We start from the raw sequence: 284087 nt of genomic DNA on the forward strand, positions 1-284087 counted from the left end.
GGACTCATCTGTCCCAGAGGCTGAAGGGTTCACACAGAAACGCCTCACGATTTGAGCTGATTTTGCCACAGAATCGTAGAATCACCAGGTTGGAAAAGACCCACCGGATCCATTCCCACCAATCACTAACCCATGTCCCTCAGCACCTCGTCCACCCGTCCCTTAAACCCCTCCAGGGAAGGGGACTCAACCCCCTCCCTGGGCAGCCTCTGCCAGTGCCCAATGACCCTTTTCCGTGATAATTTTTCCCTAATGTCCAGCCTGACCCTCCCCTGGTGGAGCTTGAGGCCATTCCCTCTCGTCCTGTCCCCTGTCCCTTGGGAGAAGAGCCCAGCTCCCTCCTCTCCACAACCTCCTCTCAGGGAGTTGCAGAGAGCAATGAGGTCTCCCCTCAGCCTCCTCTTCTCCAGGCTAAACACCCCCAGCTCTCTCAGACGCTCCTCGCAATCCTTGTTCTCCAGCCCCCTCCCCAGCTTCGTTGCTCTTCTCTGGACTCGCTCCAGAGCCTCAACATCCTTCTTGTGGTGAGGGGCCCAGGACAAACCACATTGGGTGGTCAGGGATTAGAGTTCGTGGTTATTGCTAACACTGAATACAACTGGGGTTGGGTTTGTTTCCCAGCTGAGAACTGGCCTTATCCCCCTTCCCTGCTCTCAATTATCCAGAGCAGGAGAAGCCCCCCTCGCTGCTTTATGTTTTAGAAATGCAACCACTGCCCTAAAGAGTTTATTTCGTAGTGGGACAGAACAGATACAAGAGGACGGGATGCCAGCGTTGTGTGCTTCTTTCTCCATGACAGCTTGAGGAACTTAAGAACACAGAGGACACACACTGGACATGGAATCTCTTCAGTCCTAAAATCACTAGGATCTCTAGAGGCCCCTGGGACCGCTTTACGGCCTTCTAGGACCCTGAGGAACCCTCTAGAGGCCCCTTGGATCCCTTTAGGGCCTTCTAGGACCCTTCCCGGACCCCCAGGAACCCTCTAGAGCCCTTTCAGACCCCTTTAGGACCTTCTAGGACACTTCTAGTACCCCCAGGAACCCTCTAGAGGCCCCTGGGATCCCTTTAGGGCCTTCTAGGACCCTTCTTGGACCCCCAGGAACCTTCTAGAGCCCCTGGGACCCCTTTAATTTGGTCCTACTTGTACAAACTGAAACACCATTAAAAACAAGACTGGAAATAGAAAGACAGGGTCAGAATTGGATCCTTACTGTACCTGGAAGATATCCATACTGCTTAACTGAAGAATAAAGATCACATCTTTAGGAGACACATTTTATTTAACATACAAACCAGCTACTTTACTGTTTAAGTTTTGCCTTATATAGTGCATTAAATTGACAAGTTAGGCCTAAAAAGCTCTGGGTTTGAGAAACCAGAAACATGACTCGCCATGCTATGGTTTGCTGGCAAAGAACATGGCAAACACATTTGCAAAAGCTCTTTTGGATATTCTGAGCCTACCTCGGGGGGAATTCTGTCATCGACATACTTGTAAGACCAAGCACTGTGCACTTCGTAACAAGATAAAGAACCTGGCAATTTCAAACCAATTTCCACATCCCAAATGGGTCATTTACATGATTGTAGGTTATTACTCTCCATGAAAGCTGAAGAAATATTTTGCTAAAATATTTATTTTTAAATTTCCAACAAGTAAAATGAAGTTTAAGGCTCCTACAGGCTGATCTGCATGCTACGTGAAAGATGCTCCACCAACTTAACTGATCCTGTTTCTCCCTCTGGACTCAGCACTGGTGAGACCGAACCTCGAATCCTGGGGTCAGTTCTGGCCCCTCACCACAAGAAGGATGTTGAGGCTCTGGAGCGAGTCCAGAGAAGAGCAACGAAGCTGGGGAGGCGGCTGGAGAACAAGGATTGCAAGGAGCGTCTGAGAGAGCTGGGGGTGTTTAGCCTGGAGAAGAGGAGGCTGAGGGGAGACCTCATTGCTCTCTGCAACTCCCTGAGAGGAGGTTGTGGAGAGGAGGGAGCTGGGCTCTTCTCCCAAGGGCCAGGGGACAGGACGAGAGGGAATGGCCTCAAGCTCCACCAGGGGAGGGTCAGGCTGGACATCAGGAAAAAATTTTTCATGGAAAGGGTCATTGGTCCCTGGCAGAGGCTGCCCAGGGAGGCGGTTGAGTCCCCTTCCCTGGAGGGGTTTAAGGGCCGGGTGGACGAGGTGCTGAGGGACATGGGTTAGTGTTTGATAGGAATGGTTGGACTTGATGATCCAGTGAGTCTCTTCCAACCTGGTTATTCTATGATTCTATAATTACACCAGCAAGGAGTGAAAGAGGGGAACAGACCGGAGCCTGTCAAGTCCGTGCACACAGGGAATACAACCACAACCATAAGCCAAATAACGACTACACACTCAGCTCAACTGTGGCAGACAAAGGAGCAGCAACACTTCTGTTAGCAAAGCCACTTGCTAAAGCCAAACGCCAAGAAGAAACCGACTCCTCCACGCCCAAGTAAACAGAGGTATTTGCAAAGCCCGGTTTATATTCTTCCATTGCAGAAGAATAAATATTTCTCTTCCTATATTGCCTAATGCTGGAACGCGTTCTGCTCTGCCACGTCCTCCCTTGCTGAGCCGGCGCAGGCAGGTTACGCACACGCTGCACTCGCTGGCACCGCGGAAGGAAGAAACAGGATACGGCACATGTAAACATGTTCATTTTCTGTGTGATCCTACAAATGCAACTGGTGCCCTTTAGCACCGCACATTCCTCTTGATGTTGGGAGTATTACATCGAGAAATCATCCTTTGCAAGTTTAAACAGACCACTAATAGTGACTGAACAATTTTACTTCTAAATACTCTAATTAGTCTCTCCACTTCCTAGAGCTGATAAGGATCATCTCCTCCTAACATTTATTTATCTAGTGGGAGGTGTCCCTGCCCAAGGCAGGGGGGTTGGAACTGGATGATCTTTAAGGTCCCTTTCAACTCAAACTATTCTATGATTGTATTTTATAAGATATGTCTTTTTATAACAAATAACTCCCATTTCTGGTTTCTGTTGCTCTTGGTTGCACAGCGGTAGCGAGCAAGTAGGTAACTTTTCCACTAATGATAGCAATATTACTTCCCCTAAAATAAACAGATGAAGCTAGAGGTTATTTTTCACATAAAAAACCTGTTATGAATCAAAAGCTTTTTAATAAAGCTCGATAAAATTACAATTCTTGAATTTCCCAGTGAGAGAGCAAGGGCACACGGCCCTGCAAGCCCCGTAAGGAGGTTTGGGGGAATAAACATTTAATATTTCTATTGCACCAAAAAATAGTCAGGCAACTTTTCTTCTGCCTACTCTTTTTTTTTTTTGTCTTGAATTTTTTTTTTATGAGAGAAAACAGAGACAGCTCCCCATGTTTAAAGCGCACCGTTTCTTTCTTAAGACATAGTACAAAGTAGAGCGAAAACATTCTTTTTTTTGAATACAGGGCATTTAATAAATTAGTGGACAAACTGCTTCAACTGATGACACATTTTCACAGTGCAACTATTTTTCTGAAAAGAAAGGCAAATCTGGTTGTTCCTCAGCACAAAGAGAGTTTACAGACACCAGGAGATAAAAATTTATTTGGCCACAGATGACGCGAGCTCAAGTAGAATTTGCTTCTTTCTCCACGTCATCATCATCATCAACGACCTGAAATCAAATCCAGAAGTAGCTTAGGTAAACAGTTTAAAGTCTCAGCCCTGTAGGACTGCCTAGAGAATTTACTACATGAACTCCTTGCTGGTCCGAGGGCGAACAGCAGTTCCTCTGCAGCACAACAGGCACGTGAAAAAGATACAGAAAACTGTCAATCAAAAATGCCAGGTGGAAATGTGGCTGAAATACGAGGAGCTGGTTGAGTTATTACAAAGGCCACTAGAACAACCACTAAGGCGTATCAGATTTTTAAAGAGATAGCAAAACCATCAGCAGTTTAGGGGACAAAAGCATGTCCCTTATGATCACACAAAGTCACCAAAGCACAACTGGCAGGCACAGAGCATCCAGTTCTGGGCTCCTCAGTGCAAGAGGCACGCGAGTGGATGGGAGAGTGCAGCAAGCGCTCACTGCATGCAGCCTGCTGGCAACACACCCCTTAACGCCGCCCGGGGCATCATCAGCCGCCTTTGCCAGCACATTGCTGGCTCCACTTCCACTTGGCATCCACCAGGGCTTTTCTGCAAAGCTGCTTGCCAGCCAGGAGGCCCCCAGTGCATGTTGGTGCCCAGGGTTGTGCAGGACTTTGTGGAATTCAGTATCTTTTGCTACACTACAGCTTCTAACTTGGAAAAACTGCACCTCTGTATCCTGAACTTTTGCTTCAACTGCCAACCCGTCCATGCTGGAAAGGGACAAAGACCTTCTTTCCCATTTCAAATAGGTATTATCTCTCACCAACTCACCTGTTCCACGCCTTCTACTTCAGGGATGTAGAACTGGAGCATGTTCTGTATCCCATTCTTCAGGGTGATGACGGAACTGGGACAGCTGGTACACGATCCCTGCAACTTCAGCTGCACAATCCCATCCTCAAAGCCTTTATAAATAACATCACCACCATCTTCTTGCACTGTCGGCCTGATGGAACACGATATTCAATTTAAAGCAAGTACAGCTGATTTCCTTCCAAAAATCTTTAGCTAAGCTCAATTTAATACACATGAAGAGCTGTCACAATACAGTTTCTCTACAACTACCTGGTTCAAATTTCCACACTTTGCTGGACTCACTTACATTTATGGTTACTATTTTTCCATAAGGCAACATGCAAAACATACGTGCAGTGAATGCAGCAGCGCAGGAAGGAATTGTTGGAATTCTAGGGGCAAGGGTAAGCACCTTAGAGCAGAGCTTGCAAAGAAACGCTGGTTTGCCTTGAGACACTAACGAGGATTGCCTCAGTGATGCACCACACAGAACAGGCATGTGTGTTTGTTACCTGACCAGGGACAGTGATAAGAAGCCCTTAAGTGTTGACATAAATACACGGTTCCTCATAGTTTACAGAGGACAGAACAAACATCTCGCTATGTGAAAGCTCGGTCCTGCAAAAGGGTGAAGAACCCAGCCTCTGATAAGATTGCATCCCTGTACCATTAATGTTTCTGCAGCCTGGTCGCCTCTGCAAGCAGCAAATGCCCATTATTGTCACTGTGTCCCCATAGCAACATTCTCCAGACCAAGCTAAACCCATCGAGTTACTCTAACAGAAGCTCTTTATACTGATTTCCAAAATAACCCTTTTGAGAACTACACTCCTAAGAGAATAATCTATGATTCCAACACATTTATTAACAACTCACTGTAGCAAATTCCTTCCTTCCATTCCAGGAAGCCAAAGAACATGATGAAAAATTCTACTTTTCTTATTGGAAATTAACTTTACTTAACATGATACAGGAGCTTTCAGATCTACATTCCCTCAATCCTGCACCTTCTCACAACTTCTTTGCACATATTTTTGATCGACTAAACAACAAATGCTTTGTGCGTACCACCCTTGGTTTGTATATAGCTCCTGTAAACTACCCTGCTATAAAATGGAGCAAGATATATCACTGCCAGTATCCTCGATAAAAGCTTCTCCGTTCACCCAAGGGTACAGGAGGAAGGGAATGAAAGAAAGAAAGAAAAAGGTGGGGGAAACTAGACATTTGGGCAGAAATTCTGTGCCCGTTCGAAGTGTCAGTGTCTGATCAACAGGCCTAAAACTGTGAATGATCCATATCGCGTTGCTACATGCACTGTTTAATCTGTAACTCCTCATGCTGCTGTTCTCGGTGGAATTGTGCTGTGCTATTTTTACTACAGAGTGTGAGAAGATGCATCATAGCTGCATCATCAGTAGAACTGGGCTGTGCCACCTTAATTGTAGCTTCTCCAGCAGGGGGAAAAGAAAGCAACAATCCCTGAGCCAGAAACGCCCTGGCTGACCAATCAGCACAAGCCTGAACCCCGTGAAAGGAGAAGTACTATGCTGGAATGCTGCACGTCAACAGGCCCCTTAGGTCAAAGATAAGAGATATCAGGCTGTTTCCTTTATCTCCTTTCTTGAGCTCTGGCCAAAGCTCCAAGGGTGGGAGGGGGTGGCAATGGGGCAGCTGAGACCAGAGATTTGGGGCAGCTGAGACCAGAGATTTCACGTGTTTTAGAATGATGTAAATTGTTTATTTAGCAATATAAGACCTGGACCCTCTTGCAGTGACCCTGGAGCCGTCACCTACGAGGGGATGCACTGTGTGGGACCCCCAATTGTCACAGGAAGGCTCTCCCAAATCCTTGCTGCAACAGGGGCTCCCCAGGATCTGGAGGATGAGGATGATAAGGCAACTGATGATGTATCTTTCTTAACTATTACATTTATTCTCTTGTAGTAATCATAGAATCAACAGGTTGGAAAAGACCCATCAGATCATCTGATCAGACACATTGCCTTTAAAGCTGTTACTGTTGACTTGCTAATTGCTACTAATCATTTCTTGTTTTAATAAGTGAAATTTGATCTCACGTAGTGTTTGAGAGTTTGGGCTCTTCACGCTGATGGTTTGGTAGTACAGAACTGGGGAAGCAAGGACTGACATGCCAGAGGGAGCCTCAATGAGCAAAAGCAGGGCCTCCAGGACTCAGAACGTTACTTTCTACCGTGGCTGTATTCAACACTACACTGAGTTACACACTTCCCATTCAGTAAATAACTTTGGGAAAAACTTTCCAGCTCATTTCTGCTTTTCTCCTTATTTCCTTTCAGGAAAATTAACCAGCACCATGTGTCACCTGGGAGACAACCAGACTAGTATTTTAAAGTATCATTTTTAAATGGAACATCTAAAAACAAAATTAAAAAGCCCAAAGTTACCATAAGTTCTGGAAAAAATTATATGAATTCTATGATTTTGACCCACACACAAGTTTCTGGTTCCTGTCACTGGGGAGCCATCAGATATCACAGCTTCAGAAACACATCAGACATTTTCCTCTGCATCTAAAATGTCAAGTTGCTTATTAATTTCTGTTCATCTTGGAAGGCAATTAATGAGCACAAAAATATACTTCAGGTAAACAGCATAATCCATAAGCACTCCCGAGACTTCATTAGTCACTACCAGTTTCTAAATTCAAGCTGTGTTAAAATATCAATAAAACTGCAACAGAATATGAGGAAAAATCCACTGGAGTTAAGACAGCGAGGGAAATGCACCAGTAAATTTTCCGTTAGAGTATGATAAGAGTATAAACTACTTTGAAATATTTGGAAGGGAAGGACGAGCACAGTTAAGACAGAGATTAATACAAGAGAGGGGGAAAAAGTTACTGTAAAAGCAAAGGTGGCGTTGTTTTCCCTGTTTAGAAACCACAGAACAGCTTGGGTTGGAAAGGACCTTAAGATCATCCAGTTCCACCCCCTGCGATGGGCAGGGACACTCCCATTACATCAACCCACCCAAGTTAAACCCAACAGACCTGTTTAAATGCACTGTGGAGGGCAAGACCCTAATAAATCCCTCCGCAATAAGGACCCTGTTCAGCACACACTTTGCTTAAACAGGAAAAGTAGATAGCGAGTTTGCCATTAGAGAAAACAGCAGGCTCAACTCTGGCCAGCTGTGCCCCTCGCAGGGTACTGTTGCCTACAGAGACTCAGACCCCAACTCGCTCCATCGAGCAGTAGTGCTCCCATTTACCTTATTCTTGTATCCAGCAGTTCTTTAATCATCAGTACAACTTCATCATCCTCTTCTGACGCAGCTTGGGAAAGAAAAACGGGTAAATCAGAACATGGGGAGAATTCTGATTGGGTTACTCCCATTGTGTATCCATGGTGGCAGAATGAATCATAGATTCATAGAATCACCAGGTTGGAAAAGACCCACCGGATCATCAAGTCCAATCATTCCTATCAATCACTAAACCATGTCCCTCAGCACCTCGTCCACCCGTCCCTTAAACCCCTCCAGGGAAGGTGACACAACCCCCTCCCTGGGCAGCCTCTGACAGTGCCCAATCATCTTTGCCGTGAAATACTTTTTCCTAATGTCCAGCTTGAACCTCCCCCGGCGGAGTTTGAGGCCATTCCCTCTCGTCCTGTCCCCCGTCACTTGGGAGAAGAGCCCAGCTCCCTCCTCTCCACAACCTCCTTTCAGGGAGTTATAGAGAGCAATGAGGTCTCCCCTCAGCCTCCTCTTCTCTAGGCTAAACAGCCCCAGGTCCCTCAGCTGCTCCTCGTAATCCTTGTTCTCCAGCCCCTTCACCAGCTCTGTCGCTCTTCTCTGAATGCAGCCCAGGACCTCAGCATCTTTCTTAGAGTTAGGGTCCCAAAACCAAACCCAGGATTCAAGGTGTGGCCTCACCAGTGCAGAGCACAGGGGAAGAACCACTCCCCTGGACCTGCTGGCCACACCATTTCTGATACAAGCCAAGTTGTTGTTGGCCTTCTTGGCCACTTGGGCCACTGCTGACTGCAGAGGGTCCTCTCGATGTCCCATAAAACTAAACGCAAGGCAGATGCTGTCCTCCTCCTGAAGAGTTTGATTTACCTGTATCTGTCCGAGGTGCCTCATCAGTAACTACAGGTAAGCCAGAGGCAAAGAAATCCATTATAGTTGCATAAATATCTGGTTTCAGTAAGTTCCAGTCCAGGTCTTCGCTCTCCTATGAGAACCAGAAGGGGAAAACACACGAATAAATCCAGAGTATTTTATACTGATTATATTAAGGATAATAACGTCACCCGGAAATTCTTCTTATGTTAAAAATATAGTAGGCTCTCATGTTTGATGGAGAGGTTTGATTCCATACTTTTGACAAGTTCAGCTTTGCCAAAAATGTTCCATCAGACTCAATTTATAACAGTCAACAGAAAGGTTTCCTTGTTTGCAAGCCAAGTGCTATTAAAACATTAGCTAAAAAGAGGTGGAAAAGAAAGTCTCCCAAGTACGCCATTTGGCACATGGTTTTACCAAACTATTGCACACTCCAGAGTGTTTGATTCCATTTCATTTTGAGCCAAATTATCATTCACTGAACTGGCCTGTGCTCTTGGAAAAGACCTCTTAGATCATCGTGTCCAACCATTCCTATCTGCCACTAAACCACAGAATCATAGAATCACCAGGTTGGAAAAGACCCATCGGATCATCGAGTCCAACCATTCCTATCAATGTCCTTGAGTATCTTGTCTACCTGTCTTCTAAATACCTCCAGGGATGGGGACTCAACCACCTCCCTGGGCAGCCGTTCCAGTGCTAGATGACCCTTTACACCGCTTGCAAAAATTGCCCCAGTACCTGATCTCCTCTATGGCCATTTATGAGATACTTGAACCTCAGCTCACCTCTAGGTCCATTTGAACTGTCGTTCCACTTACCTTGGTGATTGTGATGAAGTCTGGTCCAAAGAAAACACTTTTAACTCCTTCAATTTTGAATAACTGTCTGTTAAGAAAACAAAAATGAACACATTTCATGCAAACTCCTAAAGATTTATTTAGGCTGTCACAGCAAAATATGTCTAGAATACATTTCTGAAGAAAAATAAGCACTAAAACCAGAACCATTAAGAGGAACTCGCCGTTCCCACAACTTGGGAAGAGCCAGGAGATCCTGCTGCAAAGCAGCACATGTAGTAAAATTGAGCAGGACTTTTCCACAAGATGTGTGAAAGAGATTCTCTCTCTCTCTCCAGTTGTTCTTTGGAGGAAAAATTGTATTCTGTATATAAAAAGGCTCAGCATCCAAACCAGGAGGTTCCTGTTGTTTCAGGTAGGGCTAGTGCAAACAAAAGGCACGTTCCTTAGATTAAAGTCAATAAAAACTGCCTTCAGCCTGCTGCCATGAAATAAAAGGATTAGGGCCAAGCAGTCCTCAAAGCTTTAACACATCACCTCCCGTTGTGAGCAATCGTCAGCACTTACAGCCGCTGTGCGGCACATGAAAAATCTGAGCATTTAGTGAAAACTTAAGACCAACACTAAACTGCTTGAGATGGTTCCAACAACCAGGTGGGAGATTAGCACACACCCAAAACAATAGAGGAACTCGTATGATAGGGAACTGCTCATTTCTGAAAATATGTTAAGTATGATAAAGAGAATATAAAGAGCAATTTCCACAAACACTAACTAAACCCCAACAAATTCACCAACAGAATAAATTAATGATAACAAATAACAACAATAATAATAATAATAATGTCATTAAAAGCAGGGAGCCATGGAAGCAAATACAGCACAATACTATCAAAGTGATTTGTAATTAAGGAAAATAAGGGCTGGAGCTCCTCCCATGTGAGGACAGGCTGAGAGAGTTGGGGTTGTTCAGCCTGGAGAAGAGAAGGTTGCGAGGAGACCTTAGAGAAAGCTGGGGAGAGACTGTTTACAAAGGCTTGTAGTGACACGACAAGGGACAATGGGTATAAACTGGAAAGGGGCAGATTTAGATTGGACATAACAAGAATTTCTTCACCATGAGGGTGGGGAGGCCCTGGCCCAGGTTGCCCAGAGCAGTGGTGGCTGCCCCATCCCTGGAGGGGTTCAAGGCCAGCTTGGATGGGGCTTGGAGCCCCTGATCCAGTGGGAGGTGTCCCTGCCCATGGCCGGGGTGGGACTGGATGGGCTTTGAGGTCCCCTCCAACTCAAACTATTCTATGATTCTAAGAATATAAAAAAATAAAATTAAAAAAAAGGTATCCTCCTGAAAGACTGGAAAACATCAGAAATGCACTGAATGGAGGGACTGGAAATGTTACCACCAACGCATGTACGATGGAAAATGACAGATTTCACAACACCCATATTCCCCAGTTATGCGTGTGCTGGGCATCACAAAACCAACTGGATTTTGAAGTTACTTAAATAATGAAATTATACAAGTGCACCAAACTATATGAGATCACATAAATAGTTCAAGTTCTTCCCCCCTCCATCCCCTTCCAAAAGGCTCTATTGCTTCTTTGGAAAATGAATATTCCCTTTTAAAATAAATGACTATTCCAGTTAGAAACCCATAAGCTCGGGTTTAACGATATATAGCAGACAATATTTTCCACCAGCCTGCTCACACACATAAACCAAGCTGTTTCGCCACGGTACACGTCCTATCACACGTCTGCTCTCGGGAAATGTCTGTTTGCAGGTAAAAAGTCACTTTGACAGTTGACTGCATTCTACAGCCTGATGTGCTTTGGCATAATCCTACAGCTGCAGCACTCGCCAACACGTTCTGATGTCCTCAAAAGCCTTTGGCTTTGTATTTATTACTTCAAGTCACGGAAGTTTCCTTGTAAAGATCCTGTTTGCTCTCAAACAGCTCTGCAGGAGATCTCTGGCAACGTCAGAGCTGTGTGTTTGAGAACCCCTCCTGTGGAGACTGTCACGTGGAACAGCTCCTACGTCTGCACATTATACAACGATGACGTAAAGTGGTACCTCTGGGGGAAACCTACGGCAGCATTTCTGGGTCTCCCCCTCAAAGTGAGGCTCTTCCACCCACCCAGCACGTGCAGTTTCTCTCCAGAGGTAATGAGAGCAGTGACAAACATGCAAAAATGAACACTTCCAAATACTCCCAGGGACTTGTGACAGTGCTCCAAAACCCTGCTGTACCAAAACGATGCAAACTGATTATCTGCTCAGTGATTCTTATGCACTTTGGTACTGAAAGCTGCAACTCCCAAGTTGTGTTATAGATCCTGCGTGAAAGAACTGACCAAAACGGGTTTCCCTATGGCTGAAACAAATAAACCTTTTGCGAAGGGAAAATCTGTTGGCTTTGAAGTTTTGGTGAGCACCGATATCTGCCAACGCAAGCAAGCTACTCCATTTAATTCATCGTATTTGGGGACTATTTACTTCCTTATGCTATCTCTTTCCCAATTCTGAAAAGCTGCATCATTTCCAAGTGAATTAAGAGTGTTCTGATGGAAATGATTTTGCAAAATCAGGGCCAGACGTCTCGCTGGTGATGCAGCAACTGTTCAAGAATATCGATTTATAATACCAATCAATCCAGTTGTATAAATTAGACCGTGATGCATTCTGCTATGATACAGCCATGGGGAGTACAGACACACAGAAGGACTATATTAATAACAACAATCTACCCAGCTTTACTTCCACACGCAGGTAAAGCAGCATTAAAATCTTCAATCCAGCCAAGCCACTCCTGAGTATAAGGAGAAGCGGCTACCAGCAGCTCTGCTTAAAAAACCCAGTTGTAATCACACAGCCCATACTGGTCCCCTCCCAGCAAACCATGATGTGTTTAACAATACCTTGCTAAAGGTGAGCAAAATGCTGCAGCTGGGGTGGAAAACTCCATAGTCCTCGATTCCAGCACCTCCTTCCCCGGAATAAACTTCAAACTGTTTGGATTCGGTGTGTCCTGGGTTTGAATAAACATGCCTCTTACTGGAAATTATAAAAAAAAAAGAAAAAAGAAAAATAATGTAATCAAACCAAGTTTAAGCAAACGCAAAGGATCTGGATTGCTGAGCAAGCCAAGACCAGGGCGATCTCAACAGCAGCCCGTGGGCAATGACACCTCAAACCCACAGTGGAACAGGTCCCATGAAAGCATCCAGCCTGACCTGAAGACTGATAACCACCATGTTATCTCACAGATGATAAAAGGAACCTTGTCTTTGCTTCTGTTGCTCATTGTTATTTACTAAAAAGCATCCATCTGCAACAGGATCGAATTCCCTGAGGCCAGGAACATCCTTGCTTTCCACTGCAGGCCAAGAGAGGCCCCCTCCATTTCTCTGCTGGGGTTTAGGGTTTTTATTTTATGATCCTCAAACGCTATGAACTCCCTCTTCCATCATCGCTTCCTGCCCAAGGCAGAAGCTGTTTCACCAACCTTCTCTTAAAGATACGCTCAAGTTATGGGGTTTGGGGTTTATTTAATTTTTTAGCACTATAAAAAAAGAAAACCAAGCATAGCAGCAGTTACAGCGAACCACATCCTGCTTATCACCTTTCCCACAGAGTGGAAAACTACTGTAAACTATCACTCATCCTCAGAAACTGAACCAATCAAACAATCCAAAATAAAATTATTTACAATTCCCTAGTAAATATGTTTAAAAGGTACATTTTTATTAAAGTTCCTTGGGCAGCGTGGGTCTGTCTTTCACTGGAAGAGTGTAAAAAAGCCTGATCTTGACTAAAATTGAATACTCTACATTTAACGGTGCGCATTCAATAGTGGATTTTCCTGTAGACATGTCTACATCTGCCTGACATTCCTCTGGAGCTGAAGACAGTCTCATGTCTTCTAATTCTCTTCTTCTTAACTCTCCCTGTGCACCGAATAACACAACGGCAGACAAACATTGAGCCCTTCAGGTAAAACTGCCCAGGAAATGTCATCACACTCAGATTTCAGAAAGAACAACAGGCTTTCACGATTCCAACAAGACATGAAACCTCACAATGCACTCCGCTGTCCGTTTCTCACCAGTATTTACCTGTGTTACACCACACTGCAGGTGGAAAAAGTGGTTTCTTTGGCACAAGGTGGTGGAAAGGCTGTTGAGTTGTCACATTATGATCTTTTAACATCATACGACAGAACCTGGAGAAAAAAGGTTTGCTAACAATTACTAACAAGTTCCGCAATACAAGTTTCCATGCCCCCCACAGGCCACAGAAGGAGTAACAGGGTATTCCTCATGCTTCTAGCAACCTCACAACTCAGCCAGATGCTCACCTGCCCTAAACCTCAGGGAAAACAGCAAGCTCAGAGACGAGATCTCAAAACATCCTCTAGTTTTTCCTGCTTTTCAGTTCTCCCTCTCATTTCGTAGCAAAACGCACACAACTCTTCAAGGTTAAACTCCTAAAAAACTAATGCAGACTCCTTCACATTACTGAGAACAGACAAATCACCTCACTGACCTGAAAGAGGAGAGCAGAAATCACCCTACAGGAGCCTTTGGCCTTCCCTTCAGTAGGGAACCCCTGGAAACCAGGTTTGGAATGAACAGAAGATCACAGATAGCTGAGATGGATCAAACCCCAAAGACCTGAGGCTAAACCAAGTAAAGAAGTGACTCCATTGCTCTGGGGGTGTATACAATTATAGAATCGTTAGGTGGGAAAAGACCTTTGAGATCATCAAGCCCAACCATACCTGTCCACTGAACCATTCCTGAGCACTGCATCTACCTATCTTTTAAACATCTCCAGTGATGGGGACTCCACCACTTCCCTGGACAGCTTCTGCCAGTGCCCGAGAACCATTTCAGTGAAGAAATTTTTCCTCATGTCCAGCCTGAACCTCCCCTGGTGCAGCTTGAGTCCATTTCCTCTCATCCTACCATGGTTCACTTGGGGAAGAGACCAACACCCACACTGTAACAAATTCCTTTCAGGCAGTTATAGACATCGATAAGGTCTCCCCTCAGCCTCCCTTTCTAGATTAAACAACTCCAGTTTCCTCAACCGCTCTACATAAGACTCTTCCCCAGCTCCGTTCCCTTCTCTGGATGTGCTCCAGCCCCTCAATGTCCTTCTTATAGAGAGAGGCTCAAAAATGAACCCAGGATTCAAGGTGTGACCTCACTACTGCCAAATACAGGGGTAGAATCACTTCCCTGCTCCTACTGGCCACGCTGTTTCTGATCCAAGCCAGGTGCTGCTGGCCTTCTTGGCCACCTGGGCCACTGCTGGCTCATCTTCAGCTGCTGTCAACCAACACCCCCAGGTCCTTCTCAACCAGGCAGCTTTGCAGCCGCTCTTCCCCAAGCCTGGAGCTGCACGGGGCTGTTGTGTAGCTGCTCAAGCACAAGGCTCTCCTAGAAGATCCAGGACAGGCTAAAAGGTGACACAAGGTCTACTCTTACATAAAACATTCTTACGAGAAAAAAATACCAGGACAGCACTTGGATAAAAGATAAAAACTCCCTCAGCTGCACATGCCGAGCTGTATCTCCACCCTGCCCACCTCAGTGTATCGCTCCAGAATGAAACCAGGCGAGTTTAAAGAGGCCCTGTCACCCTGGCCATGGAACAAGGGTGAAGCCCCCTGCTCAGACGGAATTAAGAGTTGGGAGATCTAGAGGGGGGTTAAAAAAAAAACATTAAGAGAAAAATCAAGGCAGAGTGCTGGAGCCAATCCTCGCTGCCCACTTGATGCTGGGTGCAGAGCAAAGGGGAAGCCCGAAAGGGAACAAACCCACCTCCTGTCACAGACAAACACTGCGTACAGAGGATCCGGGGGCATGCAAGAAAGCTGGACGGGGACTTTTTACAAGGGCACAGAGTGATAGGAAGTGGAGAAATGGCTTTAAAATGGAAGGGGGAAGATTTAGATTGGCCATTAGGAAGAAATTCTTCATGATGAGGGTGGGGAGGCCCTAGAGAACAGGTTGCCCAGGGAAACAGTGGCTGCCACATCCCTGGAGGGGTTCAAGGCCAGGTTGGATGGGGCTTGGAGCCCCTGATCCAGTGGGAGGTGTCCCTGCCCATGGCAGGAGGTGGAACTGCATGGGCTTTGAGGTCCCTTCCAACCCAAACCATTCTATGGTTCATTGTCTGGCTTCTCTCGTCCCTGTCATGGAGAAGCAAGTGAACTCCATAAATTACACCCACAGGGGCTGTTCTTCTCTAGGGGTGTCAGCAATTGGAATGGAGTGGAACATTAGCTCTCAGGCCAGGTTCCTCAAACACAGTAACAGGAGAAAAGCTCCGAGGAACCAACACACAAAAGGACAGCGTGAGGGAGGGCGTTCTGCCCTTCTGTTCTGCTCTCCTGAGACCCCACACGGACCCTGTGTCCAGATGTGGAATTCCCAACATAAGAAGGAGATGGGGCTGTTGGAACGAATCCAGCAGAGGCTACAAGGATGATCCGAGGGCTGGAGCCCCTCCCATAGGAGGACAGGCTGAGAGAGTTGGGGTTGTTGAGCCTGGAGAAGGCCCTGAGACCTTAGAGAGACCTTCCAGTGTGTGAAAGGAGCTGCAGGAAAGCTGGGGAGGGACTGTTCACGAAGTCTTGAAGTGATGAGACGAGGGGCAATGGGTGTAAACTGGAGAGGGGCGAATTTAGACTGGAAATGAGGAGGAATTTCTTCACGATGATAGCAGGCAAGCACTGGAACAGATTGCCCAAGGAAGCTGTGGCTGCCCCATCCCTGGAGGGGTTCAAGGCCAGGTTGGATGGGGCTTGGAGCCCCTGATCCAGTGGGAGGTGTCCCTGCCCATGGCAGGGGTGGAGCTGGCTGGGCTTTGAGGTCCCTTCCACCCCACTCCAGGGTTCTCAGATACCCCGTGGCTCGGCTCCGCTCGCAGAGGGGCAGGAGGCGAGGTTCCCCCCGTCCTCCATACGATGCGATCCATGGAACTACAAACCCGGCCCTTCCGCTGCGCTCCCTCACACACCCCCTTGTCGCCCCTCTACCGGTTACCGGCACCACAAAAGAGCGGAAATAACATCGCTAGGTCCTGAGCCCTGTGGGGAGGGAATTGCCCCTCTCCGGGCGGTGCCGAGCCCCCCGCGGTCACACCTACCGCCCGCCCGGCCCCGCCGCCGCCCGCAGCCACCGCGCCGCCGCCATCTTGGCGCCCGCGGCCCCGCCCCTGCCCCGCCGCCATCTTGGCGCTCGCGGGGGCCCGCGCAGGCCCCGCCCCCTCCTCCCGCCCCGCCGCCATCTTGGCGCCCCCAGGGCACAGGGAGGGGTTGAGTGGGGCGGGGCCTCACGGCCACCCCGGCCACGGGGAGGGACACCTCCCACTGGATCAGGGGCTCCAAGCCCCATCCAACCTGGCCTTGAACCCCTCCAGGGATGGGGCAGCCACCACTGCTCTGGGCAACCTGGGCCAGGGCCTCCCCACCCTCACAGCAAAACATTTCTTCCCAAGATCCCATCTCAGTCTCCCCTCTTCCAGCTTAAAGCCGTTTCCCTCATCCTGTCCTTGCACTCCCTGATCAAGAGACCCTCCCCAGCTTTCCTGGATCAGAGAATCGTTTGGTTGGAAAAGACCTTTGAGACCTTATAGCGCCCTTCCAGTACCTGAAGGGGCTACAAAAAGCTGGGGAGAGACTGTTTACAAAGGCTTGTGGTGATGGGATGAGGGACAATGGGTATGAACTGGAGAGGGGCAGATTTAGGCTGGACATGAGGAAGAATTTCTTCACATTAAGGGTGGGGAGGCCCTGGAACAGGTTGCCCAGAGCAGTGGTGGCTGCCCCATCCCTGGAGGTGTTCAAGGCCAGGTTGGATGGGGCTTGGAGCCCCTGATCCAGTGGGAGGTGTCCCTGCCCATGGCAGGAGGTTGGAACTGGATGGGCTTTGAGGCTCCTTCCAACCCAACCCATTCTGTGATGAAGCCTATGAAGCCCAACTGTACCTGTCCACTACTAAGCCATCCCTGAGCACCTCATCTAACCATCTTTTAAACCCCTCCAGGGACTGGGACTCCACCACCTCCCTGGGGAGCTGTTCTGATGCCTGAGAACTCTCAGTGACATTTTTTTTCCCAATATCCACCCTAAACCTCCCTTGGTGCAACTTGAGGCCATTCCCTCTCATCCCATCCCTTGTTAGTTGGGAGCAGAGCCCAGCACCCACCTCACCACAACCTCCTTTCAGAAGCTGCAGAGAGCAATGAGGTCTCCCCTCAGCCTCTTCCAGGCTAAACACCCCTAGGTCCCTCAGCCTCTCCCAGAACCCCTGTTCTCCAGCCCCTTCCCCAGCTCCATTCCCTTCTCTAGATGTGCTCCAGCCCCTCAATGTCCTTCTTATAGAGAGGGGCCCAAACCTGAACTCAGAATTCGAGGTGTGGCCTCACCAGCACCGAGCACAGGGGGATGATCCCTGCCCTGCTCCTGCTGGCCACACCATGGCTGATCCAAGCCAGGTGCTATTTGTCTTCTTGGCCACCTGGGTCACTGCTGGCTCATATTCAGCCACTGTCAACCCACGCTCCCAGGTCCTTTTCTGCTGGGCAGCCTCCAGTGGCTCTTCCCCAAGCCTGGAGCACTGCATGGGGTTGTGTCCCAAGTGCGGGACTCTGCATTTGGCCTTGTTAAACCTCATGCCATTGGCCTCAGGCCATCGGTCCAGCCTCTTCGTATCCCTCTCTGTAGCCCTTTTCCGTATGGGAAGGCTGCTCTAAGGTCTCCCCAGAATATATAAAATACAGCAATTCTTCCCCTGCCTCTTTGAAGCCAAAGGAGCACCCCCCAAGGGTAGCACTGGATTTTAAATACGTACTTTCTCCATTCTGGTGCAGGCTACGCTGTCCCTGTTTCTGCTGCCAGCATGGATTTATCTCCCTCTGGAAGGAGCAGCATGGGGGTCACCACACCCCAACCAGCCTCTCCAGACCAGGGGTCACCATAGAGCCCAGCGAAACATAAAAAGCCTCCTCCTCCCCACCCCAGGTCTCACAAGCCATCAAGAAATTTAGCCCATAACCCAGAGATGGGGCTGCAGAACAAGTTAGAGGCGATTGGTTTTGTTTAGTCACAAGATAGCTTGAGAATGATCTGAGGGCTGGCGCAGATCCTGTATGGGGACAGGCTGCGAGATTTGGGGTTGTTCAACCTAGAGAAGGCTCTGAGGAGACCTTCGAGCAGGTTCCAGTAAGGAAAGGGGCTCCAGGAAAGCTGTGGAGGGGCTCTTGATCAGGGAGGGCAGGGATAGGAGGAGGGGAACAGCTTGAAGCTGCAAGAGGGGAGATTGAGATGAGATCTTACGAAGAAATGTTTTGCTGTGAGGGTGGGGAGGCCCTGGCCCAGGTTGCCCAGAGCAGTGGTGGCTGCCCCATCCTTGGGGGTGTTCCAGGCCAAGTTGGATGGGGCTTGGATCACCCTAATCCAGTGGGAGGTGTCCCTGCCCATGGCAGGGGGTGGAACTGGCTGGGCTTTGAGGTCCCTTCCAACACAAACCATTCCATGATTCTATGATATGTCAGGGAATATGCCTTGATTTTGCAGATGGTGGCCACTGCCATTCGGGGCTGTAGCACAAGGAACGAGGAAGAAGGAGTCACGTTTGCAGTTTCAGCAAAATGAAGAGCCTCCTGTTCATATCTGGGCAGTGGCTGCCTTTCCCCCTTAGTCTGATTATATTCCTGTAAAGTTTGGACCAGAAAGTCACATTACGCTAGTCATAGTTAATTCTGAGTAAGAAGCAGCTAATACAACTTAAAAAGCCAAGAAAGTTCTTTAAACAAACTTCCCACTGTTCATTCTGGCCATTCGTAGAATCATAGAATCACTAGGTTGGAAAGGACCCACTGGATCATCGAGTCCAACCATTCCCATCAATCACTAAACCACGTTCCTTAGCACCTCATCCACCCGTCCCTTAAACCCCTCCAGGGAAGGGGACTCAACCCCCTCCCTGGGCAGCCTCTGCCAGGGCCCAATGACCCTTTCCCTGAAATATTTTTTCCTGATGTCCAGCCTGACCCTCCCCTGGTGGAGCCTGAGGCCATTCCCTCTCGTCCTGTCCCCTGTCACTGGGGAGAAGAGGCCATTCCTCACTGGATCCATTGTACCTCACACCCATCTGCGCAGAGAAAGCACGTTTGCCCTGGGCCGTTCTGTATTTGTTGATATCGCAGTGCTCCCCCAGCAGCACGCAGGCACAGCCCATCGCGCTCACATATGATGGATCCTCTTGGGATATGGGTTCATTCTGCACGTCCTGCCTTGCAGCAGCAGCTCCTGGGGTTGCAGGGAGGGCTCAACACCTCTGTGCTGCCTTTGGCTGTAGCATCGCCCTAGGAATGAAGGTTTCTCTTCATTAAACTGGAATATCTCCCACTTACCGTCACTGCTCATGGCAGGAAGGTTCTGCTTGACTTACAACTGCCAGAAAAAATAGCAGGGACACACCGAGCTCGGTAGGAAGAACTCATGAAACCCCAGATTCTGTGCAGCCAGTCGCCCACGGGGAGGGGTAGAGGAACCACAGCAGAGAAGGTGTGTTGTAATCAGATACAGTTTTAATGAATTGTACGCAAGTTTACAGCTCAGACATTTCCTCGTAATGACGACTGCAAACACGGCTGATCACACCCGGAGTGCAAAACCGGACTCCATGCAATCCACAAGCCAGAGGTACTTCCAAGATCACCAAGAATTACCCCGATAACAGTGTGGTGCAAACCAAACACTGCTTTTAGGACGCAAGTCACAGATTATTTGTCACAGTTAGCGGAGACCACGGACATTCCAGCTCTGGCTTCCCACTCCACACAGAAACAAGGACTCGGCATGTAGTGTTGCATTACCAGCTGCATCCCACAAGGGAGCTCCCTGCCCTCCCCACCCCTGCGACAAATCTCTCTCCGTTTGGAGGGGAGCGATCGGAGAACGCTGGATCGCTATTATCCCTCGAACTTCGAGGTGGAGTATTTCCAGACCTGTGTGACAGTATCCACCCCACTTACAACGGAAACTACAGGCCGTGGCTTATTTTTAGAAACACTAACATAGCTGACCAGGTTTCAGGAATGTGTTTCAGAACATGATTTCACTCTCAAGACACTACGGAAAAAGCGCTTTGCAGTCTTTTGGTGCACTGAAAGGCATTGATTTAACACCATGAGAAAAAAAACCCAAAACACCCACAAACATTCAACTCCCTAACACAAGAGTCTTTGGTGGAAGCTGAGTTAAAGTAACCGTTTACCACTTTGGAGTGATTGAGAGTTCAGCAGCTGAGCAGATCTCGTTCAGCCTTGCTGAATTCCACTGAAGATGCGCTGGGATTGCTTACACGGGTTTGCTGTTAGCGCTTCCTATCACCTGGGTGCCTCATGCATAGTGTGAATTAGAGATTGAGTGTGTGCTGTCTTCAAGACACAAAGATTGTAAACTTATTGCCACGTACAACTGGGGCTGCGCTGGCTGGGAGGGAGGGGAGGTAGGGGAGAGTCCCAAAAACACTGCAGCAGGCAGCGCAAAGCACAAGTTAACACCAGGGCAGCTGGTCCTGGTACGTGCGCTGCACAAACAGCATGGTAGTGAGGCACAGAGAGCCAAGCCACGCCAACTGCTTTTCTTTTTTGCATGCAGAAACTCTGGTTAATCACTTTGAAGAGAGACCTTAAATGCGTTCAAGCTGAAGTTGGCAATGCATAAGAACCAGTCCCTCTCCCAGCATGAATCTAAGATTGTCACAGGGCTGTGCACGAGGACCCCAGGCAAGTAACAGAATTTACTACAGTTTTAAATAGAGATGAAACCCATGGTTCTGTTCAGAAAACTGACTTCAAAATGCTGCATTTTGAGGCCATAGAGCTCTTATTTGATAAAGATCACTCGTTGCGTGGCAAAGAAAACAATTACCATTACTCTTCCCCATTCATTGAAAAAGGTGAGCTTCAGAGACCATGGAAATGAAACTTCCACTTAACAATTCCTCATACTGGCAGTGCAGGATTAGGAGGAACACAGGCTGGAAATGAGAAGGATGTCGGACTAACTGGCATCGAAATTTAGTTTTCTGACTGTAACCAAGAGTCCCATTACTGCACAGGGCACGTGCAGAGATTCAAACAAGCTGCCCCCACTCCCCAAAAGACTGAAACCCATCTAAGTGCTGGCTGTACGCTGGCAGGACCATTAGGTGCCAGGGCACGGTTACCTTGCTCTTTGCATAAAGTGCTTGAAGAAAATAAAAGCTGCCAAAATGCCAGCTGGGAACGCAGCCTGACCTGGACCAGGGCTGTAAAGATGCCCACATGCCTCGCAGCGCCTTGGTGCGTTCTCCCTTTCTCCCTTGGCCGGCAGTGCGGGATGGCAAGGTCTGAACCGCACACAGCTCAGCTCTGCCTCACCGACACGGACACACTGGAGAGGCAAGGAGCTCTGCTCCAGGCATGGAGGGGAACAGGTTAACGCTAACCCAGCAGCACTGAAAGAAGTTTCACAGAATTATCCAAAAGCAAATTTGCAAGTAAAATGTAGGAAACCTGAACCCAGCGAGCAGAGGTGCTGCCTTGGACCCACATGTGATTTATATGCGGTAACTGCTTGTTGCAGTGAAGCACCTTCCCTGTTCCAGACACATCCCTCCACTGCCAAGACCTGCCCTCCCTTCCAGCAGCTTCCATGGTGAATTTAATGGCTCGAGGTCAAGTTCAGCCTCCTGGCTGCAGCCACAGCCACGAACGAGCTGCGTGGACACCAGTCTGGGCCCTCACGCTCAGTCTCCTGGGTGTCCCTGGAATTCACAGTTTGCCATCGCGGTCATTCTCAGCATCTCTCACTGGTCCAGTCCAGCAACAACCGACTTGAGGGAGAGGGGCACATATTCAAAGCAAAACCAAGCACCTTCATGTATATATCTAAACAGAAAACTCAATGCTGAAGAAACACAAGGGAAACCCAGCAATCTCTTTACAGTGCTGCTGTTTTCAAGATGGGGATGGAGGACGGAAAAACCCTAAACCGCCAGCGTGCACCAACATTGCTGACCCTGAGCGCAGCAGGGCAGGCAGCTCCCAGCCCCACACAACACAACCCGGCCTCGGCAAGTCCCTGTTTGCAAGCCAACGCAGCCCCATCGCTTTCAAATATTCTCTCTCCCCACCCCAGGGCTTCAAGACCTCAGCCTGAGCTTCACCCATCCCCTTCCAGGCAATCCCGACGCTGAGCACGTCCAGAACAATTGGCTTTTCTCTTGCAACTGGAGATATATTAGAGGGGAAAGGAAACCCAGAGCAGTTGGTAACTCCTATTCACAGGTGCTTTGCTACTCAGCTCCCACTCCTCAAGGTCTTTCTATCCATCCTTCCCTTACACTGCTGGGCTTAACAGCCAGCAGCGAGTCAGCCCTGGGCTGTGCAACCCTCTGCTCTGTTTAAGCACCCTTCACGTGCCTCTTTAATATCCATTTAATGCTTATTATTTGGACATCGGACAAAGCTATGTACTGGAGGTGGAGGCAGGCTTTTTCCCTGCAAAATTAGGCTGAAATCTTTTTTTGGCTGCAGCAGCTCTCCCGGGTGTGACTCCAGCAAGCTTTGAGGAGCTACGGCTGACCCTGCCCTCTCTCGGTGTGGCAGTATTCACAGAGCTCTCTCTCCAACTACAAACACATCACAAAGTGAGCTGGGGAGGAACCTGCTCTACATCGACTGGTCCTGATCAACCTACCCGCTGCTCCAGCAGCTCCCCTGCAAACACACAAAGACCTCAGAGTCACTCACGGGAGACCCTCAAATGCAAAATGTGTCCTTTACCCTCAGCACAGGGCTCCAGCTCCCATGACAGTGGCCGAATGCCCCGGGGAAACAGTCACTGTGAGGCTTTTAGGAGACTTAGCCAGATGCCACTGGAGTCAATGGAGATGTTTCTTCCATCCGTGTCAAGTCCTTAAAAATAAAACTACCACAATTTTTTTCCTGGGAGCACAAGCAACTGCTAGAAGGAAGGATCACAGCACTGCAAAGATTCATCACCAGCCAGGAGCTGAAAACTAGATATTGCCCCTACAGCTGAGTATTTTGAAAGCCCGTCCACACTGTTGAGTTGCCTTTGTGGGGAAGAAATAGCAGATCCAAGACAACTTACACAACCAGGCAGTTTGCAAAATAAAGATGGGAGGTTTCACTTTGTCTTATATCACTGAAAAGAGAAGGAAGCAAAGTCTGCTTAGATTCTACCCAGTGATTTTTCACCTAAACACCACGCTGGGATTCACTGCACCAGCAGCTGAACAATGAGTAAGAGGTTGTCTTTCTCTTTGGGAACACGGTAGAAAGCAGAATATTTTGGAAGTAGAGCAAACGTTACCAAAAGAGGGTGAACAGATTTTGTTTAGACTCATCCTTAATCAACTAGAAAGCAAAAGGCAGAGTCAAGCTCTCCGCTAGCACACACCAGTCTGACCAGCTGGCAGCCAGCGCCGATCACACCGAACAAGGTACGGGGAGCAGGACATCTACTGACTTGTTTGCTTAATAAGTTTTTCCATACGGTGTTATTTTTAATACTGTGAAAATACACGTCTCTCTCCTTCATAACACTGTAAGCAAATTTCTGGGTCCTACGCTTTGGCATAAACCAGACAGGGACGCGCGTGCTGACCTGAAAGCCGCAGAGCCACAGCAGGAGCAGCCTGGCAGATTTGCTTTGCTGAAGTTTGTGCATCTCAGAGTTTGCACAACAAGCGACTGGTGGCACCGTGAGTCCTTTCTCCGGTTCCTCCAGGCTCCAGCACAGGCACAAACGCTTCCACAGCAAGCAAAGAAACGCTGCCCACCCGATACCTGGGGGCTGCTCACCTCAGTGCCGCACAAACATGTTGGGACCCACTGGCGCGACTCTCACTTCGTGTGCACATGACTCACGACCACACACGACAGACTCGCGTGGAGCCACGGCTGCCAGGGCTGCATCGCTGCCACGCAGCAGGAACAACCACCTTGCTCCCTTCAGCAAGTCCCCATGAAAAGAAGCCACAATAACCCTTTAACCTGCAAAATCACTTCCTTCCCAGAGCACTAGCAAGTCCCGCTTGACTTACTCTGTAATTAATATACGTTTTCACTTGTCTTATAATGCATTTCCCCAGCCAGGACCAGAAAACACAGAATATTTCTCATTTGAAAAAGCATCTAAAAAATAAATGGGAGGGGAAGACAGTGAGAGGAGGGTAAGAAACAACTGAAAAGTATATGAAGATCCTGAGAGCCAGCCGTTTAGACGAACTAACATAACTTAAAATGGTTCCCCTATGGATCACTGCAAATAGAGTTCTGACCAAAAAATAATAATTATTGCATATATATATATTGCTACGTCATTCATTTCAACTACGAGGTTCAAGGTCCTGGGAGAGGTGGTCCTGCGGGAAGCACACCTCCCAGCTCACAGCAGATTAAGGCTTTTGCTTTCCTGCTTTGGAAGGAAAGGGTGCAGAAGCAAATGGATCCCCGCCGGCCATCTCCGTAGTCCTGGAAGACAGAGGGGCAACAGAGACAGATCCTGCTATCGCCTGTCTGTTGGTCTGAGAAACCACTTTGTAAGCAGCTATGGGCTTGGCTTCCAGGCCCTGCCCATCTTCTGGGCTGTAGTGACGGGAATACTTCGACAAGGATTGTGGACGGAAAGGCTTGTTAACCACGGAGCCCAGCACGGCCTCCTGGGGCTGCGCGTGTCCTCCTTGGTTCCTCTCACTGGGTGCACCACCCTGCTCTGGCAGCGCACCCTTAGAGGGGATGTTTTCCTGGGTCTCCCCGGCTCTTACGGAAGAGGGATGAAGGTTGCTTGGCGGAGTAAACCTGGCAGAGGGATATGGAGATCTCACTGAGGCCAAATCCAGGCTTGGGAACATCGGGTTAGCTCTGTGTTGGACATCGCTTCCTTGACTTTGGAAAATGGATGGTCTGAACGGTTCCTTAGACGTACTATGGGAAGTCAACTCTTCCATGCTTTTCTTTTTAGTGAAAGGGGCTCTCAGAAATACATCCGCTTCTTCCGGATGCCTAAGAGCCACGTGGCCCTTGGAGATAAAAGGAGCTTTGGTAAAGACATCCACCTCATCAGGCACTTTTCTCGAGCTTCGGAAAGGAGCTGTGGCAAAAACATCCGGTTCGTTAAAAACCTCCCCAGTGTGCAACAGGAAGGCAGGGAACAGCGTCTCTCCTGCTCTGGCCTGGGAAGACTGGGAGTGGGGATCTTCTTTGGAGGCCTCATGTCTTTCCCTGGGCACAGACTGCAGGAACCCTGTGCACAACTTGCTGGCTTCCTCCTCGTCTTCTGAATCCATCAGCAAAGGCCTGGAGCCACTGCAATCCAAAATATCCCCTTCGTGGTCTGTCCCCTCTCCTTCGCTGCTGTAGAAGGAGCTGTTGCTTGAAGGACCATCTCTCATTAAGTAGTCCGACTCGGAGTTGCGCTGTGTTTTCACCTCCGGTATCTCAGACTGACCTTTGTACAAAGCGAGGCCATCACTGCCAGAAGGTCCTTTACAGAGCTCAAGGGCTACAGCTGGGAACAGGGCTGGATCCCTCTGCAGACCTAAAAACACAAGAGAAGAGTGTTACTCGACAAGTTCCATCTCCTCCGTTCCAAATAAGAATGAAAGGTACTTATTACACAAGGAGTGTCATGCCGGTCAGATCTGAACCACCATCACACATGGAAATGGGAAGGAGAGGGAGGGCAAATCAAAGAAAATAAAAATGCCAGGGAAGATATTCACGACACACAAACTCACACACAGCTCGGCGCTGCCGCACAGCTCAGGGACACCATGAGTACCACTTCTCAGAGAGCAATGGAAGATGTTTGACACACGAATGAGCACGCTCTCAGCACCATTCCACAAGGTTTTCTCTGCCACTCATGATGACGACCACTGTCAGAGAGGTCCTCACTTTGCACCCCTGCTGCCTGGAGTGAAGCTCCCAGCACAGACAAGTTCTGCTGCTGCATTCTGCACTGCTGCTTATCGACTGCGCTACGAGCTGATATACAGGCAAAGCCTGTATTTATGAGCCATCCCACGGATACGTAGGAGAACTCGGGCACAGGGATGCCCTACAACCTGCTAAAATAACATTCACATTTCAAAGAATGAAGGTTGACCTACAGCTTTGAATGAATCCTGGAAAATACAGCAGCGTTACTTTAAACCACTGCAAGACAAATGATTGTAAACGCTCCCTACGGTGACTTCAAATTGAGGATCTGACGTAACTAGCAAACTGGCTCGGTTCTGCAACAAGACAGTGCGGAAAGGGCTTGCTGTTCTGCTCTTCTCTAATCACAAGAGCCAAAGGTGGGGTTGGTTTTGCCTTACAACTCACACAGACAGAATAGAAGATCTCTTACCTTCAGAGAACTATTGGCAGGGTAGGAGTGTGGCATTGGGCTCATGTTAGCAAGAGGACAGGAAAAAAGGCACATGAAAACTAAGCAGTATGAATTGCAGGAAGAACAAGAAGGGAAAGGAGGTTGGTTGTATCCACTGTGGGTGAAGGACAAGGGAGGCGCGACCCAACCCACCCTGCTGGGACAAAGCAGCATCGTCGCAGCCAAACTCTCCCCAGGCGAATTGTTCGCCTGTGGATCTGTGGATCAAGGCCACAGATCTACGCAAGTGAACCTGTGCACTCACTTCTCACAATTAAAAACACAGCAGTCATTCATTAGGCATAAAATTGGTATTTATTGGGAAACTATTCACTTCTATACATTACACTGCGAACAAAGACAGTGCAGATATGTGAACATTTGTTACGTTACTCTACAAAATCCTATCCGTCCTTCCTGAAGCTGTGGGGTCAGCAATGGTTTAACCTTAGATGCTGCTCTGAGGTTCCAGGAGCGGTAAGTCCGCAGGGAGGTCTCTTCAAGGAGGCTGCTTATGTATTTATCACCGTGAGATTTTGAGAACACAGGCTGCAGCAGCGCAAGACTGGTTGCCACATCATGCAAACACCTCTGAATTACCCACTCCCCACTGAAATCTAGCGTACAGGAAAGCAAAGGGAAGAAAAAGGCATTTACCATGGTGAACATCATGTCAATGCAACCCCACGGTCCACTCAGCGAATCATAGAATCACTAGGTTGGAAAAGACCTTTGAGATCACCAACTCCAACTGTACCTGTCCACTACTAAACTAGATCCCTAAGCACTTAATCTACCTGCCTTTTAAACCCCTCCAGGGATGGTAAGACTTCTCACAAGAATAGTGCAAACAAATCATTTGATCAGTTTTCTGTTTTAAGGGTTCCTTGTGTCAATGGTGGCGTTAAGGGCAGAGCAAGCGCCGGGCCAGCGGGATACAAGCCCGTGTGTTTAGGACAGCAGCGTGTGTCTCTGAACCTGGCGGCCCTGTGTGACAGGCAGAATGCTCTATTTTGGGAAAAAATGATTACTAGTTTGGCTTTTAGAAAGGGTCAAAAGGCTTCTTAATTCCTTTGTTCTTGGAGCAGTGGAGTTTTTCCTTGTACTGAGATTCCTAGAAGCACTATCACTGAACAACAGCGCAGACCGACCCCACACAGCGGTATTGGAGGGGAGACACCAAGGCAGAACAGCAAAGGTCAGCATCATAGAATCATGGAATCATAGAATCACCAGGTTGGAAAAGACCCATCAGATCATTGAGTCCAACCATTCCCATCAATCACTAAACCATGTCCCTCAGCACCTCGTCCACCTGTCCCTTAAACCCCTCCAGGGAAGGGGACTCAACCCCCTCCCTAGGTAGCCTGTTCCAGTGCCCAATGACCCTTTCTGTGAAATACTTCTTCCTAATGTTCAGCCTGAACCTCCCCTGGTGGAGCTTGAGGCCATTCCCTCTCGTCCTGTCCCCTGTCCCTTGGGAGAAGAGCCCAGCTCCCTCCTCTTCACAACCTCCTTTCAAGGAGTTGCAGAGAGCAATGAGGTCTCCCCTCAGCCTCCTCTTCTCCAGCCTAAACACCCACAGCTCTCTCAGACACTCCTCGCAATCCTTGTTCTCCAGCCCCCTCACCAGCTTCATTGCTCTTCTCTGGACTCGCTCCAGAGCCTCAACATCCTTCTTGTGCTGAGGGGCCAGAACTGACCCCAGGATTCGAGGAGCGGTCTCCCCAGGGCCGAGTCCAGAGGGAGAAGAACCTCCCTGGCCCTGCTGGCCACGCCGGGTCTGATCCAAGCCAAGATGCCCTTGGCCTTCTTGGCCACCTGGGCCCCTGCTGGCTCCTGTTCAACCAACACCCCCAGGTCCTTCTCCTCCAGGCAGTTTCCAGCCAGGCTTCTCCCAGTCTGTAGCACTGCACAAGGTTGTTGTGCCCCAAGTGCAGGACCCGGCATTTGGCCTTGTTAAACCTCCTGCCGTTGGTCTCAGCTCACCATGGCTGGACAACAACTCAGGCAGCAGAATTCAATATTCGTGCCCAAAGCTGTCGCACAGCAGTGGATCTGGGAGCAGACCTGGGTTCTTCAGTTCTAGAAGACAAGGAATTGAATGCCCTGGTTTTGACACCGGTCATTTGCACCATGCAAAGCAAGACAAGGGAGGTTATCAAACACGCTAACCCCCCCCGCAACCCCGCCATCCTGTCCTTAGAACAACCCCAGCCAAGCCACCCACCCTTCCTCGCAAGGAACAACGAGATCCGATGCTGTGCGTGAAGCCTGCGCTTCTGTGCGTAGGCCTGCCTGTCCCCACAGCTTCTTTCAGTTACAGAAATAGACCACACAGAAGAGAAAATAAACACAAAGCAAACCTCCTCGCCACCCCACTCCATCGAGGATTCCTGACAGAACAATGCAGCACCCACACACCTTGGCAAAGAGAAGGCACGGGAACTCCTCTCAACCACTGCTGTAAGTGTGCGACCCACGAACCTCTGTCCTCACAGCGCTACCCCACGCGACATTTGCGCTTCTCCTAGAGCTGAGTCAGCTGCTCCCCAACTCCGAGCGATTCCTAGGAGAGCGCTTGAACTAGAAAAGTAGCGGCTAAAAAGGAAATCAGAGAATCGTGGAATAGTTTGGGGTGGAAGGGACTTCAAAGCCCACCCAGTCCCACCCCTGCCATGGGCAGGGACACCTCCCACTGGATCAGGGGCTCCAAGCCCCATCCAACCTGGCCTTGAACCCCTCCAGGGATGGGGCAGCCACCACTGCTCTGGGAAACCTGGGCCAGGGCCTCCCCACCCTCATTGTGAGGAATTTCTTCCTAATGGCCAATCTAAACCTTCCCCCTTCCAATTTAAAGCTATTCCCTCTCATCCTATCACTCCAGGCCCATGCAAAAAGCCCCTCCCCAGCTTTCCTGGAGCCCCTTTCCATACTGGAAGCTGCTCTAGGATCGCCCCAGAGCCTTCTCTTCACCAGGCTTAACAACCCCAACTCTCTCAGCCTGTCCTCAGAGCAAAGGTTCTCCAGCCCTGAGATCATCTTCATGATGATCATTATTTACTCCAATCAGACACGCTCCAGTGGCACCGCAGCGCGTCGGGTGCTCAAGGGCACTTTCTGTATTCAGAGGCTCATGTGCTCCACATTTTATGTTTTGGATACCCCAAAATGTGCTGAACTCTGCCTTTGGTTTACTCGTATCTGAGCTTTCATTGTAACAACAACATTTGGTTTTAATCGATTTCTAGATAAGGTGGCTTTCAAAAGTCACTGGAGGCAACATCCTGCAAGCTTTCAAGGTGAAGGATGCAGTCATCATTCATTTCCAAGAAGCTTCCCCTGAAAACGATCCTGTCTACACTGAGATTCTCTCAAGCCACCGTTTGCTTGTGGTAAATGGTTTGTTAGCAGCTGCAGAAGGTCTGCCACAAAGACACCAGCACCGAGAGCCTCCCACCCATCTCTCAGGCTGCTCCAGCAGGTCGCACGCTGCCTGCAGACCTGGCCAAGTCCTCCACACTTGGCCGAGTCCCCAGGAACCGGTCAAGACTCAGACAGCCAGGATTCAGAAAGCTGCACCTTCTGGTTTTGGGAGAGATGCTCCCAACCCAGTGGATACTGTCAGAAACAACACGGATTTGCTGATCTCCGACTGGTGGGTTTAACACTCACGCTCGTCCTGTTAAAAGACAAGCTGGGGAGATTTCCAAAGACACAGTTCAAAACAGAAGCCTTCTCCTCAGAGCAAGCAAGAACCAATATCAAGGTTCCAGCTGTTCCTTTGAACACCTCGCCACCCCGAAACCAGAGTTTAACCTTGCATCCAGAGCACAACCTCGACCCAAGAGGAAATCACTCCGTGTTCTGTGGGTGCACTTGTAGCATCCTCGCAGGAGGATCCATCGATAGAGCAAACGCCAAGAACTCCCCGTCCCCCCGAGGTGAGTGGACAGCACATCCCAGGTTTGTTCCTTACTGACCCCGTGCCCCTTGAAAGGGCCACAAACATCTCCCACGGCTTCAAACGCGGCTCCAGCCACAGCTACGTCTGGATAACAGACACCTAAAACCATCTGCTTCATTGTCTCCTTTGCCCACCCCGATCCACGAACGGCTACTTGAAACAGCAATAAAATAAACATTCACATCTGCTTATTTAATAGATTATTCACAACCCAGTGCATTTATAATTTTTTCCAGAACCCTTGAACAAGCGCCATTAGATTTAAAATCTTAAACATTCTTTAAAAGTACTTTAATTCACAGAAATCTTTGTTGCTAATATACAGTAGATGGTTACTTTTTAAAATCCATTCTCTTTTCATATAATCTCAGTATCTGACTATACAATAACTTTCTATCTATAGCGTCTTCGTGTTTTCCAGTCCGGCTCGCCTGTGCTTTAGGAATATAAAACAAAAAAAATAATAAAGTTCTATCCACAATTTTAACTAAGGTCATTTCCATAGTTCTCATGTAAAGCTTCTCTTGGAAAGTGCAGTATACACAGGTCATGATACAACACGCTTAAGCAATACTTTTATTATTAAGTGTAGGTTTGAAAAGAAGAATAATGTAGAGCAGACACGATCGACGGCAGTTCTATTTACAGAATTTGTTAAACTAAGTGTTGGGGGTGAACAGCGGAGAGACCGGATGGGGAAGGAGTAGTCACGAACTTTGATCTCGTTCCTTCTCAGCGAGGGGTCAGCACAGACATTTTCAGTCGTTCGTACTTTCGCACATGGGAACTGCACTGTTACTAATACGGCTACGTACACGTACACGAGGTTAGCAGGAAGCTACTGCTTATTCCACTACAGAGGGAGAGTCCTGCTGGTCAGAAAGAGCTTTCAAATACAAGAGAGAAATTCCGGACTTCGGGACCAAAAGCCAATGAGAACAAGGTTAGCGGATCCAGCTAGTTGACAAACTAAGCGTGTGAAAGGGAAAAGAAAAGGTCAAGCCCACCGAGTTGTAGCAGCACTTATTTCAAACCATCTGACCCAAGTGCAGGCCTGTTCCACAAGGATCGAGGGTGGAACGAAGCCCATGGCAATCTCTGTCTACTGAGAGCGATGGTGCCGTCCTGAACGGGTTTGCGCTGTCTGCAGGTACAAGAGAAAACGGGGAACCCAGAACAGATACCAGATGCTTGACTAAAACCAGGATTTAAAAATAGACAAACAACCGCAGGACGATTTGTTTCATACACAATTTACAGTAGGTTGGGAGCTTTTTCTTTTTGTCCAGTCAAACACGGAAGTCACAGAAAATACATCTGCTGCTGCCACAATGCCCTCTTCATCCCAAAAAGGTGAACAAAACGCTAGTCCCGGCCATACTCACATGCGTGTGGTTCAAAACCTTGTCAAATTTCTCTTAGGGTCATTTTCTGCAGCTTTAACCACCCGGTTTGGTTTTTCTTTTGTTCTTTTTCTTTCCCCCGCCCCGTTCCCTAAGGAAGGGGGATTGTTAAAGAGCAACCGATAGCTGGGGGCAGTCCGGAAAACTCTTCATGTGCCCCATCAGCCCCTGTGAAGCCGGCACTGGCCATCGCGAGCCACCAGCGCTCCTAGCCCTGTGCTGCAGGAGGGGCACAGCCCGAGGGATTTTACTGGTCCCCTTTCCTGCTCACCGGAAAAATGGGAAAAAAACCCAAAAAAAAACCAACCCCAAAACACAAAGATTGAAAACACAGTTGTTCACGCACTACTCTGGGGAGAAAGGAATCTGCGGTACGCAGGGGTCACACAGCAGCTATGATTAACTAACTCGTTAGGGTGAGGCTTCCCGGGGCTCCCGGCAGCAGGAGAGGCGCAGCGGGAGCCACAGCGGGTTGGACCAGTTCCGAAAGCCTGGAGAACCGGCCAGGATCCTTCCCAGGGCAGGGGAAGACAGGGAGAAAGGTGAGCGACTGTCTCTTGTTGGCAGATTTGTTTTGCTTTTAATTAAGGGGAGCGTGTGTTGGGGGGAGCCCAAAAGAACCACAACGGAAGGAAACTCTTCTGGAAATGAAAACGGAGGCTTAGGTACGTTACAGAAACTGCGTCTGCTACTGTGTCACTGCTACAGGTCTATGAGCTGATCCACCAGCAGCAAAGACCTGGCTATGTTGGGAAGACTGGACTCAGAGCTTCCACTGTTGTTTCTAGAATGCCCACCTGAAAGTGCGAGAGATAGGAATTCAGTATTGAACAGGACACACACACACGACAGTTTCAGATGTTCAAGCAAGCAAGAAAGAAAAAAAAGTCAAAGCAAAACAGAAAATTGGCTCAAGCTCTTCTCGTTACTTACATCACAACAACATTCCCCTGCTTGCTCTGCTGCCCTCTCCCCACCCCCTGCCCTGCCTTGCTAGACTTGCATGGAAACACATCGCAGCATCTAACAGATCTTTACAAACCAGCCCTTCTGTCCATACTGAAGGATCTACGGAGCGATCACAAGAACTCCCACCACCTCTAGTTCCAAATTTGAAATCCTGAAATCGGTTGCTGCTTTAAGAGCATCTTTCAGTGGCGAAGGGTGGCTGAGCTATCATGTGGCTTTAAAATCGGTGCTTTGATACTGAAGGAAAGATGCTTCTCTTTACAAGCAGCCCATCTTCACACAGGTTTGGTAAAAATCATCTGGCTTTGAGCAGGAGCAGTGTCTAATACCTGCACCCTCCTTCTCATGAGCACTGGTCTTTGAAAACTGGCCTTAGGTGCAGAGAGGGGCACAGAGCGCTCATGCTCTAAACAAAAATGTGCACTGGGGAGGTCAAAAAAGTTCTATAAAGCTAAAAAAAAAAATAACGCACCACAAAAAAGGAAGCCCTGGAATTTGCTTTTGAACCTGCACTAGGCCAGTGAAAGCTGTCATCAAAGCCTTTCAACAACCAAAGAGCAGAGCTGTTTGACTGCCCAGGCTAAACCGCCGCTGCTTTAAAGGAAACAGCCCTACACCAGACCGGAGAGGTTTGCGAAGATCTACTGCGACCTAAGTGACAGGAATCTGTGAAGGGAGGAACGTTCCAGTCTCTGTCCTAAGGACTCTGCTCAGAGCTCTTCAAAGGAGGTGGGTGCCATCTCCCCAGCTTCTTGCACTCGGTTCCCGCAAACACCTTTGAAAGGTGTCAGTGGGAAGTGAAAAAACTCACTTCCAGCAGGAGTTTCGGAGTTATAAAGGATTATCATCATCTCCTTCACTAGCGCCTTCACTTAAGTCAAGAGGACTCCTTCCACTGGCTCCAACGGTCCAGAGGAGCGTGAGGAAGGCGGCTCTCGCTGCCTCCAGCCCGGGGGATGTGCCTGCCTGACTCTGCTACAAACGATTTCATGGAACCTAAAGATGCTGGCACGGCTTTTCCCTTTCTGGACATGCAACCTTCTCGCAGAGAGAATCCAGAGATATCTCCAGGCCAATGTAAATCAGAGACTAAGCTCACTAAACACTATAACGAGTGTCTCGCAGTTTACAATTTGAATCACTTCACATGTGCTGCAGCACCACTGCCCCAGAACTTTTCCTGTTTCCCCGAATCCTGGCTTACCTTGTGAATTTTTGGATATCAACACTGGAATTGGGTCAAACTCATCTTCTGTCACTTTTTCAGAGCCCTCAGGAGCATCAAAGCCTGATATCAGGTTAGTATCTTCTGCAGCATAAAGGAGAGACAGAGGTAAAGAAGCACAGACAGCAGAGAGGCTGGTTAGAATGGCTAAGAAGTGTTAGAACCTCTTCACGTATTCAGAGACAGCGTTTAGAAGCAGAAGTTTCAATTAAAAGGTGAAATAAAGTTGGTAAGTCTTTGGTAAAGGAAGTTAGAGACCCAATTAAATACCAAAGCGGAGGGAAAACCAAACCAAACCAAACCAAAAAGCGAGCCAAGTCATGAGAACCAAAATAAAATCTGGCCAATGTGAAAGCTTCACAAGTGGCAGAGTTCAGAGCTGGGGCAAAAGCCAGAGACTGAAGTGTTCTCTGTCATCATCCAGTCAGATATTAGTACAGTTTGAGAGCACAATCTGGCTCTCCCGTTCCCAGCTCTCAAGCACAGGGAGGAGAAAAGGGCTGGGAAAACAAAAAACCACAGAAGAAATTCCAGTCATCCATGTGAGACAAGACCCCTGAGCTTTCACCTGCATCGATAAAACATGAAGTGCAACATGAAGGTAGATTGCTGAGGAGTTTAAATGCCTGAAGGCGTAACAAGATACAAAATGAGAGGTTTCTAAAGGCCCCTAGAGCAGTTCTGGCACATCATTCTATAGATTTCAAAGCACGGCAGCTGTAGTCAGACACTCGGTGGGAGGCACTTTCCATGATCTCCACAGCAGAGGAGACATTTATCGGCCTTATCAGGCAATTACGTACCTTTAGAGACTTTCGTACTCTCACTGTGTATCACTACATGTTCCTATTAGACACCAAAAATACCTTCCCCAATCTGGTCCTCAGTTACTACATGACATATTTCTGAAAGCCTAGCAAGGATGTGTACAAGTCAGTGGTTTCCAAGGAACAGGAGCATTCCTGTTTGACTCGGATCAAGAATAAAAGCTCTTTACTGAAAGCTGACAAATACACTGATGAGTTTTGGGCAAAGGGAAGCAAGAAACCACTTGTGGAAATTCACTGTCTTCTGGAGGATCGGACCCAGAAAGAACCCACAAGTTTATAGATGTCTGACCTGTAAAGTGTCAAACTCGAAGAGTTTTCACCTTAACAGACAGTCCCATCGCTCTGTCTCTGGAGTTAATTATTTATGGCTCTTCTCAGCGCCCCCAAGAGCCTTTGCAATCATCTTATTCCATTTTACGTCATTTATACGCGCAACTGCTCACAGCTCCAGCGTTTGCTGCGCAAGAAGCTCCTGAAGGAGCTCGGCTCAGCCCGGGATTGTCTTCTCCAAGAAGAGGGACAGCCCGGGCAGTGTCCCTGTTGGGGCAAAACTCCTTCCAACACGTCTAAGCTCACCTCAGGGACTTTGAATCACCATAAGAAGACAAAAGTCTCCCCTTGCATCCACGCAGTGTGGCGCTGTATTCGACAAATGGAAATTAAAGAATCCTGAAGGCAAAGGAAAAATATTCAGAGGCCAGAAAAGAGCCCTGTAAAGCACAAGGGTGAGGATGCCACGATGTGGTGGGAGCATCAATCCACACCCAGACCACGGCTGCTTTTCCAAGCCCTCCTGGTCCCACTGATATCTTGCAGCTTCACAAGCCGGTTCCCCCCACGGGCAGCAGCATCTGCCCCACAAGCGCTTTGCAGCTTGCAGACTGGACCAATAAAGCAAACAAGGAGACTAAGGCAACCGGAGAGGGAATGTCCAGAGCTGCCACAGCACGAGCTGAAGCCACATATGAGTTTTTGAAGATTTTGCTGTCTTGCAGCCTCCACTCCCCCAAAGTTTCCCTTTCCAGCCCTCTTCATCCCAGAGAACGGCAGAGCAGTCAGGTGAAGTCACGCAGGAGTCTCCTAGTTTGCTTTCTCGTTAAGTGACACCAACAAGGTTTTACTTTGCTATGTTCCAGTCATGGAGTAAGATCTGCTCGGCACGCGCTTCCAGCCATTTACTCCAAATAAAGCGGAGTGGAACTGTATCGTAGCAATGAGCAATTAGAACAACTGCTTGTTGAAACCCAAAAGCTCTATGAAAAACACGCGTTTTGAAGTGTTATCAAGCATAAAAATTGATTGCAGGCTGCTTTTACAGTGATTCCTCTGAGAATCTTCCATTTTGGGGGATGATGTGACTGAGCAGCCCTGAGGAGAAGGACTTGGGGTGCTGGTTGATGAGAAGCTTGACATGAGCTGGCAATGTGCACTCACAGCCCAGAAACCAACCGTGTCCTGGGCTGCATCAGAAGCAGCGTGGCCAGCAGGGCGAGGGAGGGGATTCTGCCCCTCTGCTCCTCTCTTGTGGAACCTTATCTGGAATATTGTGTCCAGTTCTGGAATCCTCAACATAAGAAGGAGATGGAGCTCTTGGAACGGGTCCAGAGGAGGCCACAAGGATGATTCGAGGGCTGGAGAACCTCCCATAGGAGGAGAGGCTGAGAGTTGGGGTTGTTCAGCCTGGAGAAGAGAAGGCTCTGAGGAGACCTTAAAGTGACCTTTCAGTACCTGAAAGGAGCTACAAGAAAGCTGGAGAGGGACTATTCATAAAGGCTTGTGGTGACAGGACAAGGGGGAACAGATATAAACTGGAGAGGGGCAGATTTAGACTGGACACGAAGAGGAATTTTTTCACTATGAGGGTGGGGAGGCCCTGGCCCAGGTTGCCCGGGGAAGTGGTGGCTGCCCCATCCCTGGAGGGGTTCAAGGCCAGGTTGGATGGGGCTTGGAGCCCCTGATCCAGTGGGAGGTGTCCCTGCCCATGGCAGGGGTGGGACTGGATGATCTTTAAGATCCCTTCCAACTCAGACCATTCTATAATTCTTTGCTAGAGGGGTTCTTTTCAAAGGAGCTGAGCAAAACTCACTGTCCAGGGGCACCCAGTAGTTGGCATTTGTGCTCCGGGCCTCTCTTTCTAAGGCAAGAGAAAGACAGGAGTCCTGGCCTTCTCTCGCACCTGGCAGGCTGTGCACCACCCACCAGTGGCCACACACCTGGCGTATGTGGGAGCCACCCGCTAGCAGCCAGCACTGTCCCCGAGGAAGACGCGCACTGCTCAGACCTCTGCGGCCCGGAACAGGGCCGGGCCAGAACAGAGCAGAAGTTCTTGGTGCAAGTGGCACTCCAGCTGTCAGATCTTCAAATGATTCCAGTGCCACTGCTCCAGCCACACCGCATGGAGAGGGCCTGGGTTTCAGCTGGACAGTCCACAGCCTGGGAAACAAAGCCCTCTGAGCCAGAACCCAGCTTCCTAGGGTCACAGATTCACAGAATGGTTTGGGTTGGAATAGATCTTAAAGTCCCATCTAGTCCCAACCCCCTGCCATGGGCAGAGACACCTCCCACTGGATCAGGGGCTCCAAGCCCCATCCAACCTGGCCTTGAACCCCTCCAGGGATGGGGCAGCCACCACTGCTCTGGGCAACCTGTTCCAGGACCTCCCCACCCTCAGCATGAAGAATTTCTTCCTAATGTCTGATCTAAATCTTCCCCCTTCCAATTTAAAGCCATTCCCCTTGTCCTATCACTCCAGGCCCTTGTAAAAAGTCCCTCCCCAGCTTTCCTGGAGCCCCTTTCCATACTGGAAGCTGCTCTAAGGTCTCCCTGGAGCCTTCTCTTCTCCAGGCTGAACAAGCCCAACTCTCTCAGCCTGTCAGGGTCCTCTGCTCTTGCTTGAGAGCAGGAGGAGAACGGAACTGGGATCACTGCATGGTATTTACCCTCAGGCTCAAATGCTGATGTACTCAAGGGCTGACCTGCAGCTCTCGGCAGCTCTGCTGGTCTGGGTTACTATGAAACTCTCTCATTTTTCAGTTGGATGTTGCACTTGGACTTTTTTGTTGCGACACTGCAGTTGGGACTCACCACCTCTGAAAATTAAAACATTCTCCAGACCTGGAAACATTCAGACAGGTGCTATAGACGCTCGCTCCGACAACCCAAAAACATTCCTTTGGTTTCAAAACCCTGTGACACCAGGAGGGGTGATTATCAGGCCCCCCTCCAGAATTCACAATGCAGCATAAAAGCAGGTCTCAAATGCCACGAGTGAAAAGCAAAACCAGCGTGCGCTCGCTCACAACCCGAGGAAGGGCTGCACACAAAAGCCGATCTTCCAGCCTACTGTGTTCCTTCTGCGCTATCCCCGTTCCATGGGAGATGCCACCTGTCTTGCCAAACTTTGTCTTTACAGCCAAACTGAATATTTTAATCTACATTTTCCCCTTAGCACTTCAGCGGTCATTCCAATTTCCACCAGCTTGAGAAGAACACAAATAATAGCTTTGCGGAGAGGGACTCCACGAACACAGGTCAGAGCATCTGCTTGTGTAAACTGGTGTCAGCTTCACTTCACGATGCCTAACGACCCCGTCCCAGAACCGGTTCCGCGTTAGAAACAAAGGAAGAGTTTACCTTTGTGAGGTTGAGCTGCAAAAGCTACAGGAGCAAACTCATCCAAGAGGTCAGCAGCAGGGTTAGAAAGCAGAGAACAGTCAAGCAGAGAGTCTTCCCCAGTGAGAGAGTCTGGATCCAGGTTAACGTCCAGAGGCCGCACGGTAGCAGTAAACAGGACACAAACACTGTTAAGCTCACATTCTCACATTCCCGTTCCCGTCCGCTTAGTGCGCAAACAGAGCTGTGATGCAAAGCAAGCACGACATCTACCATTACTTGTGATGGAGAAGATTTCTTACTGGTGAAGAAGAGGGATTCCAACACCCTGAACGCCATCAAACGCGTTCTCTGGGGCAAATGGCCCCCTAAAGCCGACTGCGCAACAATAAAATCCCACACGGGTGACAGGGGGAGCGTGGGGAGGCACCCGGGGACGCTGGCAAACCTCAGCGCGCTGGCTGTTTCACAAGAGACCTCTGAAAAGACATCGAGTTCATCTGCTGCAAAAGCAGCCAGGTCAAAGCCATAACAGCCGGAGAGGGACGGGAACTGCCCACTGGCACACCCCAAGGGAACAGACCAAAAGCAGTGGCTACTCCAGATTTAAAAGGCATTTCCTCAGAGCACCCTCCGGCACCGACAGCTCTGGGGCGGTGGGCTGCAGGAATACAAAAACTCCGACCCTCACGGAACCAGGCAGCCCTCACTCGCACACGAGCCCAGTTGGCGCTGGTGGGAAAAGCAGCAGAGATGCTGATGTTCACGAGCTCAGTGCTTTTTGAGTTACCCGGCCCCTGCCCTCCCAGCGCCCTCCTGCCTCACCAACCTGTCCTGTTGGAGGCAACCGACTCGCTCTGTGACACAAGGCGTTGGGGCAGCGGAGCCTCGAGGCCCGGTATGAGACTCTCAACGGCTACGTCAGGTTTTCCTTTCCAAATGCGCAAAATAGCAGAGCAGAGAAGAAGCCAGAGGTTAGTTTGCGAGACACAGCACAAGCAGGAACTAAGGTGGCAGTTGTCTGAATCCTTTAGCGACTCTCTGCAACTTCAGCTACGCCAGGCGCAGCGAGAGGCTGAAGTTGGATCCCGAGGGAAGGCCGGAACCCACCAGTGCTCGTTGGGTTTGAGTTCTTCTGGGGGGCTTTCATTTATTTATTTTGATTTGTGCAAACCCCATTTGAAAATCCCAGAGGGTGGAATGGGAGGTTAACACCACCTGCCCTGCAGCGAAGCAGAACCGGCGCTGGGGAATAACTGTGAGGTTTTGCAAGACCCTTCTCCAGCAGAGATAACACGGGCCTTGAAGAAGCTCCCTTGCATTAGCAGTAACAGATCATTGAAATATCCACCGTAGAGCCCTTGGCACATTCCACTTCAGCCTGTAAAAAGCCAAGATATGGGATCTATCTTTTCATTTTGAGCACTCAGCGGAGCAAAAAGTGATAAAGTCTTATTGAAAACACCCGTCCCCAGCATCGTCTGATGTTGGTGTCCACTACGTGTCTACAAACGATGTTCACCAAGGCTGGAACGAGAGATCTGGTTTTATAGAAACCAAGAAGGGGAAGGGGAGAGGCATGGAAAGCGAACCGTCGCAGTCCTATCAGCCAGGTAGAGGGCTTGGCTGGGTCTGGTCCTTGAGGACCAACATAAAGGTAATGACCAAGGTGTTTAATTAAGGATCAGAATGGTCTCGTTGGTCGGCCTCAGAGAGTTTAATGAACATTTCTGTTTGCACAGCATCGCGGGTCTGGATTTGCAGGATCATCGTCTAAGAGAATTCAGACAACTGCCAGAAATTGCAAAAGGGAGAACAAATCTTGTTATTCAAGTGACTCATTTTATACCTTTCTATTCAAAGCTACAGGGTTGCAACCAGCTAAGGAAGGGACCAAACCCACAAGTGCAGCTGATTGCAATTAAAGGCAGCCTGTAATTATTAGTCATTAGTACAAAATAGGATTCTGCAACACCCCAAAATCGTGGTAGTGCCCGAAGCTTGGGCTCTTGGCTCAGCCCAGCCCAGCACCTTCAGTCTCAGCGTGTGCCCCAGGGCAAAGGCAGCATTGTCCTCGTCCTGCCCAGGGTCGATGAGCGACACTCCAAGCCTTCAGCACAAACGGAGGGATCTTTTGCATCTCCTTTGGTCAAAAACGAACCAGCAGAACACAGAAAGCCCAACCGCGCCGTGTTATTGTGCCAAACCTGGATTTTAAATGCAAACGCCAAGCCTTTGCTGCTCAGGTGCCGTGGGGAAAGGCGGATCTGTCTCGGCAGCATCCGTAACTTCCCATCGCATCGTGTTTCACCAACGCCAGCGGCCGTTGGCGAGCCCGGCAGGGTAAACACGCGGAGTTATCATGCGGGACAAGACATGCCGTGTCAGACAGAGGGGAGGAGGCGCCCTGAGGTTATTTTTACCATTCACAGCGTCTGACGTGCTACCGAAGGGGTCGGCGAGAGGCAGGATATCAGGGAGCAGAAGCGCAGTCTCAGGAGATTTGAGTCCCTCAATCAGTTTTTCTGGGTTAAGCGGGGAAGGAGGAAGGCAGGCAACAGAGAAAAAAAGCAAAACAAAAAAAAAAAGACAACATTAATCAGGTGCTCGGTTGAGCTGCTTGCGGTCAGCGTGTCAGCCCCGAGAGCGTTTGCACGGCTGAGTGTGCAAACACCTCTGTCGCTTCGAGGAGCGAGAGGGCAGCCACTAGCCAGGAAGGGAATCTCACCCGCTGTGTGCGGCTCTCCTGGAGGAGCCACAGAGCCCACAGCTCTTCCACCCCTACCCAAGACCCAAGAGCTTTATGTGGCCACTGAAAACCAAAGGGGTAAAAAGAAAAAGAAAAAAGAAATCCTGCATTTTTTCTCCTCTCCCCTTCCTGCGCCGAGGAGGCCTTGGCTTTGTTAGTCTTTGCATACTGAGAAGAAACAGGAGAGGTGATCAGAAGCCCAAGACACTAGAGCTAAGTATACAACACCTCTGGGTTTGCTCAAGAACACCACACTTAGAGCTCTTAAGAGCTTAAGCAAATCCAGAGAATAGCGAGATACGGACAGACATCAGAGCCTGCCCCGGGTTAACCAGCTGTCTAGTTACCAATTCATTATTTCCAATATCAGGTTTCAAATTAGACGTGTCCTTCTCAGCAGCACAGCTCCCAGGGTTCCCGTTATGCTTCAAACAAAGACGTTTAAAAGTTGATCTCAATTATTGATCTGGTGGATGAGTGATTTCACAACCACACTAACCAGGTTCTCAATAAGGAGCTTAATTATTCAGCCTTCACAAGGGTTTCTTCACAGAACAAGAAGATAAAGAACACTTCCAGGAAATCCTGAAAACAATCACCTTCAGCAGAAGAGCACTGATAAAATTTGCTCCGCACAGAAAAATGCGGGCATTTCGGAGGAGAGAAGCCAGCGTTGGCACGGGCTGCAGCCCTGAGAGAGCTGAGGCCTTCTGGGGCACCTCTGCTCAGAGCATGGGCTGAGAGCTGGGCTTGTTCAGCCTGGAGAAGAGAACGTTCTGAGGAGACCTTAGAACAGCTTCCAGTACGGAAAGGGGCTGCAGGAAACCTGGGGAGGGATTTTTTACAAGGGCCTGGAGTGAGAGGATGAGAGGGAATGGCTTTAAATTTAAATTTAAATTTCACTGGTGAGACCGCACCTCGAATCCTGGGGTCAGTTCTGGGCCCCTCACCACAAGAAGGATGTTGAGGCTCTGGAGCGAGTCCAGAGAAGAGCAATGAAGCTGGGGAAGGGGCTGGAGAACAAGGATTGCGAGGAGCGTCTGAGAGAGCTGGGGGTGTTTAGCCTGGAGAAGAGGAGGCTGAGGGGAGACCTCATTGCTCTCTGCAACTCCCTGGAGGAGGTTGTGAAGAGGAGGGAGCTGGGCTCTTCTCCCAAGGGACAGGGGACAGGACGAGAGGGAATGGCCTCAAGCTCCACCAGCAGAGGTTCAGGTTGGACATCAGCAAAACATATTTCACAGAAAGGGTCATTGGTCCCTGGCAGAGGCTGCCCAGGGAGGGGGTTGAGTCACCTTCCCTGGAGGGGTTTAAGGGATGGGTGGACGAGGCGCTGAGGGACATATTTTAGTGATTGATGGGAATGGTTGGACTCAGTGATCTGGTGGGTCCTTCCCAACCTGGTGATTCTATGATTCTATGAAATTGGAAGGGGGAAGATTTAAGTCAGACATGAGGAGTAAATTCTTCACAGTGAGGGTGGGGAGGCACTGGAACAGGTTTCCCAGAGCAGGGGTGGCTGCCCCATCCCTGGAGGGGTTCAAGGCCAGGTTGGATGGGGCTTGGAGCCCCATGTCCAGTGGGAGGTGTCCCTGCCCACGGCAGGGGTTGGACTGGATGGGCTTTGAGGTCCCTTCCAAACCAGACCACTCCAAGACTTCATGAATTGTAGATCTATATTTTTTGAGTTCAAAGGCTGGTGTTACTGTTCATCATCCAAACAAAACGTGCTCACAACTGCCCAAAAGCGCAGGCTCTGCAGGACTGCTCTACAAAAACCGACCACACTGAGGGAGCCAAAGCAAAGCTTAACTTGCACTCTTAAATACATGGTAATGACATCGATCTTTTTTACCGTACTATATAAATAATGAAATAGCCCAGCAGCTTCAGAACTATTTATCCAAAGCAGGATAGCTTCTAATCCCCATGAAAACTTTTCAAGCGAACCCATGAAAGCACCCAGGAGGGGAAGAAAACCTCAAAAGCGACCCGAGGCAGCTGCTACACCATCTAAAGCCTGAAGCAACTAACTGAAAGGAAAAACCTGATGGGAACAGCAGTCTCGAACATACTTGAAACCTTCCCACCTCTGTGAGGAATCCTCAGTTTTAAGGGTCAGGTTTCCCCAAAAAAAATGCACCCCGTTCGCAGAGGGCTCAGCCCTCTCTGCTGCTCAGAGGGTTTTTTTCCTTGGATGAACCGAGACGCTGTGAGTGGGGGCTTGGCAACAAAAAGAGGTGTTGGTGCTGTGCAAAGTGGGCAAGGAGGATGGAACTGATTACAGCACGTCAGGAAAACAGAATGCAACAGAGGAGAGGGACTTGGGGACATGGTGGCAGGGAACACGCTCCATTCCTTATCCCAGAAGGGAAGCGGTAACATCACAGCCAGCTGAACACTAATGCTAACTTAAACGACAGCTCGTTTGCTTTGCACCAGCTGGCTCAGCAAGCCAGATTCATCAGCCAGCCTGAAGAAGATGTCAAAGCTTAAAGGCATGCAAGGTAGGATTAAAAAGCGCCCTATCAACCCTCTCCAGAGCAAAAGCCCAGCCACATCCTGCAGCCTTCAGACAAAGGTTTCTCTTTCATCCCAAGTTCCCCATTCCTCACTAGAAGAAATTACTGACTGTTTCCTAGCACAGTCAGAGGAAGCAAAACCCACAGTGGAAAAAGCAAAGCAAGAGCCTAGAGCCAACAGGTCCCAGGTTTTCCCCGAACGGCAGACGCTGGTAGTTTCAGAGACTGGAAAACCAAATGATTTCTTCTGGGAATGAAAGCAAGGAATGAACCTAAGAAGGAAGCAATGCCATTTAGCATCTGCAGAATTCAACTACGGATTTGTATCATGGTACAAGAAAACAAGTTCAAACCCCACGTGCAGGGTGGGGAGCAGCTCTGGACAATTCAGGGAGAAAACTCTGACCTTTTGTTCAGATCCCTTCTCTTCTAACACATGCAGAAACCTGATGTTTGAGACTAGACATAAGGAAGAATTTCTTCACTATAAGAGTGAGGAGGCACTGGAACAGGTTGCTGAGAGAAGCTGTGGCTGCCCCATCCCTGGAGGTGTTCAAGGCCAGGTGGGATGGGGCTTGGGCAGCCTGAGGTGTCCCTGTCCATGGCAGGGGTGGAACTGGATGATCTTTGAGGTCCCTTCCAACCCAAACTATTCTATGATTCTATGTCCAAGTAGTCAGTTTGTACAAACTCTGCATCTGCAGCACCCACGCTGCCAAAGAGGACAAGTTGGCATGCTGCATTTAGACTTGGCCATACACCTGATAAGCAACCAACCACACACAGAAAGCATTTAAAGTAGGACTAGAGTTATGAAAAAAATATAAATCAAGAGAGAAGGAGGCAAAGGGGCTTTTGGTTAGAGCAGGCTATTAGAAAGAACAAAGATTCACAAGAAAATTGCAAGTTAAAAAGGGAACGGAGGGTAAGAATCTGTGAATAGGTTGGGAAGAGAGTGAACAATCAAGATGCGACATCTCAAAGCCAAAGAAGTCCACCAGCCAGGCACCGCACACAGGCAGAACGTTACTCACTCGTCTGCTGCGGAGGAATAGCAAAAAGAAAGACAGTTCAATAGAGCACACAGCAGAGTTCTTTTCTTCGGATGCCAACTGAGAAAGAAAGACAAGGTTGTAGAAATCTTGCCAAGTCAACCGTGCTGCGAGTAGGAGGGCAAATTAACCAGGGATAGATTAGTCACTCAGGGAGGTTTCTGATTATTAATTGATCAGGTATTAAAGGAAGCCCTGAACGTTATTCAGCAACCAAGGACTGATGAATCAAGGGAAGGTACCGGACTTTTGTTTTCCTAATGGAGTTTCTGCCAAGTGGAATTCTTACGTGGCACAAATAGGAAGACTTAAAACCACAGCACTTGGTGCGCTTTAAATACACACGGACGTGACTTTAAACACCACAGAGAACAGCAGCACAACGCTTAACAGTGGCTCCTGAAGAGATCAAAAGCAAACAGTTGCAGTATGACTTTCCAGATCTCAAGTATCTCTCAAATAACACCCTCTGTGAACCGAATCAGACCCAGACAGGAACACCACCCCATATTATTCACGCTCATTTAGCTGGGATTACAGTGATCCGTTGGCTTTCTTCTGACAGTATCTCCAAGGACATCTCTCTGCACCCACCCTTCACTCACTCAAAAACTTGTTTATCTGAGCAGGTATCTCTAGATCTCACCTTTCCTGCCACCAAGACAGCTCCTCCTGACTGAAGAGGGCAGGTCGCTACATCCAGATAGCGCTTAAGCCTTTCCATTTCAGCAGTTAAGTAGGAAAATGGGCTAAAAATTGGAAGTGGGAAGATTTAGACTAGGCACAGGGAAGAAATTCTTCACAATGAGAGTGGGGAGGCCCTGGCCCAGGTTGCCCAGGGAAATGGTGGCTGCCTCATCCCTGGAGGGGTTCAAGACCAGGCTGGATGGGGCTTGGAGCCCCTGATCCAGTGGGAGGTGTCCCTGCTCGTAGCAGTGGGGTTGGAACTAGATGATCTTTAAGGTCCCTTCCAACTCAAACCATCCTATGATTCTAAAGCAGAAGTATTCAAGTGCTCTGGGTCAAAACTCTTGTTAAACACCTCTGCAAAGCAGGCTGTCGGGACTGAGGCTGAAGTCCATTCACGCTAAAAGAAATGAAGTCAAAGGAAACAAAATTCACTGTACTTAATGGCATGAAACTTCAAGATTTGGGACTTTATGGAGTGAAGGCTCCATGACAAAGGGAAGGATCTGTCTTGAAGCTTCATAACTCAGTTTAACTTCAGGTCTCAAAAAATCCTGTGAAAAATCTAGCCTCCCATGCAAGTAGGAGCCAAATTTGTCTTGGTAGACTTTAAGTAGCCACATGTAGCAGAAAAATTACCATTCTGATCTAATACTCCATTATAATTAATCAGCAGCAAAGCCTGAAATAAGCTTATTAAGAAGAACTTGGCTCGCTTTCCTACACATGCACAAGGAAATATGTTTTCAGCATGAATATTTAATTCTCCCTTATTTTAACAGATGTTTTGCCATATTTTCACATCCCTCTTGCCAGCTCCTCTTAACCAGTAACAATTCCACTAAGAACTACAGCCACTGCGCACTGGAGAAGGAGGGATGCACTGAAAAGCATTCTGCAGCCACTCAATTATTTCCCACAGCTGGTAGTTCTGCCTTCTGCAGGGTGCTATGTTGCTTCTTCTCTAGAAGCTTGTTATCCACAACAAATGGAAAATGACTTCCTCTAAAACATCCCCCCTCTCCAGCACCGTGATCCATGAGAGCAGGACAGTCTGCTCGAACGTGCCATCCCAGGTTTTCCTGCACACATGGAACCGAAGGGCTGCAGTCCCAGCCCAGCCCTGTTCAGTGTCTTTATCAATGACCTGGATGAGGGCATCGAGTGCACCCTGAGCAAGTTTGCGGATGACGCTGAGCTGGGTGGAAGCTGGATCTGCTGGAGGGTCGGGAGGCTCCAAAGGGATCTGAACAGGCTGGATCCATGGGCTGAGTCCTACGGCAGGAGGTTTAACAAGGCCAAATGCTGGGTCTTGCACTTGGGGCACAACAACCCTTAGCAGCTCCAGACTAGGAGAAGTCTGGCTGGAAACTGCCTGGAGGAGAAGCTCCTGGGGGTGTTGGTTGAACAGGAGCCAGCAGGGGCCCAGGGGGCCAAGAAGGCCAAGGGCATCTTGGCTTGGATCAGACACGGCGTGGCCAGCAGGGCCAGGGAGGTTCTTCTCCCTCTGGACTCGGCCCTGGGGAGACCGCTCCTCGAATCCTGGGGTCAGTTCTGGCCCCTCACCACAAGAAGGATGTTGAGGCTCTGGAGTGAGTCCAGAGAAGAGCAACGAAGCTGGGGAGGGGGCTGGAGAACAAGGATTGCGAGGAGCGTCTGAGAGAGCTGGGGGTGTTTAGCCTGGAGAAGAGGACGCTGAGGGGAGACCTCATTGCTCTCTGCAACTCCCTGAAAGGAGGTTGTGGAGAGGAGGGAGCTGGGCTCTTCTCCCAAGGGACAGGGGACAGGACGAGAGGGAATGGCCTCAAGCTCCACCAGGGGAGGGTCAGGTTGGACATCAGGAAAAAATATTTCAGGGAAAGGGTCATTGGTCCCTGTCAGAGGCTGCCCAGGGAGGGGGTTGAGTCCCCTTCCCTGGAGGGGTTTAAGGGACGGGTGGATGAGGTGCTGTGGGGCATGATTTAGTGTTTGATGGGAATGGTTGGACTCGATGATCCAGTGGGTCTTTTCCAACCTAGTGATTCTATGATTCTGGGTGATCTCGCTTAAACCACAACCAAGCCATCATACCGAAAGGCACATCTTTCCTTTTGTCCTTTGAGGGACCTCAAAGATGATATCTTTCCAACCCCAATTTACAATCATGTAATTCTTTCCCAGGAACCTGGGACAGAAAGGCTGATCTGTCCTTCCGAGCATCCAGGGGAAAGGTGGGAAAGGCCAAGGAGGTCTCTGGCCAACTTTCCAGCGATGCCACCTGCAACCTCCGGTGCCAGCAATGGGAGCAAGGTTGTGGTGTTGGCAAAAAAAAGCAGCTGAGCTCTCAACCAGAGCCTCAGCCGCTGCGGATTTAAAGCACAGGGAGCTGACAAAACTGGCTCTGTACAACAAACGGGAAATACCAGATCAAAGCCTCACTTATGCCGGTGCGGAAAGCCTTCCTGAACAAGACTGCTCTTGTAACCTAGGGTAAGGGCTGATGCTTTTACTTCTGAAAGGGCTGTGCGCGCTCTGAGTCTACAAAAAGGCAGATGTAACAGGTTTTCAAAGCAATGAGATTCACTATCCAGGTTTTCTCAGAAAGAAAAAGACTCCAAACAGAAAGCAAACATTTAGCAAGCAAAGAAGCTCAGCAGCTTCTGTGCAACAGTAAGGCAGCTTGGATACGTGCAACTGGAGCTGCCGATACACTGAGAGACCAAAGCCAGAGCCAGCTCTCCTGACCCCAGGGCACATCAAAAAGAATCCCTGTCTCGTGGAAACTCATACCCCTCTCATCCAAGTCCTCACTGCTCGCTGTGGGGATGTTTCTGCAGGTAACGCAGACGCAGAACAACAAAGATGACTCTTTTGCACCAAATTGAAAACCTGAGACCGTGTGCAGGATTTTTCTCTTTTCTCTTGAATTTACAAGCACAGACAAGCCCCCTCAGTTCTCAAAGCTAAGGATACAGCTGTAGCTCTGGTCCTTGAAAACATGCACAAGCTCCCGGCCTCAAATTTTAGTGTGATGAAACCATTAGTGATGTTTTTGCAGGAACATGCAGGAAGCCGTAGCCAGATCTCCTGCGTGTCCTCACCACCCGCTGTGCCCATGGAAGGAGATGCCCTGAACTCAACAGGACAGTGGTGTGGAGTCAGTTAAGTTAGAGTCAGTTTTGTGACTCTAACTCAGTCGCTCTAAGTCACTTCCTTCTCTTAGAGCTCACTGCATGTTTTCGAGACGGTGTTCTTCACTGAAAGCGATAACACAGGGCACTGAGATGCAAAAAGGCCAATGCTTATACCTAACCAAGGCCATCCTCGAGCTGGCAGAAAAGGTTCCCACCTGCGAGGAGGGGTGAATAGAGCAGGTCACCCCAAAGTGACCAGCAGAGGATTCCATCCCATACACATCACGCTTAGGATAAAATGAAGAGACCACGAGGGTCTCGGCCTCTTCTACAATGGCCAATGTCCAGTGAGGACCTCATCTGTCTGATGCTCCTGATCCTGGATCCATGCATTCCAGAATCCTGTCCCTGAGCCCAGTTAGGGACCCATTCCCTCGTGTCTGCTCTACAGCATCTCTGGTGACACGCAGTCATTGAGGGGCTGGGGCACGAGCTCAGATATTTGTATATATTTCATTATTATCTAATTATTTTCATGATGATGACAATGATAGTTTTAGTTTCCAACCTGCACGCCTCTTTCCTCCCATATTCCTCTCCCTTTTCCCTGTGGGTGAGGGAAACATTATTTGGGAGCCCAACTGCATGTTTTTAGTTGCTGAAATGAGCCAGGCTGGGGATAAACTGTGACAGGCAGACGCACGCAGGCAGAGGGATTAGCAAAAGAAGGTTTAGCGCCTGCCTGCAGAGATCCACAACTGGTCAGGGACAGATCTGTGGGATGAGCAACCTGGCACCACAAACCTTTGAGCAACCACTGCTCCGCGAGGTTGTGCTGTATCAAAATGCAATAGAGAATAAGGAAAAGAACCGTCTCGGTGTGTAACTGCATGCGCTGAGCACACTGGCAGAGAACGCGACAGCGGCCTGGGCTGGGAGGCTTCAAGTCAGGGAAACTAGCAAGTTTGCGGATGAAAATAAGCTGGGTGGAAGTGTGGATCTGCTGGAGGGTCGGGCTGAGTCCTACAGCAGGAGGTTTAACAAGGCCAAATACCAGGTCCTGCATTTGGGGCACAACAACCCTGAGCAGCTCCAGACTAGGAGAAGTCTGGCTGGAAACTGCCTGGAGGAGAAGGACCTGGGGGTGTTGGTTGAACAGGAGCCAGCAGGGGCCCAGGGGGCCAAGAAGGCCAAGGGCATCTTGGCTTGGATCAGACCCGGCGTGGCCAGCAGGGCCAGGGAGGTTCTTCTCCCTCTGGACTCGGCCCTGGGGAGACCGCTCCTCGAATCCTGGGGTCAGTTCTGGGTCCTCACCACAAGAAGGATGTTGAGGCTCTGGAGCGAGTCCAGAGAAGAGCAACGAAGCTGGTGAGGGGGCTGGAGAACAAGGATTATGAGGAGCGTCTGAGAGAGCTGGGGGTGTTTAGCCTGGAGAAGAGGAGGCTGAGGAGAGACCTCATTGCTCTCTGCAACTCCCTGAAAGGAGGTTGTGGAGAGGAGGGAGCTGGGCTCTTCTCCCAAGGGACAGGGGACAGGACAAGAGGGAATGGCCTCAAGCTCCACCAGGGGAGGTTCAGGCTGGACATCAGGAAAGAATATTTCAGGGAAGGGGTGATTGGGCCCTGGCAGAGGCTGCCCAGGGAGGGGGTTGAGTCACCTTCCCTGGAAGGGTTTGAGGGACATGTGGACAAGGTGCTGAGGGACATGGGTTAGTGATTGATGGGAATGGTTGGACTTGATAATCCAGTGGATCTCTTCCAACCTGCTGATTTTATGTTCTATGATTCTATGATAAGCTGGTTGAGGTTTTACAGCTCCAAATGTTTTAGGGTCTTGAGGTCAATGCTTTGAGGGGCAGGGGAGAACGATTTCTCTTCTGCCCCCTCTGTGGTACAAGAAGCCTGGTGTGTCTTTTCAGCGGTAAGATCCAGGTCTGGTTTTGTGGTAGACTGCAGTGACAGGGAGGCCTGTGAACACACTAGGTGTTAGACTGGATGTGTCTGGATGAGACTCGCCTGCTTAACTGAGTTGTTTATAGCAGCACCGATCTGTGCTAAAGCATGTCTGAAATGTATCAGAAATGGCGTGACCAGCAGATCCAGGGAGGTTCTTCTTCCTCTGGCCTCGGCCCTGGGGAGACCGCTCCTCAAATCCTGGGGTCAGTTCTGGCCCCTCCCCACAAGAAGGATGTTGAGGCTCTGGAGCGAGTCCAGAGAAGAGCAACGAAGCTGGGGAAGGGGCTGGAGAACAAGGATTGCGAGGAGCGTCTGAGAGAGCTGGGGGTGTTTAGCCTGGAGAAGAGGAGGCTGAGGGGAGACCTCATTGCTCTCTGCAACTCCCTGAGAGGAGGTTGTGGAGAGGAGGGAGCTGGGCTCTTCTCCCAAGGGACAGGGGACAGGACGAGAGGGAATGGCCTCAAGCTCCACCAGCAGAGGTTCAGGCTGAACACCAGGAAAAAATATTTCACGGAAAGGGTCATTGGTCCCTGGCAGAGGCTGCCCAGGGAGGTGGTTGAGTCACCTTCCCTGGAGGGGTTCAAGGGACTGGTGGATGAGGTGCTGAGGGACATGGGTTAGTGATTGATGGGAATGGTTGGACTCGATGATCCAGTGGGTCTTTTCCAACCTGGTGATTCTATGGGCGGCTGAAGTCACTCAGTCTGCTAAGCCTGGAGGAGACTGAGGGGGGACCTTACAGCAGTTCAGTGCTTCCTCACAAGGGGAGGAGGAGGAGGAGCAGGCACTGAGCTCTTCTCTCTTGTGACTAATGACAGGACCCGAGGGAACGGCAGGAAGTTGGGCCGGCAGAAGGGTTAGGCTGGACATTAGGAAAAGGTTCTCCCCCCAGAGGGTGGTGGAGACCTGGAACCCTCCTGGGGAAGCAGTCACGGCACCGAGCTGGACAATGTTCCGGAAGCGTTTGGCCAATGCTCTCAGCCCCAGGGTGTGAATGTTGGGGTTGTCCTTGCAGGGACAGGAGTTGGACTCCATGATCCTTGTGGGATCCTTCCAATTCAGGACATTCTGTGATTCTTTTGACATTTTTTGTGCTCTTTGACCATCAACCAGAAGGAAGCAAGTCCAAACAGCTATGGAAAGAAATAGGGTTTTTTTCTCTCCATGGAGAGATGCGGCCTCTACAAGCACAGTATTTCAAAGAGTGAGTTCTCTGCTGTCAAACCAATGACCCTTGGCCTGAGCAGAGGACAGGCTGAGAGCTGTGACCAGTGCTTGTTCTCTGGGGCCAGCTGACAAGACGGGACCTGGCAGACACATTCACCAGAGGGCTCAGAGAAACCCCAAGATCAAAACATCCCCATGTTCCAAATCCCACTGGTTTGCAAATAAGCTCCAAAGCACTTACATAATCTTGTGCTAAAAAGTGTTGGCTGCTGCAGTAAGAAATGTGCACGCAGGGAAGACTTTTAAGCAGCACTGTGGAAATAGCTACCAACTGCACCAGAAAATTCTGCCAAATCAGAAAAGGTTACATGTTAACTGGCGAAGACATGAAGCAGCGTTTGTGACAGACCTCAGAAGCCAAAAAAACACTGACTCTTAGAGGAAAGACAGATTAACGATGTCCCAGTAGGAAAGCAATTTGGTTTAGACCAGAACTGGTGATCACCTGTGATTATTTTTGGTTTTGGATGCTGAACCTTTAAAGACACCAATGTTGTTGGCATCAGAAGCAATCCGATGATCTTAGAGTCTGCCACGAAAACCAAGGGCCCCTGCGCTCAGCCCCCAGCACCTCTGACTGAGGCCCAGGGCACCAGGCGTGCCTAGAGAAGGAACTGGAAGGTTATGAGCACAAAACAAATGACAAACACCTCCTCCCCCCTGCTGTAAATTCAGTTCCCGTTACCTGGTGTGTCGGATAATGGGAGAGGAATGAAAGGATCAGGCACAGTCAGAAGAGGAGGGCTAGTGTCCAAACTCAAAATGTCTTTCGTTTTTTCAGCTGGTAATCAAGAAGAGAAAAGGCAGAGTGAAACAGGGAAGAGGAAAGCAGAAAGCTTCAAGCAAAATGCCAGCACAGACACAGCTCAAAACTATAGAGTCCAAGCAAATCCAAGCTAAGGCCTGACAGGAATAACGCACTTAGACTCAGAGCAGGTTTACATTGCTAGTGAAAAGGAATAAACCCCAAACAAGTATTGTTAGGCCACTCTCCAACATAATTTTAACCCATATTAAATCTCAAAACATTCCTTGAAAGGGAAGCACTATCCTCTTGCTCTACAGCGGCCCAGAAGGTGAAATGCCCCAACAAGGCTATGCAACAGGCCAGCCCCATCCTGCATCTTGCATCAAACAGGCTTTGAGAGGCTCAAACCCATACAGAAAGAAAAATAAAAAGGGTAGAAATGCCCAGCCCAGTGTCAGCACCAAGAGACTTTCCAATCCACCTTCCTACACCAAACCCCTAAAAGAGCTGAACATGCTCCAGGGCTGAGAAGGCCACAATACGCAGACGCTTCGCAGGCTTTGGGGGAGGCACAGTGCAGCTGAACCTGGAGCTACTGCTACTCAGCATCTCCCCGAAGGCTGATGGAACATCATAACCTGCTCGCAGGGCACTGCAGAGCTGGACAAACTCAGAAGCAATCCCTCAGAGCACCTCAACTCCTTAGTCCTCGAGTACACGCCAACAATACTGAGCTCAGTTCTAAGCTCCTCTAAGTGTCTTCTTATAAATAGAAATAAGCATAAATGGGTTTGTCACTTCTTGCCCTGCAAAGGATTCTTCTATCTCCTCCCAGGACTCCTCTCCCAGAGGCTGGTGTGCTCCCACGAGGAAGCATTTGTCACCAGTAACAACAGTTGTGTAAGACCCAGGAGAGGACTGCTTGCAGTTAGAGCTCCTGGACGCAGTTTTCCAATACTAAGCCTGGCACCTCTCGCTGTGTTGAGTGAGAACGGATGCTGAAGAGCTAGGAACAAGCAGCAGCACTCACTGAGTTTTGTCAGCATGGAAGGAGCTGCTCATGGCCAAACCTTGGTACCCAAGTACCAACGGAGACACCAGACAGGGTCACACTCTGCAAAAACGCTCCTTACATCACCCAATGACTCCTGGACTCTGGCCACAAACAGCACAGCCAGTGGGAAACGTTTTGCTTTCATGTGTCGATGACGAGACTCAGTGTGCTCTCCTCGGAGGAGCCTCCCTGCTCATTCCTGACTCTCCTCATTCCACGGCCAAGGCATCAGCCCTGCTCCTCTCCCTCTTCACTCAGCCTTAAGACCTCAGGCAAGGAATATCCCCCAGCATGTCTGACCAGTGTTGCCAAATCCAACCCCCTTACTGCACGCCACGCATTTTACTTCTAATGATGAGCTGCAGGGACCTTCAGTGAGTTAAGAAGCTTTCTTGTGAAATTAAAGGGTTCTTCCCTCACCAAAAGCCTCACCTCTACCTACAGATGGTGCCTCCTGTCTCTACAGCCCAACCGTGACAAGTCCATGAGCCATTCCTGCCTTCCTTTCTTTACTGAAGTGCCAGCCCTATCCTACAGTTCTCGGAGCCAAGGCCTAGCTCAATTTCTATCTGATTTATCTTCCTTTTGAAGAGGCTGACAAAGACCTGCCGTGTCTCTGCAGAGCTGTCAGGGGCATCACCCCAGGGGACATATCCACAAACTCACCTGATCCAGCAGGGAAGGAAGAGCCACCAAATGCATCTGCCTGCGTTGCAGACGGAGCCGGCTGGAAACCTGGAATCAAGTTCTCCGTGGAACTGCCCATCTTTTCCGGAGCTTTCCCTGAAATGCCAGACACAGATTTAGGAGAAAAACTCCCATTATGAAGGCTGTTTAATTCCCTTGATTTTTAGGACAGTATTTCAGTATGTGACAAGTTCCTTGCTGCAAATCATAACTTGCAGATGAAACAGAGTTTAAACTGTAGCTTCTACAACCAACCGATGAAGACCACTCTAAAAGCAGTCAGTATCTCCAAGGATCAAGCTTATTTAATTGCAATCACTCAGGAAACGGGATGGGGAACAAGAAGAGAAATTGGAAGAATTTAGCTTTTGCAGGCACCAAGGACCGTGATAATATGGGAGCACCCCAGCAGCATCCGATCAAAAGCATCATCATTCCATGACATCTTCCGTTTTGAGAGCAGGCTGCTCCCAAGCCATCGCCATGAACCTTACCATCACCGAGCTTCGCAAAGTCCTTGTTCAGCAGCTCCTCAGCGGTGAGTTTGGAGAAGTTATCGTCATCAAACGGATTCCACGTGGAGACATCGGGCGGGTTATAGACATTCTGCTGGGAGGTCCTTGGGGAACCCGAGGGCGTGGTGGAAGCAGATCTGGATGCGATCATCCCAACCAAACAACAGTCATTAATAACCCATCTGGAATCCTCCAGCCAGCGCGATGAGCTGGTCCAAGCATTATAATGACTTCCTACTTAAAACATGCAGCACAAGTTATCGTAGTTGCATGCCCAGAGGCTGGGATGAGTTAGCCTCCTCCACTCATGACCTGGTTCAACATCTTGATGTCAGGGATTAAAAAAAAGCATCACAAGCATCCCACTTTGAACCCATTTTCTGCGATGCCCACGTGGAGGGAGTCTGCCTGCAGACACTATGAGAAGGGAGCTAAACGCCAAGTGCTGATGCTAAGCAGCAAGTTTGAAGCGCGCACCAGGATTCCTGGTGGAACAGCTGGAACACCACCACCTTTTGTAACCCCGAGGAAGGCTCTGTTTGCACAGCTTGTGGGGAGCACAGACACACTCAGGACCTGTCCCTCTTGGGGAAGTTTTTCAGCAACTTTCTGCCAAGCCCTTAGAGCCCAGAGTTTGCTGCCTACCTTTGTCTCAGAACTTCACCTAGTAAATCTCTGAAGAGCCTCATCCACCCCCTCCCTCCACGCCCTCTGACACCAAGGCGAGCAGCCACCTACTTGGATTTGTTGAGACTGGCTTCGGCGGCAGCCGCCTGCAGGAGCTGAGTGGACTTGCTGGCTGGAACCCCAAAAACTGCACTGTGGGTCACGTCGCTCAGAATCCTCCTGTGTCCTGCACGCTGCGTCTTGGGGGAGGACGGAGGGGTAAGAGAGCCCAGCTTCTGCCCTTGCACTGCTGTGGGGGGTGTGGTCTGAGGTTTTTGCTGTTGCCTCATCTGTGCCTGCATCTACGAGAGAAATGGGATGTCCTTGTCTGTGAACAACAGCCATGATGGAATAACAGGTATAGGCTGGAGGATCTGACCTCGGAGTCATGGATCAGGGACAGTCTGGAGGGGAAAATACAAACTAATGGGGAAATCCGCTGATCTAAAGGAACAGGAAATTCTTCACAATGAGGGCAGTGAGGCACTGGAATAGGTTGCTGAGGGAAGTGGTGGCTGCCCCATCCCTGGAGGTGTCCAAGGCCAGGTTGGGTGGAGCCTTGAGCAGCCTGGTCCAGTGGGAGATGTCCCTGCCCATGGCAGAGGGGTGGGATTAGACAATCTTTAAAGTCCCTTCCCACTCTATTCTATGATTCGATAATGTTTCAGGATTAGTACAAACACACAAGCAGAGACTTTCTCCCCACCCTGTGGTGCAGCTCTGGAGCCAAAGCCTCTCTTAGCACTTATTATTAAAAGCTAGCTGGTCTCCAAAACTTGCTTATGGATAGAGAGGCTGAGATCCAGGGCAGAAGTAAAGAGAGCAATTGGATCACAGCAGGCAGGAATCTTGTCATATGGACACAGAGAGTGGGGCTAAGGCGAAGAGCAGCGCTTCTTTCAGCAGACAATGTGTGATTGGGGTCAAATCCCTAAAGGAGTCCAGGTCTTCTGCAGAAATCTTGTCCAAAAAGGTTTCTTAACTTTCTCTTCGGCAAAAGAACACCCCAGTGACCAGAGGAATAGCATTGGCCATTAAAATCTGGAGGAGGAAATAAGGCACATTTGGTTTAGATGTAAGCCAAGACAGTCCAAACCCTTTGGAAACTTCAAGGGGTTTCCTCAAACTTGTTTTTCCATTACTTCAGTGTTGTGTTAACACTCACGAGCCCACAAACATTTGAAACTCTGTTTTGTAGTGATGAACAACAGCATCACTTCCCACTAGGTGATTTTTTTTTCAAAACCTGTCTCAATGTTGGATTTAAAGCAGGAAAACCAGGATGCAAAGAGCAGAAGACTGTGCATGTCACCTCCACTGCCTGGACACTAGCTCCTTGTTTCCCACTTTGTATCATCCCAGGCCATTTGCAACCAAGGAAGACAGGTGAAAGAATTGGGAAGACCTAGAAGGGCAATAAGAAGAGTTACATCCCCAGTGTGGTGCTTAACTCCATCAGGGCAATGAGAACAAGCGGTTCATCGTCTTATTTTTCATCTGGAATCTTCAAGCAGACTAATTCAACATGGCTGAGAAGCAAGATGACCTGACTGCCTCCAATGCACCCACCTTACATCTCGTTATATAGGTCACTGCAGAACGGCACATTTGGGGCTGAGAAATAAAAGGGCAGTGCCAAAATCTCCAAAGAAATGAATGCAGAGCTTATTAAGCTGAAATCTTGCAATGTGAAAAGGTTTTGACGGGTCCTGGCTTGGTATCCCCTGCTCACAGACTCTGCTCTGCACAGACTGTGCCTCCCTATCATTTTTTAAGTGAGTCAACCACTGCTTTTCCCCTCCTGACTGCTCCAGGAGTGGAAAAGTGTCCAGACACGTCCATTCTGATCAGCCTTCTGGGGAATAAGGTTAATTTTCAATCCAGCTGATTTAATAAAATTAAGACTGTCTTTGTGCTAGCGAATCAGAGCAAAGCTCTTCAGAGTTGCGCTTCAATGCTATGGTTCAGGCATTTCTCCTCTAAAAGGAATAGGGTAATAACGGGCATCATGCAAGACCTGCACATACTGAAAATCTCCCACCAATTTCAACAACCTGACTTGCCCCAGGTCATTCAGCAAATGAGTAACAAGCCAGGAACACAACAGCTCCAGGTGCGCCACCCACCCAACCAACCAGCTTAGTGCTGAAAATTAATATAAAAGCAAAGGGGGTGAAATAACGAAGCCTTCAGACACACAAAGTAAAGCGAATGCTGCTTCCCCAGCGCTGCTCAGGTCACTGGCGTATGGAGTTTATTAGTCAAATTAATTCCCAATGTCACTCCAAAGAAAGCTTGCTGAAGAGAGGAATTAGGTCCTGAATGACTGGCAACTTATTAACAAGCATAAATTGACCCTTAGTTTGGACTCAAATATCGTGTACCTGAAGGGGCCTGTTAGCAGATACTGTTCCCTCTGCACTGGTCTCTTACTCGGAGCCTGCGCAAGCAGCTCAAGTTCAGAACATCCCTCTGTGCTCCCCAAACTAAGCACGAGCGGATGGGATTGCGCAGGAATGAAAGCAAAAGGCACAGCCTCCTCCCACGTGGACTGCAGAGACACTTTGGCAACGGGGATCCTGCCCTCTGGCACAGCTCCCCTGCCTCTAACGCTGCGGCGAGCTGGCTGTGTCCCCGCTGCAGACAGCCGGATCTTCCATTAAGTAAAAAGCATTTATTTTGGATGCACGTTCAGATCATCTATAAAGCGGGTGATCGATTTCTTTATTTTTAGGTACAGTGCTTTGAAAAGTCTCCTTTCCACAGCATTCATTAAAGAAAAAAGGCCAACGCTAGAAATGACAAGGAAAGCTGCTTGCACCTTCCTCTGCATCAGAGCCCAGAACACAAGGTCCGAGCTTCCCAAACAAGCAGCAACATAGAATCACGAACGGTTTGGGTTTGAAGGGACCTCAAAGCCCATCCAGTTCCACCTCCTGCCATAAGCAAGGACACCTTCCACTCAGGTTGCTCCAAGCCCCATCCAACTTGGCCTTGAACACCTCCAGGGCCAGGGCAGCCACCACGGCTCTGGGCAACCTGGGCCAGGGCCTCTTTATTAAGAATTTCCTCCTTATGTCCAGCCTGAATCTGCCCCTCTCCAATTTAAAGCCATTCCCCCTAGTCCTAGCACTACAAGCCTTTGTAAAAAGTCTCTCCCCATCAGCATCGAGCAGTCCCGTCGCCTGGTGCCCATCCTCATGCGTTAAGTACAAATAATTTTTAGAAGACCTCATCACGCGTCTTCTAAGGCAACATGACAGAGGAGGGATAGAGAGAGGCTGCACTAAGATGGTATTTTAACCTTCCTATCTGCTTTCTGAGGACCCAGAGCCTAACTCCAGAGTCCAGCATCCCGTTGGAAAGAGCAAACAACCGCACATATCTCTGAGGCAACAAGGTTAGTGCCAACATCTACGACTCTGTAACAACACACTAGGGGCCAGCAGGCACTACAGCACCTGTTGTATGATCTCTGTGTGTCTGAAAAGCCAGCTGCCCTGCTGGGGCGTTCCTGGCGTAAAGGACCTGGCAGGAGAGCACTCGCAGTGCTGCAAATCCCGCTGCCCCACACCTTCCGCACGACTCTCACCCCTGGTTCCTGCGGCTGCACCGGCTGAGCCACGTTTTGCTGGGCCTGGGGCTGCTGTGGCGCTGGGGTTTGTTGCTTTTGCTGAACCGCTGCTGCTGTCTTCTGCTGCATCGCTGCCTGCTGGGCCATCATCTGCTGCTGCTGTTGCTGCTGCTGCTGCTGGTAATAGTTCTGCATCAGCTGCTGCTGCTGTGCCGGCGCTCCTTGCTGCATCACTGGGAACTGGGAAACAACCATTTGTTGAGGCACTTCTAGTGGGGCTGGGGTATCACCACCAGAACTCTGGGGTAGTCACAGGGACCGTTACGGCCACGGCAAGTGGCAAAGCAGCAAGAAGCTGCGATGAATTGGACACCACCTGCAAAGGAGCAGTAGAGAAGGGCCTCTGGCCTAACGTCAGATCCTTTCCACACTGCACCTGCCCATATGGAACTCCCACCGCACACTGCCCTGTGCTCCCAAACTTCTTTCTCATTTCTCCAAGATCTTCTGCCCCTGCTTTCCCACTGTTAAATATCACAGAACCATAGAATCACTAGGTTGGAAAAGACCCACTGGATCATCGAGTCCAACCATTCCCATCAATCACTAACCCATGTCCCTCAGCACCTCGTCCACCCGGCCCTTAAACCCCTCCAGGGAAGGGGACTCAACCCCCTCCCTGGGCAGCCTGACAGTGCCCAATGACCCTTTCTGTGAAGAATTTTTTCCTAATGTCCAGCCTGACCCTCCCCTGGTGGAGCTTGAGGCCATTCCCTCTCATCCTGTCCCCTGTCCCTTGGGAGAAGAGCCCAGCTCCCTCCTCTCCACAACCTCCTCTCAGGGAGTTGCAGAGAGCAATGAGGTCTCCCCTCAGCCTCCTCTTCTCCAAGCTAAACACCCCCAGCTCTCTCAGACACTCCTCGCAATCCTTGTTCTCCAGCCCCTTCCCCAGCTTCGTTGCTCTTCTCTGGACTCGCTCCAGAGCCTCAACATCCTTCTTGTGGTGAGGGGCCAGAACTGACCCCAGGATTTGAGGAGCGGTCTCCCCAGGGCCGAGGCCAGAGGAAGAAGAACCTCCCTGGATCTGCTGGTCACGCCATTTCTGACACATTTCAGACATGCTTTAGCACAGATCGGTGCTGCTATAAACAACTCAGTTAAGCAGGCGAGTCTCATCCAGACACATCCAGTCTAACACCTAGTGTGTTCACAGGCCTCTCTGTCACTGCAGTCTACCACAAAACCAGACCTGGATCTTACCGCTGAAAAGACACACCAGGCTTCTCGTACCACAGAGGGGGCAGAAGAGAAATCGTTCTCCCCTGCCCCTCAAAGCATTGACCTCAAGACCCTAAAACATTTGGAGCTGTAAAACCTCAACCAGCTTATCATAGAATCATAGAACATAAAATCAGCAGGTTGGAAGAGATCCACTGGATTATCAAGTCCAACCATTCCCATCAATCACTAACCCATGTCCCTCAGCACCTTGTCCACATGTCCCTCAAACCCTTCCAGGGAAGGTGACTCAACCCCCTCCCTGGGCAGCCTCTGACAGGGCCCAATCACCCCTTCCCTGAAATATTCTTTCCTGATGTCCAGCCTGAACCTCCCCTGGTGGAGCTTGAGGCCATTCCCTCTTGTCCTGTCCCCTGTCCCTTGGGAGAAGAGCCCAGCTCCCTCCTCTCCACAACCTCCTTTCAGGTAGTTGGAGAGCAATGAGGTCTCCCCTCAGCCTCCTCTTCTCCAGGCTAAACACCCCCAGCTCTCCCAGCCGCTCCTCATAAGGCCTGTTCCCCAGCCCCTTCCCCAGCTTCGTTGCTCTTCTCTGGACACACTCCAGAGAAGCGTTTCTGTTTGTATGTGACAAAACTATCTCAAGGCCTTTCACATCGGCAGTTAAAAACCCCAGCCTTGTGTAGTAAAAATCTCTTGCTAGAGAATAGGGAAGTGCCTAAGAACTGCACTTATATCCCCCCAAACCAGCAACTTGCTGTGAATGCAAAGATACGGCCTTGCAGGTCCAGAAGCACACAAGCACGGCCGCGCACACCTACCTGCTGAGCTTGCATCATCTGCTGCTGCTGGTAATACGCTGCCTGTTGCTGCTGCTGCTGCTGCTGCTGCAGAAGCTGCTGCTTCAAGAAAAGCTGCTGTTGATGCTGAGGTGTGGCTTGTGGCTGAGTGGAGGGGACCTGGGGCTGCGCAGGCGATGCCGGCTGCGGAGCCGGTGCCTGCTTGGCTTGGGGTTGTGCCGGAGCCTGCTGAGATGCTGCTTTTTGCTGGGGAATGCCTGCAGGGAGCAAAGGCTGAGCGCTGCCCAGGGCAGCAGGGCCTGCAACTGGGAAAAAAAACCCACATCAATCCATTAAAACAACGTGCACCACGGCCCTGAGGGACACAGGGCCCGGCAGCGGGGCTCCACACACAGACAACCGGCTCACCTTGTGGCTGAACGGCTGCCTGAGCTGTGGGCCTCTTCCTAGGCGTCAGGGCTGGCTGAATGGGTAGAATTCCAGGGTTGGGTTGTGTCTGTCCTGCTTTAGGTCTCTGGCGGGGCGCTATGGAAGTTTCTGTCGTAGGGATGGGATCTGTCAGCCTGCAAAGTAAGGGGAAGAATAAAAGGAAGCGCGGTGAGAGCAGAGTCTCTCTTAGCCTGACAGCTGGTGCATTCGACACACGGCATAGGTTTAAAACTCATCCACACTTCAACTGAGAAAGGTGAAACTCTCGTGGGCACCCAGACACGCACGACAACTCCTTCCACAAAACTGCAAGCACAGTAAAACATAACAGATGCATTCACAACGATTAATCCAACACTAGCACTTTGATTTCTTTGCCAATCGTGGCATCATCCGCCACTGGGCAGCTGGAACTTGTCAAAATCATTTAACTCGGTCAAATATTTGCTACAACATATTGTTAAAATCTACTTAGAGCTCTGGATGAGCAGATAAAAGACAGAAATTAGCTTAAGAGCAGCTGGTACCTTTGGGCAGAGTTGCCTAAATTGCCATCTTCTGAATTACGTTAACTTCAAGTACATCTACCCCAGAATCAGGGCACGCGACCTCTTCTGACCCCAGTTAATATTTACTGAGCTCCAACACCGCACAGCAACAGAGCCAAGAAGCCAGACACCACCACCCTGCCCTGGATACACTTGCTTGTTAGATACCAAGTTCTACCAACGTGAGAGTAACCCACTCAATTGCAAAACCAAACGAAGCAGACTCTGGGGACTGGTAGACAGGAAGAAGGATGCCCTCTTTCCAAGTTTGAGGAAAGTTACAGACTAGGAGAAGTCTGGCTGGAAAACTGCTTGGAGGAGAAGGACCTGGGGGTGTTGGTTGAACACGAGCCAGCAGGGGCCCAGGGGGCCAAGAAGGCCAAGGGCATCTTGGCTTGGATCAGACACGGCGTGGCCAGCAGGGCCAGGGAGGTTCTTCTCCCTCTGGACTCGGCCCTGGGGAGACCGCTCCTCGAATCCTGGGGTCAGTTCTGGCCCCTCCCCACAAGAAGGATGTTGAGGCTCTGGAGCGAGTCCAGAGAAGAGCAACGAAGCTGGGGAAGAGGCTGGAGTAACAGGATTACGAGGAGCGTCTGAGAGAGCTGGGGGTGTTTAGCCTGGAGAAGAGGAGGCTGAGGGGAGATCTCATTGCTCTCTGCAACTCCCTGAGAGGAGGTTGTGGAGAGGAGGGAGCTGGGCTCTTCTCCCAAGGGACAGGGGACAGGACGAGAGGGAATGGCCTCAAGCTCCACCAAGGGAGGTTCAGGCTGGACATTAGGAAAAAATATTTCACGGAAAGGGTCATTGGGCACTGTCAGAGGCTGCCCAGGGAGGGGGTTGAGAAACCTTCCTTGAACGGGTTTAAAGGACGGGTGGACGAGGTGCTGAGGGACATGAGTTAGTGATTGATGGGAATGGTTGGACTCAATGATCCAGTGGGTCCTTTCCAACCTAGTGATTCTATGATTCTATGAAAACTGCTGGGTTTGGAGTGCCGCTGCCGCAGTGCTCACTGTGCAGTACAAGGCACAAGTACGAGGTTCCACTGCAGCAGCAGCAACAGAGAAGGCAGAGTACAAGAGGGAAGATGCCCAAGCAGTACAGTGGTTTCCTCACTAACCGGACTGCAGAAATCAGAGCAATTTCATACAGAAATGACTGGGCCGAGGGTCACACTCCAACAGCAAGAGTCGTCGATGCATTTTCTCAGCAGACTCATGCTCTTTGGGCCAGTTCCAGGCTCACTGCAGTCACTCTCTTGACTTTGCTCTCAGGTACTCTGGGTACTTGGGAAGGATGACACAGGAGATTCATCCAAGAGCATGAACTTTGAGCGCTGCTGTCAAGCAACGTCTTCAGAAGCAAACGCCTGCTGTTGAGTCATGTTGAGTATTGCCCAAGTCCCCAGCTCCACCCCCACGCACTAAAATTTCCCCTAATAGCTGCATTTTCTGCCTTTCCGATCAATGGTTATTTATGTCGTTGAAGCAGAAGCCTCAGGACTGCAGTGTTTGTCTCCACGTGTAAATTTAAGTCCACAAGGAAGCAGCTAAATATACCAAACATCCTTCCAAACAAACAGAAGAAAGAGAACAGACAATAAAGAGAGAGAGGGCTGAGCATAATGCAGACGTGGTTACCTGGCCTTTGGTTGACTCTTCTTTGCAGCAGCTTCACTTGCTTTAACCGGGTCTGGGAGTTTAGCGGGGATCGGAGAGTTCTGCAGATCCCACAAACACCAGATGTTGTATTTGGAGGATAGAAAACAGAGTCAGCAATAATTTGCAAAAGCATCCCAACAAAACAAGGAGACTGGGGGATCCCCAAAGCAATTATTCCTCATGCTGGACACGGCACAAACCCCTCAATGTCCATGTCAGGAGGAGCCCAGTTTGGGAGAGTCGTTACAAGGGAAAAATAGGGATCATCTTTTTGACCATTTACTATGCGTGAAATCTGAACACAGAGCTTCCAAAGTACCCAGGTCGTTGTATGAAAGAGAATCTTATTAATACTGCTATAAAAAAATACAGGTACACAAGTACCAAAACTATGTCTTACTCAAAGACCAGAAATAACCACCTGAGCACAGGGCGGGGTACGGGGATCTTAAACAGGTCCTGGGGGTCCCTAAATGGGTCCTGCGGGGCCTTAGATGGGTCCTGGGGGTCCCTAAAGGGGTCCTGAGGGGTCTTAGACAGGTCCTGGGGGTCCTAGAGGGGTCTTGGGGGTCCCTAAAGGGGAAAAAATGAGGGGGGGAAATAGGTTTCTGCTTAGCTGGAAACAACAAAATAAAATGTCACGTGACAGATGTCCATGACATCGTAAGAAAACACCAGTCAACTCTATTTTTCAGTTGAAGCAGGGGCTGTGGAAGGGCTGATGCAGCTCAGATGCAAACTGGCTGGTCCCAGACAGGCAGCAGACAAAAAACTGCTACGTTCAAACCCACCAGCAGCCCAAATTACACACGCTAGGATGAACGTGCCTGGAAATCAAATCAGTTTCACAAGCATGGCCTAATTTTCCACGTTCACACGTACAAGATCTCTTGGTTGGCCTCACACTGGTAACTGGGTGAGGAGGTAAATCAGGGACAGAAATAAACAACGTATGAATCAAAACTCTGACTCCTGACGCAAGCCTCAAAAAAGCCACCCCCAAACAGCACCGCTAATTATGCAGAAAGGAACCCCCTAATGACAGCACTGAGGAACAGAGGACGGGATACAACGGGATAATGAATATTCAGCAATTGCTGCCCCAGCCTGCCCTCCATCACCCACCCTGCGGCTCCTCACCTGGACGTTCTGGATGGGACATTCCTTCTTGGCCAGTTTGAATGCAAAGTAGGAGACTTGATAAATATCAGGTCTCTTATCAGGGTCTGGCTCAAGCATATAACCTTGAAAAGACAGAGACACTCATATCAGAGCAACAGAACAGACAGATTCACACGAGCTGTAGGGGGCAGAGCTATGGTTGCTATAATGAAACGCTGAGTGGCCTCTTGCAAAGCATCAGGTGGTGCTTAGTGGGACTGAGCGGATCATCAGCAGATCCTGACCTGGATGAAGGCATCGAGGGCACCCTTAGCAAGTTTGCGGATGACACTGAGCTGGGTGCAAGTGTGGATCTGCTGGAAGGCAGGGAGGCTCCAAAGGGATCTGAACAGGCTGGATCCATGGGCTGAGACCAACGGCAGGAGGTTTAACAAGGCCAAATGGCGGGTCCTGCCCTTGGGGCACAACAACCCTGAGCAGCTCCAGACTAGGAGAAGTCTGGCTAGAAAACTGCCTGGAGGAGAAGGACCTGGGGGTGTTGGTTGAGCAGGAGCCAGCAGGGGCCCAGGGGGCCAAGAAGGCCAAGGGCATCTTGGCTTGGATCAGACACGGCGTGGCCAGCAGGGCCAGGGAGGTTCTTCTCCCTCTGGACTCGGCCCTGGGGAGACCGCTCCTCGAATCCTGGGGTCAGTTCTGGGTCCTCACCACAAGAAGGATGTTGAGGCTCTGGAGCGAGTCCAGAGAAGAGCAACGAAGCTGGGGAGGGGGCTGGAGAACAAGGATTATGAGGAGCGTCTGAGAGAGCTGGGGGTGTTTAGGCTGGAGAAGAGGAGGCTGAGGGGAGACCTCATTGCTCTCTGCAACTCCCTGAGAGGAGCTTGTGGAGAGGAGGGAGCTGGGCTCTTCTCCCAAATGACAGGGGACAGGACAAGTGGGTCTCTTCCAACCTGGTGATTCTACGATTCTATGATCAGGGTCAGAAACAGGGGCAAGACAAGCAGCCAGGATGGAGTGCAAGGTACGAACAACTCGTAGCTGCTATCGAAGGCTCCAGGGCAAGGAAACGCAGCCTGCCTGGTCAGGGAACAGCATCAGGTTGGACTTGGCATTTCCAAGTGGACCTGCAGGAGGAGAGCCTGATCCAGCCTCCGGTGGGTCAGTGGGGCATGAAGACAGCCCAGCCACATCCACCACCGCTTAGCATAAGCAAAGAAAATACCAGGCGGCTCTGCAAACACATCTAGCTCTGTGTTAGCCAAGATTGTGGCTAGAAGAAAAAGAAAATCAAATGCTGTGCTGAAAACAAGCGAGCCGCCCCAGCTTTGCCAAGAGTAGCACATTGTACCCTTAATGACACATTCACTCCAGTCAGTGGGTTATTTATAAACCATTGCAGCTCTGTTTCTCAATCCACAGAAGATGAATTCTTATCGCTAGTCTAAGTCACTGTGGTTCTTTTCAGTTCCTTATCCAAATAGATTTATTAGTAGAGAAATACGTTTCTGCATAAAGAGGCTTATTGTGCAAGTTTCTGTAGGGCTCTCAAGCCCAGTGGCCGCCCCCCCTCCCGCCTTTCCAGAGCTCATGACAGCCCAGCCGAACAGAAGCCCCTTCACCAACGCTCTCTGCCGACAAGCGATCCCCTGAGCTACTAAAAGATCATTTTAACCACGCTGCGTGCAAGCACGTCTCTTCAAAGCGAAGAAACAGCAACAGTTTTCGTGTAGGAGCAGGGAACGTCAGAACAAAACCCCTCTGCTGTTATTTTAGTTCTGTGGAAGCAGAGGATGCTGCTGCTGCTGCGAGAGACACTCACGGATGAGGCAGTGCATGTCTTGCGAGTGCCGAGAATTGTCTGGAATGGTGAAGTTGCCATCACAGATCGCCACCTGGCTCTCCCCAAACGGCAAGGTGAAGTAACACAGCTTGTACAGCAAACAGCCCAGGGCCTAAGGAGAAAGAAAAGAGAAAGGATTTAACAAAGCAAAGCAAAGCAGGGACCGGTACCGTTCAAACACCGCTGCAGATAACAGGGAAAGGGCTCTGCCTCGTTTGGCCAAGGGGTCCCGCATGCAGCCAGGCCCAGAGTTCAACATCCCTGTGAATGATGTGAAAACAAGAACAGCTGTATGGGAAGATAAATCCCTTGCTACGCTGAGATCCTGAAGTGTGGGGATCGTGTGAGCACCACCACGGACCCCACAGCTCCACGCCGTGTAACCCTTCACGTCGTTGAACAGGCAAAGCCTGTTCCTGCCACGTACTGCGAGGAAAAGACAAGTAATAGCAAAAAAGAAGTTTTTAACACATTTATTCAGACAAAGAAAAATCCAAATGGCTCCTAGTCTTCAGTTTAAACAACTTTTCAACTGTTATAAATACATACCTGGGCGAGAGATAGAGCTTAGTCTGCAGGCTGCTAGGTTATATCACCCTGCCATCTATTTCCGTGCTGCTCTTGACAGCCAGAACCACCACGTATTTCAAAACAAAATACAAGGCTTGCACAAAGGGCTAATTATGAAACACTCCCACTGCCTCAGAGGGGAGAGGGAGAAATGGTGCCTAATCCTAAGTTACTCATCATCAGCTTCTGTTTTCTGCCACGGGATTTCTCGATTAAACTGCACTCTGGTTTAAAACGCCCCAGGTGAGATGGGAGGAAAGGGAGGTTACAGCGGCACGAGAGCTGCAACAGGCCCCGACACCAAGGCCCCACGGCGCACTCCACCACACACTCCTCTGGAAACCTCCATGGGTCAGAAGAACAGAATTCCCTCCATGCTAGGGAATTCCAAGCCTTTCCACATGACCACAGGAAGAAACACAGACCCCCAGGGTCTCCTCGGCTGCCCCCGAGGCTCTATTACAGCCACGGCCTCCCCTCCGCGGGGCTCAGACTTTAGAGAAGTGATTCTGTCCCCATATTCAGTGCTGGTGAGGCCGCACCTCAAATCCTGGGTTCAGTTCTGGGCCCCTCATTATGAAACAGACAATGAGGTCCTGGAGTGTGTTCAGAGAGGGGAACAGAGCTGGGGAAGGGGCTGGATAACAAAGGATATGAGGAGCAGCTGAGGGACCTGAGGTTCTTTAGGCTGGAGAAAAGAAGGCTGCGGGGAGACCTCAGCACTGTTTACAACTGCCTGAAAAGAGGTCGTAGAGAGGTGCGTGTTGGTCTCTTCTCCCAAGTTACAGGTAAGTTGCACCAGAGCAGGTTCAGATTAAAAATCAGGAGACCTGAAAGGGCTCTCAGGCACTGGAATGGCTGCCCAGGCAGGTGTTGGAGTCCCCATCCCTGGAGGGGTTTGAAAGACAGGTAGATGAAGTGCTTAGGGATCTGGTTTAGTAGTGGACAGGTACAGCTGGGCTTGATGACCTCAAAGGTCTTTTCCAACCTAGTGATTCTATGATTCAAAAGTCACACAGACACACTCTGGATCAGCACTTTGAGCACGGCCCATTTGCTGCCACTAGAGACAGCACAGAATTCTTTTCACGTCGACCACAGCTAAAGGGACGTCTTCCACTCTTCACTTAGCCAGTAACACCACAGTTGCATTTTGCTCTTACAATGAAATGCATGACAAGATTGCAGGGATCACTACAAAGAGCAGTGCAAAAGCCTGGACTCTGGTCAAATTGGACAACCTGGCCCCGTGTTACACTGCCCAGGAGGATCAAGCTATTGCCCCAAGGAGAAGGTCTATTTTCTCAGTTTTTACTAAGTTCTGACCGGTAACTGTGATTTCACTTGCTTGAAACCCAACCCAGGCACACGAAGCCACAATACTCTTAAGAGTTAAACCCCAAAATTCAGATTTGAAATCAGGTTTGCACTGTTCAACGCCGGCATTTCATACATCTCTAAATTCAAACCACATGAGAGGGAGCACATGAAGAAGCACGCACGGTTTATCCACAAACCACTCTGCTCAACTCATCACAATATCACGCAGAGGGACTCTCTGCTCAGAAACTGCCCAGACTCTTAAGGAAACAAGGTTAGTCCCAGCCAGAAAGTTACCCTGTCACTACAGTAATGAAAGCAACTGGTTGTAGGACACAAAGCAGTTTTTATACGTACCCATATATCTGCTTTTGTAGTAATAAGTTTGCCGCTGTACAGGTTGACCATTTCTGGTGCTCTATAGGATAACGTAGTGTACCTGCAGCAGAAAGATCTTTTGGTGAGTTCAAAATGGGCACCAGACGCGTTTTCACTGTCACATTTCCTAATAATTCAAAATTCAATTTTTCCTTATTCATTTTAGGGGAAGGGATACCATAAATAATCTACTGGAAAATCTTTTAAGGTCAGCATCTGCTACATCCCTCTAACAATAAAATACGTACGACTGCCAACTGCCCTGTGAAACCAAAGCAGTGACCAAAATCCTTCCTAGAGCAAGCGATTTACTGATAAACTGTGCAGTCATTTTAAGAACTAGAACAGAACTATTCAAGGATTATCAAGGTCAGCAGTCAAATGTCCTCAGCAACGCCCTCACTGCTGGGGCCCTGACCAACCGTATTACAAGCACATGTGGCTCCTAATGAAGAGAATTCCACAGCGGACTCTTGCTCCGAGTCTTTGTGAACAAGTGAGAGGTTGGTATCTCAAACTACAGCTCGAATCTGCCTCATCTCAACACAGAGAAGCTGGAAGTGGTGCCACGCTTCAGGACACTCTTAGGATGAGATTTCCTACCAGCAGGTCTAGGATTTCTGCTGTGGCAGCCGGTGGTGCACGGAGCCAGAGAAAGAGCCAGAGCAGATGCTCCAAGGTCCTTATGTTTTATATGAGGAGTTAGGCCACACGTTCCCTTAGTCACTGCAAGGATTTATGACAAGTGGCTCATGCAGGACAGGGATTTTGTCATCGGCTTTGCTGCGCTTCCAAAATGCCAAGGCACCCGAAGGACAGCGACAGGCTGGCCCCGCACGTAACGGAGCATGTCACTACCTCCTCAAGGTATGCAGCTTCTCTGCATTAGTACACTCAGTCTTTCAGGTCCAAAGCAATTACATCAAGCTCAATTTATCGTCTCACCTTCCCCCAGGCACTTCTGTACCTGCAGCAGACACTTGTGTGCAGCTGCATCCAATCTGCTGCAACAGGCCCGAGTAAAGTCTGCTCCCGGTACATACCCTTCAAATACAACCTGTGCCCAAGCTGAAAAGGAAAAGCACACTTACTTTTTGATCTCCTCCTCCACTGCATTCACTCCTTCTGTTTGAGGGTTCTGGAATTTGTTAGTAGCACTTCCAAAGTCACACAGGACGTAGTGGCCACGATCGTGCAGCAGGATGTTTTCAACCTACAAGCATCACAGACAAACACAGGATCGCTCAGACAATGATTTCCTTTAGAGGAGCCACGGTTTATAGTGCCTGAAGACATATCAGACACATCTGACAAAGGCATAACATGACAGCAAAGAAAACATGCATCAAATCTCTGTCACATCGCCTAAACCACAAGTCAAATCACAGAAGCAGATTGATAACACTGCCTGCCATCCTGCTACCTCTCCTTTCTCCTGAAAGCACATCACCTTGCCTCTATAAGACTACTGGGAGCTTCAGGACAAGAACCGTGTCCTGGTGTCTTTAGAACTCAGCTTCCCTCAGCTCCTACAACCCACAGTCAAGCTGGCCCAGCTCCTACCAGCTGCCCTGGCTTTGCGAGGGGCCGGCAGTTCCCCCTCGCCGTCCAGCGGGGCAGAGATGGGGCAGGTGGATGTCAGCACACACCGTGAAGTGACAGGGCCCGATCCACAGACCTAAAACAGTACAAGTAACCCACGGAAGATGCGCATCGCGTTGCTGTGTGTGCTGTTTCATAGAATCATATAATCACCAGGTTGGAAGAGACCCACTGGATCATCGAGTCCAACCATTCCCATCAATCACTAAACCATGTCCCTCAGCACCTCATCCACCCGTCCCTTGAACCCCTCCAGGGAAGGGGACTCAACCGCCTCCCTGGGCAGCCTCTGCCAGGGACCAATCACCCTTTCCATGAAAAATTTTTTCCTGATGTCCAGCCTGAACCTCCCCTGGTGGAGCTTGAGGCCATTCCCTCTCGTCCTGTCCCCTGTCCCTTGGGAGAAGAGCCCAGCTCCCTCCTCTCCACAACCTCCTCTCAGGGAGTTGCAGAGAGCAATGAGGTCTCCCCTCAGCCTCCTCTTCTCCAGCCTAAACACCCCCAGCTCTCTCAGACGCTCCTCGCAATCCTTGTTCTCCAGCCCTTTCCCCAGCTTCGTTGCTCTTCTCTGGACTCGCTCCAGAGCCTCAACATCCTTCTTGTGGTGAGGACCCAGAACTGACCCCAGGATTCGAGGAGCGGTCTCCCCAGGGCCGAGTCCAGAGGGAGAAGAACCTCCCTGGCCCTGCTGGCCACGCCGTGTCTGATCCAAGCCAAGATGCCCTTGGCCTTCTTGGCCACCTGGGCCCCTGCTGGCTCCTGTTCAACCAACACCCCCAGGTCCTTCTCCTCCAGGCAGTTTCCAGCCAGACTTCTTCCAGTCTACAGCACTGCATAGGGTTGAATCTGTTTAATCTGTAACTTCTTGCGTCTCTACTATCGGTGGACTGTGCTAGAGAGCGTGAGAAAGAGAGGCAGTAAGCAGCTGGGGCCAGAGACTCTGTGATTTTGGGGTGAGGCAACTTGTTTATTCAATGATATAAAAGCTGGACCCCTTGCAGCAGTGGTTGGAGACCTCACCTACAAGCAGATGAACTGTGTTGGAGCCCCAGCTGCTGGGACAGCCTCTCCAAATCCTCACTGTGAAAAGGGGACTCCCCATTGACTGCGGATCTGGATGATGATGATAGGGCAATTGGTGATATATCTTTCTTAATTACTATACTTATTCTCTTGAAGCAATGATTAGATGCACTGCCTTGAAAGCTGTTAATTGTTAACTTGTTAATCACTACTAAGCATTTGTTACCTTTCTTGTTGCAATGAGTTAAGTAAAACTTGATTTCACAGAGTATTCGAGAGTTTGGGCTTTTATGCTGAGCATGCTTTGTGCTTAGTGCCCTGTGGTAAAACACACATGTCTACACTTCATGAAATTACGATACATCTCTAGTTCTCCACCTGCGTTTCACCTTCGGGTCTCATTCAAAACAAACACGAGCTTGTGCTCAGACCTGAGCTGCTCGCAGGGATAAGCCAGGAACCCCCTGTGCCCTAAATGATGGCAGAGGTTCTGCCAAGACGACACTTTTCTTTTAAATATTATTGGGTAGCTTGAATCAGACAACAAATGCAGAAACAAACACCTGGGATAGCTGGAAAAAACAACTATGAAATCAGTGAAGTCACCGTTTTTCCCTAAATCTTCACACTTAACCATGCAGTAACAGAAAGCCAGCTTGCGTCCACCTTAAGAAAGCCACGTAAATGTTACGACACTGACACAAGATGTGGAAAAACAAGGGCTCAGCTCTTTGCTTGGGCAGAGCATCCTGTATTTCAGTTCCATTAATGCGTGCTCTCTCAAAGGGATGCGTACGATTTTTAATGTATTTATCTTCAGTCAATGTCAAATGCTTGCACAGAACAATGAGATAAAACACACCGCTCATGTATTTCAAAAATATCACCACATCACGGTATGAAGTTCAACAAGGTCAAGTGTCGAGTCGTACACTGGAAGGCAACAACCCCGAGCAGCTCCAGGCTTGGGCAGGAGCAGCTGGAAAGCTGCTGGGTGGAAAAGGACCTGGGAGTGTTGGTCGACAGCGGCTGAACATGAGCCAGCAGTGGCCCAGGTGGCCAAGAAGGCCACCAGCACCTGGCTTGGATCAGCCATGGGGTGGCCAGCAGGAGCAGGAAAGGGATTGTCCCCGTGGTGTCGATGCTGGTGGTGCCGCACCTCGAATCCTGGGTTCAATTTTGGGCCTGTCACTCCAAGAAGGACACTGAGGGGCTGAAGCATGTCCAGAGAAGGGAACGGAGCTGGGGACGGGTTTAGAGCGCAAGTCTTCTGTAGAGTGACTGAGGGACCTGGGGTTATTTAGCCTGGAGAAAAGGAGGTTGAGGGGAGACCTCATCACTTGTCTACAACTGCCTAAAAGGACATCTTAGCGAGGTTGGAGTTGGTCTCTTCTCACAACTGACAGGTGATAGGATGAGAGGAAATGGCCTCAAGTTGTGCCAAAAGAGGTTCAGATTGGACATCAGGAAAAATTTCTTCACTGAAAGGGTTATCGGGCACCAGAATGGCTGCCCAGGGAGGTGGTGGAGTCCCCATCCCTGGAGAGATTTAAAAGACAGGCTGATGAGGTGCTCAGGTTTAGTGGTGGACAGGTACGGTTGGTATCAATGATCTGGTCTTTTCCAATCAAGCCATTCTATGATTCTCTAAGTGTTTGCTTACAAACCCTTTCAGAAGCAGACCTCCCCATCAGAGGTACTTTTTACAAGAAGGAAAGAAAAAGAAGGAGTCAGCATTTTAAACATCAGAAAATGCTGCCAAATTAGAGCAGCTGAGGCTGGCTCGAAACCAAGGGTTAAACAACGTCCCTTCCTCCCTCTGCTTTCAGTCTGCTTTGAATAAAGCATTGCAAACAGATGTTCTCCCTAGCAAATCACCCATTATGGCCCATTCCCTGCAAATACTCCTCAAACATTTCCAGAAGAGCCCTTCCACTTCATCTGGTTGAGAAGCCAAGGTATCTTCTGACTGCGATGCCCTGCAGGTTCATTAAACATCAGCAGGATCATTAAACATCAGCGTAGGACCACCCAGCAAATGGACTTCTTCAGTGACTTCCAGGAAAAGGCAAACATGCAGCTAAACAAAGTACCCAAAATACCACTATGGGCTGCCAGGACAAGGAAAATTGTGTTTTTTAAGGAGTATGGAGGTACCTCCTTCCAGTCCAACACTCAGAAAGCTGCCATCCCATCTCCAGCACCGCTGAGCACCCACAGCTCCAGCCACAGCCTTTGACATGCCCAGCGCTTTGAGTCCTGTCGAGCCCCCCCCAAAAATCTTTACGGGAAACTACAACTTGCATTAAGTTGTGGCCGTTACAGAGTGCAGCTCATTTCTCTCTCTGCTCTCCCACTACACCAGCAGTAAAGTTGTCGAAAACACTGCAAAGGCACAGAAACGGTTCTTGGGCACTACAACAGCTGCCAGGGAGGTGGTGGTGTCCCCATCCCTGGAGGTGTTTAAAATATGGGGAGATGAAGTGCTTTGGGATCTGGTTTAGTGGTGGACAGGTAAGCTTGGCCTTGATGACCTCAAAGGTCTTTTCCATCCAAGCAATTCTACAATTCTATGACACAGCCTGGCAAGCGGTAAGGATTAACGCTTCTTTAACGAGCAGAACAAACAGACATTATCCTCCCATGGGAGCAGTGGCTTCCAAGGGTGGTACGCCTATGTCCAGGTAGCAATCTGGGAGGGGTGCATGTCCTAGGTACTTTCTGACTTCTTTCCAGTGCCCTCAGGTCTCTTCTGAAACGTTTCAGCTTCCCTTCCTCCCACGGCACCACTCACTATTGCCTCTGAAAGCCTGTTCAGTATTTCACAGTAAAGAAATGAATGTAATGTGCCATCTAAGGGCACCAACCGCTTCCAGCACAGGCATGTTCTTAACGTGGTCGATACAAAGGTTCACCAGAAGAGGATGGAACAATCTTACAGGTCACACGCTGAACACAGATACACTCAAGCCAATTCCAAGTAAGGGCTTGATGGTGGCACCAGGACAAGACTTGGAATTACAAAGGTGGGTGATGGGAGAAAGCAGAGATCATAGAATCATAGAACGGTTTGACTTGGAAGTGACCTTAAAAGTCATGTAATGTCAATCCCCCTCTAGATCAGGCTGCCCAAAACCTCATCCAACCTGGCCTTGAACACCTCCAGAGATGGGGCAGCCACCACTGCTCTGGACAACCTGTTCCAGGGCTTGACCACTCTCATAGTGATGAATTTCCAATCTAAATCTTACCTCTTCCAATTTAAAGCCATTGCCCCTCATCCTATCACCACAGGCCCTTGTAAAAAGTCCCTTCCCAGCTTTCCTGCAGCCTCTTTCCATACTGGAAGCTGCTCTAAGGTCTCCCTGGAGCCTCCTACTCTCCAGGCTGAACAACCCCAACTCTCTCAGCCTGTCCTCACAGCAGAGCTGCTCCAGCCCTCGGACCATCCTTGTAGCTTCCTCTGGACCCATTCTAACAGCTCCGTATCCTCCTTATGTTGGGGATTCCAGAACTGGACACAGAGCTCCAGGTGGGGTCTCATGCGAGTGGAGTAGAGGGGCAGAATCCCCTCCCTCACCCTGCTGACCATGTTTCTCTTGGTGTAGCCCCGGACACGGCTGGACTTCTGGGCTGTGAGCACACATTGCCAGTTTGTGTCGAGCTTCTCACCAATCAGCACCCCGAGTCCTTCTCTGTAGGGCTTCTCTCAAACATGTCGTACCCCTCTATCCTTTTTTGGGCCTTTCTTCACAGGGAGATGCCCACTTTTCCCTACAGGCATGTTGCTCACAGGTGCTGCTGTTGGTCACTTGCCACCAGCTGGAGACTGTGCCAATGAGAGGTTGTTCCATTTCAGGCAAAGCCTGTTGGGTTAATTCATAACCACTGCCGCCAGCTGCTGAAACCAATCCAGCTGTGCTTGTCTGAAAGGACTTAAAGATTATTCACGCTATCCCTCTGCTGGCAGAGCACTCTGGGCAGGAACCTCCAGTGTTAGAGGAATGTCAAAGAGCAGAAAGCAAAGAAAGCCTCCGATCTCCATGCAGCTGTCCACAAAGTCCACATCTGCTCACTCTTGAACAGAATTATGTTCACCCCAATAGAACACTTACTCAACAGATGCCTCTCCTTACATTCAGAACCTGTACAGAACTTTTCTGGTCGTTAATCATTTCTGGAATTGCAGCTTCTCCTTGGTATTGTTAAATTTGAACTCAAAGTCAAAACATATTGAAATCATTCATTCATCCCCAATTGTGACTGGAGCTCCGAAGGTTACCACGACAGAAATAATGCAACATTCAACTGGGAAACCTGTCTCCAAGCAGAGAAGGACCAGCTCTCTGACCCTGAGCTCAGCCCCACACAGGGCCTAGCCTTCCAAAACCTGCCCTGACCTGAGCACGCAGCAGTGGGCTGGACCTCAGACAGTAATAGTCCACTTCAACTGCAACTCAGCGTAAGATGTAACATTCAAAGTCAACTCCCTAACCCACCACCCACACCCAAGGCTTTATCCACAGGCCACACAAGACATTTGTTCTTTACTAAAACCCTGCTGGGATGCACCCTAAAGGTGACGGCAGGAGCTGATATCGACTGTAAAGGGTCCTGTTCCCAAGCCCCATCCTCTCACACCAATCTCTCTTGCTCACAGACCTTCAGAGCTTTAAACCCAGGCCTCAAATTTATTTCACTGGAGAACAAACACATGTGACTTGTTTCACGCTCCCAAACTGACTGTGGGGTCAGCACTGGAACACACTGAAGCACACCAAGCTCTGAAGGTTTTTTTCGCTGCACTACCTGGCTCTTATTGGCACGGGTGGTGTCTTCTGCTCCTGTAAAACAATGGCCAGTGGCACAAAACCAGCATCTATTAAGGGCTCCGAAAGCAGAACCCAACCCACAAACCATATCTGAATTGGAAAGGTACACACGAGCCTCCACAGGAGCCTCGTCTTAGCTGGATATATTTATTACTCAGACATTTTATGAGCTAGTTGAGAGGAAAGTCTGTTTGTTTGATTACAGGCATGGGATTGTTCAAACGCTCTCCCCGCCGGCCTACCTCAGTTCCCAGCTGAGCACACAGAGTTTTACAGGGCACTTCCCCGGTCAACAGAGAGTTAGAGGGCAGTTTCAAAAGCTTCTAACGGCTCGTGCCCCAAGGCCAACATCTCAGGAGGGATCCTCTTAATGTGGGCCCAGGCAACACACCTAGAGCATGCTTTGTGTGAGCTATCGGAACCCCGATAGGGTTTCAGGTGGAAGAAAACCACCATGAATAATTCATCAAAGACATGCTGGCACATCTGTGCAAAACAGAATTATTCACAAACATTTGTGTTTAAGTAGATCTATAGACGGCAAACATATGGTAAGCAGCAAGGAGAGGTTTGTTTTCTTTTTCATCTTCCAGCAGAAAGAGGTATTTACGCCTATTTTTACCTCATTACTAACAACAGAAACACAGGACCAGGACTCAAAGCCCATCTGCTGTGGCGTGGGCAGACACGGTGAGGAGGATGCACACTCCTTGCTGTGTTACTCGAGTCCACAACTCACCTTCAGATCCCTGTGGATTATTGGCGTTTTGCACTGATGCAACCTGGCTACGGCTTCGCAGGTGTCACAAAAGATCTGCAGGACCTCGTTCTCAGTGAACCCCGTCTGCAGGCGCTGGTTCATGAGGTTCACCACTTGCCCCCCTGTGGAGAAACAAGCACCAAGGATCAGAGCAGGTACGCAAAGTGAGGTCTGGCCTGGTCAGAGCCCCAGTTTCCAGACACACCTCGTCCTACTCAGTTCCCCAGACTGTGGTGGCACAGTCAGTGCATGAGAAGTTCATGAGTTCAAATTCAACATTTGCACCAAGCCTTCCCATGAGGTTTTTTGTCATCTGCTTATCCACCTTGGTTCGTTCTCATTTCTTTGCCTCAATCCTGGGGTGGGGGCTTCCAAATCTGCTGGCAGGCATGACATCTCCTCTTGCCCTCCAACAATGCTTCAAGAGCAGCAAGTTTGCTTCCAAGGCCTGCGTTCGCTTGGCTGCATTAACACTCAAATGTAATTCTGACTAAGCCACATCATTCTCTTTCTTCCTCAAAATAAGGCTTTTTTTTTGTCAGACTAGAAGAATAAAGAGCTGAATTTGGGACACCCACAGTCCACAAAATACTTCGCCACATGTAAGCACAAGGAGGGAGAAAGACAGACACTCAAGTCCCTCCCATTACTGAATAACTTGGCTAAAATCATAGACTGGCAAAAAAACCCAAACCCAAATCCGTCTTTCTGGAGTTCCCCTGGTTACAAACCAAAGGGAGTTTTCATGAATGAGTCCTGAATTTGCCTCAACTTTGAGGTTTTGTTGCTGTCAAGGCCTTTTCAAAACAATCCACAAAGTTCTTTTCCCCTCAAAACACCCTATACACACAGAAAAATATTTCTGAACCTTTGGCAAAGCGAAATTGTAACATTTCCCGTCACAAGCGTCAGAAACCTCTGTTTTCATGGTGCAAAATAAAAGCTGAGCTTAATAGATAGTGCAGCTGTCAATATTTTGCACTTAGAGTGAGCACAATTCTGCACACAAAGACACCGATTTGGTTTGGAAGCTGTTTGACACTAAAGCCAAGTGTCAAACAAATATATATACAAATAGAGCAGCAAAGAGGGGACAGTACTGTCTATGCCTGGAGAAGAGGAGGCTGAGGGGAGACCTCATTGCTCTCTGCAACTACCTGAAAGGAGGTTGTGGAGAGGAGGGAGCTGGGCTCTTCTCCCAAGGGACAGGGGACAGGACGAGAGGGAATGGCCTCAAGCTCCACCAGGGGAGGGTCAGGCTGGACACCAGGAAGAAATTTTTCACAGAAAGGGTCATTGGGCACTGGCAGAGGCTGCCCAGGGAGGGGGTTGAGTCCCCTTCCCTGGAGGGGTTTAAGGGACGGGTGGACGAGGTGCTGAGGGACATGGGTTAGTGATTGATGGGAATGGTTGGACTCGATGATCCAGCGGGTCTTTTCTAACCTGGTGATTCTATGATTCTATGTTGAAGTTGTTTTAGCATCGAGTTGTTCTTGCTGCAGTGCACCTGGCTTCGATCAAATGCTGAACAGTCCCAAGAACAGCCCCTACCATCAGCTGCCACCATCTAAAAGAGCCACAGGCTTCTGAAGTCACCTGGCCAAAACCACTGGTCTTGTTTCATGCTATTCCTGCAAGAGGCATTTGAGCACAGCATATCTGTCATCTACCAAACACCACATCCCAACCACAAGAGATCAAAGCTCTGGGACAGCTGGAAAAGGCTGGAGGAGTCTGCTTGGCTCAAGACAGCCAAACAAAGTCAGAGGTAGAAGGAAGACTTTTTGGCTTTGCATTATCCATTTCGAGCTTCTTCCAGAACAACGTTAAGCCTGACTGAAGAGGAAAAAGTTTGCGATTTGACCAAGCAAAGAAGAACTTCATTCCACAGCCCAGCAGCTTTAGAAGAGCCACTTCCTGTATGGACCAGCCCACAGAAAGCAGTAACACATGTTTAAGGGTTCTTGGCCACAAAAGAAAGGACCTAGGAGCACCCTGGGCAGGAGCAAAGCTGGTCGCAGTCCCATTAACAGGGTCAACATAGCCGTATGTCCTATCCACTTCTCCACGTCTCGTTTGGCTTTGCTTTGTTGAGAACAGTTCCTTGGCAGCTGATGAAGGGCCAGGCCCAGGAACACCTCAGGCTTTTTTTAAAGGAAGATGTTGTGCAAGTTTGCAGTAAACGCTGAAAAGGGACAACGCGACCTGCTGAACAGTACTCACCTCGACAGAAGTCCATCAGTATCAGCACTTCCCACACGTCTCCGCTGCTCACTGAGTTAATACTGGAATCAATGTATCCGACAATGTTCTTGTGGCCAGACAGATCCCGCTGTAAGGTAAATAAATTCAAAGCATAAACCAGCCATATAGAGTGAGCAACGTTTTCATCTGGTTCCTCTACACTGCAGAGCTTTCCTGGCTCTTCTCCTGTCTAGGCACAAGCTTCTGTCACTTTGGATTCATCGCCACTCACAACTCGAACAAACCTGAGGTCTGCCTCTACCTGTTTTCCTTCCAGAAGGATCTGAGACAAACAGCATGGAAAGAGCCACTCGAATGAACCAGAGCGTTCAGAGATCAGTCCAGATTTTCAGAGGTTGCCCTTAGATGGCCCAGGCCAAGCGACCTGGAGCTGCTCCTTTGCGTAGAGGGGAGAACAAGGCCAATGTTTTGTGGTGGCCTCACACAGCACACGTTGTGCTTACTTTTCTCATCTCCTTCCACCCTTCTGCTGGCAAATGTATCTCCAATCTTCGCATGCTCAAAAAAACCCACTAAGGTAAATAAAATAAATTTTAACCCTGCTTTTAGAGGAAGCTTATTAGAAGCAACTCAATGAATTGAAGTACAAGTTCTCCTACCAACGGTTTCCCATGACACATGCTAAATCTGCAGGAAGCAGTGTCCCTGGAGGTGTTCTAGGCCAGGTTGGATGGGCCTTGGGCAGCCTGATCTAGTGGGACGTGTCCCTGCCTGTGGCAGGGGATTTGAACTAGATGATCTTTAAGGTCCCAAACTAGTCCATGACTTCCCTGGCAGTGCCAGCTTCACACACACTCCCAGGTGTGAAAGCCAGACCAGTTCAATGTTCAGCTTCACCGGTTAAAGAAATCAAGGTTCTGCTGGCCATGTTCTCATGCTTTATGGTGACAACACACAGTTAAGTTTAAAATATTTCTTTATGGCGCAAAAGCTAGGAAAGAAGAAAACATTTCCTTTTCATGATGTCCTGGTTCTTGAGGACAAAGATCAGTGCTTGTGGTACAAGAGCATGTGGCCCTGCTGAGTCAGAGGGATACTTCTCACCTTCACTTTCCAGGTCAGTCGCACGTTTCAAAGAGCCACCAAAGGCACGGAGACAATGGAAAGCACCAGCAAGTAAAATCCAAGTAAACAAGCTTTGTGAGCACAGCTAAAATCTTTGATGTAAGATCTAATCTTGACTTTTCCCACGTAGCGTTGGCTACGGTGATGACAAAGCAGGCCCAAAGCTTCATGACACTGTCACACATACTTTAGAAGTCAACTTTAAAAGTATTAACCTAATTAAAGCCACTTTGAAAAGCACACCCAGAACGGCTACAGGTAAGAGCTTCTGCTATGAAATCACCTGTCCCAAATTTACACCTTGTGTCATAAATCAGCACAATGAGGATTTTCTATTTCTTTCCCTACCCTACAGCTGCTCTAAATGGTCAGCAGTATAAGATCATGGAATGGGTTGGGTTGGAAGAGACCTCAAAGCCCATGCAGTTCGCCCCCCTGCTACGGGTAGGGACACCTCCCACTGGATCAGCTCCAAGCTCCAGCCTGCTTGGCCTGGAACACCTCCAGGGATGGGGCAAATATCTTGGAAGACAACTTCGGCAGCACTTTCTACGTCTACCAGGCTCCAAACAAGACTAAGCAAATCTACTGGGATCTTCTCATTTTTCCTTTGTTTAGAGACGCCAAGTTTAAAACAGATATTAAAACCAGCGACCCTACAACGGAACTACCTGTATCCAATAATCTAGAGAAAAATCCTAGTGCCTATCAGAAATACTGTTCTGTTTCAAAAGCCCAGGCAGTAACCACCCCACAAACACTGTTTTTAATGTATCAACCTCACCGACACAGAGACAGCCTTCATCCCAACCCGAAAGATTAGAAGGTGCTGTGATACCAATCCATCTCACGATTAAGGTCTCACATCCATGCACTGATGGGAGTTCAGTACCCAGAATCATCAGCCTTTTCTGAGGAAGCCGAAAAGGCTGCAGACTTTAGCCCTGAAGTGAAGATATTCCGATGCTGAAGCCTAACACTCCCAACCACGCTCACCTCTTCCCTTTCCCATTAAATCACAGGGCTGACACAGGAGTTTTTTCCTCCTCTCATTTTCCTGAGATCTCCTACACTTTTTCAGCTCCTGTGTTTTTCTTCTCCCCTGAAACTAGTTACATTTTCCATAATTCACTACAAGATCTTCACACAACCGCGTGACTCCAGGAGTTCAATCTTTCCAAAACACAGTTTTGCTCTGGGAACACACAGTTTGCAACATGCTGCTGCAGGGATCCCAGGCAGAAGCTGCTCAGGCACACACACCATTCCATCCCAGTCTGTGGTCCCAGTACAACGCGGTGACTTACCATGATTTGGATTTCTCTTTTGCAGACTTGCAAGTCGTACTCGTTATTGACGTACATCCGCTTCAGGGCACACTTCATCCCATTGTTAGTCCTCACAAGAAACACTATCGCAAATCCACCTGCGGAAAACAAAATCAGCCTATTTATTAACAAAAAAACCTCTCGGTCGTTGCTTCCAACATGGTTCCTGCCTCCAGAGCCCAGCCAGAACGGGGAGGACACTCGGTACCTGGGCATTAAAGGAATCCAAGGGGACAAATCTTCAGTTCAGGGAAGCAAAGTTAACATCTCCATAAAAACAAGCAGTTACAGAGGTTACTTGTCCTGCCAGGTAGTCTTTCCTTGCTCCATTAATTTCCATGATGAAATAAAAAGCTGAAGCATAAACAGCAACCTTGCTCTGGACAGAAACCAGAGCTACAGATCATCCACTAAATTACTAACAGCCTACACTTAAAAGACTTCCTGAATTTTAAAGCACCTAAATTAGATTACAAAGCAGATTTGTGCAAGAAGCAGAAGAAACCCATCTTCCCCACACAGTTTGATGGTAGCACTTTTAAAAAAAGGAGAGAAGAACAACAAGGAGGGGGTGGAACCCCACAATTCATTTGGTGGTCATTGCTTTTAGTAAAGGCAGGACTCCCAGGACACCCTTGGCTGGTTTCGGAAGAGAGCCCTTCATCTGCCAGCAATGCAACAAAACAATGGGCTTCACCTTTGTAATCCTGGACAGAGATCAGAAGCTGACTCAAGATGGGAGTCCAAGGGTATGAGAACACCACACCTGGCCCCCCCAAGATCAGAATGAACCAGAACAGAGACACATGATCCATGTTGCCAAGAAGGGCTGCTGAATCACAGAATCATAGAATAGTTTGGGTAGGAAGGGACTTTAAAGATCATCCAGCTCCAACTCCCTGCCATAAGCAGAGACACCTCCCACTAGATCAGGCTCCCCAAGGCTCATCCAGCCTGGCCTCGAACACCTCCAGGGATGGAGCAGCCACAACTTCCCTCAGCAACCTGTTTCAGTGTCTCACCACTCTCATGGTGAAGAAATTCTTCCTAATGTCTAATCTAAATCTGCCCCTCTCCAGTTTATATCCGTTCCCTCTTGTACTATCACCACAAGCCTTTATGAATAGTCCCTCTACAGTTTTCTTGTAGGCTCCTTTCAGGTACTGGAAGGTCACTATAAGTCTCCTCTGAGCCTTTTCTTCTCCAGGCTGAACAACCCCAACTCTCTCAGCCTGTCCTCCTACGGGAAGTGCTCCAGCCCTCGGATCATCCTTGTAGTCTCCTCTGGACCCATTCCAACAGCTCCATCTCCTTCTTATGTTGAGGATTCCAGAACTGGACACAGGACTCCAGATGAGGTCTCACTATTGAGGAACAGAGGGGCAGAATCCCCTCCCTCGCCCTGCTGGCCACGCTGCTTCTGATGCAGCCCAGCACACGGTTGGCCTTCTGGGATGCGAGCAACCATTGCTGGCTCACGTTGAGGTTCTCATCAACCAGCACGCGAAGTCCTTCTCCTCTGGGCTGCTCTCAATCACATCATCCCTCATCCTGTATTGAAGCTGGGGATTGCCCTGACTCAGCAGTAGAACCTTGCACCTGGCCTTGTTGAACCTCATGAGGTTCTCCCAGCCCCACTTCTCCAGCCTGGCCATGTCCCTCTGGTTGGCACCCTGTCCTTCCAGTGCAGCAACTGCACCATTCAGCTTGGGGTCAGCTGCAAACTTGCTGAGGGTGCCCTCAATCTCACTGCCTATATCAGCGATGAAAATACCAAACAGCACTGGCCCCAGTACAGACCCCTGAGGGACACCACTTGTCATGGATCTCCATTCGGATATTGAGCCGTTGACCACTCGCTGGATGCAACCACTCAACCAACCCCCAACTCCACTAAAATTAGGCAAAGTTGAAAGGATCAAAGACACATCGACACGCAATTATTACAAAGCACTGCCAGATGCCCATTACAGGACCATTTATTTCTATTTCCAGCGTATGTCAGGCAGGGCAGCCCTTCCAACGGCCGGCGATTGCCAACGCTAATGCACTGCCAGCTCCGACAGAACACGGAGATGCCAGGATTTGTGTAACTCCAAGCTGGCCAAGGTCAGCTCAGGCACCGGCGCCGCCTCAGGTGCCACACGTGGTGGGGGCGGTGGGTACACAAGTCAAAGAGGCACAGTAATCCTGGCACTAGGACCAACCCCGCGTCTTTGCTGGTAAAGGCTTTTTTTCCAGCACGGGTATGGAAAGCAAAAGGCGAGAGAGCAGTCCAGGCTTCAGATGCAACAGAGCAAATAAATCCAGAGACTTTGCAAGCACCAAAAGGCAGAGAAGCAAGAGCTAAGCCGGAGAGCCAGAGGACAGCGCTCCTTTGCACTCACAAAGACGTGCCTGGGATTTACAGTTCTGATGGAAATCCAGCTCTCCTACACACAAGCCAGCAGAAGCTGGAATATTGTTCTCATTTCAAGACATAGAAAGTTATTTATGTGTTCAACCCAAAGACATAAACATTCCTGAGCAGGTAGGGCTGTCACGGTTTAAGCCCCGGCCCAGATAAATTTCAGCAGCTAAAATTGTGCCGCTGGGCTCCCAAATCCCTTCCCCCCAACCCCAGAGATAGAGGGGAGGAAAATCATAGGATAGTTTGGGTTGGAAAGGACCTTAACAATCATCAAGTTCCAACCCCCCTGCAATGGGCAGGGACACAAGAGACCTGCAGGCTGGAAACCGAAACTACAGCTTTAATGAACTGATGAAAATGAGAAAGTAGTGAAATAAACACAAATATCTGAGCTTGGGCATCAGAGATGCTGTAGAGCAGACACGAGGGAATGGGCCTGTGGCTGGGAGGGAGCTGGGCTCAGGGCCCAGATTCTGGAATGCACGGATCCAGGATCAGGAGCAGCAGACAGACAAGGTCCTCACTGGATATCAGTCATCACAGAAGAGGCTGAGACCCTTGTGGTCTCTTCATTTTATCCTAAATGTGATATGTACAGGATGGAATCCTCTGCTGGCCAGTTCCCAGCATGGGCAGCTGTATTTTCAGCCCTTCTGTAATTTCAGCAGGATGCAGCCCTCTCCGCAGCCAGGCAAGCACCTCTAAACCTGGTAAAGCCAGCGCACAAAGCTGCATGTGATCCCCTTCTGAGCTCCTCGCAAGGTAAGAAGATAGCACTCTGCTGTGTTTCAGTGATTCACGTGTATGACAGGGCTGGAATCCTCTTGCAAGCAGCAAGCCCCAGGCAGCCTGGAGAAGAGGAGGCTGAGGGGAGACCTCATTGCTCTCTCCAACTCCCTGAGAGGAGGTTGTGGAGAGGAGGGAGCTGGGCTCTTCTCCCAAGGGACAGGGGACAGGACGAGAGGGAATGGCCTCAAGCTCCACCAGGGGCGGGTCAGGTTGGACATTAGGAAAAAAATTTTCACAGAAAGGGTCACTGGGCACTGGCAGAGGCTGCCGAGGGAGGGGGTTGAGTCCCCTTCCCTGGAGGGGTTTAAGGGACGGGTGGACGAGGCGCTGAGGGACATGGGTTAGTGATTGATGGGAATGGTTGGACTCGGTGATCTGGCAGGTCTTTTCCAACCTGCTGATTCTATGATTCTATGCTGCTCCCAAGCAAGGTGCACTGACATACTGGTGAGGAAGTGATCAAGAAATGGACTCCTCCTTCCATCACCTGCTTGTGATAAGCTCTGCCAGATCTGCATTTCACTGAATCGTAGAGTGCCAGGTCGGAAGGGACCTCAGGGATCATCTGGTCCAGCCCTTTGTGGATCACCTAGTTTAAATGAGTTGGCCCAGCACCCTGTGGAGTGGAGCCTTCAGAGTGTCCAGTGTAGAGGAATCAACAACTTCCCTGGGGAGAGGATTCCAATATTTAACTGACCTCATGGGGAAAAATTCTCTGACCCTTTCTCTGGGCCTTCTCCAGCCTGACCACATCTTTGTTGCATGGTGGGGGCCAAAACCGGACAGAGCACTCAAAGTGCCGAGTAGAGTAGGATAATGATTTCTTTATCTCTGCTGCTGCTACCCTTCCTGACGCACCCCAGCATCCTGCTGGCCTTCTGTGCTGCTGCAGAACACTGTTCACTCCCGTTGAGCTGGCCGTCCACCAAGACCCCCAGGTCCTTCTCCACAGAGTTGCTCGCTAGCCAGGTAGAATCATAGAATCACTAGGTTGGAAAAGACCTCCAGGATCACCGAGTCCAACCATTCTCATCAATCACTAAACCGTGTCCCTCAGCACCTCATCCACCCATCCCTTAAACACTTCCAGGGAGGTGACTCAACCCCCTCCCTGGGCAGCCTCTGCCAGGGACCAATGACTGTTTCCACGGAAAAAATTTTCCTGATGTCAAGCCTGAACATCCCCTGGTGGAGCTTGAGGTCATTCCCTCTTGTCCTGTCCCCTGTCCCTTGGGAGAAGAGCCCAGCTCCCTCCTCTCCACAACCTCCTCTCAGGGAGTTGCAGAGAGCAATGAGGTCTCCCCTCAGCCTCCTCTTCTCCAGCCTAAACACCCCCAGCTCTCTCAGACGCTCCTCGCAATCCTTGTTCTCCAGCCCCCTCACCAGCTTCGTTGCTCTTCTCTGGACTCGCTCCAGAGCCTCAACATCCTTCTTGTGGTGAGGGGCCAGAACTGACCCCAGGATTCGAGGTGCAACTTCACTCGATCCCCTCACAGCTGTTGGAGCTGCACCGATGTCCTGCTCCAGATCTCCATGCACATCCTACCAGAGAAGTATATAAACAGCAGAGGAGAAAACAAGGCATGACTGCGGGAGAGTTTTGTGCCTGCCAGACAACAGGGCCCCACAACAAGCCTGTTCTGTTCACACTGAGCCGAACTACAGCAAGTTTAGCTGCAGTCAGACAGCGTTTGAAGCACCAGCTCAGCAGAGCCCATCACCTGAGTTACTCAGCTCAGAAAAGGGCTGGCTGGCCCTGCCCTGCACACACCAAGTAAAGCAGGTTTGATTTCACAGCCTCTGCAGCCTTTTCACAAGCCATAAGAGCTCCCAGATAACCCCAAATCGTCTGTGTTAACTTGCTGTGCTGGAACAGCTTCATTCAAACACAACCAGGCCAAACATCTCCTCCTAAAATCCCCGCTGAAAGCACCCCCTGAGACACACAGAATCATTAGGTTGGAAGAGACCCCAGGGAACATCAACCGTAGCTGCACACTACTACATCATATCCCCAAGCACTTCATCTGTCTGTCTGAAATCCCCCCGAGGATGAGGACTCCACCACCTCCCTGGGCAGCCGTTCCAGTGCCTGAGAACCCTCTTTATGAAGAAATTTTTCCTAACATCCAATCTGAACTTTCCCTGACACACCTTAAGGCCAGTCCCTCTTGTCCTATCACCTGTCACTTGGGAGAAGAGACCAACACCCTCCTCTCTACAACCTCCTTTCAGGGAGCTGGAGAGAGTGATGAGGTCTCCCCTCAGCCTCCTCTTCTCCAGGCTGAACAGCCCCAGGTCCCTCAGCCGCTCATAATCCTTGTTCTCCAGCCCCTTCACCAGTTCCATCGCTCTGCTCTTCTCTTCACGATGCGCTGTGTGCACAGGAGGGAGCAAGACATGCAGCACGACGATCTCCCAGCTGCACATGAGCTCTGCCTGAAAACTCCTCCCCTGCATGGATGAGTCTTCCCTTTGCAAACATTTTTAAGTGTTTTCTTGAATCACATCCCTCGTTTTTCCCAAGGCTGGGCTGGATAACCCCAAAGCAGTGAGGCTGGAGGAGGAGGAATCACTCCTCTATTTAGTTAAGCTGGTCAAATTATTTGGCTTGAAATAGCCAACCATCAAGTTGGCAACTCCTGCCTTAAAAACATCTCTGCTTCATGTTGCATTTTTTTCCTTCTGCAAACAAATTAACAATATCTGGAGTTACCATGGTTCCTGACAAATGCTCTGGATGCCACTAAAAACTCTGTTCTTCAGAGGTGAAATATTTTCCTGAGCTGGACAAACAAAGCATGTGGTTTTCCACTTAGTCGTTTCCAGCTTTCTGTATTTTTGCTCAGTCTCATCCACCTCAAAACTCTGAGTGCAACCACCGTGCCCTAGCGCTGAAGCGCAGGAGACAGCCAAGTGCTTAGCCAATGTCCCCAAAACTACCCTAAAAATATTTGGCCTCCAGGGACAACCAGCAAGGCATTTTAAGCTCCGGTTGTGCTAGCAGGCACTTAATTTTAAGTGCTTTGCTGAACCAGGCACAAAGCCACTCCTCATTTGCACAATCCAAATACTTATTGATTCTTATCCATTAGGAATTATGTCATATTCTGCCTTATCTCACAAGCCAAAAGAACTTCCTTAGCATTACTTTCCTAAGTACAAGGGGCAGGCTCACTTGATTTTTCCCCTTAAGACAGGATGCCGTAACCCAGCTACAGAAAACCAGCACCGAGTCCTTTACTCAGGGTGTTTGCAGCCTCATTCCCAAACCTTTCCTAAAACACGGTTCCCAGCACTCATTTTTCCCATGGCCGCAACACTCAGGCACCTCAGCACTGGACACAATCACTTGGCAACATCACAGCCCTTTTTCCTTGGCTGCTGTACTGAGAAAGTCACCGTGCACCTCGACACCTCTCTCTGCCAGCACGACACACAGACAATTTGAAAAAATAAAGTTTTTCTTCCCTGATTTTGCATCCACAATAGTCATTCTGGATCAAAAAGCACCAAAATATTGGGGTGCCTCTTCCAGAGTCAGAGATGGCCTCAGCAAACCTCAGCTTTGGAACCACGCATCCTTCCCACAAAGGAAAAAGGCCAAGGAAAACACCAAGCAGAGTCAAGCAACACAGTCCTCTGTTAATTATTTCAGACAATGGCCAAGTTCAGCTGAAGTTCGCATCAAGCTCTGCAAGCTCACCAGGGAAAAGTCACTGTGATGGGCCAGCGCTTCTCTCCTGCTGCTCCAAGTGGGAGTTTTCAACAACAGAGCCATGGGATGGTTTGGGTTGGAAGGGACCTCAAAGCCCATCCAGTTCCACCCCTGCCATGGGTAGGGACACCTCCCACTGGATCAGGGGCTCCAAGCCCCATCCAGCCTGGCCTTGAACCCCTCCAGGGATGGGGCAGCCACCACTGCTCTGGGCAACCTGGGCCAGGGCCTCCCCACCCTCACAGCAAAACATTTATTCCTAACGTCCAATCTAAATATTCCCCCTTTCAATTTAAAGCCGCTCCCCCTTGCCCTATGACTCCAGGACCTTGTAAAATAGTCCCTCTCCAGCTTTCCTCCAGCCCTTTTCAGTACTGGAAGCTGCTCTGAGGTCACCCTGGAGCCTTCTCTTCTCCAGGCTGAACAACCCCAAATCTCCCAGCCTGTCCTTATAGCAGAGGTGCTCCAGCCCTTGATCATCTTCACAGCCTCCTCTGGACCCGTTCCAACAGTTCCATTCTCTTCTCCTCACCCACAATTCCAGGTTCTCTCTGCAGACTGCACTGGAGCTGCTGAGACCTTCAGACTAATGCTCTGTTGCTGCTGGGCAGCGTCACTGTCACCAGAGTGTGAGGCTTGCCCAGCAACTCCTGGAAAAGCACCGCACTTAGTCCCAAGAACACAACGATAACGGCAGGGAAGGCACAGAGTGACAGGCCCTTATTGATCCTGTGAGATCTCACAAAGAAATATTTGCCTTGTTTTAAAAGGGCTTCTTATTTTACCAGTCAACTATGATGGGCATTATCATAGAATCATCAGGTTGGAAAAGACCCACCGGATCATCGAGTCCAACCATTCCCATCAATCACTAACCCATGTCCCTCAGCACCTCATCCACTCGTCCCTTAAACCCCTCCAGGGAAGGGGACTCAACCCCCTCCCTGGGCAGCCTCTGCCACTGCCCAATGACCCTTTCCCTGAAAATTTTTTCCCTCATGTTCAGCCTAAACCTCCCCTGGCGGAGCTTGAGGCCATTCCCTCTCGTCCTGTCCCCTGTCCCCTGGGAGAAGAGCCCAGCTCCCTCCTCTCCACAACCTCCTTTCAGGGAGTTGCAGAGAGCAATGAGGTCTCCCCTCAGCCTCCTCCTTATAGAGCTATTTTTGTCGGATTAATCTGCACTGATATATTCTCTCTGCTCTCTTACTCCACTCACATTGTCCAGCAGGAGAATGACCACAGCACATCTGATAAAAAATGCACGATTTCAAATGCCATTTTTCCCCGTTTGCTGTGACTTCTCCATCACATCTGAGTTCTTTGTTTCCAGGGCAGGACATTTCACTCCAAAATAAGTTTTCTGCTCTACTGTTACCCTTTTTGATTACCAAGTGCACCCGCAAATTGTGATCAGGATTGTGAAGTGCTCTGCTTTGATTCATAACAAGGAATAGGAATGGTCAGGATCACTGCACTATCAACTCAAAAGTAAAATACAACGATTCCCTCAAGATTTTGTTTTTAAAAGGGTTCGAGGTTTAACTAAGCAGCCACACTAACGAGGCAAACTTTGTGCTAGGGCTGTGACATCCAAGATCGCAGCTATAGCAAGGGAAGTATAAAGATGACTGGATTCAACCTGGAACGTTATCTCTGCTCCCACTTCTTGAGATGGAGACTGTCAGAAACACAAGCAATTCAGAAGTAAGACTGTGATTTAAAGAACAGAGGATTTAAAGAAGATGCTTTTAGGGTAGGAAACCCTGCAGTTAACACTAGAGGTAAAAGATTAAGAACCTGGCCAGAGAACGCCTGGGTCAGCATGACAACGCTCCTCACAGAGCAGCACAAAGCAAAGGCTCTGCTCACCCAGCTCACGATCCTGAGCCTTGCAGCCTGTCTCCAGAAACCAAATATCTGCTGGAAGGACACCTTCAGGCCTCCAAACCTGGGGAAGTCCAGAAACAACCCCTTAAACCACCCTCCAAGTGTGCTGGAGCGGTTTATTCCTGGCGTGAGGAAGACTCACCAAACTCTCCACTGACTTGATTTCAGCTCCAGATTTGTTCCCTACCTGCCACAGACAGGAACACGCGGCTGCCAGGCTGTCCAGAGTGTCTTTTCCAGATCACCAGCACAAAAAGACTGAAAGGACTGGAAACTGTAGCAATTCTATTAACATTCTCCTTTGTATTTTGTTGTTTCATTACTCCCTGTTGGACTGTCGCTGATCATAACACGTAGGATTTGGGATTTAATTAATGCCTATGACTCGCTCTCCCACCCAACTCCATAATCCCCTTGGTTTCACTAGGGCATTTCCCCATGTTATTTGGATATACTTGTGGAGATTATTCACACACAAAGCACACAGGCTATCCTGGGCTTGCATCACGTCTCAGGAGTCCGTGGGCGTTAACTGGTGCTTGTTTCCCACGGCGCAGGCTACAAAATTAGGATTTCCTTCACCTAAGCCAGCCTGCAAGCCCAAGCACAAAGCGCGACAGGGTGTGCTCAGCCACCAGCTGGACCAGAACAGGCGCAGACACAGAATCCTAACACTCTAAGTGCAACGGGAGTGAGTTTCTGAAGGCAGCGATGAGAACAGAGAGGGGGAACGCAGGACACGCTGCACAGACCGCAGAGCAAGCAGCAGTTTCTGTAGAACCAGCAGGGTCCGAGTGTGGATCTCCTCATCTTATTCCACACAAGTTTCTCTCACTCCAAGCGGCGCACGCCTTTGTGTGTGTGCGTGTGTTATAAACCAAAGAATCCAGTTCTGAACAAGAACAAAACAAAACCCCTTATCCCCTGCCAACAGGCTCTCCAGCTGAGAAAAGCAGATAATAACGCTAAACCAAACAGGTTTACTCTCAGCTGAGGTTTTCTACCTCAAAGGAAATAACAAGCTTTACTCAGTTGTTTTTTTATTTTGCTTTGGTTTTTTTTTTTATGTCACTTGACTTAAGCTAAAGCCTAACAGTGCCAAATTTCAGGGACTGCATCTAAAAGGTCTGTGCCTGCTCCTCCTAGAGAAATGTCAGAAACAAGCTACTCCTCCACACATCAGGAATACAAACCCTGGTCCCTGCAGGGTAGACGGCAGGGTCTCTGCACAGTACTGGGGGTTCTCCTCCAGCTCAAGGGCTCTAAAACCCAAAGATATAAATCCTTACAGTCTGTGCAGATCTAACAGCTATGAAGCAAATGAAACAGCAGCAAACAAAGTATTACACTTCCTTTTGTTCATGGGAGCAGTCCCTGGGAAGCTCCCCATGCTCACAGAATCATAGAATCGCTTGGCTGGAAAACACCTTTGAGATCACCGAGTCCAGCCATACCCATCCACTACTAAATCATATCCCTAAGCATTTTATCTGCCTGTTTTTTAAATCCCTCCAGGCATGGGGACTCCACCACCTCGCTGGCAGCCGTTCCAGTGCCTGAGAACCCTTTTGGTGAAAAAATTCTTCCCAATGTCCAATCTGAACCTCCCCGGGCACAACTTAAGACCATTTCCTCTTCCTCTGTCACCTGGGAGAAGAGACCAGCACTCACTTTGCTACAACCTGCATTCAGGCAGTTGTGGACAGCGACGAGGTCTCCCCTCAGCCTCCTTTTCTCTAGGATAAACACCCCCAGGTCCCTCAGCCGCTCCTCGTAAGACTCGCTCTCCAACCCCTTCACCAGCTTTGTTGCTCGCTGCTGGATGCACTCCAGCCCCTCGAAGTCCTTCTTGGAGTGAGGGGCCCACAACTGAACCCAGGATTCGAGATGTGGCCTCACCAATGCCAAATACAGGGGCACAATCACCTCCCTGGTCCTGCTGGCCACAATGTTCCTCATGCAGGCCAAGATGCTCATTTCCAAGAAGAAAGACGCAGCTCTCGGTGCCTTCTCTCACACTCGCCTGTGCAGGGGGTTAAACACCATTAGGCTAAAACAAAACCCAGCAGCCTCTGGCTGGTTTACTGAGCTTTCAGCTGTGGGTCAGTCTGAACCTTTGAGGGATATCCTGCTGCCTCTGAACAGCGACTGAGAAGGCTTCACGCTGGAGTGGAGATAGAACTGCTCTGGGAAATGGATCAAATCAGATCTTGAGACACCGATTGCCAATTAAAGAGTCTGAACTGTTGTTATTTGAAGAGCAAAGAATAAAAAAGCAAACCACTAACTCCCAAGTGAAAGAGTGTCGTCTGTGCAAGGGGCAATGGTCACCATCACTCAAATTTCATCCGTTTTGACCATTTTAAAGAACTTCAGAACTGTGGGGAGAGTAGATAGCACCTTGCTAGAGCATGAAGGACACCTGGTGTTTCCAGACAGGAGACGTGCAAAAGGCACAAATATCGGGAAAATCAGCTGAAACCTGCAGCTCCCCAGATGAGATAATAAGCAGATGGAAAATTAGCTAAGCAGGTATATTTGCAACAATGTCGGGACTCTCTTCCTCTCCTGTGAGACCTCATCTGGAATATTGTGTCCAGTCCTGGAATCCTCAACATAAGAAGGAGATGGAACTGTTGGAATGAGTCCAGAGGAGGCTACAAGGATGATCTGAGGGCTGGAGCACCTCCTGTATGAGGACAGGCTGAGAGCGTTGGGGTTGTTCAGCCTGGAGAAGAGAAACCTCTGGGGAGACCTTAGAGTGACCTTCCAGTACCTGAAGGGGCTCCAAGAAAGCTGGGGAAGGACTGTTTACAAAGGCTTGTGGTGACAGGATGAGGGGAAATGGGTATAAACTGGAGAGGGGCAGGTTTAGACTGGACATATGAAGGAATTTCTTCACTATGAGAGTGGCGAGGCACTGGAACAGGTTGCCGAGAGAAGCTGTGGCTGCCCCATCCCTGGAGGTGTTCAAGACCAGGTTGGATGGGGCTTGGAGCCCCTGATCCAGTGGGAGGTGAGGGTGGGACTGAATGATCTTTAGGGTCCCTTCCAACCCAAATTATACTATGATTCTATGAATTTAATAGTGACCATACTCAAAAGAAGATCTTAAGAGTGACCCAAGCCAGTAACAAGCCAGAAGAGCTCCCAAATTAAACTGAACCTGCAGGACACGCAGCTTCTCATTTTCTAAATATTTATAAAAACAGAAAATACACATGGCACATGGACGCAGGCTGTGTGTCGAGCTGCCCCAGCACCCTCGTGGCACCGGACAAACTCTTAAGGAATATTCAAACACTTTTTGGGCAGCAGCCCCATAAAATCCCCACCACACCTTCCCTTCCTTCAGAGCGTGCAAGGGCTGGACACAACCCCTTCCGCCTAGCAAAGGATGGAGCTTCCTGGGTTTGCTCCTACTGCCAGAGAAAAGTGGTGCTGGGAATTCAAGGTCGATTCTGAGTTCACATCAATGCCAGGTCCGAGCGGAGCAGGTCAAATTCGCATCCCTCACTGTCTCACACAGCAGAGAACACCACACAGACAGCCCTACAGCTCCAGAGGTGCCAAGCTTTAGGCACAGGGCTCTGCACTCCTCCAGAAAGAACCATTTTAAGCAGCAAGAAATTCTCCTAGAAGCTCCCATTTGAGCTGGGAAGAATTTAAGTCTCCACAAAGTAAATTTGCACATATGAGCAATGCAGTGTGCACATTCTACTGGCTAAAAAGAAGAGGAGCCTCCATCGCTGGCCAGCAACAATCTGTTCGGCAGCTTCACGCTGAGCAAGTTTGCTGGGTGCAGAAAGCCTGGTATCTGCGTCAGCTTTGTGTTGAACACAAAATGCAATTGCTGCACAAGTGATTTGGTGGTGGGGGTAGAAAAAAAGGGAAAAAAACACAGCCACAAAAACTTCTCCAGTCACGCGCATCCATTAGCCAACACAGCTATCAAGGCAAAGATCTGCATCCCCTACTGCAGAAGAGCCAGCAGCGTGCAGGTCCTTGGAAATTCCTCTTATTATAACTCTGGAAAGCAGTGGCCCTAAGAGCTCCGTCTGTAGCACTGCTTAAGCTTTAAGTCTTTAAACACCACCCGACGAACAATAATAGAACACCTAGCACAGCTCGCAGGTAAAGGAAATGCTGGGAAGCTCGTGGGGACAATTCTCAGCAAGAGTAAAGTAGGGGCGCACTCAGCCCTGTGCAGATTTACCATAGCTGAGAGTCCTAATGTGATTATCCAATATTACCACCATAATGACGAGGCCCTCGCTTACTGTCATTGCTGCAATATCTAGGCCATGGTAAGACAGATTTAGATTTCCAGGCTCCACCTTCTTTTTAAGCAGGCAGGGTGTCACAGTGAATGTCGGTGTGGCAGTCACGGCCACCAGCGTCTGAATGGCACGAAAAAATACAGCCAAGAACATCCCTCAGCACAGAACATGGTCGTAACCTCTCCTAAAATCAGGAGAGCAAGAGGAGTTGGCGTGGGGGTTGTTGCGGGTTTTTGGGTGAACATATAGTTTATTACCTGGGATATACTGTGTTCAGTTCTGGGCCCCTCACCACAAGAAGGATGTTGAGGCTCCGGAGAGAGTCCAGAGAAGAGCAACGAAGCTGGGGAGGGGGCTGGAGAACAAGGATTGCGAGGAGCGTCTGAGAGAGCTGGGGGTGTTTAGCCTGGAGAAGAGGAGGCTGAGGGGAGACCTCATTGCTCTCTGCAACTCCCTGAGAGGAGGTTGTGGAGAGGAGGGAGCTGGGCTCTTCTCCCAAGGGACAGGGGACAGGATGAGAGGGAATGGCCTCAAGCTCCACCAGGGGAGGTTCAGGCTGGACATTAGGAAAAAATATTTCACAGAAAGGGTCATTGGTCCCTGGCAGAGGCTGCCCAGGGAGGGGGTTGAGTCACCTTCCCTGGAGGGGTTTAAGGCACGGGTGGATGAGGTGCTGAGGGACATGGGTTAGTGATTGATGGGAATGGTTGGACTCGATGATCCAGTGGATCTCTTCCAACCTGGTGATTCTATGATTCTATGATACTCACAACAGCAAAAAGTCCCAAAACACTTCACAGAGTTACAGGCATTGTCACAGCGTTGGTGACACAGGAAAACCTTAACTGCCTCTTCCCCACTTCCCTGGGTTTTATTTCTGATTCAAAGCTGTTTAACTTCATTCCTCAGGACCTCATCTCGTTGCAGATCTTTAAGAGCCCCTCCTCTCCCCCAGCCGATGCCCCTTCACTTCCCAGCCCCCTCCATAGAGAAAAGAAAAAAAGGAAGCTGTAAATCAGAAGGAAGCAGAGAAAGGAGGAAGAAAAAAGGAGGGCAGGGGGGAGAGTAAATTAATCACTGCCATGCAACAACATATTGGAAGCCTAAAATAATCAGTGGGCAAAATTCATCCTGTGCACCAGCTCTGCAGACCCTTTTCCAAAGCTCCAGTCCAAGGGCAGCAAGAACTCGTCACCACCCATCCTCCAAGAGTGCTGTCGGAATACAGTCTGGACACTTTAATTTAGGAGGATGAAGGTCATAGAATCATAGAATCACCACGTTGGAAGAGACTCACCGGATTATTGAGTCCAACCATTCCCATCAATCACTAACCCATGTCCCTCAGCACCTCATCCACCCGTCCCTTAAACCTCTCCAGGGAAGGGGACTCAACCCCCTCCCTGGGCAGCCTCTGCCAGGGACCAATCACCCTTTCTGTGAAAAATTTTTCCCTGATGTTCAGCCTAAACCTCCCCTGGTGGAGCTTGAGGCCATTCCCTCTCGTCCTGTCCCCTGTCCCTTGGGAGAAGAGGCCAGCACCCTCCTCTCCTCAACCACCCACAGCAATTTCACAACAAACAGGGGCTCACTGAAGGCAGTGGAACCGCACTGGCCTTCCCAGCAGGAAGCACGCTGCGACGTTCACGTGGGCAGCCTCGCCAGGCAGGTGCTCCACTTTGCAGGCTGGTGCATCCACTCGATTCCTCCCTGACAGGCAGACTTGGAAACCCCAAGCTGATGGAGCAGTGTCTTATTACTACACGACAAGACACGCTGCCTCCAAGCAGATGACTTTGGCAAAGCAGACTCAGCCCCTCTCTACCGTGGTTATTTTAGTCTGCGAACTTCCACTGTAAGACTAAAAAAAATAAAAATTAATGGGTCATGAATAAACCACAGCTTAAAAAGCAAACCACGTTTGTTTTGTTATCAGTCAGCCCCTCTAAAAAGCACATTTCAGCTGCAATTATCCCAAGCAGCTGCTAATAGCATCCGAGACATCACTCCCCTCCAACGCGCCGCGGAGCAGGGCCTGGCGGGGAGCGAACGCGTCTGGAGCTGCAGAGCCAGCCTGAAGATGCAGCCCCTGCACACTGCGAACAGCTTCACCACAAGGGTAAGGAAGCGGTGAACCGCATCGACAAAAAAGGAGAGAAAACACAAAACACGCTGAGCTAAGAACAGGTTGTGGTTGCAGGGGGGAGGAAGGAGAAAGCAAGGCTAAGCTGGCCTGGTCGTTGACTGGTTTTGAACTGGGCTCGCTTGCAAGGGGCAGCCGCAGCCCTTCAGTGCTATGGAAACAGCAGACTCCATCTGGGAAGCAATTATGCAAGGATCCAAGGAGAGCTCATGGCAACAGACAAGTTCCACATTCAGGAATTCATTACTAAGGTAGCACCCAGACTCCCCTTGTGAGCCAAGCAGCATGAAAACCCCCTCAGAAACCTCATCCATACATTCCTGGGAAAGCTCAACCTTACAGCTAACAGGACACAATAAGAGCTTCACAAGCGTACGGAGGCTTGTGTCAAATAGGTGTCTTCTGCTTAAACCCAGGAGTTCCATCCTTTCCAGATCTCCCACCTAACTACAGGTACATTCTTGAGCCGTAGAAGTGCCAGCTCACCGAGTAAGAGGAAAACACAGCTTCAGGGCTACACAATATTCCTCTAGAAGAGGGTGTGCTCATCGAACCCTAGAGTCAGCGATGAACTTTTCAACCCCTCATCACACACCAAGCATGGAGACAGGGACCTATTGTCCCAGCAGGCAGCTCGTGGAGAATTCAAACCACCAGGCACGATCAGGAGCGCACAGCATGCACCACCCAGCACAGGGAGAAATAAAAAAGCGGAAAAAGAGCTCTACATGAAGTAGGGCTGTGAGTTTTTCCACATGTGGGCAGTTGAATATACGAATATGCACGTGCCAGGCTGTTCATTTGTCAGACGTCCAGAAACAGGGAAGGGTTGCAGGGGTCCAGAACCCGCAGCTGTCACTGTTACTCACAAGCCCCTTAATTATTAGGGATTTAATTCATCAGCTCAAATGAACTTACATAACTGCTAAGAATCTCAACTTCTGTATAATATATTAATATATGCACTTCTAGCCTGCTCAGCAGCAGCCAAAGCTTCAAAGATACAACGGAAGTGCTCCTTGTGGTGTTAAGTTTAAAACAAAAGCAAAAGGTAGAAAATCACCATCTGTCCCACTCCAAAAATATCATCATTTTAATTTTAAAAAGCTCCAGTCCACGTTTAATCCTGTCACATGTTCAGCTGAACGCTGTGTGAGCAAGCTGGAGTTTGTGCGTGTCCTGTGGTCTCTGAATCACATCAGACCTTTAGAAGATAGCGTGTGTTATCACATCATGATCAGCCCTAAGATCACAGCTGCCTGCACCTGGCGATGTGTCTCTCTGATCACGTCTTCTTAGGCAGCAGCACAGAGAGTAGTTTGGTACCGAACGCTGAGTCCCAGCAGGCGCAGGCCAGGCCAGGCAGGCACCTCCCTGGAGCACGGACACGCTTTGTTCTCTGACGGCACGATGTGACATGGGGCCCCAGTCCATGAGAAAAGTTCCTCGATACTATGGTGACATGAATGTTAATGACACTGTGGTTAAAGCACCAGACGAGGAGCTGCATCTGCATTTAAGACAAGGCTTCGTCACTGCTTTCCTACAGCCCCTATCAAATCGCCGCATCTTCAGGGGCTCCTGTTTCTCATTTGTAACATGAGGTGAAAAGCCTCCCTTCCAGTGCCTGTTTGCCTGCTGGGCAGAGAGGGGAAAGAACACAACCACGCACAGAACCACATGGCACCACGTACACAGAGGTCTTCGTGTTCACTGAAGAGCTGAGACAGGACCACAGTTCATAGAATCATAGAATAACCAGGTTGGAAGAGACCCACTGGATCATCGAGTCCAACCATTCCCATCAAACACTAAACCATGTCCCTCAGCACCTCATCCACCTGTCCCTTAAACCCCTCAAGCTCCACCAGGGGAGGTTCAGGCTGGACATCAGGAAAAAATTTTTCACAGAAAGGGTCATCGGGCACTGGCAGAGGCTGCCCAGGAAGGGGGTTGAGTCACCTTCCCTGGAGGGGTTTAAGGGATGAGTGGACGAGGTGCTGAGGGACATGGGTTAGTGATTGATGGGAATGGTTGGACCTCAATGATCCAATGGGTCTCTTCCAACCTGGTGATTCTATGATTCTATCTCACATACACTGACTTGCAGCAGGGTCGCAATAGATACACAGCCACTGGCTCTGAAGTCAGAACACAAACGACTTTGCAAGCAGCGCGTGCAGAAATTCCCAGAGAATAATCCGTGCCCATCATCTGGTGCCCATATCGTCTGCTCCCCAACATGGCCACTGCCTGCACCTCAAGGTGGAACTAAGGCACAAGGACAGTGTATCAGCTCACCAGGTACCTCTAAAGTCACCTAACAGGACATTTGGAGGACTCTAGTCAACAGAACAGGGAGCCTACAGAAAGAAACACCTTTCCATCCCCACCACTGAGTCGTATTGGCTTATCTGAGATGTTTTGCATATTACAAGTACAGGCCAAGAGAGTTGGGGTTGTTGAGCCTGGAGAAGAGAAGGCTCTGAGGAGACCTTAGAGCAGCTTCATGTACCTGAAGGGGTTCCAAGAAAGCTGGGGAGGGACTGTTTACAAAGGCTTGTAGTGATAGGATGAGGTGCAATGGGTATAAATTGGAGAGGGGCAGATTTAGACTGGACATGAGGAGGAATTTCTTCACTATGAGAGTGCGGAGGCCCTGGCCGAGGTTCCCCAGGGAAGTTGTGGCTGTCTCATCCCTGGAGGGGTTCAAGGCCAAGTTGGATGGGCCTTGGACGAACCAGATCCAGTGGGAGGTGTCCCTGCCCACACAGGGGACTTGGAACCGGATGATCCTTAAGATCCCTTCCAAGACAAACTATTCCATGATTCTATGATTTTATGATCTCTATTTATCTCCTGCCCTCACCTCAACTCTCTCCCCAAAGGGACACGGCACTGACCCTTCCCTCCAGTCAAGGTCTCCTGCCTGCTTGCTATTGCCTGTTATTCATCTGCTCCCTGCACACCACACGTATTCCTGCCTAACGAGAGCTGCTGCATTAGCCAGCTGAGAGAGAAAGGCAGGGCACCACGATGTGAGCATGCACACACACACACACACGGGCTTTCACGGATCCTTCTCCTGACTTCAAGAAGTTCCCTGTCTCTTTCACACCACCAACCATTTGCACATCCTCTGGCATGAGACACCTCATGCTAAAGGTGATGAGGAGTTGCTAGACCAGAGCCCAGGGGTCAGCAGCAGCTAAAGATCTTCCTGCAAAAACACTGCGGTCGTAAGGCAGGGACTGCCTATCGATCCAGCTCACTCCTCCAAAGCAGCAGCTCAAAAGAAGAGAGAAGGTCTGGATTGCTGAAGCACTTCCCGTGTCAGAAGCAATTAATCCTTCAGAAGCTCATGACAGATAACTAAAGGGTCACTGACTTAGCAGGGAGGTAGCACAGAGAAGGTACATAAAGCACGAGGTCTGCGCTTCTGTGCTCCTCTCAAATCAGCACTGATTATATGTGTCCATTTTAAGCATTTTAAAGCACTCTGAAAGTCTGAGTTTTATATTGCGCTCGCTCCCGCAATATCTGATCAGGTTCCACACACAATCCAGGACAGCAGTAAAGCCACTAACACCCCATCAAACCAGGAGCTCCTCCTGCTTGCTACGGTGCTTTGAACAGAAACGGGTGTTCAGGGAAAGCCTGCGTGAACCAGGCCTCATCCTGTCTCTCACGGAGCTTTTTGCGCTGCTTTACGAGACAAGCTGTGAGTTTTACTGCTGTCATTACAGTCATGCAGCAAGAGCACACGGCAACCTTGCAAGCATCAATTAGCTTACAGAAGTAAAGGAGACACAAGCTCATATTTCATCTGAGTAACAGCTGATCATTTAGGTAGCTTCAGAAGACTGCGTATTTTACCATCACGGCCTCGAGAACAGCATGCCAGGTTGCTAGTTGAAGTCCCCACAGGAACATTTTGGGGTCCTCTCCCTGTGAACACCAAAGTGGAGGCAGAACTGACACGTTCCTTCCAGGGAATGAAGATCAGATGTACCTGTTGTTACCACAGTACCACCTCGCTTTCATGCACACAAAGTCTCTGCCAGGGGAGCTCAGCTGCCGATGTTTTTTTTTGTTTTTAATCCATGAGATCACCTGTCACCAGTACGGAATTTGTTTCTGCAGAATCATAATGCAAGCCAAAAAAAAGTCTTTAATCCAATCCTGTGCCAAATGACCCGGGGCCCCGATGTTGCCATGGGTTCTGCCACAACGCAAGCGCAAATTTATGCCTAAATCATGTGTATACCCAGAGCACGCCCTGTGTTTAAAACACAGAGAGGCAGAAAGAAAACACAGTTACAGCAGCCAGAGATCAGCTCCTGACTCGGCCATACACACTCTGCACTCACTGCCTCGCCTTCCTATCTCAGTAAGTTATTCCCCAGCAGCCCTGAAGGGAATAGAAGGATATTCCTGTGGACTGGGCCAGACGCTGGCAGCAGGGTGGCGAGAGCTCCTCACATCAGAGGAACTGCAGCAGCTCTCCTCTGCTTTTACTCTACTGCATCATACTTTAGGCAGCTAACAATAACCTTCATTTCAGTTACTGACAATTCCTGGACCTCCCACAGAGGAGGAGAAGGAAGTTTCCATAATGATAAAAAGCCACAAATGACAGAGAATTACCTTGTAACCGTGTTTCACTTGAAGTCTTTCCAAATCTTATCCTTGTGCTTGTAAATCACTGTCAGTATTGTTCCTAGGCTTGAAAAAGTACAGCAGCCAGGGTCTGATGTACAGAGGTGTTTTCAGCATGACACTGCCACAAGGACATCCCTGCCTCCTCCCACCCAAGGAAGAAGGTGTCCTTTCCTGGGAAACATTCATTCAGATACCTCTCCTTATCAAAAGCCAACTCCTCCATACACAGAGTTTGCATATGGCACATTTCTCCTCAGAGACTTCCTGTCTCCTTCCACATGCAAAACACGAGTCAACGCTCACTTAGTACAAATGAAGGCAAACTGGTTGTGACTTTCCAGGAGAGCAGCAGCACATCCCCCAGCTGGCAAGCTGCTGTTCCAAGGGGCACAGCCTCAGTCTGTACAAACAACAACTTTCACTGCAAGAAGTGGCCAAGAAGGCCAATGGCATCTTGGCTTGAATCAGAAACAGCATGGTCAGCAGGTCCAGGAAGGTTCTTCTCCCTCCATACTCGGCACCAGTGAGACCGCTCCCCGAATCCTGGGGTCAGTTCTGGCCCCTCACCACAAGAAGGATGTTGAGGCTCTGGAGCGAGTCCAGAGAAGAGCAACAAAGCTGGGGAAGGGGCTGGAGAACAAGGATTACGAGGAGCAGCTGAGAGAGCTGGGGGTGTTTAGCCTGGAGAAGAGGAGGCTGAGGGGAGATCTCATTGCTCTCTCCAACTACCTGAAAGGAGGTTGTGGAGAGGAGGGAGCTGGGCTCTTCTCCCAAGGGACAGGGGACAGGACGAGAGAGAAATGGCCGCAAGCTCCACCAGGGGAGGTTTAGGCTGAACATCAGGAAAAAATTTTTCACAGAAAGGGTCATCGGGCACTGGCAGAGGCTGCCCAGGGAGGGGGTTGAGTCACCTTCCCTGGAGGGGTTTAAGGGATGAGTGGACGAGGTGCTGAGGGACATGGGTTAGTGATTGATGGGAATGGTTGGACCTCAATGATCCAGTGGGTCTTTTCCAACCTGGTGATTCTATGATTCTATGTCACCTTCAAAGGAAGCTTCAAGTCTCAAGGGAAGCATGCAGCACCAAGTCAGTTCAGACCCCTTATTAGCCATGATTAATGCAGGAGGTTGAGCTTGGAAGGCAGCAAGTGCTAAACCCAAAGTACATTCCAGCTTGTCTTCATCACATTGAGAACTTCCCACCTGCTCTCTTCAACTGCTGATGGGCTCCTGGACAAAGGCAAGAAGGCTCATGACACAATAAAACATTACGGCAGTGCATATTCTCCTTAGATTCAAAACATCACTGCTGGTGTCACACCCAGAGGTAACCTGGTCACATATAACTGCTCGAACACTTCTGCAAGACCACAAGTCAGATAGTTAAACCCTACCTCTTCTCCAGCCAGAATCCCAAATCCAAGCTTTCTTATACTAAGTAACAGACAACTTCATAAAGCTGTTGCAGAACTGCTTGAATTGGAAACTCTTTTGTTTTAACATGGAGGGCTCTTTCAGGGAAGACTGTGGAAAATTCATCCTCCATGAATGCACTGGACAAACTCTGCCACTAAATACACTTTTAGCCGATACAGTTATTGCATTCCAAACTGGGCACCCTCGTGTACAAGCCCAGAGCCCCTCTCTGATACAGCACATAAAGCTTACAAGTGAGACCAGACAACAAAAGAAGCGTGGCCAGCAGCTCAGGGGAGGTGATATTCCACCTCTACACCACTCTCATGAGTCCTGTGTCCAATTCTGGCATCCCAAACATAAGAAGGACATGGAAGTGTTGGAACGGGTCCAGAGGAGGCCACAGAGATTATTTGAGGGTTGGAACGCCTCTGCTGCAAGGACAGGCTGAGAGAGTTGGGGTTGTCCAGCCTGGGGAATAGAAACCTCTGGGGAGACCTTGGAGCTGCCTTCCAGTACCTGAAGGGGCTACAGGAAAGCTGGGGAGGGACTTTTTACAAGGGCATGGAGCGATAGGATGAGGGGGAATGTCTTTAAATTGGAAGGGGAAGACTTAGACTGGACATGAGGAGGAATTTCTTCACTATGAGAGTAGTAAGGCCCTGGAACAGGTTACCCAGGGAAGTGGTGGCTGCCCCATCCCTGGAGGGGCTCAAGGCCAGGTTGGATGCAGCTTGGAGCCCCTGATCCAGTGGGAGGTGTCCCTGCCCATGGCAGGGGTGGGACTGGATGGGCTTTGAGGTCCCTTCCAACCCAAACCATTCTATGATTCTACACCGCTTTCTTACACAGTTAAATCCACACCTCCTTTCCCTCCCCAATTACATTTAGGGACATGGCGCACGCTCAGCCCCAGCAAAGTCTGTGCTGCTAAAACCACCAAAGCGCTTGGGATTCCTCAGCATTTACTCAACAGCTCACTCGGGATTCTGCACCAGTTTGTCTGGCTTGTACACTCAGAAAACCAGACTCCTCAGGCACTGCCCTACCGAGCAGCGCAGAGCATGGCGTACAGGCCCTGCCTCGCAGGGAAAGCAACAGGGAAAGAAAATTAACAATCACACATACCATTCTAAGAGGAGAAATGGTTTAATTCCTAATCCAAATGTCACTGGTCTGCTGATTGGCAGCTGGCACTGGGCAGAAGCTAGAAGGCAATAAGTGACAAAACACACTTCAAAGTGCTATCTTGAACCCAACCACACTGGAACCGGATTGAGGATCATGTAAATCTGCAAAATATACCTCGGATGGGGTTTGGTTTAAAGTGAATTTATTTCTGAAGCCTACGCGTAAGCGTAACAGCTGACAGTGACTTCAGGGTGCGGCGCTGCTCCAGGGAAGGGGAGCTGGGGGTAAGGGCAGGCAGGGGCCAGCGATGTCTTCTGCCATCAACCCAGCAGCTCCAGGGGCACCTTCCCCCTGGGCACGGGGTGAGCACTTACAGCCTCACCACACTCTTCAGACACACGTTGGCCTGCCTTTCTGCTGAAGAAAACCACCACGAAACCTTATCCGTGTCCATTTTTCCAAAATGGAGTAAAAATCATAGCTGGCAAATTTAAGCTGACTTTGCATTGGTTTATAATGTCTACCATTAAATGCTGCGCAATCCAGAACACAGCAGCTGGCAGCACACACAGCCACGCATCTGAAGAAATGTCACTGGAATATCTGACAATTATTAAACCTGAATCCCCTAACTTACACATTTTAAGGGGAAAAGACTACAAGTAGCACTTCAGAAAAATACTACTAATGTGTAGTGACTTTTCACGGAGCTGAAGGAACCCAGCTTGTAACTTTCTGCTTCAAGGAGACCAAGACAAACAAAATTTGGTTGGACTCAATGATCCGGTGGGTCTTTTCCAACCTGGTGATTCTATGAAAATCCTGCTGGAACGTATACTCCAATGCTTATGGACCTGGGATCAACTCAGCTCTCTCACGATCTTGCAGGTACAGAAGTAACATAAAACACAGCCCCTTGAGAACTGGACACGGGGGCAATCATGGAATCGTTTTGGTTGGAAGAGATCTTAAAGATCACCTAATTACCCCCCCTGCCATGGGCAGGAACACCACCTACCGAATTAAGTTGCCCAGGGCCCCATCCAACCTGGCTCTGAACGCTTCCAGGGAGGGGGCAGCCACAACTTCCCTCAGCAACCTGTTTCATGGCCTCACCAAATCCCCACTGTGTTTGTCTGAGCTTAGAAAAGTCCATGTGGGTTGTGGTACCTGGATCCCCCCGCAGCCCACAAACTCCTTCGCCAAGTTCTGATTTTTGGCAACACCCTTCTAAATGTTTGTGCTGCTCTGGTCCCCATCACAGACACTGTCCTCCCCACAGCTCCACTGTGGGGTGTTGGGGTGAGCTGTTGAGTTCTTCTCCCCTATCACAGAGGCAGAAACAAAAGCAGCAGCCAATTTGATCACAGTGTTTTGGTTTCCTTCACAAAAAAACACCAGTAACACCAGCTCTACTCACTCCCACGCTCCGAAGCCTTCTGGACGTTCCCTTGGCTCCCCAAAACACCAGGCACTTGAGGGCAGAGGGGGTTGTTCCCCACACTGCGCTGACTTCAACCCTGGCCTGCCATGACTACAAGGCCAGCACTGCTGACCTCCCAGTGCAGACAATCCTTACGTAAACTCTGAGGTGAATTCTCAAGAGATAATTCATGCTATTCTATAGCTTAGAGCACAATGAGTCCAGACTCTACAAAGAATCACCTATCGCAACATACTTTCTGTAAAGAACATGATTCACTGCTATTGTAACACCACAGACAAGCAGCCATACAGGTTCATTCTACATTATTCACAGAATCATAGAATCATCAGGTTGGAAGAGACTCACCGGATCATCGAGTCCAACCATTCCCATCAGTCACTAACCCATGTCCCTCAGCACCTCGTCCACCTGTCCCTTAAACCCCTCCAGGGAAGGGGACTCAACCCCCTCCCTGGGCAGCCTCTGCCAGTGCCCAATGACCCTTTCTGTGAAATATTTTTTCCTGATGTCCGTCCTGAGCCTTCTCTGGTGGAGCTTGAGGCCATTCCCTCTCGTCCTGTCCCCTGTCCCTTGGGAGAAGAGCCCAGCTCCCTCCTCTCCACAACCTCCTTTCAGGGAGTTGCAGAGAGCAATGAGGTCTCCCCTCAGCCTCCTCTTCTCCAGGCTAAACACCCCCAGCTCTCTCAGACGCTCCTCGCAATCCTTTTTCTCCAGCCCCTTCCCCAGCTTCGTTGCTCTTCTCTGGACTCGCTCCAGAGCCTCAACATCCTTCTTGTGGTGAGGGGCCAGAACTGACCCCAGGATTCGAGGAGCGGTCTCACTAGTGCCGAGTCCAGAGGGAGAAGAACCTCCCCGGACCTGCTGGTCACACCATTTCTGATCCAAGCCAGGATGCCATGGGGCTGTCTACTTCCTTCCAACAGAGGGAACGTTCCTCCCTGCCCAGGAAAGCGAGTATCCAGACACAACTATTTTTAAGGGGGTGTTCCTCACCGCAGTGGATATTGGGGGGATCTAAACAAGAGGCTGCCTGCGTGTGGAGAGCTCTGGCAGCATGCACACCGCCTGCGGTGAGGACTCCTCTCCTGGGCCAGGGAGCTGGCATCTCCAGCAGGGTTGCTCAGCAGAGCTGAGGATGACCAGGCACAGCTGTCACAGACAGAGGTAAAACCCAGCACTTCAATCCAAAAGTTCCGGTTCAACCAGTTCCTCAGGCTCACAATTCAGGTCACCCTCCCCCCAGTCCATCATCATTTCAGGACTCTTTCTCTCAAGCCACTTCTACATCTCGTTTATTCTCTAGGCTTCAAACGCTGCACCAAAACACAGGCCTCTTCTCGGGGATGAGAGATGTTTCTTTCCCAGACATGATACTCCTCCTTTTCCAAGGTGCTTCCCAGGGGACCTTTCCTTTTAGCAGAAACAGCCAGGACTTCACAAGTTGCCTTTTTGACACTGCTAACCACTAAAATTCACTGCAGATACAAAGAAGTTTTCCAGCTGAGGGTTCAGAAGTTGGTAGTGCAGGGATCAGGCTGCCGGAGAGCTCGCCGGTCTCCAGCTGACTCAGGGAAAAAATCCTGTTTACCAGCTCTGGGAGAGCACACGCAGCTAGACCCAACGGACAGAAGCACACAAAGCTGCAGCATTCCTGACCCACCTTGACTCCCCAGATGATCCACCTTTCCTACAATGGAATCATAGAATCACCAGGTTGGAAGAGACCCACCGGATCATCAAGTCCAACCATTCCCATCAATCACTAACCCATGTCCCTCAGCACCTCATCCACTCGTCCCTTAAACCCCTCCAGGGAAGGGGACTCAACCCCCTCCCTGGGCAGCCTCGGACAGGGACCAATCACCCTTTCCGTGAAAATTTTTTTCCTAATGTCCAGCCTGACCCTCCCCTGGCTGAGCTTGAGGCCATTCTCAAGAATGAGAGAGCAATGAGGTCTCCCCTCAGCCTCCTCTTCTCCAGGCTAAACACCCCCAGCTCTCTCAGCTGAAATGGTATTTTCACCCCTCTGTTCCCATCCAAAGGCAACAACCTGCAAACCTACCAGCTACCTCGCTCGGGCCCCTTGGAGACTTCACCTACCACGCAGGATTTCTGACTGCTCGCACCAGGAGGCCAACAACGAGGAAAATACCTGCCTAGCACACTTCACCAAAAGACCTTCCTTTGCCTTGCAGCGTGAGCAGGAAGAGACCATCGCACCTATTTTACAGGCCTGCTGCACCTCCCTTGGCCTCTGCACATTCATAGAATCATAGAATCACCAGGTTGGAAGAGACCCACCGGATCATCGAGCCCAACCATTCCTATCATCTAAGAGTTGTAGCCAACCCTAGGCCATGCTCCACCCCAGACGCCAGCCAGGACCCCAGAAATCATAGGGAAAAGCCCTCACAAGCAGCAGTTTCTCCAGGACAGCAAAGCACAGCGGGGAAGAGCTTCTCCTGGGCAACCTGCGCTGCCATCTCACGCTTTTGGTGGCTGGAGCTTAGGCCTGCAGAGCTCCAAGGGCCCAGTGACACACAGACTCGCTTCCTGGCGCTGGCAGCAGCGGGGCCAGAACCCGCCAACAGATTGTTCATCAGGAAAAAAAGCCTGTTTTCCCACATTACCAGGAGGAGGCCAGCCTGCATCGCAACAAAAAAAGGCTGTGACAGCTTCTTAGGTTTAGCTGATACCATTCCTAAGCTCCTAGGACCAAAAACGCCTCAGAAACATCAGCCAAGGCAAACCTATACTGCGAATTTCAATTCAGGAATCACTCTAGTCAGTAGTTAAAGGACTGTGTTCAGTGCTGCTCTCAGCTCAGCACGCAGCAAAACGTATCAGAAACCGTGTCAGGAAGATGGGCAGAGATCTATTTTCTTGTACACTGTGGTGACTCATTACAAACCTGGACGCACACAGCGTACACAGATTTTCTTTTCCATTTTAGGCTTCTTTCTGTAAAAGCCAACACAGGTCCTCCCACTCGGCTCTCCTACAGCAGCCACTCTCTCCTTTGCAATTGCAAGATCAAAACAAAACACTGTTTTGATCGAAATTGCCAAGGATGCTGCACTGGAGGTGACCAGGAGCAGGTCTAGGAGGCCAACATCTGCTGAAGGTCGAAGAGAAGGTTCAGCCAGAACCGTTCATAAGGCTCCTCGCAGCTCAAACGGATGAAATGTAAAATGTTAGTTAAAGCAGCAGCGCTGGCTACCACTGAAAACCCACCACCAGCAGCTCGCTGCACCGCCAGGACTGTGCACAGAGAGCGTTTTATAATCCCTGCTGTTCAGTTTTAGTTCTCTAATTGTTTATTTTGAGGAAAAAACCAAATGCAATCGGCATTGCTGCTTTCCCTGCAGAAACCTCACATGAAGAGAAATCCCTCATCCCAGGTCACAGCCTCCCTATGCAGATGGCAGATCCACAAGGAATGTATTCCAGTGGTTTATTCCTTTCTACTTAAGGCAGGAAAGGAGACAACCAACTGACAAAAGTTCAAGTGAAGCCCACTGCTTGCTTTATTTATGTTTGACAACTCTACTTTTGGTTTGTTTTAGGCTTGAGTTTTTTTGCCCAGTTTAGGGCAAAGCAATTAAGTTCTGAAATCCCCTGAATTCCTAAAGCATTTAAAAAACCCAAAACCCAACCCAAAGCCAGCAAACCGGGTGGGTGAGTGTCCATCTCTAGAGAAGTTTAAAGGACGGGTAGATGAAGTGCTTAGTGATCTGGTTTAGCAGTGGTTGAGCTTGATCTCAAAGGTCTTTTCCAACCAAACCATCCCACGATTCTAAACCAGCACGGGAAGAAGACTCGGTTCGCAGACACAGCTGGATTGTGGGGCTGCCAGGGACGACGTGATACTGGGGGGACTGGGAAGAGGGGGAGATGGAGCTGGGGAGGAGACGGATTCAGAGGAGGAGTGGAGATGGAGCCAAGGAGATGGGGATGGAGATGGAGCCAAGGAGATGGGGATGGAGATGGAGCCAAGGAGATGGGACGGAGATGGAGCCAAGGAGATGGGACGGAGATGGAGCCAAGGAGATGGGACGGAGATGGAGCCAAGGAGATGGGGATGTAGACGGAGCCAAGGAGATGGGGATGTAGACGGAGCCAAGGAGATGGGGATGTAGACGGAGCCAAGGAGACGGGGATGTAGACGGAGCCAAGGAGACGGGGATGTAGACGGAGCCAAGGAGACGGGGATGTAGACGGAGCCAAGGAGATGGGGATGTAGACGGAGCCAAGGAGATGGGGATGTAGACGGAGCCAGGGGGACTGGGGGGGGGAACATGGAGCCAGGAGGACTGGGGGGGGGAAGATGGAGCCAAGGAGATGGGGGTGGAGATGGAGCCAAGGAGATTGGGAGGGGAAGATGGAGCCAAGGAGATGGCGGGGGGGAGATGGAGCCAAGGAGACTCGGGGAGCCAAGGACGGGGGCCCGCCGAGGAGTCCTTACCTTCCGCCAGCACCTCCTCCACCGTCACCTGGAAGCGGCCGACACCGAACACCCTCCCGACGTAGCCGCTGCCCGCGCTGACGCCGCCGCCGCCGCCGCCGCTGGGGCCCGAGCCGGGCCCGGAGCCGCCCTGCTCCCGCCGCGAGTCGAAGAACTTCTTCATCGCTCAAGGGGGGCGGCAGCCGCCGGGCCGGGGCGGGCGATGCTGCGCCGAGAGGCCCGAGCCCCGGCTCCTCCCGCTGAGGGGGGGGACCCCGAGCCCCAGTAAAGGGGGGGACGAGCCCAAAGAAAGGGGGATATAGCCCCCCGAGTCCTGCCAAAGCGGGGGGTCCCCGAGCCCAGTAAAGGGGGAGGAGGGGAACCCCGAGCCCTACTAAAGGGAGACTGGGGGGGACCCCGAGCCCAGTTAAAGGGGAATGTGGGGGGATCCCGAGCCCAGTTAAAGGGAGACGGGGGGACCCCAAGCCCTACTAAAGGGAGACTGGGGGAGACCCCGAGCCCTACTAAAGGGAGACGGGGGGGACCCCAAGCGCTACTAAAGGGGAATGTGGGGGGACCCCGAGCCCTACTAAAGGGGGATGGGGGGCACCCCGAGCCCAGTTAAAGGAGGGGGACCGCACCCCGTTAAAGGGGGACGGGGAGAGGGAGGGGGCCCCGAGCCCCGCTGAGGAAGGGGGTCCCGGGCCTGGCGGGGCCGATCGAGGCGCTGCCCTGCGAGGGTTTCCGACCTGCGAAGCCGCCGGGCGGGAGGCGCTGGTCCCTGGGCCCGGGCCGCCGCAGCCCCTCAGGGCCGCCCTGCGTGGCGGGGCCCCCCGGCCGGCGCCTCCATCCACCGCGGGGCCGGGCTGCCGCAGCCCCTCCGGCGGGTCACGGCGGGGCCCGCATCGCCGCCCGGCGGAGCTCCCGTCAGGGCCCGGCCCCGCCGCCGCCCCGCGCCCGCCCCATCCGACCGGGAACCGGCCCTCACCGGAAGTGACGAACAACTACAGCTCCCGGCACGAAGCGCGGCGGGCCCAGCACCGCCGTGGCCCCTCCCGCCCCTCCGCAGGGCGTTTGGCCTGCCGAAATGCTGTAGGGAGCGAGCGGCGGGGGAGACGGTCCTGGAATACTCGGTCCTGGGGCCCCGTTGAGGCCCGGGACCGGCAGGGACCGTGCCGGGCCCGCCGCGCTGCATGCCGGGAGTTGTAGTTCCCGCGCCCCGCAGCGCAGAAGACGGCCGATGGCGGCGCCGGATATGGCGCGCAGCATGCTGGGAGTTGTAGTTCCTGCGCCTTGCAGCGCTACAGAGGGCCCGCGGCGGCGCCGGGCCCGCCGCTATGCATGCCGGGAGATGTAGTTCTGGTGGGCGCCACGCTGCACAGCGGGAGTTCTGGTTCCCGCGGAGCGAGTGAGCGCGGCGCAGGGGCGAGCTCTGTGCGGCGGGGAGGGAGGAAAGGAGGGGGCAATGGCGGCGCGGGGTCCGCCGCGATGCATGCTGGGAGTTGTAGTTCAGCCCGCGCCGCGCTGCATGCCGGGAGTTCTGGTTCACCCCGTGCTGAGCTGGACGGGGGGAGAGGGAAGCGCTGGGCAGAGTCGAGGGACGGAGTCATAGGAGCAGAGAATAGTTTGAACTGAACACTTCCAGGGATGGGGCAGCCACAACCTCCCTGGGCAACCTGTTCCAGGGCCTCCCCACCCTCACCATGAAGAATTTCCCCCTTATGGCCAGTCTACATAAGCCCCTCTCCAGTTTATCCCCATTTCCCCTCGTCCTGTCGCTCCAGGCCTTCATAAAAGGTCCCTCCCCAGCTTTCCTGAAGCCCCTTCAGGTACTGGAAGGTCGCTCTAAGATCTCCTCGGAGCCTTCTCTTCTCCAGACTGAACATCTACAATCCCCTGTAGCTGTTTTAGGCCAAGTTCAGCTGACGTTCCATCAAGCTCTGCAAGCGCATCAGGGAGGAGCCACTGTGATGGGCCAGCGCTTCTCTCCTGCTGCTCCCTGGGGGAGTTTTCAACAACAGAGGATCACAGAGCCATGGGATGGTTTGGGTTGGAAGGGACCTCAAAGCCCATCCAATCCCACCCCCAGCATGGGCAGGGACACCTCCCGCTGGATCAGGGGCTCCAAGCCCCATCCAACCTGGCCTTGAACCCCTCCAGGGATGGGGCAGCCACCACTGCTCTGGGTGTCCTGTTCCAGGGCCTCCCCACCCTCACAGCAAAACATTTCTTCCCAAGATCTCATCTCAATCTCCCCTCTTGCAGCTTCAAACCATTCCCTGTCATCCTGTTGCTGCACTCCCTGATCAAGAGTCCCTCTCCAGCTTTCCCGGAGCCCTTTTCCGTAGTGGAAGCTGCTCTAAGGTCTCCCAAGAGCCTTCTTTTCTCCAGGCTGAACAGCCCCAGCTCTCTCAGGTATAACACGAGCAGCCCTCTGCTGTGACATCTTGGGCTTGACCTGAAGTACAAGGCTTGTCTTCACACAGGCTCTGCTTGCGCCTACTTCAGGATCCTCAAATAAATCTGAAAATAAACAAGGAACAGCCCAGTCCTCAAAACTCATTGAGTGCTTTATCCCAGTTTGCTTTGTAAGGCTCATACCATAGATTCACTACTAAATTACATCTTTCTCACCTTCCCTGGAGGTGTTTAAGGGACGGGTGGACGAGGTGCTGAGGGACATGGGTTAGTGATTGATGGGAATGGTTGGACTCAATGATCCAGTGGGTCTCTTCCAACCTGATGATTCTATGATTCTATGATTCCCCTTTCCAGTACCCCTCTCACTGCAACATACTCAGAAAAAATGGGTATTAGGAAAAATGTCCTCAGTGCTAGAGTGGTGAAGCATTGGACCTGGCTGCCCAAGGCAGTAGTGGAGTCTCCTTTTCCTTGACATGTTCAAAACCATATGTAGATGTGATACTTTGGGACGTGGTTTAGTGGGCGTGTTGGTGTTGTGTTGATGGTTGGACTGGATGCCCCTGGAGGTCTTTTCCAACCTTAACAACTCCATGATTCTAAGATGTTCACAAGCAGTGATGCAGCTCATTGAAGAGCCCAAAGCCCTTGGGTCAGGCTTCAGTGAAGTTCAGGTTAGCTCAAATCTCACAAAATTTCCCTGAAATGCACTTTGGGTTCTTTTGAGCCTTTTTTTCCCCTCAGAAATTAGGAGATTTTTCCAGCTTACAGCATCTACAGCAGTCAACTTCTCTCCTTTTCACATGCATTAACAGGGAAAGCCAGAGATGTGGTTTGAAACAGCAGAGAGGAACATTAAAATGGCAAATTTTTTTTTCCCTGCCTGGCACTCAGGACATAAACCCCAGGGGAGAGGAAGACTGCTAGAGGAATGCCTCCAGGCCAGTGCTGCTCTCCTTCCTCCTCTCTGACTGAGGTAAAAGAGGAAACCAGAGCGTGCTCGTGTTTCCCCGATGACTGTTATTTCCTGTGGGGTGGTAATAACTACATTCATCCTGCTGACAAACTGGATGATCTGAGGGCTGGAGCACCTCCTGTATGAGGACAGGCTGAGAGATGAGGTTGTTCAGCCTGGAGAAGAGAAGGCTCCATGGAGACCTTCTGGTGACCTTCCAGAACCTGAAGGGGCTACGAGAAAGCTGGGAGGGACTGTTCACAAAGGCTTGGGGTGATAGAACGAGGGACAATGGGTATAAACTGGGGTGGGGAAGGTTTAAAGCAGACATAAGGAGGAATTTCTTCACTATGAGAGTGGTACGACACTGGAACAGGTTGTCCAGAGCAGTGGTGGCTGCCCCATCCCTGGAGGTGTTCAAGGCCATGTTGGATGGGGTGTTGGGCAGCCTGATCTGGTGGGACGTGTCCCTGCCCATCACAGGGGGATTGGGACTGGATGATCCCTTCCAACTCAAACTGTTCTATGATTCATAGAATCATAGAATCACCAGGTTGGAAGAGACCCACCATATCATCAAGTCCAACCATTTCCATCAGTCACTAACCCATGTCCCTCAGCACCTCATCCACCCGCCCCTTAAACCCCTCCAGGGAAGGGGACTCAACCCCCTCCCTGGGCAGCCTCTGCCAGGGACCAATCACCCTTTCTGTGAAAAATTTTTTCCTAATGTCCAGTCTAAATTCAATTATTCCAGCAATGACAACAAGACTGGATCAGCATATTGTAAACAAGCCTAATTCTTTTTCCCCTGCAATGTTTGAAGACTTTAAAGACCCAGGTGGCTCTCCGAATAAGCAAGTAAAATTGCTGATGATAATATTTAGCATATTGGATACACAGGTCTAAAAGTGCATCACTGTACAGTTGCTTTTCTGCTGAGCCACTGTGCCTCTTGATTGCAGTTAAAGCTACATCTCTTCCATCAGGCTTGTCCTCAGCAGTTCTTGTAGGTGAGGGCCTGCAAGCCCACCCTGCAGACCTCAAAGTCCTTCTTGGCTGCCACCATTCACCATTTGCAAGAGGGGCTTGCAGAGCAGCTCCTGTCTGCACCCTGCATCCACACAGCAACTACATTCAGCTAACACAAGCACTAAAGCAGTCCTCTTTCTTTTAACAGATTTTAGATGTCATTACTCAGCTGGGGTTTGGGGCCATCTGATGAGTTGTCAGTGGTCCATACAGAAGATTCACTTGCCCTTGAGGTTAAATACAAGCTCTGTAAAGTGTAAGTTGCTTCTATCCACATTTTTTTTCTCTTAATTACTCTAACCTGTGAAAGATCCCCAGGCATCTATTAAGGCTGAGGTAAAAAACCAGTGCAAAAAGAGAGTCTAATAATCAGTGATTTCTGGGAACTCTGCAGAACTGAACAATTTCCAAGGAAATTGGGCATCTCTGTACAGTACAGGGAAATGACTCATTTCCAACTGAAGAAGATAAAGCCTCTTGCCGTGCAGAGAGCTTGCAGATGCACTGCTCAACACCCTGACTAGGCACTGAGAAATCCTTTTTTCTCATGTCCCCGGGGGTGCTGAGGTCCAATGCAGTCAAACATCAAACACTCACACAACTCTAGGGCCTTGATGGACACACAAACTCTGTCGGTGGCCACTCTGGGGAGCAAAAGTGCAGCAGAAGCCGATCACTGGTTGCTGATGATGTTCTTTATTCCAGAAGGCACCAGGCTCAGCTGCACTGCTACAATCCCAGTGACCTTCCCAGGGATGAAAGAGAACTGAGCCTGAAAGCTTTAAGTGAAAAAGCAAATCAGTGATTGCCAGCAGAGCCGTGGGCTGGCTAGCCCTGTGTTAGCCTGGAGCAACTCCAGGGTGCTCATGGATTTGTCCCACTGCAGAGAGAAACCTCCATCTGACTAATACCATCAGCCCTAATCACCACATTTTAGCTGTTAAAATATTCAAGTCCTAATGACGTGGTCAGCAGAGCTGTTTGCTTGCATATTGTCTCCCCCATCCCTGGTTCCCTCTATACTGCTAAGAAAATACATTCCAATCCCTAGGAAGAAGCACATTAATACAGCTGTATCCCTCTTGATCAAACTTTCCAGTCAGCTCAGCATTTTCTAAATAAAAACACCCGTTTGGCAAGGTTTCCTGCGATGAACGGAAAAGCGAGGGCACACTGGCCTCTCCTGGATGTGTTGAGAAGTGGAAACAGCGTAGAAGAGAGCTGGCACAGCTTTCTGAGCTTGGTTGTCCATGACTTCCCAGGGCAACAAAGTAATGGTCATGTTTTCCTGCAATCGATGTGTAGTAATTAAGTCTTCTCATCCAGTTGGCTTTATCTTCATAAGGACTTTCCCTTAACCACATACATCTACTGCAAAAATTTCTGTCAAGGTTCTCCCCAGCTGAAAAGTAGTAGAGCCACGATTCTATCCATCAGGAAGAAATTCTTCACAACAAGGGTGGGGAGGCCCTGGCCCAGGTTGCCCAGAGCAGTGGTGGCTGCCCCATCCCTGGAGGGGTTCAAGGCCAGGTTGGATGGGGCTTGGAGCCCCTGATCCAGTGGGAGGTGTCCCTGCCCGTGGCAGCGGGTTGGAACTAGATGATCTTTAAGGTCCCTTCCAACCCAAACCGGTGTATGTATTTGATGATTTTATGTGTCCTACCTGCAGTGCTCTCAGCATCCTTTGCTCTGAGTTTGTTTTGCCTTTTGGAGCAGCCCTACTCGTGTTGCTTTGTAGCACTAGGTACATCATGTTATGATGCTTAACGTGTCGTCTCCACTCCAGACATTGTGTCACCAGTGAGTTTCTATCGCATTCCCACAAAGGAACGACTACCTGTGTCCCTTAGACTGAGCTGGGCAGTCGCAGCTCTCTTTCTACCCCTGAGCTGGGTTATGACCAAATTACAGAGCAGCTAAGCAAGAAAATGGAATGGTTGGACTCGATGATCCGGTGGGTCTCTTCCAACCTGGTTATTCTATGATTATTGTATGAAAAAGCTATATAGCAGCAGGTATTAATTAAGGAGAAAAAGAAAAAGAAAACTGCTCATTTCTTCCTCAGAACTATATGTATGCTAATTGAAGTAAACATTCATTAAGCCCATTAAATGAAATCTAGGTTTGATAGTGCACTTAAGGCTGCTGGAGGCAATAGTGTAGCCATGGTATCCGCATGGTGTTCCTAGTCTGCAGTGCGGGCAAGGAAGGCTTAGGTTGTCCCACAAACAATATGTAGTTTCCGCAGAGGCAGTCAGAGTTTCCCTAAGTGAATGTCTCTCCACAGAGCTGGCAAATGCCCTAATGATCTGAATTAGCCTTGATAGTGGGGGGTTGTTTGAGGCAAAATTATTGTATTTGTATGAGCTGTAATGTAAAAGCAATGATAGCATCTAGAATCATAGAATCACCAGGTTGGAAAAGACCCACCGGATCCATTCCCATCAATCACTAACCCATGTCCCTCAGCAGCTCGTCCACTCGCCCCTTAAACCCCTCCAGGGAAGGGGACTCAACCCCCTCCCTGGGCAGCCTCTGCCAGTGCCCTATGACCCTTTCCGTGAAAAATTTTTTCCTAATGTCCAGCCTGAACCTCCCCTGGTGGAGCTTGAGGCCATTCCCTCTCGTCCTGTCCCCTGTCCCTTGGGAGAAGAGCCCAGCTCCCTCCTCTCCACAACCTCCTTTCAGGGAGTTGCAGAGAGCAATGAGGTCTCCCCTCAGCCTCCTCTTCTCCAGGCTAAACAAGCCCTCCTCCCATCCTCGATGGAAGCAGGTCTATACCATGACAAGCAGTAGAATTCTGGTGGCACTGCACCCACACGAGGTGATGCTCTCCCAGCAAGTAAAGAGAAGAGCTTATCAAGGCCAGGCAAGCCTAGAGCACGTGAAGATTCCAGTGTGTCTCCTGCCACAGCCTGTGCCTTCACCTCTTTGGGGATGTCAGCCTTTTTCCCCGTTTTTGGTTTGAAGAGTGGAAGGTGAGACAGCAGATCCAGAGTCAAGAGCAAGTGGCACCTTACATGACTGCAAAGACCTCTTCTAAATCATAGAATCACATCTTGGATCATCAAGTCCAACCATTCCTATCTGCCATTAAACCATGTCCCTGAGCACCTCATCCACCCACCTTTTAAACACCTCCAGGGGTGGTGACTCCACCACCTCCCTGGGCAGCCATTCCAGTGCCTGATGACCCTTTCTCTGAATTTCTTTTTTCCTGATATCCAGTCTTGAACCTCTCCTGGCATATCTTGAGGTAAAAGTGCCCTACGGTCTTCACAACTCCTCTATACAATCATAGAATCATTAGAGATCATCAACTCCAACTGTACCTATCCACTACTAAATCACGTCCCCAAGCATTTAATCTACCTGCCTTTTAAACACCTCCAGGGATGGCGACTCCACCACATCCCTGGGCAGCTGTTCCAGTGCTTGAAAACCCTCTCTGTGAAGAAATTTTTCCTAATGTCCAATCTAAACTTCCCCTGACTCAGCTTAAGGCCATTCCCTCTTGTCCTTGTCACTTGGGAGGAGAGACCAACACCCACCTCTCTATGAACTCCTTCCAGGTCTCCCTTCAGAGGTGCTTGGTGACTCCAGCCCCCCTCTGGATGGCGTTTGTTAGCTGCCAGCCAACCAACGGCCCAGCACTGTTTGCAGTTTATACCTCCAGTTAATAAAAGAAAACACTAGCCCGGGCTCATGGCCAAGTGCAGCCTTAAGTTTCTCTGTAAGAGAAAGGCAGAAGGTGTGGGTGTTTCTGAGACAGTGTCAGCGCAGCATATGCTGGGGGCAGCAGCGTGGAAAGCATGGAGTGTGGCAGCACCCGAGAGGCAGTTGTAGTTGCCACCGTTACAAATTGTAATAGCGTCCAGGATCTCCTCTTGTGGGCCTGTTTATCTGAAAAATCTTGCAACTGAAACACGTTTTAAATGGGGAGTTTGAGTGCTGGTTCTTTTCTACAGCTGCTCATTGTTGTAGAATCAGAGAATCACTACATTGGAAAAGACCTTTGAGAACACCAAGCCCAACTGTACCTGTCCACTACTAAACCAGATCCCTAAGCACTCCATCTACCCATCATAAACCCCTCCAGGGATGGGGACTCCACCACCTCCCCGGGCAGCTGTTCCAGTGCTTGAGAACCCTTTCCATGAAGAAATTTTTTCCTAATGTCCAGTTTGAACCTGCCCTGGCACAACTTGAGGCCATTCCCTCTCGTCTATCACCTATTGCTTGGGCAAAAAGACCAACTCCCACCCCTCTGCAACCTTCTCTTCTCTTCTCTTCTCTTCTCTTCTCTTCTCTTCTCTTCTCTTCTCTTCTCTTCTCTTCTCTTCTCTTCTCTTCTCTTCTCTTCTCTTCTCTTCTCTTCTCTTCTCTTCTCTTCTCTTCTCTTCTCTTTCTCTTTCTCTTTCTCTTTCTCTTTCTCTTTCTCTTTCTCTTTCTCTTCTCTCTCCCCTATGGTTTATTTTCTAAGGTGTGTAGACCACCATGCCAAAGTGATCTCTTGTTCCAAACGCACTTCAGGTTAGAGGGATTTTCTCAAACCGGTTCTGCTCTCCTGTTCCTTCTTGGCCTCGTGTGACATCTGTGTTTATGTAACCAGCCCAGATCTCTCCAGAGAGCCCTTGACTGGCACAGCAGTGCTGGTACACTCTGCTCTCGGCTTTGGAAAATCCTGTGTAAATTACTAAGAGATGGCGTGCTGCGCATTCCCCTGATAGCACTGACTGCACAAGAAGAGTGTTTCTAGTGGTTGTGGTACTAATGAAGTGCTAACATTGCTTTCATTTCTTACATGAACTGGAATATTTCAGTCTTCCCACATGAAAAAAAACCTGCTTGCCTATTTCTGGGAGCGTGTTTGTCACATTTCTTCCTCTCTTTGTGTGAAAAGGGCTTTGCTGAAATAATAGAGCAAAGGCTTCAAGTTGGCTCTTCCTAGGGTCTTCCCCAAGGTGCCACTGTTCCTACTCCAAGGCGCCACTGTTCCTACTCCAAGGCTACCTCTGACTTGTGGAAAAGGACATTTCAACTTCAACAGTGCTAACCTGGAGGTGAGGAGACGTCTTTGCTCCAAGTGCCAAAGACATCCCTCCATCTCTGCAGCGAGTCCTAATATCTACTGCTAACTGTGTGATAAATCTCATATTCATTTGCACAAGGTGAGAATTCTTTACTCTCCTAGGAGTTTTTAAAGGATTTTCACTAGACTGTGGGTAACTCTAGGCTTGCTTTATTAGCAACCCAGTGTTGGGTCATCACTTCAGTGAGTGGCAAAACCCCCCACAAAATCATCAGATATTTATATACATTATCCATAGGTATTCTTTCTTTGAAAAGTTCTTGGCATTTTTCCATGGTGTTTTCCCATGAGCACTCAGTTCTCTGTTGTTCATTGTTCTTCCTTAAAGTCCACCTTGACAATTCATTTCTGCTGTCTCTTATTGGTTCTCCATCAGAATCAATAGCTTGGGTTGGAAGGGACCTTAAATATCATCCAGTCCCAATCCCCCTGTGATGGACAGGGACACCTCCCACTGGACCAGGCTGCCCAAGGCCCCATCCAACCTGGCCTTGAACACCTCCAGGAATGGGGCAGCCACCACTGCTCTGGGCAACCTGTTCCAGTGCCTCACCACCCTCATAGTGAAAAAATTCCTCCTCATGTACAGCCTAAATCTGTCCCTCTCCAGTTTATACCCATCGCCCCTCGTCCTATCACTCCAAGCCTTTGTGAACAGTCCTTCCTCAACTTTCTTGGAGCCCCTTCAGGTACTGGAAGGTCGCTCTAAGGTCTCCTCAGAGCCTTCTCTTCTCCAATTCTCTCAGCCCATCCTTGTATGGGAGGTGCTCCAGCCCTCGGATCATCCTTGTAGTCTCCTCTGGACCCATTCCAACAGCTCCATCTCCTTTGTATGTTGGGGATTTCAGAACTGGACACAATGTTCCAGATGAGGTCTCACAAGAGAGGAGCAGAGGGGCAGAATCCCCTCCCTCACCCTGCTGGCCACGCTGCTTCTGATGCAGCCCAGGACACAGTTGGTTTCTGGACTTGGAGCACACACTGACGGCTCATGTCGAGCTTCTCATCAACGAACAATGATGCTTCATGCTTCTCCACCAATCATAAAAATCGCTTCTCCTCTTTCTTGAGACACTTCTATTTATTCTTTAAAGCTTTTAAAGCAAACCTCAAGCAATGCCACTAATCTTATTCTATGCCAATACTCAAAGCAGTTTAACCCTTTAATCATTAGTTATCATTCAATAAAATAGCTGTTCTAGGGTTGACATTTATTGCATAACCTCTTGATTCGGATGGACTGGGCTTTAAACCAGCCATGGAAAGGGCTCTGCATCACTGAACAGCATTCAGGGCTCTGTGGAACTTAGCAGTATTCTTAGAACTGCCCTAAAGGTTACTTTCCTAACCATGGTTCTGATCATACTCTTGACACGATACTCTCTTTATCACAATCCCCTAGCAACAATGTCTAAGTTGGACATTGATACTTCCTTATTTCCTTTCATAGAATCATAGAATCACCAGGTTGGAAAAGACCCATTGGATCATTGAGTCCAACCATTCCTATCAAATACTTTAGCACGGGCACACAAAAATCAGTGCTTTAGAAAAGCAAGCGCTTTGGGGCTTTGGGCAGCCTGATCTAGTGGGTCGTGTCCCTGCCCATCGCACAGGGTTTGGAACTGGATGATATTTAAGGTCCCTTCCAACCCAAACTATTGATTCTATGATTCTATGTGTTGAGTCAGGATCTGGTTTCCAAATGGACTGCACTTACATGACTAATTCTGGGTAGCCAAAAATATCCACACAAACATTCTGCATCTTCAAGTATTCCTCTCTATTTGGAACCTCTCCCAGGGAGATAGAAAAGGTTAAATTATGCCAATCACAAATGGCAGGGTTAGTGCAACATTTAAAGGATAAATGACTTCCAGAGAAGATTAAAAAGTTCTGATCTAGGATAATTACTCTTGGATATACCTCTGCCCTCAGTGTTAGAGCCACCCTGTCCTTGGGGCTGAAGAGGCTCGAAAGCAAAGAGAAGCTTTTGATAATACACAGGCTAAAAAAATCAGAGGTGGTGTAAGGTGGAAAAACACAGCAGTTCTCCTACTGCTGGATTAAAATGAGCAGGTGTCGGCTCAGAGCAGGAAGCAGCTCACGTGAGGGGAAGGGATGAGAATGAGACACTAATAGTTGTAGGAAACAATCATAGAATCATAGAATCATAGAACCATAGAATCATAGAATCATAGAATAGTTTGGGTTGGAAGGGAGCTTAAAGATATTCAGTTCCACCCCTGCCATGGGCAGGGACATCTCCCACTGGATCAGGGTGTCCGAGCTCCATCCAAGCTGGCCTTGAACCCCTCCAGGGATGGGGCAGCCACCACTGCTCTGGGCAACCTGTTCCAGGGCCTCCCCACCCTCATTGTGAAGAAATTCTCTGCCCCTCTCCAGTTTACACCAATGGTTCCTCATCCTAGAGAAGAGTTTCTCCTTAGTGACTGTTGATGATAGTCCACACTGGGTCCTGGTTGGGGTGAAGCGCTGGATTTTGCAAGGAAAGAGACTCTGCAATGGACCTTTTTTACCCTAAAGGCCTCTCCTGGGTGGCTTTGGGAGCCTGAGCCACAGAAGCTGCACAGACGTGTTCACAGCAGCACAGCCTGCATTCATCTGAGCTGCTAAATTTAGGTCTGTCCCAACAAGAGAGCATGCGTAGAGACGCACAGGGATGAGAAATGGCAGTTGTATGAGCTGGAAAAAAGAACCCGAGAGGGTTGTTTTGCTCCTTGCTATAGGACCAAAGCTCCTGAGGATAAACACAGTGAAGACAAGATATATATTACTACAAGGCTGATTTCTCTCTCTCAGCTTCATGATCTTGGACAAGGCTGACCTTGGCAGTGTCACATCGGGGTAAAACTTAAGTGGCTTTGGCTGAAGGGTTTTGACTTGAGGGTGGTACCATTTTTAGGGGCAAAAATAATCATAGAATCATAGAATCACCAGGTTGGAAAGGACCCACTGGATCATCGAGTCCAATCATAATGATCGTTATGAATTTTCAGAGTCATTCTTACAGAAATCGTGGCCATTCGTGATGCATAGTTCTTCAACAAGGGGGAACAATGCTGGAGACCTGGAGAAGTGCTCTGGGAGCAAAGGAGACACGTGATGCAGGTAAGAAATCCCTACAAACAGCGTTGGGGGAGGAACAGGACTTCTTAGAATCATAGAATCACTAGGTTGGAAAGGACCCACCAGATCATCGAGTCCAACCATTCCCATCAATCACTAAATCATGCCCCTCAGCACCTCATCCACCCATCCCTTAAACCCCTCCAGGGAAGGGGACTCAACCCCCTCCCTGGGCAGCCTCTGCCAGTGCCCAACGACCCTTTCCGTGAAATATTTTTTCCTGATGTCAAGGCTGTTGCTGCCTGGGTGCTCCTGGCTGCCGTTCCCCTCGCTCCCCCCTTGGGGATGCCCTTCCGTGAGGCAGCAGAAAACAAGATCTAAGATGCTGGCTGTGTGTGCTCAGAGAGCCCCTCTGTTCCCAGAGATTATTTCCAGGCAATGCTGGGAAGCCGTCAGAGCTCGCCAGGTTACCTTTCCTTGCGACGGCCTCCGCGCCACCCTAAAAGTGCATTTCCTAGATGTGCCTGAGGCTCCCTGGGGAACCTCTCCCTGCTCTGGATCACAACCAAGTGTTTGCGGAAGGGCAGAGGAGGGGACCAGGGCTGGATTGCCATCCCGTCAGGCGTGTGCGTGCGGGGAAGAAGCTGCTCAGCGTTGGGGAGTCCCACCCTACTCCAGGGCGGGGACTTGGGCACCCAGGAGAAGGCAAGCAAAGCTCTCCTCACCCCTGCCAAGGTACCCGCTTGGGCCAGCAGGTGAGTGCCAAGCCAACCAGGGCATCCCTGCGCCGTGGGGATGGGGTCGCGTGGCTGGAGGCGCCTGGGAAGGTGCCAAGTGCTGTCGCCGCTTGCCAAACCGCAGCGGCTCATGGTGCGGGAGAGGATGCCCTATCGGCCACAAGGCTTTGGGGCACCAGGGCAGCCCTGAAGGGCGCGAGCCCGGTGTGAGGAAGGGCAGGGAGGAGGATTGTGGAAGGAGAAAGATGGCTGGCTCTTCCCTGGCACTGCGAGCGCAGGTTTTGCTTTGGATTTCTGCCATGGCCAAGCTGGCACGTCCTCCCCTCTGGATGTTGGGGTGTGGAGAGCACGGCAGGGGGCTTGTGGACCTGTGGAGTGGCTTTGGGTGGGTGCAAAAGCTGACGTGAGGAGTATGAGGCTCAGCCAGCTCAGTGTCTTATTTTTATTCCTTTTGAGGGCAGCGGCCAGGCAAAGGTCATTGTGTGGGAGGCACTTGGGTAGTTTGCCTGGCTTGGGGCTCACCAGCAAAAAGAAACTCTTGTTTTGAGGTGTAAACTGGGCTGGGATCGGGGTGGATCACACAGCTCTGAGTCCCAGATGTACCCTGGGTGCTTTTCCTCCCCAGAGCAGAGGCAGCTGCGGAGGAGCGGGCTGTGCCGGGCACGCTGGCGGTGGCAGAGCTGTGGAAAAGCTGATGTGGCGCAGGGTGTGGGTCTGTATCCCGGTAACTCTGCAGGGAATGAAAGAACTAGTCAAACTAGTCCAGTGTTTGCCTTGCGAGGGGATGGGTCGCAAAACAGTGGTTTTCCACTCCAGATGTCAGATGTAGGACTGGCAACATGTCTAGGAGCTCATACCTGGGGGGGAAAACCCTGTTTATATCCTGTTAAGCTGTTAGGAGGTTTGTTTGCTGGGAGCTACGCATGCTCTGTGCACAGTCAGGAAAAGGATTCAGAGAATGCTTAGATCTAAACCAGCCAGCACGCACAAGAGCTTCAGCTGCCTTCTGTTTTCTGAGAAATTAAATTTATTGTGGATTCAGCTTTTAGAGGACGTTGATGTTGATTTAGAGCTGATAAAGCATGACAGGAAAGGTAATGCATAGCAAAAATTTGAATAATGGGAGGGATGCCGCGTGCACCTGCTCTCTGGCATCTCATCACTGTGTTTTGAGGCTGTTCTAAACACATCCTGAAGCAGTTTTCCCCAGTTTGAGCTGCAGGCCCAGAACTGCATTAGGCTGCAGGGTGCTGGCAAATCTGAGCGAGCAATTGTTTTCTCTCTGCACCAGCCAAGGAGGTGCCTAGGAGAGTTTTTATTCATCTACTGCCCCAGCCTGAGCAGCTCACAGAGACACCTTCCCAGTGAAAGGGAGCAGGAGGGGTACAGGGACCAGGAAGGTTGGTTGAGTGACCTTCCCTGGAGGGGTTTAAGGGATGGGTGGACGAGGTGCTGAGGGACATGGGTTAGTGTTTGATAGGAATGGTTGGACTCGATGATCCAGTGGGTCTCTTCCAACCTGGTGATTCTATGATTCTATGATTCATTGCTGGAGAACCTGCCTGAACTGCTGGGTACTTCTTCCCATAACTTCAGTGCCTCATTTCTCGTGGTCCCACGTCCACAAATAGACAGGGAACAAAAAAGCAGTTGCAGATTGCAGAGTGGGGATAGCACCGCCGCCTGTTGCACTGCTCTGCTCTTTGTGTTCCCAGTGACGTTTAAGCTGGATGAAGAAATCGGAATCTTCCAGTCAATATTCAATGTGACATTTCTGTTGTAATTTGATATTGCAGGAGCAAGTGCCTTGAATCCAGAACACTCATCCTTTCCCCATGTTTTGGTTTCTTTCTTCCAGCTCTTCTGCACTCAGGATTTTTCTGCCTCCCACCTCTTTTTCCTTCTGTATCAGCCTTTCCTTTACCCTCTAACCAAATTGTTAGACCATCCTGCCTAATAGCAGGATACACAAACTAACTGAATGATAAAACCGCATCAGAAAAACATTGGTGAAATTCTCAGCCGCTATTTCAACATCTGGCTAAAGCAACTAAAAAAATCGCTTCATATTTCTGTAAAAGAGAAGAGCAAAGATGACTTTTCTAAACTCTAGGTCATAATTGGACCGTTGACATCTGTAATCATATGGAAGAAAGCAAACTCGACACCCATTGGAACGGGTCCAGAGGAGGCTACAAGGATGATCTGAGGGCTGGAGCACCTCCCATACGAGGCCAGACTGAGAGAGTTGGGGTTGTTCAGCCTGGAGAAGAGAAGGCTCCAAGGAGACCTTAGAGTGACCTTCTAATACCTGAAGGGGTTCCAAGAAAGCTGGGAGGGAGTGTTTACAAAGGCTTGTGGTGAAAGGATGAGGGACAATGGGTATAAACTGGAGAGGGGCAGATTTAGAATGGACATAAGGAAGAATTTCTTCACTCTGAGAGTGGTGAGACCCTGGCCCAGGTTGCCCAGAGCAGTGGTGGCTGCCCCATCCCTGGAGGGGTTCAAGGCCAGGTTGGATGGGGCTTGGAGCCCCTGATCCAATGGGAGGTGTCCCTGCCCATGGCAGGGGTGGAACTGGATGATCTTCAAGGTCCCTTCCAGCCCGAACTATTCTGTGATTCTTTGTTTCTAATAATTTTCCATATGTTGCCTGATTGCACAGGGTGTAATGAGGTCCGGATGGCGTGGAGAGTGCTCAGGAGTGCTTATGTGTAGCACATCTATGCCAAATGTCACACTGAGAGTTTAACTTGCCTGAACAACGCTCTCTGATGCCCTTCCAGATTGGTAAGGGTCATGTGAATCATGAGTGAAGACACTCCCGGTCTTGCACAACAGTCTGGGTGCATTGATAGAAACTATTAAGCACTATGAGCAGGATCAGGGAGTGCTGGCATCAGTTGCTGGCATCACTGCTTCTGCTGAAGGGCTTTAGTCATAGAATCACTAGGTTGGAAAAGACCTTTGAGATCATCAGGCCTAACCATACCTGTCCCTTACTAAGCCAGATCCCTACGCACTTCATCTACCTGTCTTTTAAACCCCTCCAGGGATGGGGACTCCACCACCTCCCTGGGCATCCGTTCCAGTACCTGAGAACCCTTTCAGTGGAGAATGTTTTCCTGACATTCAATCTGAACTTCCCCTGATGCAGCTTGAGGCCATTTCCTCTCATCCTATCACCTATCACTTAAGAGACCAACACCCACCTCTCTACAACCTCCTTTCAGGCAGTTGTAGACAGTGATGAGGTCTCTCTTTTGCCTCCTCCTCTCCAGGCTGAACACCCGCAGGTCCCTCAGCCGCTCCTCATAACCCCTGTTCTCCAGCCCCTTCACCAGCTCTGTTCCCTTCTCCAGTCATGCTCCAGACCCTCAAGGTCCTTCTTATAGTGAAGGGCCCAAAACTGAATATAGGATTCGAGGTGTGGTGTCACCAGTGCTGAGCACAGGAGTAGAATCCCTTCCCTGCTCCTGCTGGCCACTCTGTTTCTGATCCAAGCCAGGTGGTGTTGGTCTTCTTGGCCACCTGGGCCACTGCTGGCTCATCTTCAGCTGCTGTCAACCAACACACCCAGGTCCTTCTCCTCCAGGCAGCTTTCCAGCCACTCTTCCCCAAGCCTCGAGCTTCACGGTGTTGTTGTTACTCAAATGCGGGACAGCACTTGGCCTTGTTGAGCCTCACCCCGTTGGCCTCATCCCATGGGTCAAGCCTGTTCAGATCCCTTTGGAGCCTCCCTGCCCTCAAGCAGATCGACACTTTCTCCCAGTTTAGTGTCGTCCACAAACTTACTAAGGGAACATTCAACCCCTTCATCCTGGTCATTGATAAAGATATTGAACAGAACTTAACCCAGCACCATGGACTGGACATGTGAGACCCTCAGCTCATGCTGTGTTGAACTTGAGTAGCAGGGAGGTGAACCTTGTTCTAGTGCTTGACATCCTGCCCCCGACCAGGGAAATGGGAAAATACTTTGGATGTGTTCATGCATAGGCTCCGTGCATGAAAACAAAATTATAAGCAGGAAAAAAATAAATCCTGGGAAGATGGCAAGTTAGCTGTATATTAGTTGTTTTTGAGGGCCATTAAGAGTCAGTTAAAACTGCCATTCTACAAGAAATTACACACTGCACCAGCCTGAGAAGAAGTTGAACGTAGCAGAACACACAGAGGGGAAATAATTCTCTGGAGGAGGAGAGTCTGTGTGTGCTCATCTTTGCTTAGGGATACGGCTCCGCAGTGGACAGGTACAGCCGGACTTGGTGATCCCAAAGGTCCTTTCCAGCCTAGAGATTCTGCGATGCTATGATCTACACCTCGATGACGTCTTTGCCTTCCAGGCACTATCTGTGAGGGTTGCTAGCACTGTGCAGGCACCCTCACCCTAATTCACCCTCAGGCTTTCACTTGGCAAGGTCGAAGCCAAGTGTTTTGAAGGGCATGGGGATCAAGTCTGTTTTCTTTGCTCCCAAGGCAACATTGTCTGCTTCTCCTTGCAGCCTTGGCCAAGCTGTCATGCTAGAAAAGCAATTTCTTCAATTATTGCTGCTAATTGTCTGCTTGCAGACCTCATCCCTCCTTCAAACACCTTGTCCCTGTGCTGTTCCAACCAGCCTTTGCCTGTTCCTTACAAAGCAAGACTGGAAACACAGGAACGGGCACTTGGTGTTCACGTGTTGCTTTTAGGCAGCAGAGAAATAAGACGATACTTCATTAGCCCCATTAATTGACAAGGGGAGGTATATTCAGAAGAGGAGGCTGAGGGGAGACCTCATTGCTCTCTATAACTCCCTGAAAGGAGGTTGCAGAGAGGAGGGTGATGGCCTCATCTCCCAAGGGACAGGACGAGAGGGAATGGCCTCAAGCTCCGCCAGGGGAGATTTAGGCTGGACATCAGGAAAAAATATTTCACAGAAAGGGTCATTAGGCACTGGCAGAGGCTGCCCAGGGAGGGGGTTGAGTCACCTTCCCTGGAGGGGTTTAAGGGACAGGTGAACGAGGTGCTGAGGGGCATGGGTTAGTGATTGATGGGAATGGTTGGACTCGATGATCCCGTGGGTCTCTTCCAACCTGGTTATTCCATGATTCTATGATTCTATTAATTATTTGTCAGAAAACTAACACTACTTTCTTTTTTATTACAGCTGTTTAACTTCCTGGGGACTCAGACAATACCAGGTTGACCCAATAAAAGAGCGATGGTGAGTGTGTGTGTTTGCTGTACCACGCTGTGCCAAGCCAGATAAAAGCGGGGAGTGTCGCTCAGATAAGGACACAGCAGGATGAACACGGTCATTGTCTGTCCCTTTATAGGGGGAGAGTTTATTGCTTCTCTCTGCTTCCTCATACAAGAGGCATGTGACCCATACAAATGAGCTTTTCCCTTTTGGGAGTTAATAGGAAATCCAAGCAGGTAGAAGTTCAAAGAACATTAATTTCTCCAGATACATTTCCTGGGCATATTATTCTTTTGAGCCATCCACATGATGTTCATCCCTGTTTCAGAAAGCTGAACCTACACCCATGTTTTTCACAGGATGATTTTCAGAGGAACGGGGAGGGCTTTGCCAGAAACAGCCTAGTCCCACAGAAATGGCACTGGACAGGAGGTGGGAATAACCTGTTTGAATCACTGTTTTGAGCAAAACACCAAGCTTCCCCATGCCTTCCTTCTTCACAATGAGGGTGGTGAGGCACTGGCTCAGGTTGCCCAGGGAAGTGGTGTTCAAGGTCAAATTAGATGGGACTTCGAGCAACCTGAGCGAGTGGGAGGTGCCCCTGCCCATGGCAGGGGGGTTGGAATCTTCAAGGTCCCTTCCAACTCAAACCAATCTATGATTCTATGATTACTGTACAGAATTAGGATCCTTGGCTGCTTCTAGAGAAGCCAGGAATAGGGCTTTGGGAAGAGCTTCTTGTCTGGTTTACATGGAAAATTGCTGGGAAAACGCCCCAGCTGGACTGAACAAAGATGTTGGGCTGCTTGCCATTATTTAATCGGAAACCAGATCCTCCATGGGCAGTTGTATGAAGATATTGTCTTCTATCAGTTGTGTCCCTGAGGCTTATTTCTTATGTGGCTGGGAAGTCTCTCTGGAATGAGGAGTTTCTCTTTAGGGTAGGATGGAAGCCTGACATCAAGTCACTCATGTCTGGTGGGTGGGCTTCCTTTGCTGTCACTGTGTTTGCATCTTTTGAATTATATTTTAATTATGTACGTACACTTTGAATCTGCCTTTGATAACTCCTCTTCTGTGGATTTAGGCAACAATCAAGGGGGTCTCCAGTTTCAGTGCTGAGCAAGAAGCACAGGCACTACGGAAGGCTATGAAGGGATTTGGTAAGTTGGTCTCCTTCCACTGTTAAGCCCTCGTTCCCCTTCCCAAGTCCCCAGTGCTCTTGAGAACCAGGTTGTATGAGGGACAGAAGACAGCTAATGGACCATTCTGAACAAGACTAGAATATGCTTCTGGTTCTTGTGCAAGCAGCCTGACTGGTTTCCATTGGTTTCTTCCAGGCACAGATGAAGATGCCATCATCGACACCTTGACCAAACTAAACGTTTCTCAACGTCAGCAAGTTCTGATCACCTATAAAAGCACTATTGGCAGGGTAGGTGGTCTTCAGAGACTGGTGACTGTGGCTTTAACTGGGAGATGCAGACCATTTTGGGGTTGTATTGCTTAAATGAAATGTGAACAAGACTCACAGTAAGGTTTCATAGAATCATAGAATCACCAGGTTGGAAAAAACCCACGGGATCATCGAGTCCAACCGTTCCCATCAAAGGAACCATTCCTATCAAAGCTTGTTTGCACAAGCTTTCCCTGGCCAAGTTTCTGGGATTGGGGTTGGGGGGGGTTTGGATTTAGATGATCTTTAAGGTCCCTTTCAGCTCAAACCATTCTATGATTTTGGTCTTGTTCACTTCAGAGCAGCTGTTTTCCAAGAAGGAATGGCAGATGAAGGAAAGTGGTGAATGAGTTTGTTCTGTTCTCAAAGGCTCTATCTTCTCCCAACTCCTTTCTCCTCTTTCTGTCTTCTAGGATTTGATTGATGACTTGAAGTCTGAGCTGAGTGGGAATTTTGAAAGGGTGATCATTGGCATGATGACTCCTACCACCATGTATGACGTGCATGAACTGAGGAGGGCTCTGAAGGTTCGGAAATCTTCCTTTCATGTTGCTTAAGTCCTGGTCCATGTATGATATGGCTTAACTATACATTTATTATTAATTTATTATTAACTTATATATAATTAAAAAAAATCCTAGTTGCACATCAAAAGAGTTGTCATTATAATCTTGGATCTTGTCTTTGGAATTTTCTAGGGTGCAGGAACAGATGAAGGCTGCCTGATTGAAATTCTGGCTTCTCGCACAAATGAAGAGATTCGGCGCATTAATGAGAACTACAAACTGCGTATGTAGAGCAAACCGCAAGTCGTTATCGTCTAGACTGAAAAAGTCACTTGTGTGGATGGAACATGGAACATGGCAGGATGGAGAAGGATCTATTAGCCTCCAAATCTGACAAATCAGCCAGTCCAGCTGTTGCTGTTTGCCCAGAGAGAACCTCTGGCTTAAACAGGCATCTCCAGCAGGACTGCTAAGAGCCTCAAGGGCTGGAATTGTACCCAGCAACCGAATTAGTGTAAATAAAATGGGATGGGGTGTTTACATCTGTCAGTTGGATCTATTGCCAGTTTTACACTGGCCGTGCTGCTTAATTTTGCCCTGTGGCACTAAATATAATGTCTGGACTGCTATAATGGTAGGCACGAAGGCCAACAGCATCCTGGCTTGTATCAGCCATGGTGTGGCCAGTAGGAGCAAGAAGGGATCAGCCCTTTCTGCTTGGGATTGATGAGGCTCCATCTCGAATCCTGGGTTTGGTCTGGGCCCTTCACTCCAAGAAAGACCTTGAAGGGCTGAAGCGCATCTGGAGAAGGGAACGGAGCTGGGGAAGGGGCTGGAGAACAGGGGTTGTGGGAGCAGCTGAGGGACTTGGGGCTGTTCAGCCTGGAGAAGAGGAAGCTGAGGGGAGACCTCATCATTCTCACAGCACCCGGAAAGGAGGTTGTGGTGAGGTGGGTGTTGGTCTCTTCTCCCACATAACAAGCAACAAGACAAGAAAAAATGGCCTCAGGTTGCACCAAGGGAGGTTTAGATTGGACGTTATGAAATATTTCTTCATGAAAAGGGATGCCAAGAGTTGGAACACGCTGCCCAGGAAATGATGGAGGGATGGTTGGAGCCTGAGCAGAGTTATTACTTAAGTAGTTTAGGGCTGGCAGATGTTTTGCACGAACATTGTCCGGAGTGTGGCTCTGTTACTAAGATGTCATATGTGTTTGTGCTCTTGCTAGAATACGGCAGCACCCTGGAGGAGGACATCGTCTCTGACACCTCTTCCATGTTTCGAAGAGTCCTTGTGTCCCTCACAACGGTAAGTCTAGGCTAAGGGAAATGGGGGCAAATCTTCCCGTTGCTGATGGATGCTTCTCACTTCCCTGATGAGGTACCTGGCTGGTTTTTATTTCATTTCCCCTGGCTTGTATTTCAACCCTGGCTGCTGGGAGAGGAGGTTGACTCTGAGTACACCTCGTGCCACGTGCTGGTTTTAAACTGGCCCAGTTAGGGAGGATTGCTGCTCATTTCAAAAGGAAGTCCAGGCCACCCCTGAGACCTATTTTGCTGTATTTCATAGAATCATAGAATCATAAGGTTGGAAAAGACCCACTGGATCATCGAGTCCAACCATTTCCGTCAGTCACTAACCCATGTCCCTCAGCACCTCATCCACCCGTCCCTTAAACCCCTCCAGGGAAGGTGACTCAACCCCCTCCCTGGGCAGCCTCTGCCAGGGACCAATGACCCCTTCCCCGAAAATTTTTTTCCTAATGTTCAGCCTAAACCTCCCCTGGTGGAGCTTGAGGCCATTCCCTCTCATCCTGTCCCCTGTCCCTTGGGAGAAGAGCCCAGTTCCCTCCTCTCCACAACCTCCTCTCAGGGAGTTGCAGAGAGCAATGAGGTCTCCCCTCAGCCTCCTCTTCTCCAGGCTAAACACCCCCAGCTCTCTCAGACGCTCCTCGCAATCCTTGTTCTCCAGCCCCTTCCCCAGCTTCGTTGCTCTTCTCTGGACTCGCTCCAGAGCCTCAACATCCTTCTTGTGGTGAGGGGCCAGAACTGACCCCAGGATTCGAGGAGCGGTCTCCCCAGGGCCGAGTCCAGAGGGAGAAGAACCTCCCTGGCCCTGCTGGCCACGCCGGGTCTGATCCAAGCCAAGATGCCCTTGGCCTTCTTGGCCCCCTGGGCCCCTGCTGGCTCCTGTTCAACCAACACCCCCAGGTCTTTCTCCTCCAGGCAGCTATTTGTAAGCTACTATTTAATTTTGAGGATCCATTATGTGTACTTGTGACCTGTTTGGAATGGGAAATTTGCAGGACTCGCTTCCTTTTGTTGTTCTGATGAAATGAGTTTTTCATCCGTGTATCTCCACAGGGAAACAGAGATGAGGGAACATATGTGGATGATGCCCTTGCTCAACAAGATGCTCAGGTGTGTAGCATTTTGCTGCCTTGCAAGAATTTTCTGGTTTTGGACATGTGATCCGTGGGGAATCCCTGCTTTTGCAGGACATTTTTCCCAAGGCAGACCAATAAGCCTGATGCTTTGCCAGGCAGCAGCATCTTGAGTGGAGATCTTGCCTCTACTCTCTGGTTTGACCCTCAGAGAAGCTTCTTTGCTGTTGTGAAACGGGGATCGTGGTTCCAACTCCTTTGCAGCTCTGTGCTGGGAGGTCTCTAGGGTAGTTGGGAGGGGAGATGATGTTCCAGTTGGGAATTGCTGTGCTTGGTAGCTATTTCTTGGAAAATACCTGTGATCCAGACAAGGCGGAGGCCAGAGGTGCTTGAGCACCAAGGAAGGAAAAATCTTGTGGTGTGTGCACGTCTTCTCAGTCAGCCTTCCTTTCCCTGTTCATAATGTCTTCAAGTGCCTGTATGAATCTGGGGAGAAGAGGTGGGGAACGGATGAGGTACAGTTCATGGCCATCCTCTGCACAAGGAACAGATACCACCTCCTGAGAGGTAGGACCCTCCTGGATTTTTGTCCTTGTCTGAGAATAATACTCATTTAGGAGCTTTGTACTTGTTCATTAACTGATTGTGAACTCTTCCTGAGACAGCAGGTGTCCTACAGCCCAGTTGCATTCCACTTTTTAAGACTATTTTATCCCCTTCTGAGCCAAAAATGGACTTGAGAAAAACATCAGCACAACTCACTCCAGCCTGTAAACTGGAGTTCAGTATCTGACTCCCCCTGGGGCAGGGAGGGAAAGAAGTGAAGCATTTAAACTGCCCTCGTTAACTAGCAGTTCTTGAAGGTGCTGCCAGCAGAGGTGGGCCAATTAGCAAGATAGCTGATAATTAAAATTAATTATTTCTGTAGGGCAGCCCTAATTTAGCTTACACTGTCAGAATAACGGTACGATCTTCGTATAGATGATGAGGAGCTTGATCTTGCAAAGTGATCCTTGGAGGTTTACACACACTGTGCCCCGAAGCACTCACTTGCTCTTCTCATCTCTGACTCCTTCTCCTAGTTTTTGATGCCTACAGAGGGATTGCTAATAAGGACATAACAGACAGCATCAAATCTGAGATGTCGGGAGACCTCGAAGATGCTTTGTTGGCTGTGGGTGAGTTCCCTGCTTTTAAATTAAGGTCTTTATCATAGAATCATAGAATCATAGAATCATAGAATCACCAGGTTGGAAGAGACCCACCGGATCATTGAGTCCAACCATTCCCATCAATCACTAACCCATGTCCCTCAGCACCTCATCCACCTGTGCCTTAAACCCCTCCAGGGAAGGGGACTCAACCCCCTCCCTGGGCAGCCTCTGACAGTGCCCAATGACCCTTTCCGTGAAAATTTTTTTCCTAAAAATAGTCCCATGCACTGGAGCCTTCCATTTCTAGCAGGTCACGGGCTACGGGCGTCTGCGTTGGGCTTGCTGTTTGTGGGTCCTGAGTCACATCTTTGCAAAATAAACACCTTCCCTGAGAAAGCATCAGGAAGGTTTGGAAGCCCTCCTCCTTTCTGAATCATAGAATCGTTAGGTTGGAAAAGATCTTTGAGATCATCAAGTCCAACCGTACCTGTCCACTACTAAATCATGTCCCTGAGCTCCTCAGGACAAGGATGGGGACTCCACCACCTCCCTGGGCAGCCGTTCCAGTGCTTGAGAGCCCTTTCTGTGAAGAAATGTTTCCATATGTCCAATCTAAACTTCCCCTGATGTAGCTTAAGGCCATTCCCTCTTGTCCTATCGCCTGTCACTTGGGAGAAGAGACCAACACCCACCCCACCATAACCTCCTTTTAGAGAGCAATGAGGCCTCTCCTCAGCCTTCTCTTCTCTAGGCTAAACAACCCCAGGTCCCTCAGCCGCTCCTCGTATGTTTTTATTGACCTGGATTCTCTTGTTCTTGTCTCCCTCACAGTCAAGTGTGTGCGAAATAAACCTGCGTATTTTGCTGAAAGACTGTACAAATCCATGAAGGTAAAGAGCTTTTGGGGTGAGGTTCCTCTTCCCCTCCACCTTGCTTCTCCATGTTGAGTCAGTTGCATGATGGCAATTGTGAGATAAAGAGAAACTGTGGTTAACCGAGAACTAAAAATGTCTGAGCTTTTATATGGAAGCTCAGACCAACGTTGGCAGCGAGCTGCTAGCAGCCACTAATGCACAAAAGCTCTGATTGGGAACAGAACCCACAGAAAATTGAGTGATAAAACCTTCCTGTCTCTGGTTGATTTATGCAAAAGGCTTTGCGGTTGGACATGGGTGGTTTTATCTTTTTAGGGCTTGGGGACAGATGACAACACACTGATCCGAGTGATGGTGTCCCGCTCTGAAATCGATATGCTGGACATCAGACGGGAATTCCTGACCATGTATGGGAAATCACTCTACTCCTTCATTAAGGTGAGCTTGGCAGTGGTAGAAGCCAAGAATAGGATTTGCTGAGCACCGGAAAGGAGACTGATGCAAGAAGTAGTTACTATTACAAAAGAGGTGGAATATTTTGATTTAAGCTAAAGTAGTTTCATCTAAATAATAGTAATTTTTTGAAGGTTAGAAAGATGCCTCTCTGACAGCATGTTTTCTGTCAAACAGTGTTTTTCCATGCACTGTTCATTCTTCAGAGATGATAACGTCTTACGTTCTGTATGATCTGAGCTCAGCAGACGTGTCTTCTATGATCACCTCTGTTTGCAGCCTTCCTCTATCTCAAATGCAAAGTCAGGCGGAGCTGGCTCCAAAGCTCCAAATCAGCAATAATTTTGACTGGTGGGAAGTTCATAATAACATTAAAGTCCTTGGAAAGTAATCGAATCTGTGTAAGAGTTCTGGGAAAATTTAGACATATGCATGGTAGTGGGAAACCTATTGTGGAACAGCTTTTGTCTCGTTGCACACGATTGATGGAGATCCCTCCCTCCTGTTGCACAGACCTGATAAAGGATGCTCGCTTTCTAAAAATCCAAAATCATAAAATCCTAGAATAGAATCCTAGAATAGAATCCTAGAATAGCTTTGATATAGAAGAAAATATGAAATATAATATATGTATATACTCTCATATATATGGAAGAATAGAATATGAGACTAGAATATATTCATAGAATACAAAATGAGTTTTAGAGTTTATTTTCTGTCATTTTTGGTATCAAAACAAATATATATCAATCAATACCCAGTTGACACCTGTTGGGTAGTTTAGAGGAGCTGGTATTCAGGAGACTTTTATATACTGAAAAGATTCCTGACTGCTCTTAGCTCCCAAACAAAGCAGTTTCCTGCAACAAATTGTACGTGCTGGAAAGAATCCAGCCTTGTGTGGAGCTATAAACCTAATTGCGTTTCTCTTTTGCTTTCTAGGGAGACTGCTCTGGGGACTATCGGAAAGTTCTGCTCCGACTCTGTGGTGGGGAGGATTAGCCACCACCTGGGTGATGGGAGCAGCTGATCGTAGGGATTTCATTCTTTTCCATTTTCCCCAAATATCTTATTAATTGCTAGGAGCATTGTCTTAAGTTCGTTAATGCTCTGGTTGGGTAACGGCCATTCTGTTTGACTCTTTTGATATGCTTTTATGCTTGGAACACCCATTTGTCTACTAATTTGGCTAGCGAAGCCCATCTTAAATAGAATGCTGTAACCAAATATATAAAAAAGCTAAATTGTTTCCTGATGAGCTGTCCCTTTGCCATTGCATTCACCAGCAAAACTAATCAACCAAAGCAAACTGGGATGCAGAACAGGAGAGGCTGCACAGGGAAAATTCGCCTCATCAACATACGGAGAATGCAGAACACAGGCTTGCTTCAGTTAATAATAATTTAGAATCATAGAATTGCTTGATTGCAAAAGACTTTTGAGATCACCAAGCCCAACTGTCCCTGTCCACCCCTAAACCAGATCCCTAAGCACTTCATCTGCCTGTCTTTTAAACGCCTCCAGGGATGGGGACTCCATCACCTCCCTGGGCAGCTGTTCCAGTGCCTGAGAACTCTTTCCATGAAGAAATTTTTCCTAATGCCCAATTTGAACCTAGCCTGGTACAACTTGAGGCCATTTCCTCTCGTCCTCTCACTTGTGACTTGGGTGAAGAGAGACCAACACCCACTTTGCTGTGACCTCCTTTTTTAACCACAAAGCAGTCAATCATTTAAAATTCAAGTGCATCTGGATCTTAACTCGCCTTCTGTTAGCGTGGAGCATTAAGAGCCTGGCTGCCCTTCGATTGATGGTGGAGAAGACATCCCTGGTGCCATCAGAGAGAAATCCTGCTGGTCACTGGACAGCCCTCAGTCTGTCTGCTTTGCTTCAGGGCTACATGACAAACCCTTCCTTTGGATGAAGTGATGCCTTCGGAATGGTGCCTTTTAAGGAATGACCTGTTCCCAAATCCACATCTTCACAGCTCCCCAGGTCTCCCAGCACCAGTTTTGGGCCCATGCCTGCCTTGCACTGCCACACCGACCTCGGGGAGAGACTTTTCCCTCAACCCCTGCCCCACTGCTTGCTAAGCTGGGTGTTGTTTTCACTGTAAAAACATGGTTCTTGTTCTGCTCGGCTGTTTTTATTCTTGTAGCTGGTACACAGCCTGCTTTGAGGGCATCAGACCGAGGTGAGAAGGTACAAACACCGGTAGAGCCGACACCAATTGTGTCACTCATTTTCATCTCGATTAGGCTGCTCTTGGCTTGAACAGGAGATGTGTCTGTGGCCTCTAATTTTTCCTTCATTGCTGTCTGTGCTGTAGCTGGAGAAACTGTTCTTAGTTCTGGGGGGAGAGGAGCAGGGCTTCTTCCAGTTCTGCTGAAGCTTCTTGCCTTACAAAACTTGCCTTACCCAGTGCGACAGGCTGGGCTCCGTGTTCAAACGCCTCGCGTTGCGCTGCTGACTATTGAAAGTGAATAAATAATTCTGTACCTTTGGCCATGACTGTGTATTCTGGGAGAGGGGGTCACAGAAACAGAACGTGCTGAGTTGGAAGGGACCCACAAGGATCATAGACTGCTTCGAGTTGAAAGGAAACTCTACAGGCCATCCAGTCCACACCCCTGCAGGAGCAGGGACATCCACAACTAGATCAGGTTGCTCAGAGCCCCGTCCAACCTGACCTGGACTGTTTCCAGGAATGGGACATCTACTGCCTCCCTGAGGAACCTGTTCCAGTGCCTCAACACCCTGAACATAACAGATTTCTTCCTTATATCCAGTCTAAATCTCCCCTCCCTTAGTCTAAAACCATTACCCTTTGTCTTGTCACAACAGACCTTGCTAAAAAGAGTGTCCCCAGCTTTCCTGGGTCCCCTTCCCGTACTGGAAGCTGCTCTAAGGTCACCCCAGAGCCTTCTCTTGTCCAGGCTGAACAACCCCAACCCAGCCTGGCCTCGTACGGGAGGGGCTCCAGCCCTTGGATCATCTCCTCTGGATCATGGAGTCCAACTCCTGTCCCTGCAAGGACAACCCCAACATTCTAAGGTACAGGTGGACGAGGTGCTAAGGGACATACATGGGTTAGCGTTTGATAGGAATGGTTGGACTCGATGATCCGGTGGGTCTTTTCCAACCTGGTTATTCTATGATTCTATGATTCTATGATTCACACCGTGGCGCTGAGAGCGTTGGCCAAACACTTCTGGAATATCATCAGGCTTGGGGCTGTGACTGCTTCCCGGGGAGCTGTTCCCGTGCTTCACCACCCTCTGGGGCAAGAAATGGGAAACACCTCCACCTGTTTTTCCAGGTAGAGCACAGTTAATTTGTCCATGTCCATCCTGAAATATCAACTTTAAGATACTAGGCAAAGATTAGAGAATGTTCATAAAGCCTGTCAACAAAAAAGAAAAACAATAATAATTAAAAAAAAACCTACCAAGGAAAATATGTGTGGCAAGTCTTACCTAAGCTGGTATATATGGTTTTATTGAGCCTGAAAAAAGTTACATGTCCAATCTTTTAGAGAAATTCCCCTGGTAGATATGAGATCCTCTCTAGAGGCTGTAGAAATGCTCTGTCTTTTCAGAAAATAACCATAGTACTTACGCTGGAAAGTACTGGGCACTTATGTAGAAGAAGGGTTACTGCTAATTTTAATTAGCACGGGCACTTATTCTCCTCCTTATCAGCTGCATGGGGAGCAGCTTCAAGGTGATGCCTGCCAGCTCCTTGCTCCCAGAGCAGAGCCAGGGCTGCAGGATGCTCTCAACGCTGAGACTCTATTGTCCACACAATTCCAAGCAAGCAGCCCCTCTTTGTGCTTTGTCTCTTCTGCAGCTCTCCAGTCAGGGTGGGTTTTTGTTGCCGTCTCGCCAGAGGGCACTGATGTGTTTCCAAAGAGGAAAAATTGGGTCGCACTTTATTCTAGTGCACAGATAAACTGGGGTTGGCCATGGGCAGGGACACCTCCCACTGGATCAGGGGCTCCAAGCCCCATCCAAGCTGGCCTTGAACCCCTCCAGGGATGGGGCAGCCACCACTGCTCTGGGCAACCTGGGCCAGGGCCTCCCCACCCTCATAGTGAAGAAATTCCTCCTCATGTTCAGCTTCAACCTGCCCCTCTCCAATTTATCCCCATTGCCCCTCATCCTGTCACCACAAGCCTTTGTAAACAGTCCCTCACAGCTTTCTTGCAGTCCCTTCAGGTACTGGAAGGTCACTCTAAGGTCTCCTCAGAGCCTTCTCTTCTCCAGGCTGAACAACCCCAACTCTCTCAGCCTGTCCTCATATGGGAGGTTCCCCAGCCCTCAGATCATCCTTGTAGCCTCCTCTGATCCTGTTCCAACAGCTCCATCTCCTTCTTATGTTGAGGATTTCAGAACTGGACACAGGACTCCAGATGAGGTCTCACAAGAGAGGAACAGAGGTAGAGGATCCCCTCCCTCCCTGCTGGCCATGTTTCTTCTGATGCAGCCCAGGACACGGTTGGTTTCTGGGCTGTGAGTGCACGTTGCCAGCTCATGTCAAGCTTCTCATCAGCCAGCACCCTGAGCCCTTCTCCTCAAGGCTGCTCTCAGTCATATCACCCCCCATTCTGTATTGAAGCTGGGGATTGCCCCGACCCAGGACCTTGCCCTTGGCCTTGTTGAGCCTCATGAGGTTCTCCCAGCCCCACTTCTCCAGCCTGTCCAGGTCCCTCTGGATGACATCCTGTCCTTACAGTGTGCCAACTGCACCTCTCAGCTTGGGGTCAACTGCAAACCTGCTGAGGATGCCCTCGGTCTCACTGTCAATATCACTGATGAAGATATTAAGCAGCACTGGTCCCAATGACCCCTGAGGGACACCACTTGTCACAGATCTTCATCTGGACTTTGAGGACGGATTTAGTTTAGACATTAGGAAGAATTTCTTCACGATGAGGGTGGGGAGGCCCTGGCCCAGGTTGCCCAGAGCAGTGGTGGTTGCTGCATCCCTGGAGGGGTTCAAGGCCAGGTTGGATGGGGCTTGGAGCCCCTGATCCAGCAGGAGGTGTCCCTGCCCATCATAGGGAGATTGGGACTGGATGGGCTTTAAGGTCCCTTCCAGCCTGAACTGTTCTGTGATTCTATGATTCTAAATCTACCCCTCTCCAGTTTATACCCATTGCCCCTAGTCCTAGGCTACTCACTAGTTAGGCTTGGCTTTCCCCTGAGTTTACCCAAGAAACTGGTCCACGCATCAGCAACTCAGCTGAGAAGCAAGCAGGTCTCTTGCTTTCATGCCTGAGCGAAACCTGTTCAGCTCCTCAACTGTTTCCTAACGACATCCCCATGACAGAGTAAATGTGTGTGACCACAAGCTCTACTTACCTGTCGAACATGAACCTTACCTGAGACTGCAATGCCTTGAGCAGGGTGGAAAAATTTACACATGGTATGGATTGGGGGCAGCGAGGCAAGTCCTTGGACACCTTCCTCTCCGCATGTTCCCTAGGAACACAGATTCCACCTTTCTGGGAGGAGGAAAGTCTTGTTATGAAGGTGAAGGGAGGTTTAGCCTGGAGAAGAGGAGGCTGAAGGGAGACCTCATTGCTCTCTCCAACTACCTGAAAGGAGGTTGTGGAGAGGAGGGAGCTGGGCTCTTCTCCCAAGGGACAGGGGACAGGACGAGAGGGAATGGCCTCAAGCTCCACCAGGGGAGGGTCAGGCTGGACATTAGGAAAAAATTTTTCACAGAAAGGGTGATTGGTCCCTGTCAGAGGCTGCCCAGGGAGGGGGTTGAGTCACCTTCCCTGGAGGGGTTTAAGGGACGGGTGGACAAGGTGCTGAGGGACATGGGTTAGTGATTGATGGGAATGGTTGGACTTGATGATCCAGTGAGTCTTTTCCAACCTGGTGAGTCTATGATTCTATGATTCTATGATTCTATGATTTTCTGAAGGGCTGATGCTGGAGGCACAGGGTGAGTTGGCACCAGCCCCACGTTCCTGATGCTCTCCTGGAGAGGAAAGTGCTGATAAAACAAAAGCAGAGGGAAGCTGGGGTCCAAGGGCTCCGCACCAGAAACAGAAAGAGACGAGGCTCATGGATAGGAGGTTTATTGGGTTCTATCACTGATAAGTACAAAAATGCCAAAGCGGTTCTGTACTGGAGGTGGCGGATCTGAGACGCTCCACCGTTTTCAGATACAAAAAGTATAAACCGGGGGTGAATCTTGCAAAATGGGCAGATTTAGTCGAAACAAACTGGATGCTGGAGTGGCCTCTGCTCTGCTGGAGGAAACACTGACCAGAGTCCCCCAAGCCTTTCTGGGGCTGCTGCTCAGCAGAGCTGATGCCCTGGGTGAAGCAAATTAACCTGGATGATGAAAATCGTAAGCCTACCTGCACCAGGCTTCGGCTGCCACGCAGGAAACCGGTACAAAACGCTACAGAGCAGATGCCGTGTGTTCAAGGTGAAAGAGTTCTTAGTGTTAACCTCAGGCTACGTGGCTCTCACTTCAGCGATGATGGGAGCAGCACAGGGTTATTCATAGGGCTGTTTCCCCAGGAGCTGCGCTCGGACCAGAAGCAACTGCTATAAATAAGAAACTGCATTCAAGTATTTCTGTTGGACTGGGATATTTACAGAGAACTGGGATCTGTCCCACACATGGTTGAGAGCAGTTGCAATATTGAACTGGTGTCCTGGAACCCCCCTGTGGCTGTTCCTGCCTGGAGAAAGGGTTTGGGCTCTGTCAGGCTTGAAATGGAGCAAAAAACAAGAATCCATCTATCAAAAATGAGTAAAAGAAACAGATTTGAGTGTGTTACCTCTGACCAGTGTTTCTAAACTGCAGATGAGCTTAGCCCATGGGAGGAAAAAAGCCCTTTAAAAGCCTCGGTGCTATTGGAAAAAAAAGGTGATGAGAGCTGGGCAGAGCTGAACTGGGCTCGGTGCCTGCGCCAGCACCCAACCTGCTCCCTTCCCTTCCTTTCCCAGAGGACCCAAAGGCAGTGGTGGGTGGGAAAAGCCCCTTTCAGAGCCAAAACACTAACCGAGACCAAGCGGAGAGCCCAAAAGCTTGGGCAGAGGACGTGCTCACTTTCCCCTCCCTATTATGAGATTATGAATTACCAGGACTGAGGAGCTAAAGTGGGTGCAAAGCCCCTCATACGGGGGCTGGGCAGGCAGAGCCGGCTCCTCCAGCAAGAGAACATCTTGGGCACCTCTCACTCCAGTTTGGAGGCAGAGATAAGACCATTATCAGCCCCTTGGGGAGAGCTGCAGAGGAGGACGTGGGAGACGGTCAACCAAAGGACTTTGTTGCAGCAACCATTCCTGTTTCCCACTAGAAACCGTGCCCTGCTCCCTGCAGAAACCATTCCTGACTCCCTACAGAAACCAAAGCCCCATTCCCTGCTCTGCTTTCCCACCACAGCCTGGCTTCTGCTCCTCCTTCCCTTCCTAGGGCATCTCTCCAGGCCCTCAGCTCCTTCACCAGCCCTGCTGGGCTCCTCATCCCCTCCTACGTGTCCCAACGGGGCGAGCAGAGCCACGTGTCCCGCCCGCGTCCCCACCTGGGATGCTGCCCCACAAGCAGAGATTCCCCTCGTGTTAGGCTTGGACCAGCATCCTCTTGCCAAATCGAAGGCTGATGCATCATCCCCTTTCCAAAACGAGACTCCCTGAGCGTCGCCCTGCATTTTCGGGGACTGGGGAGCAGGGATGCGCTCTTCCCTCTTCCTTCTCAGCCGCACAATCCTCCTCCCTACCCTAAAAATCCCCCTTGAAAACACCACCCCAGCACGGTCCCCCGCCCCATCAGCATCCCAGCTGCTCCCACAGCCCCGGCCACCCTCAGCTTCTCCAGCCCAGCAGCGAGCGGAGGCCAAAAATCACCAATTCCACCCTTTCAGCCTCGCTTTGCTGCCAGCAGAGATGCTTCTGCGTGGCAGAAAGGGAGGAAATTCAACAACACGTTGAACTTGTGGTGCTAAAAGCTACCAGAGCAACAGAGCCCTGGGGCCACAGGTCTCCTCCGTCTCACACAGAAAAATAAGCCCAATTTGCTTTATATATATATATATATATGAATATATAAATATCTCTCTATATATAAATGGCAGAGGAAGCGCTGCGTGGGGCTATAGCGTGGTCTCACTGCCCATGTCCCGAGGTTGTTTTTCAGTATCGGTGTCCTCATAGTCCGACTCCATCTCGATCTTCACCTGGGGCACAGCACAGATGGGGTTTCGGGAGTAATTAAATGCAGGAGACGATGGGCATGAGATCTTCAGGTGAAGTGTAATACTGAGGAGGAGCAGAGAGCGAAGTGAGTACTCAGGCGCGGGCACCTGCATCCCAAAGCCACCCCAGCACTCCCAGCAAAGGGCTCTGATTGATGCTACCCCAGTTAGGATGCATAAAACCAGAATATTTTGCCTTTAAGATCGTTCCATGCATCCCTGCTCCCAATAACCCAGGCCAGTGAACAAACCCACCCGAGGTATAGAGGGATGCTGCGAAAATACGCTCGGAAAACTCAGAAATGCCTGAGGATGATGGGAAGAGGCAGGAGCGAGGAAAGCTCAGCCGGGAGCATCGCCCAGCGACCCCAGAGATGCTCCCCATAGTGGGTGCTGGTCCCCCAGGGCTGGGGGAGCCTCTTCGGTGCCGTTTACCTGCGATCCATGTCTGAACCATTCGGGGAGGAATCAGAACGCAAAGCTCCAGGTGGAGGACCTCTTTCCTGGGGGGACACGGAGGTGAGGAAGGAGCCCCCCAAAAAAACCACTCATCCCCCTGTTCCAACCTGCTACTGGGTCCAGCAGCCTCCGGACGGTGGGAGGAGGGGAAAAGCTCCTGAGAGATGCTGATTTGGGGGTGATTAGAGAAAGCGAAAGGCCCCACCACCCCTGGTGGCAGGAGCTGGAGGATGGAGTCAAAACTTGCTGGCATCACAAAACCACCTGGTGCCAGAGCTGGAACAAACTCATCCAGATTTATCCTGACTGGTTTTGGTCACGGATGGCTTTGCACCAGCTCACGCGTGAGGTTGCAGGCAGAAGGTTGAGCCAAATTGAACCCATCTGGGATGATGGCACCACAAGCTGAGCATCCCCTGCTTTTGGAGGCTCAAACCTTTTGAATTATGTATATATAAAATCCCCAGCAGCATTGGCTCAAGGGTGAGACCCAGGATAGTTTGGCTTCCCGGCCACCCAGAATACCAAATTTTTAGCAGTGCTGAGCCTGCTGCATCCTCTCAAACCTGCTTTAAATAAAGCAAACCCTCCTCCCCACTTCAGCAGGACGGATCCAGGCAGGGCTCCCCTCATCGGCGGCTGCACAGACCCTGTTGCAGGGGGTAGGAAGCAGCAGGGAATGCGAGAGAGTCTCCTGAGCTCTTTACTTACGACTGAGGCAACGGGACCCCCCGTTTTGGGGCTGAGATGGCAGGGTCTCCATAGGGATCTTAATGACTGAGAGAGGTGGGAACCAGGGAAGAAAGTGGAGAAATTTGGTGAAAGCAGCGCCTGGGTGGGCTCCAACACCACCTGGAGCACCCAAAGGGATCCAAAACCTCCAGAGATGAGTGACAATGATGAAGAGGAGGCCTTGCCTTCCTCTTCCCAAATCAACTCTCAGCCCTTCTGCTGTGGAAGGGGCTGCAGCAGGGGGTTGCATGAGTTCGTGATGCTTTACAATGACACAACAGGTGCCATACTCTAAGCCATGGGATTTTGGCTCTTCTCACAATGATTTCATTTTTGGCCATGATTTTCCAGCTTTCAGGACAGTTTGAGCACCCCTAGAGCCTCCAGCCAGCCCCGAAGCATCACTTAAAACCCCTCAGTCAGCTGCCTCTATGTATGCAGTGAAACACCCCGATGAATCAAAGACCTTCATCCCAAACCCACCAACCTGCAGGTTTTGGTGGTCCCTTTCCCTCCCTGGCTGGTCCAGGATGCCCTTGTGGTCCACAGGAGCCCCCCACCCACCCCGGACCCACCTCCTCATCGCTACTGCTGTCTCCTTTGTTGCCTTTCTTCTTCTTCTTCTTGTCATCCTCCTTCTTCTTCTCCTTCTCTGGGATGATGTTGTCGATCCAAGCCAGGTCATGTTGGGAGAAGACAAAGTCCAGCAACCGCCTCACCAGGATCAGGGCTAAAATCTAGGAGTGGAGAGATGCAAGTGTGGGATGTCTAAGAGCATATTTCATCCTAAGACCTGGGGATAACCACGGGATCAAACCATGCTCTGCCTTACCATGACGGGGAATATGATAGCAGCCACGGTGGACTTGAGGATCCAGAGGACGGCCAGGCAGATGATCTGCACCAGAGTGAAGAGGTGGATGCGTCGCAGTGGCACATGTCGGAGGAAGACGTAATCAGGTTGATGCTTGGCAGGCATGAGGAAGAGCTTGCAGCGGTCCCAAAACTGTGGTGGGATGAAGGCTGGTGTTAGCCCTCGGCCCCGTTCCGCTGGTGCCCAGGTTGCCCAGATAAACCCACTTTTAGTCCCCAAAATGAGGAATCATAGAATCATGGAATGGTTTGGGTTGGAAGGGACCACAAAGCCCATCCAGTTCCACCCCTGCCATGGGCAGGGACACCTCCCACTGGGTCAGGGGCTCCAAGCCCCATCCAACCTGGCCTTGAACCCCTCCAGGGATGGGGCAGCCACCCCTGCTCTGGGCAACCTGGGCCAGGGCCTCCCCACCCTCACAGCCAAGTATTTCTTCCTAAGATCTCATCTCAATCTCCCGTCTTGCAGCTGGAAACAATTCCCCCTCGTCCCATCCCTGCCCTCCCTGATCAAGACCCACTCTCCAGCTTTCCTGGAGCCTCTTTCCATAAGGGAAGCTGCTCTAGGGTCTCCCCTCAGCCTCCTCCAGGCTGAACAACCCCAACTCTCTCAGCCTGTCCTCGTATGGGAGGTGCTCCAGCCCTTGGATCGGCCTCCTCTGGGCTTGCTCCGACAGCTCCAACTCCTTCTTATGGCGAGGATTCCAGAACTGGACACAGGGCTCCAGGTGGGGTCTCAGGAGTGTGGACTAGAGGGGCTGAATCCCCTCCCTTGCCCTGCTGGTTCCACTTCTGATGCAGACCAGAACACAGCTGAATTTGGGCTTTTTGACATTTCTTGGAGGATTTGGATATCTCCTCTCCCATGCCTCTCGAAACGTTGGATGCATGCAAACTTGGGGGTCTAAACTCCCCTTCTACCCTGTCCAAGGACCCCGCTGTGGCCACTAAAGAGGGAGAGGAGGAGGAGGAGAAGCGCTTACCTGGATGCCATTCAGCGACGCGACACCCATGTACAGAAAGACACCGTACAGCACCGGCATGGGGATGTACTGGGGACATGGTAAAAAACACACCTTTTACCCCACGGAAGGCAGCAGCTCCTGGGGATGGGGACCAACACAGAGCGTGGTTGGGGGGGGACTCCAGCCCAATGGATGGGGATGTTTTACCTTCAGGATCGGGGCCAGGAAGACAGAAATCCCCGTCAACACAAAGACGATGATGCCGGTCACCCTCTGCTCCCTGGAAAAGCGAGAGAAGCAGAATGAGGCCGCGCTAGCTGGACCCTCTGCTGGATCCGGATTATCCTCCTCCCCCTGAGCCTTCCTCACCTGACGCCCAGGAATTGGGGCTGCTCCCCTGGGGCGCTGGTCTCTGTCTCCATCTTCAAGCTGTCGATGTGGGCGATGGAGATGACGGTGGCTGCCACGTACCAGGGCAGCCCCATGAAGGAGCAGACGGCCATGAGGATGCCCACCCAGAAGAGGTCCAGGTGGTAGCCCGCGGCTTTCTGCAACACAGCACCCAGGAGAGTCAAGGGGGGACTCATGGACCTGTTTCTACATTCACTCAGCTATAGAATCATAGAGTAGTTAGGGTTGGAAGGGATCTTAAAGATCATCTAGTTCCAACCCCCTGCCATGGGCAGAGATACCTCCCACTGGATCAGGCTGCCCAAGGTCCCATCCAACCTTGCCTTGAAGACTTGCAGGGATGGGGCAGCCACAAGTTCCCTGGGCAACCTGTTCCAATGTCTCACCACCCTCATGGTGAAGAAATTCTTCTTAATGTCCAGTCTAAATCTTCCCCTCTCCAGTTTTTACCCATTGCCCCTTGTCCTATCACCACAAGCCTTTATGAATAATCCCTCCACAGCTTTCTTCTAGCCTCCTTTCAGGTACTGGAATGTTGCTCTACAATGTCCTCGAAGCCTTCTCTTCTCCAGGCTGAACGAGTCCAATTCTCTCAGCCTGTCTGCAAGGTGGGGTTTCTCCTGGGATGCGCTCTGCAACTTCCCAATTATCGTAGAATCATAGAATCACCAGGTTGGAAAAGACCCATCAGATCATCGAGTTCAACGATTCCTATCAGTCACTAACCCATGTCCCTCAGCACCTCATCCACCTGTCCCTTAAATCGCTCCAGGGAAGGTGACTCAACCCCCTCCCTGGGCAGCCTCTGACAATGCCCAATGACCCTTTCCCTGAAATACTTTTTCCTCATGTCCAGCCTGAACCTCCCCTGGTGGAGCTTGAGGCCATTCCCTCTCGTCCTGTCCCCTGTCCCTTGGGAGAAGAGCCCAGCTCCCTCCTCTCCACAACCTCCTTTCAGGTAGTTGCAGAGAGCAATGAGGTCTCCCCTCAGCCTCCTCTTCTCCAGGCTAAACACCCCCAGCTCTCTCAGACGCTCCTCGCAATCCTTGTTCTCCAGCCCCCTCCCCAGCTTCGTTGCTCTTCTCTGGACTCGCTCCAGAGCCTCAACATCCTTCTTGTGGTGAGGGGCCAGAACTGACCCCAGGATTCGGGGAGCGGTCTCCCCAGTGCCGAGTGCAGAGGGAGAAGAACCTCCCTGGCCCTGCTGGCCACGCCGTGTCTGATCCAAGCCAAGATGCCCTTGGCCTTCTTGGCCCCCTGGGCCCCTGCTGGCTCCTGTTCAACCAACACCCCCAGGTCCTTCTCCTCCAGGCAGTTTCCAGCCAGACTTCTCCTAGTCTGGAGCTGCTCAGGGTTGTTGTGCCCCAAGGGCAGGACCCAGCATTTGGCCTTGTTAAACCTCCTGCTGTAGGACTCAGCCCATGGATGCAGCCCGTTCAGACCCCTTTGGAGCCTCCCGACCCTCCAGCAGATCCACGCTTCCACCCAGCTTAGTGTCATCCGCATCATTGCTGTGGGGCACCCCACATCACCCCAGTGCACCCCACGTCACCCTGCTACACCCGTCATTTCTGTAACGCGCCCCACATTTTGCTGATGCACCCCATGTGGCCACTGTGCAACCTGCATTGCCATGGCTCACCCTGCATCACTGTCACTCAACCCGCATCATCAAGTGTGCCCTGCATCACCCCACGTCACTCTGGAGCACCCCACATCGCCCTTATGTACCCTGCTTTGCCATGATCCACCCCCACAGAGCACCCGGCATCCCCCGTTGTTGCTGCAGTGCACCCCGTTGTGCTGATGCACCCCATATCCATAGAGAGCAGCCCTGCCTCGCCGTGGTGCACCCTGCATCCCCCTGCAGCAGTCTGTGTTGCTCTCACACACACTACCTCATCCTGACACTCCCCCAACACTGCTACAGCGTACCCCACGTCCCCCATAGGTCACCCTGTGTCCCCCTAATCATAGAAGCATTAAGTTGGAAAAGACCTTCGAGATCATCGACTCCAACCTTCCCTGTCCACTACTAAATTACGTCCCCAAGCACCTCATCTACTCGCTTTTTAAACCCCTCCAGGGACAGGGACTCCACCACCTCCCTGGGCAGCTGTTCAGGTGTTTGAGAGTCCTTTCAGTGAAGAAATGTTTCCTAATATCCAATCTAAACTTCCCCTGACACAGCTGAAGGCCATTCCCTCTTGTCCTACCATCTATCACCTGGGAGAAGAAACCAACAACCATCTCTCTGCAACCTCCTTTTAGGTGGTTGTAGAGAGCAATGAGGTCTCCCCTCAGCCTCCTCTTCTCCAGTGCTGCAGTGCCCTCTCGCATCACCCTGCTACCTGCAGCACTGGGTGAATTTAACACCCTGGAGGCTTTGTCACCTCAAAAATGCAGCTTGGAAAGGGTGAGGCCCTGGTGATGAGAAGTGGGGAACCTCCCATGCCTTGCACCCCAATCTGCACCCCTAGAAGCGGGTTCTCGCAAGGATACAGGCAGTACCCGACGCGATGCTGTGGCCCCGAGCATGGGACGAGTCCTGGCTCACCCGCAGCTTGTGCTCCTTCCTGTTGACGATGACGGCTGTGATCTGCTGGTCCATGAAGATGAGGATGGTGACGAGGAGGGCGGGCAGGGCGCTCGCTAGGTAAACCCACCATGGGTTCTTCCCGAAGGGAAAAACGAACCACCCTCGGTCCACGCGGGTGGGCTGGAGGGGAAGAAGAGGGGGTTTGGGCACCGTGGCCAGACCCGAGCATGAGTTAAAGAATAAAAAACCCAAGTGATGCCATTTCAGGAAGCCCCACATCACCCCCAGTCCCCATTTCCTCTGAGCATCATCCTATCCCATATCCATCCCTGGATCCCATTGGTACCCAAACCACCACCAGCATCCTCACGCCTCAACCCCCGAGATGCTCATTAGGACCAAGTCATTCCCCTGGATGGGGAGAATTTTTCAGCAGCACTTCCAGAAAGGGATTTTTATTGCTTTTTTATTACCTTAAAATCAGTAGGCACTTGGAGCTTTGGGGTGTTGAGTCCGAAAAGCACATCCAGCCCCACAAACATTAGTATGGACATAAAGATAGAGAAATCGCTAATAAGTTTACGCAGCTGCCGGCAGCGAGAGAAAGAGAAAAGGGGGAAAGAAACAACAAAAGACAAGGAAGGAAAAAGCACAGAATTAGATTATTCCCCCAGAAAGGACAAAGCAGCTTGTAAGAAGGCATCCAGACACCACAGGAGCTGTGATTTTCCCCGAAAACCAATGAGAAGCTGGAAAGAGAGCATGGAGGGAGAAACGAGGGGTCCCCCCACCCCGATGTGGCCGAACCTTGATGATACTGGGGATATGGAGCTTAGGGGTGTCCAGTCCGAAACAGGCATCCACTCCGCAGAAGAGGAGGATGGAGAAGACATTGGAAAAATCGGCAATGAAAGCCCTGACCTGGAGGCAAGATGGGGAAACGGGGGTGGAAAGAGTAATTAATGGGATGGAAAGGGTAATGAATGGGATGGAGAGGCTAGTTAATGGGATGGAGAGGTCTGTTCCCGCTTTGGCATCCTTCTCTAGGGCTTTCCAGCTCTGTTCACCTATGGATAACTCAGGTATAACCCATAAAATACGGATTTTTTTCTCCTTTGCATGACAAAGTGATGGGATATTTGGCATGCATAGCCAAATCGGCAGCTAAAATCTCAGAGAGGATTCTAACTACCAACACCTCCCAGAAATATGGATTTATTTTCCTAGAGCTCTTTGCATCCAGCTATGAATCCGACAGCTCCTGGGTTATCTCCCTTTTGGAAAGAAAAAGAGTAAAACCTGGTGTTTTCCTTACCTTGGTGGGGAAGTAGCGGCTGAATTTGAATTTTTTCAAGGTCAAGGTCATGGAGTAGGTCCCGAAGAAGAGGATGAAGGACATGAGGGCCAGGTCAGGCACGAATTTACAGGATTTCCCTACTAAGCTGCCGCCGTATTTGAGACATTCCTTCTTACTCAGCTGAGTCCAGTCCAGAGCTGTTAGGTTAATAGCATTGTACTGGGGAGAAACCCCCCACAAAAAGGGCAAAATTAGCATTTTAAGCAAGTGCAGTGTCCAAGTGCAGGGGGATTTCCCAGCCAAATAAAGCAAAATTCCTATTTTAAGGAATTACAGCAAGCAAGGATAGGGATATTTCCCAGCCAAAAGGCAAAATTGGTACTTTGAGCTATTGCAGTGGGCAAGGAAACAGGTGTTTCCCAGGACCACTGCCTCTGGGAGCCCCATAACCACAGGAAAACCCCGGAGCTACTATTAATTTAGGCAAAAAATTAGGAATATGGTGGCACCAAGCCCAACTGTGAACCCAAATCAATGCAAATCCCATTCTTGCCTTGCTCCAAGGCAGCACGCGTCGCTCCTCATACTCAAAAGTCCTTCAGATTTGCCCTCCCTTGCCCCAAATTTCCCCTTGGCATGAGCAAAATTCGCTTACCAGAGAAACGTTAGTGGTGTTTGGTGCTACTGGAGCTGAAGCATCGAACAAGGTCGCGTTGGCTGCGGGAAAGGAGGTTGTTATTGAGGTTTTTGGCTAATTTAAAGGGGTTTGAGGGTTTGGTATTAAAAGCACCCGGGCGTCACCCGGAGAGGCACAACTCAGCTTAAAAGCAACCGCGGGGTCAAGCGCATCCTCCAAGAGCCGCGTGGGGATTTGGCATCCCGAGGGGAGACCAGGATTTGGGGAGAAATCCCCCTGTTTCTAACCCCGCAGCGACTTCTCCCTGATTAATCCCATGCGCCAGCAGAGAACACGGCTTCTCCTTCGGTGGCTTCTCCTCCACGGCTGCCGAATGCCAGGGGGAAAGGTGGGTTTAGGAGCTCCCTAGGGAAGCTGCTGGCAGTGGGGTCGAGCATCGCGACACCCACACCTGTAAACCATGGGAGCCGAAGAGTGAAAAAGCCTGTTATTTTTGGTGGGTGGCATCCAATCATGCCTAAATTTCTTTTTTGTTTGGTTTCTTTTTGGGATGGTTTGGGGTTTTTTTTAATATATATATATTAGGGGTGTTTTGGTGTCTCACTGCAAAACCCACATATTTTCTAGCCCCCAGCACCTTCTCCTCCAAGGCAAAAAGAGGCTCCACTTGGCTCTTCGGGCGATGCAGCTCCGCAGCTTCAGGAGCACCCACATTCTTTAGGGGTGCCCCAAAGTGGGGTCCAGGACCGCTCTGCCCCCCCTCTTCCCTCCGGTCCATCCTCTTCCTGCACCAAGCGGGAATTTCGGCTGCCCCCGACCTGCCGCCTCCATCCCCAGCGCCGAGGATTAATGAAGGAGAAGCGATTGCTGGGTTAGAAGCAGAGACCCCAGGGCTGCCAAAACCGGGCACTGGCAAATGCAGCATTAAAAACATTAATATTATTATTAGTTTTGGGGTTGTTTTTTTCCTCCATAACCTTTTATTTTTCCAGAAACCAGCCCTGGTTTTGGTTTCTACAACTTAAAGGGCATCACACCATGGTGGTAATTTAAGAGGACCCCTAAGGGCTCTACACAAACCCTTTTATCAGAGCAGGGAGAAAAGTGAAATACATGGAAAAAAAATTAACAACAAAAGCCCCAGGGGGGAAGAGTATCAAATATTAAAATAGTTTTAATATTTAGAAGGCGATACTCACTTGAGATTGAAATCAGCCCAAATTGATGTGTGCAGCAGAGACAAATATGGTACAAATCAGTTATAATAATAAAAAATCAGAGCTAATTAAAAAAAATAGAAAAAAAAAGGTTGTAGGGGGCAATAAACATAATTTCCCAATAGCTAGAGGAATGGAAAATCCAACATGGACACTGCTGCCTTGGGTGCCCAGGGCAGCGAGGGCGAGGAATGGGGCTGGGCTGCAAAGAGGCTCGAGGTTTTTGGGGTGCAAATGCCTCCCAGCCACCCAGGGTCTGCTCAGGATGGGGGCTCGGAAAAGGGGGACATCTCCCTCGAGGGTAAAGGCTTCGCTTTCCGTCTGTGTGAAGCCGCGGTGGTGGGTGGATGGAGGTGGTTTAAGAGATTTCAGCCCCTGGGGATTGCGTCAGGCATCAGGCTTCGCTGTCCGGCGGGTCCCCTTTGGGAGGGTTTCGATTTAGAGAGGATTGCATCATCTGCGGGTGCTGCCCGCTGCACGCAGGGCTTCCAGAATCCAAGCGGATCCAGGCACTCAGAGCATGGTTGATAAAGAGAAATTGCAAAAACAACCCCAAAAATCAAACCGAATCAACGTTATTTCCATCGCAGCAGGTGACATCTCTGCCTGTGATGATGGGTGTTTGGAGCACATTGCATGGCAGGTCTCGGATGTTTTTATTTCAGGAGATGGCTTCACCATCACAGCTCTCTGACTCCTCTGGCTGCAGCTGATGCTTCTCAATATTGTCAGCATTTAGACTTTTTCAACAGTTTCAGCTCAGCTGAGAGCAGGTGGTCTCCGGCGTTAGCCCAAACTAAAGATCTTGTTGCTCTCTGCAGTTCCTGGGAAGGAGGTTGTGGTGAGGTGGATGCTGGGCTCTTCTCCCAAGTAACAAGCAATGGGATGAGAGGAAATAGCCTCAAGTTGCACCAGGGGAGGTTTAGAATGGCTATCAGGAAAAATTTCTTCACTGAGAGAGTGACAAAGCGTTGGAAGATACTGCCCAGGGCAGTGGTGGAGTCTCCATCCCTCAGGGATTCAAAGAACCTGCAGATGTGGCACTTCAGGACATGGTCTAGTAGGCACAAGTGGGTTTGGGCTGATGTCTGTACTGGATGATCTTAGAGGTCTTTCCAGCCTTAATGATTCTATGATTCTATAATCTCGACTCCCTTCCAGGTGGCTGCAGAAGCTTCTGAGCTGTACAATTCTGGAGATTATCAGATACGTCTACCCAAGAGCAAAACCAGAGGAGCCAAAAAAGATCAACCTCTCAGAGGCTGATGGCCTCTCCTTTTTGAAAAGGAACAAGGAAGAGGAGAAAAAAATAGTCCAAGGAGGTTTCCGCAGCCAACTGGGACACCTCTGGGTGTTCTGGACACTGGAGGGTATCTGTCCATTGGAGAATAAGTTTCATTGGTAGAAGGCTGAAATTACTGATCTAAATGATCTAAAATGTCTTTTTTTTTTCCATACTTCCTTTTTATCCATCCAGGTCTGGCTACCGAGGCTGAGGACCCTGCTCTCTGCCACCATTTGCCTCATCCCAGCAAGCATCAACACACTCATGGTTTAGTGTTTGATAGGAATGGTTGGACTCAATGATCCGGTGGGTCTCTTCCAACCTGGTAATTCTGTGATTCTACAATTCTATGATTCATCCAAGGGGCACAAGGCTGTGCTTCCTTCTTGCCCCAAAACACTCTCAGAGGAGTTCTCTCCACCCTACGCTGACCAGGTAGATGCCTCCTTCCATGTCAACAATCCAGGAGGCTTTATCCATGGTAGGACCCCCCCCTCATTCCCCTCATCTTCCCCATCCAGTGCTGAAAAAGATATGTACTCACCTGGGTCAGGAGCAATGCACTCGCACTTGTACATGGTCACGTAGTCCGGCTTGAAGTCCGAATTGATGGGATAGTACTTAAAGGCTCCGATCATCTTCTTGATGGCATCGTAGATGAAGATGAAGCTGATGAGGGTGGAGAAACCTTCCTCTGTGAAGCGGGTGATGTACTTTATAATGAAGCTGGCGTCAGTGGCCACCAGGATAAGGCACTGTAGGGCAGAGTGCAAGCCGATCCAGAGACGAAACTCCATGTAGTCGATGCCGTTGCCTCTGGAAGTGGAGACAAGGTGAGAGCAGCCCCATGAGAGCAAGCCATGGACTGGACGACAGCTCCCAGCCTGGTACGGATGGATCCCTATTTCCCTCCAGCATTGCCCAGCACCTACTTGCTGAAGTCAAAGAGCAACTTCTCGAAGATGAGGATGGGGCCTGTGCTGCTGAGGATGATGAGCGGCTGCCCAGCAAAGAGGCAAAACATGGAGCCTGCCATCGCCGTGCCAAGGAAGCTCTCCATGACGCCCTGGGGTTGGATGAAACCAAGAGTTATGGCGATGCTGTACCACGTTACATCCCCACATATACCCCAGATGGAGATGGGAATTAAGGACCTCTGCTTGGACCCATATGAGATGGTCGGAACCACGTCCTCTTGCTCCTGGTATTGCCACCAAGATGGGTTTTCAGGTATTTCAGGACTGCCAATCCCACTTGGCACTAAATGTTTATCCCCAGCATTAAAGTTGGCACGGCACAAGGGTAAAACCCATCCTGCCCTGTCTCACCCCTGCTTGATGTTCCCAAGCCAAAATGACTCCTTGAACTCAACCTGGTAGTTTTCTGTAGCGTCCCCAAGCAAGCCCCCGAACGTGATGGCATTGGTGATGCAGCCCAGGTAGATGAACAAGATGGCAGAGATGGACTGGATATGAAAGCCTTCATAGAAGTCGCTTGGAAACCAGGGCAGCTTCCTCTTTATATCCAGATACAGGCCACCACAAAACCTGGTGAGACACAACCAAGGACCTTCCACCATACATGACCTGTAACTGACACAGGGTAGCCAGAGGGACCAGGGAAATGATGGTGCCCCTGTACCCAGCATCGGAGAGGCCGCACCTCAAATCCTGGGTTCTGTTTGGAGTCCCTCACTACAAGAAAAATGTTGAGGGGCTGGAGCACATCCAGAGAGGGCAACAAAGCTGGGGAAGGGGCTGGAGATCAAGTCTTATGATTGGCGGCTGAGGGACCTGGGGTTGTTTAGTGTGGAGAAGAGGCTGAGGGGAGACCTCATCATTGTCTACGACTACCTGATGGGATTTTGTAGTGAGGTGGATGCTGGGCTCTTCTCCCAAGTAACAAGTGATTGGACAAGAGGAAACGGCCTCAAGTTGCGCCAGGGGAAGTTTAGATTGGATATTGGGAAATATTTCTTCTCTGGAAGGGTTCTTGGGCACTAGAACGGCTCCCAGGGAGGCGGTTGAATCCCCATCCCTGGAGGTGTTTAAAAGATGGGCAGACGAGGTGCTCAGGGATGGTTTAGTAGTGGACAGGTATGGCTGGACTCCATGATCTCAAAGGTCTTTTCCAACCAAACAATTCTATGATTCTAGAATAGATACGGTGCTGCACAAAAGCCTGTGCTCAAGAGGATTTCACCTCTCTGTGCCCTGGGAGACCACAAGGTGAACCAGCAGGAGATGCTGATGGGTGCTGGCACTATTAGAAGTTTTTTTAAGAGGTGGGGTGCTGCTCACCTGCCAGTCCACGTGAGCTCTTCCCCGATTTCATGGACTTCGGGCATCTCCCCATCATCGCTGCCTCCTCCACCGCCCCCGGCACCTGCCCCGCCAGCTGTGCCGTTCATCTGCCCCACTTCATTCAGTGAGAAAACTGATTTCCTGCAGGAGAGAGTCACCTACAGCTACAGCACCTGCCTCAACAAGCCAGTCCTGAGGCAGGGACCATGACCGAGGCCATAGTGTAGCTCCCTGCACAACATCTTGCGTTTTGGGGCAAATTTGGAAAGACCAAGCATTGGATTTGCTCAAACGAGGGGTGAGATGAAGATTTTGGAGAGCAGGAATGGCTCTAAGCTGACATGGGGCAAACCTGCTGAAAAAGCAGCATTTGTGGAGAATTTGCAGAGATTATTTCTAGGAATGGAGGCAAGCAACGCTGCTATCCTCCTCCAGCATCTCCAGATCAGGAGGAGATGACGGTGGCCACAGGGTTGGGACCAGCCCCATGTCTCCTACCCACCTCTTCTCAGCTGAGGGCACTTTTTTGGGTGGCTCAATCCTAATGTTGGGGTCCCACTCGCCAGGTGGCAGGACGATAACTTCATCCAAAAACTCATCTATGCCAGCAATGAGGTCTTCTCGATCCCGGGCTTTGTAGGCAACGTCACTGAAAAGCTGCAGGTCAAGAGAGGAGAGACGTGAGTGGATTCTAAAGCTCATTCCAACGGACGATAGGATTAAAATTGCCATTTTTCCTTCACTCTGAGCAAGGACATTCCCAGAAAGTGTTGAGTTTGCATCTACTCACATCATCCACCATGAGGGTTGCGATGGCTCTGCCAATCTCATTGTAGGATTTGGCTTTTCCCGCAGGACCAAGGAGAATAAAGAGGAACCTGGCAAGGGAAAGGTGCTGTGTAGGCAACCTCAAACCACCTTGATCATTGTCATGAGACCACTCAGTGCCTTCAAGCCCAAGGAATTGTGCTCACCTCGTGGGGACGGGCACCTCTGTCACCCCTCCCAGCATCGTTGCCTGGAGGAGCCGCACAAAAGCCACGAAAGGCTTTTCTAGGAATTCCACTTCTCCCACCAGTACATTGGAGGCCTCTGCATCCTTGGGGATCTTCTTGATGAACTTGTTCTTCAGCTGTTGGAAAGATGTGGGTGGGGAAGGGAGCAGTTGTCAAAATTCACCTTTCCCTCCTCTTTTCCAAACCCTGAATGCAAAAGCTGAAGCCTTCGGCTCAGACCTCTTGATCTCTGATGGTCTCCTGGAGGTGGGGCTTTAAGAGCCATATCCAAGAATGAACCAATAAAAATTCATAAAGCTGCATTTGTTCGTTATTCAAAAGCTCGAGGTTGACCTGAAACCACACACCTGGATCTCCCTACCACAACGTGCAACTGGGTGGTTCACAAAAGGTGCTTTGCTGAGTTGAGGTCAACGCAAGAAAGGTCTATGCAACCTCCCTACAAAATATCTGAGCCAAAATACACGGATCCTGGAGCAAGCCAGCAGGCATTTTTGCAAGTGCCTTTGCAGCCCTGCAGTCTCATCTCCTCCAAGACCCTATATAATGCAGAAACACCACTTTCACCATGCACAGAGGATGTTTTTGTAGTTCATTCCCCCTCCAATCTCATCCACTGAGCAGGAACAAATAATGGAAGTAGGAAACCTCATTCATGGATTTATTCCCTGTCTCTTCTCCCCTGCAGCTCTTTCATTATTAGTCTAAAAGGGTTCAATACCAACCCTGGCAGGGTGTTATTACAATCTATATGCCAGCATGAGGGGAGGCATGTGAGCTGGGCAGCGAGCTCTCCCCTTTCTAATCTCTTAAATCCAAATGGAAAAAAAAAATCATAATAATAAAGCAACTTCTCCAATGCAGCTTGGAATGAGCAAGAGCAGGAGTTAACAGTGACCACTAAGCTTCGTGTAACACTTAAAAAGTCCCTTTGTAGTGAGTCTAATAGGGCGATTAAACCTAAATGCTTTGCATATTTTGGGATTAACCCTCCGAACCCCATTGCTGGAGGCTGAGATTTGGGGTTCGTTAGTGGTTTGCTTTATTGCAGCTCTAATTTAGGAAGGTGCCCTGGAAACCTTCTGCCTCCCTAATATCATAGAATCATAGAATGGTTTGAGTCAGAAGGGACCTTAAAAGTCACCTAATTCCAACCCCTCTGCCAGGGGCAGGGACACCTCCCACTGGATCAGGGGCTCCAAGCCCCATCCAACCTGGCCTTGAACCCCTCCAGGGATGGGGCAGCCACCGCTTCTCTGGGCAACCTGAGCCAGGGCCTCCCCAGCCCCATCATGAAGAATTTCTTCCTAATGTCTAATCTAAGTCTTTCCTTCTCCAATTTAAAACCATTGCCCCTCGTCCTGTCACTCCATGACTTTGTAAAGAGCCACTCCCACTCTGTAGCCCCCTTGAGGTACTGGAAGCTGCTCTAAGGTCTCCTCAGAGCCTTCTCTTCTCCAGGCTGAACAACCCCAACTCTCTGCGTGTCCTCATAGTAGAGGTGCTCCAGCCCTCTGATCATCTCAGTGGCCTCCTCTGCACCCATTCCAACAGTTCCATCTCCTTCTTATCTTGAGGCACATTGTGGCATCCCTGTCCCGTGGCTTCCAGCAACACGTAAGTTTCCATCCTTTGCTTCCCCCTAAATTGCATCAGCAAGGTCACCCCTGGGGAAAACCAAGCTCTTATACTCTACCAACCCACGTTGCGTTTAATTTTCCCTTAGGTTTATGCTGAACACAAATCGAAACAGAACAAAGCCTGTATAATCATAGAATCATAGAATAGTTTGGGTTGGAAGGGACCTTTAAAGGTCATCTGGTCCAACCCTCATAAAGCATCAAACAGCCTCGATACCAGGATGGGGATGGGATATTCAGCGAGAGAACGGCACAAATCCCATCACAAAACAGAGATCTGTCCACAAAATGCTCCAGCTGCCTGATCTCCTTCTCAGCTCCCGTGTGCAAAGAAATCCAAGGGAGGGAAAACCGTGATGGACTCATTTGAGCTTTGTGTTAAGAAATCCACCTCCATTACCTTGCAAATGGAGTGAAGAACGGAGCCTTCCTCTGTTTATCTCTGGAGCTGTATTCATGTTGGCAGCCCCAGGTGCTTGGTTGGGGTTCACCCCCTGCCCCCTGCCCTTACCCAGCCAAGCAAGGGCTCTTCCAGGAGTCCTGCACTCTTCGAAGTACTTTTCCTTTCCTAACTCAAGATTCCAAGGATTGTTTTCCTTCATCCAAAGCTTCTCAGCCTCCATTAGCATCCTCGCCTGCCCTAAAGCCACGTTCAGCTTGCAAGTACAACTATTATTTCTGGGACAGCTTCCCAATGAGTTCACAGGGATCGATAAATGTATTAATTTCCCTAATTAGGAATTTGTGTGGTTATCGACCAAGCGAAGCCGCACAAGGCTCACATGGACTTGCACAACCACAGAGCCCCCGCCCCATCGTGGGTTGTGGGGAGCTGCTCCCCCCAGCATTCCATGAATGTTGATGGGGACAATTACCTGATCGGTGCTTGGCGTGTCCGAGATGTCATTCATGCTCCGACTCTGGGCGTGACCTGGCGGCAATAAGAAAGAGAAGGTGGAAAAGCCACCGCGTGATGTGCAGCCACATTTCAGCCCCACGCTCGAGGAGGAAACACAGGAGAAGGACTTTAGTACAAAGAAAAACATCACACATTATAGCTGGGCTTGCAGCCCCAGTGCAGTAAGATGAAAACCCACAGATATGAGGTTTTCTGCTATCTGTCACCCTGTGGTTGCCCAAACCATATCTCATTGACTGCTGTGCTGGGATTGTTTCGTAACTATGATCTCCAGCTCTCGTTGCAACTTGATTGTTCTTCCCCTCCTGCTTCTTTTAGGGGCATTTTTGGCTCCCCGCGTCCCTCCCCAGCTTACGCAGGCGCCCGTAGCTCGCGCTCTGCCGCATCCGCAGGTCCTCGGTGGAGCGGTGGAAGGCAGCGCCAGCGGCCGGGCTCCGGATGGGGCTGCGGGCTGGGGGAAAGGAGTCGTTAGAGGAGATGCAAGTGCCATGAGGAAACATGGGGTGATGCTAATGGCAAGAGGCCAGGCTGAAAATCAGCTGCCCAGCACAGACATGACCCTTCCTGCTCTTCCAGCAATTTACTTTTCCCTCCCAGCCTCATTTGTATTTTTATCACACTGGTAGTAATTTTCCCTTCAGCAAAGAAGAAGATGCCTTAACCCAACTGTCCCCCGACACAGACTCTGTGCGAGGAGCCTGCACCACCCTCAGCTCCAGCAACACCTTCTTCGAGGCTATAAATCCTTTATTTGTCTTTCTAATGCCATAATTCTCCGAAGAAACCTACACTTGAAATCTATCACAAACTTCACACTTCAAAATATTTACATTGGCCATCACCAAGCTTCACTTGAACAATTCTTCCAAAACTGGTGACAAGTCTCATTTTTCATCTCAGATGTTTAAACTGAATTACTTCTCTCTAAAGACTTCCCTTTTCCCTCCCGCATTCCCTTTGTCAAGCCCAGCAGTTTCTCAGCAAACCTCCTGAATTTCCAAAACTGTATTCTCCTTGGGAAAAAGAAAAACATCTGGACCAGTTTTGTCGAGCTGCTCTGAATCTGAAACACCAGCTGCACCCACAGCATCTGTCCTTTTCTTTTTCGTTAAGCCCAATAAAAATACTGACTAATTTCCCACTGGGCTTAATCCTGTTTTCAATCACAGAGTTATGGAATAGTTTGGGTTGGAAGGGACCTCAAAGCCCATCCAGTCCCACCCACTTCCATGGGCAGGGACATCTCCCACTGGGTCAGGGGCTCCAAGCCCCATCCAACCTGGCCTTGAACCCCTCCAGGGATGGGGCAGCCACCCCTGCTCTGGGCAACCTGTGCCAGGGCCTCCCCGCCCTCATCGTGAAGAATTTCCTCTTTATGTCCAGTCTAAATCTTCTCTCTTCCAATTTAAAGCCATTCCCTCTCACCCTATCACTCCAGGCCCTTGTTAGAAGCCCCTCCCCAGCTTTCCTGCAGCCCTTTTCCATACTGGAAGCTGCTCTTGGTCTCCCCGCAGCCTTCTCTTCTCCAGGTTGAACAACCCCAAGTCTCTCAACCTGTTCTTATACAGGAGGTGCTCCAGCCCTTGGATCACCTCCATGGCCAATGCACCAATGGTATTTATTCCAATATTCGTCATTGGCACAAGAAATGTGAGGAACTTCTCTTCTCCTGGTCTTTTCCTTGGTGTCCCTAGTTGCAAACTCAAAGCAATACCGTCATCTCAGTCAGGATCCAGAAACATGAAAGATGTTTTTTCCTATCTACAGGGACTAACCACGACATTTTCAAGTCATGCTCTGTTTTGAGAGCTTCTGGGCAAATAGTTGCTCAAATATAGAGTCCTCTGACATTGATGAGGGCTGCTTTGATAACTGGAGATGCCCACATGGTGGGAATATAGTTTATTATCAGTCTCTTTCATTTGTGCTTTGAGCTTGGGCGCTGCTGCTTCTGTCTACCTAGGGAGCAGCTGAAGCCCGGCAAATCCCAGGCTCCACCAAATGACCTCTGTTTAAACCTAAGTAAATAATCTAGCGTGAAAACAAACAAATCCCCTTTTATAATGGCTCAGAAATAGGCAGGTTCAACTACAGAGCAGACTGGATTTGTCTGTAGGCTGCTCTGCCAGAAAGCCCCTTGGCCAAGTGACCGCCAACACTGTTGTCCATCACACAGTCCCGTTGTCCTCACAAAATGACGTTGTCCTCAAGCAATGACGTTGTCTGTCTCAGCAGACATCTCCTTGCCTTCTGGCTCCCAATCATAGAATCATAGAATCATAGAATCATAGAATCATAGAATAACCAGGTTGGAAGAGACCCATCGGATCATCGAGTCCAATCATTCCCAACCATGTCCCTCAGCACCTCGTCCATCCGTCCCTTAAACCCCTCCAGGGAAGGTGACTCAACCCCCTCCCTGGGCAGCCTCTGCCAGGGACCAATGACCCTTTCTGTGAAATACTTTTTCCTAATGTCCAGCCTGACCCTCCCCTGGTGGAGCTTGAGGCCATTCCCTCTCATCCTGTCCCCTGTCCCTTGGGAGAAGAGCCCAGCTCCCTCCTCTCCCCAACCTCCTTTCAGGGAGTTGGAGAGAGCAATGAGGTCTCCCCTCAGCCTCCTCTTCTCCAAGCTAAACCCCCTACCCCTAAAACGAGCTGGGGCAGAGCTTTTGGGGTCTTTCTCAATGGAGTAAATGATTGAGTGCTACAAATGGTTGGGTTTCTCCCTTTCCTCCCCCAGGCTTGCTCACCAAAGACTCAAGGAGGCAAATGGTTACATCCCCAAGGACTCACTTGTGTTGGAGGAGACGGACTTGCCAATGTCAGCCAAGGACCGGTGGATTGGCTTTTTGGTTTGGTGACGGTGCTTCCTGAGGAGCACGTAGCTTATCTTCTCCCGCAGCTCTGGTTTGAGCAGACCATCCTCAATCTGCTTCTCAATGACATCATCTGCAAGCACCCAACAAGGGAAGTGTATGTGTTACCCCACGGCAAACCCTCCTATAAAACTCAAGATAACAACATTTATTGAACAAAGTTGATGGTTCTCAATCCCTGTTTTCGCTTATTCCCATGCAAGTTGCTTTCCATTTGCAGGCAGCAAGCAAATGCATTTAAATCTGTTCCCAGCACTTTAGACATGGAAAAGCCATTGGAAACCACTGCTACCTGCTGGCTCCTACCTATAATTTGGGGCAAAGAGTAACCATCTAAGTCCAGGAGCACCGTTCCCGTCTGTAGGCAGGTCCGCAGCTCAAACAGGCTGTGCAAAGACAACGTGGACACGTGGGGCTTGCTCCACCTCTCCCCACCTTCCTCCACCTTTTCTTCAAACTTGATCCACCTGAAACGACAGTAGCAGCCGTGAGGTCGAGCATGGAGCAGGTACAGAGTATGAGAAGATAGAAAATGGCTTTTCCTGTGGAATTTCCCTTCCACAGGTGGCTTTGCAAGCCTGAATTAATTAATCCTGCAAAGTTTGTGCTTGTTATTCAGGATGGGAATGGAAAAAATCAAATGACGTCACTAGACAGAGTGATACTTGTATGGTTGCAGAGTGGAGCAAAACTGCTCGGCTCTGCTGCTGAGCTCAAGTCTGCAGATTTCACCCATCTCAAACCACTCCTGTGAGATTTGGGAGGTTTTCCCATGGAGCTGACCTTGCCTTAGCCAGGATCCACCAGGAAAGCAAAAACCCAGGGCATCACAAACACCTTTTGACTTCAACCTGGGCACTTCACTCCCATGGTAGGAGACGAAGCAAAGCCTTGGAAATCAGCCCTTCCACCTCTGTCCCTTAGTTTCACAAACTAAAGCCTTCAGAGCAAATTTGGGAACGGTGGCTGCTTCATCCCAGCTCCTTGGGAACAGAGCCTGGGCTCCCAGGAGGGCAGGCGGCTCTCGGCAAGACGTCAGTTTGGGGAAGAAAGCTGCTTTTCCTTCACAGGAGGTTTGCAGGCTCTGTGGATTAGCCTTTTCGGGGCTTAACCTTACAACTTTTAACTGGTACAACTGGGATTTGGGCTCCTGCCGCCGCAGAGGGCACAGACGGAAAAGATGGAGGAGGAGAAGGGGCTTTTGAAGCAGCTGATGGTTCCCAAATGTTGCAGGAGAAGGGTGAGGGGAGCCCAGGATTGTGTCACCTGCAGGGGCTGCACTAAAATGCTGCTTCAAAGAGAAGAAGCCAGGTGCCCCTATTAAAAAAGCCCCAAAATATTAACTGGGAATGCCAGGAATAAGCGGGACTGGGGATAAAACCCGGAGGATCTAAAAATATAACATTCGGCCCCAGAGTTCATCGCTCCAAAGCTCCCTCCCCTGAGTTCTTTGTAGAACCCCCTTCTCACAGTGCTGCTTTTACAGGGAGGAAATTCAAGTTTCCCGCTGTAGCAACCACTAAGCCCCGTCGGGGCTCGCCCAAAGACGATTAAGTCTCTTTTCATTCCTTTTTTACCCCGTTTTCCTGCCGAAAGTGGGTTATTAGCGCGCAGACGGGGTGGCAGCTTGGGTCAGTGTGTGGGACTCAAGGCACGTTTCCAGCCCTGAGACCAGCGTCCTGTGATGCTTTTGCCAAGCCTACAGCAAAACCCCATCTCCCTGCTGTGCTCAGCTTCTTTATTTCCTTTTATTTCCATTTATTGTGGACTTAGCTCCAGGTAGCGCCGCTCCCACCAAGGAGCCGCTCTCCTGACGTTAAAGAGGTCGAACTGCTCCGTGATGGAAAGCGGAAATCTGGGACTTGAGAACTCTCCATCCCCCTTGGAGGAATTTGCAAACCTCCATCTCAGGCCCTCTCTGATGGAAACCCCCATGCAAGTCCTGATTTTTTGTCTCCTGAGCTTTTAAGGGAGTGGGGAGGGAGGAGTGGATACAGACCTGTGCAGAATCACAGGGTGGGGGAAATAAAGAATTTTATCAACTGCATCGAATCATAGAATCACAGAATCATTAAGGTTGGAAATGAGCTCTAAGCTCATCCAGTCCAATCATCAGCACAACCCTACGATACCAACTAAACCATGTCCTGAAGTGCCACATCTGCACAGTTTTTGCACCCTTCCAAGGATGGAGGCTCCACCACTGCCTGGGCAGCCTCTCCCAGGGCTTCACTGCTCTTTGTGTAAAGAATTTTTTCCTGATATCCAATCTAAACCTCCCCTGGTGCAACTTGAGGCCATTTTCTCTCATTCCATCCCTGGTTACTCAGGAACGGAGCCCAGCACCCACCTCACCACAACCTCCTTTCCAGGAGCTGTAGAGCACGATGAAGTCTCTCTCAGCCTCCTCTTCTCCAGGCTGAACACCCCCAGGTCCCTCAGCTTCTCCTCATAACCCCTGTTCTCCAGCCCCTTCCTCAGCTCCGTTCCCTTCTCTGGACACGCTCCAGCCCCTCAATGTCCTTCTTGGAGTGAGGGGCCCAAAACTGAACCCAGGATTCGAGGTGCAGCCTCCCCAGCGCCGAATCCAGGGGGACAATCCCTGCCCTGCTGGCCACCCCATGGCTGATCCAAGCATCCCTGCGGCTGCTGCAGTTCACTCAGGGATGACAACCAGGAGGATGCTTAAAAGCTTCCCAAATTTCTGGTGATGCCAATGACCAGAAAAGGGATGAGCATCTGCATGGCTGATCCTGCTCAGTCCCCATCCCTCTGGTGAAACTTCACACCCAGACTCAGAGATGCCACGTGAGCTACTGAAAGGAAAGGGCTTGGGATGCCATCAGCATCCCTGACTCCCTTCTTAAGCATCTCAAGAACTCCCAACCTACTGGCCCTTACACAGCTGAGGTTAGGAAGAGAAAATCCCACTTGGATTTTTTTCCCCTTGGATAACTCCTAATCCAACAAAGCAAATGCCACTTGCAACTCCTGTAAAATGACACCTCATAAGGTGTAGTGGGTGGGGTTTTATTCTTGTTTCTTGAGGGGCAGGGGAAGTTTAACTCTTGGCCTGGCCAGTAAAAGTTCTTCATTCCTATTTCCCAGTTCTGTCCTCTAATTTTACAGTTTCCCAGCATGTTGCCCCATTTTTTTTTTCACCCTCTCAGCCTTTTCTGCATGGCTTTGCTCTCATGCTGCAACTGGAAATGGGAAAAGCTCTGGCTTTGGGGTTGATCCAACCTGGGGAGATGCAGGAGAAGATGGGATACCTGCCTCCCTTCCTCCCTCAGCAGGGTGCAGCAAAGACCCAAACCCACCACATTTTCTGCATTTCCCACATTCAGGCACTGCATTTTTAACCTCATTAAAAATGATGCTCATTCACTGGATCCCACCCAGGGACGGGATAGCCCCATTCCCTGAAGCCCATCAGGGGGTTATCTTTATGCTACCCATTTTTCTGCTCAGAGCATCCCCCCTGTCCTCACCTAGCTGACTCTTTCCACTCCATCTCCTCGCCGTCGTGCTGCAGGGTGTCCATCTCCGTGAAGAGCGTGGGGTTGGGAGGCTCATCATCTTCCCCCAGGATGTAGCGGAGGCGTTCAGCAGCTGGCGACACTGCCAGGGGAAGAGGCAAAAAGAGATTTACCATTGGCCAGAGATGGAATGATCCTGCACCGTTCCCATACAGAAAGCCCCAGGCAGGTAAAGAGGGATCTGTAGGGCTATTTAGGATCCTGGGGTAAAAAAAAAGCAAGTTTTGAGGAAAATGTGTGAGGCGAGAGACAGAGCAGTGGGGAATCTTTAAGGAATCCTGTACCCAACTCCCTGTGCAAAGAATCGTAGAATCATTTGGTTGGACAAGACCTCTGCGATCATTGAGTCCAACTATCCCTGTCCACGACTGAACCATCCCTGAGCGCCTCGTTTTCCCATCTTTTGAATCCCTCCAGGGATGGGGATTCCACCACCTCCCTGGCAGCTGTTCCAGTGCCCGAAAACCCTGATGCTGATGAAATGCTTCTAATATCCAATATGAACCTGCCCTGGCACAACTTGAGGCCACTTTCTCTCATCCCACCCCCTGTTACTTGGGCGCAGAGCCCTGCACCCGCCTCACCACAACCTCCTTCCCAGGAGCTGCGGAGAGTGATGAGGTTGCCCCTCAGCCTCCTCTACCCCAGGTCCCTCAGCCTCTCCCAGAACCCCTGTTCTCCAGTCCCATCCCGAGCTCCGTTCCCTTCTCCAGATGCACTCCAGCCCCTCAATGTCCTTCTTGGAGTGAGGGGCCCAAAACTGAATCCAGGATTCGAGGTGCAGCCTCACCAGGGCCAAATACAGGGGTAGGATGGTTTCCCTGCTCCTGCTGGCCACGCCACAACTGATCTGAGCCAGGATGCCGCTGGCCTTCTTGGCCACCTGGGCCACTGCTCTTTGAGGCATGGGATGCTAGTGGAAATGATAAGCTGTGCAGCAGCCAGGAGGGGAATACATAGGTCTGGGCTGGGAATCATAGAATCATAGAATCACCAGGTTGGAAAAGACCCACTGTATCATCGAGTCCAACCATTCCCATCAATCACTAAACCATGTCCGTCAGCACCTCATCCACCTGTCCCTTAAACCCCTCAGGGAAGGTGACTCAACCCCCTCCCTGGGCAGCTTCTGTCAGTGCCCAATGACCCTTTCCGTGAAAATTTTTTCCCTGATGTCCAGCCTGAACCTCCCCTGGTGGAGCTTGAGGCCATTCCCTCTCGTCCTGTCCCTTGGGAGAAGAACCCAGCTCCCTCCTCTCCACAATGGAAGAACATAGCCATCCTGATATACAATAGAGTCAAATTCCCCTTCCAGGAGCGTTATGTGCTCCAGGCTCATGGGGTATCCCACATTTTCCCTGCCATAAAGCCTGTTTTTCCAGGTTGGAGCCACCTTCCATCACCAAACAAATCGTTGTGGTCTCCAGCACTGCATATTCATAGAATCATAGAATAGTTAGGGTTGGAAGGGACCTTAAAGATCATCCAGTTCCAGCCCCCCTGCCGTGGGCAGGGGCGTCTCCTACTATATCAGGTTACCCGAGCCCCATCCAACTTGGCCTTAAACATCTCTAGGGATGGGACAGCCACAACATCCCTTGGTAACCTGTTCCAGTGTCTCACTACTCATTGTGAAGAAATTCTTCCTAATGTCTAATCTAAATCTGCCCCTCTTTAATTTATACCTGATCCCCCTTGTCCTATCATCAGAAGCCTTTGTGAATATTGGGATGCATGAGTACTTGGCACACATTTTCCTGCTGCGTTCCCGAGGGGAACACGTATCATTCCAGGGGAATAATTTCTTGCAGGAAAAATCCAGCTGCTTGCTGCAAAGAAACCTGCCAAGCTTGGGAAGGCACCTACAGCATCCTGCTGCCCATGGTGGGGAGGGGAAGCCTAGACACGTCCCTCACCTGCAAACCTCCTGACTGATGGGAAATGGGATTTTCATCCTTGGCGCATTCCCTGTGGCCACAGGAGGGTGACCAACCTGCCCTCTTCTCGTGAAAAAAAAAGGCAGGTTTGGTTTTCTTTAACCCTCTCCATCTTCATGTGCTTTCGTAGCAAAGCCTTATAGTTTTGGTGTGGAATCAAACAACTGGACGTGGCATGGAGGGATGGAACCACTCCTCAGTTGTCTCATGATTCAAATAAGACATTAAACCCAGCCGTGCGCCAGGCTCTGGGGGAATGAATCAGAATGGTTTGAGTTGGAAGGGACCTTAGAGATCATCCGTTTCCACCCCTGCCATGGGCAGGGACACCTCCCACTGGATCAGGGGCTCCAAGCCCCATCCAACCTGGCCTTGAACCCCTCCAGGGATGGAGCAGCCACCACAGCTCTGGGAAACCTGGACCCGGGCCTCTTCATCATGAAGAAAATAACATCTTGGGTCTTTTCTGATACAACAGGACTTAACCCAACTTGGGCAATGTCTTTGTTAGCAGAATCCTGATCTCAAACCTGGGAGTAAGACTGTTGGGGAATACGGTACCCAAAAAAGCAGGTAATTAAATTGTGTAATCAGATAAAAAAAACTATGACTATAGCCCTGTCACTCCACCAAAGCAGATGAAACCCACGTTGTGGTGGTCACAGAAGAATAGGAAGTCCCTTGCTCTAGAGGCTGAGCCTGCTTAACCGCTTAAGCCCTTTAAGCCCCGCCACCAGGACTAAAGCCCTGTTGTCAAGTCTTCCTTCCACTTCCATAAGCTTCATTATTATGATTATTAATATTCCTGTTAATTTTAGAGCTGGGCTACATGCCTGGAAGGCTTCAGGCTCTTTAAGCCTAAGTGCTGTTCACGTAAAAGGGGATGAAATCAGTGCAATACTGGCAGCCCCCTTGGCCTCACACTTTGCTGCAGCCTAAACCTTGAATTTCCTGCAACCCCCCGCAAACTGACACCGAATACAACAAGCTGAATGGTGGCAAAGGGAGTTTGCTGGAAATGTTTGTCTTGGATGGGATCTCTGGATGCACTTGTGGGTGGACCGCTTGGTGGATAAGGAATTGGCTGGATGGTTGCACTCAAAGAGTTGTGGTCAACAGCTCAATGTCCTCAGCACAGGAAGGACCTGGAGCTGTTGGAGCAAGCCCAGAGGAGGCCACAGAGATGATCCGAGGACTGGAGCACCTCCTGTACGAGGCCAGGCTGGGAGAGTTGGGGTTGTTCAGCCTGGAGCACAGAAGGCTCCAAGGAGATCTCAGAGCAGCTTCCAGTATGGAAAGGGGCAGCAGGAAAGCTGGAGAGGGGCTCTAGATGAGGGAGTGCAGGGATGGGATGAGAGAGAACATGTTTCAGCTGCAAGAGGGAGAATGAGATGAGATCTTAGGAAAAAATGTTTTGCTGTGAGGGTGGGGAGGCCCTGGCCCAGGTTGGCCAGAGCAGGGGTGGCTGCCCCATCCCTGGAGGGCTTCAAGGCCAGGTTGGATGGGGCTTGGAGCCCCTGATCCAGTGGGAGGTGTCCCTGCCCATGGCAGGAGGTGGAACTGGATGGGCTTTGAGGTCCCTTCCAACGCAAATTGTTCTCTGATTCTATGATTTCTTTAAAAAGGGGTTTGCAATATTGCAGTAGGGAGATGGAAAGGTTGAGGCTTTGCAGATTCTTGACTTGGTGGTCGCTGCTCCCACCTCTGTCCAAATTCCATCCCCCCTCCCGTGTGCTTAAGCATAGGTGCCTCCTGCTTCAACCTGACGGAGGGTCCCCCAGCAGCCCCTCGTGTGGTGTGGTGGCTGTGACACAACTCAGCCACTGGAAACCATCAAAGACAAAGAACATGTTGTATCTAAAGAGTTTTTTTGGGGTGCTTTTAGCTTTTTCCCCCATTCTCCCCCAGTTTAAAGAATAAAACTACCTCGTGGTGCACAACATGTGCTTCCTACCAGCCACTATCCTCCTCTCCCTGCTGCTCGCTGACCCGAGCAAAGAGCCGGTTGCTAAATCAACATTGCTGGGGCTTTGCTGTGCAGCCACAGCTCCTGGGGTTCATTCACCTGGATGACTCTTTCATGCCTGGGGAAGCACCTAGCCCGGCATCTCCTTACAACCCAGTTCTCTGTGATTTTTCTCTTGGAAATTTGACCCAGCACCTAAATTAAGCCTGGGAATCAGCAGGTATCCACGAGGGATGTTCCCCTGTGAGGATGGGGAGGCCCTGGAACAGGTTGCCCAGAGAAGTGCCCCATCCCTGGAGGGGTTCAAGGCCAGGCTGGATGGGGCTTGGAGCCCCTGATCCAGTGGGAGGTGTCCCTGCCCATGGCAGGGGTGGAACTGGATGGGCTTTGTGGTCCCGTCCAACCCAAACCATTCCGTAATTCTATGATTCTATGAAATCACCACAGTGGTTTTAGCCAAAGTGGATCCGAATCGAGTCCAAGGTGGCACAATTAGCTCAGCATTGACGCTGGTGACAATACGGAATCGTTTTACATACCGAAGGGCCCACATCTCCATGGGTAATGGGACAGGATGGACCAATTGCACTGACTTATACCTCCTTTAATTTGAGCCCTTCACACCCCAGTTTTGATCCAGCAGTAAAACCTCACCTAGCGATGCCTTTCCAAACCAAAAATCCCACTCTGGTTTTAGCTACCATAAAAAGGCAGAGAGAGGGACACGATCCTGCCCAGGGGCTTGCAATCCAGCTGGGCAGTGGGACTACGGCTTATTTAAGGCTCTGGCACACTAACCACCCACTATCGTGGTCCTTCTGGATACGTGACCACCTTTCCCTGTGGATTCATGGCTCAGAAGGGTCCCCTCCCCCCCAAAAATAGAGGAGACTGGGGTACACACCGCATGGGATTAGATGCTCCATTCCTATTCAAGAAACCCACAGGTCCAGGAGAATTTCTCCTCCCAAATCCCATATTTTCTGCCTCTCTGCTGCTGGGGAGCAGAGGAAGCTGATACAGTCCCATTCCCCCCCTCCTTATATTTCTGGGGTGAGCTTTGGAGCTCAGTGCCCTGAGCTCTGCCTCTGCTCTACCCAACCCCACACAGGCTCTCAAGTTGCTTTTGCGAAGGAAAAGCAAAGCAGGGGAAAAAATTGAGACTTTTCTTCCCTCCCACACCCCTCACTGAAGAGAAATAGAAATAACCTACCTGGAATTGTTTCCATTTTTCCCCCCATTTCTTCCTGGCTAAACCAAACCTTCGGTGAACCGTGTAAAAAAAAAAAAAAATAAAAAAGAAAACAACCCAAACTCCCAAACTTCCTTCTTTATCCACTCAGGCTTGTTAAACTCCCAAGGCTTAAGGAGCAGATTATAGAGAATATAAAGCACTTTCCTTTCCCTACGGCTCCCATGACGGGAAGTTACCAAATCAAACGGGATGCATGTAGGAGAGGTGAGCGGTTTGGGTGGCAGCGGGATGGAGAGAGCAAGAAAGGGGAGGGAGAGGTGGGAGGCTGGAAATCAAACGTTTGGGGTTAAAGACCAGGTTGGATGGAGCTTTGAGCAACCTGATCCAGTGGGAGGTGTCCCTGCCCATGGCAGGGGGATTGGAACTGGATGGGCTTTGAGCTCCCTTCCAACCCAACCCATTCCAGGATTTTATGATTTTATGAAGGGGTTTTGTTTCCTACTCGGAGCAAGGTAGGAAAACCCCATCCAGGCGCAGGGTAAAGACTTATTGAGCAGAAAAAATGCCCAAATGAAGGAGATTTCCTGTGGCAAAGCAGAGCTGCTGCAGAGTTGTGGCTTTTTTGAGGTGTTTTCCCCCCATGAAATGGCTTTGCTCCCTCAAAACCAGCCCAGTGCTTTATCCCGGTGGCATTTACTGCCTGCAGAAAGGAGAAGGCATGGTCCTGCTTGTGCTGCCACCAAAGGAGCTGTGAGCAAAGCCTGCTGCGAATAAAAAAACTTCTTCCCATGCAAAAATAACCTGGGAAACTTTCCCTTCCATCGGGAAAAGCAAAGCTGAGCCCGTGCCCACTCTCCTGCGCCGTGACGCGATCTGCTCAACGTCAAACCCAATGCAAATTTCTATAGGGAGGGGGCAGGAAAAAAACCCTCGAACCAAGAGATCGACAGCTACTTTGCTGTGCAAAATGTTAATCTTCACTAAGGAGATTTAACGAGACCGGGCAAAGCCCCGGGCAAAAGCCTGTCGGGAACAAGGGGTGATGCCGGGAGGGCGTCTGCAGCCCTGGGACCCCGCTGGACGCCCGTTCCCTCCTTAGCAACATCCCAAGGGCCAAGGCAACCGCTTTTTAGGCCACCCTGCAGCTTAGCAGCCTCAAATCCCATTGCACACCCCATGCCCAAGACATCCACAGGGAAAAAGAAACCCTGGAGGTGTTGGGAAAAGCAGTGCCAAATGCAACCGCTGGCACAAACGACATGCCTGGTGCACGGGGTGGGGGGGATTTAATCCTGGATTAAATGATGCCACAAACCCCCTTCTTGCTTTTTTGGACTCACTGGTCCTGCTGGCGTTGTCGTTGCCACTCTCGTAGCAGCCGTGGCCACCGTCATCGGTGTCAGAGCGATCCTGGCGCTCGTAGTGCCGCTCACTCTCGCTCGTTCTGTCCCGGCTGGAGGCTGATCTTCGCCGACGCCGTTTCCTCCGGTAACCCCGGGGCACCGGCACCCCGATATAGATGGAGTGGTAATCTAGAGGGAGAAAAAGGCTTTAGAGAAGAGATCTGGGTGTTCTTCCTTCCAAGAAAAAAACAAATCAGAGAGATATTTGCCTTCTTCCCACCAGGCTTGGAGCACCCACAGGAGCTTTTCCCATGTCGTGCATGGACGTGCTGAGCCAAGCGCCATGAGATCTGATTCATCAGCTGGCAGGGAAGACCTCACTGCCATTTGGGGTATCCCTAGGGTTTCGCTCACCTTCCTCATCGTCGTATCTCCTCCTGGAACTGCTGAGCCCCCTCTCGCTCATCCCATCCTCATCCTCCAGCATGGTCCCACCGCTTGGAGAGAGCTGAGCTGCAGGGAGGAGAAAGGAGAGAGGTTTTAAGGGGTGTGGGCAGGGGAACAGCCTCTTTGCATGCTGGCTGGGTGCTTCCCACTACGGGAATCCTTCAAGCGTGGCCCTGGTGACACCACAGGGTCCTTCCCAACAGGGGTGAGGATGCACTGAGGAGCCGGGACCTTCCCTGCGGATGCACTGGGGACCCTCCAGCTCCTCCTGCGAGCACCCACGTCTCGTCACAGTGAGCCCTCAGCCCTGCCCACGCTCCACCTCCACTTTCCCCATATTGAAGAAAATCCAGATAGATTTCACCGGGGTTTTGTCTCCGGTCTCTTATTTCTGCTGCTCAAAGGAAGGTGTAAGCGAAGCATAAGAAATTGTTATAAAGATTTGTCGGCGTGATTACCAACATGTGTTTAGTTAACACAGCTGTTGCAGCAGAGTTGCTGGCTGGCAACAGGCATCCACTTCTCCACAGATAAAAAGGGCTTTGCAGAAGCAGAGTTCATTTTTCCCAATCTAAGCACCTATTTTACACCATTTACATGCTGACCCTTCTGATCACCTTCCTCCAAACCTGCTGGTTTATTCCCCATATGAGTTTCTTTGGATTTTGCCACGGATGCTAATTAATCTCCTAATTATCTGACCTCCAGTGATTGCCTTTCACACTTGACTTGGATGGGAGAACAGTTACTATTCATGGCAGCCCGGTCGATGCTGCCCAAAGTCACTTTGAGAGTGATCACCGAGCCAGCCTCTAAGTGTCCCTTGTTCCAGCTGCTCCCATCCATGGCAACTTTGCATGATTATCCACCTATTTTACAGAAGAACAATCTCAATTTCAGCCAAATAAGTTAGGAATATAAATCTGGAAGGATCCAGGGCTGGCCAGGTCGGCTCTGCTCATGTTGCTGCCTTATTGACCCTTTCTCCCTACGGCAAAGACCGTCATTAGCTCAGTGTGGGCTTCAGCCTTAACTCAGTTGCTGTGTGAAGAAATCTCTTGGTTTAGCAGATTTGAGGGGTTTTTTTGCCCCATTAATCCATTTTTTTTTTCACTGGTGCAGGAATGAATTTATTGTAGGGACAACCATGCCCTAACAACCTCTGGATGGACAGCCATGCCCCAAAATTGCACGTACTGAGGGATTACATCAATCACAAGCCTTGGCTTCCTGGGAATAAAATTATGGGTCTAATTCTGAGGATTTTAGGACGTTGGTGCTGGCAGGAGAAACAGCAAAGTATGCACCCAGCTGCAGGCATAGCTATTTTTGCTCTAAAAATGACCTGGTACCTTCTTGCAGATGCAGAGTCTCAAGCCCTCAAAAGAGGTTTCCCCAGGAGCTAAGGGTCCCCGGGTGATGGATGGGGATGCCCAGCCCTTCAGCTGGGTCTGCATTGGAAAGAAATACAACTTTTTTATTGCAGCCTTGCTTGGCTTGGGAGAGCTCTACCACGGCTCAGTGGTAGCAAAAATAAACTCTCTTCTGAGAAACTCGAGCCGTGTTTGACCAACTAAGGTATGAAAGGTGCCGATGGATTACAACTGATTTATGACACACGCAGCCTGGCATTTCTTCCTTTAATTTTCTACTTACAAAGCTATTTTCTCCCCAGAATCCTTGCATACAAACACTGCGTGATACAGACTAGAACTGTTGGAAAACACAACTGTAAACACTCTAGAAATAAGGGGAGAAGAGTGCTGTTATCATAGAATCATGGAATGGGTTGGGTTGAAAGGGACCTCAAATTTCATCCATTTTGGACACCTCCCAGTGGATCCGGTTGCTCCAAGCCCCATCCAACCTGGCCTTGAACCCCTCCAGGGATGGGGCAGCCACCACTGCTCTGGGCAACCTGAGCCAGGGATTCCCCACACTCACAGCAAAACGTTTCTACCCAAGATCTTATCTCAATCTCCCATCTTTCAGCTGAAAACCATTCCCCCTTGTCCTCTCTCTGCATTCCCTGATCAAGAGCTCCTTCCCAGCTTTCCCGGAGCCCCTTTCCGTACTCGAAGCTGCTCTTAAGTCTTCCCAGAGCCTTCTCTTCTCTAGGCTGAACAACCCCAACACTCCCAGCCTGTCCTCGTACAGGAGCTGCTCCAGTACTTGGATCATTTCCATGGCCCTATCTTTGCCAATTAAACCCCACAAAACTAAGTTTTACCTTTAATAAACTCACCTTGAACTCCACAAAACTGCTCAGAAATTGGAGGATGGGGCCACAGAGTGAAGTCACGGGCGCTGGTGGTTGCAGGAGCCCAGATTGCCTTGAGATAAAGCTGCACTTGTGACCATTGTATCGACGCCCACTGCCAAGCGCTTTGTAGCTCCCAGGTTAAAATGTATTTCGGGCGACACTGATTGACTTTGGGAGCAGAAAGGCATCATGGGATGCAAATAGACCTCTGGAGAGGATGGGACATTCAAGCTATTGGAGACCAGGTCTTGCGCAGTGATGTTCTCTAGATATCAGACCACTGCAGTGTAGGAAAATTCAAGTTGTCCATCCCCAGCTTGCAGAATCTGTATCTTCTGGGGTTGTTGGATGTGGGTCTTTTTGCATCAGTTTGCTGAGATCCCTGGAGATTAAGGAATGCAACTGCTTTTAATTTTCTCCCCGTGCAATGTCATCTATGTCTGATCTTAAGGAATGGAAGGAAGTCCCTCCAGGAGCTGCAGAGAATTACCATGAGAAAGAACCTAGAGCCCCCAGGGGTGATAGAATCAGCCCCTTGGCCATCAAATAGCGTTGAATGTGGGTGGGTGATGAAATCTACACCCCAAAATTATTTTGCCATTTCCACATTTTGCTTTTAGCATGTTGAACTTCTGTAAATTTGATTTCATGAAGCCCAAGCTCTCAGTCGCACGAGTGTGCCCGCTCCGCTTCCCGAGCTGTCCGCTTCCATTTAACGCCTGGCTTGCTCACCTCCGCTTCGCCTTTTAACAAGGGTATCAATAAATCTGCATCAAAGCAGCAGCACATTGTCATGGCCAGTCTCATCATTAAGCAAAAAAATAAAGACTGGGAAACCAGACTACAAGGCTATCTAATTTTCTCTCTACAACTACCTTGAGGGAAGTTGTAGCGAGGTGGGTGCCGGCCTCTTCTCCCAAATAACGAGATAGGATGAGAGGAAATGGCCTCAAGTTGCATCAAGGGAGGTTTAGAACGGATATTAAAAAGAATCTCTTCACTGCCAGAGTGATGAAACACTGGACCAGGCTGTCCAGGGCAGGGGTGGAGTCTCCATCCCTGGAGGGGTTCAAAGAATGTGTGGCTGTGGCATTTTTGGACATGGTTTAAACAGGCATGTTATTATCGCTTTGATGGTTGGACTTGATGAGCATAGAGGTCTTTTCCAAACTTAACAATTCTATGATTCTGTAATTAATATCGGTGCCTTTCTCTTGTCTCTGAGGAGGTTACTCACTGGCACAATCTGGACTCTCAGCAGAAGTAAAGCAAAACCCATTCAATACTTTATCTCTGCTCCCGTTTTCTTCCCAGCTCCTGGTTTATTATATTTGCTCTTCCACATGTAGCAGAGTTAGAATCATCATAGAATCATGGAGTGGTTTGGGTTGGAAGGGACCTCAAAGCCCATCCAGTTCCACCCCCTGCCATGGGCAGGGACACCTCCCTCTGGATCAGGGGCTCCAAGCCCCATCCAACCTGGCCTTGAACCCCTCCAGGGATGGGGCAGCCACCACTGTGCTGGGCAACCTGGGCCAGGGCCTCCCCACGCTCACAGCAAAACATTTCTTCCCAAGATCTCACCTCAGTTTTCCCTCTTTCAGCCTAGGTCCGGAGCAAGCAGCAGATGCCCGGGCAATCTCATCTTCTGCCTCCAGTTTTGACAAAATTCAAGAACTGCTCTACTCCGCTTTTGTGGTTCGCAGCTCCGTTTCCAGCGTGGTTTGTGAGATAAAAACTGTTCAAGAAGTGTTTTTCCAGGCCTGTGCTGGGGTTTGCTTCTTGAGAAGCTAAAAAACAAAGCCTGGAAACAGGCAGAAGAGGGAGACAGAGCCCAGCAGTTGCACAGCAGAGCTCCCCCGCATCTCTCTGCTTGGGCATCCAAACAAAGCCAGCCTCTGCCTTCCCAAATACCTTATTAATTAAAAAAAAAAACCGATTTTTTTTCCTGGGTGTCCTGTGGACACACTGCTCTTTCTTTTTTTGAAAAATAGACCTTTTTTACCTTTGCCTTTTGCTTTGGAGATGATTCTTCTTGCTTGACAGATGCAGCATTCCAGCCACCCTGGGTACCGCAGGAGTTTCACAGAATCCCTAGACTCATAGAATATCTAGGCTGGAAAAGACCTTTGAGATCATCAAGTCCAACTGTAACTCTATTTTTCAGGAGCTCAGGCTAAACAGAACTACAAAGACACCCAAAGTGCAACAACGATGGTGCTACTGCCATCCCTGATGGCCCATTTGGCCTGACCGAATGGAAGTGACTTTGCAAAATACAACAGAAGTCACATTTATTAAGTAAAAAACAGCCCAAAACCACAATAAAGAGATGTACAAATGCTTCAAAACACCAAGGTAGTAAAAGGATCCCGGGGAGCCCCTGTCTCCACACAGTGCATCACAGTTTTTATAACCTTCCAGTGCTGCTTTACCGTTTCCCCCAAAGTATCTCCTGAACCTGAGAAAACAAATCACATTGTAGAATCATGGAATGGTTTGGGTTGGAAGGGACCTTAAAGATCATCCAGTTCCAACCTCCTGCCATGTGCATTTCCACAGTCAGTGTCCGCCACCTCCCAAGAAGCTCTACTCCAAGCTGTGTGCTCAGTTCTCCACCTTCTCACACTTTGCTGTGGCTGATGACACCTTCCTCATCCCCCTCATCTTCATCCTCCTCAGCATTGACAGGAATGTAGCCCCCTTCCCTGGGCAAACACCAGCACCAGCCTGCGCCGCTCAGATCCACCGCCCCAAAGCTGAAATCCCGCATCTCCAGGATCTTGAAGTCAACACTGTCCAGCTTGGAGTAGATCTCATCGAGCTTTTGCCAATACAGCCAAGCCATCACAAGGCCGATCACCTGCAAAATATGAATGTTAAGTCCATCATAGTCATGCAAATGCTTTCTGAATGTCTTCTCCTGCAAGGGATGCTGCCACCTGGACTTTCAAACCTAGCCACGAAACAAGTGAGGGCAATACCCAGTAAGATAGTAGACAAGGGGTAATGTTTTCAAGCTGAAAGAGGGGAGACCTAGATATCAGGAAGAAATGTTTTGCTGTGAGGGTAGCCCTGGTTGCCCAGAGCAGTGGTGGCTGCCCCATCCCTGGAGGGGTTCAAGGGCAGGTTGGATGGAGCTTGAAGCAACCGGATCCAGTGGGAGGGGGTTGGAACTGCGTGGGTCTTGAGGGCTCTTCCAATCCAAACCATTCTATAAATTCTTCTGCCAAAGCAACAGGCTCATTGCTAAACTCATTGATGACCACATCCATCTCATGTCTTCCCACTGATGTGGATGAGCTTGATGTCACCACGAATACTGCAAAGAGAGCAGCAGGAGCCCAGGCTCTTGCTAAAATTCAGACATTGCTGCATGCATGGAGCTACACCATTTACCTGCTGGCTGGCTGGGAGTTTAAAAAATACGCTTTAAATCTGTAGCAGAGTCGGGGAAAGCATTTTCATCAGCGCCAGGTTTCAAGCACATTGCTTTGATTTCACCTGACATTTCCTTCGCGGTGCTACCCTGCAGCGGCTGCGAACATTGGGTGATTAAGCTGGCACAAGGAGCTATTTGCAGGCCAGACGCTGATGAAGGCCACAGTGCAATCAGAGCATTTTCCACACAAACCACATCTTCTGTACTAACCCTTCACCCACCTTGCCTACTACTCCATAGAAGTAAGTTTTATTCCATATAAACCCATCAGGGTCGGCACCAGGACACAAACAGTACGGTCTTATAGATATTTTCAATGCACAAGATGGGATGGAGAAGGACGAGACCACCTTGAGCCTCAGGGTTTCTCCTGTCATTTCCAATGCTGGTAGTTTAAACATTTCTTTTCTGCCCAACCATTTCTTACACCAAAGAGTCAATAAATAACCCAGCTGCACCTGTACCATCCATCAGCTGGAATCACCAGCACTGTTGCGGCACATTGGTTTTAGAGCATAAAACGTTATTAATCATTTCTCTGGGTCCTAATCGATCCATTAAATAGTCCAGAAAGCAGGAGTTCTAGGAGAAAGATAAATGGGGATGAGAACAAAGGGTTGTAATGTTTCTCAAATTAGGGAGCATTTTATCCCATCGTGGAAAGGGAAAAGTGTTCGCGCAGAGGAGTAAATGGACAAAAAATCCATAGGGAAAAAGTAAATCAGGTGTTGCCCCGTGAGCAGAAAGCAAATGGGCAAACACAAAGAGCATCAGGGTTTGTTTATCTGCCTTTCAGAGCTGGAGAAGGCCCCTGTGCACCTTCAGTGCACAGAAGCCACCCCAAAGCAGCTCAGTATTTATTTTGCCTTCCCAAACTAGAGGTGGATCCCAAGGGGAGCCACCCTGGATCCTTCAACAAGGAGGTAGATGCGGAAGACCATGTCCTTCAGGATGCTCTCCCAACACAGAGAGCCCTTCCTTGGAGTCCTCAATTGGAGCTTGCCCCTTTGTCACCTCCCTAACTGCCCCCACTGATCCTCAAAGCGCATCCTGCTTACTTGACATTCCACCTAATAACCGATAATAGGATTAATCACCAAAAAAACCAGACGCGGTGCCAGAGGCCGCTTTGTGGTTACAGAATCATAGAATTGTTAAGGTTGGAAAGACCTCTAAGTCCAACTGTCAACACAATACCCACTAAACCATGGCCCAAACCATCACATCCACGCATTCTTTGAACCCCTCCAGGGATAAGGACTCCACTAGCAGGGGTGTTCCTGATTGTAGGTGTTACAGAAATGTCGGATTCATAGAATCATAGAATCACCAGGTTGGAAGAGACCCACTGGATCATCGAGTCCAACCATTCCCATCAATCACTAACCCATGTCCCTCAGCACCTCGTCCACCCGTCCCTTAAACCCCTCCAGGGAAGGTGACTCAACCCCCTCCCTGGGCAGCCTCTGCCAGTGCCCAATCACCTTTTCCATGAAAATTTTTTTCCTAATGTTCAACTTAAACTTCCCCTGGTGGAGCTTGAGGCCATTCCCTCTCGTCCTGTCCCCTGTCCCTTGGGAGAAGAGCCCAGCTCCCTCCTCTCCACAAGCCTCGTGGTCACCTGGGATGGAACTCAATTTCGGTGGAGAAGGTACAATAACAACCCCAAAGACTTCGTCATGGAAACAGCAGCTGGGTTCGGTCTCTCCTATCCCAAATCCAGCTCCTCCTTTACCCTGCAGAACCCTCCAGGCATGGATGCAGGAGAGCCAGGCTGGTTGGAGGATGCCAGGAGATGGCTCCGTCTCTCCATGAATGACACAGAGAGCTCAGAGCCACCCTCCAGTATGGATCAGGATAATGAGATTGTGGTAATCCCTATTCAACAGCAGAGCCTGTAAGGATTTATAGTTTTAAAATAATATTTAAATGTATATCAAGCTTTAGCATGATTTCCTTCTATTGGCTTGGCATCACTGGGAGGATTAAAATCCTACCACTGATACAATTAAAGGACCAAGCAAGTAAAAACCCTCTGAAATGACAATTTTTAAGGAAGGCACATCATTTTTTCCACCCTAAACCAAATGGTAATTCAGAAAAGATTTGTGTTTACAATAACTCGATTGCAAATGGATCCAGTGCTGCTAAACCAGCCTAGTTGAGGGATATCATCCCTCCTGCTCCTCTCCTCCTGAAGGGAATGCAATGTCCATGGTACCTCAGAACACAGCATCCTGGTTAAACTGGGAATTTCTTGAGGGGAATAAAACTACCCCAAGTCTACTAAACCATATCATGAAGTGACAGGTCCACATGTTCTTTGAACCCCTCCAGGGATGGAGACTCCACCACACCCCTGGGAAGCCTGGTCCAGGGCTTCACCACCCTTTCAGGAAAGAAATTTTCCCTAATACCCAATCCAAACCTCCCCTGGTTCAACTTGAGGTCATTTCCTCCCATCCTATTGCCTGTCACTTGGGAGAAGACCAACACCTACCTCACCACAACCTCCTTTCCAAGAGCATCAGAGAGTGATGAGGTCTCCCCTCAGCCTCCTCTTCTCCAGGCTAAACAGCCCCAGGTCCCTCAGCTGCTCCTCATAAAACCTGTTCTCCAGACTCTTGGATACTTTAACACGACTAATGGTTATTACTCCTTTTCCAGCTCTTAGAAAGTTAAATATATGCAAGTATTTGAGCTATGCTCTAATTTCTGTGGTTCCGGTGAAGCATAGAGCCTTCAGCTACAGAGTCCAGAGGAGGTCACGAAGATCATCTGAGAGCTGAAGCACGTCCTGTAGGAGGACAGGCTGAGAGAGTTGGGGTTGTTCAGCCTGGAGAAGAGAAGGCTCCAGGGAGACCTTAGAGCAGCTTCCAGTACGGAAAGGGGCTGCAGGAAAGCTGGGGACGGGGTCTTGATCAAGGAGGGCAGGGATAGGATGAGGGGGAGCAGTTTTGAGCTGCAAGAGGGGAGATTGAGATGAGATCTTAGAAAGAAATGTTTTGCTGTGAGGGTGGGGAGGCCCTGGCCCAGGTTGCCCAGAGCAGGGGTGGTTGCCCCATCCCTGGAGGGGTTCAAGGCCAGGTTGGATGGGGCTTGGAGCCCCTGATCCAGTGGGAGGTGTCCCTGCCCATGGTGGGGGTGGGATTGGATGGGCTTTGAGGTCCCTTCCAACTCAACCCATTCTGTAATTTCCATCTCCCGTGTAGGTGCCATAAGATTTATTAAGAGGCTCTTCACTGCTCAGCTCCGTCCTTGCCAAGCCCCAGCATTGCTCACTGTCCTGTAGGGACTCCATTTGTGTGCAATCAGCAGCTCAGTTTGGGGTGGAAAAGCTGCATTTTGGGCCCTTGCAGAGCAATCAGAAGGAGCTCAGCTCCTCCAGTCGCATCTTGCTGGGCAATCAAACACGCGAGTCCTCAATCAGCAGCCTGCGTTCCTCAGCCTTCGCTCTGCTCTGAGTTAGGAACCGACTTCCACTCCAGCTCGCCTCTAAATATCCTCATTCACTTAATGAAAACAGAAAAAGCTGTCAGGAATATAGATGCGTTCAATATCTCTGGCACCAAGGGCACCATGTTTTCCAGAAGTAAAGAGACTTCTAACGCCAGCGCTGATTTTATTGCGCTGCAGGATGAGGGAAGGCATTATTGCAGAGAAGCACATTAGCAAAATGGATCAAGTAGGAGGCTCAAAAAATTAAAAAAGCTACTTTTCTCCCCGACTTCCCCTGCCTGGGATGGCAATCACCGCTGAGCGCCGGGGAGCACTGCTTGGGAGTCACTGCTCACAGGTCATTTAGAGTTAGAAAATTGCTTGTTCTTCCCAGCTGGCGTTCAGCAAAGTACAGCAACAACCACAGCCCCGGGAGTCTCCAGTCTGCTGTGGTCTCAGTTTCCATAGGATCATGGAACGGTTTGGGTTGGAAAAGACCTTAAAGCCCATCCAGATCCAACCCCCCCGCCATGGGCAGGGACACCCCCCACTGGATCAGGGTGCTCAAGGCTCCATCCAACCTGGGTTTTTTTTCTGAGGTATTTAAATGCACGGCATTTGCATGGTGCAAGATCATTGAGTGGCTGCTCTCTTCTATCAGGCGAGAGTAGTTGCGTGCATAAAATAAACCCAAAGACCTTTGCATATTGAGGGAAACAATAAACACACAGACCCCCATATATATATATATGAATTTGTATCTACTCCACTCTCATGAGACCTCACCTGGAGCCCTGTGTCCGGTTCTAGAATCCTCAACAGAAGAAGGAGATGGAGCTGTTGAAATGGGTCCAGAGGAGGCTACGGAGATGATCTGAGAGCTGGAGCACCTCCCATAGGATGACGGGCTGAGAGTTGCTCAGCCTGGAGAAGAGAAGGCTCCAGGGAGACCTTAGAGCAGCTTCCAGTGCTGAAAGGGGCTCCAGGAAAGCTGGGAAGGGGCCTTTTACAAGGGCATGGAGTGACGGGATGAGAGGAATGTCTTCAAATTGGAAGAGGAAGATTTAGATTAGACATTAGGAAGAAATTCTTCACAATGAAGGTGGGGGGGCCCTGGCCCAGGTTGTCCAGAGCAGGGGTGGCTGCCCCATCCCTGGAGGGGTTCAAGGCCAGGTTGGATGAGGCTTGGAGCAACTGCATCCAGTGGGAGGTGTCCCTGCTCATGGCAGGGGTGGAACTAGGTGATCTTTAATGTCCCTTCCAACCCAAATCATTCCATGATTCTACGATTCTATGAGAACATCATTTTTCATTTGGCGACACCCAAAGCCAGGGATCCCCTGCAATGACAGCTATGGAAAAAACGCCCCAGCGACAACATTATTTGAGAACCCCTGCCTTGCTTCTCCATCCAGACACCCAACCCGAGGTGTGCAAGGGCTTGCACAGGGTATCCTTCCTGCATCCTTCCCTCAACACAGGTTTTCCTCCCTGCTCATGTCCCACTCTGCTCCCCAGCCATGAGTCAAGAAAGGAACGTCTGCCAAACGTCTGCATCACTATGAGAAACAATGATAATCACAAGGGCCATGCTGATACCCAGATTATTATATTTTAATCCACTAAACACCCAATGTTGCACCAGGAAGGAGATATCCTATTGCATTTTTTATGGAAGAAAAAGTGAAATATCTGAATGCACAATAAACCAGACCAGGGGGCAGATGTCTGGTGCCATTCCCCACCTCTCCAGCTCCTCCCAGTGGCCTCGAGCTGATCCAAAGTGCAATTTTTACTAAAGACCAACTGCATCCAGTTTTGGATGGGTTTAAAGAACACTGTGTCTTCATTTTTAACCAGCCAATGGGTGAGCAGGGTGGCTGCTGTCAGTCAGGGCCACCCATAAATCCTCCCATCCCACCCATCCCAGCTGCATGGGGACATTTATTTTCATCAGAGAGAGAGAGGGGAAAAAAAAATGCTCCAAATCCAAAGTACAAATGCTCAGGGATTTTGTTGGACTCCCAGGGGCTGCACAATGCCTGGGAGCCACCTGGGAGATGGGGGAATAAAATCCATTCACCAGCTGGAGCTTTTCCAATCGTCCCATGCTGCTTAATCAACCCCCTCGGTTCTATTCCTGCTGTCCCTGTGGATCCTTGGGAGAGGAACCTCCCTGCCCCAGCCAAACCTCTTGGGGACACGCAGCCAGGCAAGGGCAGCCTGATTGTTTTTCTGTTGCAAGGCCCAATTATAAATGCTCATTTAATCCCAGAAGTTTTCCGTGGGTGTCTGTAGGTCCCTGCTAATGGAAGACCCTCGAGTTTTCTTTATGCAAACAAGCAAAAGCTCAAACAGTAAATTAAAAACCCCACTATTTTGTTCCTGAACTTGCAATTATCTCTAGCCAGCTCAGAACAGTGATGCTAATTATGCCTGGGTGCTGTAGGGTGATTAAGCTACTGGTGTTGCCTTGCCTGGCTGTGCAAGGACCTCGTTCTCTGCTCTTCCCACCTCATCACTCCAGAAATTCAACAGTTCTTGCCCCTGTACAGCAAACATCTCACTTCATCCACTGCTATTGCTGCAAGGCAAGAAGAATCGTCTCTATATGACAAGAGGTATCCAGAAGAGATTGGAAATACATGCTCCAGTGCTTTCAGCCCTTGTTCTCCACCCTTTCTTTTGTGGTGGTAATGAAACAATCCTGGTTCTCCAGCGCAATCCATCTCAGATAAATCCTAATATTGCACTTGTTAGGATCAACGCTTCTCTCTCCTTCACAGCCTACAGCCTTGGAGCTGGCAGCAGCCAATAAAGACATTTTTAAACAAGAAAGCATTGGTCCCAGTCACCAATTTGTTATCGACATCACAGGACAAAACTATATTAATATGGAAGTCCTAGGGTGAAAGAATCATTAACGTTGGAAAAGACTCCTAAGCTCATCCAGTCCAACCATCAGCCCAACACCACCTGAACCATGTCCCATAGTGCCACGTATGCACATTTTTTTAACATCTCCAGGGAAGGAGACTCCACCTCCACCCTGGGCAGCCTGGTCCAGTGCTTCACCGCTTTGTCAGTAAAGAAATGTCTCTTAATATCCCATTTGAACCTCCCCTGGTGCAACTTGAGGCCATTTTCTCTCCTCCCATCCCTTGTCACTTGAGAACGGAGCCCACCTCGCTGCAACCTCCTTTCTAGGACCTGCAGAGACCGATGAGGTCTCCCCTCAGCCTCCTCTTCTTCAGGCTAAACAGCCCCAGATCCCTCAGCTGCTCCTCATGAGACTTGTCCTACAGACCCCTGGGTACTTTAACACAACTAATGGTTATTCCTACTCTTCCAGCACTAGAAGAAATTAAAGATACGGGTGTTTTTGAGGCTACGCTCTCATTTCTGTGGTTCTGGTGCAGCGTAGAGCTTTCTGCTGGACATAAGCCATGTAGTTCTGTCTCCCACATAGGTGCCATGGAGTTTACTAAGAGGTTCTTTGGTGCTCAGTTCCTTGCCAAGCCCCAGTTTGCTCGCTGTCCCATAGCGGCTCCACCTTCATGCGGTCAGTGGCTCAGTTGGGGGTGGAAAGGTTGTGGTTTGGGTCTTTGCAGAGCACTCAGAAGGAGCTCAGCTCCTCCAGTCGCATCTTGCTGGGCAATCACACATGCAAGGCTCGATTTGCCTTAACAAGGGTGAAAATCAAGGATGGAAAATAGTAACGAAATGATTCTCAAGAGCCCTTGCAGAGTGACAGCATGATTAACGGTATTGCGCTGCATTGTGATCCTGACAAAATGAACCCTGACCATGGAAAAATGAATCCAGCAGCCCAGCAAGGATCTTCTGCAAGCAAAGCTTTCTGCAAGAAAACTCCTTTCCATGCAAACATCACTGGCTGCTGAGCACATGGGTGCCTGGCTCCAGAGGTCCTTGCCCATTTGGGTGGCTATAAAACTGGTTCATGCTAAACAGAAGAGTTGAATAATTTCAAGCTTTCCCAGAGCTCATCAAGTAAAAGGCAAGCATTTAACTTGTATTGGCTTTTCCTTCCATAAATTGATATTTATAGACCAGCCTCTCCTAGAGGTCATGGACTGCAGATGGAAAAATCCCTTTTATTCCCTTCCTACTGCATTAAGTGCGTGTCAGCCACTTGAGAATCTACTGCCTTCCATCCCCTGGAGCAACCAAGATATTAAAAAGCAAACAAAATACAAATTAATCTTGCAAAGAGAACTTTGGCAATACAAACCCCTAGACACAGGGAAATATTTAACATTACTGTCACCAAGAGATGAAGATGCCAACCTGCAAAACCATATCATTGTGGAATGGTTTGGGCTGGAAAGGACTTTAAAGCTCATCCAGTTCCACCCCTGCCATGGGCAGGGACACCTCCTGCTGGATCAGGGGCTCCAAGCCCCATCCAACCTGGCCTTGAACCCCTCCAGGGATGGGGCAGCCACCACTGCTCTGGGAAACCTGGGCCAGGGGCTCCCCACCTTCAAAACACCCATTGCAAGTGTAATGCTGCATTTTTGAGGACTGAGATAGTTGATTTATACTCTTAGGAGGGAGCATCTACCTCTCCATTGATGCCTTATTGCTCTGTAGCTTCTCCCAGTGTAGAGCTTTGGAGACTCATGAAAGAGCAAAACAAAGCGGAGGTAGCGACAATTTACTGCGAGTCAGCTGTGCCGCAGAGTCGATAAATATTAACTCTTGGCAGTCAACTTTCAGAGATTACGTTATTTTTTATTGGACTTGTGCCACCTTCTTCTTTAGGATGGAGAAAACCAGATTGAAGAGCTTTTTTATGCACTTGTTTCTACTTGATTACACTGGCTATGTTTTCACCTTACTAAGGAGGATGAAATACCACTGGAAGTCATCTCCTGAAAAGACACAGGAATGGAAAAGTTGGAGATGCTTTTCTTGAAGTGCATATAAAAGCTGCTGAAAGAGCTCCAGGGCATGGGAAAGGCAAAAGAGCAATGCATAAGATTATTTGGCTTATTTTGACTGCAAATGCATTTTATGGAATCATAGAATAATTTGGGATGGAAGGGTCCTCAAAGTCCATCAAGTCCCACCCCCTGCCACGGGCAGGGACACCTCCCACTGGCTCAGGGGCTCCAAGACCCATACAACCTGGCCTTGAACCCCTCCAGGGATGGGGTAACCTGTTCCAGGGCCTCCCCACCCTCACAGCAAAACATTTCTCCCTAAGATCTCTTCTCAATCTCCCCTCTTTCATCTCAAAACTGTTCCCCTCATCCTATCCCTGCCCTCCCCAATCAAGAGCCCCTCCCCAGCTTTCCTGGAAGCCCTGCTATAACCTCCTTGGATAATCTCGTTGGAGGCAGGGATGCAGCCAGTATAAAATAAATTGATGTGCTTTGCCACGCTTGCTGAAAGGTCTGCGGTTGTTCCATAATTAAACACAACCAGTACAAGGCCACAACGTGAATTTGCCATTGACTGCCAGCAACTAAATTAAAACGTTTTCTTGAGAGTGTTCTGAAACACACCACAGTTTGGCCTCGGTCTGCACCTTGGCTGAGAAGAAGGGTGAGAATTGTTACCAGAGAGTGAAACACAAAAAACCAGACTTAAAGGTACTCAGCAAAGGCAGAAAATTAATTAAGTTGCTGCATTTATGCTTCACTCTGAAGGGAGACAAACGAACACGAACACTTCCCTCCTCCTCAAACAGGGTTTTGTTTCCCATATTTTGATGGCTTAATTAAAAAATGCAGACACAGGAATGATTTAAGAGCTATCAGAAAACCACAAACTCCCCCTGTCTTGTACAAGCCAGGAGAGGGGCTGGATTTTTCCCTGCCTCTTCATCCCTTCAATCAGTTCAAAACCCAACAGGACCCAGAAGTTTGACAGCTTTGCCTGAGGGCAATTAGAGAGACACCCACACGTGTGAGAAAACAGATCCAAGCAGCCCACCCTCTGCCCTCGGCCTCCTGCTCAGGTACTTGGGGAAGAGCAGAGAAAATAAAAATTCGATAACCTCTCAGATAATGGAGAGCCAAAATTGGATGTTTTCCCACATTTGAGCACGATGATAGAACCTTAGAATGGTTTGGGCTGGAAATTACTTTAAAGATCATCCAGTTCCACCCCTGCCATGGGCAGGGACACCTCCCACTGGATCAGGGGCTCCAAGCCCCATCCAAGCTGGCCTTGAACCCCTCCAGGGATGGGGCAGCCACCACTGCTCTGGGCAACCTGGGCCAGGGCCTCCCCACCCTCACAGCAAAACATTTCTGCCTAAGATCTCATCTCAATCTCCCCTCTTGCAGCTCAAAACTGCTCCACCTCATCCTATCCCTGCCCTCCTTGATCAAGACCCCCTCCCCAGCTTTCCTGCTGCCCCTTTCCATACTGGAAGCTGCTCTAAGGTCTCCCTGGAGCCTTCTCTTCTCCAGGCTGAACAACCCCAGCTCTCTCAGCCTGTCCTCCTGCGGGAGGTGCTTGTGCCCTCAGATCATCTTCATGACCCACTCCCTATGGACGTTCCAAAGCTGTTCTTGGGTCCTTCTTTCTGCAGAACAAGAGTCAGGGGCTCACCCCAAATACAAACACAAATCCCGGGCACTCAGATGATGAAAGGCAGCAAAGCTTACGTCCCTTGAGCTGCTCGTCATCACGGACAAGACTGAGGTTTAATCCTAAGTAAAAGCAACACTGAAGAAAACTGGGCAAAATCCAAAGCTGGACTTGGAACAGGGATCATGGTCCCAATCCATTCCCAGCATCCTTCAAGGTGTTTTGCAGCTCTGTAGGGAGGCATATGTCACGTGCGAGACATGACAAGTACCCCAGGGCCCAAGATGGGACAGGCCAATACATGCTCAGGTGGCCAAGAAGGTGAACAGCACCTGGCTCAGATCAGCCATGGGGTGGCCAGAGGTAGGGAAGGGATCATCCCCCTGGACGTGGCACTGACAAGGCTGCATCTCAAATCTTGGGTTCAGTTTTGGGCCCCTCACTCCAAGAAGGACATTGAAGGGATGGAGCGTGTCGAGAGGAGGGAACAGAGCTGGAAAAAGGTCTGGAGAACAACCTTTATGAGAAGCACCTGAGGGACCTGGGGGTCATTTATTCTGGAGAAGAGGAGGCCAAGGAGAGACCTCATCACTCTCTGCAGCTCCTGAAAAGGAGGTTGTGGTGAGGTGGGTGCTGGGCTCTGCTCCCAAGCAACAAGGGATGGGATGAAAGGGAATGGCCTCCCCAAGGTTTTAGAGTGGATACTAGGAAAAAATGATTTGCTGACAAAGTGATGAAGCCCTGGACAAGGCTGCCCAGGTCAGTGTTGGAGTCTCCATCCCTGCAAGGGTTCAAAACTCATGTGGCCATATCATTTTGGGATACGGTTTAGCAGGTGTGGTTGTGATGCTGGTTGGACTGGATGAGCTTAGAGGTCTTTTCAAACCTTAATGATTCAATGATTCTATGATTTACTCTTCCCAAGCTACCGTCATCTCTCCACAACAAGAGTGCCAGCACCTTCCCTCTTGGATCAGCAATTCAAGGACATTATCCTGCTAGGGATGAAGCTATTTCTGGGTTGACAGCTCTTGGCAACACTGATACCCATTTATAACTTAATTCCCTCCAAAACTTGACAGAATCAAATCCGATTTATATTTAAAACCTGGAAATTGTGAGCAGATGGAAGAACAGCATTCTTAAACTGAAGAGCATTTAATGGCACACCAGAAAACTCAAAACGCTTGCTCAAAAGCACTTGATATTCATCAAGGCTCAGCAATCCCCATTGCCATCTCTGGTTTTTCTCCCCATCATTCCCAGTTAAGAGCATCATGTTGGCAGGTTAATGGGTAACGCAACAGGCTGTTCCTGTAATGGGCTCTTGACATCCTGCAAGGCAGATGGAAGCGGTCCCCTCTATTACAGCACTTTGTTACCCTATTTCTGTGCCTGTGACATTTCCTGGTGTTAGCACAGCAGAAGTCCATCGTTCACTGGCGTGCTTTAGAGAAAGCACTTTAGAAATCTGGAGCATCACAGCTAGGATTGGGCACAAACTGCTGCCCCATCTCGGTCTTTCATTTGGATGATCCGAGAGCTCAAGAGGAAAATGTAGGCTTTGGCAAATTAGCACAACGCATCACAACAGCTTCTGCTTTACTCAAATCCTGTTCTACCCTTCACGGCAAGCAGAAACATGTAAGAAAAGAAATAATTTCATAGAATCATAGAAGCATGGATGGTTTGGGCTGGAAGGGACTTTAAAGATCATCCAGTTCCACCCCTGCCATGGGCAGGGACATCTCCCACTGGATCAGGGGCTCCAAGCCCCATCCAACCTGGCCTGGAACCCCTCCAGGGATGGGGCAGCCACCCCTGCTCTGGGCAACCTGGGCCAGGGCGTCCCCACCAGCATCATGAAGACGTTCCTTCTAAGATCTCATTTCCATCTCCTCTCTTGCAGCTCAAAACCGTTTCCCTCATCCTGTCCCTGCTCTCCTTGATCAAGAGCCCCTCTCCACTTTCCTGCAGCCCCTTTCCATATTGGAAGCTGCTCTAAGGTCTCCCTGGAGCCTTCTCTTCTCCAGGGTAAACAACACCAACTCTCTCAGCCTGTCCTCTTATGGGAGGTGCTCCAGCCCTCAGATCATCTCTATGGCCTCCTCTGGACTCACTCCAAAAACTCCATCTCCTTCCTGAGCTGAGGACTCCAACACTGGATGCAGGGCTCCAGGTGGGGTCTCACCAGAGTGGAGCAGAAGGGCAGAACCCCTTCCCTCGCCCTCTAGTCCGGCTGCGTTGGATGCAACCCAAGATATTGGCTTTCTGGGCTGATAAAACCCCATATTTGGAAAACATCACCAAGTACCTCCAGCAGCACACCAATAAGATACACAAGAAGCTTTCTTTTGCAAGCCTCCAAAGGAATAATAATCAAGAAAAAAAAAAAAAAGCAAATGACCAAATCAACCCTAAATCATGAAAATTATGACAACAATAATTCTGGAGAGAGCTAAGAAGGACATTCACCTCCTTGCTGGCACCGTGCCAACAGTGCTGCAAAACTGCAACACAAAATTTCTCTCCTTATCAAGCATCAGTGATGAAGAACTTAATTACCTGCACTGGAAAATTGCTTGGATGTTCAGGCATTATTAATGGGAAATGGACTTCAAGAGGCAGGGCAAATCCTGCTGAATTTATGATTATGAATTTTTTTGGTTAATGTTTCTGCTCTATTTGAAAGGAGGTGTAAAAGCAAATGTTTCGCTGTGCTAACCCATGCACACCTTGCTTTTAGCTGCTATTACTTGATCAATAATTACATTTCCAGAGTGCACTATGAGACAACCAGCAGCACAGTCATAAACTCTTCATCTTGTGAAGGATGCTCTAAAAAACAGTGTGGCATTTCCCACAGACGATGTAAATGGAGAGGAAAAAATAACTAGAAGTGAATTATTTTCTGTCTCAAGCACAGTGAAAGAGGACACTGAGCGGATCCACCACATACCTGTGGAAGCAGCAGGGAACAAACGATGCCAAAAGTGGCCTCGAAGTTGTCTTTGAGCCAGAGACCAACAGCGTGGATGCAGCCTCGCACGTGGATGGTGTTGAGCAGCTCTAGGCGCTGGAACCAGAGCAGAGAGAATCATAGAGTCACTAGGTTGGAAAGGACCCACTGGATCATCGAGTCCAACCATTCCCATCAATCACTAACCCATGTCCCTCAGCGCCTCATCCACCCGTCCCTTAAACCCCTCCAGGGAAGGTGACTCAACCCCCTCCCTGGGCAGCCTCTGACAGGGACCAATGACCCTTCCTGTGAAATATTTTTTCCTAATGTCCAGCTTAAACCTCCCCTGGTGGAGCTTGAGGCCATTCCCTCTCGTCCTGTCCCCTGTCCCTTGGGAGAAGAGCCCAGCTCCCTCCTCTCCACAACCTTCTTCCAGGGAGTTGGAGAGAGCAATGAGGTCTCCCCTCAGCCTCCTCCTCATCAGCATCACAGTTTTCAATGAGGTGTTGAGTTTGGGGGCACATGTTAGCTCTTGTGTTTGCTCCTTCTTGCAAGCCAAAGGAGAAGTGTTACATGAGAAGTGTTTGGGAATTAATTTCTTGGATTGGACCTTTCCCTGGGTTTCCTTGCCAAAATCCTGTCCCTAGGAGCTACGGACCATATGCATGGAGATACCGCAGCTCTCTGCTGCGATACAGCCCCAGCACCACCCCAAGGGCCTGAAAATTAGCATCTCTCCTACCACCAAGCCTCAAAAGGCTTGCAATGCTCCAGGCTTGGGGAAGAGCGGCTGGAAAGCTGCCCAGCAGAAAACGACCTAGAGGTGTTGATCAACAGTGGCTGAACATGAGCCAGTAGAGGCCCAGGTGGCCAAGAAGGCCAATGCCATCTTGGCTCGGATCAGACACGGCGTAACCAGCAGGAGTGGGGAAGGGATCATCCCCCTGGACTTGGCACTGATGAGGCTGCAGCTCGAATCCTGGGTTCAGTTTTGGGCCCCTCTCTCCAAGAAGGACATTGAGGGGCTGCAGTGCGTCTGGAGAAGGGAACGGAGCTGGGGAAGGGGCTGGAGAACAGGGGTTGTGGGAGAGGCTGAGGGACCTGGGGCTGTTCAGCCTGGAGAGGAGGAGGCTGAGGGGAGACCTCATCGCTCTCCACAGCTCCTGGAGAGGAGGTTGTGGTGAGGTGGGTGCTGGGTTCTGCTCCCAAGTAACCAGGGATGGGACAAGAGGGAATGGCCTCAAGTTGTGCCAAGGGAGATTCTTTACTGAAAAAGCGGTGAAGCACTGGAGCAGCTGCCCAGGGCTGATTCACCATCCCTGGAGTGGTTCAAAAACCACGTAGACGTGTCATTTCAAGACATGGTTCAACCAGCACGGTGAGGTTCGTCTGATGACTGGTCTGGATGATCTTTGAGGTCTTTTCCAACACTAACAATCCTATGATTCTATGAAAACACAACTCAGAACCAACATTTCCTGGGACTGATCCGGGAGAGAGCTCGTCGCTCTCAGAAAGGCCATGCCAAAGCTTGCAGGGACTACCCACACATGTAATGAGTCTCCCATGCTCTGCAAGCCTGAGAAACACTCTGGGATGTGAAGATAAAGCAATAGAAATTAATTTCTGTACAGCAAAAACTGCTTCAGTTTAGGGAGGTAGGGGAAGGAGGAAAAAACCCTGCACACAGGAAGGAAAACACCAACGTTACCTCTTTCTCAAGCGTCCTGTACCCACACAGGGTGTTAATGACTTCTCCAGGGACCTGCAAATAGAGAATTAGGGAACAGACATAGCTCGGAGGCAGCCAAAGGGGAAATACAAGAAATAAGAATAAAAAAAATAAGAAATAGAAGAGCTTGCCCAGTCGCAGCGACTGTTCAGCACAGCACAAGGCAAGCAGCCACCTCACCACAACCTCCTTTCAGGAAGTTGTAGACAGTGATGAGGTCTCTCCTCAGCCTTCTTTTCTCCAGGTTAAACAGCACAGCACAAGGTCCCTCAGCTGCCTCTCATAACCCCTCTTCTCCAGCCCCTTCCCCAGCTGCCTCTCATAACCCCTGTTCTCCAGCCCCTTCCCCAGCTCCATTCTCTTCTCCGGACGTGCTCCAGCCCCACAATGTTCTTCTTGGAGGGAGGAGCCAAGAACTGAACCCAGAATTCAAGGTGCAGCCTCACTAGGACCGAGTCCAGGGGGATGGTCCCTTCCCTGCTCCAGCTTGGCCATCCCATGGCTGATCAAAGCCAGGAGCTGTTGGCCTTCTTGGCCACCTGGGCCCCTGCTGGCTCATGTTCAGCTACTCTTGGCCAACATGGAGCAGCTCCAGCACATCCTGAGCTATTTGGGTACTTTGCACCTCTCAGGACCAATCTTCTGACAGGGTTTCTGGGGCTTGTTTCATAGATCAAACAGCAGCTTCCACCACACTGTGTGTTCTGAAGGGTCCTTGTGCCCATAAAATAATAACGTGCTGGAATTATTACTCTTTCAGAAAGATGGCTTTGACAGCCAGTAACAGCTCCTGGACAGCAAAACAAAAACATCTCTCATGCTTCGGAGGCACAGAGATGAAAGAGAGAAATGTGCACATTGAGGTGTAAATTATGCTTTCCTGCAAGAGGCAGCATAAAAGAAATGTGCACCTCTGGACAGACTCCAGTGATAAAGCAACATCTTGCTACTGCTGTAATTGGCAGGGAAATTATTCCAGTGCTGCCTTACCCAGAGCTCCCATACCCACCACATCCCTCACAGGGCTATCAAAAATCCCATCTCCCACCCCTTCAAGTCACTATTTACAACCTGGGCATAATCAGGCAGACTAATTAGTCCCTGTGCTTATGAAAGACTTGCAGGGAAACCTGGAGATCAGCAGCAAAGCACCTGTCAGGGTGGATGAATGAGACCTCAGCCAGGGCTGGGACCCTGGAACAGGAAGCCTTCAGCATCTGAGGAAATTGAAATGCTCTTAAGGTAAATGCAGTCGGCTACACTGCTATAAAGGAACCTGCACATGACCACGGAGCCTTCTATTTGGTTTATATCTGAAAAAATAAAACTATCTGCTTGATTATGCAATCTTGGAATGGTTTGGGTTGGAAAGGACCTCAAAGCCCATCCAGTTCCACCTCCTGCCATGGGCAGGGACACCTCCCACTGGATCAGGGGCTCCAAGCCCCATCCAACCTGGCCTTGAACCCCTCCAGGGATGGGGCAGCCACCTCTGCTCTGGGAAACCTGGGCCAGGGCCTCCTCAACCTCACAGCAAAACATTTCTTCCCAAGATCTCATCTCAACCTCCCCTCTTGCAGCTGAAAACATGTTCCCCTTATCCTGTCCCTGTCCTCCCTGATCAAGAGCCCCTTTCCAGCTTTCCTGCAGCCCCTTTCCATACTGGAAGCTGCTCTAAAGTCTCCTCAGAGCCTTCTCTCTCTTCTCCAGACTGAACAACCCCAGCTCTCCCAGCCTGTCCTCATACAGGAGGCGCTCCAGCCCTCTCTGTGACCTCCTCTGGACGTGCTCCAAAATCTCCAGGTCTTTCCTGTGCTGAGGACTCTGGAAAAAATCATCTGTGATTTTTTATGTTTCTGAGACTGCTGGCTGCGCTGAGGTCTTTTGTTTGCCCAAGTGTCAGCCGAAACCACGGGGATGTAAAAATACTGAAAAATGCACTTGTCTTTCTCTGGCACATCCTCTCTCATAACACAAAAGAACACCACATGAATTTCTAATTACATCTTCAGGAGCTTTATGGTTCTTAATCAACACCCTGATTAGAGATGACAATTATTATTGCAGCTGATTTGTATGTCAGACATCCACTGATAATTAAAACACCTCAGATTTCACTTTTTTCCATTAAAAATCTAACAAGAGTACAAGAATGAATCACATAATCACAGAATGGATTGTCTCCCTCTGCTCCGTGCTGCTGTGGCCTCACCTTGAGCACTGGGGGAGCTCTGTGCACCAGAGAATAAAAAGGATCTAAAGCTACAGGAGAGCAGCCAGAGGAGGACACAGAGTTGGTGAAGGGTTTAGAGGGAGCAGCTGAGGTCACTGGGTCTGTTCAGCCTGGAGGAGACTGAGGGGAGACCTCATTTCGCTCAGCGGCTTCGTCACAAGGGGAGGAGGAGACGCTGAGCTCTTCTCTCTGGTGACCAACGACAGGACGAGAGGCAGGAAGATGTACCAGTAGAGGGTTAGGTTGGACAGTAGGAAAAGGTTCTTCCCCCAGAAGGTGGTAGAACCCTGGGAAGCAGTCACGACGCCAAGCCTGACGATACCCCAGAAGCGTTTGGCCAACACTCTCAGCCCCACAGTGTGAATGTTGGGGTGTCCTGTGCAGGGACAAGAGTTGGACTCGATGCTCCTTGTGGGTCCCTTCCAACTCAGGATGTTCTCAGAGTCTATGAGTAAACCTCACAACCTCACTGTTAACTCCACCCAGCTTACAATTCATCAGAGCCGAGCTACCAGCAAGCCCCAAGACTTGCATTGATCTCTTTTTATTATATTTATATTTGCAAGCGCTTGGTCTCAACTAACCTCCTTGTGACTCTTTGCAAAACAATCCTGCAAACACATATTATATCACATATTAGGTTGAAAAACAGGAACTCAGTCTTCCTAAGAACTCTGTTGCATGATAGAAAGGCAATTAAATAGCCCAGTGCTTTGGCATTTATTCTATGTTAAATCTACTAAAATACAGAGTAGCCTATATATACTTTTACTTTCTTTAGCATCTCACACTGGTGCTGTATCACACCGCTCTGCAAGATGGCAATGGAGTTTAGAAGAATCATAGAACAGTTTGGGTTGGAAGGGACCTTAAACATCATCCAGTTCCACCTCCTGCCATGGGCAGGGACACCTCCCACTGGATCAGGGGCTCCAAGCCCCATCCAGCCTGGCCCTGAACCCCTCCAGGGATGGGGCAGCCACCACTGCTCTGGGCAACCTGGGCCAGGGTCTCACCACTCTGATAGTAAAGAAATTCCTCCTTATGTTCAGTCTAAATTTGCCCCTCTCCAGTTTATACCCATTGCCCCTCATCCTATCACCACAAGCCTCTGTAAACAGTCCCACCCCAGCTTTCTTGGAGCCCCTTCAGGTATTGGACTCTAATGTCTTCTCTTCTCCAGGCTGAATAACCCCAACTCTCTCAGCCTGGCCTCATATGGGAGGTGCTCCAGCCCTCTGATCATCCTTGTAGCCTCCTCTGGACCCCTTCCAAAAGCTCCATCTCCTTCTTATGTTGAGGATTCCAGAACTGGACACAGGACTCCAGATGAGGTCTCACAAGAGAAGAACAGAGGGGCAGAATCCCCTCCCTCACCCTGCTGGCCACGCTTCTCTTGATGCAGCCCAGGACATGGTTGGTTTCTGAGCTGTGAGCGCACATTGCTGACTCATGTTGAGCTTCCCCCAGCACCCCGAGTCCTTCTCCTCAGGGCTGCTCTCAATCACATCACCCCCCATCCTGTATTGAAATCGGGGATTGCCCCGACCCAGGTGTAGGACCTTGCACTTAGCATATCTTTCAGATTTAAAAAGAAAGATGTTGTCCATGTCAAAGTTCTACAGAAGTCCAGATCCCACCTGTTGGTTTACCCCTGTCCACTGCTGTGGTTACTCCATCATAGAAAGCCACTAAGTCGGTCATACAGGACTTGTCACCTCCCTGTGCTTTACCACAGCTTCTAGGAGGATCTGTTGCATGATCTTCTGCACAGAGGTGAGGCTGACAGGTGGGTAGTTCCCAGAGACATCCTATAGGGAAGAGACCCCATAGCACAGAAACACGCCACAATAACCAGCTGCAAGAGGGTATTTTGCTGAAATATTGACTGAAAGAAAAGCACTTCCCATGCCTCGCCTGCCTTACCTTCCTGACACAGCAGGTGTAGGGCACGCCGCACGCCAGCGGCCCGCTGCTGTTGCAGGAGTGGTACTGGTTAACCTCCCAGTCTCGGTATTCATCGCCACCACAGCAGGAAAACTGCAAAGAAGACGAAAAGGAGAGGATGAGCTGAGCAAACCTCGACACCTCCAGCCCGCTGACCTCCCCTCCAGCCTCGCTCTGTATCTCCATTGCTGCTTCGTGTAACCAGCACTGACAGCCTCAATTCTTTTCTGCGTTCCAGGGCCCTAAATGAGAAGTTGAAGACACTGCAAGGAAAGAAAAGGGGGTCTTTAGCCTCATTTAGCTCCATCTTAGAAGTGTGCAGCAGTTATGGTTGTGATCACGTGTAGTGGAGGAATCCTTGCTTTCAGGGTCTCAGGAAAACTCAGGCTCATTCATGCTTCACTGATTTAATTACAGGTGACTAATCCATCCTATCCCCTGGGCACGCAGGAGAGATGGTTCCTGTAGTGCCTGGAATGAAAGTATTTCTTGGTTCTTGAAGGCAGCTCAGCTGGTTGGTGCCATTCGACAAGATGCTAATAAGGCTCCATGGTTTAACAGGGATTTCTCTCCCCGTCAAGTTAAATTAGAGATCAAATGCTACAGCTACAAAGAAAAAAAGAAAAAAAGCTGCTTTTTCCTTCTGTTCGCACAATGAAGAAGAAAAAATATAATGGAAGTCATTTTCTGTTCTCCACAGAATAAAAGTGGGCTTATTATATCCAGAGTCATCCTTCGCTTGGTAAACAAGCTTGAATCTTTATGTTTTTCCTCTGGAAAGAAAAGCCTGAAGTGGGCAGGAGAGGAATGTGTGCTTAATAAAACCCAGTTTTCTCCATTTCTTGAAGCATTTCACTCGGCAAGGAGCAGATTTTGGCAGATGTTTAATGCTGAGAGCATCTGCTGGGCTCCTGCTGATGGGCTGCAGGCAATTCTGGCCAACAGGAGCAGGACAAGACAGCAGCTTCCAGCATCTTTGTGGCCTCCTCCTATGAGAGAACAGGCAGATACAGCCAGAAGCAGCCAACCCACAGATTTACAACTATTTTCTAAGTTCCTACCTTTCGTTCCCTTATTGCTTTTTATCCCTACCCTATCAGTGAGGGAGAGCAGCTTGCAAAAGTTGCCTGGGAGAAAAAGGGGAGAGAAACTCTTAAAGGGATATGGATATCAACAGCATAGAATCATGGAATGGGTTGGGTTGGAAGGGACCTCAAAGCCCATCCCCTTCCACCTCGTGCCAGGGGCAGGGACACCTCCCACTGGGTCAGGGGCTCCAAGCCCCATCCAACCTGGCCTTGAACCCCTCCAGGGATGGGGCAGCCACCACTGCTCTGGGCAACCTGGGCCAGGGCCTCCCCACCCTCACAGCAAAATATTTCTTCCCAAGATCCCATCTCAATCTCCTCTCCCATAGCTCAAAACTGTTCCCCTTCACCCTGTCCCTGCCGTCCCTGATCGTGAGCCCCTCCCCAGCTTTCCTGCAGCCCCTTTCTGTACTGGAAGCTCCTCTAAGGTCTCCTTGGAGCCTTCTCTTCTCCAGGCTGAACAACCCATCTCTCTCAGCCTGTCCTCATATGGGAGGTGCTCCAGCCCTTAGATCATCTGTTTCCTCCTCTGGATTCGCTCCAACAGCTCCATGTCAAACCTACATATTGCTACCCATTTGATATCCCCATGCTGCAAAGAAGTTGCATCAATTTGCTTTTATAACAATGCAGAAATTGGTACCAAACCCTTATAACAAGGGTTACCAGCTGCCGGAAAGCCTTGCTGGGCTGTTTTCTTCTCTGCAAATAGAGGTTTAGCCCAAACCGCTGTTTCGCCTGGATTTATTTCTCATATGCTGAGACAGACTTCAGTGTGAGTTTTATTTTCATGCAGGCTCCTGGAGCTCCAAGAAGTGTAACAAGCAGGAAAAAGCAAAGAGTGCTCACAGAAAGAGTCACAGGTTATATCTGAGGAGCTTTCTGTGTCAAAGTCTGCCCCCACCACCCACGAGATGAGGGCTCATTACTGCTAAAACCCTCACCCTGAAAGCCTGGTGAAAAGCTTGTGAAAGCTGCTTTTAATCTTCCCCAGGAAGAAAAGAGGAGGTTTGCAAGCACATCATCCTCATCCCTCCAAGCCTTACTTCAAGTCTGGAACCACTTGGCTTGGAGCAACAACTGGAGCCCCAGCAGCTGTTTGAAATTCAAATCCTGTGCTCAGCCTGGTGGTTTGAACTCTCCTCTTTCACCTCCACTCAGCAAAGCACCAAGAAGAGATAAAGCGAGGACCTGAGTGACTCGGGGCAAACCCTCCCTTTGGAGTCAGCGTGGGCTCCAGCCTCAGCATCCAGGGACCGCAGAAGGCAGGAGTTCAGCAAAAACGGATGATAAAACATATAAGTATGATTTTTTTTCAGGGCAATTTATTTCCATATCTCCTTGCTCACAGGCAGCCAGGAGGAGTAGGCGTTGAGAGGTAAAACTGCATTATTTGTGCCATCACCCTAGCAATGTAAAATATTAATGCCTGGCACTTTGGACTGTAATTATTTGTCATTTTTACTGTATGGTACTGGTTTAAGGGTGCAAAGGCAGGAGGCTCGGGTTTAAAAGTATCACTTGAGAGAGGGTTTAAGCATAATCCAAATCCTAAGGAGCACGGTGTCGTTTGGCCTGACCTAAATAAGCCATGTGCCAGTCAAGCTACGCATGGATAAGGTTTCTAACAGGGAACATGGCAAGAATTAACACCAAAATGATAATAACTTGCAAGAAAGTGATGATTCTCCCAAGTAACATGGGATAGGATGAGAGGAAATGGTCTCAGGTTGTACCAGTGGGGGATTTAGATTGGATATTAGGAATAATTTCTTTACTGAAAGAGTGATGAAGCACTGGACCAGGCTGCCCAGGGAAGAGGTGGAATCTCCATCCCTGGAGGGGTTCAAAGAATGTGCAGATGTGGCACTTTGGGACATGGTTTAGCAGGCACGGTGGGGTTAGACAGGATGAGCTGAGAGGTCTTTTCCAACCTTAATGATTCCATGATTCTATAATAGACTGCTCTGAGCTCGTGTTTTAGCAAAAAAAAAAAAAAACAACAGGTTTGGGTGCAGTCCTTCTAGAATACCTGCAAGTTTTCCTCCCCTTAAAGTGAACCAGGCTGCTCAGGTCCTGTAAAACCAATTCCTCACCTTTTAAAAGCAGTTATTCCTCTGCCTTCCTTCTCCGTAGTTCTACCCTCAGGATAAAGGAGCTCTGCATTTCAGTTGCCAGTGTTGCTGTTGCTCCTGGTTTGGAAATCATATGCTAATAGAAAAGCTCACAGCAATGAGCTACAAGATAGAATGTGCAGATGTTAAAGACTCAACAGCAATACTGCAAGCCACAACTTCTTTTAGAAGAGAAACTTTGAGATGAAGATCTCCCCCTGAAAACATTTATTTAAAAGTCAAGTGAAGAAGATGAGAAAAACATTGTAAAAATGGGGTGATATTATTATAAGACAAGTGCCTGATCCTCACTAGTTTGGATATAGAAACCTTCCCACAAATGCAGCTGCTTTCCCTGGAGATCTGTGGTCAAACCTCCCTGCCAAGGCTCACTGAGGTCCAACATGGGCTTTCCAACTGCTCATAGCAGCAGCCACTTATCCCCTGAAGAGGTCTGAATTGCAGCATCCTCTCTTAGAGCATCCTAAAAACATGAAGAAGGCTCAGATCTTTCTTGGAATCCCTTCATCTGGAAGCCTTCAGAGAGCTCCCAGTTTTATTAATGTACTCAGCTCAGCAACAATGACTCCAAGAGTCAAAGCAGGTGTTTAAGCTAAGGGAGTGGAGCATGAAGGGCACCACTCCAGCTACATCAAAGGAGTTCATAGTCTCCTTCTCTTCAAAGTGAGAGATAAGATTCACATATTTATGATGCTCCAACCCATAATGAAAGGGGAGAAATCAGGCTGAGGTGAGAACGTTCAAAGTTCATCTCAAAGCAGCTTTGCTAGCAAACCCTGGCTCTGCTCTCCAAAACCAAGTTACCAGCATCATGTCACCACGATTTCTCTTCTAGACCTCAATTTTTTGTTTTTTCCTCAATTTTTGTTTTCCATTCACCAAATGCTTCTCTCCCACAATAACACAAATAAAGGGTAATTCAATATCCTCACTCAAAAGTGAGGATGGTTTTACCAACCTGCAGGCTGGCTTGAAGACAGGGAAAGATCCTGCTAACCCCTGACAGGCTCTGAGCATTAAACGGGAGTTAGAACATCAACCACACACCCAAAAATATTCATCAGATCACAGAATGTCCCGAGTTGGAAGGGACCCACAAGGGTCATTGAGTCCAACTCCTGTCCCTGCACAGGACACCCCAACATTCACACCCTGGGGCTGAGACTGTTGGCCAAATGCTTCTGGAATATTGTCAGGCTCGGCACTTTCCTCATGTCCAATCTAAGTTAAAGCAGGTTATGCCAAGCCCCAGTACTGGACTGGACGTAGCTTTCACCAGTCCCAGGAGCAGCTTGATCCCAGTGCTGCCCCTGGAGAGGCTGGGGGTCTCCTCTTCTTCCAGCTACTGTGTGAAAACACCCTATCTGCAATTTTCCTATTGAGTCAAGGGCTTGGCCAGCTACTGATGACACACTGAGTAAAGAAATTTAGGTAAGGTGGCCTCTCTAAGGGTCACTGCAGCCCTGAAGCAGCTTTAGCACGTGTTATTTTATTTCTTCATCTCTCTATACATAGCCTGGTGGAGCTATCAAAAAAGCTTGCATGTGTTAAGCACCATTTTCCCCATCAAGACTGGAAAATATAAATATCTTGGTAAGGTCCACCTGGTATGGTGTGGAGCAGAAGATACTCATTGCAGGGAACACAGACCACAGAATAACTCACTGAAAACACCAGTAGGGTGAGCTTGGAGAACAGCACAACACCACATCTGCACAAAGAACAGCGCGAGCCAAGAGAGATATTCAAGGTAGATCAAGCAAGGCACCCGAGGAATGGGAGCAAGCAGCATAACCAGCAGGTAAAGGGAGGGGATTCTGCCCTTCTACTCTTCTCTTGTGAGACCTGCATGCAGCTCTGGAGCCCTTAATGCAGGAAGGACATGAATCTGTTCAAGCAGGTGCAGAGGAGTCCATGGAGATGATCCAAGGGCTGGAGCACCTCCCGTACGAGGACAGGCTGGGAGAGAAGGGTTTATTCATCCTGGAGAAGAGAAGGCTCCATGGAGATCTGAGAGAAGCTTCCAGTACTGAAAGAGGCTCCAGGAAAGCTGGGGAGAGGTTCTTGATCAGGGAAGGCAGGGATGGGACAAAGAAAAAGAGTTCTGAGCCACAAGAAGGGAGATTGAGATGAGATTTTAGGAAGAAATGTTTTGCTGTGAGGGTGGGGAGGCCCTGGCCCAGGTTGCCCAGAGCAGTGGTGGCTGCCCCATCCCTGGAGGGGTTCAAGCCCAGCTTGGACGGGGCTTGGAGCCCCTGATCCAGTGGGAGGTGTCCCTGCCCATGGCAGAGGGTGGAATTAGATGGGCTTTGAGGTCCCTTCCAAACAAAACCATTCCATGATTCAATGACTATATAATCACTAAAATTACATGAAAGAATAACACTTGTTTGATGAGGCCCAGAGTCAACTGCCCCTTGGAAAACTTCCCAACCAGCTCGCCCCTATGCTACCCCCCTCCAAAGCCAAACCTTTTCTTGTACAAAATCCAAGATGTTCTTGAAGTCAAGGTCATCATAATAGTGTCTGATGCCCTCCTGGATATTGGCATGGAAAACGGCATTCATCTGGGGACAGAAAAAAAAATCAAACCCACAGCTCACAGGTGGAAAAGGGACAGGGGAAATATTGCAAAGCATGAACATTTTTTTCATATCAAGCGTTGCCAGCTGTTACCGGAGTAAGAATTCAACCTGCACACTGGCACAAGCCTGTTTCTTGGGGCAAAATGAATTAATTTTGAGCTCTCAGGGCATCCCATAGCAGCTCTCCATTTTCTCCACATGCAAGCAGACCCACACACCTTTACCCACCCAGTTTTTCCTATTAGATTTAATTATTGAGGTGATTTCTTCCACGTCTCCCTCAAGCTCTCCAATCCCGTTAACTAACAGGGTTTTATCCACTGGCTGGGGGCGTTCTGCTGCAGCATTAGGAGGGGCTGGAGGAGGTGAAATGGGCTGTAACAGCCAACCTGGCTGGCTGCACAGTGATTTCTCCATGGGATGAGCTACACACAGGAGCAGAGACCTCATCAGAGCCATCAATCACTCCTAATCCCAACAAATCATCCAGCAACCCAATTGCGCCTTGAAAGGGGACGGTGCAGCCAGGCTGGAGCTCTACCGGCTGCTCCCTCAGCTGTGTCGCAGAGGACACTTTGACACATCAGGCATTCCATGTTTAAACACTAATTGAATTGAAAATGTCTTTTACAGAAGCCTGGGAAGCTGATTAGGGAGCTGGGAGTGGAGGCTCGAGATGTCCTGTACCGAGCTCGGCACAGGTTTGCTCTTTGAGTCCTGACAAAGCAATGAGCAGAAATATTTGTGAAGGGAAAAGGAACATTATTTCTGTGATAGAAGCAGAAGAAAAGCTGGGGGAAGAAAGCTTTGTTTTTCATAATTCACTCTGACATGAAAATTAGAGGTTGGGTAAACCAGGAATAGGGAGAGGAAAGTGAAAAGAGAAATGAAGGCATGTCAGAGCAGCAAACAAAGCCTGCCGACAGCGAGGGATCAGGCATGGGGATCGGAGAAAACCTCTAAGAAATCACTCATCTGGGAGTTGATTAAAAGTTAATTCCTGGGTTGCTCACCACTATGACCAAACACAAAGGGCAACACCCAGGTTGCACCGTGTTCTGCTTGGTTTGCCCCAGAAAGGCTCACCCCAGAATCCTGTTGCCCTCAGAAGGGAGAAGACACCAGCCTGGAGGCAGCCTCAGTAATTAAAGCTTGATTTTAAAGTAGTAGATAAATGTTGCAAGGTTAAATTATCAAGTTCTGGTTATGAGACCTTTCCACACCCTTCCCTTCAAGGATGCCAAACCTATTGTCTTCTATAATCTCCAAAAAGCCATTTGCATATCAACAAAGCCCATTAAGACATTCAGTAGCTTAGAGGCCACTAGATTTGTTCCTTGTCCCCTGCTTATTTAATATAAAATCCAATTAAATTTGGTTTTAACAAGTTTAATAAACAACTATTGTTCCTCATGCAGATTTGTGCCTCTGAACAATTTTAGGTCAAGTAGATTCATCGCTTGTCAGATCTCTCTTTTCTCTCTCCTTCATTGTTCGCTTTTTAATTAGGTTTTGATAGTGCCCGTTAAATTTAAATTAAGGGACAATCGAGCACTAATGGTTTCTACTCAATCCCAGAGTTTAATCACAAGGCTGCAATCTTCTCGCTGCAATCTTCTTGCCTGAGGGTACTGGTGGTTTCCCATCGCATCCCTGCAGTGCAGGATGGTGCTGAGCACCATCAGAGAGGCTCAAAATAGAGGATTTCATGCTGAGTTTCACAAAAATACAGCTTCTACACAGCAACATCTATTGATTTGCTATACACGAGGCCTCAGCAATCAGATTTTCCTCAGAGAAGCACATCTCTCCATCAGCACACCACATTTTTCGAGGATCAGATGGTTTTTGATAGCTCTGGAAAGCTGCTGGATAGAGTTGGCTGCAACATCCAAAAGGCAACATGCTCCCTCATTGCCTCCTTTCAGCTTTGGGGCTCACCAAGAACACAACTCCCAACCCCAACCCATCTTTGGGGCTCACCATACACGCAACTCCCAACCCCAGCTTGGTGGGTTTGAAAGCATCAGCTGTTCATGCAAAGAGGAACCAAGTTTTAGAGTCCAAAACCAGGTATTTCAGATGTTCTCCTGCCTTTTGCCAGCAGATATTGAGCCAGCAGAGATTGAGATTAACTATTTAATCGTTTGATTGATCACAAGGGTAAGATTAAATTGAAAAAGGCAGGGTTTCCTCAGCCAGAAAGGACATCTACTGGAAACACTTACCAATTTGCCAGCTCAGCTATAACTCAAACCTATCCTTACCATGCAAGCCAGCAGTTAATTTAATTAAGGTGAAGATCTTAATGAGTCCTAAAGAAAAAGGAGTTGTGGCTGCAATGAGGGCTCTGGGTGGTGCTGGAAAACCATCACAGCTCTGAAGCATGATGGACAGCCCCAGGAGAGCAAGAGCAATGAAACCCTTCCATTTTCAGGGCAAACAATGCAGACACTTGAGGATTTCCCTCCCTGATGACAGATGCAGCTGCAACATGTGGCCATCTCATGGCTGCCCCATCCCTGGAGGGGTTCAAGGCCAGGTTGGATGGGGCTTGGAGCCCCTGATCCAGTGGGAGGTGTCCCTGCCCATGGCAGGGGTGGAACTGGATGGGCTTTGAGGTCCCTTCCACCCCAAACCATTCTATGAAGTGTCCAAAGGCTTCCCGATGGCACCCACCTTGTTTTCAAAGATGATTTCAATGAATATCAGCAGCAGCTCCGTGAGGAAGATTGCCAGAAGGACCCAGAAGAACTGGAAAGAGAAAGGGAAGGGTTAGCCCTGCTCCAAGCATGTCATCCATCAGTGGTCAAGCACAACAAGGGAGGCCTGGAAACCAAGAGCTGCTTTGAAACACTTTAAAATACATCATTTCATTACAAGCTCCCCAGGAGTTGCAGATCTCTTCCAAAGATCTTGGTCCTAACGGGGAGAGCAGTTTCCTCCCCAGAAGGGAAGGACTAAATACAACTTGAATAGCCAAATTCTGTGTGGGAAAATGGGTTAAATGGATGCAGTGGAAGCAAATGTTGTTATAGAATCAGGGTGTCCTGAGTTGGAAGGGATCCACGAGGAACATTGGGGCGAACTCCTGTCCCTGCACAGGACAACCCCAATGTTCACACCATGGGGCTGAGTGCGTTGGCCAAATGCTTCTGGAATATTGTCAGACTTGATGCCATGACTGATTCCCTGGGGAGCTGTTCCAGTGCTCCACCACCTTCTGGGGGAAGAACCTTTTCCTCATGTCCTAAGTGACAGGGGACAGGACGAGAGGGAATGGCCTCAAGCTCCACCAGGGGAGGTTCAGGCTGGACATTAGGAAAAAAATTTTATTGGAAAGGGTCATTGGGCACTGGCAGAGGCTGCCCAGGCTTTAGTCACCTTCCCTGGAGGGGTTTAACAGATGAGTGGATGAGGCGCTGAGGGACATGGTTTAGTGATTGATGGGAATGGTTGGACTCGATGATCCAGTAGGTCTTTTCCAACCTGGTGATTCTGTGATTCTATGATTCTATCCCTCCTTGGCACATCTTGCCATGCCTTCAGGTCCTGTCATTGGTGACCAGAGAGAAGAGATCAGCACCTGGGTGGCACCTGCCCTCTGGGTGGATGTAGGTGTGCAGCATCCCCCTGCAATGGGACGCTGGTGCTTGGCTGAATACCAATGATTCCAAGCTGGGCATCCAAAGGAGGATCATCCACCCCCAGAGCACAGGCGATAACTCACACCTCTGCCAGAATCTATTGTGGCAACAAATTTAGGCTGGAAATCAATGTCCTGACAGAGCAAACAAACCAGAAGGTCTGATGTTCTTGCAGCCTGCACCCCTCAGTCTCCTAGTGCTTTGGTCCCTATCTCAGGGGTCCCATCAGGTGTTGCTTCCAACTTTGCAGAGAATGGAGAGCAAAGCTCTGCTCAGCTTACATTTGTCTCCCCAAGGCTACCTTCATCAGCAACTTCGGAGACTCGCCATAAAAAGAAATGTGGAAAGTTACCATGGTAACTAGCTAAAAATCCAAAAGCAAGTTAAACAAAGGGGGTGGGAGAGATTTATTACCATGATATTCACTTTGACCATTGGTTTATTAGACCAGCAGGTAGCAGGGACCTGCATGTCCAGAAATTATTTTCCGAGCTCGGCAAAACCAAAGAGCCATTGCTGCAAAACACCACTTCATACCCCAAACCATTTGGGTTCTTTAATTAGCCACTCAATAATGAGGTTTGAATCGTGCTTATTTCATAGAATCATGGAATGGTTTGGGTTGGAAAGGACCCCAAAGCCCATCAGTTCCACCCCTGCCACGGGCAGGGACACCTCCCACTGGGTCAGGGGCTCCAAGCCCCATCCAACCTGGCCTTGAACCCCTCCAGGGATGGGGCAGACACCCCTGCTCTGGGCAACCTGCACCAGGACCTCCTCACCCTCACAGCAAAACATTTCTTCCCAAGATCTTAATTCAGATTATTCCTCACAGAAATCTTCCCAAGATTTCATCACAATCTCCCCTCTTGCAGCTCAAAACCATTCCCCTTGTCCTATCCCTGCACTCCCTGATCAAGAGCCCCTCCCCAGCTTTCCTGCAGCCCCTTTCCGTACTGGAAGCTGCTCTAAGGTCTCCCTGGAGCCTTCTCTTCTCCAGTCCGAACAATCCCATCTCTCTCAGCCTGTCCTCGTACAGGAGGTGCTCCAGCCCTTGGATCACCTCCGTGGTCTCCTCTGGACTCGCTCCAACAGCTCCATCTCCTTTCCATGCTGAGGAATAGGACACAGGGCTCCAGGTTTGCTCTCAGCAGAGCGGAGCAGAGGGGTAGAATCCCATCCCTGGCCCTGCTAGTCTCACCGCTCTGCATCCAGCTCAGGACACGGTTGGTTTCTGGGCTCTGAGTGCACTTTGTTGGCTCGTGTCCATTTGCTAAGAGCCAGCTCAAGTGTTCCCACTGGAGGAACAGCACAACTTCCATCACCAGCTAAATCAGCTCATAACAAGCCAGGTATAATTAGGCAGGGAATCCCATAATTAAGGAATACAATTAACCAAGCACCTGTTATCTCATAGGCAGAGAGGAGAGGCAAAACACCACATGCATCTAAACTGGTATAAAATGGAGTTGCTCGAGAAGAAAACCCAAGGCAGTGCTGCTCAGGGTTTACTGAGCTGGGCACGTCTAGATTTCCCAATGCTGCAGCAAGAAAGAGAGATTCAGTTTTGGAAACATTTTCATTCTTCAGCCTTAGTTAAAACCTAAGAAAAACAAAAAAACCCCAGCACTTTATTTGGCAGGAAAAAGTACAAACTCTCCCCAATCCTGCTGTGAGCAGAGATAAAGGACGGTGGCTTCGGAGTCCAGCTGGGGACCAGTGCACCAAGCAACACCTAAAGATCAGTAAGATGTGGTGCGCGGAGCTTTTCTTCTTACTAAGCCGATAGGAGGCTCCTCTGAAAGCATCAACCCTGCTGCTCTTCCCAGAAACTGAGAATTTTTAACCCAGATACCAAGAATTTTAACCCCAGACACCCCTCCTGCAGGCTGCTAAGTGCACGAGGGCTTTCTACTCTTTCTCATGCTTGGGTCACTGCACATCACGCAATGATTTTATCCCTCACTCGATTTCCTTCTTTCAATCTCTACTTCAGAGGAACAGCTTGCCAAGTCAAGATATAAAAGGCAAGGTTTATGCAATGCAACTCAGCCAGCTCCGTGCATATTGAAATCATATTTAATACCCAGGGTTGATATCTGAGTTATAAACAAAAGCAGGCGTGTTGAGCCAAAGTCCATGGGATGCTGGCTGTAGCCAGCTACTGGAAAAATGATCACTAGAAGCAGTTTTCACTCCAGCTGATGAGGTTCATAGGTAGCAAAACCCACTGTTGCCAAGCGAGCAAGCCAAAAAAATATCTTAGCTCGTGTGTTTTATGAAGAGGGGGAAGCGCCAGCATGAATCGGGATGGAAGACACTGCAGATGACAACTGCAATTCCTTGCAAGAGGGAAACTGCAACCCTGGGAAGTCACAGAGGTGATGCCCAGCTCCCTGTGGACACCCTGAGATACATAACCTCACCTTCTGGAAACCCCTGTAATTTATGGAAGATTTTGATAGGACGAGAGGAAATGGCCTGAAGTTGTGCCAGGAGAGATTTAGGTTGGATATTAGGGAAAATTTCTTTACCAAAAGAGTGGTGAAACACTGGACCAGGGCTGGTCAGGGCAAGGGTGGAGTCTCTGTCTCTGGAGGGGTTCAAAGAACGTGGAGATGTGGTACATTAGGACGTAGTTTAGCAGGCACTGTGGGGCTGGGCTGATGGTTGGACTGGATGAGCTGAGAGGGCTTTCCCAATGTTAACAATTCTATGATTTACAAGAAAAGCAACCACAAACCCTGGTCTCTAGAGCAAATCTTGGAAAATAGGCAACCTGAGCAAAACCGAGATTTTCTTTCCCCAAAGAGCAGCCCAGCAGAGCGCACAGCCCCGCACCGGCTGCACAGACATAGCAGAAAGCTCTTCTTACATCTACAAGAATTGCAGCAACTACTGATAACAGGAACACACGTTTAAGGATGAAACTCCTGGCAACATCCAGGATGGCCCCACTAGCCTGCAGTGCACTGCAGCCCTTGCAGTCTGCTGGACTCAGAATGAAGAAATTGGCACTTTGTTCCTTTTAAAGGCTCCAGCAGCAAAATAAAGACAAAAAAATCCACATTAAACTCCATTTGATCCTGCCTTGAGTTGCCCTAAGTTTGCAGCAAGTTCAAATTCACAAAGCAGTACAGCAGGAGCTGGGATTCCCCCAGGTAATTACAAAAATTAACTCGTTTCATGGATTGCAGTGGCAAGCGAGCGAGTGGCCACACACCACAGAGTGGTCCCCAGCTGGGCTTCACCGCTCACATCCCTGAGAGAAGGCAAACACTGCAGAGGAGGAACCAGGATCATAGAATCAGGGAATGGTTCAGGTTGGAAGGGACCACAAACCCATCCAGTTCCACCCCTGCCATGGGCAGGGACACCTCCCACTGGATCAGGGGCTCCAAGCCCCATCCAACCTGGCCTGGAACCCCTCCAGGGATGGGGCAGCCACCACTGCTCTGGACAACTTGGACCAGGGCCTCCCCAGTCCTCATTGTGAAGAATTTCTTCCTAAGATCTCATCTCAATCTCCCCTCTTTCAGCTCAAAACCATTCCCCCCCTCGTTCTGTCCCTGCACTACCTGATCAAGAGCCCCTCCCCAGCTTTCCTGCAGTCCCTTTCCATACTGGAAGCTGCTCTAAGGTCTCCCTGAGCCTTCTCTTCTCCAGTCCGAACAACCCAGCTCTCTCAGCCTGTCCTCGTACAGGAGGTGATCAAAGGGATCTCACCTTCCCCAGCAGTCCAGCTTCCAAGGAAGGGAACTCCCCAGTAAAGTCCTTCATCTTGCTGGAGGTGGCAGGATCAGGGAAAAGCCTCTCAATTCTTATTAAATTCACACCTGCTGCAGCCGCCTCCCTTTAAAGAGCTCATCAATCCCCAAATTCACAATAAATTATCCCATTTAATTCCCTCAAATACCTTGATACAGAGCTCCCAGCTGCTCCTTCCCTCTTCTAAGAGGTTCCAGCACTGGTTTGCTCATTGTTAATCTCTCCTGAAGCCCAACCAAGTACAGAAGGAAAGTGCCCAGGGACTGCTCTGCCTCCAGTTTAAACACTGGTCTCCTTCCAGTTTAGGAGATAACCAGGGGGCCTTTCCACAGAAGCCGTATGTAGGACACCCACCCTTTCCATATGTCCTCTGCATGCCTGGTTTTCTGCCATCTCTCTACACTTGTGTTGTTGTCAACTTTAATCTCCCGATGCTTAAAACCCACCTGAAATACTGAGTTGGTGAAGAATAAACGCATCCAGCCTTGGCTGGCAGAGGGGTGCAAACTCACTGTGGCTTTGTTTCCAGACTGTGAGCAGCACAAAACCACCTCAGTTCCCAGCTCAAATGTGTTCTCAGCAGGCAGAAAGGATGAGCCCCTCTCAGGTATGGGTTGAAGGCACCAAGATGGATAAACCACGCAGGGATTTATTTGGGAGCCAGCCCAAGGAAGGAGCCATGGAGAGAGGCTGAGCATCGCTCCTGAGCTCGAGATGCCAATGGCCACGGGAGGTTCAGACATGCCAAGCTCAAGTGTGACACCAGTGGGATTTTGGATGGCACAGGGATGTTCTGCTTGTCACGGATGAGGCAGGGAAAGGAGGACACGCAGACAGGAGGATGGAGGAGCTCCTGGAGCAATGGGAAAGAGAAATCATAGAATCATAGAATAGTTGGAGTTGGAAGGGACATTAAATACCATCCAGTTCCAACCCCTGCCATGGGCAGAGACACCTCCCACTGGATCCTGTTGCTCCAAGCCTCATCCAACCTGGCCTTGAACACCTCCAGGGATGGGGCAGCCACAGCTTCCCTGGGCAACCTGTTCCAGGGCCTCCCCACCCTCATCGTGAGGAAATTCTTCTTTATGTCCAGTCTAAATCTGCCCCTCTCCAGTTTATCCCCATTGCCAACAGCTCCATCTCCTTCTTGGAGGCCACTAGATCATGATCATGTGGTTCGTAAGCTCCTGCCATGCCCTCTGCCATCCTCAAGAGCAGCCACACAGGTGTCTCCCATTCTCGTGAGCACAGAAACACAAATCCAGGTGGTTTTGCCTCCAAACTGAAACTTCTAAGCAAAGCTTTTAAAGAACTGTTTCTTCTTAATGATACTCTGGAGCTTTCTCCCACACAGAAAGGCCCTTTGGAAAGGTTTGCTTTTCTTCTCAAAGCTGTTAGCATGTGGCCCTGCCTCTGAAAACCCAACTAATTGTTTATTCCCACACAGAAACAGCTTTCAGAGTGGCTTTGATGCAGAAAACAACCCCAAAACTGTCAGGAATGTCTCCTACACAGACTAAACGAGGACGACAAAGCCCAGAAGAAGAGACTTCGCAGAGCATCTGCTGCTTTACCCATCCAGCAGTAACTCTCTCTGCCCAGGACACTATTTTATTCATGCAGACCCTGTTATTTTGTTTAGGGGACACACACCATGCTACTCCACCCAGGCTGGGTCTCATTACCCCTATCTGGGTTTCACCCACAGGTTTGCCAAGCCTTAAGTCAAAATCATAGAATCATGGAATGGTTTGGGCTGGAAGGGACCTTAGAGATCATCCAGTTCCACCTCTGCCATGGGCAGGGACACCTCCCACTGGATCAGGGGGCCAAAAGCCCCATCCGACCTGGCCTTGAAAAATACACATTTCCTTTATGCTTCACAAGACAAATAACCAAAAAGCCTGGTTTTAACATCATAAGGGTCAGTAGGCTTCCAAAAAAACCCTAATGAAGTGCTCCAGGCAGGCAGCATGGTCCATCCTCCCCATCCCAGGCACCAGCTTTACCTCAACCATATCACGTAGATGCCCACTCTGCTCCTCTGAAGACCAAATCTTCTCCCCAGACCTGCCAGAATGCCATGTGTCCTCATTTTGGGGCTTTTATAGCCTGCTGCTGGGTTGAGTTTTGGCTGCTGTTAACCCTTCCTGGGCTGTATCCCTGCTCTCCTCCACTCCCATCTCAAGAAAAGGACAGCTGCTGCAGCTAGAACATGCTCATGTCCCCCAAAACCCAGAGAAAATGAGGCTTTTATGAACAGAGATGGAGGTCACCTCTTAGACACCCCCTCCATCCACTTCCAGGAGCGATGGCTCCTTTCCAGTCTAATGTATTTCAGAGTTTGAGGGACAAGCAATCAAATTCCAGCTCTTTCCAAAGATTTCTGTACCTGTTGTTTTCTCCCCGCAATCAGCAAAAACATTTCAATGGTGCAGTCAGCTCAGCCCCTTAATGAGCACCAGGCAATTCACTGGAAAATCCTAATGCAGATGAAACCACTTGGATGCTATTAATATCACCTCAGATTTTGCAGAAAAAAACCCTCTCTTCAGCTTTATTTGAGTGCTCACCAGTATCTTTTCATGATGCAACGGCAGCACCAGCTGAGGGATGCTGGAGAACCACCAGAAGTTCTTCTTAGGGAGCAAAAATGCAACACAAGGTGTAACTCTTAGTCGTTAGAAATTCATATTGAGAAGGTAAGTAACTCCAGAGACGTCCATAAATAATCATAGAGTCATGGCATCATTAAGGCTGGAAAAGCCCTCGAAGCTCATCCAGAGTAACCATCAGAGGTTTTCCGGCACCATGAAGCCATGAGGATTTTACTCGAGTTAAATATCCAAGTGTTTTAAGTGTCAACAATGCACTCACAAAATATTAACTATTTTGAACAATTTCACCCTATTCTTCCAAATGCAGAAGAAAAAATAAGGGGACGGTGCTGCTGCGTGGCATTTTCACCTCCCTTGACTTCAAACTGATTTAAAGTGGCTGCTATAGGGTCAGGAATTTGCACCAGTGATGTGGCAGAGGGGTGTTTGGAACGGCCCCACTCTAACAGAGGTTTTCCTCTTAATTTTTGCCCCTTTATCCACATCACTGCACCCTCAGCAAGTCTGCAGTTGACACCAAGCTGAGTGGTGCAATTGCCACACTGGAAGGATGGGATGTTATCCAGAGGGACCTGGACAGGCTGGAGAAGTGGGGCTGGAAGAACCTCATGACGTTCAACAAGGCCAAGGGCAAGGTCCTACACCTGGGTTGGGGCAATCCCCATTTTCAGTACATGATGGGGGATGATGAGATTGAAAGCAGCCCTGAGGAGAAGGACTCGGGGTGCTGGTTGATGAGAAGCTCGACGTGAGCCGGCAACATGCGCTCACAGCCCAGAAACCAACCGTGTCCTGGGCTGCATCAGAAGCAGCGTGGCCAGCAGGGCGAGGGAGGGGATTCTGCCCCTCTGCTCCTCTCTTGTGAGACCTCGTCTGGAGTCCTGTGTCCAGTTCTGGAATCCTCAACATAAGAAGGAGATGGAGCTGTTGGAACGGGTCCAGAGGAGGCTACAAGGATGATGTGAGGGCTGGAGAACCTTCTGTACGAGAACAGGCTGAGAGAGTTGGGGTTGTTCAGCCTGGAGAAGAGAAGGCTCCGAGGAGAACTTAGAGTGACCTTCCAGTACCTGAAAGGAGCTACAAGAAAGCTGAGGAGGGACTGTTTATAAAGGATTGTGGTGATAGGATGAGGGACAATGGGTATAAACTGGAGAGGGGCAGATTTAGACTGGACACGAAGAGGAATTGCTTCACAATGAGGGTGAGGAGGCCCTGGAACAGGTTGCCCAGAGCAGGGGTGTCTGCCCCATCCCTGGAGGGGTTCAAGGCCAGGTTGGATGGGGCTTGGAGCCCCTGATCCAGTGGGAGGTGTCCCTGCCCATGGCAGGGGGGTGGACTGGATGGGCTTTGAGATCCCTTCCAATCCAAACTGTTCTATGATTCTATGATTCTATGTCTGGAAAAAAACAAAAACCAAAACAGCTGCTTGGACCAGTTCAGAGCTCAAATTGCTCCCTCTTGTGCATTATTGTGATTGCTTTTATTCAGGGCTCCTGAGCTTCAAATTGCTGGAGTAGCTGACTCTCTTCGAGGGGGAATTTATCTTCACAGGAGAAGGACAATTCTCTATCCACACAATAGCTCTGTGATTTCAACCATTCCCGCACAGCTCTACTTGCCCCCCACTTCAATCCTGACATTTCTGCTGTTTTCCAGCATTGAAGCTCTATTGACACGTGCAGTCAGGGGCTGCGAAGGGAGGGGAAGACACATCTCAAGCCCAGCTCAGGAAGTTGAATTGTGGGTCAGCCTCGAGGATACAAAACCAAAATTGCAAATAAAAGGAAAGGCGAAGCTGGCACAGGTCGCTGGAGTTTGCTTTTCACACCTTACTATTTGGCAATAACAGTATCGATATAAATACACATTTATACATATATAAGTATTTATAGATATTCAGCCTGAGGAAAAATAAAATATACGTATTTATATATATATTGACAGGCTGAGAGGGTTGGGCTTGTTCAGCCTGGAGAAGAGAAGGCTGAGGGGAAACCTTAGAGGAGCTTCCAGTATGGAAAGGGGCTGCAGGAAAGCTGGGGGGGGGCTTTTGAGCAGGGAGTGCAGGGATAGGACAATGGGGAATGGTTTTGAGATGAAAGAGGGGAGATTGAGATGAGATCTTGGGAAGAAATGTTCTTCTGTAAAGGTGGAGAGGCCCTGGCCCAGGTTGCCCAGAGCAGTGGTGGCTGCCCCATCCCTGGAGGGGTTCAAGGCCAGGTTGGATGGGGCTTGGAGCCCCTGATCCAGTGGGAGGTGTCCCTGCCCATGGCAGGGGTGGAACTGGATGGGCTCTGAGGTCCCTTCCAACCCAAACCATTCTGTGATTCTAATATATGATGCATTTCTATCATAATCAGCTCTTAAAAAGCCATGAAGAGGAGCCAACTTGATCGTATTCAACTGCAAAACCTGATTGCCAGAGCAGTCTGTCGCATTGCATTCCCAGACCATAAACCAAACCATCAACGTTCCCCCCAGCCATCTCACTGAGCTAGAGAAATATTGATTTTTACAGCCTATTTCCTAAATCACCCTGAACTGCCTTAAAGCAAAGACAAGGCTCCTTCTTCAGAGAATCTGCAGCTCATTTTTGCACCCTTCAGAGAGGAAAGAACTTGAGGGGCTGGAGCGCATCCAGAGAAGGGGACAGAGCTGGGGAAGGGGATGGAGAACAGGGGTTCTGGGAGTGGTTGAGGGACCTGGGGGTGTTCAGCCTGGAGAAGAGGAGGCTGAGGGGAGACCTCATTGCTCTCTGCAGCTCCTGGAAAGGAGGTTGTGGTGTGGTGGGTGTTGGGCTCTTCTCTCATGTAACAAGTGATGGCACGAGAGAAAGTGGCCTCAACTTGCACCAGGAGAGATTTATATAGGATATTAGGAATAATTTCTTTACTGCTAGAGTAACAAAGCCCTGGACCAGGCTGCCCGGGGATGTAGTGGAGTCTCCATCCACAGAGGGGTTCAAAAAACATGTGGCTGTGGCACTTTTAGCAGGCACAGTGGGGTGTGCTGACGGTTGGACTGGAATAGCTGAGAGGATGAACCCTAACAGTTCTTTCATTCTTCAAGTCATGCAAACGTTACAGGTGACAGAAGAAACTTGATTGCCAAGCAGAAACTCTTAACCCATATTTTAACCACAAGTCTGACACTGATTCCACACACCAACAGCTGAAATCCCCAGGCTGTAATTTTTCTAATAAACTTGAGCAAAGAATTGGAAGCAGGAGGCTTTACTGCAGAGAGTTTGTGTTACTAGAGAAGTCTTTAAAGATGTGATAATCTGGCCTACATAGAGATAATAGTTATATGGTTGTGCGTGGCAATTACAGGTAATCATGGAATCATAGAATAGTTTGGGTTGGAAGGGACCTCAAAGCCCATCCAGTTCCAACCCCCTGCTGTGTCAGGGACAACTCCCACTGGATCAGGGGCTCCAAGTCCCATCCAACCTGGCCTTGAAAACCTCCAGGGATGGGGCAGCCACCACTGCTCTGGGCAACCTGGGCCAGGGCCTCCCCACCCTCATAATGAAGAAATTCCTCCTTATGTCCAGTCTAAATCTGCCCCTCTCCAGTTTCTACCCATTGGTCCTCATCCTATCACCACAAGCCTTTGTGAACAGTCCCTCCCCAGCTTTCTTGGAGCCCCTTCAGGTACTGGAAGGTCACTCTAAGTTCTCCTCAGAGCCTTCTCTTCTCCAGGCTGAACAACCCCAACTCTCTCAGCCTGTTCTCGTACAGAAGGTTCTCCAGCCCTCACATCATCCTTGTAGCCTCCTCTGGACCCGTTCCAACAGCTCCATCTCCTTCTTATGCTGAGGATTTCAGAACTCAACACCATACTCCAGATGAGGTCTCACAAGAGAGGAATAATGACTGCAGAGAATACGATTGATAAGGAAAAGATTAAACCCAAAATGTTATTTGTGGTACCTTGCAGGGGGGTGACTGGAATAATACATCACGTCGTAGACTGAGAAGCTGGGTGGCTTTCAGGAGTGTTTTGCCTAAGAGAAATAAAAGCCATCTGTCAGCAGCAAGAGACTGAGATAAATGAGGATTTACCAGGCGCGTTCACACCTGCACCTTCAGCCACTGCAGCGCGTGTAAAGAAGCGGGTACTGATGTCAAGTGCAATCCGATGGGGTTTGTAGGGCATTGGAATATTTTCTCCTAAATTGAGAGGAATTTATTGCCTGCTCTCCAGGTTAATGAGACATATTTTTAGATGACAAGACAAAGCAATATTTATTAGGGATTTGGAGTTTTGTGCTCATCGTTAGCTTGGGTCCCTGAAAAGGCACATGCAGGCATTCTAGCAGCTGCAGTTCATCTGCACACCCAGGCTCCAAAGAGCCCAAAGGGGTTGATTTTCCATCAGCATCAAGAAATGAATTTTTATACTGTCTCACAATACCATCTCCAGGATCTGTCCTGAGCCTGTTTTGGGGGCTCACAGGACAGAGCTCCCTCTTCCATGGCCCCTGCATCACCAGATTCCCCCCCAAGGTGAAAAGATTACAAACCCCACTCACCAATAATGTCTTCTATACTGTTTTCCTAGTAAAATTCAGCAGAAAATTGGTGTGAAACAACCTCTACAAATGAAAACAACCTGAGTGTCCCACAACGTGAGAGGCAGCTGCACAAGAGAGGATGTCCCACAGTGCAACGCACCATGAATTCCTGGTATAAGCAACCGCTTTGGGGTGATGGATGGAAATCCTCATGTATTTGACAGTATTAATGGCTTTAAATTGGAGGGGGGAAGATTTAGATCAAACATTAGGAAGAAATTCTTCACGATGAGGGTGGGGAGGCCCTGGCCCAGACTGCCCAGGGAAGTTGTAGACACCCTTACCCTAGAAATGTTCAAGGCCAGGTTGGATGGGGCTTTGAGCAACCTGATCCAGTGGGAGGTGTCCCTGCCCATGATAGGGGGTTTGGAACTGGATGATCCTTAAGGTCCCTACCAACCCAAACTATTCTATGCTTCATAGACAATTCCAGCCCTCAGATCATCTCCGTGGCCTCCTCTGGACCCGTTCCAACAGCTCCATGTCCTTCCTGTGCTGAGGATTCCAGAACTGAATGCAAATGATTTTATGACTCTAAGAAATATTACTTCGTTTATCTGCTCCTAGAAAATCGATAATTAATATTTCATTGAGCAAATTGTGCTGCACTGCCACCAACTACAGGCAGATGAGGAGCCTTGAGAACCCTAAAAACCCACCATCCAGAAATACAACACATTGTGACACGACACAAACACCTGCTCCTCTACTCCTCCTTTGTGAGACCTCATCTGAAGTCCTGTGTCCAATTCTGGAATCTTCAACATAAGAAGGAAATGGAGCTGTTGGAACAGGATCAGAGGAGGCTATAAGGATGATCCGAGGGCTGGAGAACCTCCCATAAGAGGACAGACTGAGAGAGTTGGGGTTGTTCAGCCTGGAGAAGAGAAGGCTCTGAGGAGACCTTAAACCAACCTTCCAGTACCTGCAGGGGCTACAAGAAAGCTGGGGAGGGACTGTTTACAAAGGCTTGTAGTGATGGGATGAGGGGCAATGGGGATAAACTGGAGAGGGGCAGATTTAGACTGGACATGAGGAGGAATTTCTTCACTTTAAGGGTTGTAAGGCCCTCGAACAGGTTTTCCAGGGAAGTGGTGGCTGCCCCATCCCTGGAGGTTTTCAAGGCCAGGTTGGATGGGGCTTGGAGACCCCTCATCCAATGGGAGGTGTCCCTGCCCATGGCAGGGGGTTGGAATTAGATGATCTTTAATGTCCCTTCTGACTCAAGCTCAACTTCTATGATTCTATGACCCCCTTTCTTATATCCTAGGCAAAAGGGATGCAAGAATTCTTGTATGTGATGACTTGCATGGTTATCACTTTATTTATTCCACATGGCAGGCGTGAAGCTGCTTATATCTACAGGGATAAAAACCAGCCTAAATGGGCAGGATTATTTCTTTCTTTCAGCTGTGCCCATCTCATAACTGATTCACTGACAACCTGTGAAATACAGTTAATGAGCTTGGGTTTCCGTCACCTCGAGCTGCTAAAAGGATGAGATTTCCTACCCTATAATGTGTCAATTTTCCACTTCAACTTGCAGTCTGAGTTGTGGAAACAGAGAATTACTTGTGATTCACAAGTATTAGCACAGAAAGAAGAATATTATCAGAAATCTGAAGTACTACTCCTTCTATGGAATAAGCCTGAGTTGAATGAACACAATGCTGTGCAGCTTGAGAAGCAGAAAAATGAAAAAGGAGATGAAATGTTCTCCACAGGCAACATAACTTAAGCTGTGCCAGAAAAATATTCTCTAGGCTTAGATAGTAAAGAAATTCTGAGCTTTCCTGGCTGCTTTGGTGAACAAGAAAGAGAGGGTTGCAGGTTAAAGGTACAACTGATTGCAAACAAACGCCCACTGTGAGAACTCAGCATCCAAAGAGAAAGAAAAAAAGGCAGCTGACAAGAAATCAATTTTTTTGCCTAGAGCTGGGGAGGGGCTCTTGATCAGGGAGGGCAGTGGGAGGGCGAGAGGGAATGGTTTTCAGCTGCAAGAGGGGAGATTGAGGTGAGACCTAGGGAGAAATATTTTCCTGTGAGGGTGGGGAGGCCCTGGCCCAGAGCAGGGGTGGCTGCCCCATCCCTGGAGGGGTTCAAGGCCAGCTTGGACGGGGCTTGGAGCCCCCGATCCAGTGGGAGGTGTCCCTGCCCATGGCAGGGGTGGGACTGGATGGGCTTTGAGTTCCCTTCCAACCCAAACCAGTCTATGAATTAATTAAAATTTGATTTTCAAGCAAGCCATCGTGGCTATTTAAGCACCACAAGAATCATCAGGACAGAACGTCTCCGGCCAGTCAGACTTCTCCAAATGCCCAAGGTCAGGAGCAGCTCTAGAAGAGAGCAGCCAGTACCTCACTGAAATAGAGATCTGATGGGAAACCTCCTCTGCTGCTCACAGCTTTTATCCCTGCAAACTTTTTAAATGCAACACAACCAACCACCCATCACAGGTGGCACAAAACCAGCTGTATCGAAAAACAATGCTAATTTCATCTGCTCCTGCAGAAGAGAAGACAATATTGGTTTTCCAATCTGGGCTTCCATCTGCATTCATTGGAAATGCAAATGCTGAACAACTTTTAAAAGCAGAATTGGAAGCCAGTATGAGTGAGCACCAGCTACCTGTTCGAATTTAATAAAACCATCAACCCAATCTAGTGGGAGATGAAGGTGCTATGCAAACCATTAGCATGCTAGGCATGCACACATCGACAGGAAAGCTCCGTGAACCAGCATGGATAATTCATCGGAGAGCAACTTCTTCACCGAGGGAGTGTTGGATGCAGGAGAAGAGCAGACAGAGCTGTCAGGGATCTCATTGAGGGATGCTGGCCCTCACCAAGGGTGATGGAAGAGCTTTGCCTCCATCTGAATGGAGGGAAGGACTTATAATTCAGGTTACGAATCCCTGCAGCCTCCTGCTCCTTGCTGGAGGCAGAGGTTTTACCCCAGAGCATTGGCAGGTGATGAGCTGCAGGGAGGATGGGTGGTTGGGGCTTAATGCACCAACAAATTCCCTAGAAATCAGGTTAGGAATGATCAGCTTCACCCTAGTGTCCTGGATCTCTTCCAGTTTGGACTCTAGAGGTAATTTTTCCCTCTGCTAAGAACTCCCTTGTAGAAGGAAACAAAGCTATTTCCTACTGGCACTGCCATGGCTAAAATAAAATTAATTGTGGAGACTTTTCACCACCAGAGATGGGATCTCAGCCGCAAAACAATTCCCTTGTTACCCCAGGAGGAAGGCAGCAGCGCTTCCTGCAGATGGTGGGAGGCATTCAGACGTGAATAACAGGGAAATTAGGGTGCCAGCTCTGCAATTTAAATATATCCTCTCCCCATTATCCCTCTGCTGGCTTCGTGGCGGAGCTGAAAACAGGCAGCAGTCATGTTACACAAGTATGTAAATCCAGGAAGGGGCAAATCTTGGCTGTAAGTCATGGTGATGACTCATAAGGATGCATTAATTTTCCTCCTTGACCATCCCAAGGGATGTATGGGAAGCGTAGTAACGGCCTTACCGTCTTCAGCAGTGTCCGGTTGTCCCTGAGGCTTCCTACCATGCCGACAAAGGAGACACCAAACATGGTGAAGCCCAGCAGGAGGAGGATGACGGCTGGAGCCAGGAAGATCCCTTCCAAGGTTTTGTGCTTTTGCCTCTCCACTTCGGCGTAAATCCCAATGCACAGGATCACAAGACCGAGGATCTGCAAGGGAAGCAGGGGATGGGGTTCAGAGGCCAACGGGGAAAAAAATGAGAGTCTTCAAGGGAGAGGTGGAAAACATCCCTGATGGCCAAGGAAAACGCATCCAATGCCAGGATGTTTAACATTCAATCCCATCCAATGCCATCAGCATTTGGTTCGTCCCCCAGGCTCAGGGCTGGGCTGATCTTCTTCTGGCTGGGAAAAGCACGTAGAATCTCAGTGTAATCAATGAAACCGGACAGCTTTAAGGCAGCTTTTGTTTGGTTTTTTCCTCTCCCCTCCCTCTTCAGAATCATAGAATGGTTTGGATTGGAAGGGACATTAAAGCCCATCCTGTTCCACCTCCTGCCATGGGCAGGGACACCTCCCTCTGGATCAGGGGCTCCAAGCCCCATCCAACCTGGCCTTGAACCCCTCCAGGGATGGGGCAGCCACCGCTTCCCTGGAAAACCTGTTCCAGTGCCTCCCCACCCTCATAATGAAGAAATTCCTCCTCATGTCCAGCCTAAATCTGCCCCTCTCCAGTTTATACCCATTGCCCCTCGTCCTGTCACCACAAGCCTTTGTAAACAGTCCCTCCCCAGCTTTCTTGTAGCCCCTTCAAGTACTGGAACGTCACTCTAAGATCTCAGAGCCTTCTCTTCTCCAGGCTGAACAGCCTGAAATCTCTCAGCCTGTCCTCGTATGAGAGGAGCTCCAGCCCTCGGATCATTTTTGTAGCCTCCTCTGGACTCGCTCCAACAGTTCTGTATCTTTTTTATCTTGAGGATTCCAGAACTGGACACAGGACTCCAGAAGAGGTCTCACAAGAGAGGAGCAGAGGGGCAGAATCCCCTCCCTCGCCCTGCTGGCCACGCTGCTTCTGATGCAGCCCAGGACACGGTTGGTTTCTGGGCTGTGAGCGCACGTTGCCAGCTCATGTCAAGCTTCTCACCAACCAGCACCCCAAGTCCTTCTCCTCAGGGCTGCTCTCTCTTTTTGGATGCTCAGCTTGGCCCTTGTGTTGGGTTTGACAGTCGCAGAGGCTGCCAGTGACACCAACAGCCCAACCCTCAAACGCCCTCAGACATCACCATTCCCCAAACTTCTCATTCCCCTCCATCAATTTTACACTTGGCTTGAGCATCAACTAGCGCCCAAACCGACAGTGAGCTGCTCACACTCTCTTCTCACGCCAGCACCAACAATCAGAAATGAAGCTCTCCGCGCCGTTATGAAGTACTTCTGATCCCTGGATGAAAAGTGCCATGAAGAAAAGCAACGGATTGTTTCTGACAGCCCTCCTGCCTCTCTCTCTCTCCTTCAGGGAAATAGTTCTAATGAAAAAAGAGAGCCTAATGATGCCGGGATAAAGCAGGGCTCCAAAAAGGGCTGCTTGCATCCCTTCAGTTCCTTCAACATCAAAGCCAACAACACGATCCCAAGCGTTTTGTGCTGTCAGGAGCCGTTCGCATCGCGCCCGTCAGCCCCGTGGCACAGCTGGAGGCGAGCGGCTTTGCAGCCAAACTGACACTTGAAAAGGTCAACAAGGAAAGTGAGGAGACCTTTCCACATTGCTTTCTGCACCCACCCCACCCCAAATTACAGCAGGAGGCTCTTGGGTGAAAGCCCCTGGCTGCAGACCCTCGCACTCAAAAACCTACATCTCCAAAGAGGAGAATAAACTCCTTTTTTTCACTACTTTTTCCATAATTTTCACCTTTCCAAAGGGCTCCTCATGACTTTGAGTGAACCCTTCCTACTATTTCGCACCAACAATTCAATCCTTGATTTTCATACACACTTTGCTTCGTTAGGGAGCTGATTTTTTACCTTCTCTGCTCTGCTTGGACGCTATTTCTAGCGCGGCTTTGTAGCTAATTTATGTCTATCAATCACTGTCTGCTTCCAGGCACCATCTCATCCATAAAGGAATTGAAATCTCTTGGAAAGTGAAATTTAAACTCATGCTATTTTATAGACAGTTCAGTTACTTGAAACTAAACAGACAGGCCTATTTCTGATAACAGGCTTTTAATCACCGTTTCATCGTTACGCTCTATTTTAAGCTCCAGGTTGGTGCATCGGGATTAGGTTTGATTTAATGTTTATCTCTAATCGGTGTCCCAGGAAATACATTTGGCTTTGGAGGCAGGGGGTAGACACTAACACACACCACGCAGCCCCCGCTAATCCTCACCGTTCCTCCCCCATGCCAATCAAAACCACTTTCTCTGTTTTAATTAACCCACCTGCGATGTGAGTGAGCGAAGAGATCGCAGAGAGCGCACGGAGCAAAGCTGGGAGGGGGTTGGAGGGCTGGGTGTGCAAAGAGCTGAGGAAGTAGCAGGAATGGGATGGGCTTCACCTGCCGAGAAGGACCTGGGGTGCTGATTGATGAGAAGCTCGACATGAGCTCGCGACCCAGAAACCAACCGTGTCCTGGGCTGCATCCAAAGCAGTGTGGCCAGCAGGGGCAGGAGGGGATTCTCTACCTCTGTTCCACAATCCTGAGACCCTACCTGGAGTCCCGTGTCCAGTTCTGGAATCCTCAACATAAGAAGAAGGTGGAAATGTTGGAAAGAGTCCAGAGGAAGCTACAAGGATGACCAGATCGGATCATCTCCATGGCCTCCTCTGGACTCTCTCCACCAGATCCCTTGTCCTTCCTGTGCTGAGGACTCCAGAACTGAACACAGGGCTCCAGAAGAGGCCCCATCAGAGCGGAGTGGAGGGGCAGAATCCCCTCCCTCTCCCTGCTGGTCTCACTTCTTCACATGCAGCCCAGGACATGGGCTGTGAGTGCACGTTGCTGGCTCACGTTGAGCTTCTCATCCACCAACACCCCAGGTGCTTCTCCTCAGGGCTGCTCCTAATCCATTCTCCACCAAGCCTGGTTTTGTGCTCAGGATTGCCCTGACCCAGCTGCAGGACCTTGCACTTCGCCTTGTGGAACTTCATGAGGTTCCTACAGGCCCAACTCTCCAGCCTGTCCAGGTGCCTCTGAATGGCAATAGGCAACGGGAAAACACAAATGCAATGGGGAAAAGGCACTGCAGAGTAAGGGGAGACACTGCTGGCAGCTCAAGCTACGCTGCAGGACTTTTTTGGGGTTTCATGGCTTAGAAAAGGCTGCAAGTTTTGTATGCCCAAGCAACTTAAAGCAGTGCTTGGGACTAAGAAGCAAATATTGAGCTGATCTACCTGAAGTCCTTGTCTCCTTGCCTGGCTCCTCGATTAAAAGGTCACCAAGCCCTGCACAACCTGCTTTGCTGAGGGTTAGCACTGCAGGCTAGACCCCAGCCCACCTTCAGAGCACAGCAGGTAAAAAGCATCTTCTGATTAAATAAAAATAAATAAATAAATAAATAAACCCAAACAGAGGTTGCTTCTACTCCAAGCAGCTGAAAGCACAAGAAAGTATCTTGCAAAACAACACACACCTCGAGGAAGGGAATGGATGTACTGGCACGTCTCCCAGCAAAGGCAGATTGCAGAGGAAATCTCGCTGGAATGTAACGAGCTTTGGAAGGACAAGCAGTGGGCGATGCTGTTGCAAGATGGGTGACAAAGAGATTTGGATGGAAAATAGATGTTAACAATGACCAGCATTCCCTGAAAAGCAGCATTTCTTTGAAAAATAGTGGATTTGGAGTAAATCAGTGATGTGCAAAGTCTTTGCCTGGAGCTATGCAGCACAGTAAAAGAACTGCAAGGAGAACGACCATTTATTTCATCAAAACCCTGTTCATCCCATCCCCTTTCACCTGGAATTGAGCATCAAAAGCAGCAGGAAAAGTTTGTATCACCCCTCACAAAGCCTGGGTGCTCTGGTTTCCAACACAGGTTTTCTCTTGGAAGAGGTTGGTTTTGGCAGGCAAATTTAATCGACACCGATACTTCTGACTCCTGGTACCACAGCCCTTCTCTACCACCCACACTCACATGATGAAGTTTGCTGGTAAATCCTCTGTGATCACGTATTAATTACCTGGTGATCGCCTTAACACAGTGCAAACACCAGGAGAGACCGCAGCTGGTCATCACGACTGCTCTGCAACGCATCTCAGAGAAAGCAAACCAGCTTTTACCCTCTAAGAAGAGGAACGTCACCCCATTTCTATATGATAATAACCATGCGATCGAACAACCACCACGAGAAAAGCCGTGGGGGTGGCTGCAACCCCACCAGACCTTGTAATAAAGATGTTCTGCATCGATTCTCCCTTTATAAGCTGGAAAGAAATCACCTGCGGGTTTAATTTCAGCTCTGCTTGATTTTAGTGCTTCTAGGAGCTGAGTGGGAGGGAGCAAGCAGCTGCCCAGGATGTCCAACTTCCATTCCCACCCCAAAAAGGACCCCATGACTCGCTCTCCTCCCTCCCATCCATATTCCTGGATGGATAAAACTGCAAAATTTAACTTCTCAGCCCAATACAAGTTGCTATGACCAAGCCTTCCCCATCTTTGTAGCCCATTTCCAAAGCTGCTTCACTTCAACCGCAACTCTTCTTAGTGGTTTTCCTCTCCAAGTTTGTCTCCATCCAATGGCAAGGAAAGAGCTGGGTGGAAGTTGGGGACCTGGGAGGGAGAAGTACTAAAGGTGGAAATCAGGATGGAAATCATTGTCCCACTGATCACAGAGTCATTTAGAAACCTGAAGGTCATGAATTCCAAGAAGTGGGATGAAAGGCAGTTAATGAACAATTAATATTGTACAATGCACAGCTCTGGTGATGCTGGATGGGCTTGGAGAGTGCCACAAGGGAGGCTCGAGCTCCCAGGTAAACCCACAGGCGAGACAGGGAGTTTACAAATCTCTATCTGATGCTCATGACTGCTTCTCCATCCTTGCATGATGGCTTTGGCACACCAGCAGCTACCTGATGCCAACAAGTGGTGTGTGCAGTCCCATTACAGAATCATAGAATCATAGAATCGCCAGGTTGGAAAAGACCCACTGGATCATCGAGTCCAACCATTCCCATCAATCACTAACCCATGTCCCTCAGCACCTCATCCACCCGTCCCTTAAACCCCTCCAGGGAAGGTGACTCAACCCCTTCCCTGGGCAGCCTCTGCCACTGCCCAATGACCCTTTCCATGAAAAATTTTCCTGATGTCCAGCCTGAACCTCCCCTGGTGGAGCTTGAGGCCATTCCCTCTCGTCCTGTCCCCTGTCCCTTGGGAGAAGAGCCCAGCTCCCTCCTCTCCACAACCTCCTTTCGGGGAGTTGGAGAGAGCAATGAGGTCTCCCCTCAGCCTCCCCTTCTCCAGGCTAAACACCCCCAGCTCTCTCAGACGCTCCTCGCAATCCTTGTTCTCCAGCCCCTTCCCCAGCTTCGTTGCTCTTCTCTGGACTCGCTCCAGAGCCTCAACATCCTTCTTGTGGTGAGGGGCCAGAACTGACCCCAGGATTCGAGGAGGGGTCTCACCAGGGCCGAGTCCAGAGGGAGAAGAACCTCCCTGGCCCTGCTGGCCACGCCGTGTCTGATCCAAGCCAAGATGCCCTTGGCCTTCTTGGCCCCCTGGGCCCCTGCTGGCTCCTGTTCAACCAACACCCCCAGGTCCTTCTCCTCCAGGCAGTTTCCAGCCAGACTTCTCCTAGTCTGGAGCTGCTCAGGGTTGTTGTGCCCCAAATGCTAAGAGACATGTACAGTCCTACTATGTCCTAAGAATCCCTCTAAAGACCCAAGAGATGCCACATTCCCCTCTTCCAAGACTCTAAAGTCCCAAGAAACAGGAGTTACTCTCAGCCACGTGTGGAGGGAATGGGTACCACAAATCCAAGGGGACATTGACACAGCCAGGGCAGCGCAACTCACAGCCTGCCAAGGGCCAAGCAGCGGAGAACAGCTCATTCCAGGGTGAACAGCGTTAATCGGATGAGTCAACATGGTGCTAACATGAGGCAGTAATTTCTCCTTATTCAGGAACACCAAAAAGTCACGATGACTGTGGCTTCAAGCCCACACAGACCCTGGCAGCCAGATCCCTTGAGTCAGAGCACCGGTCCGGAGAGGAGCAGAGAGAATGGGGCATCACTTCATTCTCCATCCAAGAGGTGCGAAACTAAGGGCAAAACTCCAAAACTTGGTTTTCAAACCCCCAGCTCCCAGCAGAACCACTCTGACCAGCTTTTGAAGACCCATCTGCCTTCAAAGTAGCAGACAGGGCGCTCCCATTCCTCCTCAGAAGGTTTTATTGCAATGTGCAGGCGAGAAATCACAATATAGAAAGTGCTGGATGCTTTTAGTCATTAAAAGATAAAATCATGGGACTAATAATAGTGCAATTAAATACATCGCATAACGCTTAACTGCCAGTCGTACACAGGAATGTAAAAAACACACTTTTTATAATTAAAATAGCAGATTTCTGTTTTATGGGGAAAGTAAGTAAAGGTAAGAAGCATTTCCTTTGGAAAGAAACGTTTCCTTTGGAAGGAAAACTTCAAGTCTATGCTTTGCTGAATCCTCGGCTAATAAGATTAAATCTACCTGTATAAAACCAGCCAGTCACAATTCTCCAATCTCTCTGCCTTTTGCTCCATATCTGGTTTAAAGCCACTCTCCAGCTCTTCCCACACTCCATTATTGATTTTGAGAAGAGGCTCAGAGTTGGGGTTGTTCAGCCTGGAGAAGAGAAGGCTCCAAGGAGAACTTAGAGCAGCTTCCAGTGCTGAAAGGGGCTCCAGGAAAGCTGGGGAGAGGAGATATTTAAAAGGGCCTGGATTGATAGGATGAGGGGGGATGGCTTTAAATTGGAAGGGGGAGATTTAGATTGGACATTAGGAAGAAATTATTCATGATGAGGGTGGGGAGGCCCTGGCCCAGGTTGCCCAGAGCAGGGGTGGCTGCCCCATCCCTGGAGGGGCTCAAGGCCAGGTTGGATGGGGCTTGGAGCAACTGGATCCAGAGGGAGGTGTCCGTGCCCATGGCAGGGGTGGGACTGGATGGGCTTTGAGTTCCCTTCCAACCCAAACCATTCCATGATTCTACAATTTTCCCACCTATAAATAAGCGTTTTCTGACAATAAAGCATCTAGTGGCACTAGATCTGGTTTTCTGCAGGCTACACTAGAAAATCATCACACATCTCACCCCAAACCTCACCAGTCCTGCATGGTGAACCAATTTCAGTCCTATTCCACGGAATTTTTACACAAGGGAGGTAAATTCTCAAAGCCTTCATGCAATGCAAGCAAGATATTCTTACATGATCATGAGTGCATACGGCTAGAGAGAAACTCAGCCCTGGTCCCGTTTGCTTAACGAGGCGATGGAGGATTTGGCGTGGCCGTTGCATTCATGCGGCAGCGACATGTGCAAATGAGGGCAGAAGTAGGTCAGGCAGCTACAAAGCTCGCAGGAGCAGCACAATCTGCATGGATTCAATGGGGAAATGTCCCCGCGCGAGGACTGTCCCAGAGTTGAGAGCGGGCTGGGTCAGAGCAATTTGAAGGGGCTGTTTTCAGACAACTGAACATGAGCCAGCAGGGGCCCAGGTGGCCAAGAAGGCCAAGGGCATCTTGGCTTGGATCAGACACGGCGTGGCCAGCAGGGCCAGGGAGGTTCTTCTCCCTCTGGACTCGACCCTGGGGAGACCGCTCCTCGAATCCTGGGGTCAGTCCTGGGCCCCTCACCACAAGAAGGATGTTGAGGCTCTGGAGCGAGTCCAGAGAAGAGCAACGAAGGTGGGGAAGGGGCTGGAGAACAAGGATTACAAGGAGCAGCTGAGAGAGCTGGGGGTGTTTAGCCTGGAGAAGAGGAGGCTGAGGGGAGACCTCATTGCTCTCTGCAACTCCCTGAGAGGAGGTTGTGGAGAGGAGGGAGCTGGGCTCTTCTCCCAAGGGACACGGGACAGGACGAGAGGGAATGGCCTCAAGCTCCGCCAGGGGAGATTCAGGCTGGAAATTAGGAAAAAAATTTTCATGGAAAGGGTCACTGGGCACTGGCAGAGGCTGCCCAGGGAGGGGGTTGAGTCACCTTCCCTGGAGGGGTTTAAGGGACGGGTGGATGAGGTGCTGAGGGACATGGGTTAGTGATTGATGGGAATGGTTGGACTCGATGATCCTGTGGGTCTTTTCCTACCTGGTGATTCTATGATTCTATGATTTTCCAGGCACTGGGGCATTGTTGAGTCTGGCCAGGACATGCCAGTGAGTCCCCCCAAGATGTCCCAGCAGCTAATAAGCATCCAGCATCAGGATTGTGCTGGTTCATCCCATCGCTGAGATACATTTGCAGAGCACAGACTTAGGGTTCAGATTCATTAGGAGAAAAAATCCTGCACCCCCTCCCTGTCCCTATAGCTACTTCAAGTCATTCGGGAAACCTCAAACCCGGGAAAATTCATCTCTTTAGAGAAAGCAAAACCGCAGGAGCAGCTTTTCCTGCAGTTTGTGAGTAAAAATTATTGCACTGTCCTTACCCAAAACTCTCAAACCGCAGCAACAAATGGGTTAAGAAATCTGGATTATTTTGGTCCCACGAGGGTCCTGGTTATGTGGGAAATCCTGGAGTCTCCTCTCCCCTTGAGACCCTTCCTACCCAACTGGCCACAAGGAAATCAGTGAGACTGATTCTCATTCATGCCCTTGGGGGAGCACAAGCGAGACAATGGGCTTCGCTGTCCCTGTGAGAGCTGCCTGCCCCTCTAATGAGCACATTCATTAAAAAAATAAATATGTGAGGAAAGAAAATCATTTTCAACCTCTGCTCATTACCCCATTTCCCGTTCCCAGCCTGCCTGGGAACTGGCGTGGATAATTCTGCATTTACACCTGTACAATTAGTTACGCATTCCACTCCACACACCCAGCAGGCAGCCAGGCACGGGCAAAGAGGATTATTTCAGCCTCAGGAGGAAATATCTGTAAATATGGACTGGATTATGCAACAGTAACCCCAGGAAGGTGCTAACTTCATATCTCATTCATTAAACTGAGGGAGGATGCACAGACCCCAAGATCTGAGGATGCTCCGACACAGGCTTGCACCTCTCAGGTACCCAACTGTAACTGCCTCAATGATTCAAAATTGCTTAAAAACAACCTTTATTGTTTCCAATTAAAATCCCCAAGCTGGCTAAAGTACCCACCGCTCAATATCTGCTTTCATGCCTCAACCCTACTGAACGGAGTAAAGGCGAGGGCTGAGATGGGCAGGGGGAGCTGGGTGGCAACCCCGCCTGCGCAGTAAAACCACAACAACTCCATTGATGCTCCAAAAAGCCTCACAAAGCAACACGCAGCCACGAGGGGGTGGCAAATGCAGTCTGGGTTCAGGCACCCCAGGGAGGTGCTGTGAAATCCACTAAAACCCATGGTTTCCCCCAGCATTGCCCATTTTGTCCCTGGGGAGCACCAGGCACGAGGGGCTTCACAGCAGCAGATTTTATGTAAGGATTTCATAGAATCACTAGGATGGAAAAGACCTTTGAGATCATCAAGCTCAACCGTACCAGTTCCCTACTAAATCATATCCCTGAGCGCTTCACCTGCCTGCCTTGTAAACCCCTCCAGGGATGAGGTCTCAACCACCTCCCTGGGCAGAGGTTCTGGTGCCTGAGAATCCTTTTGGTGAAGAGATTTTTTCCTGATGTCCAATCTGAACCTGTCCTGGTGCAGCTTGAGGCCATGTCCCCCTGCCCTATCACCTGTCCCTTGGGAGAAGAGCCCAGCACCCACCTCACCACAACCTTTCGGGTAGTTGTAGACAGCGATGAGGTCTCCCCTCAGACTCCTCTTCTCTAGGCTAAACAACGGGGCCGAACAAAATTGTGATGCCTTGGAAGGGGGAAAGCGGACACCGAAAAGTAGAATCCAGCCCATAGGGGTGGGACGGTGAGGGGGGAAACACCAGAAAGGTTGGAAAAGCAACCGGAGCACCTACCGAGAAGAGGGTGGCATAGGTGGACAAAGCGAATTTGACGCTGTAGTAATAGAGGTGGGAATTTCGGCACTCGGAGGCTTGAGCCATCCTTGTAGCTCCGGCGAGGGGGGTTTGCTCGCTGCCCACCGGAGCCTCCCTGCTCCGGCCGCCCTCCGCTGAGCTGAGAAATCATCCACATGCACACAGGCAAAGCTTGAACTTGAGCTGCTCGTTCCAACTTCCGCCTGGCAGGAGAAGAACACAATTAGAAGGAAGGCAGCAGCAGCACAAGCGGCTGGCGTTAACCCTTTGCTGAGTTTGCTGCCTGGCTTTGCGGCTGAGAGCACCAGCCAAGTTCAGTTTCAGTGGGTTTACATCACCTAAAGTGGAGTCGCTCCAAAATTCAGTGGACGGGTGGACCTCTAGCAAATGTTTAACAGCCAACGTGATGTAACTGGGGCCTCCTGCTCTTGCTGGTGCGCTGAAGAAGCTTGGTGAAACACTGCACCCAGCACAGGAGCTCTCCTGCAGATGCAAAGGGTGATGTTGCAGCCCAAAATCTAGCAAGGACAGGGACAGGAGCCCCTCAGGCAGTCACCGGGAGCCCAAGACCAGAGTGTGATGTCCAGATTTACCTGTTACTCTGTGCCACACCTCCCTTTCAGCACCACCTTTCTTGCTTGATGAAGGAGAAGGAAAGAGAAATGATTACGCCCAGGCTTGGTGAAGGTTTATGCTTGAAAGAAAAGGTGTGGCGAGCAAGAAACCAGCACCTGGAGACCACGCGGCTCCTGGAAGTGTTTGTATGGCTGTAGAAACATCATGTTAGAGAGAAAAAAAGAGCATCCTGGAAAAGCTGCATCTGCAGTCTGTGTCCAAAGATGCAGAGAAGCAACCAGAAAAAGGAGCACCCTTCGTGTCCGAAGCTTGGCTCAGCACGGAGCAGAGATGGGAACAAAAAGGAGCATCATCTGCAATGCAGCTCATGGACTGGGAAGGGTTTACAAACCCCAGCCCTTGGGAGGAAGATGCTGCTTCTCTCTGGGGTGGCCAACTGGAGAAATTAAATCAAGGTTTGAATAAACATCAGTGACTCAGGGCTGCACCCAAAGCTGTGGGAGCTCTATCCTCCCCGCTATTAGCAGTCAGAGAGCAATTCAGCGCAGAAAAAGAGATGGTATCACTGCCCTTTCAGTACACAAGCTGCTAGGGTGAAAGCAGAGATGGGGTGAGAGTTTTCTGATTATCAATGGCCAGCAGATCCCAGACGCTGCAGATATTAGACTCCAGGATACGATAACAGGGTGAAACACGTCCTAAAATTTACATTTCTGGATGTGTTTTAGCTACAGCTGGCTGTGATCAGGCTGGAAGAGAAAAAGGACAGTCAACTTTTCTCCCTCTTTTCTTTTTAAACCAATCCATTAAATGAACTCTGACTGTGTTGGAGTCTGGTTTACAGCACCACTTTCCATTTCGTTCACACCCAGCAAAGTTGGCACAGTGAACGCCGACGCAAAGGACAAAACCAGCAACAGTATCACCAGCACAGAGTATTTCTTTTAACCAACCTTTGCTTGGAATAAGAAACCTCAACACCCAGCACTAAGCAAGAGATGTTTGGGGAGAGGTAGGGTGTTTTAACTCCATCTTTTCTTTCCTTTTTGAAGGATGCTGCCACCAAGAGAACAAAAAAAAAACCAAAACTATTTCTCCCATGTCTTTTCTCTTGGTTCTTTTCCTCTTCCCATCAGGTTTGACTGTGCACTGGGGCAGGGATCATCACAGAAACACAGAATGGTTTGGAAGAGACCTCAAATCCCACTCAGTTTCACTCCCTGCCATGGGCAGCGACACCTCCCACTGGATCAGGGGCTCCAAGCTCCATCCAACCTGGCCTTGAACATCTCCAGGGATGGGGCAACCATGACATGGCCACACATTGCAGCTGCATCTGTCACATCTGAAAACCATTCCCCTCATCCTATGCCTGCACTCCCTCATTAAGAGCCCCTCCCCAGCTTTCCTGGAGCCTCTTCCCATACTGGAAGCTGCTCTAAGGTATCCCTGAGCCTTCTCTTCTCCAGGCTGAACAACCCCAACTCTCTCAGCCTGTCCTTGGAGCACCAGTGCTCCAGCCCTCACATCATCTTCATGGCCCTTTGTGGGATCACAGCTTGTTGCACAGAGAAAGCTTGGAGCTTGGTGACTACATCAGGCCAGAACACCGTGAGCACCACAGGCTCTTGCCAGCATCGTCTCCCCATCAGCCAGTAATTAACACCCAACATTCTGCAAGTGGCTTAATTATGCCATACAACTCATTCCTATAAAAACAGATCTGTGCCTGCAGGGATGGGAACAGCAATAGAATCATAGAATTGTTAAGGTTGGAAAAGACTTCTAAGATCATCCCGTCCAACCATCAGCACAATAACAACATGCCAAATAAAACATGTCCTGAAGCTCCATATCTACAAATTTTTTGATCCCCTCCAAGGACGGAGACTCCACCACTGCCCTGGGCAGCCTGGCCCAGGGCTTCACCACTCATCTGGTACAGAAATTTTCCCTGATATCCAACCTAACCCTCCTCTGGCAAAACCTGAGGCTATTTCCTCTCATCCCATCCCTTGTTACTTGGGAGAAGAGCCCAGCACCCACCTCACCACAACCTCCTTTCCAGGAGCTGCAGGGAGCAATGAGGTCTCCCCTCAGCCTCCTCTTCTCCAGGCTGAACAGCCCCAGGTCCCTCAGGTGCTCCCAGATCCCTGTTCTCCAGCCCCTTCCCAGCTCTGTTCCCTTCTCCAGACATGCTCCAGCCCCTCAAAGTACTTCTTGGAGTGAGGGGCCCAAACTGAACCCAGGACTCGAGGTGCAGCCTCAGCAGCTGGAGAGAAGCTAAAGAAGCTGGAAGCTACAACATCATTAATACACTCAAGACAGGAGAGATTTGCATTCCACTGCACTGATTTTTAGAGGATTCCTGGTGCAGGGACATGGCAGTCCCACATAGAAGTCATGGAAGATTTTTTATTCCCCTTAAAAATTCCTTAATTCGAATGAATTCAGCATTTTCACCAGCAAACTCAAAGCTGATGTAGCACCTTGAGCCACTGGGAGGTGTCTCTGCCCATGTCAGGGGGATGGAACTGGATGGGCTTTGAGATCCCTTCCAACCCAAACCATTCTGTGATTCCATGGACAGCCAGAGATCTGTAAATTTTATTTTACTTATTATTATTATTTCCCAAGTGAATAAAATTTTATACGATGCTTTCCTTTTCTACAAAAGTGATTATAAAGAGTACATGTTCTTCCGGTGGTGTAAATGCTTACGGATGCTTCGCTATAGAGATGCACTCAGAGATGAGCAGACCTTAAATCATCTGTTTATTTATACCATCATTACTGTAATGGAGAGATAATGCACTAGCCCTGCTGGACACCAGGGAGAGGGAGGCGTAGCTTTTAAAAAGCTTAACATTGTGCAGAATAAATCCTGTGGTCCAAATTTAAACAAGCCTTCAAACTTTGCTCTATTTAACATTGCTCCGTCACGATGCTCTCCGGCTACGGAGGTGCTGGAAAGGGTAATGGAAACAGAGTACATTTTATTCCTGAATATTTTTTTCCCTTCTGGCAATGCTGCTGGTGTTGGGGGAAGGTTGGAGAGCGGCTTCGCGCGTGGGGAATGAGCAAACCCTTATTTATGGGTTTTAATCATTAACCCGACGCAGCTTCCAGCAGCATCAGGCCCCGGCAATCATTAACTGGAGGAAGAGATGACTCAGCCCCAGGGCCAATGGGGACCTCTCAAACCACTGGACGCCAACCAGCAGCCAAAATTTGAGAGTTTGTAGCCAATTGAGGGGCAACGATGCAGCTGGAGGGAGATTTCCCACCAGCAGAGCTCCATCCCTCTCCAAACTGAAGGATGGGGATCCTCCTCCCACCCCACAGACCACGCCAGGCTTTACAGGCAGAAGGTTTCCCCTAATAATCCAGTCAAAGTGAAAACCAAGACTGAATGAGAACACGTTAAACCCTCTGAAGGACCAGGCTGTGCTGCTAATGTGCCCTCGGTGCTGCTTCTGTCAGCTCCGCATGCAGCCGGCGTAGCAAGCGCCTTCCATAAAGATTCAGCTCCTTCCCTGCGCGAGGCTCCCCAGAATATTAATTACAAAGTGCTGGCATGGCGAGCTGGATGAGCCCAGGCGCCTGGCTGCCACTCAGCTTTGCCAGCTTTACCTTTGCAGATGAAATTCCACACCCCTCCTCGGATGCACAAAGAGGATGCTAAGCAGGATTTGTTGGCGCTTTGGGGTTAGGGGAGGACCGGCACAAGGGGAGCTCCAAGCACAAGTAGAGATGAGCCCTGTGCAAGCAACCAGGGTGGGGAAAAGGGGCTTAGGAAGCCTTGGCTTGATGGTCAAAAAAATTGGATCTAGTGGAGATCCATGTGATGATTCACTAAATGGAAGGGGCTGCTGCTCGCTGCTGGCTCCTCACTCAACCCCAGCCCCAACCCTCAGTCCCTTAGCTGCACCCAGAACTGAATCAGCCAAAACTCTCCTTGGCAGCCCCAAAACTCACTTCAATGGGCTAGGAGCGGTCAGTTTGCTGCTGGGAGCACTGAGGGAACAGCTGGTATTTGCTGCTTCGGTGTCTGCCTTGAAGCCAGTTGCATAAATTAATTAGTGAGGATCCTGCTGCAGCTCCCCAAAGCCAAGTTTGGACTGGGAAGCACCAGCTTAAGATTAGCACTCAGCCCAGGTGCGCTCAGCACTCCCCGTGTGGGCACGATGCAGGGATGGATCCATCCCATCTTCTCCCAGACAGGGAAACAGCCACATGCCACAGCCTCACACCATCCTTCTTCAGCCAGGCACGAGAAAAACCCGCTACTGTTCCTTCCAACTAATTTAACATTTAATTCCACGAAACGCAGGGCTGCTGTCGCTCTCATCCATGCTCCTTTGGCGAAAAAGCCACGCTGAGCATCCTTTGTGTAAAAAAAAAACTTTGCAGCCAAACAGCAAAGCAGGTTTAAACAGGCAACTCCCTCCACATCTCCCTCGGCTGCAGGATGACATCCCACCCCCTGTGCCAATGGATTTTTGCCAGAAGGTAAGAGTTTTACGTGTCCCTGCAACTTCATTAGCGAATGCTTGCGCCAATCGTAACCCAGCTGCAGGTTTGATGTGGCATTTCTGAAACACAGCGATGTTTGGCCAAGGCTTAAATTGACCCCTTTGGCCTCTGCCTTTCAGCGCTGCCATTTCTGCTGCTGCAAAGCTCTAAAGCAATAGAATTCCTTATTTAAAAGCACGGGGATTTACCTTCTCATGATTGCTGGGGGATGAGAAGCTCAACATGAGCTGCACTCGCAGCACAGAAACCAACCATGTCCTGGGCTGCAGGCAGAGCAGAGGGACCAGCGGGTCCAGCGAGGGGATTCTGCTCCTCTGCTCCCAGGGAAGCAGTCACAGCTCCAAGCCTGACAATATTCCAGAAGCATTTGGCTGATGATCTCAGCTCCATGAGGTGAATGTTGGAGTTCTCCTTGCAGGGGCAGGAGTAGGACTCGATGATCCTTGTGAGACCCTTCCAACTCAGGCTGCTCTGTGAGTCTACGTCTCTAAGCACCAGATCCTGAGTTCTGCATTTCCCTCAGCTCTGTTACCCTCTCCCGCAGGAGCTGAACGTGCCAACCTGTTCAATAAACACAGCAGCGAATGAAAAGACCTTCTGCGGCGCGATTGCATTACTCGAACGACAACTTGGACTGTATTTTTTTCCCAGGCAGGCAGTGATTAAAGTGGAAAATGTTAATCTATAGCTCTGCAAACTGCGACGCAGCTGGTTTGCTTCAAGCGTGAGCGTGGCAGCTATAAAGAACAAAGTGAGCAGCAGGGGAGTGGGAGGAGAAATCGCTCCGAGGAGTTAAGATAATAGGCAAACAATGCTGGAAGATGATAAGCGGGAAGGAAAACCAAAGCATTAATGTGCAATTTTCTGATTTGTAAAGCACATGCGGAGAACAGGGAGAAGGGATTGGAGGTGTCAGGATCGGCATCGCGCCGCACCCACATCAGTGGTAAGAGCAATGGGGGAAGAGGAGTCGCTCGCTCCTGCAGTTCAGCTGCACTCAAGCATCCTCCCGGGGCAGCATCAGCCTGCAGAGCATCGCTTTTAGTAGCACGGGACAGCGTGGTTCTCCACAAACCTGCGTTATTATCCCCTTGGGAAGAGACCGATACTCCTGTCTGCTCATCGCAAATACAAGCCCTGCAGTTTATGTAGAGAAGGTGGGACAGCATCGCCTTCCACTGTGTATTTGCAAGGTTCGTGTGTCCTTGCGTCACAGCAACCCCGTGCAGCTCCAGTCTTGAGGAAAAGCAGCTGGAAAGCTGTCTGGTGGAAAAAGACAGGGTGGTGCTGGTCAACAGTGGCTGAACATGAGCCAGCAGTGGCCCAGGGGGCCAAGAAGGCCACCAGCACCTGGCTTGGATCAGCCATGGGGTGGCCAGCAGGAGCAGGGCAGGGATCATCCCCCTGGACCCAGTGCTGGTGAGGCTGCATCTTGAATCCTGGGTTCGGTTTGGGCCTCTCACTCCAAGAAGGTCATTGAGGGGCTAGAGCGCATCTGGAGAAGGGAACGGAGCTGAGAAGAGGCTGGAGAACAGGGGTTATGAGAGAGGCTGAGGGACCTGGGGCTGTTCAGCCTGGAGAAGAGGAGGCTGAGGGGAGACCTCATCGCTCTCTGCAGCTCCTGGAGAGGAGGTTGTGGTGAGGTGGGTGCTGGGCTCTGCTCCCAAGGGATAGGATGAGAGGGAATGGCCTCAAGTTGCACCAGGGGAAGTTCAGATTGGATATTGGAGAAAATATCTTCACTGAAAGGGTTCTCAAGTACTGGAAGGGCTCCCAGGGAGGTGGCAGAGTCCCCATCCCTGCAGGGGTTTAAAAGACAGGTTGACAAGGTGCTCAGGGATCTGGTTTAGCAGTGGACAGGTACAGTTGGACTCAATAAACTCAAAAGTCTTCTCAAACAAGCCATTCTGTGATTCTGTTCTGTCTTGGTGCCCCCTTTCTGGCCGCTTGCTCAGCTGAGCCTCGGTGCTGCTGGATGCAAACACACAGAGCTCAGCTGGGTTAAAAACCCCACTCGGGCACTGTGGGACATCAGATGCTGCTTCAGAAAAACATCATTTATATTATGGGCTGGCACACACCAAAGGGGACAGGCTGCCAGGCCTACAGCCCCAAGAAATCAGATTTTCCCAGCAAAGAAGTTATAATTGCAAAACAAAGATGAAGTTGTAGCTCATCGTTGGCAGCTTTGCCTTTTCCTGCTTTCTTTTTGGGATTTTTGTTGTTTGGTTTTTTTAAAAATGATTTATTGGTTCATAAAATTCATGAAAACAGGAATTTGATTCCATTTCCTATCAAAGCTTTGCTCCTTGTGGTGCTGGGTAAAACCCACTGGGCAGCCCCAGCCCCAAAGCCTCTTTGCAAAACACTGAGTCACCAAGTTTTGCCTCATAAGAAGCCTTGCTAATTAACAGACAGTAAATAACAAACTCATTACATGGGTTCCCAACACTAAAAATAACTGAAAACTAAAAACAAGCCCTCCGTACCTCGACTCCGCGTTCTGCGTGGGGTCCGCAACTGGGAGATGTGGATGGATGTGCTGCAATTTCCCTCTTGGGCTCCATTTTCAAGAGGACTCGGATGGGTTTAATTCTCCACAAATGATTCCAGGAATATACTCACCTTGTTTGTGGCTTTTCCCGCAGTTATTTAGACATATTTGCTTTTTTTAAACTCAAAACCTTCTTTAAAGTCCCCAGGCTTGTTATGATTTGCCCAGAATGGGAGCCAGTGCAATATCAGCTCTAATTCCACCCTCAGCAAATGTTTCTCATGAGATTTACTCAGCTTTTTCCAGCCAAAACTCTGCATCAGGACCAGACACACAGTCACGATGGGTGGGATAGAGCTGACGTCAACCAGCAACAAGGATTACGAGGAGTGGCTGAGGGACCTGGGACTGTTTAGCCTGGAGAAGAGAAGGCTGAGGGGAGACCTCATCGCTCTCTACTACAACTACCTAAAAGGAGGTTGCAGAGAGGTGGGTGTTGGTCTCTTCTCCCAGGTGATAGATCATAGGACAAGAGGGAATGGCCTTAAGCTGTGTCAGGGTAAGTTCAGATTGGACATTAGGAAACATTTCTTCACCGAAAGGGCTCTCAAGCACCAGAACAGCTGCCCAGAGAGGTGGTGGAGTCCCCATCCCTGCTGGTGTTTAAAAGGTCAGTAGATGAGGTGCTTGGGAACATAATTTAGTAGTGGATAAGTACTGTTGAAGTTGATGATCTCTAAGGTCTTTTCCAACCCTATGATTCTATGATCCCTGGGCCAACATGCAACCATCCTACACAACAGAGAAAACCAAAGCCTCTAATACAATAAAACTCAATTTTGAGCCTCTGGCTCAACTGACAGAGCAGCTTCTGGTATTTCTCCAACAACACAAGCCTGATTTACAGCCCTGATGGCAAACAAGCATTACTCAGCCCAGCCAAACAACCCTGCTCTCATTACCAGGCCTTCAAGACATCACAGACCCAAAAAAATATGCTCCTGAGTATCAGGGATCCCAGTAGCTTAGTATTAGTGCCCAGCACCAGCAATCACAGAGTCACAGAACATCCTGAGTTGGAAGGGACCCACAAGAATCATTGAGTCCAACTCCTGTCCCTGCACAGGACAATCCAAACATTCACATTGTGTGGTTGAGGGTGCTGGCCAAATGCTTCTGGAATATTGTCAGGCTTGGGGCTGTGACTGCTTCCCCAGGGAGCCTGGGTCAGAGTAAGAAATATCATAGAATCATAGAATAACCAGGCTGGAAGAGACCAACCAGATCATTGAGTCCAACCATTCCTATCAAACACTAACCCATGTCCCTCAGCACCTCGACCACCCGTCCATTAAACCCCTCCAGGGAAGGTAACTCAACCCCCTCCCTGGGCAGCCTCTGACAGGGACCAATCACCCTTTCTGTGAAGAATTTTTTCAATCATAGAATGGTTTGAAGTGGAAGGAACCTTAAAGACCACCTAATTCCACCCCCTCCCATGGGCAGGGACACCTCCCACTGGATCAGGGGCTCCAAGCCCCATCCAACCTGGCCTCGAACCCCTCCAGGGATGGGGCAGCCACCACTTCCCTGGGCCAGGACCTCCCCAACCAACATCAACAGGGACCTCACTGCTCTGGTAAAGCCCTCAGAAAAAGCACTGGTGGTTTTTCATTTAGGCAGTGAAGAGAAGTCCAAAAGGAAGCAAAAGGGATTCCCAAGCCTTGGGACAGTTGGATAAGAGTCCAGGTGTGCAGGAAGCATTTTCTTCAGTCCTTTCAGAGAAGAATATCAAATGGAGCAGGCAGATCCAGACGAGCAACACACGGCTCCAAGGCTGGTGTCACCAACACAACTGTGGGGTCTTCAACCTCAGGGTGGTCTATTCATCACCAGATCTACTGGCATTTGACAGCAGAAACCTCTCAGAGAAAAGGGAAAAGGTGTTTTTGCTCAAGAGCTGGCAGGTCTGATGGATTGGGCTTTAAACTAGGTTTAAGGTGGGGAAGGGACTGGATGGGCTTTGAGTTCCCTTCCAACCCCAACCCTTCTGTGATTCTGTGGTCTGATATCCTGGCGAGAGAAAGCACTTACAGCCAGAACTACATCATAACATCTGTGTTTGTGGGAGCATAAAGAAAAATAAATCAGGGGAAATAAGAGAATCTCTGTCGGCCAAATAAATGGATAAGATTTATTCCACCTCTAAAATGTTTTTGCCAGTGGTCATAGACCAAAACCTGCTTGGAGGCAGCAGAGCAGTAAAAAATATGCGCTATAAAGTATCATTTTACTTTTCAGTGCCCTTTATCTCCTCTGTAGTGCTGCTCACATCAGTTTGCGATCTCCCAAAATTAATGGGAGGCTCCGAGGGGGCACCAAAAGGCACATTTTTTGTAAACTCAAGCCCCAGGTAAACAACCACGTTGTGTAAGCACCACGCTCCTCCTCAGGAGAGCACAGAGCCCACAAAGCCACAGACACCCAGCATCCAGTCTCTCAGGTTAACAGCCAACTCCAATTTCTCTACAGTAAAGGCATAACAGTTTTTAATCCCTTGGTTGCTGCTTCCTTAGATGTGTCAGTCAAGATGTTTTCAGGCCAGGTATAAGATGTGGTGGAGTCCCCACCCCTGCAGAGACTTAAAAGATGTGTAGATGAAGTGCTTAGTGACCTGGTTCAGTAGTGGACAGGTATGGTTGGGCTTGATGATCTCAAAGGTCTTTTCCACCTTAATAATTCTATGAAATTCAGACTGAATAGCTTAGTGCTAAAAATAACCATATCCTCTTGAAAGCCACCTTCCTGCAGCCTCCATCCTGCACCGGCTCCAGGGAGGGAAAAGCTGCCCTGGGTTGAACCAGTTCGGTATTTTAAAGCCATTTTTGCAGCACTGACAAGTTCAGTTGAGCTGGTTGCTACCTATAGGTCTCAAAACGTCATCAAGTCCTCCTGCAAACTGAAGTTTATGCAGAAGAGATGCACTCAGTCTCCGCTCCCCTTCTGCAGAGGTGTTGGGGTGAGCTCACACAGAGTGCAGAGAGTCTGGGTCAGGGATGAAAAACAATGAACTAATGCTCTTTTTCTGCCTGATTTATCCTACTGACAACAGTCCTGCTGTTCCCAAACCCGTGCACCTTCCACGCCTAAAGGACAGGGAACAAGTAGAACTGGCAAGACCTGGAGCCACCTTCCAGCCTTTCTGGTCCCCTTAATACCTGAATACCACCCAGAGCTGAATTTCAGCCTCAATATTTTAAACTATATTTAATTTCCTTACTACTTTTCCCCTCTTACATCCTAAAACAATTGCACCAGCTGCTTTAGCTACAGCTTTATGGAGCTGTTGGAGCAAGTCCAGAGGAGGCCACAGAGATGATCCAAGGGCTGGAGAACCTCCCCTGTGAGGACAGGCTGGGAGAGTTGGGGTTGTTCAGCCTGGAGAAGAGAAGAGGAGACCTTAGAGAAGCTTCCAGTACTGAACTGGGCTCCAAGAAAGCTTGGGAGAAGCTCTTGATCAAGGAGGACAGGGACAGGATAAGGGGAACAGTTTTAATCTGTAAGAGGGGAGATGGAGATGAGATCTTAGGAAGAAATGTTTTACTGCCGATGGGTTTACAAATCACCATTTCTCACAGAAGCCAAGGGAGAGCAAACCCTGATTAATCCTCTGGACAAACACACCCAACACATGCTTAGCTGTATTGCCAGAGATTAAATTCCCAATAAGGATAAAGTGGGTTTTAGGTAGAAAAAATACTGTTTAGCACTAAATGAAATTTATCTGTAGGGGAACACCATCAAAGGTATGCAGGGCGAGTGGTGTTTAATATCTTCATGAGTGATATTGACAGTGAGACCGAGGGCACCCTCGGCAAGTTTGCAGCTGACCCCAAGCTGAGTGGTGCAGTTGCTACACCAGCAGGACGAGATGTCATCCAGAAGGACCTGGACAGGCTGGAGAAGTGGGGCTGGGAGAACCTCATGAGGTTCAACAAGGCCAAGGGCAAGTTCCTACACCTGGGTTGGGGCAATTTCACAGTTTCAATATAGGATGTGGGACACTAGGGTTGAGAACAGCCCTGAGGAAAAGGACTTGGGGTGTTGGTTGATGAGAAGCTTGACATGAGGCGGCAACGTGCGCTTGCAGCCCATAAGGCCAATTGTGACTTGGGCTGCATCAGAAGCAGCGTGGCCAGCAGGGTGAGAGAGGGGATTCTGCCCCTCTGCTCCTCTCTTGTGAGACCTCATCTGGAATACTGTGTCCAGTTCTGGAATCCTCAACATAAGAAAGAGATGGAGCTGTTGGAACGGGTCCAGAGGAGGCTACAAGGATTATCTGAAGGTGGGAGCACCTCCCATATGAGGACAGGCTGAGAGAAGAGAAGGCTCTAAGGAGACTTTAGAGAGACAGAATCACAGAAAAGACCCACTGGATCATCGAGTCCAACCATTCCCATCAATCACTAACCCATGTCCCTCAGCACCTCGTCCACCTGTCCCTTAAACCCCTCCAGGGAAGGGGACTCAACCCCCTCCCTGGGCAGCCTCTGACAGGGACCAATGACCCTTTCTGTGAAAATTTTTTTCCTGATGTCCAGCCTGAACCTCCCCTGGTGGAGCTTGAGGCCATTCCCTCTCGTCCTGTCCCCTGTCCGTTAGGAGAAGAGCCCAGCTCCCTCCTCTCCACAACCTCCTTTCAGGGGGTTGCAGAGAGCAATGAGGTCTCCCCTCAGCCTCCTCTTCTCCAGGCTAAACACCCCCAGCTCTCTCAGACGCTCCTCACAATCCTTGTTCTCCAGCCCCTTCACCAGCTTATTGCCCTTCTCTGGACTCGCTCCAGAGCCTCAACATCCTTCTTGTGGGGAGGGGCCAGAACTGACCCCAGGATTCGAGGAGGGGTCTCACCAGTGCTGAGTCCAGAGGGAGAAGATCCTCCCTGGCCCTGCTGGCCACGCCGTGTCTGATCCAAGCCAAGATGCCCTTGGCCTTCTTGGCCACCTGGGCCCCTGCTGGCTCCTGTTCAACCAACACCCCCAGGTCCTTCTCCTCCAGGCAGTTTCCAGCCAGGCTTCTCCTAGTCTGGAGCTGCTCAGGGTTGTTGTGCCCCAAGGGCAGGACCCGCCATTTGGCCTCGTTAAACCTCCTGTCAATGGTCTCAGCCCATGGATCCAGCCTGTTCAGATCCCTTTGGAGCCTCCCGACCCTCCAGCAGATCCACACTTCCACCCAGCTCAGTGTCATCCACAAACTTGCTAAGGGTGCACTCGGTGCCTTCATCCAGGTCATTGATAAAGACATTGAACAGGGCTGGACCCAGCACTGAGCCCTGGGGACACCACGTGTCACTGGCCTCCAGCTGGAATTAACTCCATTTACCACCACTCTGCCCATGGCAGGGGGTTTGAACTGGTCAATCTTTTAAGTCCCTTCCAAGCCAAACTTTTCTATGATTCTATGATTAACTGCCATTAACCCACTGGCCAAAAACTCCAGCTACAGAGATAAATCAGAGCTGCAAGTCATCTCTGTCAGCACTAATCAAACCTTGGTGGATAAAACCCAGCCACCAAGCTCAGCTCTGCGCGGCTGCAGGGGCAGTTCTGTGTATGAGGTGCCTGGCATGACAAAAACCTCTTTTCCTAAAGAAAAATAAGGATTGGCATTCATTCAAGCATCCCTGCTCAATCCCAAATGGCAGCTGGACCAGGTTGGCCAGCGGTCACTTCCCTTTACAAAGATATTTTGCCCTAAATGTATTTTTTCCAGCACCAATCTCAGCTCCAACTCATTGCACAAACCACTCATCGGTTGCAGGAAAACCAACGGCCACAGGGAGGAAACCAATTAAAAAAACCTAATCACACACAAAGGAAATTAAGGCAGTTTGGGCCAAGGACAGAGCAGCTCTGCCAGCCCCAAATCCCAGCACTGAGGGATCCAAATATCAATGCAATATCCGCCACCTGTGCTTCCTCACAAGTCAAAATTTAAGCGGAAAACATAAAAAGATGCCTCAGTGACCACAAATCAATCCTTACCCCCCAACACTGCCTCTCTCCTCTGGCCATTTCCACCTCCCCTTCGATCCTCACCCACCCATGTAGGTTTTTCAAGGTTCAAAAACCAGGGAAATAATTAAAGGTCTTTTCTATCTCTTGCTTTCAGGAGCTTTATCCATCCTGTCAGCTGCTGGAGCTGCTCATGATACAATTATCTAATCAAGCCCTTCCTCTGGCAGTGAGCACCCAGAAGGCAAAGCCCACGCGCTCATGGGGTGGCATCGAGGTATTAACAGGTCTCCTTTGCCACCACCTTCCTCTGATGAGCAAGAAGCGGAGGGTTTTTTACCTTTTTCTCCCCCAGAACAGCAAATGTGTGGCTTAAAGCCATTTTTCTCCCATCCTTGCTGCCCACAGGCTTTCAAAGCCAAACTCATTTCTTGGACTTGATACAACCCTAAACGAAACTGGATGGAAAATGCAAACTCCCTCTGCTGTCCCTCCCCTAAAACCAGGATCTCCAAGGACAGCATCTCGACACCACATCCCTTTGGAAAAAAGCCAAGCAAACACCTTTCCTTTTAAAAGCAAAGCACATCAAAGCGCGACCTGCCTGGAAATGACAGCACTCGTCTAACACCCAGCACATCTCAAACCTGGCAGTGACCCAAGAGCCCTTAGGAAATGCTTTTAAGGAGGGAATCCCAGGCTTTAATTGCACCAGTCAACTATTTATAACCCTGGCTTTCTGGCGCACCCAAAATAAACCCAAACCGTGCTGCAGGAAGCCTTAACTAACCCAGGAGCTTTCCATGGGAATTCCGGCTCTGGGCTGAACGCCGGCAAGCAGTGAGCTATCCCATCCAGCTTCATGACCAAAACAGTCCTACTGGGCTGAGACCAACGGGATGAGGTTTAACAAGGCCAAATGGCGGGTCCTGCGTTTGGGGCACAACAACCCTGAGCAGCTCCAGACTAGGAGAAGTCTGGCTGGAAACTGCCTGGAGGAGAAGGACCTGGGGGTGTTGGTTGAACAGGAGCCAGCAGGGTCCCAGGGGGCCAAGAAGGCCAAGGGCATCTTGGCTTGGATCAGACACGGCGTGGCCAGCAGGGCCAGGGAGGTTCTTCTCCCTCTGGACTCGGCCCTGGGGAGACCGCTCCTCGAATCCTGGGGTCAGTTCTGGGCCCTCACCACAAGAAGGATGTTGAGGCTCTGGAGCGAGTCCAGAGAAGAGCAACGAAGCTGGGGAGGGGGCTGGAGAACAAGGATTGCGAGGAGCGTCTGAGAGAGCTGGGGGTGTTTAGCCTGGAGAAGGGGAGGCTGAGGGGAGACCTCATTGCTCTCTGCAACTCCCTGAGAGGAGGTTGTGGAGAGGAGGGAGCTGGGCTCTTCTCCCCAGGGACAGGGGACAGGACGAGAGGGAATGGCCTCAAGCTCCACCAGGGGAGGGTCAGGCTGGACATCAGGAAAAAATTCTTCACAGAAAGGGTCATTGGTCCCTGTCAGAGGCTGCCCAGGGAGGGGGTTGAGTCCCCTTCCCTGGAGAGGTTTAAGGGGCTGGTGGTTGAGGTGCTGAGGGACATGGGTTAGTGATTGATGGGAATGATTGGACTCGATGATCCGGTGGGTCTTTTCCAACCTGGTGATTCTATGATTCATCTCAAACAATGGTTGCTGCGCTCAAACCACACCGTGCAATTGCTGTATTTCAAGGAATCAAGCTGCAAAGCGTTCGGGGAAGAGGTGCAGGGAGCCTGGATGCCAAAGCACCCTTTGAATTTTAGAGACTTTTGTTTGGCAAAGACCTTTGCAATCAGAAAGTCCAACATACCTGTCCACTACTAAACCAGATCTCCAAGCAACTCCATCTACCCGTCTGTCAAAGCTCTCCAGGGATGGTGACTCCATGCTGTGGTTTGAGCTAAATCAGAGTCAGTTTGTGACTCTAAATCTAAGTAACTTCATTCTCTGGAAGCTAACTGCATGGTTTTGAGACAGTGTTCCTATTTAGAAGTGATAACATAGGGCATTGAGATGCAAAAAGTTTATTCCTAGAGCAATCAAGGCCATCCTCAAGCAGCTAGAAAAAGGTCAGGTTGCACCTGTGAGGAGGGGCAAATACAGCAGGTGACCCCAAACTGACCAACAGAGGATTCCATCTCATACACATCACAGTTAGGATAAAATTAAGCGACCTTGAGGGTCTCAGCCTCTTCTACAGTGGCCGGTGTCCAGTGAGGACCTCATCTGTCTGATGCTCCTGATCCTGGATCCGTGTGTCCCAGAATCCAGCCCCTGAGCCCAGGTCCCTCCCAGCCACAGGCTCATTCCTTCCTGTCTGGTGACATGAAGTCATCGAGGGGTGGGGGCACAACCGCAGATATTTGAGTATATTTCACTACTTTCTCATTATTTTCATCAATTCATTAAAGCTGTAGTTTTGGTTTCCAACCCACAGGTCTCTTTCCTCTCATTTTCTTCTCCCCTTTCCCTGGGGTTGTGGGGACGGGATCTGGGAGTCCAACTGCATGGTTCTAGCTGCTGAAATTAGCCAGGTCGGGGCTAAACGGTGACATTCCACCACTGCCCTGGGCAGGCATTCCAGTGCCTGACAGCCCTTTCACCGAAGAAATTTTTCCTAATATCTAATTCAAACCTCCCCTGGTGCAACTTGAGGCCATTCCCTCTCATCCTGTCCCCTGTCACTTGGGAGGAGAGCCCAGCACCCACCTCACCATAACCTCCTTTTGGGTATTGAAGAGAGCGATGAGGTCTCTCCTCAGCCTCCTTTTATCCAGGTTAAACCACCCCAGGTCCTTCAGTCATTCCTCATACCCTTGTTCTCCAGCCCCTTCACCAGCTCCGTTGCTCTTCTCTGGACACACTCCAGGACCTCGATGTCCTTGTACCGAGGGGCCCAAAACTGAACCCAGGATTCAAGGTGTGGCCTCACCAAGGCATTTTTTTTTCCCCTTGCAGCAAAGCCAGGAGACTCCACATCCTCCCTTCCACCCCTGCAACGTCACAGCAACGAGCCAAGGCAAGGCACATCCTCTAACGAGCTTTTAATTACTTGGAAGCACAGTATATTCAAGCACACGCTGTGAATACTGGGGTTATCCTTTGCAGGGACAGGAGTTGGACTCCATGACCCTTGGGGGTCCCTTCCAACTCAGGACATTCTGTGATTCTATCCCATTCTACGCTTGCAAGTCAACACCCAAAGAAATTAGAGGAGGAAATAAGAGAGGCAGCCCTAGCAAGATGTATTTGGGTTTAAATTGCTTACAGCAATCATCCAATTTAGCCGAGTTCATTTCATTTGCGCGCAGCCTCGGGAGCGGGGCTGTTTGCATTACGGATAATCTCCGCTCTTCATTTAGAGCGCTTTTGGCAGGCGCTGCCAGGTCAAAATAAAGCCGTCATTTAATAAATAAAAGGCCAACACTTGGAAACGCGCGGTGCTCTCGCCGTAACCAAGAGTTATAGCGAGAGGAGGAGGAATGGAGGCTCGCGGCTGTTTCTCTTCCCAACGACCAGAGGGGCTGAAGCCAAACCAGAGGGGTTTGTCCTTCCGTCAATGATGAAGAAAGAATGTTTGCAAGAAAAAGCAACCTCCCAATGAAGATGCCATCACTAGAGAGGGCGAGCTTGCACCGCATCCTGCTTTTGTACTGGGACTGGATGGGCTTTGAGGTCCCTCCCACCCCAGACCACCCCATGGTTCTATGATTCTACTTGGTCTAGAAATTAAGAGCAGCTTTGCTAAAGCTGTAGCAAGCCCTTAAAACCTGCGGATCACCTTCCCCACGCTCTCAAATATGCCCTGAGCGTTGGATACAGGGAAAACATAAATAAACCCATCCTTAGCCTGGGATTGCACGGCCACAGCTCTCACTCCCAAGGCCACAGGACCTGAGATATCTTTTTAAATACAAAAAAAAAAAAATACATTTCCATCTTCTCTTTGGTCTCCAGTGGTGCTGGAGGCTGTGGTCGGTGAAGTTTTGACACATTCCAAGCAAAAGGAACCTCATAAGAGGAAAAAAAAAAAAATGAGAGAGGTTAAAAGATTCTCAGAAGATTTAAGTGCTGCTTCCACCTCCAGCAAGAGTACTTGAACCTTTGGGTTCTGCATCTCGTGGCTTTGGTTGAGAAGCTGCTTTCAGGAACAGAGGCTTCTGTTCCCCTAACCCTCCACAAGTTATTGACTTCATGATAACAGTAAAGACAAGATCAGGCCCTCGCAGCCCCCGTGGCTCCCAAGAGGGGAGCAGGGGGGGAAGAAAAGGGATTTGCAGAGCTCTTTCACAGAAAAAGCTGGAATAGGGTCAGCAAATGAGTAAAAATTATTATGTGTTGCATTTCTTATTCCTTTCTTAATTGTACCAGCCTTTTCCTACAATGTCTTCAAGAAAGACATGGATTGGCTGGAGCATGTCCAGAGAAGAGCAACAAAGCTGGGGAAGGGGCTGGAAAACAAGGGTTATGAGGAGCAACTGAGGGAGCTGGGGCTGTTTAGCCTGGAGAAGAGGAGGCTGAAGGGAGACCACATCGCTCTGCAATTGCCTGGAAGGAGTTTGTGGTGAGGTGAGTGCTGGGCTCTTCTCCCAAGTGACAGGTGATGGAATGAGAGGGAATGGCCTCAAGTTGCACCAGGGCAGGTTCAGATTAGGCATTATGAAAAAATTCTTCACCAAAAGGCTCCACCAAAAGGTGGAGTCACCACCCCTGGAGGTGTTTAAGAGGCAGGCAGATGAAGTGCTCAGGGATCTGGTTTAGTAGCGGACAGGTACGGTTGGACTTGATGATCTCAAAGGTCTTTTCAAACCAAGTGCTTCTATGATTCTACCAGGACGTTGGTTAATTTGCCAAGAAAGCATGCCCTGGCAGCCTGAGGTACCCAAACGAACCCCCTTTTATCCAGATTTGTTCCATTGGAGGGCTCAATGCCCATGGGATAAGGTCAGCTTTTCCTTACACCCAGCTGGGGATCAGTTGGGTTAAGCACAGCTTCATCGGGTGCCAAAACACACCAAAAGCCATCAGACTGCTTAGCATGCTTTACATCCCCAAAACACTGCATATTTGGCACTCAGCGCGTGCTATCCTGGAACCTCCAAACCCCATTTCTCAGCAGGCAGCAGCAGTGACAGCAAAGCCTGCCAGGACGTGCCACCAGCAGCGTCTCACCGAGCAATCCTCAACCCTTCTCATCCCAGATGGCCATGGACATCATGCACTTATTTGGCTGTTGCATGAGACACTGTACTCCGAAAGCGCTTCCTCCTGGCACAAAACAGCAAAGAACTGGGTCAGGTGCCATGGAAGCAGCAGAGTGGGTGGCTGTAGGTGCCAGGAAGAAGCAGCTGCAGAGCATCAGGAGCAGCTTGGTCCCCCCGGCTGCTGCTTCTACTGAACAGCGGCAAGTGATGGTACCAGCTGCATACCTTTCTCCTCAATTAATCCATTTAGTGCACCAGACCCTTCTGCCTTCAGAGCATCACCTCAATTCCCTCCTGTCTTGCAAGAAGCGATTTTTGAGACACAAAAAAGAAAGAAAAAACCCACAATTTAATTTCCAGTTGCAGAAGTTCACTTGATTTTCCTCCTCAGGACACATTTTCGCCCTGCAGTGGCTCCTCAGCTTTTCATATCACCAGCTCAAGCACTAATTCCCCTCTCCCCATCAGCTGCTGTCATGAATTATTCCTCTTTCCCTCTTTTATTGACTTTGGAGCTGTAACACAAGTGTTTTCATACTCAAGCCAATCGCTCACCACTCATTCAATTTGGCCAGCGCAGCCCTAGCTGTGCTTGTACAACCTCAATCACATTTCAGGCTGGAGTTATTTAATGCCAACAGGACAAATTGCATCTTAGGAGGGGGAAAAGAAGGGAATAGTCACAGCTAAAATAGCTTAAACACCTTTTTGTGGAAGCAGCAAGAGAGCAAGGTGGAGTTTAGCTCATGCTAAAACACCTCAAGGGAGTTTTCTTTATGATTTACACTTAAGGCTCAGCTGCAGAGAAGGGCTTTCTGATCCACACGTACCTTTTGCTACCCGTCCACTCCAAATGTGTGACAGTACCTGGCTACACCTCCAGCTCCATCGTCTTTGCAGTCAGGGGTTCCACAACACAAACCCACCCAAAGTTCTAGTCCTATTTGAACCCCAGCATCTCTTCTCATAGCATCACAGAACAGTTTGGGATGGAAGGGACCTCAAAGCCCATCCAGTTCCACCTCCTGCTGTGGGCAGGGCCACTTCCCACTGGATCAGGGGCTCCAAGCCCCATCCAACCTGGCCTTGAACCCCTCCAGGGATGGGGCAGCCACCACTGCTCTGGGCAACCTGCTCCAGGGCCTCCCCACCCTCACAGGAGAACATTTTTCCCTAAGATCTCACCTCAATCTCCCCTCTTGAAGCTTTAAATGGTTACCCCCATCCCATCCTTGCACTCCTTGATCCAGAGCCCCTCCACAGCTTTCCTGGAGACCTTTCAGATACTGGAAGCTGCTCTAAGGTCTCCCCAGAGCCTTCTCTTCTCCAGGCTGAAGAACGCCAGGTCTCTCAGCCTGTTCTCATATGGGAGGTTCTCCAGCCCTTGGATCATCTCCGTGGCCTCCTCTGGATTCACTCCCATGGATCCATGTCCTTTTGAGGATGTTTAGCCTCAATTTCAGGACAGCATCCTTCCCACAAGCACCCCCAGAGCCCCTCTTGCCTCCAGTACTGAGGATGAACACAGCAAACATCCCTTTCCTAAAAGCTCAGCCATAAAAAGCCCACTTTATCTCCTGAAAGATTGTTTTCCAGCAGCTTCAGCATTTCCACCATGAAATAATGGAGAGAAATCCCAGGCAGGCAAGTGAGCTGGAGACAAATAGTTGTGGGCAATGGATCTGCCAGGGGAGAAAGGCTTACTTAGTTATTTTTGGGGTAGAACAATACCAGCCAATTAAACTACCATAAAAAGAAAAGGAAAAAAAAAAAACTATTAAAGCAAGAGTCAGTGGCTTGAATACAAAAAGGCCATGAGAAGAGAGTCGGATTCCTCAGCTAAAAGCATCTCTTGCTGCTTTTATTTGCACAGCTCGCTCTTGCCAGCCCCTGGGGTCAGCAGGTTGAAGGTTTGTATGGAAATGCCCTTATTCGCGGAAACATCTCTCTCTCGAGTCCTCCAGCAAAAGCCAAACTGAATCTCACTTAATATTGCATCCTCACAAAGAGGATGAATTAAGAGGTTTTGGGAATTGAAAACAGTTTAATTAGCCACTGCTGGGTTTAGGGCCCAGCTCATTAATTCCCCGACAGCGATGGAGAGCTAGGGATTCAGATTCTGCTGGAGGAGGTGATCATTTGTAAGCACAAATATCATGAAGAGAGCATCACTGCTGTCTATTTTTTATACAGCAAGCAATAACTGGAGCTGCAGAGGCATTTGCAAAACCAGTTCCTCTGCAGCCATCACCTGGATAAAGTTTATCAGGGCTCCTCAGCCCCAAAATGATGTGGGTCAGCAGCATGCTGGGTGCATCCAGGCTGAGGGAGGGGATTGTCCTGCTCTGCACTGGTGCAAACACACCTTGAGCACTGGGGGCGAGTTTGGGCACCACAGATAAAAAGGATCTAAAATACTGGGAGGTGTCCAGAGAAGGACGCAGAGTTAGCGAAGAGTTTAGAGGGGAAGGTGCTTGAGGAGCAGCTGAAGTCACTGGGTCTTTTCTGCCTGGAGAAGACTGAGGGGAGACCTCATGGCACTATGCAGCTTCCTCACAAGGGGAGGAGGAGCAGCAGGAGCTGAGGTCTTCTCTCTGGACCCAAGGGAAGGGTTGGGTTGGATATTAAGTAAAGATTCTTCCCCGAGAGGGTGGTGGAGCCCTGGAACAGCTCCCAGGCAAGCAGTCACAGCCCCAAGCCTGACAATATTCCAGAAGTGTTTGGCCAACACCCTCAGCCCCTCAGAGTGAATGTTGGGGTTGTCCTTGCAGGGACAACCCCCACCTTTCCTCTCCCCATGCAAAGTGCCAGTCCCTGGCTGAGCCTTTCATCCCTCTGACCTGGTTTCCTACTAAAACATGGTGCTTCGAGCTGGCAACGAGCTGCTGCATGAACTTCCCAACCCAGAAGCAACCTCTGGGTGTCGTGCTGAGCTAGCAGGCAGCTCAGCTGTGAAGTTGGAAAGTCCAGTGGAATATTGTTCATTTTCCTAGCCCCAATAGCAGGAGGTGCTCAAACAGGGACCTGGAGTGGTGGGGAACTGCCATCCTTAAAAGATGCTCGAAGCCATCAAGACACAGACCTGAGCGACCTCAGCTAAGCAGCCCAGCTTGGAGACCTCCAGAGCCTTTCCCACCCAAATGGCTTGCAGTCCTCACAAGGAAAACCTGGAAACAGCTTCCCTGGAGCTGGACACCATCAACTGCATCATCATTCAGCCCATCCACCTAACGATGTATATCTGAACAGGTCCTTCAAGGTCCCTCAGGATGCTCTCCCAGGGGAAAAGCATCATGTTCTTCTAGAGGAGGAGCTACCCCTGTGCTGCACCTGAGGTTGGACTCCACCTGGGTGGAGTAGGAGGAAAAGGAGAGGAAACACAGGGGTTTAAGTCATCCAGAAAGCCTGCAGTGCTCAACTTTCAGATGTAAAACAGAGCAGGGCCAGGGAGGTTCTTCTCCCTCTGGACTCGACCCTGGGGAGACCGCTCCTCAAATCCTGGGGTCAGTTCTGGGCCCTCCCCACAAGAAGGATGTTGAGGCTCTGGAGCGAGTCCAGAGAAGAGCAACGAAGCTGGGGAAGAAGTTGGAGAACAAGGATTACGAGGAGCATCTGAGAGAGCTGGGGGTGTTTAGCCTGGAGAAGAGGAGGCTGAGGGGAGACCTCATTGCTCTCTCCAACTCCCTGACAGGAGGTTGTGGAGAGGAGGGAGGTGGGCTCTTCTCCCAAGGGACAGGGGACAGGACGAGAGGGAATGGCCTCAAGCTCCACCAGGAGAGGTTCAGGCTGGACATCAGGAAAAAATTTTTCACAGAAAGGGTCATTGGTCCCTGTCAGAGGCTGCCCAGGGAGGGGGTTGAGTCCCCTTCCCTGGAGGGGTTTAAGGGACAGGTGGATGAGGTGCTGAAGGACATGGTTTAGTGATTGATGAGAATGGTTGGACTCGATGATCCGGTGGGTCCTTTCCAACCTGGTGGTTCTATTATGATTCTATCTCCCCTAGGGCTGAAACCCACCTCCAAGCCAGGTCTACTCTGGAGTGCCCACAGCCAGGTTTCACATTCTTTGTGTTCCCACCAGCCACTCCTCGCCCAGCTGAGAGCGTTGCTCAGACACCTGAAGCCAGGCTCCAGTGATTTTGGCCTGAAGACATGTCAAAGAGCACCAAGAGGCTCCAGACGAGGAGGGAGAAATTAAGGAGCAGCTGCCACGGAGAAGTACAACCTGTCTGGAGGAGTCCAGCACTCGGGGCAATGCAAATGCTGCCTCCACTTCTTCGTTCCATGGGGAATTGCTCTTCCTATTTGGGGCAAAAGACTCAGGCAGAGGCTGGTTGGTCTCTGCACACTTGGGCATCTGCTAAAGTAACACCAGCTCCACTTTCCTCACCCCTTAAAGCTGCACACAGGCTACCTCAGATTCCATTATTTTTTTTTTTTCCTCATTAAGCAGCGTTAACAGCTACCAGAGAGGCAAGGGGCTACCCATCCCTCTCCTGGTCCTTTGGTTTCCTCTCTGGAACTCACCAGTAAGGGACCAAACTGCCATTTCCATAGCAAACAGCATCTTTTTCAGCTCTTCTTGCAAGAGGCCACAGCTGCTCCAAGGCTCATCCCCATCCTAGTAAGAGCTATTGGGCAGGTGGGCTGGAAAAAGCCAGGACCTTTGAGGCAGGACAAGTTGCTGCTGTCGCTGGGTACAAGCTGAATGCTTTACACCCTAAATCCTGCCCCATCAAAGCCCTGCAGATCCCCAAACTGCTGTTCTGCCAGCTCTGAAGTTCAAAGCAGAGGCCTGGGGCAGAGGAAAAGGCTTCCTAACTTCCACAAAGGCTTTTGAAGAGCACAAAGAGGAGTTATTCACCCACTCACGCAAAGCCTAAAATAATAGTTAATGCTAAGCATAGGTTTCAGCCTCCTTCCACCTGACATGGAGAATAAAGAAAGCAAAGCAGGGGATGGAGAGGAAGGAATCCCGCAATGAACCCCACCAGGCATCGTTCAGGGAGGTGGGAAGCTCAGCTGAAAAGGAATTTGGGGCAAGTGTTGCTGGGGAGAACTAGCATTTGAAGTCAACAGCAAACAAGCTGGATTAAACCAGCAAATAATCGCCTCCAGCTGGAAGAAGGCTGCCCAGCCCAGGCAGAGGATATTCCAGGATTCAGAGCCAGGAGCTAAACCCAACCCATCAGGAAAACCTTGGGATGGCTCCTTCAAAGGGTCATTGGGCTCTGGAACAGGCTGCCCAGGGAGGTGGTTGAGTCACCTTCCCTGGAGGGGTTCAAGGCCAGGTTGGATGGGGCTTGGAGCCCCTGATCCAGGGAGAGGTATCTGGATGATCTTTAAGGTCCTTTCCAATCCAAAGCATTCTATAATTCCACTACCCACAGTCACAAGGTTCCACAGCGATGCAGAACTGCAAGAAAACCCCCAGTTTATCCTCTCCCTTGTCTTGTTTCTAACAGCTCAGAGCTGCTGCCATCACACAAGGACCTTCCTGCAATAAGGGTGCTGCAACACTACACTTTTAGACCCTTTTTAGCTCATGTATGGGCTTATATCCATAATTAAAAGCTCCCCTGGTCTAGGAAGCTACTAAAGCCTTCCCTGGCACACAGCAAACACGCAGCACTCCTTTACTCACCAGCTTAAGGGTGACATTGCTGACCGCCACCACCTAACGCAGATGTTGCTGAGGTAAGAGATGACTTAAAGAGCACTCAACCAGAACATCCTCAAAAACCTCCTTTCTAAGGAAACCAGTGAACATGCTCCTTCTACAAGGTCAGGAAGTGTAAAAAAACCTCCTGTCCTAGAGAACTTGGTGAAAATTTCATATCCCTACATGAAACAGAGGAGTTTCTATGCTCACCCAGGGGGTTGTGATGCTCACCTCCAGGGATGAGGCAGTTGGGCTTGCACAGTCCAAGCTTCCTCATGCTGCTCTAAACAAGGAAGCTTCACCCCTCTCCTGAAAACAAAACCAACCCAACCCAACCAAAAAACCCAGAAATCAAGCTTACATTTAGCAAAGACACCGCCATTCGGAGCTACGCAGCCTTCATCCACCCTGCTTTGGAGTCTCCAAACCATAAGAACCTACAGCAGGAAGTTACCTGTGAGTAGAAAGAGCCCTCATTAAATCACAAAACACCCCCACCTGAGAACCATCAACCCCTTCCAGAGCACAACACCTAGAGCAGAGCTCAGCTGGGCTCAACTTAAAGCCCAGGCAACTGCACAGGGGAAGGTGGGGAGCTTGGAGAGGTGTGTGCTGGAACATGTGCTTGTGCAACCTATTTTCATAGAATCATAGAATCACCAGGTTGGAAAAGACCCATTGCATCATTGACTCCAACCATTTTACAGGAGGCTGCTTGTTTCTGAGGCTTTTAGGCTATATCATTTCCAATTTAACTGTGAGGAGCAGCTTGGCAAAGTGAGTTATTTCTGCTGAGCATCCAAGCGCTGCTCAGTGTGGTGGGAAATGGTTCATGCAGCTCCTCACTGTCTCTCCTGCCTGCACAGGGGCACGAGGACAAGCTGCTTCCTTGCTTTGCTTGAGGGAAGCAACAGGGCAGATGTTCTTTACCGGATCCAGCTGTTTTAGGAAAAGACATAATTGCCCCCCTGGGTGGAAGCTGCTGTCCCCCACTGCTGTCCCCCACTGGTGCCACAGTCCCAAATTTAAAGCCCAGCCTGATTCACCAGCACTTATTTTAGAATTGGGGAATGCTTTGGGTTGAAAGGGATCTCAAAGTCCATCCAGTCCCACTCCTGCTATGGGCAGGGACACTTCCCACTGGATCAGGGGCTCCAAGCCCCATCCAACCTGGCCTTGAACCCCTCCAGGGATGGGGCAGCCACCACTGCTCTGGGTGTCCTGTTTCAGGGCCTCCCCACCCTCACAGCAAAACATTTCTTCCTAAAATCTCATCTCAATCTCCCCACTTGCAGCTGAAAACTATTCCCCCTCATCCTACCCCTGCCCTCCCTGATCAAGAGCCCCTCCCCAGCTTTCCTGCAGCCCCTTTCCATACTGGAAAGGTCTCCCTGGAGCCTTCTCTTCTCCAGGCTGAATAACCCCATCTCTCAGCCTGTCTCTACAAGCAAAAAGCCCTGCAAACACCTCTGCTGGCAGCCTGCAATTTGCTGTTGTTTAATTTGTTATTTAGGACCCACGGCAACGTTTTGGGGAGGTGGCAAACCTTGAACCCATCATTGGTGTTGCTTGCTCTGGGGAGAGAGGATCCAGCCCCTCAGCCAGAGTGGATGGAGGAGCTGGAAACTCAGAAGCTGGATAAACACCATCTCTGATGCTTCCCTGAAGGATGAGGCTGGTTTTTCTTCCCAGACAACCACGCTTTGTATGCACTTGATGTTACGCCAGCCCTGGGGACTCTGCTGGGAAAACTCCAGCGTCAGATGTTCCTGTCCTTCTAGAAAACACAACAGGAAAAGGCAAGGTTTTCTCCCACTGCCGGTTCCAAAGCTCCCTGTGCTCTGCAAGGGCTGACCCTACGCGTGAAGGTGTGGGGGTTGGTCTCTTCTCCCTGGTTGCTAGTGACAGGATGAGGGGAAACGGCCTCAAGATGCACCAGGGGAGATTTAGGTTGGATATCGGGAGGAATTTCTTCATGGAAAGGGTTTTTAAGCATTGGACCAGGCTGCCTGGGGAGGTGGTTGAGTGACCATCCCTGGAGGGGTTTAAAAGACAAGTAGATGCTCTACTTGGGGACATGGCCTGGTGGTGCACTTAGCAGGGCTGGATTGATGGTGGGATTTGATGACCTTAAAGGTCTTTTCCAACTAAAACCATTCTGTGATTCTACATAGGGAGAGGGAGGAGGGAGCTTGGTGGAACAGCCCGATGCGCTCACACCCAGAACAGCGCTGGCATCTTCACGGGAACCCGCAAGCATTAATTAGTTGTCAAAAGCTCGCACTGATCTGTTTGCTTTTGCCAAGGCTTGAATACATCTGCTCTCCCTCCTGCAGGTTTCTGTCCTAGGATCGATTTATTTATTTATTCCTTTCAATGCAGTCTCTTCCAAAATAGAAAAAGCCCATATCCTTGGGGTGAAATACCCGCCTGGCATACCCAGTGCTCAGTGATCCGCACAAGCTGATACGCGCGTGCCCCTTCCAGAGTCTGCTTTGGTCGAGATGTTAGGCTGCATTTCAATTCCTTGCATGGCAGCAGCACAGGAAAAAAAAAAAATAGCTGGTTCTTTTCAACAGGAGCGTGCAAAGGCATCGCCCACTTCTTCCTACTGGGGAAAAGGAGGCAAGAGACAGGGATGGGCTCACTCTCAGCCCTGCAGTGGTTCTGGACGTGATGCAGATCCAGCTTGGAGCAACATAGAATCATAACATCACGGAATGGTTTGGGTTGGAAGGGACCTCAAAGCCCATCCAGTTCCACCTCCTGCCATGGGCAGGGACACCTCCCACTGGATCAGGGGCTCCAAGCCCCATCCAACCTGGCCTTGAACCCCTCCAGGGATGGGGCAGCCACCCCTGCTCTGGGCAACCTGTTCCAGGACCTCCCCACCCTCACAGCAAAACATTTCTCCCCAAGATCTTATCTCCATCTCCCCTCTTGCAGCTCAGAATCGTTCCCCTCGTACTCTCCCTGCCCTCCCTGATCAAGAGCCCCTCCCCAGCTTTCCTGGAGCCCCTTTCCTTACTGGAAGCTGCTCTAAGGTTTCCTTGTAGCCTTCTCTGCTCCAGGCTGAACAACACCAACTCTCTCAGCCTGTCCTCGTAGGAGAGATGCTCCAGCTCTCAGATCATCCCCATGACCTCCCCTGGACTCGCTCCAACAGCTCCATATCCTTCCTGTGCTGAGGACACCAGAACTGGACGTGGGGCTCCAACTGGGGTCTCACCAGAGCGGAGCAGAGGGGCAGAATCCCCTCCGTTGCCCTCTGGTCCCTCTGCTTTGGATGCAGCCCAGGACACGGGTGGTTTTCTGGGCTGCAAGCACACCTTGGGGATGGAGGGAGCAGGAAAGGATTTGCTGGAGTGGGAAAGGGTTTGCTGAGCTGGCTGCCAATGTTATCCCCGCTGCCAGGTTTTCCCCTCCTTAGGGTTTTGCCCTTCGCCAAAATCACAGCAATGCCCCTAAACAGCCCCTCGAGGTGGGGGGGAACTGGAAATCCCTTCCCCAGCCCTTCTCCCAGGCCTCCTCCTGCATATTTAGGCAATGCTGCCATCGAGTGGTCCAGGAGCATCTGGATGCGGGAAGAGCGCAGGGACTCCAGGCTGGACCCCTCTGCGGTCACCCAAGCAGCCCCTGCTCACAGGGGAGACCATGGTTGAAATCTACCTCCTCCTTCCCCCACCCCAGCTTCAAAAAGCTCAGATTCACTTTAACGACTGACCTGCTGTTGGGGACTAAACCTTTTCGGTCCCTCAGGGCTTGCTCCAGCGTAAGAGCTGAGCATCCTTCCTCCACGATGCTCAGCTGTGCAGTTCCAACGCGAAATTCTCCCAGTTTTCAGAGAGCCACAGCTTTACCTGGAAGTGGTTCCTCCAGCTCAGCACTCCTCTTCCACCCATTTAGGAGGCTGAGTCCCGAGAATGAAATTTAGGAGCATTCTTCAACAAACCAGAGAGATGCACTCAGCTTTCCAAGGTGATTTTCTGCTTCATTGTTGCATCAAACTTTATCACACTCTACAACCCCCTGAAAGGAGGTTGTAGTGAGGTGGGTGTTGGTCTCTTCTCCCTGGTAGCCAGGGACAGGACAAGGGGAAATGGCCTCAACGTGCTCCGGGGAAGATTTAGGTTGGATATCAGGAGGAATTTCTTCACTGAAAGGGTTGTCAAGCATTGGACCAGGCTGCCTGGGGAGGCAGTTGAGTGACCATCCCTGGAGGGGTTTGAAAGACAATTAGATGTTGTATAGAGGCACACAATAGTTTGGGTTGGAAGGGACCTTAAAGATCATCCAGTTCCAACCCTGCCATAGGCAGGGACACCTCCCTCTAGATCACATTGCCCGAGGTCCCAACCTGGCCTTGAACACCTCCAGGGATGGGGCAGCCACAGCTTCCCCAGGCAACCTGTTCCAGTGTCTCCCCACTCTCATGGTGAAGAAATTCCTCCTCATGTCCAGTCTAAACCTGCCCCTCTCCAGTTTATCCCCATTGCCCCTCATCCCATCACCACAAGCCTTTGTAACCAGTCCCTCCCCAGCTTTCTTGCAGCCCCTTCAGGTTATGGAAGGTCACTATAAGATCTCCTCAGAGCCTTCTCTTCTCCAGGCTGAACAACCCCAACTCTCTCAGCCTGTCCTCGTATGGGAGGTTCTCCAGCCCTCAGATCATCCTTGTAGCCTCCTCTGGACCCGTTCCAACAGCTCCATCTCCTTCTTATGTTGAGGATTCCAGAACTGGACACAGGACTCCAGATGAGGTCTCCCAAGAGAGGAAAAGAGGGGCAGAATCCCCTCCCTCGCCCTGCTGGCCACGCTGCTTCTGATGCAGCCCAGGACACGGTTGGTTCATATAGACTCATGTACGTGGGGACATGCTCTGGTGTTGGACTTCGCGGAGCTGGATCGATGGTTGGACTTGATGATCTTAAAGGTCTTTTCCAACCATTCTGTGGTTCCCTCCCTGCTCTCCTGGCACCAGCACCACAGCTGTTCTATTTTTGCCTTGGCAGTAACGCAGCCCCAGAGGAGAACGTTCACATCACCCCTGCCTGCTGGATGGTAGAAACCTGGACTGCGGGACGGTGCAAATCTCTGTTTGAAGTTTAATTGGCTTCCAACAGCTTATTCCGGGGAGAAAAGACTTCTGGAGAAGCTCTCACCAGCCCGACGGGAGCTCTGCAAGAAAAGGGGGCTCTGAAATGAAATGTCCTTCTTGCAGCGGTTGCACCGGGGTGGGAAGAGCTTTTTCCTTCTTCGAGAAGGAAACCTTGGCTTTGTTCGGTCTGGAGCAATCCCACGGCTCTTCTGTTGGAAAGGTTCATAATGTATTAATGGACAAACAAGCTTTACAACTAACACCGGTGACTTTTTAGAGCGCGTTTGGCTCAGCAGCCTCCCAGGGGAGCACGAAGCGCAGGGAGATTGGAGGCAAAGAGGGATGGGGAGGGGGAAAAAAAGGGGTGCGAGGGGTCGGGGGCAGCCGGGGGGCGGGGATGGGGCTGCGGGGGGGGCCGGGGGCGGCTCTCGGGGCCGGCTCTGCCCACCGCCCGCTGGCACCGCCCGCCCCGCTTACAAAAGCCCCGGTCGAGCCTCGCCCGGCGCAGGCGGCACCGGCTGCAGCCGCAGCCCGGGGACCCGCAGCCCGAGCCGGGGCGAAACGGGGGGGAACCCGCACCCCGAGCTGCGAGGGACCCGCATCCCGCGCCGGTTCGGAGCCGGGAGGGACCCGCATCCCGCTCTGAACCTCGACCAGGAGGTACCTGCATCCCGCATCCTGCTCTGCTCCTAAATCAGGAGGTATCTGCATCCTTCTCCGATCCTAAATCAGGAGGTACCTGCATCCCGCATCCCGCTCTGCTCCTAAACCAGGAGGTCCCTGCATCCCGCATCCTGCTCTGCTCCTAAACCGGGAGGTGCCTGCATCCCATATCCCTCTCCGATCCTAAACCGGGAGGTGCCTGCATCCCATATCCCTCTCCGATCCTAAACCGGGAGGTGCCTGCATCCCATATCCCTCTCCGATCCTAAACCTGGAGGTACCTGCATCCCGCATCCTGCTCTGATCCTGAACCGGGAAGTACCTGCATCCCGCTCTGATCGTCAAACAGAAGGTACCTGCATCCCGCATCCTGCTCTGATCCTAAATCAGGAGGTGCCTGCATCCTGCATCTCACTCCGATCCTCAACCGGGAGGTAACTGCATCCTGCATCCCGCTCTGATCCTAAATCAGGAGGTGCCTGCATCCCGCATCTCACATCCCGCTCTGATCCTTAAACAGAAGGTACCTGCATCCCACATCCTGCTCTGATCCTAAATCAGGAGGTGCCTGCATCCTGCTCTGATCCTAAACTGAGAGGTACCTGCATCCTACTCTGATCCTAAATCGGGAGGTGCCTGCATCCCGCTCGTCCTGAATCAGGAGGGATCCACATCTTTCTTTGGTCCAGAACCAGGAGGGACTCGCGTCCTGAACTGGCTGCACCCTGAACAAGGAGAGACCTGCGTCCTGCTGAGCTTGCAAGCTGGGAAGGACTCACATCCCTTCTGGTCTTGAACCAGGAGAGATCCCGTCCTGAAGTGGCTGTGCCTTGAACCGGGAGGAATCTGGACGCTGGTGCAGCTGCATCCAAGCCTGGAGGCACCTGCATCCCAGAGCTGCTGTACATCCCAGTCCAGCTGCACCCAAACCAGGAGGGTTCACCCCAAACCAGCACTGTGCCTTAACATGTCCAGGCACCCTGCTCCAGCTGCACCCAGAAACGAGAGGACCCTGCACCCCGAACCAGCCATGCACCCCAAACCCACTGCACCCTGAACCAGGAGAGAGCCATGCTGTGGCCCAGCCGTGCACCCCAAACCTGCTGTCCCTGAACTGGGAGGTTCCTGTGCCCTGAATCAGAACGGCTGCACTCTGAACCAGAAGTGACCTGCAAACTTCTCGTACCCTCATCCTGCTGCGCCCTAGACCAGGAGGGACTTGCACCCCAAAGCATCTGTGCATCCTGCACCCTAAACCAGGAGACACCTGCACCCCAAAGAATCCGTGTGCCTGGTCTGGCTGCGTCCCGGCGTGATGGATAACGCTCTGCCCCTGGAAGCGGAGCTGGAGCACCAGTGGCTGCTCAACACCTCCCTGAACGAGTCCTTCTCGAACCAGTTTGTGCAGCCCCCGTGGCAGGTGGCCCTGTGGGCTGTCGCCTACGCCCTCATCGTGGTGGTGTCGGTGGTGGGGAACGTGGTGGTGATGTGGATCATCCTGGCTCACAAGAGGATGCGCACGGTCACCAACTACTTCTTGGTGAACTTGGCTTTCGCCGAAGCCTCCATGTCCGCCTTCAACACAGTGGTGAACTTCACCTACGCCATCCACAACGAGTGGTACTACGGGCTGCTCTACTGCAAGTTTCACAACTTCTTCCCCATCGCCGCTGTCTTTGCCAGCATCTACTCCATGACGGCCATCGCCCTGGACAGGTGAGCTCTGAGCACCAAACCCTCCCCACCACACCTCCATCCAGGTGCTGGCTCGGCTCCATCTGATCTCTGGTTGCGGGAGAACAGAGTCCAATATAAAGCTTGTTTTGGTAAAAGAGCACTAGAAATAATTCCTTTCCCCATCCTGGTGGCAGGTGGCTTTGAGAATCCTTTGTCAGCTCAAGAAAAGGCTTTGTAACCCCGTGCGTGTTGGTAGCACATCTTGGGTGTGAGTTGGTAGCATCGCTGTCCTCTCCTTTCCCAGCTCCTCTGCAGAGCCATCCATTCCTTTCCCAACCTCTTCATTTAAAAGCAAACTCGATCTTTAGCACAAAATGGCATCACCTCATGGCATAAAATACACACCCGTGCTGGACTTGTCTCCGCGGTGCTGCAGGAGCTCTTTTGTATATCTTGGTCTGGGTTTGGAACAATTTAGGGAGCTCAGGATCAGGAAAAGCATCGTGATGTGGCAGGTGTGTGTTGTCGTGTTACGTGCTGGTGTCCGCCCAGTCAAACCCACCTTGATTTTATTTGTGGGGTCAAGAGGGAGAGGTCAGTGCCAGGGATTTCTCTCCTGTAGTTTCTGTCAGCTCAGCTTAGTTGGGTTTTTTCCTTGCCTGGTTCCTCCCGGCGCTGCCCGGTGGCTGGGGACGACCGACAGAACAAGATCCTGCTTGGATTTTGCTGTGATCAAAAGTTCAGCAAGCACTCAGTGGGGTGTGATGGAGCTGGGGATGCTGACTTTTTCACCACAAAGGGCTCAAGGAACACACAACACCCAGGCGCCGAGCACCCCCAGCACCTCTCTCTCTTCTACCCCTCCAAGAAACATATTATTTAATGGCAATTTCGTGTGAGATAGAGACAAATCGAGACTCTCGAACAGCTTTGCAATTCCTTCTTGAGTGCTGGCGTTCCAGGCACAACAGATTTTTTCCAATGCAGCATATTTCCTGATGACAGCTCAGCTCTGCAACGTCTCTTTCTGGTCCTTCTTCCCAGGGAGTAAAAGACGTTTTGGCTGGGGATACACGCGAAGCGGGGGGAGGAGATTTGCATTGCCGTATGCCGGCACGTTTGGAGCTGCTGTCTAAGCGCTGCACTAACTGGCAAGGATATTTCCTTCTCAGAAATGATAGTGCTGCCACAACTCCCCCCTGGCAGCTCAGGAAACAGAGCCTGAGGTGGATGATGCTCTCTAAGTCATTCAAAACGGGTTTTATTTCACGCTGGAGCGGTTACAAGACCCTCTCCCCAGAATAAATCAGGTGTAGCCAAGCTCTGATAGCAGAGAGGAAAGGAGAATTAAGGCAGTAAGTAATAAATAAAAAGAGGAACACGGCTAACGTGGCTGTTTCTATCCGATGGTGTTGCTGGCTCTGTTTCAGGAGCATCTTCATTTCAAAGATGTTGAGGATCAGCTGGCAAAGCCCCTTTCAGTTTAGGATGAATTAGAGGGATGATAGTTTGGGTTTTAGCCTTCGATCCACACCCTAGAATAACCAGAAAAGCAAATCTGCCAGGGGAAGCAGGAGGAGCGTGTGTGAAACAGGGAGCAAAGGCAGGTCTGGGAGCCTACGGCTGAATTCAGGGAGTAATTGGGATTTCCAGCTTTCCTCCTGCATCTGCAAACCCTTAACATAAGCTTGGTTTGCCCGGGGCTGAGCCACAAAACTCGTGCGTGCAGGCTTGGCTCATCCACCAGGAAGGACACAGAGAACCTAGAGGTTTGATGTGCAAATACCTCCTGCTTTTCTTGGTCCCTTGGTGGGACATCTGGAAGGTGAAGGCAGCTCGTCCTCTGCCCCTCCAGGCAAGCAGAACACAACAACACCTCCAAGTGCTGCAAAACTGCTCGTTTTCCTGTGTCTGAGACCTGACAATAGTAACTTAAATGCTTGAAATGCAGGAACTTGTTCCAGGAACCTAAAAGGGAAGAATTTGTCCAGGCATGCAGGAAAAAGCTGTGTGGGAAGGAGCAAAGCAAAGGTCTGAATTCAGAGCAGCAGGGCCAGGTGGGCTCAGCAAAACAAGTTCTTATACACAGGCAGGAGAGAGCTGAAATCAAACGTGACTGTGGTTCTGATTTTCATCAAAGCCAAAGGAAGCAGAGTTGGATGTGCCTCGTGTTCCCAAAGTGTATTAAGCCATCTATCAGAGCGGTGGGATACGGAGTCTGCAGGCTCCGAGGAGCATCACTCTGCAGATTGCTCCCCTCAATCATCTCCGCTTGTGTTTTCTGCAAGTGATTTCCAGAACCTCTTCGCCCGAGGATATCAAAACTGCCTTGGAAAGACTCAGCACAGCCGGAACAGAGAGAACAAGCAGGGGAGCAGGTTTGATTCTCCCAATGGATTTTTGCAGGACACGTCATGGCTTTGTGCAAGGAAACCAAGCATTTTCCTTAAACAAGACCATCCGCTCCTCCATCAGGACCCACTGCAGCCTGGGCACAACTGCTGCAAAAAAATGAAAAGTTAATCCTATAGAGAGCGATAGTTTGAACGCACAACAATAGCAGGAAATGCAGAAGTGGAGGCTGGCAGCTGCTCAGGAAAAGCCATGATGCTGCTTCTCAGCATCCTGCAGAAGTGGGGGCCAAACAGCTCGCTTTGGCACAATAAAATCTGCCATGTCCTTCATTTTGGGGCATCTCGGTGCCAGAGCTCATCACTTACCCCTTTTCAGCTTCAAAATCTCCTAGTGTATCAATACACTTCAAAGAGACAGAAAATCCTGGTTTTCTCCAGTCTTCCAGGACACCCCTCACCACAAGAAGGATGTTGAGGCTCTGGGGCGAGTCCAGAGAAGAGCAACAAAGCTGGGAAAGGGGCTGGAGAACAAGGATTGCGAGGAGCATCTGAGAGAGCTGGGGGTGTTTAGCCTGGAGAAGAGGAGGCTGAGGGGAGACCTCATTGCTCTCTGCAACTCCCTGAGAGGAGGTTGTGGAGAGCTGGGCTCTTCTCCCAGGTGGCAGGGGACAGGACGAGAGGGAATGGCCTCAAGCTCCACCAGGGGAGGTTCAGGCTGGACGTCAGGAAAAAAAATCTTCAGGGAAAGGGTGATTGGTCCCTGGCAGAGGCTGCCCAGGGAGGGGGTTGAGTCCCCTTCCCTGGAGGGGTTTAAGGGACAGGTGGATGAGGTGCTGAGGGACATGGTTTAGTGGTTGATGGGAATGGTTGGACTCAATGATCCGATGGGTCGCTTCCAACCTGGTGATTCTAAGATTCTAAGTGAGAGCCCAGCAGTGGCCATGGTGAGCCCAAGCGAACTTGTAGGCACCCTCAGAGAAGAAAACCAAAACTCTGAACATCCCTGAACTGCAATATCTATGGTGCATTGGATGGAGCTTCGTCATAGGATCACAGAGTGGTTGGGGGGGGGGACCTCAAAGCCCACCCAGTCCCACCCCTGCCATGGGCCGGGACACCTCCCACTGGATCCGGTTGCTCCAAGCTCCATCCAACCTGGCCTTGAACCCCTCCAGGGATGGGGCAGCCACCACTGCTCTGGGCAACCTGGGCCTCCCCACCTTCACAGGAGAACCTTTCTTCCCAAGATCTCATCCCAATCTCCCCTCTTGCAGCTGAAAACCATTCCCCCTCATCCTGTCCCAGTACTCCCTGATCCAAGAGCCCCTCCCCGGTTTTCCTGACCCCCTTTCCGTACGGGAAGGGATCAGTCATCAATAAACTGCTGACATTTGCTCTCTCCTCAAGATCTGGATTCATTCCTGAGCACCACCGCTTGCCCACACCCTTAGCAAACTTGGGACAGAAGAATGAGTTTCCACGCTCATGGACAACCAGGAATGTAGCTGAAGGTGAAGATCCCAGATAGCTTGCAGAATGAGGAAAAAAAAACACATCTCTAATCTCAAAACTTGAAGTGAGCAAAGCTAAAAACACCACAGCCTGAGCAAACCCTGATAAGAAGGGCGAGAGCCCTGCCCTGACCTCAGGGTGAGAGCAGGCTCTGCAGCACTCGTGCTATTTAATACGAAGCAATTTCACTTTTTCTGCGGAGCCCTAAAGCAGCTATAAAAATGACAAACAGTGGGAATAACCTCCTGCAACTCCTAGGCCAGCTTGGTGCTTTTGGTTGTTAAAAGAACCCCCTCTCCAACCTCCACCAGCACCAGCTCTGCCAGACCAGTATGTGGGGCTGGATCTTATTTATATTCCCTTTCTCATTGCCAAAGGGGTTATCAAATTCCATTAGGTGTCCTAAACCCATCAATTTGCCAGCAGGGGCTGCAGGAGAAACATCAAATCTGCGAACCCTCATTCCCCACCGCTGCTCCTCAAATTGATTCGCTGCAGCCGAGACCCGCTCGCGTCTCCCCAGCCCCACGGGATTTGCAGCAGAAAAAACGACTCCGAAAATTATTTACTGCTTGTGAGGTTGATCTCCCAGGTTAGACGAAGCAGCTGAATATCAAGACAGCATTTGCCAGCTCAGCGCCCTTCCCCGAGAGGTAATTACTGCAGAAAGAAACCCTCCGGAGAGGACAAATTACATCAGCGTGCAGACAGATGAATTCATCATTTACACCTTAATACAGCACCAGGTTTTTCTTAATTTTGACTTAATGGACTTCTGGGGTTTGCAGAGCAGGACTTTGATCCTCACCCGGCGCTGCATCATCTCGCTCTGCTGGGACATTGTTTGGAAGATGGAAGAGTGAAGGGGAAGCGAAAGGAGCCTGAGTTTAGGTCCAGCATCACCCTGTGGTGTTGCCCGTGCCCCAGCCAGCAATAACCCAAGCAGCTTTTTGCATTCCCAAAAAATCAAGCATCTCTGTACACAGCAAAACCCTCTGAAGCTGCTGATACCCAGCTCTGAGCTGGCTCAGAGCATGGATTTCCCAGCTGGAGTTAGAAAGCAGGAGGATGAGGAGGGACAAGGGACCACCTTCACTCATCCAGGCTGGTTTATGCCCCTGCTCCCAGCTGTAGTGTCTGATCTGACAGATATTAACTGGAATTGACCCCCCCAATACCCACTAGGTATGAATTCAAGCTGGCAAAAAATAAATTACATCTTTTTTTCCTTGCTTTCGCTTGGAAGGAAGAGGAGGCTTGAAATTCCCGTGGCGATAAATACAGAACCAAGATGAATCAGGGTTGGTTTGGTGGCTGGGAAATGCAGGAGGCTCGGGTTTTAGACAAGCTTTTGGGGTGATCACAGTGCTCATCTGTGAGCTGGCACGAGACACCACAGGAGTTTGAGGGCCACCGGTGAGATATTTGGTTTCTTCGATGGCTTTCTTTATTTATTCCTTCATTTATTCCAAGCTCCTCAAAGGCCCAGTGGGACCCCTGCATGTACCAAGTGTGCCAGGTCTCACAGGTCACCAGTTCTGCTTTTGACATGACTTTTGCCCTCTCCTTTCACTCTCCAACTATAAACCAGTACTGGGACCAACTGGGTGATCAAGTCAAACTGGTGCCTCAAATAGCAGCACTTGCAGAGTCTCCCTTTGAAAGGGAGAGACCAAAAGACCCTCTCTTTGGGTCCTCCTCTCCCATCCCACCCCGGTGCCATCGGCAAACGCAATGAATGCCTCATCAGCTGCACCAGTCTGGGCTTTGATCCTCTTTCACCTGCTTTTGGGGTTTAAAACGAAGCGTGCCGTGGGGTTTGCTGTGCAGAGGAGCTTGTGAAGCTGCTGGTGTAGCTCAGGTCACTCTTTGGGGGTGGGTAACATGTCCTTTTCGATTGTGCTTGAAGGAAATTCCTGACAGGACAAGAGGGAATGGCCTCAAGCTCCACCAGGGGAGGTTCAGGCTGAACATTAGGAAGAAATTTTTCACAGAAAGGGTCATTGGTCCCTGTCCGAGGCTGCCCAGGGAGGGGGTTGAGTCCCCTTCCCTGGAGGGGTTTAAGGGACGGGTGGACGAGGTGCTGAGGGACATGGGTTAGTGATTGATGGGAATGGTTGGACTCGATGATCCGGTGGGTCCTTTCCAACCTGGTGATTCTGTGATTCTATGAAACAGGAAGATGCTGTGCCAGACTGGTGCTCTGGGGAAACGCTGGTGCAAAACCTGCTGCCTCTTGCTTGATGAAGACGCTTTGCTGAGCATCCATCAGGTCTCGGGGCAGGGGGGCAGCATCCGTCCCTCACTTTGGACAGTTGCTGGTTTATGTCAAAGCAGTAAATAGGATGAAGCAGCTGCGCACGGCACCTCAGTCCCCAGCATCGTGTTTCAAGTGCACGGGGCTCAGGCAGCCGCCCCGGCATCCAGACACGAGGCATCTAGGGGCAGCACGAAGCCAAGCTTCTCTCTGCAAACCTGCTCCAGTGGGTTTGCATCCACGCTGCTGCAAAGCAGCCCTCGCAGAAAGCAAAAAGGCAGGGGGTTCTCTACAGAGAAGCTTTGAGTTTCTTGGGTAGGAAGGACTGGGAGCTGTGCTGGAGGTGCTTGACCCACTTCAGCCTGGGGCATCTGCGTTAGCCGGGCTGCAGACTCCACCAGGACTGGGGATGAGGGTCAGGGCAATCCCAGGTACAGTTACAGGCTGGGTGGAGGATGGATTGGGAGCAGCTCTGAGGAGAAGGACTTGGGATGCTGGGGTAGGAGGAGCTCAACGTGAGCTGCAACGTGCGCTCCCAGCCCAGAAACCAACCGTGTCCTGGGCTGCATCCAGAGCAGAGGGACCAGCACAGAGGGAGGGGATTCTGCCCCTCTGCTCCACTCTGGTGAGACCCACCTGGAGCCCTGTGTCCAGTTCTGGGGTCCTCAGCACAGGGAGGACATGGAGCTGTTGGAGTGAGTCTAAAGGAAGCCACAGAGATGATCCGAGGGCTGGAGCTCCTCCCATATGAGGACAGGCTGAGAGAGTTGGGGTTGTTCAGCCTGGAGAAGAGAAGGCTCTGAGGAGACCTTAGAGTGACCTTTGAGTACCTGAAGGGGCTCAAGAAAGCTGGGGAGGGACTCTTGATCAGAGACTGCAGGGACGGGATGAGGGGGATGGTTTGAAGCTGCAAGAGGGGAGATTGAGATGAGACCTTAGGAAGAAATGTTGTTCTGTGAGGTTGGGGAGGCCCAGGTTGCCCCGATCAGGGGTGGCTTCCCCATCCCTGGAGGTGTTCAAGGCCAGTTTGGATGGATTTAGGAGCCCCTGATCCAGTGGGAGGTGTCCCTGCCCATGGCAGGGTGTGAGACTGGGTGGGCTTTGAGGTCTTTCCCCACCCAAACAATTCTATGATTCTATGATGAGCTCAGGATGGCAAATCACTGCGCAGTAAAACACGCAGCACAAACTCTGCATTCTCTTGGCTACTCATTTTTTATCTGTTGTATCCTTATTGCTTAATGAAGCAGATAAGGAAACTCTGGGATGAAAGACGCTTCATAAATTTTTGCTATTACATTAATCTCATCTCCGCAAGGGTGGAAACAATTGTGTAACATTAGTTATCCAGGCAGGCTCCAGATTTCCAGATGCAATTAATAGATGGCTACACTGCCTCGAAGCAATATCTATTTAATAACCGATACGCTCGGAGCTGCCCTGGTGCAACGCTGCATCAAATTGCATCGTCATGGTAACGTCCCCCCAAAACACAATAAAGTATTTAAAGAACAGCAAACGGCACTACCGACGTCATCAAACAGGGTCTGGCGTAAAGTAGTGTGATTTAGTGCCAAGTCCATTAAATATGGATTTAAACCATGAAACGTGGTGGGAAAGGTGCAAGGAACATGCTGCTGTGAGAGCATCAGGTCTTGTTCCTGAGGAGCTGGGCAGCCCTAAGCCTGCAAAACATAATGGTGGTTTTGTTGGACGCGGTGCTTCCATCCGTGAGAGCAACTGCAGATCATTTCACTTTGAGGAGCAGGTAGCGTTAAGTCCTCCCAACCCAACAGCTTCTGCAGGAAAACAGCCCCATTCTCAGTGCCATCCCCGGACACTGCCTGCGCCGGGAACAAAACCATTGAACCACGGGATGGTTTGGGCTGGAAGGAACCTCAAAGCCCATCCAGTTCCGCCCCTGCCATGGGCAGGGACATTTCCCACTGGATCAGGGGCTCCAAGCCCCATCCAACCTGGCCTTGAACACCTTCAGGGATGGGGAAGCCACTGCTTCTTTGGGCCAGGACCTCTCCACCCTCATTGTGAAGAATTTCTTCCAAAGATCTCATCTCAATCTTTCAATCTCAATCTTTCAATCTCAATCTCTTTCAGCCCAAAACCATCCCCCCTCATCCTATCCCTGCCCTCCCTGATCAAGAGTCCCTCCCCAGCTTTCCTGGAGCCCCTTTCCATGCTGGAAGCAGCTCTAACATCTCAGTGGAACCTTCTCTCTCTTCTCCAGGCTGAACAACCCCAACTCTCTCAGCCTGTCCTCTAAAGCAGCCACCAAACACTTCGCTCTGCTCCCTCCCTCTCCCCAGTTTGGTTTTGCATCAATCAGTTTATGGTTGGACTCGATGATCCAGTGGGTCCTTTCCAACCTAGTGACTCTATGAAATGTTCTTGTCAAGGACGGGGGAAAGAAAAAGAATATAAGAAAATGAAGCAGTTATTTAAATGTTAGGACAATTTTTTAGCTTAGCAATACGATTATTATATACTCGTACACAATTTTAATATGAAATAATGACCTCATTATTTTCAGGATGTTTGTCCATTTCTATCTCCAGCATTTTTATGGTCTGTAGTACCAGGCAGCCCAGACCCTTTTTATCACATTTTTCTCTTCCTCATCAGAGCCCCTGTCTGGGAGAAATATTTTTATTCCCATTTTTACTCCTGAACCCAGAGCACCCCAAGGGTCACCTGGGACTGACATATTGGGAATCGCTGCCCAAAAATAGGATTTGGGGCCAGTTTTCCATAAAGTGCTGCTAGCTTGGTCCCTCCTGCCTCCTTGAGCGCATCCTTGGTTGCCAATGTGGTGGGATGAACTTTACTGTCTCCTTTTCACCACAAGACAGCGTTGCAGACAAAAGGATGGTGGTTGGAAAGGTCTCTGGGTGACGCCGTTGGGGTTTAGTTCATCGTTACTGTGATTATTTGGATGTTTTATCAACCACGAGGGCTTCAGCAGCTGCAAAGTGCTTTGAACTGGTGAGGAATGTCCTCCGAAATGCACTGGCAGCAACAAGGTCAGAGATGGAAAAGCATCTCTGGCTGGTTGCAATCAAGCCTCAGATGTTTCTCCAGGCAAGTATTTCAACAGCAACTGCCCAACTTTTTTGGAAATCAGTCCTTTCTGCATGCTTGAGGTGAATGGTCAGGTTGAGCATCAGCAGAACTCGGATGTGTTGACTTCTTGCTGCTTGGGAACATAAACGCAGGGGAACCTCCTCTGAACCCCGTGATAAAGCCCACCCAAACCTGATAGGAATGGTTGGACTCGATGATCTGATGGGTCTTTTCCAACCGGTGATTCTATGATTCTATGATTCAAACCTCATCCAGCCCAGCAAAACCACTAATGAGGGGCTCAGGTATTTGAAGGATGAGGAAGAGGAAGGATGCAAGTGCTTGCAGGGTCCTGGGAAGCCAATCACAAGATGTTAAGGAAGAAATGAGAAACGTGGATGCAGAAATGAGAAGACCTTGATGCATCACCTGCCACCACACAAGGCAGCACCAACACCCATCGCCTCAGCTCTTTCCAGTACCAAACAGAGTTTTGAGGGATAATTATTAGGTGGATTTTCAGCTGCACAAAGCTGATAACGTTAGGTTCCCTGGCGCAGAGGAAGAGCTGATGGTGGCACCTCCTGAGTATTTATGTATTAATCCCTACGTTTTAGCCCCTGCGAGTGGCCACTTAAAAATGCAGCCCAGGGAATATTTGCCATCTGGGAAAAAAATAAAAGAATAAACTGTCAATCCTCTGAAAGAAGGAGGCATAGAGAGAGAAATAGAGGAGGCTGCAAATGCCTTCGGCAAGAGCACATGTAAAGTGAAGCAATGTTTCTCCTCTTCCAGAAGCTGGCGAGGAGCCGGGGGAGGAGGTATGAAATCAAAAATTGTGACAACCTCATTTAATCCCTCCAGTGCTGCCGGCTGCTGCCAGCTCTGCAAAGCCACATTTGTAGAGGGATAAAGTTGTGGCTGCTCCATCCCTGGAGGTGCTCAAGGCCAAGCTGGATGGGGCTTTGAGAAACCTGATCCAGAGGGAGGTGTCCCTGTCCATGGCAGGACGTGGAACTGGATGGGCTTTGAGGTCCCTTCTGACCCAAACCATTGCATGATCTCCTTCCTGGAGATATCCAATGGAAACATCCCAGTTTTGATCAGAGCCACTTGTTCATGAAAGAAATAAGGAAAGATTTGGAAGGGCTCTTTGTGTCATGGAAGTGGTGGCTGCCCCATCCCTGGAGGTGTCACAGGCCAGGTTGGATGGGTCTTGGCGCAACCTGATCCTGTGGGAGGTGTCCCTGCTCATATCAGGGAGTGGGTTGGAACTGGATGGGTTTTAAGCTCTCTTCCAACACAAACCATTCTATGATTTTATAGATTTTAAATGCTTCATCACCCCTAGAGCTTTCCTCATGTACAACAGCTGATGTAAGGGGGAAAGACCCCAGGAGCTGGGCAGATACAGGTGGTATCTCAGATCATAGAATCATAGAATGGTTTCAGTTGGAAGGGACCTTAATTCCAACCCCCTGCTATGGGCAGGGACACCTCCCACTGGATCAGCCTGCTCTAGGCCCATCCAACCTGGCCTTGAACACCTCCAGGGATGAGGCATCATTCCTGGATCACCCATCAGGCACCAGTCCAGCACGCTCTATCTTCACTTCTCCTATAACTCTGCATTCTATAATAGAGATGGGATTTTGCACGAGTCCAAAATCCCCAGCAGCAGGGCTGGCTTTGTCTTTGCAGAAACAGTTGTTTGCCGGTTGTGTTAGTGAAGCTGTTTTTCAGGTAAGAGTCAAGGAGTGTCTCAAGCGGATTCAGATCTCGAGGGTGAGGTGCTGGAAGAGAATCAGAGTATTCTGCAGGAAATCCTCCAAAAAGGGATTATTCATAGAATCATGGAATGATTTGGGTTGGAAGGGACCTCAAAGCCCCTCCAGTTCCACCCCCTGCCATGGGAAGGGACACCTCCCACTGGACCAGGCTGCTCAAAGCCCCATCCAACCTGGCCTTGAACCCCTCCTTTTTGCATTGTGTACAGCAAGGGGCTGTCAGGACACATTTAGGACGTGTCAAAAGATGCAAGGGAGACCTAAAACAGCCCCAAACGTTGCAACATTGGGGGTTTCCAGCCTTGATTTCTCCTTTTCCTACCCCACAGGTACATGGCCATCATCCACCCACTGCAACCTCGGCTCTCAGCTACTGCCACCAAGGTGGTCATCGGCATCATCTGGCTCCTGGCTTTCCTGCTGGCATTCCCCCAGGGTTACTACTCAGTGATGGAGGAGCTGCCCGGCCGGCTGGTGTGTCTGGTGGAGTGGCCAGTGCACAGCACCAACGTGTATGGAAAAACGTGAGTTGAACTTTTCCGGCAGGGGGGACAAGTCACCATGTAGCGAATAACACAACAGATGTGTAAGATGAAGGATGGGAATGGCTCAGAGCTCCTTGGGATGGGGAAAGCACCGGGTCCTGCACCTGAGTCACAACAAACCTGTGCTGCCGGCTTGGAGAGGAGCAGCTAGAGAATCATAGAATAATAGAATCACCAGGCTGGAAAAGACCCACTGGATCATCGAGTCCAACCACTGCTATCAGTCACTAACCCATGTCCCTCAGCACCTCATCCACCCGTCCCTTAAACCCCTCCAGGGAAGGTGACTCAACCCCCTCCCTGGGCAGCCTCTGACAGGGACCAATCACCCTTTCCATGAAAACTTTTTTCCTAATGTCCAGCCTGACCCTCCCCTGGTGGAGCTTGAGGCCATTCCCTCTCATCCTGTCCCCTGTCCCTTGGGAGAAGAGCCCAGCTCCCTCCTCTCCACAACCTCCTTTCAGGGAGTTGCAGAGAGCAATGAGGTCTCCCCTCAGCCTCCTCTTCTCCAGCCTAAACACCCCCAGCTCTCTCAGCTGCTCCTCAGCTGAAGGAGGAGAAGGACCTGACAGTGTTGATTGACAGTTGGCTGAACATGAGCCAGCAGTGGCCCAGGGGGCCAAGAAGGCCAATGGCATCTTGGCTTGGATCGGGAATAGTGTGGCCAGCAGGAGCAGGGAAGTGATTCTTCCCCTGTACTCAGCACTGCTGAGGCTGCCCCTCAAACCCTGGGGTCAGTTCTGGCCCCTCACTCCAAGAAGGACATTGAGGGGTTGGAGAGCATCCAGAGAAGGGAACGGAACTGGGGAAGGAGCTGGAGAACAAGGGTTATGAGGAGTGGCTGAGGGACCTGGGGGTGTTCATCCTGGAGAAGATGAGGCTGAGGGGAGACCTGCACCTCCTGGAAAGGAGGTTGTGGTGAGGTGGGTGTTGTTCTCTTCTCCCAAGTAACTAATGACAGGACCAGAGGAAATAAGTGCACCAGGGGAGATTTAGATTGGATATCAGGAAAGATTTCTTTACTTAAAGAGTGGTGACGCACTGGACCGGGCTGCCCAGGCCAGTGGTGGAGTCTCCATCGCTGGAGGGGTTCAAAAGACCTGTAGCTGTGGTTCTTCGGGAAATGGTTTATTAGTCACGGTGGTGTTGGGCTGACAGTTGGATTGGGTGAGCTTAGAGGTCTTTTCCAACCTTAATGATTCTGTGAAATAGGGTTTTACTGGGAGTTTCTTGGCCAGGCAGTAACAGAAAAAAATATGGTTTGGGACTTGCCAACTCTAAATGCCCCAAAATTCACTCAACTGCTTAAAAACCAAGCCACAAAAAGAGGCTCTGGAGCAGCAGCTCAGGCTGGGAGGCAAATGCTGGTCTAGGAGGGCACAGCTGGAATCTCTTTCCTTCCCATTAAGGTGCCAGATAATTAAATCTGGCATTTCCAATGGGTCTGGGCAACCCTGCTGGTCTGGCAGCACAGCAATCCTCCATGGTTTGCTCTTTGAAGTCTGCAAGTCATGTGGTGAGTTAAATGTCATGAGTTAAGGGGAAAAAAGAGGTATTTGTGATCTCCAGTCCCGTGGAGCAATGAATTACGGCTGTGAAATTGTGCTGGAGCCAAAGCAGGGGACACACACGCAAGGAGAGGTGCTTAAAGCCAACCAGAGCCTGGTGAAGGTCTCTTTGCAAAACAAATGAGATGAGTTTGGCCGTCAGCAGTGAGCAGCAGGTTGCAGAAAGCTCCCACCTGGAGTCCTGTGTCCAGTTCTGGAATCTCCAACATAAGAAGGGCATGGATGTGTTGGAATGGGTCCAGAGGAGGCTACGGAGATGATCTGAGGGCTGGAGCACCTCCCGTGTGAGGACAGGCTGAGAGAGGTGGGGTTGTTCAGCCTGGAGAAGAGAAGGCTCTGTGGAGACCTTAGAGCAGCTTCCAGCACTGAAAGGGGCTCCAGGAAAGCTGGGGAGGGACTTTTTTACAAGGGCCTATGGCAATAGGACGAGGGGAAATGGCTTTCAGTTGGAAGGGGGAAGATTTAGATTAGATGTTAGGAAGAAATTCTTCGCAATGAGGGTGGGGAGGCCCTGGCGCAGGTTGCCCAGAGCAGTGGTGGCTGCCCCATCCCTGGAGGGGTTCAAGGGCAGGTTGGATGCAGCTTGGAGCCCCTGGTCCAGTGGGAGGTGTCCCTGCCCATGGCAGGGGTGGGACTGGATGGGCTCTGAGGTCCCTTCAGCCCAAACCATTCCATGATTCTATGATTTATTATGTTGTTATTTATTCACACTGCAAGGCAGGAATGGCAAGAATTGGCTGGGGTCGGCCCACCTGATTTCCAGAGGTGTTTTCCAACCTTAATTATTTCTGGGCACAGTGATAAATGCAACCAGGGCGAAGAATTGCTGTTGGCTAAGGCAGCCCACGGGGCTGGGATTGGGCTGAGCCCCCCCTGACCGAAGCAGCAGCTGCACAAGCTCAGGGCCTGACTGCGGCAGATCTTACTGTTCAGCTGGATGTGGGGCCATCGCTTTTTCAAACAGCTAATTCAAGAGAAAAATAGCACCATTAACCTAGGAATGATTTGCCTCTGGAAGCCGGGCACCGCTTCAAAGCCTGAGCAACCCATGCAAGATGGATGAGGGCGGCCAGGAAGGCTGGGAAAGAGATGCTAAGCAGAGTCCTCTAATGGTTTGGGTCAGAAGGAACCTCAAAGCCCATACAGTTCCACCTCCTGCCATGGGCAGGGACACCTCCCACTGGATCAGGGGCTCCAAGCCCCATCCAACCTGGCCTTGAACCCCTCCAGGGATGGGGCAGCCACCGTTTTTCTGGGAAACCTGGGCCAGGGTTTTCCCACCCTCTTCGTGAAGAATTTCTTCTTAATGTCTAATCTAAACCTTCCCCCTTCCAATTTAAAGCCATTCCCCCTCATCCTATCCCTGCCCTCCCTGATCAAAGAGCCCCTCCCCAGCTTTCCTGCAGCCCCTTTCCTTACTGGAAGCTGCTCTAACATCTCACTGGAGCCTTCTCTTCTCCAGGTTGAACAACCCCAACTCTCTCAGCCTGTCCTCCTAGCAGAGATGCTCCAGCCCTCACATCATCTTCGTGGTCTCCTCTAGACTCATTCCAACAGTTACATATCGTTCTTATGTTGGGGATTCCAGAAGCCTTGAAATAGCCAAACCCCAAATACTTGATGGGAATTGAAGATAATTTGCAGCTCAACACCATCTCTCCAAAGCCCACAAACCCACTTGCACAGGGCAGAGCCCGAGATGTTCTTCTACTGCCCCAAAATAACTCTGCAGGGACAGGTGCCTGGGCCTCTGTCAAACACCCACCCCTGCTCGTGTGGCCTTGGGGCGGTTATTTAAGGAAGGCACTGGTGGCAGCCAGCTCATTTGCAATGCTGTCACAAAAAATAACATGGTTTTGGGGGCTTATAGTGAAAAGGGAAGACTTCTCCCAACACCAGGGGCCCGTTCTCATGGCAAGGGTAGCCCAGAAAGCACAACCCTGGCACGAAGAGCAAGAGATCATAGAATCATGGAACGGTTTGAGTTGGAAGGGACTTCAAAGATCATCCAGTCCCACCCCCTGCCATGGGCAGGGAGACCTCCCACTGGATCAGGGGCTCCAAGCCCCATCCAACCTGGCCTTGAACCCCTCCAGGGATGGGGCAGCCACCACTGCTCTGGGCAACCTGGGCCAGGGCCTCCTCACCCTCACAGCAAAACATTTCTCCCTGGGATCTCATCTCAATCTCCCCTCTTGCAGCTCAGAACCATTTCCCTTGTCCTATCCCTGCCTTCCCTGACCAAGAGCCCCTCCCCAGCTGTCCTGGAGCCCCTTTCTGTACTGGAAGCTGCTCTGAGGTCTCCACGCAGACTTCTCTCCTCCAGGCTGAACAACCCCAACTCTCTCAGCCTGTTCTTGTACAGGAGCTGCTCCAGCCCTTGCACCATCTCCGTGGCCTCCTCTGGACTCGCTCCAACAGCTCCATGTCCTCCCTGTGCTGAGGACTCCAGAACTGGACCCAGGGCTCCAGGTTTGGTCTCACCAGAGCAGAGCAGAGGGGCAGAATCCCCTCCCTCTGTGCTGGTCCCTCTGCTCTGGATGCAGCCCAGGACACGGTTGGTTTCTGGGCTGTGTACATGAGGGTTTTTCATTGATAAAATGTGCCCATTCTCATCCTGCTCGTGTCGGGGAAGCAGATGAAGCCTCAGCACAGGCGAGATGCTGCGTCTGCAACAGGAGCTGTCGATACGGCTGCTCGCCACCACTAACCACCTATTCCCTCTCTCACTTTTGGTTCCGTAATAAATGTCCAATCTATCCCAATTACATTAGCTGCCATTTCAGTTCATTAAGGGAAGGGGAAAGGCTGCTCTCTGTGCTGGTTTCTCCAGAATATAACAGCCTGTGGCACCCGTCTGGGCTTCGCAAAGGAAAGGAGACGGCAGCCCCCTCCTCCATCATCACTGTCCCGTAGCTCCTACCAGCTCCTCATCCCATATAAGACCCTAAACCCCAACACTGAAGAACTTAAAATGACAAACCCCAGGCTCCTCTAAGTGCTCTGATCCCACAGTTCTTTCAGGCAGAATAACACAAGGGTGGTTTCACATAGAGACTGCTTTTCAGCACCCAGGGTCCAAAAATACGTCCCAGAGCTCTTTGGAAACCCCTGTCCCTACCATGCCCAGGTGACTCTGAAAACAAGACATCTGCTCGAGTCATCCAACAGCTTCTCTGGGGTGTTTCTGCGTTGCCCTCAGCTGGTTTAAGACCCTGCAGTAGATGATAACCACAATGAAATCTTCAGCGCGGAGCCACAGAGACGCCTCTTTAATTAGCAAAATAGAAAACAGCCCTACAGAATCCAGCTCAAATGCGATTAGCGCTGGGCGAAGAGGAGGCCAAATGAGATTGCAGGCACAAAGCAAGGAGGAGATGGCGTGGCAGCGTGGGTCCAGGGCCAACCCCGTTCCCTGTGGGAGCAGCATCAGCCACGAGCCTGACCCATTCGTTACACTTTGGAGCTACTATTCAATCCATGCTCCCAGGAGGATGAGCGAGTGCAGGAGCCGAGCGTGGCTACAGGGCTTGAAACGCCTTGAAGAGATGCAGCGCCTTGCGTTCGAGCTGGGCACACACCCCAAAAATCATAGAATCATAGAATCCTAGAATCACCAGGTTGGAAAAGACCCACCGGATCATCGAGTCCAACCATTCCCATCAATCACTAACCCATGTCCCTCAGCACCTCATCCACCCGTCCCTTAAACCTCTCCAGGGAAGGCGACTCAACCCCCTCCCTGGGCAGCCTCTGCCACTGCCCAGTGACCCTTTCCATGAAATACTTTTTCCTGATGTCCAGCCTGACCCTCCCCTGGTGGAGCTTGAGGCCATTCCCTCTCGTCCTGTGCCCTGTCCCTTGGGAGAAGAGCCCAGCTCCCTCCTCTCCACAACCTCCTCTCAGGGAGTTGCAGAGAGCAATGAGGTCTCCCCTCAGCCTCCTCTTCTCCAGGCTAAACACCCCCAGCTCTCTCAGACGCTCCTCGCGATCCTTGTTCTCCAGCCCCCTCACCAGCTTCGTTGCTCTTCTCTGGACTCGCTCCAGAGCCTCAACATCCTTCTTGTGGTGAGGGGCCAGAACTGACCCCAGGATTCGAGGAGCGGTCTCACCAGTGCTGAGTCCAGAGGAAAAATGCACCTCAAGACCCTAACACTGTAAGAAGCAAGTTACCCCAAGACCCAGCAACACGTGTGATGCTTTGCAAGCTGGCGTGGTACAAGGTGACCACGTTCCTGTACCACTATTGCTCATCTCCTCCCCACCATATGAAGGTTATGGAACTTTTCTAATGGCTCCAGAGGAGGCTACAGAGATGATCCAAGGGCTGGAGCACCTCTGGCATGAGAACAGGCTGCTTGTAAGGGAAAGTTGCCAAGAACAACGTGAGACGGCGCATGGGCACAGCCAGACCAAAGCTGGGGAGAGGCACAGCCTCATCTTGCTGCTGCCGGCTCCCTCTTCTCAAGAGGATTTACAGCTCATCACATCCCTCGTCTGCTTCAGACCCCACAATCTCATCTCAATTGCTCCTTCGGGACCTTGAGGACTTTCCCTCAGCTGGAAGCGTGGGCCCACGCCGTGACTGTGCTACTGATGATTTAGACATTGCTGCACTTGGAGATACTTTCTTATGGTTGAGTTTGAAGCCGTTACCGGGTCTGTGACGCCTCGGGGTTTAAAATACAAGGGTTTTACCTGGTGATGAAATGAGAAATGAGAGCACAGACGTCAGAGCATCACTGCTCGCTACAAGTGCACATGGCATCTGCAAAAGGAGGTGATTTTCCCCCTCTCCTCTGCTCACATGAGATGCCAGCTGGAGTCCTGTGTCCAGTTCTGGAATCCTCAATATAAGAAGGAGATGGGACTGTTGGAATGGGTCCAGAGGGGGCTACAAGGATGATCCAAGAGCTGGAGCACCTTCTGTATGAAGACAGGCTGAGAGAGTTGGGGTTGTTCAGCCTGGAGAAGAGAAGGCTGCTGGGAGACCTTGGAGCAAGTTCCAGTATGGAAAAGGGCTGCAGGAAGGGTTTTTACAAGGGCCTGGAGTGACAGGACAAGGAGGAACAGCTTTAACTTGGAAGGAGGAGGATTTAGATCAGACATTAGGAAGAAATTCTTCACAATGAAGGTGCCCACGTTGCCCAGAGCAGTGGTGGCTGCCCCATCCCTGGAGGGGTTCAAGGCCAGGTTGGATGGGGCTTGGAGCCCCTGATCCAGTGGGAGGTGTCCCTGCCCATGGCAGGGGTGGGACTGGATGGGCTTTGAGGTCCCTTGCAGCCCAAACCGTTCCATGATCTTTCTGCAGGGGAGATAGGTTTTTGCAAGCTCTGATGATAGGAAGGAACCTGCAAGGTCAGACTGGCCGGGCCCATCCTGTTTGTTAAAAACAGCATTATCTTTTTCCTTTTTAAACCAGCTGGTGTTATATTTAACTCTCCTTGCCCCCACGAAGCACTTTGCTTTCAAGCTTGGTTTGCAACAAAAAGGCTGAAGAGTTAGAGGACACACTCAGTGACCGTTGTTTTTTCTAGGTATCACTTCTGTATGACCATCCTGATCTACTTCTTGCCACTTCTGGTGATTGGATGTGCCTACACAGTGGTCGGCATCACTCTCTGGGCAAGCGAGATACCTGGTGACAACTCTGACCGCTACCACGAGCAGGTCTCAGCTAAGCGGAAGGTAAGGAGCTCCGAGCATCGTAGGAGCCATAATTCATGCTCAATCCCAACTAGCAACAGCCAAAAATACTTTATTAGATGTGGAAACAGGTCGGGACTCATTATGCGGTTGTTGCTAATAGAGCAGAGTGACCTCCAGATGTGACCTCCATGAAGATACACGGTTTAACCAAGTTGTTGACCATGTGTTCCTGGCTAGAAAGGTCCCCAAGGCCAAAAGAGGCAGCGCCGTCTAGAGGGTGACACCTTGCCTGATGGATGACTTTGTTTCCCTGCCCTCTCTTCTTCCTCACAGGTAGTGAAGATGATGATCATCGTGGTATGCACGTTCGCGCTGTGCTGGCTGCCCTACCACATCTACTTCACCCTGCAGTATTTCAACCCCGAGTGGTACCTGCAGAAGTTCATCCAGCAGGTCTACCTGGCTATCATGTGGCTGGCCATGAGCTCCACCATGTACAACCCCATCATCTACTGCTGCCTCAATGACAGGTGGGTTCCAGTGACTTTCAGCAGCATCTTGGTGCAATAGGATGGGGAAGAAGGTGAGATAGAGGCCACCTGATGGAAGAAAGTATGGATGGTTCTGTCCCATCCTGGAAAAAGTGGTTGAGTCACCATCCCATGAGGGATTTGAAAGGTGGGTAGATGAGGTGCTCAGGGATCTGGTTTAGTAGTGGACAGGGACGGTTGGACTCAATAATCTCGAGGGTCTTTTCCAACCAATGATTCTATTCTATTCTATTCTATGATCCTCTGCCAGGGGCTGCGTCCTGATGCAAGAACAATACAATACTCACCTAAATAAGTCTTTCCTAAAGCCCCTGTTGGATTTCAGAGCAGGTATCAAAACAGTCCCAACTCCCAGCTGGGATTTATTGGTGATTTTCTCTTCCTTTTAGTGAAAAGTAACATTTTTTGTTGTTGTTTAGCAGCGCTTAGCTCTACCTTCCCACTCCTAGTGAAGTCCTTTTGCCATCTCCACATCCCTCACCCCTTCTTTTCCTTACTTCTTCTGTTCCCCCAGGTTTCGTGTGGGGTTCAAACATGCGTTTCAGTGGTGCCCGTTCATCAGTGCTGGCGAGTACGAGGGCCTGGAGATGAAGTCAGC

The 284087-nt window shown here is 50.0% G+C and overlaps 6 protein-coding genes across 15 annotated transcripts in view; 2 read left to right on the forward strand and 4 right to left on the reverse strand.

Annotated features, from left to right (window-relative positions):
• Positions 1-3336: 3336 nt before the first annotated feature.
• NFU1 (NFU1 iron-sulfur cluster scaffold) lies at positions 3337-16599 on the reverse strand. The gene is made up of 8 exons (XM_069877741.1): positions 16519-16599; positions 13476-13582; positions 12279-12414; positions 9376-9442; positions 8546-8660; positions 7694-7757; positions 4415-4589; positions 3337-3662 (listed from the first exon to the last, which is right to left on the reverse strand). Exons 1-8 carry the CDS (start codon positions 16563-16565, stop codon positions 3615-3617), a joined length of 759 nt encoding a protein of 252 aa, XP_069733842.1. The 5' UTR covers positions 16566-16599; the 3' UTR covers positions 3337-3614.
• A 3346-nt stretch (positions 16600-19945) lies between these two features.
• Positions 19946-110775, reverse strand: AAK1 (AP2 associated kinase 1). 7 transcript variants are annotated; one of them, XM_069877711.1, is made up of 21 exons: positions 110507-110774; positions 82138-82256; positions 79724-79832; positions 77480-77622; positions 70375-70496; positions 69263-69344; positions 66995-67127; positions 65197-65300; positions 64036-64115; positions 61827-61981; positions 61440-61723; positions 59401-59622; positions 55881-56110; positions 55122-55279; positions 54607-54723; positions 52824-52919; positions 41260-41361; positions 39666-39767; positions 38858-38968; positions 34374-34478; positions 30964-32997 (listed from the first exon to the last, which is right to left on the reverse strand). In XM_069877711.1, exons 1-21 carry the CDS (start codon positions 110667-110669, stop codon positions 32903-32905), a joined length of 2832 nt encoding a protein of 943 aa, XP_069733812.1. In that variant the 5' UTR covers positions 110670-110774; the 3' UTR covers positions 30964-32902. The 7 variants fall into 7 exon arrangements, with proteins under 7 accessions (XP_069733810.1, XP_069733811.1, XP_069733816.1 ...); XM_069877712.1 differs by lacking the exon at positions 41260-41361 and having other exon boundaries at positions 110507-110773; XM_069877715.1 differs by lacking the exons at positions 30964-32997; positions 34374-34478; positions 38858-38968; positions 39666-39767; positions 41260-41361 and adding exons at positions 25884-25993; positions 45139-45216 and having other exon boundaries at positions 110507-110773.
• Positions 110776-123612: 12837 nt separating this feature from the next.
• On the forward strand, positions 123613-138327 carry ANXA4 (annexin A4). Its single transcript, XM_069877740.1, has 13 exons — positions 123613-123830; positions 128963-129019; positions 130083-130158; positions 130336-130430; positions 130865-130978; positions 131150-131240; positions 132187-132266; positions 133322-133378; positions 133815-133908; positions 134424-134519; positions 135327-135385; positions 135686-135808; positions 136766-138327. Exons 2-13 carry the CDS (start codon positions 129017-129019, stop codon positions 136823-136825), a joined length of 948 nt encoding a protein of 315 aa, XP_069733841.1. The 5' UTR covers positions 123613-123830; positions 128963-129016; the 3' UTR covers positions 136826-138327.
• A 5368-nt stretch (positions 138328-143695) lies between these two features.
• Positions 143696-176148, reverse strand: SLC4A5 (solute carrier family 4 member 5). Of its 4 annotated transcripts, none has more exons than XM_069877718.1 (26): positions 175888-176148; positions 173610-173703; positions 173193-173384; positions 166707-166836; positions 163522-163682; positions 163133-163288; positions 160693-160788; positions 160294-160349; positions 157737-157894; positions 157553-157640; positions 157265-157419; positions 156760-156903; positions 155832-156006; positions 155392-155525; positions 155004-155275; positions 151976-152037; positions 151339-151539; positions 150831-150944; positions 150042-150203; positions 147443-147621; positions 147281-147353; positions 147092-147160; positions 146068-146241; positions 145811-145972; positions 144480-144547; positions 143696-144108 (listed from the first exon to the last, which is right to left on the reverse strand). In XM_069877718.1, exons 2-26 carry the CDS (start codon positions 173680-173682, stop codon positions 143943-143945), a joined length of 3420 nt encoding a protein of 1139 aa, XP_069733819.1. In that variant the 5' UTR covers positions 173683-173703; positions 175888-176148; the 3' UTR covers positions 143696-143942. The 4 variants fall into 4 exon arrangements, with proteins under 4 accessions (XP_069733819.1, XP_069733820.1, XP_069733818.1 ...); XM_069877719.1 differs by lacking the exon at positions 150831-150944 and adding an exon at positions 150497-150610 and having other exon boundaries at positions 151976-152010; positions 175888-176147; XM_069877717.1 differs by lacking the exon at positions 150831-150944 and adding an exon at positions 150497-150610 and having other exon boundaries at positions 175873-176146.
• A 2363-nt stretch (positions 176149-178511) lies between these two features.
• Positions 178512-232578, reverse strand: LOC138731655 (tetraspanin-15-like). The gene is made up of 8 exons (XM_069877739.1): positions 232235-232578; positions 222174-222359; positions 206711-206785; positions 203918-204013; positions 198203-198316; positions 194023-194076; positions 192309-192425; positions 178512-178768 (listed from the first exon to the last, which is right to left on the reverse strand). Exons 1-8 carry the CDS (start codon positions 232319-232321, stop codon positions 178529-178531), a joined length of 969 nt encoding a protein of 322 aa, XP_069733840.1. The 5' UTR covers positions 232322-232578; the 3' UTR covers positions 178512-178528.
• A 31095-nt stretch (positions 232579-263673) lies between these two features.
• The window catches only part of LOC138731653 (substance-P receptor-like), a 21008-nt gene continuing 594 nt past the window's right edge, over positions 263674-284087 (forward strand). Inside the window, exons 1-5 of the mRNA XM_069877736.1 lie at positions 263674-264227; positions 275506-275700; positions 282827-282977; positions 283272-283468; positions 284004-284087. The exon at positions 284004-284087 is cut by the window's right edge and continues 594 nt beyond it. Coding sequence (XP_069733837.1) covers positions 263827-264227; positions 275506-275700; positions 282827-282977; positions 283272-283468; positions 284004-284087 — 1028 coding nt within the window. The 5' untranslated portion in view covers positions 263674-263826. The remainder of the gene's footprint in view (positions 264228-275505; positions 275701-282826; positions 282978-283271; positions 283469-284003) is intronic.

This window comes from Phaenicophaeus curvirostris, chromosome 27 (genome assembly GCF_032191515.1).
Source record: "Phaenicophaeus curvirostris isolate KB17595 chromosome 27, BPBGC_Pcur_1.0, whole genome shotgun sequence".
Lineage (NCBI taxonomy): Eukaryota > Metazoa > Chordata > Aves > Cuculiformes > Cuculidae > Phaenicophaeus > Phaenicophaeus curvirostris.

Coding starts and splice junctions, on each gene's coding strand:
- NFU1 (XM_069877741.1), bottom strand. CDS start 16,565: ATGGCGGCGGCGCGGTGGCTGCGGGCGGCGGCGGGGCCGGGCGGGCG. Junction 9,443..12,278: donor TTTTGCTCACCTTTAGCAAG/GTATTGTTAAAC, acceptor TTTTCTTAACAG/ACAGTTATTCAAAATTGAAG. Junction 8,661..9,375: donor ACTTCATCACAATCACCAAG/GTAAGTGGAACG, acceptor TGGTTCTCATAG/GAGAGCGAAGACCTGGACTG.
- AAK1 (XM_069877709.1), bottom strand. CDS start 110,669: ATGAAGAAGTTCTTCGACTCGCGGCGGGAGCAGGGCGGCTCCGGGCCC. Junction 61,982..64,035: donor AAGAGTCAACCAAAGGCCAG/GTAACCACGTCT, acceptor CTTACTTTGCAG/GCTGACAGATCCCATCCCTA. Junction 25,994..52,823: donor CCCATTATCCGACACACCAG/GTAACGGGAACT, acceptor TTGTGTTTTTAG/GTCTGCAGAGGGATCCAGCC.
- ANXA4 (XM_069877740.1), top strand. Junction 132,267..133,321: donor TCCTTGTGTCCCTCACAACG/GTAAGTCTAGGC, acceptor GTATCTCCACAG/GGAAACAGAGATGAGGGAAC. Junction 135,386..135,685: donor GACTGTACAAATCCATGAAG/GTAAAGAGCTTT, acceptor TTATCTTTTTAG/GGCTTGGGGACAGATGACAA.
- SLC4A5 (XM_069877718.1), bottom strand. CDS start 173,682: ATGCTGGAGGATGAGGATGGGATGAGCGAGAGGGGGCTCAGCAGTTCC. Junction 160,350..160,692: donor CGCGAGCTACGGGCGCCTGC/GTAAGCTGGGGA, acceptor TATTGCCGCCAG/GTCACGCCCAGAGTCGGAGC. Junction 144,109..144,479: donor GGTTCAGACATGGATCGCAG/GTAAACGGCACC, acceptor GCTCCTCCTCAG/TATTACACTTCACCTGAAGA.
- LOC138731655 (XM_069877739.1), bottom strand. CDS start 232,321: ATGGCTCAAGCCTCCGAGTGCCGAAATTCCCACCTCTATTACTACAGC. Junction 222,360..232,234: donor CCTATGCCACCCTCTTCTCG/GTAGGTGCTCCG, acceptor CTTCCCTTGCAG/ATCCTCGGTCTTGTGATCCT. Junction 204,014..206,710: donor AAATCATCTTTGAAAACAAG/GTGGGTGCCATC, acceptor TTCTGTCCCCAG/ATGAATGCCGTTTTCCATGC.